Source organism: Bos indicus x Bos taurus, chromosome X (assembly GCF_003369695.1).
Source record: "Bos indicus x Bos taurus breed Angus x Brahman F1 hybrid chromosome X, Bos_hybrid_MaternalHap_v2.0, whole genome shotgun sequence".
Taxonomy (NCBI): Eukaryota; Metazoa; Chordata; class Mammalia; order Artiodactyla; family Bovidae; genus Bos; species Bos indicus x Bos taurus.
The window spans coordinates 4,052,398-4,340,755 of record NC_040105.1 but is presented as its reverse complement, the minus strand read 5'-3'; the positions used below and the strand labels follow the sequence as shown (position 1 = coordinate 4,340,755).

At 45.6% G+C, this 288,358-nt stretch overlaps 1 long non-coding RNA gene and 1 other non-coding gene across 2 annotated transcripts; both read left to right on the top strand.

Annotated features, from left to right (window-relative positions):
- Positions 1–86,653: 86,653 nt before the first annotated feature.
- On the top strand, positions 86,654–232,869 carry LOC113887783. Its single transcript, XR_003509827.1, has 4 exons — positions 86,654–86,816; positions 133,246–133,450; positions 139,436–139,580; positions 232,779–232,869. It is a non-coding gene; the product is annotated as an uncharacterized LOC113887783 (long non-coding RNA).
- TRNAG-CCC lies at positions 225,436–225,508 on the top strand. The gene has a single exon. It is a non-coding gene; the product is annotated as a tRNA-Gly (tRNA).
- Positions 232,870–288,358: the final 55,489 nt, after the last annotated feature.

Here is a 288,358-nt window from a genome sequence, read left to right as displayed (position 1 = left end):
TTGACTTCCCTGGAGGAGGGCATGGCAACCCGCTCCAGTATTCTTGCCTGGGGAGTCCCGTGGACAGAGGAGCCTGGTGGGCTACAGTCCATGGGGTCACAGAGAGTCAGACACGACTGAGCGACTTAGTATGTTCGCCTGGTTGCCTTAACAGTGTTGCGTGAGTTTCAGGTTTTCAGCAAAGTAATTCAGTTACACGTACACACGCGTGGACTCTCTTTTAGATTCCTTTCCCTACAGGGCATGATAAGAGTGTTGAGTAGAGCTCCCTGTGCTATAGAGTACGTCCTTATTAGTTACTTATTTTGTATATAGCAGTGTGCGTATGTCAATCTCAAGCTCCTAATTTATCCCTCCCATCCTATGCCCCTAATATTCATGCTTGTTTTCTATATCTCTGACTCAATTTCTGTTTTGTAGAGAAGTTCCTTTATTCCCCCCTTTTTTTTTTAGATTTCACATGTAAGTTCTATCATATGATACCTGTCTCTCTCTCTCTGACTTCACTTAATGTGATAATCTCTAGGTCCATCCAAGTTGCTGCAAAATGGCATTACTTTAATCTTCTTTTATGGCCCGGTAATATTCCATTGTATGTATGTACCACATCTTCTGTATCCATTCCTCTGTTAATGGACATTTAGGTTGCTTCCCTGTCTTGGCTATTGTCAACAGGGCTGCAGTGAACGCTGGGGTGTATGCATCCTTTCAAACAGTTGTATGGTCATGGGGAAAGTGAAAGTCGCTCAGTCATGTTCAAGTCTTTGCAACCCCATGGACTATACAGTCCATGGAATTCTCCAGGCCAGAATACTGGCGTGGGTAACCTTTCCTTTCTCCAAGGGATCTTCCCAACTCAAGGATAGAACCTAGGTCTCCCATGCTGCAGGCAGATTCTTTACCAGTGGACCCAGAGTCATGGTTCAGTTCAGTTCAGTTCAGTCGCTCAGTCCTGTCTGACTCTTTGTGACCCATGAATCGCAGCATGTCAGGCCTCCCTGTCCATCACCAACTCCCGGAGTTCACTCAGACTCACATCCATCGAGTCAGTGATGCCATCCAGCCATCTCATCCTCTGTCGTCCCCTTCTCCTCCTGCCCCCAATCCATCCCAGCATCAGAGTCTTTTCCAATGAGTCAACTCTTCGCATGAGGTGGCCAAAGTACTGGAGTTTCAGCTTCAGCATCAGTCCTTCCAAAGAACACCCAGGACTGATCTCCTTTAGAATGGACTGGTTGGATCTCCTTGCAGTCCAAAGGACTCTCAAGAGTCTTCTCCAACACCACAGTTCAAAAGCATCAAGTCTTCGGTGCTCAGCCTTCTTCACAGTCCAACTGTCACATCCATACGTGACTACTGGAAAAACCATAGCCTTGACTAGATGGACCTTTATTGGCAAAGTAATGTCTCTGCTTTTGAACATGCTATCTAGGTTGGTCATAACTTTCCTTCCAAGGAGTAAGCGTCTTTAATTGCATGGCTGCAGTCACCATCTGCAGTGATTTTGGAGCCCCAAAAAATAAAGTCTAACACTGTTTCCACTGTTTCCCCATCTATTTGCCATGAAATGATGGGACCAGATGCCATGATCTTCGTTTTCCGAATGTTGAGCTTTAAGCCACCTTTTTCACTCTCCACTTTCACTTTCATCAAGAGTCATGGTAATACCCTCCTTATCAAGACGGTGGTCTGCCTCCCGTCCCGTTGAATATCGGCAGAACGCTGGTTGTTCCAGCAAATAGACTGTGCTGAAAAGGACAGTATAGGACTTTAAAACATTTTTGTTTGTGGTCATGTACACAGAACAGAACATTTACCATCTTAACAGATTTTAAGTATGCAGTTCAGTGACTTCAAGTACATTCTTATTGGATCACCATCTTTCTACAGACCTATCTCCATCTCACAAAACTGAAACTCTCTGTCCATTCAGCATTAACTCAGCAGCCCCCTCCCCAAGTCCCTGGCATCCACCATTCTGCTTTCTGACTTTACAAACGAGACTGCTCCGAGTGTCTCATATAAGTGGAAACGTACAGTATGTTTTTGCCCTGTATGCCTGGCTCATTTCACTGAGCACAGTGTCTTGAGGGCTCGGCACATTCAAGCCTGTGTCAGAATTTCTTTCTGTGCCTGCATAATACTCTGATGTATGTACAGACCACACTTTTGCTTGTGTGAGTCGGCTCTCTGCATCAGGGGGCCAGACTATTGGAACTTCAACATCGGTCCTTCCAGTGAATAGTCACTGTGCCAATATTCCAATGGATGCTCGCTATGCCAAGTCCAAACTCCCACCCGCACAGGTCATGAGCTTTGCATGATGGTTTTTGTTTTAGGTTTGTGACCCTGGGGTGGTTTGCTATGTGATAACACATAACTGGAGAAGGCGATGGCACCCCACTCCAGTACCCTTGCCTGGAAAATCCCATGGATGGAGGAGGCTGGTGGGCTGCAGTCCATGGGGTCGCTAAGAGTCGGACACGACTGAGCGAGTTCACTTTCACTTTTCACTTTCACGCATTGGAGAAGGAAATGGCAATGCACTCTAGTGTTCTTGCCTGGAGAATCCCAGGCATGGGGGAGCCTGGTGAGCTGCCGTCTATGGGGTTGCACAGAGTCAGACACGCCTGAAGTGACTTAGCAGCAGCAGCAGCAGCAGCACATAGCTGGAACTCACATCAGTTGTTGGTTTGAGCTATCCCTGGAGAGGAGTGTAAACTCCCGTGTAAGTCCCACTTGGCAGAGAGCGGTTGGTGTAGCTGATAGCTGCTAGTATCCAGTGTTCTCAACTGGGGAGTGCAGACCCCAAAGTGGCAGAGAGGGTATGTGGGTGTCACCAACAGTATCTACTGTGGAACACATTAGTGACTCCTCTTCCCTGGGTTAGGGAATAGTATTTGGCCAGAAAATTAGTGTCGACTTGAAAAAACATGGGAAAAGTGACCGAGGACTAAGACAGAAAAAATAAGAGTGTTTGCGATGCTGTGCCAAGATGCTTCAGTCACGTCCGACTCTGTGTGACCCCATGGACAATAACCCGCCAGGCTCTTCTGTCCATGAGATTCTCCAGGCGAGAATACTGGAGCGGGTTGCCATGCCCTTCTCCGAGTGAGATGCTAAGACTGTATTTTTTTTTTTCCCCCGTTTGTCAGTTTTCTCCAGGACGAAGTTTTAGTTCCTCATTTAAACATGAGGACAGCCAAATCAGTAGTTCAAAAATTGCTAGAAAAACACTTATTTTTGCAGACGCCATAGATCTTTACAGAGATATTCTTAAGACTACAAACACACCAGAAGACATGAAGTAGGCTTCCTATTGAAAGCAAGCTGATAGGAACAAAAACGCTTTCTAGAGGCCTGAGAAAAGACTTCGGAGTACAGAGACATAGAGCGAGCCCTAACAGAAGTCTAAACGCTGGTCTGAGTTTCTTCCCTTCCTTAGAGTTTCAGTGATATGTATAATGGGACAAAAACTGTCATGAGAAATCCTCTAATGTATGCATTTGTGTTAGTCTCTCAGTCGTGTCTGACTCTTTGCGACCCCATGGACTGTTAGCCCACCAGGCCCCAGGCTCCTCTGTCCATGGGATGCTCCAGGCAAGAATACTGGAGTAGGCTGCCATTCCCTTCTACAGGGGATCTTCCCAACCGGGGATCAAACCTGGCTCTCTCATATTGCCAGCAGATTCTTTACCGTCTGAGCCACCGGGGAAGCCTAATGTTGGTAGAATATCAGAATAAGAGGATAGAATAGACAGCCCATTCATTTAAAATCATATATATATATTTATATATTTATCTATTTATTTGTGTGCCATGAGTCTTAGTTGAATCCCCAGAATCCTTGTTGTGGCATACAGGCTTGGTAGTTGTAGCTCTCAGGCTTAACTGCTTCACAGCGTGCGAGATCTTACTTCACTGACCAGGGATTGAACCCTTCTGCCTTGCATTGCAAGGTGGATTCTTAACCACTGGACCACCAGGCAAGTCCTCGAAAGCCCATTCCTATTCTGATGATAAATGTTGTTTCTGAATGTCTCTGCTCTGCTGCTGATATGCCTGGGCCTCTGCACATGTCCAGTGAAACCTCACTCATGAATATGCAGCATGGGGTGCCCTTTGCCAGGCCCCTTGGCTTTGAGATCCGGGTACACGTCACTGCTTCTAAGAGGTCTCTCCTGAGTGTCTGTCCAGAGTAGGTACCAGGGTCCGGGGCATCAGAGCGTAAGTGTGGCAACTTGCTGTGCAGCGACCCTCAGCACCTCCTCCATCTCCACTGACTTCACCTTCACCAATCCTTACCTCCCGCTTCATCTCCATCACCTCTGACACCGCCTCTAACCCCACCTCCACCACCACCGCCATGCTCTCGTCTGCCACCTCCAGCGGAAATCCAAAGCACGGCGGCCCTTCCTTGCGCCCTGCAGGCCAACGTGGGCTCCCTTTCATCCTGCCCTCCACACCTTGTCAGTCAGCAATTTTTTTTTGAGCTTTTTTTTTTTTGGTAAGTAATAGCTTCCCCGGCTCTCTGAACCTCAGTGGAACTAACTATCTACAGGGAATGAATTTTCCTTCTTCAATGTTTAAAACACACTTTTGTGAGACTTCCCTGGCAGTCCAGTGGTTAACACTGTGTACTTTGGCTGTAGGGGATTCCAGTTCGATGCCTGGTCCAGGAACTAAGATGCCACATTCCTGCAAGGCGTGGCCAAAAGATTTTTAAAAAATACACTTTTGCAAGGGTACTGTCCTTATGGCACATTGACTTTTATTTTTTAATGCAACACTTAGGAATGTTTGAATTTAGTTTTCTGAATTTTTTTTAAGTTTATTAATTATGTACTACTTCATATTCTGTGGTATAGCGTGACTAGGATGAAAAAGCAAATGTGTAAATGTTCCTTTGAAAAAATGGACTTTTCTTCCCATCACCGTGGATATTTGTTTTGAAAGGGGGTCTTCCTTGTAGCTCAGCTGGTAAAGAATCCACCTGCAATACAGAAGACCTGGGTTCAATCCCTGGGTCAGTAAGATTCCCTGGAAAAGGGAATGGCAACCCACTCCAGTATTCTGGCCTGGAGAATCCCATGGACAGAGGAGCCGGGTGGGCTACTGTCTAGGGGGTCACGAGGAGTCAGACACGACTAAGCGACTGAACCACCACCACCACCGAATTTGATTTCTAGTTACTAGTTTACCTCTAAGCCCTCATGGGAGAAAATTGTGGAATTCTTTTTGAGCTAAATCAACTTCATTGCATATATATATATATATATCTGTTTTTACTTCTGAGATATGTGTAAATTTGTTCCATTCTTTGCATTTCTGGCATGATTGAAGTAGCTAACGGAATTCCCAATCGAATGGCAATTAATTCTTTTCCCTATAAGACATGTTACACTCTTAGTTAAAATTCAGTGACCCATTCACATAATCTTAAAAAAAAAAAATTATGTGCCTTTCTGATAGCGGAAGCTTCAGAGAATGTGTCTCTACTGGTAAGAACATTAAGTGTTGAGTGTACTGTTCTGTTCCCCAAATTGACACATTTACCAAGTGAACAAAATTGTGACAATCTTTCTTGGCATCTCTTCTCCCATATGTCTGTGGGAAGAATCATCAGATGCAACATTTGCCTGCCTGTGAATGAGAGAGAATGTATAAAAACACGCTGAAAAGGATGTTCATGGGAAGGTTGACGATGGTAGTATATAGATGGTTGCTATCAGCAGAAAGCTAGCTGTTTTACTTTAGAAATATTTTAGACTTGTAAAAAATCATACTAGTTCATGACAAGAGCTATAAAACTGTGATGAGAATGAAAAAAGAAATAATAAGTATTAGTTCCCAGTCTATTGCAAGTATCCCTGTGGTCTAGAAGGGGCTTCCCAGGTGGCGCTAGAACCCGGCTGCCAATGCAGGAGACATGAGACTCGGGTTCGATCCCTGGGTCGGGAAGATGCTGTGGAGGAGGAGGGCATGGCAACCCACTCCAGCATTCATGTCTGGAGAATCCCATGGACAGAGGGACTTGGAGGGCTACAGTCCATAGGGGCCGCCAAGAGTCAGACGTGACAGCGACTAACACTTTGAACTTTTCAAATGTCACAGTCACTAGGGAAGGGACAGCCTGGGGAATTTGGACTCCCCCCACAACTCTAGGGTGAAGGTCACAGACTTGGCTCCTCCGTGTGTGTGTCTGTGTGTGTGTGTGTGTGTGGGCACGCGTCTTCAGATGTGTCCGACACTTTGCAAGTCTTTACCACTCTTGGCTGCGGCACAGAGGTGATCAGTTATGCACCAGCTGCGGGAGAAGTGGAGGCCGTACCCTGACGAATCTCTCTCATCATCTCGATACTAAAACCAACACAGATGGGGTCCTCAAGGCTCCGGCCCTGTTGCAAAGTGTATGATGCGCGGACAGGACTGCAGGGTTCAGGTCAGCTGTGATTCTCTCTGTATAAGATCCCGGGAGAAGCACTTCGGTTGTGTCAGCGAGAAAGATGGCCACGTGCATTCCTTGTAATTGAGCGTCACCGTATTTTTATCTGCTTGCTTTTCTCTCCTGAGGGTTGAACGCTTTGTCACAATAGACGTCATGCTGTTGAAGTAACAACATTATTCCCTCTATGCGAAGGTGTGGGGATAGCCGGGATAAATATATGCCCCTATATCGGCTGAAGCAGAAGCATGTGGTTAGAAGGCATGTTGGGGAACAGTGAGACCTGCCTGGGATTGCCCCGATGGTCCAGCGGTTTAGACTCTATGCTACCAATTCAGAGGGTCGTGGGTTTGAGCCCTGTTCAGGGAACTAAGATCCCACATGCTGTGTGACACGGCCTAAAGATTAAAAACAAGAAGAAGAAAAGGCACTGCCTGGGATCGAACTCCAGGGTCGACCTTGAGCTGATGGCGTGACCTTGTGCCTCGGCTTCTTGACTGTGCAAATGGCATTCACAGCCGCTGCTGATTTGGTGAAGAGAGAGCTGTGTTAATGTGTGTTCTTGTGTTCAACCCCGGCCGTGTGTACAGCTGTCCACCACTGGCTCTAACCACAGGAATTAGGGCAGACCCCTGCAGGACCCCAAGGAGACTGTCCTTACTGTGGGGCCCCGAAGCGCGGTCATAGGTGTGGAGCCCTGTAAACAAGGTCACAGGATAAAAATCCCTGGAATGGACCGAGCCCCACAGCACGTGCTGGCATGAGCTTCTGGATCTAAACCGGCCCGTGCCTTGACCCCATATTAGGTAAAATACCGAGTGTACCTTCTGCTGTATAGCATCCTAACCGGTCACCTAACGCTGCCATTGCAGCAGGAATTTTCTCCGTGTTGAGGCTATAAAAATCGGCTGCTGGCCTGTGAAGGGGGTCGGCTCTGCTTTGAGCAGGCCCGCGTTCTAACGGCATCTCCTACTCTAATAACCTTTATTCTCCTCTCATTCTGCCTCATGTCTGGAAATTCTGTTCCAGCCTGTACCCGGACACGACACTTATTTCAGACGCTAGCCACACCATCTGAGTCCACAGACCACCTGTACTTTGGACCAATCTGCTGTAAATTCAGAGCTTCTCCCGAACCCCTGGTTCTGAAAAGACTGGTAGCACTCAGGAAAGAACCATACGTAGAGTTTTCTTACAAAAGATGCATGCAGGCTGAGGTTGGGCGTGAACCCAGAGCTTCTGAGCCTCTCCCCGTGGAATCAGAGCCCCCATCCTGCAAAGTGACCACAAGGCAGGGGGCTCCCCCGAGGCCCTGTGTCCAGAACCCTCCCTGAGGTATGTGTGTGTGTTATTTATTTCTAATTGAAGTGCAGTTGCTTTGCAATATTGGCTTCATTTCTGCCATCCGTCAACATGAATCAGCCATACATACATATATCCCCTCCCTCTTGGGCCTGCCTCCCACCCCATCCCACCCCTCTAGGTTGTCACCGAGCCCCGGTTTGAGTTCCCCCAACCCAGAGTCACTACTCACTGAGGTTTTTTATGTGGTGGGCAGTGGTCCGTGACTGGATACTGGATTGAATTCAGCCTCCACCCCCTTCTCAGTGCCTGGTGGTGGAGCGGCTGGAAGTCTCAGCCTCTTTATCATGTCAATAGTTGAACTTTCTGGTGAGCTGCCTCCTTTTGGAATCCACATTGGAGGCTCTGCAGAGTCACCTCATCAGCATAACAAAGACGTCCGTATCACTCAGGAAGTTCCGGGGGCGGTTTTCTGGCTCAGGAACCTGGGACTAAGGCCAGGCCAGATGATTTATAGCCGGTGTGTGTGTCAAGAATAAAGGCCAGCACAGGCCACGTGAGGAATATATGGCCGCCAGGGTTAGAGGCGATGAGGGGGACAGGTGTCAAGTGACACCTTGCCTCTCATTCCTAAGCCTCCTGAATTTGAAGCGTGCCCTTAAGCTTTTTCATTCCCGCTGTTCTCTTCCCTCAGAAGAAATTCCAGGAGAGTGACTTCAGCCCTTCCTGTGCTCCTGCACACACTTGCCTCTGAAACAAAGTGGAAGTGTCCGTCGCTCAGTCGTGTCCCAGTCTTGGCGACCCCGTGGACTGCAGCCCGCCAGGCTCCTCTGTCCATGGGATTCTCCAGGCAGGGATACTGGAGTGGGTTGCCATGCCCTCCTCCAGGGGATCTCCCCCACCCAGGGATCGAACCCAGGTCTTCTGCACTGTAGGCAGATTCTTCACCGTGCCTCTCTTGAGTTTTCTCCAATTCAACATGTCATTTATGTTCACTCTGTCCCCCCGCCCGCACACACACCCATTCTTTGGGGGACATTTTTATTCATCACTCTCCCCGCTCAAGAAGACTTTCTGTGCACGACAGTGAATGACTGGTGGTTTGTTTGTTTGTTTGTTTGAACAAGCGAATCAACGGTTGTTGCATTTCTCTAGGTTTTAACCTTTTCCTTTCACCCTGAGCAGACCTGTACAGAATAGACGTGCACGTGTGATCATTTCAAATGTCTTTATCTGTAAAGCAGGCAGCGGAACATCATCTCACTTTCCTGGTGACTAGGCAAGGCTTCCTTCCTCCCATTGTTTACTACGAAATGCAAACAGATTTCCATTTAATTTGAATATGTGTCTGTGTCGGAACGTCTGACTTCTTAATTGGCGTCTTTAAATCACAACGTCAGGAAGCGGGTAGAAAATCAAAGCTGAAACGGAAACCTGGGGCCCACAGTGGGGATGTGTGTGTGCCAGTTGCTCAGTCATGTCAGACTCCTTGCGACCACCTGGGCTGTCATCTGCCAGGCTCCTCTGTCCATGGGATTCTCCAGGCAAGGATACTGGAGTGGGTAGCCTTTCCCTTCTCCAGGGGATCTTCCCAACCCAGGGACTGAACCCAGGTCTCTCCCATCGCAGGCATGTTCTTTACCAGCTGAGCCACAAGGAAGCCCAAGAATACTGGAGTGGGTATCCATTCCCTTCTCCAGGGGATCTTCCTGACCCAGCAATCAAACCCTGATCTCTCACATTGCGGGCAGATTCCTTACTGTCTGAGCCACCAGGGAAGCCCCTTACTGGGTATAAATAACATCTATTGTGTTTCATGAGACCCCTGACTCATCTTTTTGAAATTACTCCATTTTGCAGACAGGTCTTACATCTACAAATTGCTGAGAGATGCCACGTTCCATATCTACACCCAGTAGTATGGTTATTTTAGAGAGAGGGCCCTTCCCGTGATCAGACTTAAGGTATGAAATTTCAGATATCATTGGTTGGCATTGCCAGCGTCTGACACTCATTCATTTATGAAGGCAGTTGAGGAGGGACTCGCTCGCGGCTCGGCCAAGGTGTTTTGCGGTTTAGGAAAAAGCAGAACTGCCGCCCGCGGGCCCAGCTTTGGGCTTGGTGATGCCGTGGGTGACACACGCCCGTGACGTTTCTTGTTTCCCAGTGTCGACAGGTCAGCTCCCATCTGACGTCCTCACTGTCCGGACCTGTAACCACACCATGAGAGGTTGGTACAGCAGAGCTTTTCATTTTACCTGGAACAGGCTTTCAAGCGCTCCACGGTTGTAGCGGCTATGAAATAACATTTCCAGATAATGTAATCAAGCAGGTTTATTTTATATGCTCTCTCTCCCCTCCTCCCCTCCCTCCCTCAAGAAAACTTATAGTAAAATTCTGCCCACACCTTATTTTCGCATCGACAAGATGCCCCCTGCTCCGCGAGCACCCTCACCAACACATCTGCCATCTTTGGGAATGAGATTCTGAAACCGAGAGAGAAGCAAGGATAACGCCTAATTGCTTTTGCTTCTCTGGAGATGCTCAAAGCAGTGTTAACATCTGGCATTGTATCCTTGCTCGAAAGGCACTTGGGTTTTCTGAGAGCAGCTCCTCTTTCCTGATATTGCAATCCCTCCACCCTCTTCAGAGACGCTTTGGAATTCAAGACAAGAAGTGATCATCTTTTCACATGAACGTGATTTTTTTTTTTTTTTTTAATGGATAGGGGTGTGTGAGGGTGTAGGTCCTAGGAAGTATGTTTCCTTAAAGAATGCTCATTTTCTAGGGGAAAGGGTTTCAGATATGTACCTATCTGTATGATTACAGAAACTGAACGTTAAAGTCGCTTAGTCGTCTCCGACTCTTTGTGACCCTAGGGACTATCCAGCCCATGGGATTCTCCAGGCCAGAATACTGGAGTGGGTAGCCTTTCCCTTCTCCAGGGGATCTTCCCAACCTAGGGATGGAACCCAGGTCTCCTGCATTGCAGATGGATTCTTTACCAGCTGAGCCACCAGGGAAGCCCAAGAACACTGGAGTGGGTAGCCTTTCCCTTCTCCAGGGGATCTTCCCAACCTAGGGATGGAACCCAGGTCTCCTGCATTGCAGGCGGATTCTTTACCAGCTGAGCCACACACAGAAGTTAGATGCCTAACAAGATTTTATTAAAAATGAGTGAGAACAGTCGATTGCATTTTTCCCCCCCTTTTATCTTTTTCCCTAAAGAGGCTTCCGCGTTTTTGTCAGATGCATATTCACAGGCTTGTTCATTTTATTTTTTCTATATATACATCTTGTGTGCAGGCACTGGGTTGCTGGGTTAACCTGATTTTAGTGTTTTTATCTACACCTGCAGAGGGTGATGGTGGTGTCAGCTACTTCATTTTAATGGGGTTGTTTGGTCAGAGCTAACATACAGGACAAGGCATCTTTGGAGAGGCCCCGAAGGACACTCCTCTAATTTTTAATCTCTCCTTCAGGGACGGTGAAGCAAATACATTCTGAGACTCCAAAGGGTTAGGCTGTAAATTTAGAATAATGTTGTTTATAAGGTAAATTCCTGAAACCAGCGTTCTCATTTATTTCTCTCGCTCACGTGGGCCTCCTGCTGCGAGGTGCTGAGATCGGTCTGAGATCACAGGTAATTTATCATTTAGATTAATTAAATAGTTTGATTCCATGGTTTCCTTTAGGATTGGTGACAAATTGGTGTTGGCCTGAATTTCAATTTTCAGTCTAAAGACAGTAATCCTTTACCCTGGGACGTTGTCTGTAAAATAGCCGAAACCACAGGCTTCAACCTTGTATGCTATCCATTTTTTTTCTTTTTAATTTTTTTGAACTAATAGTTGATTTTAATGTGTTTAATTTCTGCTGTACAGCAAAGTGATTCTATACACATACACATATATATATGTACATCTGTGTTCAGTTACATTCAGTCGCTCAGTCGAGTCCGACTCTTCGCAAACCTATGGACTTCAGCACGCCAGGCCTCCCTGTCCATCACCAGCTCCCGGAGCTTGCTCAAACTCATGTCCATTGAGTCAGTGATGCCATCCAGCCATCTTATCCTCTGTCATCCGCTTCTCCTCCCGCCTTCAATATTTCACAGCATCCGGGTCTTTTCCAATGAGACAGCTCTTCGCATCAGGTGGCCAAAGGACTGGAGCTTCAGCTTCAACATCAGTCCTTCCAATGAATATTCAGGACTGATTTCCTTTAGGATGGACTGGTTGGATCTCCTTGCAGCCCAAGGGACTCTCAGGAGTCTTCTCTAACACCACGGTTCAAAAGCATCCATTCTTTAGTGCTCAGCTTTCTTTATGGTCCAACTCTCACATCCGTACATGACTACTGGGTAAACCACAGCTTTGACGAGATGAACCTTTGTTGGCAAAGTAACGTCTTTGCTTTTTAATATGCTGTCTAGGTTGGTGATTGCTTTTCTTCCAAGGAGCGAGCGTCTTTTAATCTCATGGCTGCAGTCATCATCTGTAGTGATTCTGTCGCCCCACCCCCGCCAAAATAAAGTCTGTATTTACATATGTGTGTAATATGCTTTTATACTCTTGTCCATTACACTTCATCACACGATAGTGAATAGAGTTCTCCGTGCTCTGGAGTAGGACGTTGCCATATATACTGTTGTTCATCTCCTAACCGGAAAATTCTCAGTCCTTCCCCGCCCCCCTACTCCAACTCCCTCCTCCTTGGCAACCACAAATCCAAAAACAGAGCAGGTATTTTTTAACATGCGACAAGAATTCTTATCTTCTCCTCAGCCACAGTGTACTTGAATTTTAGATATTGTGGTAATTCTTTGAAAACACTTTGGATTTAAGCAAAACACTGTTGTTGTTTTATTCTTTTTTTGGGGGGGGTGTGTGGCCAGGCACAGCTTGAAAAGGATTTCTGTTTCAGACCTTTCTAGTACTGTTCCTTGGTCTTGAAAAAGAGACTTGCATCATCAAATGTCAGCTCCCGACAACCTGCCTTTGAGAACGTTGAGGGTATTTCGGGGACATTTTCATGATTTCTGCTGAATACATTGAGCTCTTATCAGAATTTATATGCTATTCAATGATGCCTCTGAAATCATTCATTTTCCTATTTAGCAAAGAGCCTCTGCAGCTAGGTACTTAGAATTCGTATCTCCAAAGGGCTTCAGGAAAAGTGGCCACCGAGCTTCCTATAAAGTGTCTTTATAGTTTCAGGTTCGCACAAGGGACCTCATGATGGACGATGACCTTCAACTAGGTACAGATTCAATTGTCATTATTGGGTGAAACCAGACATGGTCTTTGGGTGTAAGTTACGAGTGGCAGAGTGGAAAGAATGGGAGCTGGTCCCCAAGCCAGCTGGGGACAGTTATAATGTCTTTGGATTCCATTTCCTCATCCGTAAGATGACTCACTTCCCTGGTGGTTGCTGCTGCTGCTGCCGCCAAGTCACTTCAGTCGTGTCCGACTCTGTGCGACCCCATAGACGGCAGCCCATCAGGCTCCCCCATCCCTGGGATTCTCCAAGCAAGAACACTGGAGTGGGTTGCCATTTCCTTCTCCAATGCATGAAAGTGAAAAGTGGAAGTGAAGTCACTCAGTTGTATCCAACTCCTATCGACCCCATGGACTGCAGCACACCAGGCTCCTCTGTCCATTAAAGGGTAAAAAAAAATAATGTATATAGAGTACTCTGTAGTGTTGGGAACCTCTTAGACAGGCAGGAGGTAGGAGCCTTCACCACGCGCTTTTATTGTCTGGAATTTTGTAGCGTAATACAGAATTTCAAGGCAAAGGTCAGCGAGTGAAGACGGCAGCAATGGAAGGTGGGATGGTCTTGGGGGAGAATTCCCTAAAAAAAGGGGGCGTCAGAGGGAGCAGGTGTTTGAGAGGTCTCAGAACGGTGTACCTGAGTCTTCCTCACCCACAGCTTTGGGGAGATAGAAACAGCACTGGAGCTGTTAAAAAAACTTAAGTGTTTTGTTAAAAAAAACACTTGAAAAAAATAAGAAGTTCCAGTGTTTCATGGACCAGCACTTGTGAACCAAGTGTATTATGAGAAAGATGAAACTACAGAACATCAGCTTGCATTTTCACCACGAGAATCCCCAGACCATTGCTGGATGCATGGATTCAGTGACTGACGGGAAGTCCTCTGGTGGGAGAGAGCTTGGGAAACGAAACAGGCTACTTTGTATTTTTTAAAATTTTATTTATTAATTGCTTTACAATGCTGTGTTGGTTTCTGCCATACACAAACATGAATCAGCTGTAGGGATACATACATCCCCTCCCTCCTGAACCCCCTTCCCACCTCCCACCCCATCCCACCCGTCTAGGTTGTCACAGAGCTTCAGACTGAGGTCCCTGCGTCATACGGCAAATTCCCACTGGCTGGCTGTTTTTCAAACAGTAATATATATGTTCCCATGTGCCTTAGTATTCAAAAGCTAGAATGTGCACCACTGAGAAAGAGGCAGTGAAGAAAGCCTTCCATAAACCGAAGGGCTGAAGGATGCAGTAGCTTAGTTGCATCATGATGAGAAGGACAGTTGCACGTGTGCGGGGGACATCCCCGGGGAATCACGCAGTAATCCTCCGCCCTCATCTGCCAGGAAGGCTTGATGCACAGGATGCAGCATGGATGTGACTGATAGAAAGGGAACTAGACACTTAGGGGAGAAACTCTCCTAATGGGAGCCCCTCGTTGCCCACCTCCAAGGGGCACACCGTGATGAACCATGCACAGCTTGGACTTCAACTTCTTCACTCTCCCGACCAAGAAATACTCAGGCCCAGACAAGGTAGAAGGTTTGACAAGCACATTTTGCTGGCGAAATAACAACCAGCTCACAAACAATCCCCAAACAGCGAGATCCCCATTCTCATGCTTCACCTACTAGAAGATTTCACCCTTCCCCAACAGACTCATTATTATTTATCTCGGATGTTGCTGTTCAGTTGTCAAGTTTGTGTCCAACTCTTTGTGACCCCGTGGACTGCAGCACACCAGGCTTCCCTGTCCCTCACCGTCTTCTGGAGTTTGCCCAAGGTCATATCCGTTGAGTTGGTGATGCCATCCAACCATCTCATCCTCTGTCACCCCCTTCTCCTCCCACCTTCAATCTTTCCCAGCATCAGGGTCTTTTCTAATGAGTTGGCTCTTCACATCAGGTGGCCAAAGGATTGGAGCTTCGGCATCAGTCCTTCCAAAGAGTTATTCAATCTCGAATGTGCTGTACTGATTTAGTGGTGGTCAGTCACCAAATAGACTATCACGAGGGTTGAGTGAAACCAGAAAGTCTGGATGAAGAAGCTGAACATGTCAGAAGCATTTGGAAACTCTTGAAATATACTTATCTTAACCTACACCCATCCAGCCCGGCAGCTAGAGATGTCATCAACGCAGACTCCTTCTACCTCATTCTCCCCTAAGCTTCTCAGAGGTTGTTGGTGTGAGTTGTCCATGCGACTGTTTTAATTCTGGGAAACAGATGGCAGTGGCTGGAAGCTTTCATCTGCTTGCCTTATTTTGAGCACTTGTCCACGCTTGAAACTGCGGCGTTAAATGGGTTAAGCTGCCTGGATCTTGAACGGTTACTCTAAAGAAGGATGGTAAACATTCTTGGAGGATTTTCTCCTTCCCTACAATTCCATTTTATTTTCTTTCCAAATAATTGAAGAGCCTCTGCAGATACCATTTTGGTGAACAATTCCTCCCGGACAAAGGGTAAAGAACTAACCTCACAGCTCATTTTCATCCTTGGGATCATGGCTTCACATGTAACTCTGGCAGGAAAACGGTGGACGAAACGCTCCTGTCTTTATTTTTATACAAAAGCATGGTTTAATAAGAACCCGAGCATGTATGCATGTATCTAAATTTTGATTATGCATTTACATTTCTATTGTGTTGGGATAATTATAGAGCACATATAGATGTATGAGGTATCAGTTTAGTTCAGTTCAGTCTCTCAGTCGTGTCCGACTCTTCGTGACCCAATGAATCGCAGCACGCCAGGCCTCCCTGTCCATCAGTAGCTCCTGGAGTTCATTCATACTCACGTCCATCGAGTCAGTGATGCCATCCAGCCATCTCATCCTCTGTCGTCCCCTTCTCCTCTTGCCCCCAATCCCTCCCAGCATCAGAGTCTTCTCCAATGAGTCAACTCTTCGCATGAGGTGGCCAAAGTACTGGAGTTTCAACTTCAGCATCATTCCCTGCAAAGAAAATCCAGGGCTGATCTCCTTCAGAATGGACTGGTTGGATCTCCTTGTAGTCCAAGGGACTCTCAAGAGTCTTCTCCAACATCGAGTCTTAATAAAGAAATATCCAGAAGGTCTTTAGCCATCCCTATTTACCTCTCAGGTTGTTCTGCCTGCCTGGGTGAGAAGTTGATATATATACAAACAGTCTTTTTGTGCTTGAACTTGAAAGAAAAATCTAATAGGAGTCAAAGGTCACTTTTGTAGTGTATGTCTATATACAGACACGACTGAGCGACTTCACTTTCACTTTTCACTTTCATGCATTGGAGGAGGAAATGGCAACCCACTCCAGTGTTCTTGCCTGGAGAATCCCAGGGATGGGGGAGCCTGGTGGGCTGCCATCTATGGGGTCGTACAGAGTCGGACACGACTGAAGCGACTTAGCAGCAGCAGCAAGTAGGTAGTTGAGATGGAAAGATACATAGACTGCTGTTGTTGTTGAGTCAGCAAGTTGGATCTGACTCTTTGCGACCCCATGGACTGCAGCACGCCAGGCTTCCCTGTCCTTCACTGTCTCCCACAGTTTGCTCAGACTCACATCCATGGAGTTGGTGATGCCAACCAACCATCTCATCCTCTGTCACCCCCTTCTCGTCCTGCCTTCAATCTCTCCCAGCATCAGGGTCTTTTCCAATGAGCTGAATAAGAGACATAGGTACATAGGTGAGATGGGTACATAGATGGATAGATAGATGGCATTTGCTGTCCAGATGGATGCATAGATGTTATTCCGTACCTGCTGTCTTATGAAGCAGGGTGAGTTTTGTGGGTTGGGCGGTCCCCTCCCGGGGAGAGATTAGCCCACATAACCTCCCTTGGGAGAGTCGGCTGAGAGTGGTAGACGCCAGGGTTGATTTCCATCTAGAGCCTCAGATGGGTTTAACGGTACTGTCAATACACAGTCCATATACCGCATGTTTACAGAACTGCAGATTCTAGAGCTGCACGCGTCAAGGGTCTGAGCCACCGTGAGTTCCACTCTGAAAGTGCGGGATTTGAAGGCAGAGGAGAAGATAAATTGTGAGGCGTCCAGAAGGTGAATGGTGCAGCCGGGATTAGGAAACTGCCTTCCGTGTGTGTGTGTGTGTGTATGTGTGTGTGCTCAGGAACCCGATCTGCTGAAAGGAGACGACTGAGTTTTTTCCAGTGTGATAAAACTAGCCTCTCGCAAGGAGGAGGAGCCCCACGGTGGAGCTGTGACTCTTCTCCCGTAAAACATAGATTCATATTCATGTGTCTCCACCGCGGTGGCTGCCGTGTTCCTTCCATCAGAGCGTCCCTGTCACAACTTAGACAGCTGTGTTGGCAACCCTGTTGGGGTGGAGAGATTTCTTTTGCCCCTTCAGTCTGCAGAGTGTGTTATTTGCCCTTGACTAGAGGTGAGAGATGTACCCAAAGGTTGGGAGGATCTCCAGGCTGATAATCTATCCCCTTGGCAACATTTCTAAGCTCACTGTTTGAGTGTCACAGAGTACTTGCTTAACTCAGTTCACCTCCCACCATCCACAGTCATGTTGAGACAAGGACATGGAAGCTACAGTTATAACATCGTATGAGCTTAGTGGCGCCAGGATATATATATGGACCAGCTGGGTTTGGATATTGAGATGGCTGGTGCAAAGGGTTTCTGCACCATGCATTTCTTTTCTTTCTTTACCTTGGTCTGGTCACAGGTGGTGAGGATGGAAAATAGGAATTGGGGGATACGCTGCCTGGTACAAGTTTTTATTTGTTTATTTTACAGTAGATCCCTTTTCTGTTTTAAATGCAGCAGTGTGTCCATGTCCATCCCAAACTCCCTAACTATCCCTTCCCCCATCCTTCCCCCTGGTGACCATAGGGTTATTACAGAATATTGAGCAGAGTTCACAATGCTGTCCAGCAGGTCCTTATTGGTTATCTAGTTTAAATACAGCAGTGTGGAGATGTCCATCCCAAAGTCCCAATCTCTCTCCCCTACCCTTGTGAAAATGTTCTCTAAGTTTGTTTTGTTTTGAAATAATTTCATTTGTATCATTTTTTAAAGATTCTGCATATAAGTGGTATCATCCATACTTGTCTTTCTCTGACTGACTCTCTTCCCCTAAGTGTGTGATGAGTGAAAGTTTTTGATCAGGACCAATCATGGATAAATCTATGAGCAGGTCACCGTTCCATCCTGGCTTTCTGCCCGGGGTAGACAACAGGGCACATGTCCATGACTTCATGCCCAGGACTTGTGTGTGTGCTCCCCTGTCTAGAAAGCGGTGCTTTCTTGATGGGAGGGAATCACGAATTTTTAAGTCGGGGATATTATACTGGGTTATCTAGGCAAGTCCAAACCAATCACATGAGTCCTCAGACTGGAGAAGCCTTCTCGCCCATGGGCAGAAGGAGAGGAGATTATCGAAAATGATCTGAAAGAAGTGGTGTTCGTGGCTCTGGCGATGGCGAAAGTGAGGAGGGGGCTGCAAGCCAGGGAAGGCGGATGTCCTCTCAAAGCTGGGAAAGGCAGGAAACAAACCCTTTCCGAGGCATCAGCAAGAACCAAAGCCCTGCCAACATCTTACTTTTAGTGCCCCCGAGACCCACGTCAGCGTTCTGACCTACAGAGCAGTAAAGTAGCAAGTCTGCATTTTTCAGCCCCCAGGTTTGTGGTCATTTGTTACAGCAGCAACAGAAAATTGATACAGGCAGCAGAATGATAGAGGTGCGTTGAGGAAGAAGTTAAAAAGCATATTATAAATCTGTAACGTATTTAGAGGTTATTATTGGATATTCAAAGTATATGTGCGTGTGAGGTATAAATACAAACAGATGCAAAACGATACCTACATAAAATGCAACATTTAAACTTGTATTCCTAGAATGTGCAAGTTATTTTGTTATATACTGTTATAGATATTATGCAGTTACATTGGTGTTAGTTACCGTCTTAGTCACTCACTGTATCTGACTCTTTGTGACTCCGTGGACTGTAGCCTGCCAGGCTCCTCTGTTCATGGGATTTTCCAGGCAAGAACACTGCACTGGGTTGCCATTCCCTTCTCCAGGGGATCTTCCCACCCCAGGGATCGGACCAGGGCGTCCTGTGTTACAGGAACGTTCTTTACCATCCGAGTGACCAGGGAATCCCTAGTATGATTGTTAACTAGTTATTGTTACAATTTATGACTGGTGGAATTAGTCAGTATCATGGGGAAAGAGACAGAGAATTTTTCTTTCTACCTTAGAAGAGTCAACATCTTTGTTTCTCGTGGACAAGAGTCATATTTCTCAGGAAATAGCTGCTTCATTGTTGTTGATTACATTTTAACGAGATTTATCATACATCTCTGCTTAGAAATATCCCCTGCTACAATGTGTAATATTACCCTATTCATTTTCCTTTGCTGCCTTAACAAGGAGCCACAAACTTTGGAACTTGAACCAACGTGAGTTTACTATTTAGAGTTCTCCAGGTTAGCAGTGACACAGGTGGGTTCTCTGCTCATGGTGTCACGAGCCTAAATCAAGGTCTTTGCCAGCCAGCTGGCCTCTCATACAAAGATTCTGCTGGAGAATCAGCTTCTTAACTCCTTCAGCTTAAGTCTGGATTCAGTTCCACGTACCAGGGGAGAGCCAGCTCTCTCGGTGCATGCTGACTGTCAGCTGAGGTTGTTCCCCGTTTCTGGAGAGCCCAGAATTCCTGGCCTGGGGGTTTTCTTTCTGGCCTTCCAAGTCGGCCACCACAGGCAGACTGCCTTTCACACTTCCAGTTTCTCAGACTGCCAGTTGTCTCATGCCTTTCTTTAGCTTCATCCTCTGCGTGTAACCTTTTCCCAGTAGTCATGTATGGATGTGAGAGATGGACTGTAAAGAAGGCTGAGTGCAGAAGAAGGGATGCTTTTGAACTGTGGTGTTGGAGAAGACTCTTGAGAGTCCCTTGGACTGCGAGGAGATCCAGCCAGTCCATTCTAAAGGAAATCAGTCCTGCATCGGAAGGACTGATGCTGAAGCTAAAAGTCCAATCCTTTGGCCACCTGATGCGAAGAGCCGACTCATTGGAAAAGACCCTGATGCTGGGAAAGAGAAGGGGATGACAGAGGATGAGATGGTTGGATGGCATCACCGACTGGATGGACATGAGTTTGGGTAGATTCCGGGAGTTGGTGATGGACAGGGAGGCCTGACGTGCTGCCGTCCATGGGGTCGCAAAGAGTCAGACACGACTGAGCGACTGAATGGAAATGAATTGCTTGTAACCGCATGAAGACACACAGCAAATCCACCATGCAATTCCCGCCTTCGGGTTAATGCCATCTTAAGGTTGAAGCTGTCTGCAGGTCCGTCTTGCCACGTGAGGTCCCATGGTCTCACTCTGGGGGATCGAGGCATGGACTCTCCTTGGGGACTGCGGTTTTATCAATATCATGCACGAAACACAGTCTGGAGACCCCGACGAGCCAAGCCATAGGTCGCAAAGGCAGCTTCATCTTCAACCTTTCCCTGCCGGGTTATTTTAGAAAGCAGGTCCTCAGGGCTGTTAGTAAAAGGGTCTGGTTGGCTGCAGAACAAGAAGGAAGCTCTAAATTCAGCTCTAAATAAGAGGATGCTTGCAGCATTTCATGCAGCAGATGGTGGGACCCTGCTCCCCCTCAGAGGGAACACCTGTTACTGACTGCATTGGGTCATGGCGGCAAATGAAGGGTGAGCCCTCCATTTTTCTCTTCTTTTGCTTCCTGTGCAGCCTTAGAAAGGTCATCTTGATCTTTTTATGGTCTAATTTTCTGCGTATTCCAGTTTTTTCTTTTCTGTGAATATATACCCTTATGTAAGACTTCTGGCTATCTCAGACAACGTTCTTAAAATATAATGCATAATTATAGGATGGGTATATTTACAATTTGGGATTAGATTTTCCTGGGCTCCAAAATGGTCCATGATTCAATGCTACTTTTTTTTCCCCCCAACGTCTTTCTGGGTACATGTAACTCTATATTGGATGAGGCAGAAACTATTATTTATTGAAAATCTTTGATGGCTCAGGTTTGTGACAGGTGATAGCATCTGATCTTTATAAGAACTTTGCTGAGTATACAATTAATATTTCTACCTTACAGGTGAAGAGACTTGAGAGATTCAGTTAGGTCCTTTTCTCTAGGTCACTGAGCTGTATGTTAGAACTATATTCATAAGTGACTCCAAAGAGACATAGGTACCTGAACGTCTGTCCGTCAGTCTGTATCCATAGATCCCCTCTCTCTCCCGCCCTCTCTGTCTGTCCATCTCTCTCTCTGGGTTTATCTGTCCATCTCTGTGTATCACCCATACAGCTATCCATCAACACTGTAATTATATCTGTCCACTAGAGATGTGCTTCTTACAGAACTGGTCTTGTGAAAATGTGGTTCTGCACTGCCCTCCCATCTTTATGTGGTTGTAAAGGCCCCCTTAGCAGTTTGTGATCTAAATACACCTGTGTGTCTGTGTGTCTGTGTGTCTGTGTGTCTGTGTATGTGTGTGTCCGTGTGCGTGTCTCTCTGTGTGTCTGTGTGTTTGTGTCTGTGTGTGTGTGTGTGTTAGAGATTGGAGAAGGAGCTCCCAGCTGAGCCCGTCCACATCTGTTGTCAGTGGGACCCCGGTTCCGCTCGGGTTTGTGCTGGTCCAGTGACCCAGGAACAGCGGGCCGTGGGCACCCGGAAAGCTGCCCCCAGGGTAGCCTGGGGCGGTCAGCCCCTGAGTGCTCCAGGCTGGTCCAGCCCCGCCCCAGCACTCACCGCTGTGGGCCCCGCCTGGAGACGCCGGGGCGGCTGCTGCTCCGGGACAGACCCGCATTTATGGGCGCACCTCCCGCTGCACTCTCCCTGCGGCTAGCCCAACGATCGGGGCTTTATTCAACTCTTGAGAGCTGCCCTCTGTAGGTCCAGCAGAGAGGAGGCTGTGGGGGCTTCCCAGACCGTCTTCCGTGTGTTTCTCAGGGAATTACACATGCTTCTCGGGAGGGAGAGTGTTGAACCACTCCTGGTGGCCTCGTGCATTGGGGCCCCATTGCTCTCAACAGGGCATACTTTCTTTGAACTAGCTGGCATTTTCTTTTGCTACCCTTTGCTGGTCTGAACATCACCACTGTTTCTCTTCTCTCTGTGGCCTGTTCCCTTTGGTAATTTTCATCATGTTCTAGAGGTTTTGTTAAATATGACTAGAGGGCTGAGTTCTCCTCTGAAGCTTTTCTATTCCTCCAAATGTTTGGACTTGTTTTTTTTAGCCCAATTGGAGAGAGGTGGGAGGGGAACCTTGTCTCCCTTCCGACACGATAACCTGTGTGATTGGCTCTGCTTCTGTCTCCTTGCTAACGAGGCGTTGCGAGCATCTCTCGCTGTTTCCTTTGCTTTCTGTCTTTTGTCATATAATGATGTCTTATATGCGTGTATCTTACAGATTGGAAAGCAGATCCTCCTTTAAAATATATGATTGTGGTTCTGTTTTCATTTTTTTAATATATATTTTTATTTTATATTGGAGAATACTTGATTAACAATGTGGTGATACTTTCAGGCGTTCAGCAAACTGTTTCAGTTTATACATATACATGTATCTATTCAGATTATTTTCCCATTTAGGTTATTACATAATATCCAGCAGAGTTCCCTGTGCTGTCCAGCAGGTCCTTGCTGGTTCTCCATGTTAAATACAGCAGAGTGTCCATGTCCATCCCAAATTCCCTAACTATCCCTTCCCCCATCCTTACCCCTGGTAACCATGAGGTTATTACAGAGTATTGAGCAGAGTTTCCTGTGCTGTCCAGCGGGTCCTTGTGGGTTCTCCATGTTAAACACAGCAGTGTGTCCATGTCCATCCCAAACTCCCTAACTATCCCTTCCCCCACCCTTCCCGTCTGGTAAGTTCATTCTGTAAGTCTGTGAGTATGTTTCTGTTTTGTAAACAAGTCATTCTAGTTTTTCAAGAATATAACTGCTGTAGATGGCTCTCCCCCCACCTCCCAAATTCACATGTTGAAATTCTCACCGCCCCCGCCACCCCGTAGGATATTAGGAAGTAGGGCCTTTGGGAGGTGATGAAGTCACAGGGTGGAGCTCACGTGAATGGATTTCCTGCCTTTATAAATGACACCCAGAGAGTCCCCCGACCCCTTCCAACACAGCAAGGAGGCGTCCGTCTATGAACCAGGAAGCTGGTCCTCACGGAACCTGCCAGGATCTTCATCTTGGACTTCCCAGCTCTCTTACCTGTGAGGAGATGTCTGTTGTTTATAATCCACCTGCTCTGTGGCCTTTTATTATAGCCGCCCAGACCGACTGAGACAGTCATCAACCCCCTATTACAAACCTACATGAGCCGTGCTGGGAAGAATGCCTGGCTCCTAACAGGTGTCTCAGACATATTAGCTGTTTTCATTATGGTCGATACTGACATTATTCAAGATCTCGAATGCCGTGGTTGTCTTTTTACCTCAAACTATATCCAGTGAGGGAAATTTATATTTTATAGACTCATACTTTCATATTCTTTTCTATGAGAAGATGGGATTTTAAAAGATTCTAGAAGATGGGATTTTAAGCCCAAATTATTATTATTATTGGTACTAATTATGTTAAAACAAATATACCCATTTGCAGAAACTTAATCATAGCATTTAATTCCTTTGGGTAACCATTTTGACACTTTTTTTTTGGTATAAAACACGACGCTTCTCTGGCATTAATAGTTTGGGACCTTGTATCCCATAATTTGGGCTCCCCTGATGACTTAGCGTGTAAAGATTCTGCCTGCCAGTGATGGAGACTCGGGATTGATCCTTGGGTCAGGAAGATCCCCTGGAGGAGGAAATGGCAACCCACTCCGGTATTCTTGTCTGGAGAATCCCATGGACAGGGAGCCTGGTGGGTTACGGCCCATGGGATCCCAGTCAGACACGACTGAGCCACTGAGCTCAGCAGCACATGTCATAATTTATACATTCCTGAGTTGTTATTTGGGTTTCATCTCTGGTGAACTAGAGTGGATTTTATTTTTGGGAAACATATTTGGGCTATTAGAAAGCTTCTTGAATTTGTAGAAGTCTTTTCTTCTTTGCCTTTCTTTAGGACAAGACTTCTTGGTTGGACAGAAACGTCTTTGGATATCCATTTTTCTACTCTAAGAGAAAAAAGATATTTTGAATCCAGGCTTCTGCATGAAATACCAGAGCACCCCATGATATTGGCCTCTTTGAGATAGCCTCTTATTTTATTTTTTTCTGCCTGAATTCTTGACGAATGTTTTCCCTTTATCCCCATGCCAGATTACATCTTGGTCCCCGTGAACCTTCTTAATCTTCACGTTGACACTGTGGTTCCTCGTGACTCTTTTTTTCCTTCCATACATCCGCAGATTTTGACTTCTTTTCTTAAGTCTTTGAATGAAGAGAGATTTATCTAGACCTGATTTGTGCCCACACACCGGATCCATGGCTTTTTCTTGGCCCTGCTGTCTGCCCTCTTCTTCTGGGGGAAGAAGTTTAACACTATTTTGGGTTGACACAACAGAGGTGTGTTTCCTGGCACCAAGAGGCGTTATCTCACAAAGTTGATAATCCTGTGATCATTGTCTTTACCCCATGACTCGATTTCTTTTTTATTCTCTGAATTAATTTTTTTTCTGCTCCCTAAGGGTACTGGTGTCAGAGCTCTCCCTAGCCCCACCCATGCAGCATCCTGTATCCCAGACTTACCCTTCCTGGGACCCTCTGAGCTGCTACTGTGCATAACTGTGTAAGATTAGCTGCCCTGTATGTGCACTTGAGTTTTTGCTACTCTGTGTATCCACAAAGTTTATCAGTATACTTACATATATGCACATGGTACCCCTGTAAGTCTTCACTGGCTATTCACTTAGAGTCTCCTTTATACCTCCTTGCTTTCCAGTTGGCCCTCCCTGGTGGTCTGGTTGCAGAGAAGGGAGTCTGGAGAGTGAGCGGGTTGAGAACCATCTTCTTGAATACGACGTTAAATCCCTCTGCAGGGATTCCCGTAGCTCTCCAGTAAAGACAGGAATGAAGTGAGCGTCCTTCCTGTCTGATATAGCTTGCATATTTGTAACAGTCCTGCATCAGGTTCTTATAGGTATTATTATTTTCGTTTCAACTTTGCAATAAAGATCATCTTTTAAGGTATGTTATAAAGTCAAGTTTAGACTGTCCATTTAAAAGTTTACAGGAAATTTCTTAAGGGTCCAACTATGATCATCTTCCCTTTGAAATTTAGTGGAGGTGAAACTAAAAGTCGCTCAGTTGTGTCCAACTCTTTGCGGCCCCATGGACTATACAGTCCATGGAATTCTCCAGGCCAGAATACTGGAGTGGGTAGCCTTTCCCTTCTCCAGGGGATCTTCCCAACCCAGGGGTTGAACCCAGGTCTCCCACATCGCAGGCGGATTCTTTACCATCTGAGCCACCAGCGAAGCCCAAGATACTCTCCAGGCCAGAATACTGGAGTGGGTAGCCTGTCCCTTCTCCAGCGGATCTTTCCAACCCAGGGATTGAATCCAGGGCTCCCATATAGCAGGCTGATTCTTTACCAGCTGAGCCACCAGGGAAGCCCAAGAATACTTGGGTGGGTAGCCTATCCCTTCTCCAGCTGATCTTCCCGACCCAGGGATTGAACCCAGGTCTTGAACACAAGAGAAGGTGCTAGTCTATATATGGGAGGGTTTTCAAAGTATTGAATACTGTTTCTCATGAGCTCAAGAGAATTTATATGAAAGCCCTAGCAGATGTTTTGAATGAGAATATATGTTACATCAGGAACATTTTTGTAATGACAGTGAGAATTGACTCTATGAGGTTTTTGCTTTTCTTTTTAATTGTTAGTGTCAATTGCACCTGGTTTTCGTTAAGTCAAATCAAGTCAGAATGCTTATTTTGATCACGTGCCCATAGTTCCAGCCACTACTGTCTCCTTTGAGTCTTAGAGAAAGAGATGGCAACCCACTCCAGTATTCTTGCCTGGGGGAATCCCACGGACGGAGGAGCCTGCTGGGCTACCGTCCACGGGGTCGCAAAGAGTCGGAGGAAACTGAGCAGACATACACACTGCAAACAGACATCTCAGAAATCCATCCTGTGTGAAGGGGTGGGAGGAGAGGGGATCCTGTCAGAAATTCCAGAACATCTGCAGTCTCAGCCCGGGTGTTCCTCCCCTAGATGCCCCCCACGTGGGTGATGCTGAGAACTCACCACTCTGCCCCCCATCAACTCCTCTCCCCTCTACAAGAGTCTCGGTCCAGGAGGAGCCAGAAATGCATCCATCCCCCACCCGCAGAGTCCCCCAGGAGAAGAAGCAGTGGCCTCTGGTATGTTACTCCTTCGGCACTGCCTTCCTGCTCAGCACCTAACCCACCACCCTCCCATGAGAGCCACTGCATGGTCAATACGACGGGACCACGGAGCTGTCTCTTTCTGCCCTGATTCTGCCCAGCCACCAGAAAGCTTCTGTCCCCCAGAGGTGACGTGTGGTTTTTATACATCTGGGGTCAGCGAAGCCTGATGGGAGTTTCCCAGGGTGCTCTGCAGCAGCTCCGAAGCATCTCGTGAGGTCAACTGCCCAGGTTTTCCACTCTCGCCTTCTGGGGTCCATAGACGTTCTGTGTACTAGGGATTGTGAGTTCTGCCTGCATCCCCTTACCAGGGCCTGCTTGAACCCCCTGAAGCCCCCGCTCCAGGGTCCCCTTTGCAGTAACCATCTCCCACCCTCAGAATATCCAGAGTCCCCTTTCCAGTAACCATCTCCACCCTCAGAGTATCCAGGGTCCCCTTTGCAGTAACCATCTCCCACCCTCAGAGTATCCAGGGTCCCCTTTCGAGTAACCAGCTCCCCACCCACGGAATATCTCTTGAACCTACAGAACTGTGGGTTTTTCAAACGTGTTTAGAATTCATGTTAACGTTTACCATTTCACATTAAGATTTAGTCTCGTAACGTGTATGCCCACAGCACACACTGCTTTATTGAAAAGAGTATGAAAGTGACTGCAGACACGCTTTCCATAGCATCCTTTTATTCTTCATTTTTACATGACGCTGACACCCCCCTGGCCTCCCGCCAGCCTCGGCCACCTTGGGGAGGTCGTCTGCCTGTGACTGAAGCCCACCTGCAACCCCGTGGGTGTGTCCCCAACTCCCTCTCTGCTCAGACCACCGGTGATGCTGACCCAGACTTCCTCATGATGCAGACCTGTCAGACTGACCTCAAGCTGTCCTACTGGTTTAGGCAAGGCTCTTTCACCCACGACAGCCCACTCTTGTTCTTTAACATATCATTTCCTGTGTGTTCTGTGTTCCCCCTCTCCAAGTATGATGTGGATCGCAGAGGCATCAAACGTGGTGACAAGTGCGCCTTGTCTGGGACTAAACATGGAAACCGGCGGAAAGAAGAAAACTCTCTTCTAAAAGCGAGGAGACCACACAGTCCCCTACCTGGCCCCAGACACAGATGATTATCCCCGAGGGCTTGGTTTTAGAAAACAAGTCAATCTAGGGAAATCAGTGAATGCAAGAAGGCTTTTTTTTTTTTTCCCCAGCCATGGTTTTGAGCAAATCCACTGTTCCTTTGCTTCACTCATTCTATGGAGATAGAAAGAGAGAAAAGACAGATGTCAGTCAGCAGCACAAATCTTTGCACTTAAGGATGCTGTAAATGGTTCCAGGCTGCCTCTCCCTGGACCGGCGTTCGGGGCAGAGTGAGACAAGGAGGGGCAGTGTGGGAGAGAGAAAGACAGAGAGAGGTGATGGTACAATTCAGGTTGAGGAAACACACAGCCGTGGGAATTGAGCTTTTGTGGCAAGAGGTGAGAGCTTTTCAGAATCCCATTTCCCTCTTGCATAGGAGACCCATCTTCATGGTCTTAACCGACCTTAGAACGGCATAGGAATCCTTCCTTTTTCTCCAAAGTGTGCTGAGATTTTCATTCTCTGTTCATACTGAGGTGATGCCCTTTAAGTGTTGAACTCTTGGGGATCTGAGCACATTGGATCAATTATTTACAGTAATAGGAATGTCTTTCGGGAGAAATTTCTTTTTTTTTTCTTTTAATTTGTACTATAGTTAATTTACAGTGTTGCGTTGGTTTCCGCCGTACACCAGTGTGAATCCCCTCCGTCTTGAGGCTCCCTGCCCCGCCCACCCCTCTAGGTCATCACAGAGCACCGAGCTGACCGCCCTGTGCTATGCATAAGCTTCCCACTAGCCGTGTATTTTACACATGGTATCATCTATATTAGGGCCTCCTTGGTGGCTCAGCTGGTAAAGAATCCGCCCGCAGTGCAGGAGACCCGGGTTCGATCCCTGGGTTGGAAAGACTCCCCTGGAGAAGGGAAAGGCTACCCACTCCAGTATTCTGGCCTGGAGAATTCCATGGACTGTATAGTCCATGGGGTTGCAAAGACTCGAACACGACTGAGCGACTTTCACTCTCACTATATGTGTATTTCAGTGCTACTCTGTCGGTGTGTTTTGTGTTAGTTTAAAGTGTACATAAAAGTGATTCAGTTATACTCACACACAGACGCACACACATATATGCAGACACACACGTACACACTGTTAATTCTTTTCCATTATATGTTATTATCGGAGAAGGCAATGGCACCCCACTCCAGTGCTCTTGCCTGGAAAATCCCATGGACGGAGGGGCCTGGTGGGCTGCGGTCCATGGGATCTCGAAGAGTCGGACACAACTCAGCGACTTCACTTTCAGTTTTCACTTTCATGCAGTGGAGAAGGAAATGGCAACCCACTGCAGTGTTCTTGCCTGGAGACTGAAAAAAAAAAAAAGAAAGAAAAAAAAAAAAAGAAATTTCTCCCAGAAAGACATTCCTATTACTGTCAGTAATTAATCCCAGGGACGGGGGAGCCTGGTGGGCTGCCGTCTATGGGGTCGCACAGAGTCGGACACGGCTGAAGCAACTTAGCAGCAGCAGCATAGGTTATTATAAAACATTGAGTAGAATTTCCTGGGGCTGTACAGTCATTCCTTGTTACTTGGCAGGAATTCCTTAGCAAACTCTAGAAACAGCAGAGAGAAAGACAAGAGACGATGCTTGGATACATTCTGTTCTTGGTTTAATTGAACTTTTGAACTGTCACCACCACCATCAGAAAAAGTATTACTCACATTTCTTAACTGATAACAAGACAGAGTTAGAAAGAATGAACTATTTGCACATACTTCACAAGTGCTTTATTTAAGCTCACCTACACACCCAAAACTGTGTAACTCTAAAGCTGCTGCTGCTGCTCCTAAGTCACTTCAGTCGTGTCCGACTCTGTGTGACCCCATAGACGGCAGCCCACCAGGCTCCCCCGTCCCTGGGATTCTCCAGGCAAGAACACTGGAGTGGGTTGCCATTTCCTCCTCCAATGCAGGAAAGTGAAAAGTGAAAGTGAAGTCGCTCAGTCGTGTCCGACTCTTAGCGACGCCATGGACTGCAGCCTACCAGGCTCCTCCATCCATGGGATTTTCCAGGCAAAAGTACTGGAGTGGGGTGCCATTGCCTTATTTAAAAAAAAATTTTTTTAACCATACTATCTGGATTCTATGTTTTACCTGTGTCAGGGGAAACAAGGAAAGAAAGAAAGCAAGCGGGCATCTTCAAGTCTCACACATGCCAGCTGCATTCCAGTTTATTCCCAAGGCACATTCGTTGTCTAAACACCCAAAGTTAAGTCTTGTGTGGATTTACCAATAAAAATGCTAATAACAGTGCTTTGTATTCCTGTTTTGTCGGGGAAGGCAGTCGTGGACATTGACAAATTTGGTGTCGTTGGTTTTTAATACACGAACTCCCGTGTGGTGTGGAGGAAATTGGAAAAGTGGAGATTTCGTTCCGTGTCCCAGGAGCCCAGCATGGTTATAAATCCATTCTCTTCCAGGAGTCAGGAACCTACGTCTGGCAGATAAACACATCTATCGAATCTTAAATGTTTTGGCTGTATCCGTACAGCAGGAGTCTGTCTGCGACTCGAAACAGAGCAAAGGAAACTAAAAATAAAATCCTCTAGCCCAGGGTCCCCGTTAAGATAATCTCCATCGGTTCTTTGGAGAATTACTCAGCGGGTGCCTTCCGAAGAGCTGGGATTTCGAAGCGTTCCAAACAGTCTGAAGGATGCTCCGGAGGGTGGCTGTGGGGTACCACGGGGCTTCTGTCTGCCTCTGAAACTTCAAGGCTACTGGAGAACAAAGCCTTCTCGGCCTGAGCGGAGACAGTCCATATATAACACAGGTTTCGAGACATCAAGCGGGACCCAGCAGACCAAGAAGCACCCTAGCACAGTGGGTGTCAGAACACACGCGTTCACACACCTATTCGTCTCTTCTGGGTAGCTGCTCACTGGCTTATGCAGAAAAGATCTTGATGGTTGTGGGCAGATTGAAATACACGTTCCTAAAATAAAACAACTGGGACTTGAGGGGAAAGAAGAGACAGAGAGAGATTGTTCTTGTTTTTGTTTTGTAAGAGATTGATTTGTGCATTTCATTATTATTTTTTGTCTGTGCTGGGTCTTTGTTGCTGAGTGGGCTTCTTCATTGCGGTGGCTTCTCTTGCTTTGAGCCACGGTCTCTAGCCACAAGGGCTTCAGTGGTTGGGGGTCGTGAGCTCTAGGGTGCTTGGGCTTAGTTGCTCCATGGCATGTGAGGTCTTCCCAGACCAGGAATAGAACCCACGTCTCCTGCACTGTAATGGGCCAAGGTGCTTCAGTCGTGTCTGACTCTTTGCAGTGCTGCAGACTATAGCCCACCAGGCTCCTCTGTCCATGGGGATTCTCCAGGCAAGAAGACTGGAGTGGGTCGCCAAGCCGTCCTCCAGGGGATCTTCCTGACACAGGGGTCAAACCCACGTCTGCTGCATTGCAGGCAGATTCTTGACCACTAGCACCACCTTGGAAGCCCTCCTTCATTGTAAGGCAGATGCTTAACCACTGGACCATCACGGAAGCCTTTGTTTTCATTTTGAAATGATGACTAGCCATGACCAAAGATTCGAGTGCAAGCAAAGACCAGTCCATGGGATGAAGACATGCGAACGTGGCTTTTATGAGAGATTAAGTGAAACGGGGACCTGCAGAAGCGAAAACCCAGAACTGTGTGTGTGGAAGCAGCCCGACCAAAGTGACCCCAATGAGTCTTGCTTCCTGATAATCACAGCCTTGTTTAAATCCCTCTGTCTCTGTGTGCAAAGGCCTCCTAGGGACTGCTTCTCAATGGACAGAGTGCAGAGAAAAAGTACAGAGATGAGGTTTTTTTTTGGTCTTACCTGCTTGGGCTGCTGTAACTGAATGCCATGGACTAGATGACGTAGTGGACAGAAATATATTTGTCAAGGTGGTGGAGGCTGGGAAGTCCTCCACCAAGGTCCTGGACACACCTTCTTGCTGTGTCCTCAGATGAGGGAGGGAAAGCAGACCATGCCGTCTCCTCTTCTTCATGTAAGGGCACTAATCCCATTATGGAGGGCCCCACCCTCATTACATCATCTACCCCATCATGTGCCCCCCGACCCTTATGACTTCATCTGAACGTAATGACCTCACAAAGCCTCCACCTCTGAATACGATCCCATGAGGACTTGGGACTTCAGTGTGTGAACTTGTGGGTTGGGGGGATGCAAACATTCAGGTCCTAACAGGTATCAAAGACTGGGACTCTCTGCTGTTAAGAGACTCTGGATTCTCTCTGTTGCCACCCTGGCTTGATGAGTCAGACTGCCATATTGGAGGAGCCCACGGGTCAGGGAACCAAGCAAAGCCTTCGGCCAACAGGGCGTGGAAGCCACAAGGGTCTCTGTCCATCAATTCAGGAGGAGTTGGATCCTTCCAACAGCATCAGGGAGCTTGGGGATGAGTCCTTCCCACATGGTTTCTGGGAGAGGACCACAGCCCTGACTCAAAGTTTCCATTTTATCTTGTGAGAGAGCCATCCCTGCATCCAAAGTAGAGGACCCAGCAGAGCCTCGATCTGGAGGCGGGGATGGCAAGAATACTGGAGTGGGTTGTCATTCCCTCCTCCAGGGGATCTTCCCGACCCAGGGGTCGAACCCAGGTCTCCTGGGTCTCCTGCATTGGCAAGCAGGTTCTTTACCGGCTGAGCCAACTCCTTGTGTAGTTCCCACATACATGGAGAGGCATAAAATGTTCCGTTCAAGTCATCCCTTGAAGGAATATCATTCTAAGTACTCCCAGTGAAGGGGTCATCCATAAGCTGTGAATTCACCCCCACCCCACCACCCTAGAATTATCAGACACTTTGGGGATGGTAACTTGATGGAAAAACACGGCTCCCCTTGTTTTAAAGAGGGGCTTCCAGGCACCTGCGCTTAAGCCTCGAAGGGTTTGACAGAGTTGTCAGAACTCCCCAGCCTCAGCTCTGGAAGCAGAGCCCTTCAAAGCGACACGTGCAACGTCTGAGTCTCTGAGTCTCAGGGCGGGAGATTAAAGTGTCTGTGAACACCTCTCTCACCATCGTTTACAGCCGTGATCCTCACCCAGGGATGCAAATCCGTCTCCTTGGAGGAGCCCTGGGAGGTCACAGATGCTGTCTCCCGGCAGGGCGGCCAAGCCCTGGAACCTCTCAGGGTTACGCTTCACACCTTTAGTCTCCTTCTCTCCCCACTCCCATGTTCTGTTCTCTGCTCTGTCTCTCCCCATGACCTCTTTTCCTGGAATCCCCGTCTCCTCTGTTTTAATTCTGACTGCTCCTCAGTCACTGCAGCTGAGGGGCTCCAGCCCACTCCCCCTGCACATTCCCATGGAGGGCGTCCATGGACCCTCAGTTTTAGATACGCCTTCTCCTCCTTTTTGCCTTTTCATGCTGTTCATGGGGTTTTCACAGCAAGAATACTGGAGTGGTTTGCCATTCACTCGTCCAGTGGATCATGTTCTGTCAGAAGTCTCTGTTGTGACCCGTCGGGTCATAGCGTCATTGAGTTATGCAAACCCGTTTGCCACGATAAGGCTGTGATCCATGAAGGGGAAAAGGACACCACTGATAAAAATGTGTATCCGCCCCACACTCCAAATTTAATTTGCATTGTTCTCATATGAAACTGTCCTGAAGGAAATCGGTCCTGAATATTCATTGGAAGTACTGATGCTAAAACTGAAGCTCCAATACTTGGACCACCTGATGCAAAGAGCTGATTCGTTGGAAAAGATCGTAATGCTGGGAAAGATGGAAGGCAAGAAGAGAAGGGGATGACAGAGGATGAGATGGTCGGATGGCATAACCGACTCGATGGAGATGAGTTTGAGCAAACTCCGGGAGATGGTGATGGACAGGGAAGCCTGGTGCGCTGCAGTCCCTGGGGTCACAAAGAGTCAGACATGACTGAGCATCACCAGCCTCCTCCTTTGTCTGAGCTGGAAGTGGTAAAAGATAAAAATGACAGGCAGAGAGAATGGTTCTCGTGGGAGAAATTCCCTGTTTTCAGATCTACGTGTATCTACTCACAATGGTCAGTCCATCCTCCCCAGACGCTGAAGACACAGAAGTAACTTCATCCATGCAACTGTTATGTCATCCATACACAGGGAGAGACTTGTTTTTCTGAAGGTAAAGGTGACTGATTATTTGACCTGGGAGTAAGACAAGGAGGCTCATAGTTTTGCTGGAAGAGCATCAGGGAGACTGACCAGCACCCTGGCTGAGAGGGGAGTCTAGCCTGGGACTGGGGGAGGCACGGTAGTCCCCGTAGGGTCTAGCGTGGCCCCAAGTTATGGGGTCATCACATGTCTTGTAGACTCAATGTCTCTTCATGTCCCTAGTTCCAAACACCCGTGTCCAGCAAGTGTCCATCCACTCAGCCACCGACGACTTGTTCTTAGGGGGCTGCCTCTGGGCAGGTTGGTTCTTTCCCTGCTGCTTGGCAGTGATTTCTTTGCAGGGGTAGCTCTGCAGCCATATTCTCCTTGTAGGTGGGGAACTGCTCTCATTCACCTTCTTGACCTTGGACTTGAGCTCTGAAAGCTCCAAGGTGCTTCAGACAGGCTTGCAGACTCAACGCACTATTCAAATCGTACGTGTATCCTAAGGGGTAGGTAAGTTGGCATCCCTATTTTCCTTGCCTTCAACTGGACTAATTCTTAGGAGCCATGTCGTGCTTAACTTAAAAAAATGAACACAAACCCGCTTTGGTACCACGGCAGTTATTACAATGCTCCTTTCTTTTGGTGATTTTTATGTGAAAGAGAAGGAAAACGGGGAGGGACTTAGGCCAAGGCAAGCTCTGTTTCTGATCTCTGGGTGACAGCATCAGAGTGTAAGCATGATGCAGCTCTCTGCATATAAAGGGTCATTTCCTGCAGGCACACATCATAAGCACGGAATAGAATTTACATCCCTGCAGGCTTTAATTTCGTATTTATGAAATTTTTATAGGCTCTCTAATAGAGACGATGCCTCGAGTTTTTTGCCAAGGTGTGAAAAATAGTTGGTAGCAGGTGGATGTACCCACCAGTGTCCTTCAGACATGAGAGGACAAATATAAATATTGGAGACATTTTCTGATGAAAGCCTGAACTCTCATGGAGGGGTGAACCCCATGCCGTGCTGTGCTATTAGGCACTTTGATATATATTATCCTATTTAATGCTTATAAAACCCACTAAGGTAGGACGCGGGCTACCCTGGTGGCTCAGATAGTAACAAATCTGCCTACAATGCTGGAGACCCAGGTTTGATCCCTGGGTGGGGAAGTTCCTCTGCAGAAGGGAGTGGCTACCCACTTCAGTATGCTTGCCTGGGGAACCCCCGTGGACACAGGAGCCTGAAGGGCTACAGTCCATGGGGTTGCAAAGTGTTGGATGAGACTGAGTGACTAAGGCTTTCACAAGGTAGAACTCAACGACTTTTTCATACACAAGGGGACCGAACAGGGCCCAGAACTGTGGTTGCAGTGCTTGTAAGTAATGAGTGTGTTGGAGCCTGGTTTCCCTGACACTGAGAATGTGTCTCTGCCAGGCTCATCCCCTCACTTGCGGAGTATCCTTCTTTTGTCTATATATGTATATATAGACATTTCCTTCATAAATATATATATATGAAGGAAATGGCAACCCACTCCAGTATTCTTGCCTGGAAAATTCCATAGACAGAGGAACCTGGCAGGCTACAGTCCATGGGATCGCAAAGAGTCAGACACGACTGAGCACATCAGCACACACACACACACACACACATTTTAACCTGACTTCCTTTTCCTAAACGCACCTGATACCATCTTTTTGGCTTATTCTCGTCATGAACCTGTTTTTCCACGGTCCAGTTCAGCCACTTGTACTTGTCTGCTGTGGGTAACAAATGCTTCCCGGTACCTATTATAGAGACGCATATATTTCCATCTATCTGCATACGGAGAAGGGAGACTCCAGCCAGGCAGAGGGTCGCTTCGAATAATCTGCCCTCACGCATTGAGATGAGGACAGACGCTGAGTGCCGGCCAGTGACGGCCAGCCTCGGAAGTCCCCACTCTGACCTTCGAGCTGGCTGCTGCCCTCCCTCTCAGACGTGACTCCCCTGTTCTTGTCGTCCTGAAGGGAAAACACACGTGTCTGCCCCAAGAAGCCCTTACACACCACGCTTCCCTTCCAGTGTTGTACGCATTAAACATCTGCTGAGTAGAAATGCCAGGAGCCAGGACACCCAAGTTCTCAGCTTTGCCCTTTGCCTTTGTGTGAGCATATACCTGGTTTTTCCTTCTGTCTGGCCTTTTTATCTCCACCACACCTAAAAAGGCCTTCCCTGGTGGCTCAGACGGTAAAGAATCTACCCGTGAAGGAGGAGACCTGGGTTCCATCCCTGGGTCAGAAAGATCCCCTGGGGAAGGGAACGGCAACCCACTCCAGTATTCTTGCCTTGAGAATCTCATGGACAGAGGAGCCTGGTGGGCTACAATCCATGGAGTCACAAAGAGTTGGACATGCCTGAGTGACTAACACACAACAACTCCTAAGAAAGCAAGCACAGAGCCCCAAAGAAGGGGTCACACAGCTCTTCCTATGGGTTACTGTGCCTGGCCACCTTGACCCATTGGTGGGATGACACCGGTGAGGAATTAGAAGGACCACAAAACACTTGAAGGCACACCAGAAACACACACACACAAAGGCAACGGCCTTTCCAGATTCCTGAGTCAAAGTGGGACTAGAGCATAGCTACAAAGATGACCTAGTTCAGTTCAGTTGCTCAGTCGTGTCCGACTCTTTGCGACCCCATGGACTGCAGCACACCAGGCCTCCTTGTCCATCACCAACTCCTGGAGTCTACTCAAATTCATGTCCCCTGAGTTGGTGATGCCATTCAACCATCTCATCCTCTGTCATCCCCTTCTCCTCCTACCCACAATCTTTCCTAGCATCAGGGTCATTTCCAATGAGTCAGTTCTTCACAAGCAGGTGACCAAAGTATTGGAGTTTCAGCCTCAGAATCAGTCCTTCCAATGAATATTCAGGACTGATGTCCTTTAGGATGGACTGGTTGGATCTCCCTGCAGTCCAAGGGACTCTCAAGAGTCTTCTCCAACACCACAGTTCAAAAGCATCCATTTTTTTTGTCCCTCAGCTTTCTTTATAGTCCAACTGTCACATTCATACATGACTGCTGGAAAAACCATAGCCTTGACTAGACGGACCTTTGTCGGCAAAGTCATGTCTCTGCTTTAAGATGACCTAAGTTGACTCACTGGAAAAGACTCTGATGCTGGGAGGGATTGGGGGCAGGAGGAGAAGGGGACGACAGAGGATGAGATGGCTGGATGGCGTCACTGACTCGATGGATGTGAGTCTGGGTGAACTCCGGGAGTTGGTGATGGACAGGGAGGCCTGGCGTGCTTCGATTCATGGGGTCGCAAAGAGTCAGACACGACTGAGCGACTGAACTGAACTGAACTGAAGCTGTTCAAAATAAAACAGATGCAGAAACTTGCCTGTGGTCCGCTTTCCGACAGCTCCTTCTCAGCCTCAGTTGCCTGTCCTGCCTCGTCTGCATGCCCAGTAACCCCAGTCATTGTCAGAGCCTGGCTCTGTGTCTGCTGGTTGAGGGTGCATGTCCGCCTACCCTCTGCCTGTCAACAGAACTCTCCCTGCACATGTCCCACGCAGTCTCTGTGGACTACTCCCACACTGCACATGGTCCTGCCTGACTAGCATCACCCACTTGCATGCCTTGGATGAACTTCAGCTTCAAGGAGGTCGCCAGTAGGGTTCATGGACCTCTCCTTTCTACCCATCCATTGCTCCAGGCCCACCCTCCTTCCTTTTGGTCTCCCTGAAGAAAGATGCACTCATAGAACTAGCTCTCATGTTACCTGGGGTTCAACTTACACATGCTTCCCTCTCTCTCATCGCTCCCCTCCCAGCCTGAAGTCTCCAGTAAAATCCTGCCTGGCTGACTCTCTAGATGCCCCTATTTGGGGGCGAAGGCGTGGGTGCAAGAAGCTTGGAGAGGGAGATGCACCTTCAACAGAAGCAGCACAGAGACTTGGGTGATGATTAATCAGGGTCACAGGTTTCTCTTCCCACTCCTTTCCCTTGGGCAGTGAGGCAGGCAGGAAGAAGAATCAGTCTGTTTCTCCTCTGTCTGTGCAATGTGTGTGTGAGTTGCTCAGTCTTGTCTGACTCTTTGCAATCCCACAGACTGTGTGTATGTATATATATATGTGTGTGGGTGTGTATATGTATATATTTATATATATGTGTATTTGTGTGTATGTATATATTTTTGTTGCTGTTTTAATCGCTCAGTCATGTCTGACTCTTTGTGACCCCATGGGCTGCAGCCCTTCAGGCTCGTCTCTGTCCATGGGATTCTCCAGGCAAGAATACTGGAGTAGCCCGCTTGCCATGCCCTTCATACCGGGTGGTAAGCGCTCAGGGAGTGTTCACGAAGGGTGACGATGATGCCTGACTGTTGCAGTAGCTGCAGAGTCGTGGCAGCTTGAGGACTCTGGAGCACAGGGTTGGGAGCTGTGGCAGAACACAGGCTTAGCTGCCCTGCAAGACATGGGGGGATCTTCGTGGACGGGGATTCAAACCCGTGTCCCCTACACTGGCAGGTGGATTCTTAACTACTAAAACCAGCAGGAAGCCCTGATTCCAGCTTTGCACTCTCTTCCCTGGGAACCTCCCAGCATAGAGAGAACCAGTCCGATGGATAAATTAAGATGGAGAAGGCTCTTCCCTGGGAACCTTCCAGCAGAGAGAGAACTTCCGTCCTACGGATAAATTAAGAGCGAGAAGGCTCTTGTATTGTGAGCACACATCAGGTTGTCTGAATGCCCACTCTCCTCAGCCCCCCGATTACCAGCCATGGTCTGTAGACACACGTGTATACATCCTCGCTGGTGGGCGTGCTCGAACGCTTCCTGCAGCTCACTGCATCCCTTGACCCTCCTTTACGCGTTGTTAGTTCTGGAGCCTCTGGAATCACATCATCTCTAAAGCCAAAATCATCATCGAAGAAATATGGCATCCCGTGCCGAACTCACAAAGGCAGTCCCCCTGAATGAGTCCTCGCAAGTATCGTTAAGGCATCACATGGGGAAGAATATGAGCCTACTCACTTCAGAGCCACGGCTCTGTGAGACGGTGTGTAGGTCTGTGCAGTAATCTCCTCCATTGATCGCTGCAGACGTTCATCTGAAGATCTCAGACCACGCCCACCACCAGCTGATTTTGACTGACGTCCTCTTACGTAAATCCCTCAGCCATGTAAAACAGGATTGTGCCCTTTTCTTGCCCAAGGAAGAGATGCATCAGACTCGGAGACACGTACATCTCTGATTAAAATTTTAGCAGTCATCCCGTTCCTAAGAGAGGAGGTCAAGATAAGGGTGGCTTCCCATGACGCAGTCTTCAGGACAGGACCATGCTTGCCCTTGTGTGGGCCTTCACCTGCCTGCCTTCTCCCACTTAAACCTGGCTGATGGGCAGAGCAGCTGCTCTGGAGTGGTGAGGAGGACTTCCCTGCTGGTGCAGTTACGTAAAGAGCCAATGCAGGGAGCACGGGTTTCAGTGCCTGGTCCAGGAAGACCCCACGTGCCTCGGGGCAACTAAGCCCTCTCGCCACAAGTACTGAGCTTGTGCTCTGGAGCCCAGGAGCCTCACCCACTGAGCCCGAGGGCCACAGATACTGAAGCCAGCGCACCCTTGAGCCCTGGCTTCGCAACAAGACACCACCGCAGTGAGAAGCCTTCACAGCACAACGAAAGAGTAGCCCCCGTCTCAGCCCAACTAGAGAAAAGCCTGCAGGCAGCAATGAATACCCAGCACAGCTACAAATTCTTTAATTAAAAAAAAAAGAAGTGGTGATGAGTTTGGGACCGTGAGGTCCTCTTTTCCTCTCCCCACAAATGCCACCCTTCCTGAGATTCCTGCCAGCAGTGATTACTTGTGAATGTATGGGGGAGCTCCGTGTTTCTTTTTCCAGTGGTCATGTATGGATGTGAGAGCTGGACCATAAAGGAAGCTGAGCACCGAAGAATGGATGCTTTTGAACTGTGGTGTTGGGGAAGACTCTTCAGAGTCCCTTGGACTGCAAGGAGATCCAACCAGTCCATCCTAGAGATCAGTCCTGAATATTCCTTGGAAGGACTGATTCTGAGGCTGAAACTCTAACACTTTGGCCCCCTGATGCAAAGAGCTGACTCATGTGAAAAGACCCCGATGCTTGGAAAGATTGAAGGCAGGAGGAGAAGGGGATGACAGAGGACGAGATGGTTGGATGGCATCACCGACTCAATGGACATGAGTTTCAATAAACTCTGGGAGTTGGTGATGGACAGGGAGGCCTGGTGTGCTGCAGTCCATGGGGTCGCAAAGAGTTGGATACGACTGAGTGACTGAACTGAACTCATGACGATGTTTCTTTGCATGGGCTCCCATAGAGAAATGGGTCCTGGTGGGCTGGGCCATCGTGACTTCTGGGAGATGCCAGTGTCAGCCTTGTAACAGAGGGCTGACTTTTTAACTCCCTTGGCTTACGTGGTATCCAGCCATAAAGGCAGTGTGTGTGTGTGTGTGTGTGTGTGTGTGTGTGTGGCGGTAGGGGGCGGGGTTCTTTGTGAGAATGGCGACCAGGAAAAGAAAGGACATAAGAACATTGTGTATCCTTTTCTTTCTCAATAAGTGTGGAGTGGGGTTACATTAAATTAGGCTCTGTGTCTTCATTCTCCTATGTTGTGGTTAGTCCCTCAGTCATGTCCAACTCTTTGCAACCCCATGGGCAGAATACTGGAGTGGGTAGCCTTTCCCTCCTCCAGGGAATCTTCCTGACCCAGGGATCAAACCCAGGTCTCCTGCATTGCAGGTGGCTTCTTTACCGTCTGAGCCACCAGGGAAGACCTCCTTCTCCTGGGGCCTCATCCAACAAGGCTTGCGTCCTGGGATCCGATAGCAGGTCTGTGCTGGTACTGTCTGCCACGTGACCTCCCATCCATCAATTCCCAGCTTGAAAGGCAGGGGTGGTGTGGAGGTGACGGCATGGAGCCCACTCCCCCACCTCCACTTCCCCTAAAATCCCCCGACACCCTCTGCCCATCCCAGCCATGGGTGGGCAACCAGTGGACTCATTGGGCAAGGCAAGCACACACTGTGAGTTTGGGCAAGTCTGGGCTGTTAAGGAGAAGGGCACCCTGGTCCTGATCAGAAGCCCGCCTGATTGCCAGGCAGAGCTGCCTGAGGCGTGAGCATCGATCAGATGCACTTACAGGAGGGTTTGCGGTTGCTGTCCTGGGAGGCTTTGTTAATAGAGGCTGGCTTGCTGAATGAGATAAAATTTAGTGCTGCCACAATTAATGCGCTGCTGTCTGAGCATCCTTCACCTGATAACACAAAATCAAGTTTACGTGGTAGGAAATAGGACTCCTGTTGAGAGCTGAAACATTTCAGAGGAGAAAAGAAGAGGATGGTTTAAAAGAGTCTGTGGCGATGAGTCAGATGAACAAACGTTATGTGTCTCTCCTGATGGCTCAGAGCCAATTTTTAAATGTAACTACTGAATGTGACCCTGATGCCGGGGAAGATTTGAGGCGGGAGGAGAAGGGGACGACAGAGGATGAGACGGTTGGATGGCATCACCCACTCGATGGACAGGAGTTTGAGCAAGCTCTGGGTGATGGTGAAGGACAAGGAAGCCTGGCGTGCTGCAGTCCGTGGGAGTCTCAAAGAGTTAGACACAACTGAGCGACTGAACAACAAAATGTGATCTGACAGCTAAATAGTTATGGTGGCTATTTTATTTTCCTCCATTGAGGTTTAGGATTTTTTTCCCATTGGATAAAAAGTGAAAGTGTTAGTTGCTTAGTTGTGTCCAACTCTTTGAGACCCCAAGGACTGTAGCCCGCCAGGCTCCTCTGTCCAGGGATTCTCCAGGCAAGCATACTGGATTGGGCTGCCTTTCCCTTCTCCAGGGGATCTTTCCCAACCAGGGATCAAACCCAGGTCTCCCTCATTGAGAATACTGATGGACCACAGCTTGGTAGCCCTGGGAAAGAAGACTCTAAGACATGGAAGTTCAGCATTTAAACCTTAGAGAGGCTGGATGGGGAGGGTTGTTTCTAAGTGTTGGCTTCGATTAGAATCTGAAAGAAGAAAGTTTAATAAACTATCTCACTGTTTCAGATGCCAGTCTTGCTTCAGCATCTGCAATGTGTATAGAATACACTCTCTCCCACTAAATTCCAGTTTTTCAATGATGTGAAAGTCAGTCAGTCGTGTCCAACTCTTTACGACCCCGTGGACTATAGAGTCCATGGAATTCTCCAGGCCAGAATACTGGAGTGGGTAGCCTTTCCCTTCTCCAGCGGATCTTCCTGACTCAGGAATCGAACCAGGGTCTTCTGTATTGCAGGCAGATTCTTTACCAGATGAGCCACAAGGCAAGGCCAAGAATACTGGAGTAGGTAGCCTATCCCTTCTCCAGTGGATCTTCCCAACCCAGGAATGGAACCAGGGTCTCCTGAACTGCAGGCATGTTCTTTAAAACTGAGTTATGAAGGAAGCCCCTTTTCAATGATAAAAGGTTTTAATTAACTCCCCTCTGTTAAGATTTCAGAGACTTTACCAAAAAGAAAAAAAGAATCCTTGATCTTCTGTATAGCACAGTTCAAATAGGTTTCTGTTTCATTTTTCTTGAGCAACTAATTAAGAAATAACAATTTCTTAAATGATCATTCCTTAATCATTCCTTAAATATCATTCCTAAAATGATATTAATGGATGTACTATAATTTGTGAATCTTAGTTTTAAAGCCCATTTCTTAAAAATCTTTCATGGAACAAGGATACCATTTTTTTAAAAAAAATCAGTGTATGTATAATTTGTCTTTCTTCTCAAGACATTTTTAGAAATGAACCACACAGAGTATTACCATGTTTATTCCAAGGCTTGTTTGATGCCCAAATATGGTATTCATCTTGTGATTTAGTAATGTGTTTGAACATCTAGAAATAAAGACCTTAAAAAAACTTCAGATGATGTCTTAAATATCTAGAGGTCATTAAATCTTAAAATTTGTATGTATTTATTTTGCAAGTTTATCCAGGTGTGTTTTGAACTTTTAAAGACTGAGGTCTATTTGAACCACTAAAACTTGTCACCTCAGGAATCTGTACTTCCTCTAAGTTGTTTAGGTAAATAAAATTAAAATGTAGTAAAGAATCTTCAATGTCAACTAAAAATGTGTTCTTATAGAAGTAAGAGTAAAGTTTAGCAGTTAACCAGATAGTATGTCTGTGGGTCATCTATTTTACATCTGATTGTAGCCACAAAAAGTGACCACTTGGAGATTACACTGTAGTTATACCGAGAAGCTTTATTTTTTAAATGTTTCAATGGCATTTTATCAAATGCTGTTGTTTAGTCACTAAGTCGAGTCTGACTCTTTGTGACCCCATGGACTGCAGCACACCAGGCCTCCCTGTCCATCACCAACTCCCAGAGTTTGCTCAAACTCATGTCCATTGAGTCGGTGATGCCATCCAACCATCTCATCCTCTGTCGTCCCCTTCTCCTCCCGCCTTCAATCTTTCCCAGCATCAGGGTCTTTTCTAATGAGCCAGCTCTTCGCATCAGGTAGCCATAGTATTGGAGCTTCAGCAGCAGTCCTTCCAGTGAATATTCAGGGTTGATTTCCTTTAGGATGGGCTGGTTGGATCTGAGTGTACTGCCGTTTCCTCACCATTATTCTATTGGTGGACACTTAAATTATTTCCAAGCTTTTTGTTGTTTTACTTGCCAAGTCATGTCCAACTCTGCCACCCCATGGACTGTAGCCCATCAGGCTCCTCTCCATGGGGTTCTCCAGGCAAGAATACTGTGAAAGGAAAGTGAAAGTGAAGTCGCTCAGCCGTGTCCGACTCTTTTCGACCCTGTGGACTGTAGCCTACCAGGCTTCTCCGTCCATGGGATTCTCACTGTAGTGGGTTGCAATTTCCTTCTCCAGAGGATCTTCCAGACCCAAGGATTGAACCTGTGTCTCCTGCATTGGCAGGTGGATTCTTTACCAGCTGAGCCACTACGGACTCCCCTCCAAACTTTTAACTGCTATCAATACTCACACAGTAAGTGTTCTTGTCATATTTTATGAACCAGAAACACACTGTTATGAAATCATGTTTTAAAGCAATGCTTATCCGTGAGCCATCATTTTCACCCTTAGTTAACTTTCTTTTCCTGAATTTTACTGGCTCTTCTGGGCATGTTTTTCTCCCTCTCTTGGAATCAGCTTGTGTCATTCAAACACAATCTGATTATCCTTTTCTCAAGCGCAAACGTGGACCTGCGAGAATGATGAAAAGATAAAATCTTTTATCCTCTGATACCCCCAGTTTGAGAGATTCTGCACTGTAGTCCACTGGCTATAATATCTGTGAGAGTGTGTTCACGCCAACTGATGACTTAGGCATGTGAGATTATCACAGTAATCTCACCATCAATGTCATTGACACCAATTTCATTGAACACCAGTATCAGGCAACGTGTGGGGTAATGAAAATCCTTCTCATCTCAGCCACAGTCTTGTTGCTGAATCAAAGTCAGGTCCTCTTACCCCACACAGCACAGCCACTCTACTCACACCAGACTGCGGTGAAGGAAAGTCCAATGTTTCCTTCAGGTGCCAAGCAAGAAGTCCAGAAAGCTGGTGCTTCAAAGACCTAAATGCCCCAAAGATTTGAAGGGAAAGGAGTTGTGGAATGTGTGGTCAGCTTGTGGACACCCTTCTGACTGGCTGGTGGTGAGGGAATCGGGGGGTCAGCATCAGTAACCTTCTGATTCCAAGGTCTGGGGGCTGTGTGCCGATAGTCAGCATTATAGTTGGCTCCTTCTGTGTGGTGGGGGCTTTAGATCCTGCAAAATAGCTCAAAGGGACATTGCTCAGAATATTATCTACAGCCCTTGAGGAGGAAGTAAAGGTCCTTGACTTTGTTCAATGGATAAACTATTAAGTGTTTCATCTTGCTTCACTGTTCTCCTTTGCTTTTTCCTTCTCTCACTTCTCTGACTTTATTTCCTCTTTAGAACTTGGAGAAGGTCTAGGAGGCTCCAGGTTTCCTACAAACCAGAGGTGGCGGACACAGCGGGGGCCGTCTGTCCACAAGACCTCCCTGAAAGGTCCTCCTTGGTTTCAATCTCAGCATTTTTGTCTTGTTTCAAGTGTAGAAGATGGTGTCGGTGCTTATATCCCTCGGTTTTCTGCTGAGGTGTAACACAGCAATGCAAAGCGCAGTGGCTTACGTGGCTCGGTCTCGGTGGCGTGGTGAACTTCAGGGGGCTGGGCTGGGGGTTTCCAGGTCAGGGTATCTCGTGCCATCAGCTAGGACTGCACTCATATCAAGGCTTGACTGGGACTGGATGGTCAGCTTGCAAGACGCCTCACCTGTGTGGCTGTTGGGCTGGGGGTGACGGTTTCGAACTGTCTGCTAGAGGGAGGTCTCAGAACCTCGCCATTCAGTCATCTCCACGGGGCTGCTTGTGTGTCCTTCCGTGATGGCCCCTGGGTATCTTCAGCGTGGGAGAACCAAGACAGAAGCCATAATGCACTGTACGACCTGACCTGGGGAGTCCTGCTCCATCGTCATATAAAGAGCAGTTCTCTACTGGTTACGCAAGCGTCCTCTGATACAGGGTAGGGAAGGTCTATATAAGGGTGTGAATAGCAGCCCGCAGGGATGGTTGCAGGCCACTTAGAGCTATTTGAATAGCTGATACTTTGAGTTCTCACTCTGCAGCCAAAGATGCTGTTGTTCAGTCGCTGTGTTGTATCCGACTCTTTGCAACCCTATGCAGTGCAACACTCCAGGCTCCTCTGTCCTCTACTTTCTCCCGGAGCTTGCTCAAACTCATGTCCATTGAGTCGATGATGCCATCCAACCATCTCCTCCTCTGTGGTCCCCTTCTCCTCCTGCCCTCAATCTTTCCCAGCATCAGGGTCTTTTCCAGTGAGACTCGTTGGAAAAGACTCATTGGAGAAAAGATGATTTTTCATTTAAATTTCCACTGCATATAGTCCAGTAAATTCATTTTCTAGTTTGGTCCCATCACCAATATGTGCGATTTAGTATGTTCGATGACCACAACTACGAAGGTGGGCACTCCAGTACCGTTTACGGTGACTCTAACAGCGGTCTCTTCATTTATCTCCTTCCTTTTATTTTGGCATAACCCTTTAAAGAATTTATCAGCTTACTGTTTTCCTCCTCCGTAGTGAATTCCTCATTTGGGTTGAAAATTATTTCCCGAAACCAGCAGCGTTCCAATTGTTTGCATGCAGGGTACCAGAGCGTGTACCATCTGTTGTACACCCAACAGGGCTGCACAGTGAATATTCGCATCAATCTGGAGGAAATGTCCTTTTTACTGGGCACATCTCACCCATTTACCAGATCTCTGCTTGGTTCCAGAAAACTCGGACGAGGGAAATCACTTTGGAACGACTGAGGGATATGACTTCTTGTGCTTTTTCATCTCTCTGCGTGTGTGTTATTTGGTCTTAGATTACAAATATACACACATCCGTATATAATCTAGAAAGACTCGAATGTTCTACTGATTCCGTCAGAGATAAACTACAAAACACGGGTTTTAAAGCAAATTCTTTACTCTATTCTGCGTGCCCTAGGTAGGATCCTTGAGATAATGAATTGGTGGAAGAAGTAACTGAGGAGAAAAATTAAAAACAGTGAGACAGAGGAAGCACTTTGGGGTGATTTACTGTATTGCCCAGGAAACTTTGGGTCTTTCTTTTTATTCATTCTTCTCCAGTCACGCTTTGATTGCTTTTAAGCAGTACTTTTGGGGCTTCCCTGGTGGCTCGGTGGTACAGAACCTGTCTGCCAATGCAGGAGATGTGAGTTGGATCCCTGGGTCGGGAAGATCCCCTGGAGTAGGAAATGGCAACCCACTCCAGTATTCTTACCTGGGAAATCCCATGGACAGAGGAGCCTGGTGGGCTGCAGTCCATGGGGTCACAAAGAGTCAGACACATCTTGACGCTTACAAGAAGTAACTGTAGTCCAAAGTATCAGTCGTAATAAAGGGACCTGCTGTTAAAGACTGCTCATCAATACACATGCAAAGCGCATGCTCTTTGAACCTAAACTGCCATCAGTTTCCATCCCTCGGGCCTGTCTAGTGAGATAAAAATCGTCACGTTTGATAACGGCCTTCCCTTCAGGGCTCCTTATGGCCCACAAGGCTGGCACCCACCCAACAGGAAGACATTGACTTGGGTTTGCTGTGGTACCTCCCCAGCACTTAGAATACGTATTTGCTGCTCATTCAATATTTATTATTTGATTTTCCAAAAGATTTTTTAAATGAATGAATGAATTAAAAGATTGGGATGGTGATTGCTTTACCGTGTTCTGTTAGTATCTGCTGTCCAACAGCGTGAATCAGCCACACGTATGCATATATATATCCCCTCCCTTTTGAGCCCCCCTGCCAACCCCATGCCACCCCTCTGGGTCATCACAGAGCCTTGCGCTGAGCTCCCTGTGCTGTAGAGCAGCTTCCCACTAGCCGTCTGTTTTACACACGGGCGTGTATATATGTCAGTCCCGCTCTTTTAATTCATCCCACCCTCTCCTTCCCCTGCTGTGTCCACAAGTCTGTTCTCTGTGTCTGCATCTCTATCCCTGCCCTGCAAATAGGTTCAGCAGAAATTGAGTATTTATTGAATGAAGGTTTGATTATTTTCCTATGAAGTAAGATAGAGTAAAAAGATGTAAAACAAACAAACAAACCACAAACTATGTGTAAACTACTATTAATTTTTTTTCCTTAGCACAAGTTTCAGGAACAAAACCCTAGTGGTCAAAGTATAACAGGCATTAGTCTCCTTCAAGATTTACAAAAGCAACTTTCCCCAAGCTTTTGATAAAAACTACAAAGATAATCTGCTTGAGTCCAGTGATTAAAATAACAACAATTTACCCATACGTATATAACAAGCTCAAGTGTCAAACACAATTCGTCTTGAGAAGAAAGTCATTAATGACTGCACTGTTCCATTCTCAGCAAATAAATGATGTTCCAAATCTTGGTCTCCGGTAATTATGCTATAAACACTAGAAAAATTGTGTAAAGGGGTTTCAGGGGAAAATATTCACCTGCAGTTGCATGAAGGATTGTGTAGCAGAGGAAAAATGACTTTTACCCTGCACCTTCTGATACGCTTGTGATAATAGAGAGATGCACAGAAGTTCATTGCCTGCCTGCCTCGTGTCTACATAGGGGGGTCACCCAGGGGCGACTGAACAGCTCCCCAAGGCAGCTCTGGGGGGAGGCATGGGGGGACGTGGCCCTCTCTGGGGAGATGAAATGGTTTTCAGCAGAGATGACCAGGCCTTAAGGGATGATGAAGCGTGTCTGGGTGTGATGAGGACCACATCTCAGTCTTCATGTCTCTCCTCTGCGCTGCAGATGTAGGGGATCCCATCGCTAGGCGCCTCTCCTGTGATGGGCGTCAAGCCTGCCTGGCTGACGACACCCCCAGTGCGGGGATGGGTGACCCCTGGGCTCCTCTGAGAGGCCGTGTCTTTAGGAGATGAAAGGAGATTACAGGGAGCCTCACCCTGTATTTGCTGATTTCCACATGCCTACAGCTCAAAATCATCACTACACCAAAGTGTGTATTTTGGGGCGACATATTTTGAACCCCTACGGTCACATCTTTGGGGCTGTGAATACCTGAGTCACATTTGGGGTGACATGTTCTGGACCCTTGAGTCACATCTCTGGGGTAATATTTCCTGAAGCTGTACAGTCATATATTTGGGGTGACACGTCCTGAGGCCCCTAAGTCACATTGGGGTGACATGCCCTGAGCCCCCTACAGTCACGTTTGGGGTGACATATCCTGAACCCCTCCAGTCACATCTTGGGGTGACTCATCCTGAGCCCACTAAGACACATCTTGGGGTGACTCATCCTGTGACTTAGGAGTCACATTTGAGGTGACATGTCCTGAACCCCCTAACTCACACTTGAGGTGACATGTCCTGAGACCCCTAAGTCACATTTGGGGTGACATGTCCTGAGCCCCCTAAGTCAAATCTTGGAGTGACTCATTCCAAGCTCCCTAAGTCACATCTTTAGGGTGGCATGTCCTGAGCTCACTGTCTCATCTTTGGGCTCACACGTCCTGAGACCCCTAAGTCACATCTTTGGGGTGACACGTCCTGAATCCCTACAGTCACATCCTGGGATTACACGTCCTGAGCCCCCTAAGTCATGTTTGGGGTGACACCTTCTGCTCCACTTCTTGGGTCGCAAAAAGGGTCAGACATGACTGAGCAGCTTTCACTTTTCAATATCAAATCCTCAAAAATTAATAGAATGCATATATAGAAAAGTAGAAGGATATAATAGACCTGGGAAGCACCATGAACCAATTCAACATAATGAAGATTTATATAATTTTCACACAACAGCAGGATACAAATTCCATTCAAGTTTCCATAGACTGTAAACTAGGAGACATTGGAGCATATCCGTGGATATAAAACAATGCACAAAAATTTCACGGTCTAACTGTATTGAAATCTTAAGAGTATCTGTTCTCGTATCACTGTGGAATTATGTTAGAAATCAGTATCACAAGAAATTTCAAAAAAATAACCCACGTATTTTCAAGGGCAATGTGACTTTTACCAAGAGAGCTCTTTGACCTTGTCATTGAAAGCCTCAGTAAAGTTAGAGGACTTAAAAAGTACAGAGCGCGATGGCAGAGAAGAGAGCATGTAAATGAGAAATTAATATCAAAATGAGAAGTTAATACCAAAATGAGAAGTTAATATCAAAATGAGAGATTCATATCAAAGATACTTTATATTTAAAAAACCCCATGCATTTGGAAATTACACATCCACCTTTAAATCATGGGTGTCAGATTCTTGACATGGGACTCAGGCTGTTAATAAATTAATGCCTCCTGCGTTTCTCTGCTGAGTGTCTGTTTCGCATCCAGAGTTTTAAACTCTACGACCCAGGCACTGAGCAATTCTCCTGCACTCCTCTGCCCCTTGGGCCACGCATTTGTTGGGCTCATCAGATCAGATCAGATCAGATCAGTCGCTCAGTTGTGTCTGACTCTTTGCGACCCCATGAATCCCAGCATGCCAGGCCTCCCTGTCTATCACCAACTCCCGGAATTTACTCAGACTCACGTCCATCGAGTCAGTGATGCCATCCAGCCATCTCATCCTATGTCGTCCCTTTCTCCTCTTGCCCCCAGTCCCTCCCAGCATCAGAGTCTTTTCCAATGAGTCAACTCTTCGCATGAGGTGGCCAAAGTACTGGAGTTTCAGCTTTACCATCATTCCTTCCAAAGAAATCCCAGGGCTGATCTCCTTCAGAATGGACTGGTTGGATCTCCTTGCAGTCCAAGGGACTCTCAAGAGTCTTCTCCAACACCACAGTTCAAGAGCATCAATTCTTAGGCACTCAGCCTTCTTCACAGTCCAACTCTCACATCCATACATGACCACAGGAAAAACCATAGCCTTGACTAGACGGACCTGTGTTGGCAAAGTAATGTCTCTGCTTATAGTAGATGATTAATAAACAGTTAATGTGGAAGGCAGTGAAAGGTGAAACGGCCTTGATTTGACTCACCACGGAGCCTGTGTTACAAGCGTCAGGGGGCTTTGCAACAGCAGGGGGCAGGCGGCTGTGTATTCGTGGAGTTGGTTGGATCTGGTGCAGGCCTGGAAGGAGGGGTGAGATTTCTAGAGAAAGAACCTGGACAGGGCCAGAGGAAAGCTCCCCCATCACACAGAACCAGAACATACTGCTCTTTCACTTGAAAGAGAGGATCAGAGATCAAAGGGCCTGTGAGGTGTACGAGAGCAGAACCATACAAAAACGCCTGCGATAAACCCACGTCTGTTCACTGTAGACAGCACTGTCATTGTGTTGCTATATGTTCACCTTCTTGACATGGGACTCAGGCTCTCAATAAATCAATGCCTATATGTCATTGCTCTATGTTACTGTGTTGCCCTGCTAACAAAGTCACTGTGGCGTTTCACTTGTTGGGAGGGGTGCGCAGTCGATCGAGTGATGGAAGCAGAGAAAGACACGAACATTTGACACATCGATCATTTCTTTTCCCAACAAACTGCTGCTGCTAAGTCACTTCAGTCGTGTCCGACTCTGCCCGACCCCATAGATGGCAGCCCACCAGGCTCCCCCGCCCCTGGGATTCTCCAGGCAGGAACACTGGAGTGGGTTGCCATTTCCTTCTCCAATGCATGAAAGTGAAAAGTGAAAGTGAAGTCGCTCATTCGTGTCCGACTCTTAGCGAACCCGTGGACTGCAGCCCACCAGGCTCCTCCATCCATGGGATTTTCCAGGCAAGAGGACTGGAGTGGGGTGCCATTGCCTTCTCTGTCAACAAACTGAGGGCAAGCTAACTTAACACACAGCTTCCCTGGTGGCTCAGCTGGTTAAAGAATCCGCCTGCAATGCAGGAGACCCAGGTTTGATCCCTGGGTCGGGAAGATCCCCTGGAGATCTTCCACATATGTGTGAGATCTTCCAGGGATATGTGTGGAAGATGGGAGCTCCATCCTGGGAGATAACGCATGAGTATGTGTTAGCTGCTCAGTGGTGCCTGACTCTTTGCGACCCCATGGACTGTAGCTCACCAGGCTCCTCCATCCATGGGATTCTCCAGGCAAGAGTACTGGAGGGGGCTGACATTTCCTTCTCCAGTGGATCTTCCCAACCCAGGGATCGAACCCAGGTCTCCTGCACTGCAGGCAGAGTCTTTACTGTCTGGGCCACCAGGGAAGCCCAAAATTTTCTATGAAAATGAAAACCATTAAGAAAGGAAATATAATTTGAAGAGGCAGGTTCAAATACCAAAATGGAAAATCGCTTGGAAACACGTCCCTGGGTAGTAAGGAAATTAGCTAATGAATTTTCTTACCCATTTGCCGAGTGAAGGAATGTTAAAGGCAAAATAAAACCATGGGTAATGCAACATCCTTTGAGTTACTAATTTAAGCACGTGACTATAGAGAGAAGCCTGCCTCTAAAATTGGCTAATAGTGGCTGTAAAGAGGAAAAACCCTCTTGAGTTATCACTGGTTGAATCAGCTCACAACAGAAAGAATGAATTGCTCTCTGATAAAATGTTCAAATTGGTGGAATGAGGAATGGCTGTAGCTTTGTATCCACGAGAGGGGGATTAAATGTTCTTGTGTGTGTGTGTGTGTGTGTGTGTCTGTGTTCATTCGTGTCTGACTCTTGCGACCCCATGGACTTTAGCCCGCCAGGCTCCTCCGTCCATGGGATTCTCAAGAATACTGGAGAGGGTTGCCATTTCCTCCTCCAGGGGATCTTCCCCACCCAGGGATTGAACCCAGGTCTGCATTGGCAGGTAGATTCTTGACCACTGAGCCCTCTATAGCACTTGAGGAGGAAATTCAGGTCCTTGACTTTGCTTAACAAATACAGTATTATTGTCATTTTTGACTGTTTTCCTTTGCTTCTGCGTCTTCCCACTTTTCTGATTAAATTTATTCTTCGACTGATGTTTTTCTGCAGATGAGAGACAGGAGGAGGATGTGGTGGGGGTCGGCGGGGGACATCTGTCCTGGGAAGGTCCCATTGGGTCCTGGTCAGTCACAGTTACACCAAGAGCTTTTATTAATTAAGGTTCTCTCATATGATGCTTTCAGAGATGACCAGGCTGCTATTTGCGGTCTCCTAGGCTGGCTAACACTGAGAGATTTATTAATTATGGTTCTCTCATACGATGCTTTCAAAGATGACCAGGCTGCTGTTTGCTGTCTTTTAGTCTGGTTCTCATGTTTTGCAAGATGGGGCACCAGGAAGAGGCCAGTCCTGGGACAGAGGCCAGCATGTGTGCTCAGAAATCTTCGTGTGTTTCCAGATGTGCGTGGTGCTCAGGGATGGGCTTGTAGTGTTCCAGGCAGGACGTGTTTCCTGCAGAGGAAAAGGGGAAAGGAATCAGGCATCTGAACTTCCCTGCCAGGCACAGACCAGGAACTCCCAGTAAAGCTGCATCCCCAGGAATCACGCGTCCGTCTCTAACACTCTGGAGAACCTCAGTTTTGTCCTAGGTGAGGCAGACCTGATTCCATTTTGGGGGTTTGGACAGTGCATTCAATCCTGGTTGGGGAAGGTCCCCTAGAGGAGGGCATGGCAACCCACTCCAGTGTTCTTGCCTGGAGAATCCCACGGACAGAGGAGCCTGGCGGGCTACAGTTTGGTGGGGTTGCAAAGAGTAGGATGGGACTGAGCGCCTGAACAACAACCACCATTGCCTCTAAGATGAGACAGTTGCTGGGATTCATGTGTCATCCTTAATGAACTGAACCCCACAAACACATGAATGAGCCGTCCTTCCCTGAGTGCCAGGGCAACGTTGCAGTGAAGAAGATGCCTCGGTTCTGCTGGGTGGGGAGAGAGGGTCACCCAGACTGGTCCAGGGGCCACTGAAATGCTCGAGACCTGAGCTTGAGTTCTGGTGGGAAGCGTGAAGATGGGAGCTGAGTGATCCCAGGGAGGGTGCTGGAATCCACCTGCCCAACAGACCCCGGGTCGCTGGAGTGGGAGGCAGACCTGTACCTGCCCTCAGTCTCCATCATGCTCGTGTTTAGGACACCAGTAGCCCTTCCGAGCTCCTGGCTCCTCCTCCTCCTCCACCTGCAGCAGGGATTCCAGGTTGGCATGCTGAGAGCTAATTCGTCTCCCCTTCCCCACGCCCCAACATCCTGCGTCCCGACTGACAACTTGGTACCCAGGCTCCAGGGAGAACCGAGGAACGTGACCTCAGCCTTCGTGCTCCCCCTGCTTGTAACTGACACCACTCTCTCCACGTGACCCTGCCTTTGTCAGCTCCTTGACAAAGCTTTGCAACTGTGTTGCAAATTGGCTTTATTATTATTATTAGTGCTCTTTCTCTCCCTCTGCCCCTCCAAGTGTGAAACCAGAGGAAGGGTTCCCCAGTCACTTCAAAAGCATCCTGAGGGTCTATGCCTAGGGGTGGGATGGCTGGGTCATATGGTGGTTTTATTCCTATTTTTTTAAGGAATCACCATACCGTCTTCCATAGTGGCTGTATGGATTTACATTCCCACCAACAGTGTAAGAACGTTGCCTTTCTTCCACCCCAGCTGATGTGAATTTGCTCTTTGGCTCAGGAAACTCAAACAGGGGCTCTGTATCAACCGAGAGGAGTGGGATGGGGCGGGAGATGGGAGGGAGGTTCAAGAGGGAGGGGACATGTGTATACCTACGGCTGATTCGAAGAGCTGACTCATTGGAAAAGACCCTGATGCTGGGAAAGATTGAAGGCAGGGGGAGAAAGGGATGACAGAGGATGAGATGGTTGGATGGCATCACCCACTCGATGGACATGAGTTTGGGTAAACTCCGGGAGTTGGTGAAGGACAGGGAGGCCTGGCGTGCTGCAGTTCATGGGGTTGCAAAGAGTAGGACACGACTGAATGACTGAACTGAAGTGATGGCCGATTCATGGTGAGGTCTGACAGATAACAACAAAACTCTGTCAAGCAATTATCCTTCAATAAAAAAATTATTTATTTAAAAAATAATGAGTGTCCTGAGCTGAGGGAGGTAAGATGCCAAGGATTGATTCTCTTCCTCTGAGTCGTTCATCACAGCTCCTCATGGCCAACGCCACCCCCCCACCCCCAGGAGTCCCCCTGGTTCTTCCAGGCTGGAGGAGATGCACAGGGTAACAGGGGCTAGGCGTCGCGTCCTCATATCCGTGCAGCAGGCTGGGCCGTGAGCGCTGCACAAGGTCGCAGGTGGCCCTGCATCCATCTTCCTCCCGGTGACTCATTTCCATTCTCCTCGAGAGGCACGTGTCTGTCCTCCTACTGCAGGTAAAGGGCATCTGCAGCCTTACCCAGGCTTCCCCAGTGGCTCAGACAGGAAAGAATCTCCCTGCGATGCAGGAGACTCGGGTTCGATCCTTGGGTCGGGAAGATCCCCTGGGAGGAAATGGCTACCCACTCCAGTGTTCTTGCCTGGAGAATCCCACAGACAGAGGAGCCTGGTGGGCTGCAGCCTGTGAGGTCACAGAACCAGACACGCCTGAGGAAGGAGCATGCTCAGGACTGCCCTCACCCCTAGCAAATCCCAGCTTGGATGCTTGGGAGAGAGCTAGTATTTCAGGGAGAAAGAGGGGCAAACAGACAGACAGATGCTTGCTGTGCTCCAGCAAACAGCTCTGTCTGTTCCTCACGGCCTCCTGCCATCTCATCAGGGCTCATTACAACACGCAGAAACCTTCTTTTCTCTCTCTGCTTCAGGACAGACTCTTCAGAATGCATCTTTATTGGGAGAAGTGTTATTTGTGGTTGGAGGGAGACGGGTATCTCTCAAAGCTAAAGCCAGGTATTACTCACTGTACCCCTCAAGTTCTAGAAATATTCCTATTGAGAAAGAAGACCAAGGCTTTTTACAGCCACTGCTGACAACAGACACTGTTAACTCTTTCTAGTTTGATGTGAGAGCTTCCACTACGTAGCCAACCTGTTAGCACTGAAGGTTTAGAAAGGAAACGTCAGTATCAAGTTTATTACCTAGCACGTTACTGTATCTTTTGATGTTTCTTTATTGCCTTTTCCCCCAAATGATTTGAGGGCTAACCCACCTGCCAAAGCAGTAGATGTAAGAAACATGGGTTGGACCCCCGGGTCAGGAAGATTCCCCTGGAGAAGGAAATGGCAAACCCCCTCCAGTATTTCTTGCCTGGAGAATCCCATGGACAGAGGAGCCTGGCCGACTCTGGTCCATATGGTCAAAAAGAGCCAGATGCAACTGAAGTGACTTTGCACGCACACACCCTCAAGACGAATATGGTGAAACAGTGTGTCAGGACAGAAAACCAGTGAGTGTGAACAATGTGAGGTCTTATCCCATCAATACCAGCGCTTCCTCTTAACTGTGAGTCAGGCGATAAAAAGAGAGGGCAGAGTTACTCCTATCCTTGATATCAGAGAAATTTGCAACAGAACTGGGAGTTCCTTTTCATACCTGGGATATCTTTTAATGCTCATTGTGCCTGGAACTTGATCAGGGTTTTTGATTTTGCAAACTGGGAAGGATGTTTACTTTTAGGGTATTCCTACATTTTAAAAAATTGCATTTATTCACTTGTTTTTGTGTTTATCTGGCTGAGCTGTGTCTTAGGTGCGGCATGCAAACTCTTAAGTGTGGCCTGTGGGCTCTTGTGGCCTGTGAAAGCTAGTTCCCTGACCCGGGAGGGAAGCCGGCCCCCTGCTTTGGGAGCACGTAGTCTGAGCCCCCAGGCCACCGGGGAAGTTCCTAGCATGTTTCTCCGTTTTGTGTCAGACCCAACACCATCCATATTTCTCCATTTTGTGAGACACCATCAAAAGATCCCCTGGAGAAGGAAATGGCAACCCACTCCAGTATTCTTGCCTGGAGAATCCCATGGCAGAGGAGCCTGGTGGGCTACGGTCCATGGGGTCGCTAAGAGTCGGATATGACTGAGTGACTTCACTTTCACTTTTCATCAAAAGAGACGGGCTTGACTCACCTCCCTAGAGTTCACACAACCCATGTTAGGCTCCCGAGGTTGTCCAGCTTAGCACTCAACTGCTTTTTTCCCTACATTTTCTTATTTGTGCTTGTCCATCGTACAAACCAATGAGACAGTAAAATTGTATTCGAATGGGAATATGCAACAATAATACTCAAGTTGCACACTTCTGCAGTCACTCCAGGTCCCTTCACAGAAGGATAATTCATGTCCTTATCTATGGCTCTTTTTTTTTTTTTTTTTTTTTGAGAAATGGAAATAAAAGCCAGAAATCCACTATTTACAAAATCTAACCGAGGTGCACCGATGCCCAGCTCTTTCAGGAGAGTGTTCAAACAGTCCCCACAACGTGCACACGGCAAGAGCTGGCCTCTTAAGAATTCAGAGCAAATGAGACAACACGGGTCAGGCTCATGGCAGTGTCAGCTCGAAACGAATGAGGACATTTCCACTGGGGCACCTCCAGGAGGGAGACTTTGGAAGCAGTGAGTGTAGTTACAAACCCACCTCACATGTGAGCCCTGCTCTGGGATTGCAACGTGCTTTCCCCACATGTAGCTTCCCTCCTCCGTGGGTTCTGAGTAGAGCCTGTGAAGCAGGCAGGTGCATTCGTGCCCCCCCTCCCCCCACTGTGGATAGAGAGACAGGATGGAGAATTTTAACGACTACCTCAACCATCTTAGATACTCAAGAAACAGAGGGATGCTGGGAGAATCCTGGAGAATAAATCTGACTCTGCACTGATACTCAGGTAACAGAGGGAGGCTGGAAAAATCCTGCAGAGTAAGTATGACTCTGTATTGGTACTCAAGAAAAAGAGAGATGCAAAAATTCCTGTGGAATAAATCTGACTCTGCATTGATGCTCAAATAGCAGAGGGAGGCTGGAAAAATCCTGCAGAATAAATCTGACTCTGTATTCATACTCAGGAAACAGAGGAAGACTGGGAAAATCCTGGAGAATAAATCTGACTCTGAATTGATACACAGGAAACAGAGGGACACTGGGAAAGTCCTGGAGAGTAAATCTGACTCTGTATTGGTATTCAAGAAACAGAGTGATGCAAAAATTCCTGTAGAATAAATCTGACTGCACTGATACTCAAATAGCAGAGGGAGGCTGGAAGAATCCTGGAGATAAATATGGCTCTGTGTTGATATTCAAGTAACAGAGCAATCGTGGAAAAATCCTGGAGAATGAATATGACTCTGCATTGATACTCAGGAAACAGAGGAAGACTGAAAAAAATCCTGGAGAGTAAATCTGACTCTGTATTGGTACTCAGGAAGCAGAGTGATGCTGGAAAAATCCTGGAGAGTAAATCTGACTCTGTACTGATACTCAAGTAGTAGAGGAAGATGGGGGAAACCCTGGCGAATAAAGATGACTGTATTGATACTCAAGAAGTGGAGGCATGCTGGAAAAACCCTGGAGAATAAACCTGACTCTGCATTGATACTCAGCAAACAGAGGGAGACTGGAAAAGTCCTGCACAGCAAATATGACTCTGTATTTAACCCCCTCCACCCCCCTAGTTTGGGAGGAGAATCAACTCATCATTCGTGACACCACAGTATTTGCAACATACACAGTGTAACCAGTAATTCATCTCTTCCTCCTCGTGGGTGATGTGTGGATTTCCATATTTGCAACACACGCAACGTAACCAGTAATTCATTTCTTCCTAGCTCGTGATGTGTGTGATTTCCATCCGCAGGAAGAGCTCGTACCCATCCCACCTCAGGATCAAGAGGACAATGTGAAAACTCTACCATCTGCCTGGTAGAATTCTAAAGGGAACCAAAGGCACAATTGGGAGAGGTCGGCAAAGAGTTATTGTCTGGAGCATGCGTTGAGCGCTTGTTTGTATTTGGGAAAAACCAGAAAAGGCCAACACCCTCCCCCTACATGGTTAAGGGAGTCACGGTCTTGTTTTGTGTTACAATATCGTGAATAATGACGTTGCATTTTCTTTTTTTGTTTTCTTTTTAATCGGACGATAATTGCCTTACAACATTGTGTTGGTCTCTGCCATACATCAAGATGAGTCAGCCGTGGGTGTGCATAGGAGTCAGCCGAGGGAGGTCCCCTCCCTCGTGAGCCTCCCCTCCCCCCTCCCCCCACCCTCTAGGTACTCACAGAGCACTAGCTGAGCCTCCTCAGTCACACAGCAAATTCTCTCTGGCTGTCTGTTCTGCATTTGGTAATGGGTATGTGTCAGGGCTACTCTCTCAATTCGTCCCACTCTCTTCTTCCCTGAAGTTATATTTTCAAATCAACATACACGGTGCAGGGAAAGGCCCAAGATATAGAGCTGGGTGAAAATAGGGCATTGGTGCTGAAACTGTAGAGAGGCCCTCAGTTCAGTTCAGTTCCATTCAGTGGCTCAGTCATGTCCGACTCTTTGCGACCCCATGGACTGCAGCACGCCAGGCCTCCCTGTCCATCACCAACTCCTGGAGGTTACTCAAACTCATGCCCATTGAGTCGGTGATGCCATCCAATCATCTCATCCTCTGTCATCCCCTTCTCCTCCTGCCCTCAATCTTTCCCAGCATCATGGTCTTTTCCAATGAGTCGGCTCTTTGCATGAGGTGGCCAAAGTATTGGAGTTTAAGCTTCAGCATCAGTCCTTCCAATGAATATTCGGGGCTGATCTCCTTTATGCTTTGCTAATCGTATCTCACTTTTCAAAGCATGTCCAGGCAGCATCCGGGAGCTTCTGATTGACAGTTCTGGGATGAGGCTTCTTGCAAAGCTTCCCAGGTGATTCCAATGTGCATCTGGGACTGACTGAAGACCACTGACCGGTTGGGGATTACAACAGCAGTGACTGAGGGTTGGCAGCCCTGAGTGAGGGGAATGGAGCTTGGGAAGAGGAAGGGGCAGCTGTAGTGGGTGGACACTGTGTCTTTGCTATTCAGCCTCCAGGTTCCAGCAGCATCCGTCCACCTGGGAGCTTGTCAGAAATGTTGTCCCCGTTGAAGCCCCACCCCAGACCTTCCGATCTGTTACCTGACTTTCAACAAGAGCCCCGTGGTTTGCTACTCACTGAATCCCAGAATCGTGGGAGCAACCGCATGGCCTCTCCAACATCAGCTGTCATCCAGTGAGTTACTGTTCCTTCCACGGAGATGAAGGGTTTCTACCATCCATCTGGTTTCAGAATTGCTGGTGGGAAGAAAGTTGATCACTTGCCTATCCTTCTCTCTGAGAACCTCCTGCATCTCACAGCTCTCCGTGATTCTCAAAGGGTTTCATACACATTCCTGTCTCAAATTCTTTGAAAAATTAAAGTGGAAGTGAAGCTGCTCAGTCGTGTCCGACTGTTGGCGACCCTACGAACTGTAGCTCACCAGGCTCCTCCATCCATGGGATTCTCTAGGCAAGAACACTGGAGTGGGTTGCCATTTCCTTTTCCAGGGTATCTTCCTGACGCAGGGATCTAACTCAGGTCTCCCACATTGCAGGCAGAACTCTTTACCCTCTGAGCCACCCCCAAATCCCAAAGTGAAAGGGAAGTTGCTCAGTTGTATCTGACTCTTTGCAACGCCATGGACTGCTGCCTACCAGCCTCCTCCATCCATGGGATTGTCCAGGCAAGAGCACTGGATGGGGTACCATTGCCTTCTTCTTGGTCCACATCAAAAAAATTTAAAACAAAAATAGAAGAAGAGATGTTGGAGGCGGACAGGGTTCCTCACCAAAGATGACCCTTTGTCATCCCAAGTCAGGAAAACTCAAATGTCAGCCCTCAGTGAGGCTAAACCAGAAAGGTCAGGTTTTCTATCCTTACTGGGCACGTTCCTGACAAAAGTCTCAACTCCTCACTCATCTCCCAGCACCCTGACTTGTTTCTATCAAACTCCTCCAGCTGACATTTGTCCCAACGAATAATGTCTAAGAAAAAATTTAATATGTGGTTTTGAAATCCATCCTGAGATGAACTCAATTTCTATAAAGAATAAAACTCCCCAGACAAGAAAGAAAACTCATAAACTTGTGTGTGTGGGGGGGGGGCGGTGCGGTGGGGAATGTCAACTGCCCTGTTTGCCCTAGTGATAGACTTTCCCCTCCCCTCTGTATTTCTCTGAATATCTGATAAATCATACTCAAATTTGCTTTTCTGGAAATGGCTTGAAATAGCGATGTATGTTTTAACCCAATGCGATTTCATTCAAGCAATTGTGTGGACGGGGAACTCAGAGGCCAGAGATGAGCCTGGTTCCAGTAAGGAGCTGATGAAAAATGATTTTCCTGTTCTTTGCATCAATCTTTTAATATTAGCTTATGGATGGGATGAGGACTAGATTCGTAGACCCTTCTTAAACCAAAGCTTTCACTTCTGCTCAACATTTCATGAGTCGATGACAATAACCACAGTAAAAAAAAGGGGGGGGTGGTTTTTTTTCTATTTTAATACACTGAAAAGAAGAATTTCCAACCCGAGCCCTCATTTTTGAACTCAGTTAATTGCCACAGGTTCAACGGTTCTGTGAAACAAGTTATTTGCAAACGAGCAGTACTAACAAACTGAGCAGAAGCAAATAAAATGAGAAGAAATGATGTTCATAGCCATGAGCCTCCAAGGCATCGAGGGAAAAAAATTTCTTTAAGCCTTTATTGTGAGAAAATTAACATCTGCTTATTTATTTATTTCCTGGATAGAGAACATATGTTAGGGTGTCTTTCTGTTCAATGTGTGTTTGGTGCCGCGTTCCTGGAAACACGCACCGTTCCCCAGTTGACTTTTTGGAAGGACCTGAGAGCTCTAGCCTGTGGCCCCGATGCAGCCATCACCTGGTTTTGTTGGGTTCTATCGGGTCAGTATTGCCAGATTTCCTCTTCCTGGGGTCTAAAATCTCTGCGGATGGTGACTGCAGCCATGGAAGCAGAAGATGATGGCTTCTTGGCAGGATAGCTATGATAAATCTCGATAGTGTGTTGAAAAGCCAGAGATGTTACTCCGTCAACAAGGGTCCATATAGTCAAGGCTATGGTCTTCCCAGTGGTCACATACGGTTGTGAGAGCTGGATGGTCAAGAAGGCAGAACACCCCAAAATTGATGCCTGCGGTGCTGGAGAAGACTCCTGAGAGTCCCTTGGACAGCAAGGAGACAAAACCAGTCAATCTTAAGGGAAATCGACCCTGAATGCTCATTGGAAAGACTGATGCTGAAGATGAAGCTCCAGTACTTTGGCCACTTAATGCAAAGAACAGAATCATTGGAAAAGACCCTGATGCTGGGAAAGATTGAAGGCAGGAGGATAAGAGGGCATCAGAAGATGAGATGGCTGGATGGCATCGTTGCTGCAATGGACATGAACTTGGGCAAGCTTCGGGAGATAGTGAAGGACAAGGAAGCCTGGCATGCTGCAGCCCATGGGGTCGCAATGAGTCGGACACGACTGGGTGGGTTTACAGCCCCACTTGCTCATTTGCTGACTGTCTGTGGCTCCTTCCACGGCACACAGCAGTTGTATAGCTGTGACAGAGACCAGCAAATCCTGAAGCAGCCAGCGTCTGGCCCTTTACAGAATACTTGTGCACGTGAGGTGGTTTCTGCCTGCACTCCATGCAGGAGGACGCATCCACTGGGATGGAATCAGATGGAACCACCCCCATCCACCTGCGCGTCAAGCTGGCCGTGCCCCACGCCGACTTTGGAAGGGCTTCAGGCACCATCTCAGAGCAGACCGTGCTTCCAGCATCCCTGCCTTTTGTATCACCGCCTGGGCTCCACGGGTGCGCACGGACCCCAGAAAGCGACTGAAAACTGCCGCTCCCCGGCAGAGTTTCCTTGCCATCACTCTCGCCGTTTAGCTGAGAGTGTCTGAGAATGCGGCTGCCAGGCTTCCTGTCCAACAGTCTCAATGAGCCCCTGATTGTTGGACAAAGCAGCTCTCCAAGCGCCAGGAAGGTGTGACAGTGGTTACCCACGTCTGTCATTCCCTCCCAAGCAGCCGGAAAGACATACTCCCCGTGTGAGCCATCAGACCAAAGCCTTCCTGACAACATCAACGAGCGAGGAAGCCAGCAAGAAGGGGGAAACCTCTTCCTGATGTTTCTTTTCTTTCTCATCACGGGGTTGAAATTGAGGCCCCTGACAATCCCGCCTCATTGCCGGGGGTGTCTTGGTGAAGAATTACCTGCCTGCCGCCTGCCCCCAGGGACTGATGAAGGACCAGACAGGAGATGCAGAACCATCAGGCAGAGGGAGCTTGCCTAATAAGCTCGTCCTGCCTTCCCTGATGAGGGTGAGGAAGGGCGTGCAGCGGGCAGCCCATTGTTTTCCCTGCACCTTATTGAGAAAAATTGACCCACTCGGGTCTCCAGCTGTCTCTGCTGTGTCTGATCCAGGCCGTTTCTGCAAAGCTTGTCCTCTGCTCACACGTTGAAATCAGGCCGAAGGCCCGAGGACGGCAGGTCTCAGGCAGATGGCGTGGAATCAGGCTGGAGGAGTAATAGATCGACTGGGACACCAGCAGGCTTTTACACCCCAGGTTCAAGACCCACTCTGAGGACTGTGAGCGTGATTTATCCCACACCCGAAGCCCTGTGCACGTTTCACCACCCCCCTGCACACTCACTTGTGGTACTTCAGCCTTCTGTGTTTTGCTCATCCTCAACTACATGTGTGCTAAGTCGCTTCAGTTGTCTCTGACTCTTGGCAACATAGGGACGGTAGCCCACCAGGCTCCTCTGGGCTTCCCTGGTGGCTCAGCAGTAAAGAAGCAGCTGCAACACAGGAGCTACAGGAGACGCAGCTTCGATCCCTGAGTAGGGAAGATCCCCTGGAGGACGGCATGGCAATCCACTCTAGTATTCGTGCCTGGAGAATCCCACGGATAGAGGAGCCTGGGGGACTATAGTCAATGGGGTCACAGAGAGTCGGATAACGACTGAGCAACTCAGCATGCATGGACTGTAGCCTGCCAGGCTCCTCTGTCCATGGGATTCCCCCAGGCAAGAATACTGGAGTGGGCTGTCACTTCCTCCTCCAGGGGATCTTCCAGACCCAGGGATCGAACCCATGTCTCTTATGTCTCCTGCATGGGCAGAAGGGTTCTTTACCACTAGCCCCACCTGGGAAGCTGGACTACTCAACTACAGCCTGTAGCACTTCCCACAGGGTGGCCATCAATCTGGAGCAATAGTAAAGAAGGAAAATAAAACTCACAGCTTTCCTGTGACCAGCTAGCTTTCCATGTGTAAAACGTGTACACTGATGTTCTGCCCTTGAGAACTTCCTGTTGAAAAATTATTTACCTTTTGAATATGCAGGTATGCTGGTTAAAGGGAATGACATCTATTGGGGGCATCACAAACAAACACAAACGGGAACCTGAGGTCAGTGTCCACAATCTGGGTATGTTTGATGAATTTTCTGTGAATTCTGGTTCTTGCTGTTTTTATTTCAAAAATAATCCTATAGGTAATAATAGACACTAGCTCCCCAGGTGTCTTAGCGGTAAAGAATCTGCCTGCCAATGGAGGAGACCTGGGTTCAATCCCTGAGTCGGGAAGATTCCTTGGAGAAGGGCACGGCAACCCACTCCAGTCTTCTTGCCTGGAGAATCCCACGGACAGAGGAGCCTGGGGGGCTACAGTCCACGGGATTGCCAAGAGTGGGACACGACTGAGTGACCAGTGTTCTCAATGTCAGTAAGTTACCTGTATTTACTTACTCAGTCTTCCCTGCAACCCTGAGGCAGGAATCATCACCATTAGCATTTTAGGGAAGGCACTCAAGCAGACACAAGCTGTAAGTGGAGAGGAGGCTGCAAGCAGGCAGAGTGGCTTCGAGGCCCTGTTCTTAAACCCTCTTTGTATTCAGGATGACCCAGCTGTCTTCAGCTCAGCCCCGACGACTTCTGGGGCTGGTGACTCTCTGCTGCGGGGTGTCCTCTGCCAGCGGGCATCCTGTGCCCTGTTGGGTGTAAAGCAGTGCCCCCTCCTTGATAACAGCTCCTTCCTCCCCACTTGTGACACCAGAGAATAACTCTGGACCAGCCAGTTGTCTACTGAAGGGGGAAGGGGAAACAGGAATGCAGAATGGCCCATGTTTTCAAAACACTGAAGTTAAGACGCATATGTATGTGTGTGCACGCGTGCACACGCGCTAAGTCACTTCAGTCGTGTCGGACTCTTTGCAATCCCATGGACTGTAGCCCGCCAGGCTCCTCTGTCCTTGGGATTCTCCAGGCAAGAATACTGGAGTAGACTGTCATGCCCTCCTCCAAGGGATCTTCTTGACCCAGGAAGGCTCAAACCCACATCTCTTATGTCTCCTGCATTGACAGGCAGTTTCTTTGCCACCAGCACTACCCAGGAAGCCCCAAATCAGGGTATTCTTCAGAATCAGAATTGTCAACTGAGCTGTGTGCAGGGACCAAGCAGATCGCATGAACAAGGGAAGAGGTTCCTAGTAACCAGAGTTTTGGTTGGCTGTACGATGATCTGTCTAGTTAGTGTACAGTTGAGAGCAATTATTGCATGCATGCTCAGTCTCGCCTGACTCTTTCTGACCTCAGGGACTGTAGCCCTCCAGGCTCCTGTGTCCCTGGGATTCTCCAGGCAAGAATACTGGAGTGGAGAATTTCCTTCCGCTTCTCCTTAGAGCAATAGAGAGGGCGAACAAAACAACTTGTAGGAATTGCCTTTGGCCCGCGGGTTGCCTTTTTGTGATTCCATGAACTAAAGCAGGGTTTCTTCAGCTTGGCGTACTGAACTGTGAGTCTGGGTGAATCTTTGCATCATTGGAGGAGGGATGCCGTTCTGCGCATTGTAAACTCTTGAGCAGCAGAGATGGTCTCTATCCACCAAATTTCAGTCTTACTCCCCAAACCCGTCCCAGTTCTGAGAACACAAAATGGGTCCAAATGTTGCCTAGTGTCCCCAGAGAGGACAGAGAAAGCCCTGAGATGAACCACACGAAACTACCAACCCTTGGTTATTTCTGAACTGCTGACAGGGTGATTGCATATGGTCCAACCTGTGTTTGCAGGGAGCCCCCAGCTTGCCTGACAGGTCAGCTTTTCAGGTGGGACAGAATAGAGGTAGGTCACATATAAGGAAAAGTGGAGACACAGAAGCCTGTTGAGACCCGGGAATCCTGTCTGCGAAATAGTTTCGAAGACACCCCCATTCTGGACAGACAAAAAGAACCGCGTGGTTTACGGACTTTGAGATCACAGTGTTTCGAAGCACACATAGAGATGAAGTGTCCACCAGGAAGGCTGAAGCTGGACCTTGACGCAGCCCGCAAGCAGTTTCTTAAAGGCTAAAACCAACAATAGACTTGAACCAGCTTGTTCCTTGCCCACCATGGCATCCAAGTTCAGCACGAAAGAGACCTTCGATCGCAATAGACTCTTTTGCATCCCTGACGAACCTCCAGGTCGGGCCGTGGACGCTGGCTTTGAGTCCCACCTGTGCCACGTGGCTGGCTGTGAAGTGACCCACGTGGTCAAAGGACGCCTGTGACTCAGGGTGAAGAGGCGCCGTCCCGAGTCCTCGTTAGGACAAGGCGAGCCCATTAAAAGGCACCGCTGTTCCCGTCCGGCCGCCGGCAACTAATGAGGGAAGCAGAAGAGAAAGCGGCTCCCCTCCTGGGAGGTCTTCCGTGGGGGCAATGCAGGGCCTCATTAGTGAGCTCGCTCTGTCATAGAGCGAGAGCTTGGATGGATGGCAGGGCTCAGCACCTGCCCACTCGTCCCACGGCGACGGCCCCCGGGTCGAGTATGTTAACTGCAGACCCCACGTGTGTTGCTGTTGACCCCATTCTTCATGTCACGGTAGCCTGCCTGTTCTAAATAACAGTTCCCCAGAGTTCCAGAGGAAGTACTATCTTCTAATTTTATTTTTCCGTTGATGAAACTGAAGCCTATTCCACAGAGTGAAGTAAGTCAGAAAGAAAAATACCAATACAGTATATTACGTATATATGGAATTTAGAAAGATGCTAGTGACGACCCTATATGCAAGGTAGCAAAAGAGACACAGATAAAAAGAACAGAGTTTTGGACTCTGTGGGAGAAGGCGAGGGTAGGATGATGTAGGAGAATAGCATTGAAACATGTATATTACCGTATGTGAAATAGATCACCAAGGCAAGTTCGATGCATGAAGCAGGGTGCTCAAAGCCGGTGCTCTGGGACAACCCAGAGGGATGAGGTGGGGAGGGAGGTGGGAGGGGGTTTGGGATTGGGGGACACATGTACACCCATGGCTGATTCTTGTCAATGTATTGCAAAAACCACTACAATATTGTTAAGTAATTAGCCTCCAATGACAGTTGGACTATAAAGAAAGCTGAGTGCCGAAGAACGGATGCTTTTGAACTGTGGTGTTGGAGAAGATTCTTGAGAGTCCCTGGGACTGCAAGGAGATCCAACCAGTCCATCCTAGAGGAGATTCCTGAATATTCATTGGAAGGACTGTTGCTGACGCTGAAGCTCCAATCCTTTGGCCACCTGATGTGAAGAACTGACTCACTGGAAAAGACCCTGATGCTGGGAAAGATTGAAGGTGGGAGGAGAAGGGGAAGACAGGGGATGAGATGGTTGGATGGCATCACCAACTCGATGGATGTGAGTTTGAGCAAACTCCAGGAGTTGGTGATGGACAGGGAAGCCCGGCGTGCTGCAGTCCATGGCATCACAGAGTCGGACACGACTGAGAGACTGAACTGAATTGAACTAAAACAAATAAATTAATTAAAATAATTTTTATTGGAGTATAGTTGCTTTGCAGTGTTTTATTACTTTCTGCTGTACAGCAGAGTGAGTCATCTTGCACATACACATATATTCCCCCTTTTTGGATTTCCTTCCTGTTTCGGTCACCACGGAGCATTGAGTAGAGTTCTGTGAGCTATATAGTAGGTTCTCATTAGTTATTTATTTTATGGGTAGTATCAACACTTTGTATATGTCAGTCTCAATCTCCCAATCCATCCCACCCCTTCCCTGCTTGCTATCCATACGTTTGTTCTCCACGTCTGCATCACTATTTCTGCTTTGCACATATGTTCATCTGTACCGTGTTTCTAGATTCCACATATATGCATTTGTAGACTATATTTATTTTTCTCTTGCTGACTTACTTCACTCTGTGTATCAGTGTCTAGGTCCAACCACATCTCTGCAAATGACCCAGTGTTGTGAGTTTCTATGGCTGAATATTATTCCATTGTATGTATGTACCTCATCTTCTTTATCCACTCTTCTGTTGATGGACATTTAAGTAGCTTCAGTTCAGTTAAGTTCAGTTCAATCACTCACTCGTGTCCTATTCTTTGTGACCCCATGGACTGCAGTATGCCAGGCCTCCCTGTCTATCACCAACTCCCGGAGTTTACCCAAACTCATGTCCATCTAGTTGGTGGTGCCATCCAGCCATCTCATCCTCTCTCATCCCCTTCTCCTCCTGCCCTCAATCTTTCCCAGCATCAGGGTCTCTTCTAATGAGTCAGCTCTTCGCATCAGGTGGCCAAAGTAGTGGAGTTGCAGCTTCAACATCAGTCCTTCCCCTGAACACTCAGGACTAATTTCCTTTAAGTAGCTTAGCTATTGTGACTAGTGTGGCTGTGAACATTTGGGGGTGCATGTGTTTCCTTGAATTATCATTTTCTGGGGGTATGTGTCCAATAGTGGGATTGTTGGGTCATATGGTTTTTAGTTCTGCTTGTAGTTTTTAAAGGGCCCACATCACGGCTGCCTGATGGGCTGCCGTCTATGGGGTTGCACAGAGTCGGACACGACTGAAGCGACTTAGCAGCAGATGTATTCTTACAGTTTTTAAAGTCTTATATACCATTTAAATCAACATGATATGCATGTTCCTCCATCTTATTAAAAGCTCTTTTGTTGCTACTATAATGTGGACAGTAACTTTATCCTATTTATTGAATTAAATATTTTATGTCGACACCATGATAGAACTAGTGTTATAAGAAATGAAAGAGACATGACATGTGCTATGTATCCAGTTTCCCGCAATAGCATTATTTTGCAAAGCTGTAGTATACCAGGCTATCCATAGAATCAACATGTTGAGTATTTCCACCACTAAAGGAGTCCCTCATGTTATCCTCTGATATCAGTACCAACACCTGCTTCCTTCCTGCTCCCACCCTCTCCTTAACCCCTGCTGCTGCTGCTGCTAAGTCACTTCAGTCGTGTCCGACTCTGTGCGACCCCATAGACGGCAGCCCACCGGGCTCCCCCATCCCTGGGATTCTCCAGGCAAGAACACTGGAGTGGGTTGCCATTTCCTCCTCCAATGCATGAAAGTGAAAAAATAAAGTGAAGTCGCTCAGTCGTGTCCGACTCCTAGCGACCCCATGGACTGCAGCCCACCAGGCCCCTCCGTCCATGGGATTTTCCAGCCAAGAGTACTGGAGTGGGGTGCCATTGTCCTTAAACCCTGGAAACCACCAGTTTATCCTCCATTTCCATAGCACTGTTATTTCAGGAACATTAAGCACGTGGAATCGTGACCTTCGGGACTGGTTTTTTTTGCATTCAGCATACTTCTCTGGCGGTTCATGAGATTGTCCTGTGTATCAATAATTTGCTCCTTCTTATTTCTGGATACTATTCCACATTTTTAAAAGCCATTAACCCACTGAACCCTGGTGGCTCAGAGGTTAAAGCGTCTGCCTGGAATGTGGGAGACCCTGGTTCGATCTCTGACCTGGGTTCGATCCCTGGGTCTGGAAGATCCCCTGGAGAAGGAAATGGCAACCCACTCCAGTACTCTTGCCTGGAGAATCCCATGGAGGGAGGATTCTGGTAGGCTACAGTCCACGGAGTCGCAAAGAGTCGGAGACGACTGAGTGACTTCACTTTCACTTTCAACCCACTGAAGGAAAACTGACTTGTTTCACATTTTGACTATTACAAATAAAGCTGCTTTAAACATTTGTACATATGTTTTTATATGACCATAAGTCTTCATTTCTCTGGGATGAATGCCCAGGAGTGAAATTGCTGGTTTCTAGGTTAGTTGCATCGTCAGTTATTTAAAAAAACTATTGATTCGTTTTTCAGAATTTCAATGCTTTATATTTTTTTACATTTTTCAGAGTTTTGAGGCTTTATATTTTTATATTGCCAATGATAATGTATGCAGGATTCTTATTCACTGCATCCTTGCCAGCATTTACTATGGTCAGTATTTTATTTCAGCCATTTTAATGGGTATATAGTGATAGCTTATTGTAGTTTTAATTTGCATTTCTCTAATGGAGAAGGCAATGGCACCCCACTCCAGTACTCTTGCCTGGAAAATCCCATGGACGGAGGAGCCTGGTAGGCTGCAGTCCATGGGGTCGCTAAGAGTCGGAGACGACTGAGCGACTTCACTTTGACTTTTCACTTTCATGCATCGGAGGAGGAAATGGCAACCCACTCCAGTGTTCTGGCCTGGAGAATCCCATGGACAGAGGAGCCTGGTGGGCTGCCGTCTATGGGGTTGCACAGAGTCAGACATTGGAAGGGCTGATGGTAAAGCTGAAACTCCAATACTTTGGCCACCTCATGAAAAGAATTGACTCATTGGAAAAGACTCTGATGCTGGCAGGGACTGGGGGCAGGAGGAGAAGGGGACGACAGAGTATAAGATGGCTGGATGGCATCACTGACTCGATGGACGTGAGTCTGAGTGAACTCCAGGAGTCAGTGATGGACAGGGAGGCCTGGCGTGCTGCGATTCATGGGGTCGCAAAGAGTCAGACACAACTGAGCAACTGAACTGAACTGAATGGCTAAGAAAGCTGAGCGCCACAGAACTGATGCTTTTGAACTGTGGTGTTGGAGAACACTCTTGAGAGTCCCTTGGACTGCAAGGAGATCCAACCAGTCCATTCTGAAGGAGATCAGCCCTGGGATTTCTTTGGAAGGAATGATGCTAAAGCTGAAACTCCAGTAGTTTGGCCACCTGATGTGAAGAGTTGACTCATTGGAAAAGACTCTGATGCTGGGAGGGATTGAGGGCAGGAGGAGAAGGGGACGACAGAGGATGAGATGGCTGGATGGCATCACCGACTCAATGGACATGAGTTTGAGTGAACTCCGGGGGATGGTGATGGACAGGGAGGCCTGGTGTGCTGCGATTCATGTGGTCGCAAAGAGTCAGACACGACTGAACGACTGAACTGAACTGAACTAAACTGAACTGAATGGCTAACAGTGTTGAACATCTTTCCGTGTTCTTATTTGCCATATGCACGTCTTCTTCAGTGCAATGTCTGCTTATGACTTTTCTCCATATTCTACTTGGACTGTTTGCATTTTCACTGCTGTGTCTTGAAGGTTCTTTGTATATTCTAGACACAAGATTTTTTTTTTGTCAGCTATATAGTTTGCAAATATTTTCTACCCCTGTATAGTTTGGTTTTTAATTCTCTTTAACAGAGCCAAAGTTTTCAATTTTGATGAGAAACAAATTATTTGTTATATAAATCCTGCTTCTGGTGTTAGGTCTAAGAATAGTGTTTATTTCTTCCTTTCCGACCTATATGCCTTTTACTTTCTTCTTTGACTAGAACTTCGAGTTCCATGTTGGATAAGGGTTGTGAAAGTGGGCATCTTTGCCTTGTTCCCTGTTTTAGGTGAAAGCATTCAGCTTTCCACCTATAACACCGGCTACAAGTAGTTTATATCTGCTCTTTATACACGTGAGGATATTTCCTTCTGTTTCTACATTTCTGCGAGTATTTAACATGAATGGATATCAGTGGGTCTTTTAATTGGAATATTTAGACCATTTACATTTAATATGATTTTTATAAGTTAGGGCTCAATTATGTGCTTTTTATTACCTCCGTTTTTCACTTCTCTATTTTCTTTTTCTGGCTTCCTGTGGGTTACTTAAACATTATTCAGAATCCCCTTTTTAGTTTATTTATACTGTTTTTAGAGGATCTCTCTATATGAATTTACCGTGGTTTCTCCAGATGATATATTATAAGTTTGTAACTATCTGTCTACTGACGACACCTTTACCTATATTAGTGCACTGTAGAAGTCTTACCTCTTTTCCTTCACCCACTTGTATTACAATTATCTTAAGTGTTTTTTCATCGGACACTTAGAACCACATGAGACAATGGTCTAGGTTTTGCTTCAACCCTCAAATGTGATTTTTAGAAAACTCAAAAGGAGAAGAAATTTTAGTTTACTGCTGCTATCACTTCTCCGAGATATTTTAGGTCCCACCCAATCTTGAATCACACCTGAGCAAATATCCGAATCACCTTCATGCTGCTGTTTTAGTAGCTAAGTCATGTCTGACTCTTTGCAAGCCCCTGGACTATAGCCCACCAGACTCCTCTGTCTGTGGAATTTTCCAGGCAAGAATTCTGGAGTGGGTTGCCATTTCTTTCTCCAGGGGATCTTCCTGGCCCAGGGATCAAACCTGCGCGTTTTGTGTTGGCAGGCAAATTCTTTACTGCTGAGGCACTAAGGAGTTAAGAAAAGCATAATCATCCATATTTTTGCATATCATGTTTCTTTTTCCCTCTGTGATGTTCCAGTATTTCTTCTTTTATCACTTCCCTTCTAGGTAGAGAATTTCTTGTAGCCTTTTTGTGCAAATTTGCCATTGAAATGCTCTCTTAGATATTCTTCATCTGAGAATGTCTTCATTTCCCTTTCATTTAGAAATGGTTTTCCAGCATGCAAAAAAATATTGTGCCATTTCCAGGTAATACCCTTGGTTTCTGCTGAGAAATCTGCTCTTTTCTTTTTTTTTCCCCCTTAGAGGTAAGATGTTTTTCTCCTGTGGCTTCTTTCAAGACTTTTCTTTGGTTTGGCTTTCAGGGGTTATGAAGATGTATCTTGGCATAGATTGCTTGGGGTTTATCCTCTTTGGTATTCATACAGCTTCTTGAACTGTAGGATTATATCTCTCGTCAAACTTCAGCAGCTTTCAACCACTGTTTCTTCAAGGACTCTTTCAGCCTCCCCCATCTGGGACTTTGTCCATCGTGTGGTCTCTAATTGGAAGATACAGCTCACTGAGTCTGCACAAAGAGGGATTCTGAAATCTCTTCCTGGCTTCATCGGGGTGAATTTTCTATGGTCCTTATAGATAAAATAGTTTCCTATCTCACCTTAGTCTTCTCTTAATAATTTTAAAGCTTTCATAGATAGGATCACTTACTAATTATTTCAGATTACTTTTGGGGAACAAAAAACTTACAAGATTCTAAAAATATCCATTAAGAATTTATATTGTCATACAAACCTTCAGTTTGCTTGGGAAAACGGGAATAGTTAAAATATTAATATTTTACATCCTGGAACATGCTTTTTTGTTCATTGCTGGTGCTGCTGCTATGTCACTTCAGTCGTGTCCAACTCTGTGCGACCCCATGGACTACAGCCTATCAGGCTCCTCCGTCCATGGGATTTTCCAGGCAAGAGGACTGGAGTGCGGTGCCAGTGCCTTCTCCGCTGTTCACTGCTACAAGTGTAATTTTAGAGTATATTGCTTGGTAAAGTTTTATGATCTTATTTCTAGCTTTTACATATTTCTCTTTAAAGTTATTTCTTGATTTTTTTTTTGTTTTGCTATTGGGATTTGACCTTATCAGGTGATACCATGAAATTAATTGTTTTTTATACATATTTATATTGTATTTACCATTTTATGAAACTTCTAATTTATGCTAGCTTTTTCAGTAGGATTTTGTCTCTTTTAGAATGTTTCTCATATATTTTATGCTTCCTACCACAGGTTCCCATATTTTGCTATGAAAAAGTTAAAGCATATTCTGAAAGATGGCTAATAAATACAGTTTCCCATCCTCAATAATTTTGGGAAATGTCACATCTTAATTCCCCACTTGCTGATTCACAATTCACCACATCAAATTGGCCTTGAGATGTCTGGCTTTAAACAGTCTTGTTTAACCTTGCCTAATCCGATATTCTCCATTTGCAAGTCATACACATCAAAAACCGATGGAAATCCCGCATAAATTGGATTTAAGAGGAAAAAGGCAGTTATTAATCTTAAAATATACAGAGGTCTTTCAAAGTCATTCAAAAAACTATGAACTCCCTGCTAGAGAAAAATGGGCAGCTAACAGGAGTAGCACCAATGACCGATATACCATTTTCCTCAGTCAGATTAACAAAGCAGACCGTGATGGTATCCAGCGTTGCCTCTCTTTCACATGCTCTGTGGATATAGTGGAGAGACTCGCCTTGCACTGAAATTTAAAGTGAAAGTGAAAGTGAAGTTGCTCAGCCATGTCCAGTTCTTTGCGACACCATGGAATGTAGCCTACGAGGCTCCTCTGTCCATGGGATTTTCCATGCAAGAGTCCTGGAGTGGGTTTCCATTCCCTTCTCCAGGGGATCTTCCCAACCCAGGGTTGGAACCCGGGTCTCCTGCATTGCAGACAAACGCTTTACCGTCTGAGCCACCAGGAAGTTCTATATAATTGCTTGTCGTCCTGGCCGCCCGTCCCAGGACAGGGAGCCATCTGCCTTGCATTCTGCTCTGTGAGCATCAGTCCGTCTGCTCTGCTGCCTTCTCAGCGATCTCTCCGGTGTTCTTATTCTAACTCCTGATGCCTGTCTGGATTGACCACTGATCTCACCAGCCAGAGTGTCTGCTGGGTGTAAAGTGAAGGTTCAGCCGCAGTCCCTGTGCATGGGACAGGTGGATGTAGGCCATTTCCTAGCTACCAACACTCTGAGAAAGAGTGGGAAGGATGCAAGACAGAGAAAGAGACCAACTAATCATTTCTTAGTTCCGTGGTGTCTGGGGATGATAAACCCGTGGGGCTTCCCTAGTGACTCGGTCCTTTAAAAGCCCTCCTGCCAATGCAAGAGACATGAATTTGATCCCCGAGTCAGGAAGATTCACTGGAGGAGGGAATGGCAACCCACTCCAGGACTCTTGCCTGGGAAATGCCATGGGCAGAGAAGCCTGGTGGAATGTAGTCCATGGGATCACAAGAGTTAGACACGACTGAAGGACTAAACCACCCCCATGGAGTCACAAGTTTTGGATACAACCGAGGGACTAAATCACCACCACCACGAGGAAACTCAACGACACTGATGCACAACTCCCATTTCTTGTAAGCTTCCTTGGTGTAAAGCAGGAGGTACTCTCTGCCTTTCTGGAGAACAGGAGATGAGGCGGTTTAAAAATACCCGTGACCTTTGATCCATGATGAATTACCCAGAACGAGATTCAGAGACGTCACCCACAGTTCAGGTCAAGATAAGTCACAACACTGTTATCTAGAATAGCAAGGGAAAACTCCGCAGTGCTCAATAATAAGGAAACATTAATTATAAAAGATGAAAATCTGATAAAATGTATGAATTATGATATTTGCAGAGGTTACACAATTATGTAGCTCAGCGGTCAGCAAACTTTTTCTGTAAGAAGCCAGATAGTATGAATAAATACTTCAGGCTTTGAGGATCATAGAGTCTCCATCACAATTTTCCAACTGCCCTTATGGGGTCAAAAGCAATCACAGTCAGTGTGAAAGGAATATGAGTGACTGTGTTCCAATAAAATTCATGTAGAGACACTGAAATCTGAATTTCATATTTTTTTGATGCGTCCTAAAATACCTTTTTTTTTTTCAAGCATTCACTCTTAGCTTGAAAACTGCACCCAAAAAAGGTTCTGGTCAGTATTCCCATGGGTTTCTGTTTGTTCTTTCCTGTTACAGCTAATAAAAGTCATGCTTTTGAATGTTACTTTACATGAGAAAACACTCACAACAAAATATGGATTTGAAAAAAAATACAGCGTAAAATCGCTTTTAGAATATGCCCCCCATTTTGTAAAATTAAAGGCATACAAAAAGGACTGGAAAGAAATACCCACAAAACATTAAAATGCTTTTCTTGTTAGGGTGGACTTTGCGTGATTTTTATTCCCTTTGTATGCTTTTCCGTATTTGCTAAGTGCTTCACAGTGAGTGCGTGTTATCCTTATAAAAAGTAACATTACTTTGAGAAATGCTCTTCTAAACAATTGTTCTCAAGCTGGTTCTTTCTCCTGGCATTTTAAGGATTCATTTTCCATACTCTGTATTTATTCCCACCCTGTCACTTGTTCTCTTCTTTCGGGGATGTTTGTCTTCTGTTTTGAGAACTTCCTTCAAATGTTTCCTTACTCACTCTTTTCCTGTTTTCCCCCTCTCTCTCTTCTCAATGATCTTTCTCATGTGTGACATTTTTCAAAGTCATTCTGAGCCCAGAGGGGGAAAATATTAAGCATATTCATGATATTGGAACTACGCTTTCAAACACCACTGATTTAATTTTAACATTTAGGGGATCAAGAGATTGCTCAATGTTGTGACCGTGATGTTTTCAACAGAAAATTAAATATGAATTTAGAGATTTAATTAAATGATTAAAAATGGATTTCTCCTGAATGTGCACTGACCCCCACAAAGTCCATCGGGCCATGGTTCCCTTATTCAAGGTGGAAGATGACTGGCTTTAAGTGGGTCCCCCTTCTCTTGCTGTGTGGTCTTCCTCTACTGCAAACCCATGTGCCCCTCAATCTTGCTCCCCAGGGAAAGTCTTCTTAGAATATGCTTCATAGCCAATTAGAATATAGACTCACAGTCCAGGCAGGTGTACCCGGGACATTCAGAAGTTTCCTAGTCAAGACGCAGAGCTGGTGGTTTCCATGGCCAGTGGTTTCTGAGGACCTGCTTGGGAACAGACACTGTCCCAAGGACGAGAAATTCATGGCTGCACTCCTGGGCACATATCGGGACAAGGCACTAACTCGAAAAGACGCGTGCACCTCTGTGTTCTTAGCAGCACTATTTACAGTAGCCAGGACATGGGAGTCACCTAGATATTCATCAGCAGAGAAATGGATACAGAAGAATTGGTGCATAGGTACCGCCGAATATGACTCAGTCATACAAAGGAACAGAATTGTGCCATTGGCAACAACATGGACCTAGAGATCATCACAGTAAGTGAAGTAAGTCAGAAAGAGATAAATACCATATGATATCACTTCAATGTGCAGTAATGGCAAACAAAAACTCCTATGGTCCGCTCTCTGCCAGCTCTCTGCTCTCTGTCATGGCTTGAGACTGTCAGTTCAGTTCAGTCGCTCAGTCGTGTCCGGCTCTTTGTGACCCCATGAATCGCAGCACACCAGGCCTCCCTGTCCATCAGCAACTCCCAGAGTTCACTCAGACTCACGTCCATTGAGCCAGTGATGCCATCCAGCCATCTCATCCTCTGTCGTCCCCTTCTCCTCTTGCCCCCAATCCCTCCCAGCATCAGAGTCTTTTCCAGTGAGTCAACTCTTCACATGAGGTGGCCAAACTACTGGAGTTTCAGCTTCAGCATCATTCCTTCCAAAGAAATCCCAGGGCCGATCTCCTTCAGAATGGACTGGTTGAATCTCCTTGCAGTCCAAGGGACTCTCAAGAGTCTTCTCCAACACCACAGTTCAAAAGCATCAATTCTTTGGCTCTCAGCTTTCTTCACAGTCCAACTCTCACATCCATACATGACCACAGGAAAAACCATAGCCTTGACTAGACGGACCTTTGTTGGCAAAGTAATGTCTCTGCTTTCAATATGCTATCTAGGTTGGTCATAACTTTCCTTCCAAGGAGCAAGCGTCTTTTAATTTCATGGCTGCAGTCACCATCTGTAGTGATTTTGGAGCCCCAAAAAACAAAGTCTAACACTGTTTCCACTGTTTCCCCATCTATTTCCCATGAAGTGGTGGGACCGGATGCCATGATCTTCGTTTTCTGAATGTTGAGCTTTAGTCAAGTTTTTCACTCTCCACTTTCACTTTCATCAAGAGGCTTTTGAGTTCCTCTTCACTTTTTGCCATAAGGGTGGTGTCATCTGCATATCTGAGGTTATTGATATTTCTCCTGGCAATCTTGATTCCAGCTTGTTTCTTCCAGTCCAGCGTTTCTCATGATGTACTCTGCATACAAGTTAAATAAGCAGGATGACAATATACAGCCTTGACGTACTCCTTTTCCTATTTGGAACCAGTCTGTTGTTCCATGTACAGTTCTAACTATTGCTTCCTGTCCTGCATACAGATTTCTCAAGAGGCAGGTCATGTGGTCTGGTATTCCCATGTCTTTCAGAATTTTCCACAGTTTATTGTGATCCACACAGTCAAAGGCTTTGGCATAGTCAATAAAGCAGAAAGGTGTTTTTCTGGAACTCTCTTGCTTTTTCCATGATCCAGTGGATGTTGGCAATTTGATCTCTGGTTCCTCTGCCTTTTCTAAAACCAGCTTGAACATCAGGAAGTTCACGGTTCACATATTGCTGAAGTCTGGCTTGGAGAATTTTGAGCATTACTTTACTAGCGTGTGAGATGAGAGCACTTGTGTGGTAGTTTGAGCATTCTTTGGCATTGCCTTTCTTTGGGATTGGAATGAAAACTGACCTTTTCCAGTCCTGTGGCCCCTGCTGAGTTTTCCAAATTTGCTGGCATATTGAGTGCAGGACTTTCACAGCATCATCTTTTGGGATTTGAACAAAATCCATACATTGACATCCTAAGCCCAGTGTGATGGTATCAAGAGGTGAGGCCCTTGGCAGGTGCTTTGGTCATGAGGGTGGAGCCCCATGAATGCGTTTAGCATCTTTATAAAGGGACCCCAGAGAGCTCCCCCCACCTTGGGATGACACAGCCAGAAGATACAGGTTCTAAACTAGGAAGAGAGCCCTCATCGGCTCTCACCCATGTGCCATCATCTTGAACTTCCCAGAACTAAGAGAGAGCAATTTCTATCGTTCTAACCTCCCCAGTTTGCAGCAATTCGCTTCCACTGCTGGAACAAGCTGAGATTCCCAGGAAAACCAGTGTTTCCCTTGTTCCAGTCCAGAGGCCTAGGAAACAGATTGGACAGTTGCTAAGGGCAGGAGTAGGGGGTGGCCAGGCTAAAGCAGAGAGAGGGAAGTTCCCCTCCCGTAGCCTCCTCTTCTGTCCTTGTCATCAGGGGACTGGATGAAGCTCACTCACATTGGAGGAGGCATCTGCTTCCAGAAACCCTTACAGAAACAGCTCTTACACTCAAGAATTAGTCCATCTAGTCAAAGCTAGGGTTTTTCCAGTTGTCATGTATGGATGTGAGAGTTGGACTATAAAGAAAGCTGACCACTGAATAATTGATGCTTTTGCACTGTGGTGTTGGAGAAGACTCTTGAGAGTCCCTTGGACTGCAAGGAGATCTAACCAGTCAATCCTAAAGGAGATCAGTCCTGAATAGTCATTGGAAGGACTAATGCTGAAGCTGAAATTCCAATCCTTTGGCCACCTGATGCGAAGAACTGACTCATTGGAAAAGACCATGATGCTGGGAAAGATTGAAGGCAGGAGGAGAAGGGGACGACAGAGGATGAGATGGTTGGGTGGCATCACCGACTCGATGGATATGAGTTTGAGCAAACTCTGGGAGTTGATGATGGACAGGGAATCATGGCATGCTGCGGGCCATGGGGTTGTGAAGAGTCGGACACAACTGAGCAACTGAGCTCAACTGATACCCCATGCTGGTGGGTCGCAGCAAGGAGCAATTGTTTCCTCAGTGGCCATCTGGAAATGTCTGGATTCATTTTGATCGTCACAGCTGGGGAGAGGGCAGTGGAGTTGCTGGTCTCTGTTTCCCATGGGTCAGTGTTGCTAAACCTCTTAAGACAGCTGTCTACAAAAAAGGGATTGTGCGTGCATCTGTGCATGCTCAGTCGCTTCAGTCGTGCCCGACTGTGACCCCATGGACTGTAGCCCACCAAGCTCCTCTGTCCATGGGATTCTCTAGGCAAGACGACTGGAACAGGTTGCCACACCCTCCTCCAGGGGATCTTCCCCATCCAGGGATCAAACTTGCCTCTCCTGATGAAAAAGGAATGATCTGGTCCCAAATGTCAATAGTTCTGAAATTGATTAACCATGTTCTGAACAGAGAAGAGCTCTTTGTGAAAACCAATTATAAATCCCCTGGAGGAGGAAATGGCAGCCCACTCCAGTATTCTTGCCTGGGAAAATCCTGTGGACACAGGAGCCTGCTGGGCTATGGTCCACAGGGCCGCAAAGAGTCAGGCACTACTGAACGACTGACACATCGGTGATATGGGAAACCCCAAAAGAAGGGATCAGTGCACTGACCCAGCTCATGAGAGGACAAGCAAGTCTTAGGCTCTGATCAACTGAAAACATACGAGCATCTCTAAAGTCATGGACTTCCCTCGTAGCTCAGTTGGTAAAGGATCTGCTTGCAGTGCAGGAGACCCCTATTTGATTCCTGAGTTGGGAAGATCCCCTGGAGAAGGGATAGGCTATCCCACTCCAGGATTCTTGGGCTTCCCTTATGGCTCAGCTGGTAAAGAATCCACCCACAACGACAGAGACCTGGGTTCGAGCCCTGGGTTGGGAAGATGCCCCCTGGAGAAGGGAAAGGCTACCCACTTCAGTATTCTGGCCTGAAGAATTCCAAGCACTGTATACTCCATGGGGAAGCAAAGATTCAGACACGACTGAGCGACTTTTCACTTTCACAGTTACCCTCCAGAGTCAGAGCTGCTGTCTGGGCAGGATGCTTGCAGAGGAGAGCACTTTTCACATCCACGTCATCTGTCCTGCGTGGCAGCTGTGAACACCTTTCTCTGGACAGAACTCTCTCCTTGCAAGTGCTGTGGGGTGCTTGTCTTTGGGACCAGCCACTTAAGCTAGGATGGCAGCTGCACAGCTTGACTCCGCCGCAGCTGTGTCCTCAGGGGGACATGTCCATGTCACGCAGCACATGCAATTTCATCCTGCTCACTGCCACGTCTCCCAGTCACCCTGATGGTGCGGCTTCCCAGTGCCCTTGCCCAGAGCCCCCGTAATCACCTGACTGCTGTCTCATCCATCCTTTGTCTGACTTGGAGCTGGTAGGCCCCCGGGGGCTCACCTTTCACCCAGGTAGATGGACGCTCCTCTCCATTTTGTTTGTGAGTCTCCCCTTGGTCTACGAGGATCGATTCGAAGCATGGTAGAAAACCCACGGCACGTCTGTGTCATGCTCACATGGCCCCTCATTTCATTTCACCTTGATCCTATAAAGGACACTTAGCTTTGGATGCCGGCCAAGCAGACGATGAGCTTGTGTGCGGCGTCTGCTCTCGTCCGGTGACTGCTTAACCGAGATGGCTTGACGCTGTGATTTTTTTGTTTTTAAGGATAGATATTTATCTGAGAGCTTAGTGTGTGGTCTTGGCCATCTTTAAATCGACACAATTATTTGCCCAAAGCCGTTCATGTGAGAACGTGCCTCTCAGAAAATCCCTCTCAGCGGTAGAGAAAAATAGCTCTTGATTATCCACAAAGAGTTTCTCCCAGAACGTAAAAAAGGTATCCATCTTGAGAACTGACAGCATCTCGTTTAACTGAGACAACTCAGTGGCAGAAGTGTCGGATGTCCTCAGAGACCGAGTAAATTGAGTTGAGGGCTGGTGGAGCTCAGAAAAGACAGTCCTACGGGCTCACTTGTTCAGAACAGGTCCTGCCTGTCATCAGCTGAGAACTAACCACTTTTTGAAACTTAAAATTTATACTTTGGGGATTCATACACATGTGCCCATCAGCTGTCAAGCACCGTCAGTCCCTGTTATTTATCGAAAAGTCCATGTCTCATTTTGAGGATCTGCAATTTCCTGTATCAGCTTGTTCAGATTTTATAATTCATACATCCAAATAAAATAGCCTGGGACTTCCCTGGCAGTCCAGTGGTTAAGACTTTACCTTTCAACGCAGGAGGCATGAGTTGGATTCCTGATCAGGGAACTAAGATCCCCCATGTGCTAAGTTGCTGCAGTCGTGTCTGACTCTGTGACTCTATGGACGGGGGCCCACCAGGCTCCTCTGTCCATAGGATTCTGTGGGCAAGAAGACTGGAGTGGGTTACCATGCCCTCCTCCGGGGGATCTTCCCAACCCAGGGATTGAACTTGGGTCTCCTGTGACTCCTGCTTTGCAGACAGATTCTTTACCACTGAGCCATCAGGAAAGCCCAACATGAAAGTGAAAGTGAAGTCCCTCAGTCGTGTCCAACTCTTTGCGACCCCATGGACTGTAGCCCACCAGTCTCCTCTGTCCAAGGGATTCTCCAGGCAAGAAGACTGGAGTGGGTTGGCATTTCCTTCTCCAGAGGATCTTCCCGACCCAGGGATTGAACCTGGGTCTCCCGCATTGTAGGCAGACACTTTACGGTCTGAGGGAAGTCCTTTACCACTAGGGAAGTGCAACATGACTTGTCCACCCCCTCCCCCCAAAAAAAGAAAGAAATGAGACACACACACACAAAGACAGAATAAATATTTTAACAAATCATTAAAGAGTTTTAAAAAATGGTCCACATTGAAAAAAAGTTTAAAATTACATAAAATAGCTATAATCCATTGCATCTCTTGGGATTCCCTGGTGGCTCAGACAGTAAAGAGTCTGACCCTGCAATGCAGGAGATCCGGGTTCAATCCCTGGGTTGGGAATATCCCCTGGAGGAGAGCATGGCAGCCCACTGAGTATTCTTGCCTGGAAGATTCCAGGAACACAAGAGCCTGGTGTGCTACAGTCCATGGGGTCACAAAGAGTCAGACACGACTGAGTGACTTCACTTTATTGTATCTCTTGTGAAGGCATTTATCACATTTGTCATTTCTCCTTGAGTTTTCTTCCCGGAAAAACAGTTTATCTCTGTTGCTGATGAGTTTGGGCCTCATCTGTGTTTTCTACTCTCTGACTGGTTCATGTTAGCCTTGCTGCCCTTCCCAACCTCCTATTTCCAATGAAAAGGTTCTTTCCTTCAGTTCTGAGCCCAGGTTTACCAATTGCTGTAATCCATTCTTATCTCATTCCTCTGCCCTGTAATTTCTTGAGCCATGGCAGAAACCACCATCCTGCTTCTCCACCTCTAACCACCCAAGGTCAGGGGGGAATTTGTATCCTGCCACTTCCTTTGGGTTTCCCTCATAGCTCAGTTGGTAAAGAATCTGCCTGCAATGCAGGAGACCCTGATTCGATTCCCTGGTTGGGAAGATCCGATGAAGAAGGGATAAGCTACCCACTCCAGCATTCTTGGGCTTCCCTGGTGGCTCAGCTGCTAAAGAATCCACCTACAATGCGGGAGACCTGGGTTTGATCCCTGGGCTGGGAAGGTCCTCTGGAGAAGGGAAAGGCTACCCACTCCAGGATTCTGGCCTAGAGAATCCCATGGACTGTATAGTCCATGGGGTCGAAAAGAGTGGGACATGACTGAGCGACCTTCACTCATTTCTTTTACTTCTGACTCAGAAGGACCCCCAGGCCATCAGCAATCCTCACACACCCATGGCCTTTCAGGTATCCCAGATCTTCATCACCTTGCTTCCTTTGCAGTTCCTTTGCCTTCCTCTAAGTTGAGTGCACTCCTTGCCTCTGAAAAGAACGTGGGATGCCTCAGGATGAGCTTGCTCCACACTTTGCTGCTATGTCTGACCCTTGTCCAGTAACCTGCAACTGTTTCCATGTGAACTTATCCCCTCTGATCTCATGGATGAATTCCCTCCAGTGAAATAGTTTGAGTAGAGGGATAAAGACAAACCTGCATGCCTGCTGGTGAAGCAGGGAAGGTCAGGAAATGAGCAAAAGAATCGCAGATTACCCTGTTGGAACTATGGATGAGAGAGAAAAAATGTACCATCTGGAGAGGGAAGAAGATATGAGAAGAGGGAAGGAGTTTGCTGAAGTTCATGTCCATTGAGTTGGTGATGCCATCCAACCAAATCCTCCTCTATCACCCTCTTCTCCACCTGCCCTCAACCTTCCCCAGCATCAGGGTCTTTTCCAATGAGTCAGCTCTTCACATCAGGTGGCCAAAGTATTGGAGCTTCAACTTCAGCATCCATCTTTCCAATGAATATTCAGGGTTGATTTCCTTTAGGATTGACTGACTTGGTCTCCTTGCAGTCCAAGGGACTCTCAAGAGTCTTCTCCAGCACCTCAGTTCAAAAGCATCAACACTTTCAAAGTGAAGTCACTTCATTCATGTCGGACTCTTTGTGACCTCATGGACTGTAGCCCACGAGGCTCCTCTGTCCATGGGATTCTCCAGGCAAGAATAGTGGAGTGGCTTGCCATTTCCTCCTCCAGGAGATCTTCCCAACTGAAGAATCCATCCCAAGTCTTCTGCATTGGCAGATGGATTCTTTATCGTCTGAGCCACCGGAGTTGATGCTTGGCCATAATTCTTCTTCTCTAAACCTCTCTCGAGGCTTCAGAAACACCAACTCTGTTTCTGCTTAAGTGCTTACTAAATTCCTCCTCCTGTAAAAATATCTTGCATAATTTATAAGTTTTCACCGGTAAAATATGACTCACACAAACATGGGGATTTCTGGGGTAAGAAGCAACAAGAAGTACCCATCTAAGCATCTCTGATAATGAGCTTTCTGTGTCTGATGCCTCTTAAAGTGAGATGAAAGGTCGCCCTTCTATCTTGAAAAATGATGGACCCTCAAAAAGCTTCTCCTTACCTAGTAAGAATTTTGGCTTCATGCTGCGTTACTTCTTTTTTCTCTTTAAAGGAAGCATTCTGTGTTTTCATTGCTAAAGTATTGATGAGCAAGCTGTTTACTAAATAAACTCGTAGAATGGAGAGCTGGAGGAGGTAATTAGGAAAACATGACGAGGGACCAAAATATTCCTCCATCACCAGCTTCTGTGACTTCTTTATGGGAATCCAGAGAGCTTGTAAAGGGGTTTGCAAAGTGAGTCAGGAAGAGAAATCATGAAGAACAGCAGGTATGGATTCCATTTTCCTCCTCTTCTTCCCATGTGTGAAGGACACAGCACGCTTTCTTGAGGTTTTTGCGCTCCAGTGGTAGCCTTGCTGTTGTGTCACTAACCTGGAAACTCCCCAGGATGTCGCGGAGACAGGATCTCCATGTCCCCTGCGGGCCTCTCGGTTGAAGTAGCTACTGGGTTAATTACAAAACCTCAACCGATGTGAGTGAGTGTGCCTGGAAGGTCCGTGGCTCATCTCACAGTTGGCATGGAGACCTCCCCGTGACGTCCTTGACAGTTTAAATTTAATTGTCGCTTTGAAGGAAACGCAAAAGCCCACCCCTTCCCAGCAGGGCAAGCAGCAGTCACGGATTCCAACAGAGAAATCCAGCTGCCTGCAGTCAGCCAAGTCAGCAACCCTCACCTGGTACCCCATGTGTGGAAAATACCACATCCGTACCATATGTGGGAGCCAATCAGGGAAGAGACAATGTGTGTCGTCTTTGATTGTAAATAGCACACCTGCTTGTATGCACACCCACCCACACACACGCGCACACCCACAGACACACGCACAGTGCCTTTGGTGACCAAGGCTCCCCAGGAGATGCAATCACTCAGAACACCTCCAACGTGATGATCACTTTCTTTCCAGGTTCCCTCCCTTTTACACGTGTTATGTTTGGGAAACTGGGACCAAGCCCTGTGCTCACGGAGGGTTCTGGGCTCCAACAGTACACGCACTCATTCCCTGCATGTCGCCTTGACCTTGTTAAGCACCCTGATGAAAGGAGCCACAAACATCAAGAGGCATGCCTCCCAATCGCTTCACCCAATCTCACTGGTTCGAGCTGTGCCCTTGTAATGTCGTGCATATGTTAAATCACTTCAGTCGTGTCCGACTGAAGCCCACCAGGCTCCTCTGTCCATGGGGATTCTCCAGGCAGGAATGCTGGAGTGGGATGCCATGCCCTCCTCCGGGGCTGTTTAATGTCAGGACTTATTGGTCATGACTTATACCGGACTCAGGCTTCTGCCATCTGCCTGTGCTTTAGTCTGTAGCTCGTTTCATGATCAAATCTCATGCCTCGAGGCCAAAATTATTGCTGCAAGAAAAGGAGAAGAAAAAAATTATGCGTGTCATCTCTGTGGTCCCCAGCCAGACTGACAGGGCAATTTTCACAGTGTGGTGAGAGGTTCCAGTGTAAGGGATGATGCTAGTAACTCCTCTTGTTCATTTCCTTCCAAGATGTAGGAAGGTGATTCTTTTTTTTTTTGTTTTTTTAATATTTCTTTCTTTCTTTGGTTGCTCTGGGTCTTCATGAAAACTCTTAGCTGTGGCATGTGGGATCCAGTTCCCTGACCAGGCATCAAACCCTGGGCTCCCTGCCTTGGGGGCATAGAGGCTTAGCCGCTGGGCCAGCAGGGAGGTCTCATGCAAGCTGATTCTTACGTGGCTCGTTGGAGGAGATGTGTACTTGCAGAAATAGTCCGTGAAAAGGATCACTTCCCTCGTCATAAGCAAAGCCATCGTGCAAACAAAATATGGAACATGGATGGACCTAACACTCAACCCTCAAAGGAAACTCATCATGGTTTGTCTGCTGTTTCAGGGACCTCAACGCTCACCCCTTTATTAATCGTCCACCATGAATGAGACACTAAAGTTCTTCCTCTCTGCAGATTTCCCTAGCAGTCCCCTTTCCATCTGACTTCAATTGCTACCATCACCTCTCTAGACTGTCGAGGTCTAACCCCCACACCCTTCCCCCTTGCCCCTTGTTCTTTCATCAAATCAGCTCCATCTCACCAATGCCCAGTCCCAGCTCAATCTTCTGATGAAAGGGGAAAAGCATTATTAGCAAGCAGTAACCTTCCTTGGCTTTTCGTATCCCCTGCAGAATGATAGATACCTGCCTCCGTTCTTCTCTCAAGTCTCCAGGGAACCAGGATGGACCAAATCCATCCTTTCCCCCCTCTCTCTCACCACCAACCTTTTAAAGAAGAACAAGAGTGTGTATAAATGAACGAGTTCCCCATGTGTCCCAATGTGGTTGACAAACACCATCTGTCAGTGTTATCCAGTTTTAGCATCTTCTGCACTCATGTTCACAACTCTCACCTCCTGCTTATTTCTGAACTTACCCTACGTCTGTTGTTACCGTTCAGTCTCAGATATTGGAAAGGTCAGTCATCAGTGACCTTCTACACACAAGCATAATGACCTCTCTTAGGGCATATTTCTGGGCTTCCCTGGTGGCTCCCTGGTAAAGAATTCGCCTGCCAATGGAGGAGACATGGGTTCAATCCCTGGTTCGGGAAGAGCCCCTGGAGAAGAAAACAGCAACCCACCGCAGTATTCTTGCCTGGAGAATCCCACGGACAGAGAAGCCTGGTGGGCTACGGTCCGTGGGGTTGCAAAGAGTCGGACACAACTGAGTGATTAAAACAACTACAAGGGCATATTGCTACCTGGTCTCAGTGCACAGGTTATGTGATTATACCTGATCACAGAGTGGACACTTGTTTTTCTTTTTTTTTTAAAGTGTCTTTCTCTTTAGGACAGGAGTTAGCACTCTTTCTGGTTCAAGCAACAAGCTCTTCTAGAATTTCTTGTGTGTGTGTGTGTGTATTTTTGTCCAAGCACTGCCTGGAGAGGCAGTGTGGAGCCCTGAGGGACACAGAACAATGAGTCCATTCAGGGGTGTTTACCAGAGTCCCGTCTGCACTGTTACATGAGCAGTGGGTACCCAGGATGTGAATATTCAAGACTGAAGAATCATTCTGGCGACAGTAACAGAGCCACGGTTGTGCAGTAAGGCTCTGCATGAACGCGTGAGGGTTCAACATAAAAAGAAGCTTGCAGGAAACCCAAGCAAGCTTCTGATCTCACGCTGAAGATGACGGAAGCATGTCTCTGGTAAGGAGATGCTTCTCGTGTAACTGGAAGTGGGGTCCCTCTGCTCTTGTCTCAGAAGCCATTAGAGAGGACAGGTTGGTAGAAAGGAAAGTGTATTTTGGATGCTGGCAACCACAGGGGAAAGGGATAAGGGGATACTGCTGTTGAGAGACCAAGTTCCCCGTCACCGCTAGTCATGGGGCAAGAGATTTTATAGGCAGAAGAGAGAGGGGTACATGCAGAAATACTGCAGTCAGCTCTGGCGGTCATGTTGAAGGAGGCCACCCGTGGTCTGATCAGTGTCATCTTGATTCTTTCTTTTTTTTTTTTTTTTTAAGAGAAGTCATTAGCTAAATTATAACCCATTCCTATGATAGTATAATTTTCAGTCTTTACCACTAGAGAGTATGGGCAATGGATGTTGGCATGACACTAGATTGGACCAGAGTGACAGTCACAAATTGGTAACTTCCATCCCATCGGTCAATAATAATAAATTATTAGGGGCTACTTGGAATGTGTGTGGAGAATGATTATGAAATACATTATGCTTAGAGTCTATTATGGCTCTGGGAGTAAAGGATTTCATTATACCTGGGCTTGAAGGAAGTGTCTGCTACAATTGCTTAGGGTTTGGATACCTAAGAGGGCTTGAAGGAAGTGTCTGCTACAATTGCTTAGGGTTTGGATACCTAAGAGGAGATGAGGAGACTGGATGGGGAAAAAAGATGGGGCTAGGGAAGGGCTGGCAGAGAGAACCTCAGGGCCTTGAGCAGTGTGCTTAGCAGGCTGAATTCTCCCATGTTAGGGAAGACAATGGCAATATCCTCTTCTCTCTTCTTTGTGGGCGGTAGTTTCTAAGCATCTTCATCAACACCGTCTATTAGACTTAGGAGCGACCCCATGGACTGTAGCCCACCAGGCTCCTCTGTCCCTGGGACCCTCCCAGCAAGAATGCTGGAGTGGGTTGCCATTTCCTTCTCCAGGGCATCTTCCCGACCCAGGGATCAAACCCACATATCTTGTGTCTCCTGCATTGGTAGCCTGATTCTTTTTTTTTTTTTTTCGGGGGACTGCTCCAAGACAATTTATTTATGTATTTATTTTATTTTTTTATGTTAATAAACTTCTGTTTGATTTTGTCCTGCTATTCTGTCATTTCTTACAGAGATCCTCAGCTAAGAACTCAGAAGGGTAAAGGGAAATAAGCCTCTATGTCACCCTAAGTCAGCTTCAATAATTGCCATAGTGAGCAGTCTTTTTTTTGGGGGGGGGGATGAAATGTCCTATAGCTATCAATTAGGTCTAACTGGTCTATTGTATCGTTTAAAGTTTGTGTTTCCTTGTTAATTTTCTGTTTAGTTGATCTATCCATAGGTGTGAGTGGGGTATTAAAGTCTCCCACTATTATTGTGTTATTGTTAATTTCTCCTTTCATACTTGTTAGCATTTGTCTTACATACTGCGGTGCTCGCATGTTGGGTGCATATATATTTATAATTGTTATATCTTCTTCTTGGATTGATCCTTTGATCATTATGTAGTGACCTTCTTTGTCTCTTTTCACAGCCTTTGTTTTAAAGTCTAATTTATCTGATACGAGTATTGTGACTCCTGCTTTCTTTTGGTCCCTATTTGCATGGAAAATCTTTTTCCAGCCCTTCACTTTCAGTCTGTATGTGTCCCCTGTTTTGAGGTGGGTCTCTTGTAGACAACATATGTAGGGGTCTTGTTTTTGTATCCATTCAGCCAGTCTTTGTCTTTTGGTTGGGGCATTCAACCCATTTACGTTTAAGGTAATTACTAATAAGTATGATCCCGTTGCCATTTACTTTATTGTTTTGGGTTCGAGTTTATACACCATTTTTGTGTTTCCTGTCTAGAGAATATCCTTCAGTATCTACGAGACAGCTTGCAGGACATGGCTCAGAATATCGTCCGTAGCCCTGGAGGAAGAGCTAGACGTGCTCGTCTGTGCTTCATGCCTAAATGCTTTAGTCTTGCTGAAATGTTTTCCTGTTTCTGCCTTTTTTTTTTTTTTTTTTTCACTTCTCTCAAGTTGAAACTTACTCTTTGGCTGAAGTTTTTCCAGAGACAAGAGACAGGTGGAGGATATGGGGGACAAACTCCACTTCAGTTTGGGTCCCCAAATCCAACTTACACTCCACAGAGTGTCTGCTTGGTCCTGACCTTTGACCTGGGTGTCCAGTTGACAAGACCGGGGTTCTTGTTTGTGCACAGCTTTTTTCCAGAGGAGTTCCCCAGAGCCATCCTCCCAGGCACATATCCTGATATCTACAGGCAGCCTCTTCCAAAACAGACGGCAGAGCTGAGCTTCCCTCCACGGTTTTCCCCTTCCTTGTCAGTCTGCTGGGCTGAAGGACACGGGACAACCTACCATGATTTTCATGCACCGTCTCCACACACATTTTTCTCTTACACTCTCTGCCACTCGTTCTGCAGATTTTAAGATGTGAGTCTAAAAATAAAGACGTGTGAAGATTCAATCACCACTGTTCTTTTATTTAAAGCTCTGGACAATTACTGAGGAAAAAAAAAAAAAAACCCGAGGGATGAAAAATAGAGATTAGAAAAATTGAATAAGAAAGTCATTATGTACAATACATCATTTGGTATATGGTGCACTGCGATCTTGAATTTTAATAATGAGTCAGAGAATTGTTAGGATTTTTACCGAGTATTATGACCCTGTAAAATTATTCCCATAAGGGCAGTTTCCTAAGTACCTCAGAGATTAAACTTACACTTAAACATACCTTTCTAAAGCGGATATTGTTTCCTATGTATTTTAAAACGATTATGGCTGTCTAATTAACATGAGCCAATGATCAGTATGCTCGTCACTAATTGGATAATCCTCCAAAATGATTCATGCAGTTAATTGGACAGCAACTCCGTAATGTCTGTTTGTATCATCTAAAGAGTATTTAAATATTGACAAATGTCTCATGCATATGTATGTACCTGAAAAGGTCAAGATGACTCAGAAGATGGCAGCTTACTACTTGAGAATGAAGTTGAAAAAAATACATGCAATGCACTTCTCCAGTCCACAGGTCAGACACACCAGTGAAACCACATGCAGTGACTCCGTACCGGATCCAGTAGGAAACCTAACATCCAACCTGGTGAACGGTGAAGTCGCTCAGTTGTGTCTGACTCTTTGCGACCCCATGGACTGTAGCCTACCAGGCTCCTCCGTCCATGGGATTTTCCAGGCAATAGTACTGGAGTGGATTGCCATTTCCTTCTCCAGGGACCTTCCCAAACCAGGGATCAAACCCGGGTCTCCCACATTGTAGACAGACGCTTAACCGTCTGAGCCACCAGGGGAGTCACCCAGCTTGGGGCACCCTTAAATCATTTATTCATTCATGCATTACAAAAAAGCCTGCAATACAGGAGACCCAGGTTTGATCCCTGGGTCAGGAAGATTCCTTGGAGAAGGGAATGGCAACCCACTCCAGTATTTGCCAGGAGAATTTCATGGACAGAGGAGCCTAATGGGCTACAGTCCATGGGGTCGCAAAGACTCGGACATGACTCAGCAACTAACACTTTCACTTTTTATGTGTCAATGAAGGTGAGGTACTGAGGAGTGAGAAAGGAGACAATCCCAGTCTCAAGCCACTTACCATCCTCAGGAAAGCAATGGAGAACTTAAATGCAGGCACGGGGATTGAATTTGTTGTCTGAGGTCAATACTTTCCATTTATAATAGAGTTTAAAGGAGTGGAGTGCAACCCTGTTCTTTCAAGATCTGTATGGGTGCCCGCTCAGTCATGTCCAGCTCTTTGTGACCCCATGGACTGTAATGGCCCACCAGGCTCCTCTGTCCATGGGATTTCCCAGGCAAGAACACCGGAGTGGGTTTCCATTTCGTTCTCCGGGGGATCTTCCAGACACAGGGACAGAACCTCCATCTTCCGTGTCTCCTGCATGGGCAGGTGGATTCTTTACCAACTGTGCCAACTGGGGTACCTCAGGGCCATTAAGCTCCTATGTCCTGAGTATCTCTGCTGATTCCTGAAGGATAAGTGAGAGTCCTTCCCGATGTATGAGGTTGGCAATGTCGTCCCTGGCACAGGGACCAGCAGTGTCCAGCATAGGGTCTAGAGGGAGCCACTTACTGGTGTGTGGCCACGTAGGAGTCACCAAGCTACAGACCAGAGAGCTAAGAATGGTGCTCACGTTTATAAGTGGTTGAAAAAGTCAGAAGAAGACGAGCGTTTTTGTGACACATGAAGATTATACAAAACTCAAATTTCAGTGTCCGTCAGTGACACTTTATTGGGAGGCAGCCATCTGCATGGTCTTATCTCATTTGTGATGTCAAGGACTATGTTCACGCTACAGCAACAGAGTTGATTGGTAGTAATAGTGACCATGTGGTCCTGTCTGTCCCCGGACAGAAAAAAAATTTGCTGATCCCTGGACTTGCAGGGATCACATCCATGCGAGTGGGCAGAGGTGAGCCATAAAGGTGAGCCCCAGATGGTGCAGAGTCTTGCAGGGAGACCAGGAAATTGGATTTTATTATCTGCCGATTGAAAGACATGGAAAGCAGGGAAGTAAGTCTATTATCGAGAATGAACATTTTAGGAAGCTCGCTTGGGTGGACACATGAGTGAAGATCTGAGTAGGAAAGCCAGGATGGAGTTAGGGAGGTGTGGCAGTAACCTTGCCAGGAGCAAAAGAAGAATCGGTGTGTAGGCAGTGACCACCTCCAACCGTGGAGGGAGGGATAAACAAGACAGAGTAGAATATTCCCAGAACAGTTTTGTGTGTTGGCCAGTGATACCATTGTCTTCTGGTTACCTGGACCCTCTTGAATACCGTCTGTTACACCTGGAGGGGCAGACTCAACCTGCGTATGAACAGATTTGATGATTGGAGTGGAGACAGCCCGTGGGCCATTCCCATCGTCTCTGCACCCGCTTCTACATGCCACAAGCTGTTCAGTGCTCGCTCAGATGGTAAAGAATCTGCTTGCAATGCAGGAGGTCCAGGTTCAATCCCTGGGTCGGGGAGATCCCCTGGAGAAGGGAACGGTAACCGACTCCAGGATTCTTGCCTGGAGAATGCAGAGGAGAGGACAGAGGAGCCTGTGGGGCTACAGTCCATGGGGTCGCAAAGGGTCAGACACGCCTGAATGCGTTTCACTCAGTCATTCATTTCATGCCACACGTTGCTCGCTGTCAATACCCCTGCTTGTCTTCTTGGAGTGTCTTTCTCGCCATGGGAGGCATGCCGGGACCAAGTACAGGATAGCATGATGTTCTAGAGAGATGCTGGCCTTGTCGGCATCCCTCAGACCATGACATATGAGGTGAATACATACCCTGCCTCCTTCTCCATCCATCAGGTGGGATGAGGCTGGAGTGTGTCTTTCAGATAGTTTACTGGGCTTCTGTTATCCGCAGGGTTGGCTGCCCTGAGAAGCCATCCCTGTTTTTGTTTTCTTTTTGCAACAAGTGATACATCCAAGTGCTCAGTTCATAGTGGTCTTTGGCCAGAGGGCATGGAACAGCAAAAGGAAGTCCAGGTTTGGTGTAAGGAGATGACTTGCGGGGGGCTCAGACAGTAAAGAATCCACCTGCAATGCAAGAGACCCGGATTCCATCCCTGGGTCGGGAAGATTCCCCTGGAGGAGGAAATGGCCACCCACTCCAGTATTCTTGCCTGGAGAATCCCGTGTTCAGAGGAGCCTGGCGGGCTACAGTCCCTGGGGTCACAGAGTCGGAGACGACTGAGCGACTAACACTTTCCCTTTGCGCTGCACCCACAACATAGTCCATTTAGACCAAGAGGACATCGCTCACACATGTAGGATGTTTGCAGGAATGCATGCTTACGTGGCTAGCAAAAGCATCACCAAGGCTAAATGCCTCAGAGGTCCCCATCCCCAAATCCCTCAGCCCTTCACATCCTCTTCTGGGTAAACTGAAAGGCTTGGCCTCCTTAACACTGAATGACATTTTATCATCAAAAATCAGTGCATCCCTCAGGAGCACAAAGTCAAAGCAGTAAGATTCGTATTCTAAGTTATGCATAGTGTGGACATGTACACACATGTGCTGAAAGAGTGAAACACCCACCCCAAGACACACACACACACACACACACACACACAGAGCTTGGAAAATGGTCCCATGAAAACGCAACCATCACAGTAACCATCTGTAGATCTGTTTCTCCTTAATCCTGAAGGCTAAGCTGTCGGGATTCAACTCAGCTCTTAGGGACCCACGAAAGCAGCAGCCCATGACATCCGGGAGACAGTTGTCACCAATGTGTCTAAAAAATAAATCCCCTGGTCGTTTTCAGGAAGAGAGCCCTCTGCGTCATCTCCACGGAGGTGCAGGACTCGACTCGTCTTTTCCCGATTTTTGAAAGCAGCCAATTTAAGGATATCTGACTTTGCTCCTGAGTGAAAGCTCTTGTGTTTCAGCTTCCTTATTTCTTTAAACGTTTCCTTATTAGCCCTTATTTCTTAGGAACTTGGTTCCTAAGAAACTTAGAGTTAGGGTTAGCAGAACTTGGTTCTCTTGAGTCTGTGTTAGAGGTAGGAAAAACTTTCCTGTACAGGGGCAAATAATAAATATTTTGCCTTTCTGACCCACACAGTCCATGTCACATATACTTCTGTTCCAGACAGTATCTATGTGAACAGGTATGATCAAATGCTAATAAAACTTTATTTATTAAAAAAAAAAACAGAGAGTGCAGCCTGGGACTGCAGTTTGCTGAGCCTGCTTTAAATTAACTTACCTAATATCCGAATCAGAAGAGAGATTTGCTAGTTAATTCAATAAATCCACTTATATCATCTCCCTGATACTTATCTAGAGTCTACCATACATCAACCTGAAAAATACAAGACAGAAATATGTCTATTAGCATGCAGAATTCCATTTTGAAGAGGGGGAAAAACAGGCATGAAAGCAAGTTGATGTCAGGGGTCTACTGGTTTTTAAAAACTTCAAGATGTATCATGGAATGTATGTATATATGCATGTGTGTATGTATATATGTGGGGCTTCCCTGGTGGCTTAGCAGTAAAAAATCCCGTCTGTCAATACACAGGAGACACAAATTCCATCCCTGGGTTGGGAAGATCCCCTGGAGGAGGAAATGGCAGCCCACTCCAGTATTCTTGCCTGGAAAATCCCTTGGGCAGTGGAGCCTGGGGGGCTACAGTCCCTGGGGTTGCAGGAGTCGGACGCGACTGAGTGGCTAAACAGGAATAAAAAATGCATGTATGTATAATATCTACCTAGACTGTGCTGTGCTGTGCTTAGTCGCTCAGTCGTGCCCGGCTCTTTGCAAACCCTTGGACTGTAGCCCACCAGGCTCCTCTGTTCATGGAATTCTCCAGGCAAGAAGACTGGACTGGGTTGCCATGCCCTCCTCCAGGGGATCTTCCCCACCCAGGGAATGAACCTGTGTCTCCTGCACTGCAGGTGGATTCTTTCCTGCCCAAGCCACCTAGCGGACGCCCCACTAGTGAGTACCGGACACTGAAACACTCCCCAGAGGGTGGCTGAGTATTCCATTGCAGCCCGCCTTCACATGTTGCGAAACCCACTGGTAGAGCATGACTGTAAGCACAGCAGATAACTAAGCCACAAGTATTTGGAGGAGAGAGGATGTCAGTATGTACATAAATCACATTAAATATTATTTTTAAAATTTATTATATTTTTATTGAATGATAAGGATGAGATGGTTGGATGGCATCACTGACTCGATGGACATGAGTGTGAGTAAACTCCGGGAGTTGGTGATGGACAGGGAGGCCTGGCGTGCTGCAGTCCATGGGGTCACAAAGAGTCAGACACGACCGAGTGACTGAATTGAACCGAATTGCTTTACTGAACTTTGTTGTTTTCTGCCAAACCTCAACATGAATCAGCCATAGGTATACATAAAGATTATTAATAGGGCTGCTCTATTTTTTCTTTATCCTACCTGCTTTTTCTGGGGTTTCTCAGCATCACTGACATTTAGGCTGGATTCTTTATTTATTTTTTTATGTTTTACAGCTCTTTACTATGGGAAAAGAAGCCAAATACAAAACAATGTGAAAGAATTCCGAAATGAACACCATATGCACACAACTTAAATTCAAAATTGTTAATGTTTGCGTTCCTTTGGTGTAGGTATCCCATGTGCTCTTGGTTTTAGCTCTGCTATTTGCAATCAAGTTATAGACACCCAGTACTTTAATAGGTTTCTCCTACAGACAACGACATGCACGTGTGCGTGCGTATGTGCTCAGTCACTTCAGTCATGTCCAACTTTTTGTGACCCTGTGGACTGCCCTCTGTCCATGGGATTCTCCAGGCAAGAATACTGGAGTGGGTTGCCATGCCGTCCTCCAGGGGATCTTCCACATCCAGGGATGGAACTAGCATCTCTTAAGCCTCCTGAATTGGCAGGCAGGTTCTTTACCACTGGCGCCGTCTGGGAAGCCCAGTTCAGTTGCTCAGTCGTGTCCGACTCTTTGCCACCCCATGGACTCCAGCGTGCCAGGCTTCCCCGTCCATCACCATCTCCCGGAGCTTGCTCAAACTCACGTCCATCAGGTCCATGATGCCATCCAATCATTCCCTCATTTGGGAAGCCCAGATAAGGACATATTCCTACATAATCAGACTTTAATATGTATCTTTGACACGCCTACATAATGACAATAGCCTTGTTATAGCTAAGATAATCATGTAATAATTCATAATGTGATCTAGTATCCATACTTCCGTAATACGATCTAATACCCAGTTTCGTGTGCAGCGTCTTCATCTTGAGGGGCTGTCCTGTGCGCGGTGGGACATTGGGCAGGGTCCCTGCTGTCCCCCCACCGCAGAACACTAGTACTCCCACCCCTCAGTTTGTAAGGATCAGAAAGGTACCCAGAGGGGCTCTGTCGCCTCCCGCTGACAACCCCTTGGGACCTCTACAGACAGTGGACTGTCCACAAACACAAAAGCAGAGTCGGGAGGTCCCTGGTCAGACAGGCACAGCCACGTGAGGACCTCCTCTTGGGCCCCCAGCCAGTCGTCTGCTGTTTCCAGAAGATGACGTGGCATCTTGGCACGTGGAGATGCCCTGTCGACCCACACGCGTGATTTCACTGACGAACCCACCCTTCGGTACTGATGAAGTTTAGTTCCAAACCCTTAAGGAGCAAAGACTTTGGACCCGACCTCAACACCGAGCATGTCCTTAAAACTTATCAGATCACTAACTCAGCTCTCACAGACACAATTCAGGAAGGAAAGGAATATGCAAATAGGTGCTTCCCCTTGTTCTCAAAAACTGCTAATTGCTCCCCCCACGAACCTCCTAAAGGCACTTGTGTGTGTGCGAGAGGTGGTGATTCAGCCCAGGTGTTTCCACTACTCAGCACTCTCTTCCTTCCTTCCACACACCACCTTCAGACTGTCAGTTACAGTCCAAAGTGGCAAAAAAAAAAAAAAAAAAAAAGAATGTGCGAGAGTCTGGCAGTTACTCAGGGACTCATGAAGGCAGTAACCAAATTCCCAGAGTTTGGGACAAAGTACGTCAGCTTCTGCATTGTTGATGCTTGGGGTTGGGTAGTTCTCTGTGCCGGGGACCGCCCTGTGGTCTGTAGGGCATCAAACGTCGTCCCTGGACTCTAGGGTATGTGTGTGCTCAGTTGCCTCTGACTCTTTGCGACTCCACGAACTGTAGCCCTCCAGGCTCCTCTGTCCATGGGGTTCTCCAGGCAAGAATACTGGAGTGGGTTGCTGTCTGCTTCTCCAGGGGATCTTCCCAACCCAGGAGCCACCCAGGAAGCTCAGACTCTAGGATATAGTAGGATGCTAATTAGGTTATGGCAACCATGAATTGCCATCTCGGCAAGGAGATCCAACAAGTCCATCCTAAAGGAAATCAGTCCTGCATATTCACTGGAAGGACTGATGCTGAAGCTCCAATACTTTAGCCACCTGATGTGAAGTATTGACTCATTTGAAAAGACCCTGATGTTGGGAAAGATTGAAGGCGGGAGGTGAAGGGGACGACAGAGGATGAGATGGTTGGAAGGCATCATTGACTCCATCGAAATGAGTTTGACGAAGCTCCAGGAGTTGGTGATGGACAGGGAAGCCTGGCGTGCTGCAGTCCATGGGGTTGGAAACAGTCGCATGTGACTGAACTGAACCATGAATATCTCCTGACATTGCATAGTATCCCTGGAAAGGGGAATCCCCCCAGCTGAGTATAATGGCTTGTGGCAGGGGTCCCCAGCCTCCCAGATCTCATGCCTGATGACGTGAGGTGGAGCTGATGTCATAATAATAGAAATAAGTAGTAGTTAGTAGTAGTTAAGTCACTAAGTCGTGTCTGACTCTTGTGACCCCATGGACTGCCAGGCTCTTCTGTTCATGGGATTCTCCAGGCAAGAATACTGGAGTGGGTTGCCATTTCCTTCTCCAGAGGATCTTCCTGACCCAGCAGTCGAACCCAGGTCTCCTGCATTGCAGGCAGATTCTTTACTGACTGAACTATGAGGGAATGGGATGCACCTGAATATTCAGAAACCATCCCCTCCCCACCCTGCCCCAGTCCGTGGAAAAATTGTCTTCCACAAAACTTGTCCCTGGTGCAAAAAACGTTGGGGATCACTGGTTTACGAGATAAATTCTTACTGAAAAGGAAGGACACTGACATGAAACATTTGGGGAAGGGCCTGATTGGAACTTTCAAAAAGACTTCCGCCTGGGTCTCACCCTTGGGACTTTGGAAATAATTGTCTGGGGTTAAGCTTGAGTACAGGGTTTTTCAAAACTTCTGGTTTGATTGTAATACACAGACAGGCCTGAGAGCCTCCAGATCTGGGAAAAGATAATCATGACCTGATTTCAAAGGAAGCTTCACCAACGCTCTCATAAGTCAGTACACCACCTGATCCCACTGGATGGTTGACCACGTTGCATCATGGTTTGATAACCTGTAGAACTCTTGTGGTACAGTTGGTAAAGAACCCACCTTCCAGTTCAGGAGACATAAGAGAGGTGGGTTCCATCCTTGGGTGGGGAAGAGCCCCTGGAGGAGGGCATGGCAACCCACTCTAGTATTCTTGCCTGGAGAATCCCATGGACAGAGGAGCCTAGTGGGCCCCACTCCATGGGGTTGCAAAGAGTCGGACACCACTGAGCACACACACAGAACCCGTGTTAGTCTGGGGACAGACGCCAGTCCTTAGTACTGTTTTGTCCACAGGTTGAAGAAGACATGGTGGGCTGGCAGATGAAAATGCATCAGCCACCCTTTGAGAGTCCACTTTCTAGAACTTGCCCTGGTTTCCCAGGCTGTCATGATGGAATGTTCATCCACTCTCCATCGAATGTCCCATCTATTGAACTTTCACAATCTACCCAGAAGATGACCTCTTCTCATGATGACCTCCACTGTTCTTCTAGAAACTTCCACCATTATCTCCCTCAGGATAATAAAAATCATTGCTACTAATTGTTATATGTTCAGTTCAGCTCAGTTGCTCAGTCATGTCCGACTCTTTGTGACTCCATGGACTACAGCACACCAGGCCTCTCTGTCCATCACCAACTCCTGGAGCTTGCTCAAACTCATGTCCATCGAGTCGGTGATGCCATCCAACCATCTCATCCTCTGTCGTCCCCTTCTCCTCCTGCCTTCAATCTTTCCCAGCATCAGGGTCTTTTCAAACGAGTCAGCTCTTCTCATCAGGTGGCCAAAGGATTGGAGTTTCAGCTTCTGCATCAGTCCTTCCAGTGAATAATCAGGACTGATTTCCTTTAGGATGGACTGGTTGGATCTCCTTGCAGTCCAAGGGACTCTCAAGAGCCTTCTCCAACACCACATTTCAAAAGCATCAATTCTTTGGCGCTCAGCTTTCTTTATGGTCCAACTCTCGCATCCATACATGACTACTGGAAAAACCATAGCCTTGACTAGACAGACCTTTGTTGGCAAAGTAATGTCTCTGCTTTTTAATACGGTATCTAGGTTGGTCATAGCTTTTCTTCATATAATACATTGTTGTATGTATTATTATATTAATACGTTATTTGTACACAATTAAAGTATATTTACACAGTTACTTCTCCTCTGTCTCCTCTTTCTTTTTTTCTTATTTGATTACCACTAGCATCACTACAGGGGCTTCCCAGGTGGCTTAATGGTAAAGCATCTGCCTGCAAATATAGGAGACGCGGGTTTGATCCCTGAGTTGGCAAGATCCCCTGGAGGAGGGCATGGCAACCCACTCCAGTCTTCTTGCCTGGAGAGTCCCATGGACAGAGGAGCCTGGTGGGGTAGTCCATGTGGTCTCAAAGAGTCGGGCATGACTTAGTAACTAAATGGCGATGCAGTCAAATTACCACAAGCTTGGGGTGGGTGCCTTAAAACCAACAGAAATTTATTCTCTGACATTTCAGAAGGCTAAAAGTCAGAAATCAAGGTGTCCCAGGGCTGAGCTCTCACTGGAGACCCCAAAGGAGGTTCCTTTCCTCCCTCTTCTAGCTTCTGGGAGGCTCCAGGTGCCCTTGTTCTTGTGGTCATATCTGTCGAGTCTTCGAGATCAGCTGCTTCAAACCCCTGGCCCCTCTGCCTTCACCGTGTCTTGGCCTGTGTGTGTAAATCGGTCTCCGCCTTCTTGACACACGTGACATGTTCAGAGCCCACCGGCTTAGTCCACAATAATCTCTCCATCTCAAGACCCCAGATCACATTTTCAAAGACCCTGTTTCCATATAGAATTTGTAGGTTCCAGGGCTTAAGAATATTTTTCTTTCTTTTTTTAAATAAATTTTATCGGGGTAGACTTGATTTACAGTGTCACGATAGTTTCAGGCATACAGCAAACTGAATCCCTTATACACATACATACATCCGCTCTTTTTAGTTTCTTTTGCTGTATGAGTCATTACAGAGTGCTGACTAGAGTTCCCTCTGGTATCCAGTAGGTTTTCATCAGCTGGAGCTGATTTCTTGAAGGGTTCCGGTTACTCTACCTACTGCTCCACTGCTTCATTTTTCATGTTTATTTGTATATTAGATTTCCTCTGCTACGATTTAAAATTCATTAGGGACAAAGTCTTTTCAAAATTTCTTATTCCACTGTGTTTCCCTACCGTATTGCATCACACAGTATTGTAATAACCCCATTGTACACCCCATCTAAAATACAGAAATTCAATACATTTTTAAATCTTTTTTTTTTTTAGACGAAGGGATAAACAGATTTGTGTGTGTGTGAAAAATAGTATTACTGACTTAAAAGTACCTTCATGGAGTAGATATTAATCAAAGGGAAACCTCCAAAGGGATTATATATCACTGAGCATTGAATGATACTTCTGACAAGATGACCCAGAGTGTAACACCAGCAGGAAAAAAAAAGAGTTGTCAAATAGGAGACAGGAAGGAAGAGCCCTTAGAAGATAAAAGCAGGACTTTGTATAGGATTCACTGGAGATGCGGAAGAAGAAATCAAAATAAGAGACTGGGAGAACAGTCCAGCACTCAACAGGCAGTTGAGTCCCTAGCCCTCCTCTCTGCCCAGGCCGTCTCTCCCCTCTCGTGCTCGGCATGCCTTCTGAAATAGAGTCGGAAAGTCGGAGGCCATCACCCTCCCTGAGATGGGCATTTATGGTCATGCCCGCCACTGCTATCTGCCTCCTTCCCTGGAGCTGGACCACTCATGCATCTTTGCAGGCAGGGTGCAGTGCATGAAAGAAAAATGGTGCTCCACCAGACTCCTTTTATAAATTAGACGTGTTTTATAAATATATGTATATATATGTATATGATTAATGCAAACAATATGGAACAGATTGATCAGAGTGCTCAAATTGCAGCTTTATTCATTCACGACTTCAGTTGTATTCCCAGCCATCGTATCTAGAAAGTTCTCCATCCTCCCGTCTCCATCCTCCCCAGTTCCTGTAGAGTAACTCACCCACGCCCTCCTACTTTGCAGAAGGAACAACTTCCAACAATTAGCAGTGTGTCTTCCCTTATGTATTGTGTGTTTTTGTGCCTTTTCAAAAATACACAAAATGTGATGTGACGCACACGGGAATCTCTCAGTGTTACTTTGCGATGTCTCTTTCATCTAGCAATCTATCTTGGGCATTTTTCACTGTCATTCCACTGAGACACTCAGAAACCCAGAGAGTGTCAGGCACGCTAGGCTTTGCCTGGATAATGGTACTGATGGGCATGACATCGTTTCTGTTTTTTTGCTACTGTCAGCAAGGACCCCCATAAAAAAACCATGGTATAAATCTTTTTGAATACTTGGGTGAGTATGGATGTGGCTTTTTCAATAGGCTATGCTACGATAATGACATTATTATTTCAAACTACAGAACCTCTTGATGAAAGTGAAAGAGGAGAGTGAAAAACTTGGCTTAAAGCTCAACATTCAGAAAACTAAGATCATGGCATCTGGTCCCATCACTTCATGGCAAATAGATGGGGAAACACTGGAAACAGTGTCAGACTTTATTTTTCTGGGCTCCAAAATCACTGCAGATGGTGATGGCAGCCATGAAATTAAAAGATGCTTGCTCCTTGGAAGAAAAGTTATGACCAACCTAGAGAGCATATTGAAAAGCAGAGACATTACTTTTCCAACAAAGGTCTGTCTAGTCAAGGCTATAGTTTTTCCAGTGGTCATGTATGGATGTGAGAGTTGGACTGTGAAGAAGGCTGAGCACTGAAGAATTGATGCTTTTGAACTGTGGTGTTGGAGAAGACTCTTGAGAGTCCCTTTGATTGCAAGGAGATCCAACCAGTCCATCCTAAAGGAGATCAGTCCTGGGTGTTCTTTGGAAGGAATAATGCTAAAGCTGAAATTTCCAGTACTTTGGCCACCTCATGTGAAGAGTTGACTCATTGGAAAAGACTCTGATGCTAGGAGGGATTGGGGGCAGGAGGAGAAGGGGACAACAGAGGAGGAGAAGGGGACGACAGAGGATGAGATGGCTGGATGGCATCACCGACTCAATGGACGTGAGTCTCAGTGAACTCCGGGAGTTGGTGATGGACAGGGAGACCTGGCGTGCTGCGATTCATGGGGTCACAAAGAGTTGGACACGACTGAGCGACTGAACTGAACTGATGCATTTTGAATGTCAATCAGGAACAACCAAGCGTGATATTTTAACAGTATTTTTTATGTTTTAATCTTTGCCACTTTGGCAAGTGACTGTTGCTATCACATTTGGAAGTGTACGATGTAAACATTAGGGGAAAGTGGAGTGAGATAGGTGGCGATGCTTTGTGGTAGCTTGTCCAATTTTCTGTAATGGCGAAAACGCGTGTTGGAATTAAAGACTCAAGCTGCTCATTTTACCAGCTGTGTGACCTTCCACAAGACACCTAACCTCTCTCTGGCTCAGGTTTCTCATCTGTAAAATAGAGCCAGCATTGGTGTCTGGGATTAAAGACCTTAGAACTGTTTCTGGGACTTCATAAGATAAAAAACCCAACATGTTTTGGAATGATGTCATTACTTTATATATTAGGATTGTGTGATTCTAATGTATCTGTGATTTTAATGGCATGTTTATTAGATCCTAACACTCAGATTCATTTATAGTAAAGATCTGTTCTTGTTCAATCACTAAGTCATGTCTTATTCTTTGTGACCCCATGGCCTGCAAGATGCCAGGCTCCCCTGTCCTTCACCGTCTCCCGGAATTTGCTCTAATTCATGTCTATTGAGTCCGTGATGCCATCCAACCATCTCATCCTCTGTTGTCCCCTTCTCCTCCTGCCTTCAATCTTTCCCAGCATCAGGGTCTTTTCAAATGAGTCTGCTCTTCGAAAAATATGGCCAAATTATTGCACTTTCAGTCTCAGTATCAGTCCTTCCAATGAATCATCAGGACTGATCTCCTTTAGGACGGACTGGTTGGATCTCCTTGCAGTCTAAGGGATTTCAAGAGTCTTCTCCAACACCACAGTTTAAAAGCATCAATTCTTCAAAGCTCAGCTTTCTTTATAGTCCAACTCTCACATCCATACACGAGTACTGGGAAAACCACAGCCTTGACTAGATGGACCTTTGTCGGCAGAGTAATGTCTCTGCTTTTGAATATGCTGTCTAAGTTGGTCATAGCTTTCCTTCCAAGGAGCAAGCGTCTCTTAATTTCATGGCTGCAGTCACCGTCTGCAGTGATTTTAGAGCCCAAGAAAATAAAATCTGCCACTGTTCCCACTTTTTCCCCATCTGTTTGCCATAAAATGATAGGACTGGAGCAAGGTTTAGTAACATCCTTTAATGGATAAATGGGTGGATTAAATGCAAGAACAGACCAGGATCTTCAGGGATGGAGATCACAAGAATGCTAGATGATTTACCATCAAAAAACAACAACAACAACAAAAAAAACCTAGGAAAACAAAACACCCCCTCGAAGATGCTTTACAGGAGAGAGAAGCAATTTTGCAACACAATTTCCTCATTGCAGAAGCCCGATCAAGATAATTTGGAACATCCTTAAGGCAGGCTTTGTCAGTGACAATCCTGGCTCTAGCAAAACTCTCCAGATAATGGGATGACAGTAATATGATTTCCAAGCAATAAATCGTGTCTCTAAACTTCCCAGAATAAATTATCAGCTAAATGGCAAGCAAATGAATTAGCTCGTGGCCACGGGTTATCAAAAATGAGTCAATTAAAATTTTCATGGCATCTGGCAAAAAATGATGATGTTTATTCATAAATACTGAGTAATAAATCTTTTTTTTTTTTTTCTGACAACTTTGAGACTGCAGGAGCAATTATCTGTGGAGGCAACTCCTTATTTTGAATAAATAGCATGCTGTGCATGTAGGAAACCTTTCTAGAAGATTCCCAAAATGCTTTCCCACCACTAAAATAGGAAGCCAGACAGAGGGGCTTGGAGAACATTCCCTGCTTATTTTTACAACCTTACTATCACTACCTCATCCGTTGAGAAACCATATGTGCTTGCTCCGACTTAGCCGTGTGTATGCGTGCTCAATCAGTCATGTCCAACTCTCTGCAAAGCCCATGGACTGTAGCCCACCAGGCTCCTCTGTCCATGGGATTCTCCCGGGAGGGATACTGGAGTCGGATGTCATTTCCTCCTCCAGGGGATCTTCCCAACCCAGGGATCGAACCCAGGTCTCCTGCATTGGGAGGCAAACTCTTTACCATCTGAACCACCAGGGAAGTCCTATTTGTCACCATTACTTATACTTAATTCTATAGTTAGCTTCCTGTTTGCTGCCTCTCTTACCACGCCTATAATGGTCAGTTGTAAATTTCAGTTTTGATTGATCTCGCCTTTCACTGGAGTTCGTCTGCAAATGTTTATTTATTTCCAGGAAGACTTATGGGTGATATATTTTCCGAGTCTTTGCACACTAAAAAAAAAAAAAAAAAAACACCTTTTCAGCTAGTTTTTACATGGGTGACATTTCCTGGAGTGTGTGTTTTATGACCATCTCCACTCAAGAAGAAAGGGACGTGTAAATCACATTAGGATTTGGTTTAGAATCTATTTTTTAACATGTGTACCAGAGATGACGTTGTGACACGGGGCCATAGATATCTTGATTCCTAAGAGCTGTTAAGATTTGTCATCTGAAACATGATCAGGAACAAACACTGATGATGCCCATGTCTCCTACCTCTCTGAAGTTGGATGCAGGGATAAGCCAGAGGGGCAGAAGGACTCAGCTGCAGTATTGAGAAAATGGGCAAAAGATGGCATGCTTGCTTGCTGGGTTCAGACGCTCGTGCTCAGTGACTCAGTCATGCCTGATACTTGGTGACCACATAGACTGTAGCCCACCAGGCTCTTCTGTCCATGCGATTCTCCAGGCCAGAACCACTGGAGTGGATTGCCATGCCCTTCTCCAGGGGAACTCCCCAGTCCAGGGATCGAACCTGCATCTCTCGCTTCTCCTGCATTGACAGGTGGGTTCTTTCCCACAAGTGCGACTTGGGAAGCCCTTACCTCCCAGTGAAAGTCACTCAGTCGTGTCTCACTCTTTGCAACCCCATGGACTGTAGTCCATGGAATTCTCCAGGCCAGAATGCTGGAGTGGGTACCCTTTCCCTTCTCCAGGGCATCTTCCCAACCCAGGGATCGAACCCAGGTCTCCTGCATCTCAGGTGGATTCTTTACCAGCTGAGCCACCAGGGAAGCCCAAGAATGCTGGAGTGGGTAGCCTCTCCTTCTCCAGGGGATCTTCCCGACCCAGGAATCGAACCGGGGTCTCCAGCATTGCAGGTGGATTCTTTACCAGCTGAGCCACCATGGAAGCCTCAGAAGCTAGAGGAAGATGGAAACTACCTGAGCACCATCAGAACTTGGGGCACATCACATACACCCGGAGAAAGCTCCCTATTCTCTCAGCTGAGCCTCGATGGCATTATTCTTGAGACAACACACCTGTGCTGTGTGGTTTCCCTAACAGCCCATGGCCAGGTCTCTGGGGACCAGCCACTCTGAACCCAGGAAGAAATACCTGCAGACCATGATGAGCAGTGACGATCAGGGGCCAGGACAAGCTCTGCCATCCCTTCCCTCGTCCATTCATTTAAAAAGAAATATTTTCCCTTCTCGAGTGCCTGATGCATGTTCAGAATGCTCCGCTTTTGTTAGATCGCAGAGTCGGGTGTTTAAAACAGACTTCTTGAAGTTCCTTGGAGCTCTGTTTGCCCTGGTGGGTGAGGCTGGAATCGTTACTGTTACAAATATTTCCCCAGGCTCTAATTGACTGGGGGATCCGGTTAACCACTTCTGCATAATGGACGGATTCTTTGTTGCATTTTGAACCCTGTTTAATTAATGACTTATTTCAGTGTAACAACTGGAAGATCAAACTGAATTCCTTTAAGTCCTGAAATCACAGCTTTGCTTCCTCTTGCAATGAGCGCCTTTCTGGCAGGATATTTCTTGTCTAACAGGTGGGCTTATGCCAATATCTGGGCTTCCCAGGTAAGGAATCTTCCCAGCGGTAAAGAATCTGCCTGCCAGTGCAGGAGATGCAAGAGACGTGGGTTCAAGCCTTGGGTCGGGAAGATCCCCTGGAGCAGAAAAGGACAACCCACTCCAGTATTCTTGCCTGGAGAATCCCATGGACAGAGGAGCCTGACGGGGCTACAGTCCAGGGAGCTGCAAACAGTGGGACACGACTGAGCACGCATGCATTCGTTCATTCAAGCCTTTAGTTATTGTTTTATTTTTTTCTGCAGATGGATCGTTTCTTATTCATGACTTTGTGTTTGTCTTTTCAAATATCGTGAAAATGTCATGAAAAATAGAAAAGGGAAACAAAATTGTGGAGCATACGTTTGCAAACAGCTGATACTCTTCAGTTTTCTGGAACACACATTCATTTCTTTGTAGTAAGTGCATAATGAGATGGTTTGATTATTCCTTGACCTTTCAAAGTTTGAATATATCCACTTTCTTCTATAGGATATTGTAACTCAGGAAATGCCTTTTTGGCGAGAAGGCCAAAATGGTCCTTTTTAAAAAGTCTTTGCCATGGGCTGTGACTTTTGATGTTATTACAGATTAAATTACATGTGAAGGTACTTTTATTTGAGGCTGTTATGTTTTAGGTCATTTGGCATAATGCAAGTAAAGATATAAGGGAAAAGGATGAAAATGAAAGAAAAAAATAATGCTACTATGAGGCGGGGGGAGCAACAGATTTCTTTCTCATTTGGAGTTAAATCTGCCATCAGTGTGTTTTCTTAAATCCAATCAGCATGGCTTCTTACATTAAAAAAAAAAAAAAAGGATAGTGGAAAGTTGCTGTATATAATACAGGGAGCTGGTGCTCTGTGATAACCCAGAGGGGTGAGATACGGGGAGAGGAGGGGGCTTAAGAGGGAGGGGATATATATATATATATATATAATATAATTATGACTGATTTGCATTGCATTGCAAAAACCAACACAACATTGTAAACCATTTTTTCACCAATTAAAAAATAAATTTAAAAAAGTGAAATATTTCCGAATTCAGCTCAGTTCAGTTCAGCTGCTCAGTCATGTCCAACTCTTTGTGACCCCTTGGACCAAAGCACACCAGGCCTCCCTGTCCATCACCAACTCCTGGAGTTTACCCAAACTCATGTTCATTGAGTCGGTGATGCCATCCAACCGTCTCATTCTCTGTCGTCCCCTTCTCCTTCTGCCCTCAATCTTTCCCAGCATCAGGGTCTTTTCAAATGAGTCAGCTCTTCACTTCAGGTGGCCAAAGTATTGGAGTTTCCGCTTCAGCATCAGTCCTTCCAATGAATATTCAGGACTGATCTCCTTTAGGATGGAATGGTTTTTTCAGAGTTTGAACACATTTTTATAATGCTTTTTGTTATTCAGCCCCTTGGACTATAAATCACCTAATTGATAGCTTTCTCCTTGAGTGTTCTCTTTCTGAGGTGTAGGACCTCTTTGCTGAGGCAGGAAGTAATCCACTTTGAGTTTGGATGTGAGAGTTGGACCGTAAAGAAAGCTGAACACTGCAGAATTGATGCTTTTGAACTGTGCTGTTGGAGAAGACTCTTGAGAGTCCCTTGGACTGCAAGGAGATCCAACCAGTCCATCCCTTGAAAGTCTGTCCCTCAGTCCATGGCTTGTCTCTTAAACTGGTTTACAATGTCTTCTACAGAGCACAGATTCTGGATTGAATGTGACTTGACATGCCAATATCTGAGCTTACCAGGTGGTTCAGTGATGAAGAATCTGCCTGCCAATGCAGGACAGATAGGAGACTAGGGTTCCATCCCTGGGCTGGGAAGATCCCCTGGAGAAGGCAATGGCAACCCACTCCAGTACTCTTGCTTGGAGAATCCCATGGACAGAGGAGCCTGGTGGGCCCCAGTCTACTGGCTCACAGAAGAGTTGGACTCAACTTAGCAACTAAACAGCAGGAAAATGATAATATTTCCTTTACATAGGGTTTGTATGTCGAGTGCCTTTGGGAGATTTTCTTAGTTCAAGGTCTTACACGTATTTTCATTACTTTCTTCTAATTGTTGGGACACTTCTATTTTCAAGTTAGATATACTTTATTTATTTATTTATTTTAGTTATTCAGCGTATTTGTTTTTAGTACTGCAGTGCAGGAAGCTCTCCTCTCTTCCTGTCCCATCTACCTGACGGAAGTTTTCCAACACCATTTATTGAGCGGCCTGTCTATACCCCACCCCATTAGTTGGCCCTGAATTTTTTTTTTTTTTTTTTTTTTTTGTTTTTTCAGTATTAGAGATTCTCTCTCTTGTTGTTGGCCCTGAATTTTTTTCATATTATGTTTCTTTTTTTTTTTCTTAATATTTGTTTATTTGGGGCTGCTCTGGGTATTCATTGTTTCAGTTCAGTAGCTCAGTCATGTCTGACTCTTTGCCACCCCATGAACTACAGCACGCCAGGCCTCCCTGTCCATCACCAACTCCCAGGGTTTACCCAAAGTCACGTCCATTGACGTGCGTGGGCTTTTTCTGATCGCAGAGAGTGGGGACTGCTCCCTGCCTGTGGGTGTGTGGTCTGCTGGCTTCCCTTGTCGCAGAGCACGGGGCCCTAGACCCGTGGGCTTCAATCATAGCTGACTGTGGGTTCTGTAGTTTCGGCTCCTGGTTCTAGAGCACAGGCTCAGTATTTGTGGGACATGGGTTTAGTTGCTCTGTGGCATGCGGGATCTTCATGGAGCAGGGATCAGACTCAGATATCCTGCATTGGCATGTGGATTCCTAACCACTGGACCACCAACCAGGAAACCCTCACGTTATGTTCCTATTAACACCTCCATCGACTTCTCATCCCTCTTGTCTGTTCCTTTAGTCAAGCTGGCTGCCCACATCGCATTGTTTTAATTACTATAAACCTTCTAATGTGATGTATCCTGTTGTAATGCTGTTTAGTAGGAGAATTGCCCCCAACTTTTATTATCCTTCCAAATAGTGTTGGCAGTTCTTATACACTCACTGTCCATGTGAAAAAAATCACCATCGTTTGCAGTGTAAAGAAATACGCTATCGTGGTTATGCTAGCTGATTTGCATTGAACTGATGGCTTACTCCAAGGATAATAAACATCTTTAAAGATCATTGCGTCTTCCCTTTAGTGGGAAGTGAAAGTTGTCCAACTCTTTGCGACACCATGGACTGTCCATGGAATTCTTCAGGCCAGAATACTGGAGTGGGTATCCTTGCCCTTCCCCAGGGGATCTTCCCAACAACCCAGGAATCAAACCCAGGTCTCCGGCATTGCAGGCAGATTCTTTACCAACTGAGCTCAAAGTCTATCTAGTCATCTGTGACATCTTTTATGGTCTTCATAAACATGGTCTTGTTCGTCTCTCTTTCTAATGGGCTCTCATGTCTTATGATAGGTGTACTTTAGGAATTGATAGCTTCATTATAAATTGTTTGTATTTGTAATATAATGCTTGCTAAGGGGTGTTTTCTAATGCTGTGTTGCTGGTGTAATGGAGTGCATATTGTTTTGTGTATTATTCTTGTCTTCTGCAGCTTTGCGGAACACTCTTCTTCGTAGATTCCCCAAATATTCTCTTGAATTTCCGTGGAGATGATCACGTTCTCTGTACATCGTGCTATTTCTTTCCTCTTCTACGTTCTTACTGCTTTGAACATTTTTGCCTAATTGCCCAGCTCTCCCTTCCCATGAAATTCTGAGTGGATGGTGTGTCTTCAATTGTATGAGATGATATTTTGTGTGCAATGTGACTTTGGAATTGGTTCACTCACGCACTGGGGGCTTCCCAGGTGTCTCAGTGGTGAAGAACCCACCTGCCACTGCAGGAGATGCAAGAGACTCCGGTTTGATCCCTGGGTCGGGAAGATGCCCTGGAGTAGGAAATGGCAACCCCATCCCAGTATTCTTGCCCGGCATGAAAAATTGTACTTTATACTCTTCTGTGGTTAATCACATCAAGGAGGAAAAAGCTTTTCCTCCACCCTGTGTGTTCCATCACTAAGACGGTGCAGAGTTCATTAACAAGAGACAGAGAAACGAGAGGAAAAACAGTGTTTATTCACACACATACACTCCTGGGAACTCACACAGCCAGGCGGCTCGAGATGCTAGCATTTAGAGCTGATAGATCATCTTTGCAGGGGAAGGGGAAGCAGGGAGAAAGGTATTTATGGAGGTATAAATAACATTTAGGAGGAATTAATGGCTCTTCAAGAGCATTCATCGCAGGTTGGATAGATTTGTGACCATGTCTGCTCAGGCGGTTTCCCTTCTTGCTGCCTTGCTGATGGGAGTTCATTTTCCAGGGTGCAGGAAGCCTTCCTTGAAGGGGAATTTACCAAAGTTGACATCTTTTAGGAGACTCTTTTCGGTGCAGCAAAGGAGGGTTCCAACAGGACCTCTTTCCTGCATCTGTTCATTGTGGAATGTCTTCAGCTCAAAATAACTTTATTGCACTGGAGGTGCATTCTGGATTTCTTTGTCCACATTAGTAAATTTAATGAGCTTCCATCTGGCCATCAAAACCCTTCCCTCTGGTCTAAAGATCCTACTTCCCCGGGGTGGGTCTTCCTCTCTGGTTCTGCATCATCGAGGCCAAGTTCAAGGGCCCTCAGCCCAAACCAGCCCGGACTACGTCACTGTTTGAATTTCCACGTCTCACAAGTCATCTCCTGGTAGCACTTCACTTATCTGTGTTTCGGCATGTCTGTTTGTGGTCCGTTCTGTCCTCCAGAATTCAAGCCGGGAGGCAGTGCCAACGCCCTGAAACAACCGTGACCTTGTGTTAGTTCTCCTGTGTATGTGGTAGCCACCTTCCCACAGCTCACTGCCCCTGGTCATTTACACCACCTTCCTTTAGTCATTTCTCCACAAATTCATCCTTCTTTTAAGAAAAATGCGTGTAAGTCCTAAGCACTTCTTTACGTCTTGATTTTTCCTATGAAAGCTCCTCTGTGCATGCAAAATATTAATTAACATGCACGTGCTGTTGCCCTGTTAATCTGCCTCATGTCAGTTTAATTCACAGGCTCCCATTTCAGAACCAAAAAGGACAGACGCTTTCTTCTCTTACAATAGCCATCCAGTGGATTGCTATGAGGTTAATCAAAATGATGCAAAATTATTTTTTGAGATGGGAAAATGATTACGATCCACTGTTAAATTAGAAGAAAATGATCAGTATCAATTCCTTTTTGGAAAGCAAATTGTGTATGCATATATATTAAATGCATATTATATGCATATTTGGGCTTCCCTGGGCTGATAAAGAATCCACCGGCAATGCAGGAGACCGGGGTTCAATCCCTGGGTTGGAAAGATGCCCTGGAGAAGGGAAAGGCAACTCACCTCAGTATTCTGGCCTGGAGAATTCACTTTCACTTTCATGCGTATTATAATGTACATGTGAATATAGTACATATAAATTTATATTTGTATGCACACGCACACATACACACATATACACACATATTGGTTTTTGAATATAGTATATATGTAACTGGAACAGGTAGCCTATTTAGGACATTGGCGATGTGACAATCATATGTTAAAAGAAGAATGGATGAAGTTTGTTTTGAAGACTCAGTTATATTTTCTTTTTGGAGATTTTTAGCTTTACTTTTATATGGTTTTCCATGCAAGGTTGAGCAACATATATCCCAAATTTGGCTTATATTTCTACATCATATGAAGTCATATTTATATATTTAGATAGGATATATCTATATACACCTATATCTATTATCCATCTATCTATACCTATCTTTCTATCTCTAGCATCTGTGTATCAGTTCAGTTCAGTCGCTCAGTCGTGTCTGACTCTTTGCGACCCCATGGACTGCAGCACACCAGGCCTCCCTGTCCATCACCAACTCCTGGAGCTTGCTCAAACTCATGTCCACCGAGTCAGTGATGTCATCCAACCATCTCATCCTCTGTCATCCCCTTCTCCTCCTGCCTTCACTCTTTCCCAGCATCTGTCTATATTAGCATCTCTAGCTAGCAAGCTCATCTGTCTGTGTTTCTATCTCTGTATCGGTCTGCCTAAACATCTGTGTCTGTCTCTTTGTCACTGCCTCTGGGTATCTGCCCGTTTACTATATGCCTGTCGCTTGTCTGTCTATAAATTTGTCCATGGTTATCACTACACGGTTGAATTATTGACTATCTAGACTTTCGCATTTCTCTGTAATCAAGATATAGTAAGGTTTCCATAAAACGATAAGCTGTTGCAGGCTCTGGTCACCTGCCTTATGGGTTTGAAGTAAGAGTTGATCCCTGTGGGACCTTGTTCTTCTCTTTCCCCTCTGGGGGGCTCCTTTATGCCCATCTCTTTGGTCCCAGCCTCCCTGACACATAGCCCTTCCTGCACCTGGCTGCCTCCCACGGCTGGCTTCCTCCTGCACCACAAAGGCTATCATCCCGCTAGAGTCTGCCTCATACTGTGTCTCTGACAAGCTATTTGAAATGCTGCCCTGTTCTGGGATGCTGTGCTTGAGTGGAAAAGACAAAGCTAAACAAGTAACTTCAGCTTATCGGTGACTACCATTGTGCTCGTTGCCTGTAACACATAGCTGAAAAAGCATGATTTCTGGTGAACAACAGCTTGCATTCTTGGAAAACCCAACCACCCTTTGGTGTTTCTTGCAAAGATCCGATAAAGACTTTCCAATGTGGGGCATCGTACTCTTCTGAAGCTTGGGGGTCCCAACCCTCTGAGACTCCTCCTGAAAGCATCCCTAATGCCCTGTATGGTACAGTGGAATTGCGGGTCATCATGCCCTGTTCCTCTGGTGAAAACCACGCTCCTTGTCCAGCCTACTGCCTGTGGCAGAGAGAGTTGACCTCCTCATCATAGTTGAATGCAAACTCAGACAATCTCAAAGAAATATGTCTAATATCATCACCAAGAACTCTTGGCTCACTAGCTTGATAGCATCCTGAGTTGGGCTGCCCACCCTGCATTTATAGACAGGGCACAATTATTTTTATGAGCCTGGGAGCAGCTTAGAGATGAGCCAGAGGGCCAGAGTGCTGAATCAGGGCTGCACACATTGTGGGTTAATCACTGGGGGCTCTGACAACCGGTGGTCAGATGGGTGGGCAGAACATGTGCTGGGTCAGTCTGAGTCAGCCAGACCCCACAAGCAGGGCTTGAACTGGAAGGGTATTTCCTGGCCTTGGTAGAACATCGAGGGGTTGGACAAATAGTTGTGTGCAGTCTGCAAAACGACCCAGCCTTTAATACACAGAGAAGCCTTAACTCTTTTCCTCCAGCCTACAAGTGATGTTTCTAGGCAGCAGAGGCATAAAAAAAGCAAAGTAATCCGTTCCTTTCAACCAGGCAGCCCCACGCATAGCAAACTTTTTCTCTCTGTCATTTATAGTGAGCTGGCATATAAATGACAAGATCTGTGCTGGTCTTAAGATCTTTTGAGCAAGGTGGCTTCCAGTGTTTGAGCAACACACAGCAATGACCACAAGGATGGGGGAAAGGCTGCAAACATGCCTTGACACTTATGTGCTTGAGATGAAATCAGATCGCTAAAGGAATTGTAAGAAAAACAGGGAAACAGGAACTTTGTGCAGTTATAAACTCCTGATCGTTGATGGTGCCACGGGTGTATGGGGGTGATGGAGAAATGGATGATGGGTGGGGAAATGGGTGGGCCACGGAGACATGGGGCTGTGGATAGATGGGGTGATGGGGGAGTAAATACTTGGGGTGATGGATAGATGGGGAGATAGATACAGGGGGGATGGGAAGATGGATAGATGGGGGGATGGGAAGATGGAGAGATGGGGGAAGGGGAGATGGATAGATGAGGGATGCATAGGTGGGGAAATGGATAGATGAATAGATGGTGAGATGGATAGGTGGGGAGGTGGATAAATGAATAGATGGATAGATGGGGAGATGAGTAGATGGGGAGATCTGAGATGGGTAGATGGGGAGATGAATGACTGGATAATTGGGAGATGGATAGATGGGCAGATGGATAGATAGATAGATGGGGAGATGGATAGATGGGGAGATAAACAGATGGACAATGGGGAGATGGATACATGAATAGATGTACTGATGGGGAGATATAGACAGATAATATGGAGATGTGTATATGGGTAGATAGACAGATGGGTAGATGGGATAGAACCTGTGCCCCCCGCATAAGAAGCATAGAGTCTTAATCACTGGATTGCCAGGAAAGTCCTGCCCTGTGATTTGAGCCCTGGAATCCATCATGTTTAGGACTCTATTCATACATAACCCACTCCACCCAAGCAGCCTTTGTTGAGGGCCACTCATAAGCCAGGCTCTGTGCTGAGCCCAGGGAGTGGAAGCTGATACCTCTGCTGGATGGAACTAATATTTGAGAGGGTGTCAGTGGGTGGCCTACTGGACCAGTGAGGGAAACACCATACCTCACCTTGAGTGAAGCAAACACGGTGGAGTAAAGGGTTCCTTTTGTCTCGGGCATCGAGAACCTTTCCAAAGAAGATTGTAGTGGTCCGTGAGCAAGGTGGAACAGGAGTTCTAGACATGAGACGAAATGAGTGGAGAATAGAGTTTATTAGAGTGGGAGGTGCTGGGGGGCAGCAAGTGGGCTCAGGGGAGAGACGACACCTTTTGCAAGCTCATAGCCAGTTCTTATAGCCTCGAGTGTCCCCCGGTGAGTCAGTCATAAAGAATCTGCCTGCAGTGGAGGAGAGCCAGGTTCAATCCCTGGGTTGGGAAGATCCCCTGGAGGAGGAAATGGCAACCCACTCCAGTCTTCTTGCTGAGAAATCCCATGGACAGAGGAGCTTCCCAGGCTACAGTCCATGGGGTCGCACAGAGCTGGACACGACTGAGCACACAGCATGCTCAATAGCCTCAAGACAGAGAAGGGCTCCCCAGTTGGCGCTAGTGGTAAAAGGATCTACCTGCCAGTGTAAGGAGACACAGGGACACAGGTTCGATCCCTGGGTCAGGAAGATCCCCAGGAGTAGGAAATGGCGTGGGTCACCACCGAGTTGCAAAGCCTCGGATAAGACTGAGCACAAGATAAAAAATTTCCTACTGGAAGGGTGGCATTAGGTGTTTGGTTAGGATGCTGTAGGGTGGGTCACAGGGTGGATATTTGACCTAATATGGGGTTTGGGAACTGGCCGGTTTCTATCCAGAGGCTCAATGCAACAGTTGCCATGGGACTTGGTCAGTTCCAGTGAGGAGGGACAGCTCTGAGAGGCAGAGGCTGGGAGAGGCTGAGTGCTGAGCACTTGGGTTTCATTTCCTTGGCTCTGTAGGGCCCCTCGGGCATGTGAGGAGGGAAGTGGCATTCCCTAATCCTAATCTCTTAAGAGGATGATCCTGGGGAAACACTTTGGGGGATGAGCTTCTATTCCAAGCTCCAGGTCCCTTGAGCCCTTCTCCTGTTTCAGTGTCTGGGGAGAATGGACTCTACTGTCCAGGGCCGTGTCTGCCAGGGTTTTCCTGTGCCTGGCAGGGAGGAGGAAGACGGGCCGCATTTGAACCACCCTGTGTCTCCGGGTCTGTGTTGTCTCCTTTGGAAGTGCAGTCGCTGACCCTGATCCCTCTTTCCCGAGTAGTTTACATGATGGAACAGGAAGCCAACATCGTCAGGGGGCACCTTGACTCAGGTTAAGAACCCCCTGGGTGCCTGACCCCAGCTGACTCCTGGCGCGGCTGTTTATCCTCATGTGGCTCTCATACAGGAACCTGGGTCGTAGAGGCGATGGCTACGAACTGAGAGTAACCAGAACAAAGGCAGCTGAAGGACTGATGATGTGTTCATCTGCAAAGATCATTTCCTGGAAGGAGAAAGCATCCCAGAAGGACTTAACGGTTTCCTGCCCCGGGTTAAGTCATCCATTTAGCCCGAACCCTGGTACCATGGAGGCTGCTATCCGCACGCCTCTCGTTTCCACACGTGCAAGACTTTTTCTCAAAACCCCGAGGACCGCCCGGAGGTCATCCTACTCGTTTCCTCAGCACTTTCAGGAGCTGTCTGACAGCTTTGGAGCTGCGGTTTACAGATTAAGGAAACGGGTGGGAGACAGAGAGGGTCTTCCCTCGGGCTGCGGAGTCTATTTGTGTCCTGGCAGAGAGACAAGTCTTATTTTGGAAAACGCTCTCCACACAGTCATTCTCACACTGCTTGGGGGGAGAGGGGGACAACGGCTCCCGGAAGGCTACCATAGACAGTTGGCATTTCAGAAGAATTCTTTCTATGAGGCTGACAAAAAAGAAAAAAGAAAAAAAGATGACTCAATTCAGGAATGTGGAAACAGATAGCTCTTTGTTTCCTCAAGGCATCTCTGCATGCTTGGTAGCTGTTTGAGCTGCTAAAGTATTTGAGGAATTCAACTTGTTTTGGTGGGAGGAATGCATTTTCTGGGTCTTTCAGCCACGACTGCTGTAAATCCCACGGGAGTCTCTTGCCTTAGGGTTTCCTCTTGTTGTTCAGTCACTAAGTTGTATCTGACTCATTGAGATCCCATGGACCAAAGCAAGCCAGGCTTCCTTCCCTGTCCTTCACCATCTCCTCGAGTTTGCTCAAACTCATGTCCATTGAGTTGGTGATACCATCCAACCATCTCATCCTCTGCCACCCTCTTCTCCTTTTGCCTTCAGTCTTTCCCAGTATCAGGGTCTTTTCCATTGAGTCGACTCTTCTCATGAGGTGGTCCAAGTATTGGAGCTTCAGCTTCAGCATCAGGCCTAATGAATCGTCAGGACTGATTTCCTTAAGGATGGACTAGTTGGATCTCCTTGCAGTCCAAGGGACTCTCAAGAGTCTTCTCCAACACCACAATTCAAAAGCATCAGTTCTTTGGCACTCAGCCTTCTTTATCGTTCAACTCTCACATCTGTATGTGACTTCTGGGAAAACCATACTTTGCTTGTATAGACCTTTGTCGGCAAAGAATAGACACGGCCAAAAATGAATAGTGAACTGGTGAAGTTGGAGTCAAATGTAGAAGATGATATAGATTAGGAAAATGGTGATAAATGTTTCTCCAGTTATACAGCAAAGTGCCAAGTTCACAGGCTTGCATCAGCCATGTGTCTAACCATGGTTCTCGCTGCTCTGCTACAGTCCATCCTGTGGGTGACAGAGACTCAGCCCATCATGGTTCCAGAGTGTGCATGGAGTTGAAAGATATGCACAAAGAGTTGTGAATTATGTTTCATTTGAGGTAAAGTGAGGACTGCAGTCTGGGAGACAGCACCTCAGATAGCTCTGAGAAACTGCTTTGAGGAGGTGGGGGAGGAGACGGGTTATATAGTTTAGCAACAAAGAGCACGTAGTCTGAACGTCGAAAAATTGTTAATTGAAAGTGGAAGTGAAAGTCGCTCAGTCGTGTCCGACTCTTTGCGACCCCATGGACTGAATTCTCCAGGCCAGAATCCTGGAGTGGGTAGCCTTTCCCTTCTCCAAGGGATCTTCCCAATCCAGGTATCTAACCCAGGTCTCCTGCATTGCAGGTGGATTCTTTGCTGTCTGAGCCACATGGGAAGCCCAAGAGTCCTGGAGTGGGTAGCCCATCCCTTCTCCAGCGGATCTTCCCAACCCAGGAATCGAACCAGGGTCTCCTGCATTGCAGGCTCATTCTTTACCAACTGAGCTATCAGGGAAGCTCATTGTTAATTAAATAAGATCAGATATCCCAAGTTAAGGAATTTAGCACTTCTCTGTGTATGGGGAAATGCAAGAGTCTGGGTGCAATGAAGTCATTCCTTTAATCTGCACCTTAGCGATTGGGTACCAGGATGTGAACACACCCTGAGTTTCCTCAGGGTTTACCATGGGAAGTGGCCGCAGTCTGACGGCTGCTAGAAAGCAGGTGTCCCTTCCTCCTTGAGTTCCCTCGGGGCTCACCATCCATGGTGGCTTCAGGAGCTGGTGACTGTGACGTCCTTTGTTTACTGAGATGGCAGGAAAGTTTCCATTTCTCAACGGCACAGAACCCTCCAGAATCGATTCTACCACCTCACTTTCCCTTTCTTACTGTATTCCACCCCCCTCTCCCCGAAAAGATCATTATACACTATTCCTGACGTTTATTTAGGCCATCCTTTAAAAATTATGGTAAAATACATGTAACATGGGCTTCCCAGGTGACTCAGTGGCAGAGAACTCACCGGCCAATGCAGGAGGTCCTGGTTTGATTGCTGGGTTGAGAAGATCCCCTGGAGGAGGAAATGGCAACCCACTCTAGTATTCTTGCCTGGGAAATCCCATAGACAGAGGAGCCTAGTGGGCTATAGTCCATGGGGTTGCAGACTTGGACACAATTTATATATATATAATTGGACACACACACACACACACATATATATATGTGTGTGTATATGTGTGTGTGTGTGTGTGTGTGTGTGTGTGTGAAATGGGCTGTTTGCTGTCATTCTGTTTGTGTAGCATTTGGCTGAGAATCTATGTCTCTAAGGAAGCAGAGTGCTGGGTTGGGAAGATCTCCTGGAGAAGGAAATAGCAGCCCACTCCAGTATTCTTGCCAGGGAAATCCCACGGTGGGGTCGCAAAAGAATAGGACACAAATTAGTGAGAAAACAGCAGCAACATATGTGACAGAATGTTACCAATTTAATCTTTTTTTAAGTGTATAGATCAGTGGCATTTTTCTGACTACTGCTGCTGCTGCTAAGTCGCTTCAGTCGTGTCCGACTCTGTGCGACCCCATAGACGGCAGCCCACCAGGCTCCCCCGTCCCTGGGATTCTCCAGGCAAGAACACTGGAGTGGGTTGCCATTTCCTTCTCCAATGCATGAAAGTGAAAAGGGAAAGTGAAATCGCTCAGTCATATCCGACCCTCAGCGACTCCATGGACTGCAGCCCACCAGGCTCCTCCATCCATGGGATTTTCCAGGCAAGAGTACTGGAGTGGGGTGCCATTGCCTTCTCCGTTTCTGACTACAGTCTTTATCTTATGTTGGGGTATAGGAGATTTCCAGTACTGTGTTAGTTTCTGGTATCCAGCACAGTGGTTCAGTTATTCATATATATATATATGAATATATACATATACTAGCATGTGTGTTATGTATATGTCGCCAGGCCAGTGCTATCAAATACATTCACATTGTTTTGCAAGCATCACCATTGCTCATGTCTAGAACTATTTTCATCTTCCCAATCTGAAACCCCATAGTGATTTTTAAAATTAATTTTATTGAAGTACAGTTAACGTATCGTGTGTTCATTTCTGCTGTACAGCAGAGTGACTCTGTTATACATACATGTAGCTTCTTTTTTAAGTCTTTTCCCCTATGCTGTATCCCAGGGTATTGAATGTAATTCCCCGTGCTATACAGTAAGGACTTTGTTCATCCATCCTATATATAATAGCTTACAATCTGCTAATTCCAGGCTCGCAATGCATCCGCCTCGCTTCCTTTTGGCGACTACAAGTCTGTTTTCTACTAAGCTGTGGAAACTCTCTCCTCATTAAACAGTCACTCTTCACGCTCCCTTCCTCCCAGCCCCTCCCCTCCCCCAGCCCCTGGAAGCCACACTTTCTGTAGCTATGGATTCAGACTGTTCCAGGAACCACATATACATCGACTCACGCCATGTGGATCCTTTGGCGTCTGTTTTATTTCACTGAGCACAGTGTTGAAGAGTAGCCAGAATATGCCAACTCCCAAATATTCTAGTTCCGTTGCGTTGATCTGAAGGCCATTGAGAACAAATGGACAGGAGAAAAGCAAAGCTCCCTATATGCCTTGATTTGCCTAAAAGCAGGACATAGCCTTGGAGGAATAGCGATATTCCTCCTCCCTTCTCTAGCAGGAAAGACAAAAGTTATTCATCAGAGACAACTTTGGACCCCATGAGCCAGGAATCTACCTAACACTTTCCCAACTGGACTTTATCTGCCATGAGTCAAACTTCCCACAGTTTGACCTTGGATGCCTGAAACCAGTCTCCTTTGTCCCGCTATTTCTTCTGAAGCTTTTCTTCTTTGCTGAAGACCTTTGGGAGCCACAGTTCTAAGTCATCTCTAGGAGGTACTCATTTTTCCTTGGTCTCTCCCAGGTATATACAGGAGGCACCCATATTAATAAACTTGCTTGTTTTTCTCTTGTTCATCTGTCTTTTATTACAGGGATCTCAGCCAAGAATTCAGAGGTATAGAGGCAAAATTCATTTTCCTTCCCTACAGTGTCCTCAAGATTCAGCCCAGGTGTGGAATGAGTTACAGTTTCATTCCTTTTTAAGGCTGAGTAAGATCCCATGATATTGATAAACCACATATTAGTGAGTCCTTAACTCATCTGGAACCATTTTATGAGTTTATTCTAAATGGCAATATTTTATGCCTCCAACATTTAATGTCATGGGATGAGAAAAACACACATCCTATCTAACCAGTGTGTTTGGAGATAGAGGACTTCCCAGGTGGTACTAGTGGTAAAGATTCCACCTGCCAACGCAAGAGATGCAAGAGATGTGGGTTCAATCCCTGGGTTGGGGAGATCCCCTGGATCAGGACATAGCCACCCACTCCCCTTCCCTGGAGAATCCCAAGGACATAGGAGACTGGTGGTCTACAGTCCATATGGTTGCAAAGAGTCAGACACACACACAAAATTTGGCATGCACAAACACACAGAGTTACAATTATCTGACAAATGGTATGTGTTGAGCTGGCCAAAAAGGTTTGTTTGGGTTTTTCTGTAACATCTTTTGGAAAAACTCAAACAAATTTTTTTGCCAACCTCGTAAGTGGTGATATCTACAGGAATATGTTTCCTTTGCAGGGGCAAAAGTTTATTTAATGGGATTTAAGGACAGCACAGAAAAAACCAAAAGCCTTCCATTTTTACCTCCAGAATATTATAACTCAGCTGTTGTATTTGCTTGTGGTTTGAAAGATCATCACATGTACATGTGTGGACATAATGTAGGTTAGAGTATACCTCTCTGTACAAGGTCAAGTCATTTCCCCTTTGAAAAGGTCCAGCGGGAATATCTGCAGGTCCCCATGTGGTGATTATCAATAATTTTGCAGTGGTTCAGTACGCATTGCTCAATGAAGGACCCTGGGGGAAATTGAAGCAGAAAACAGAATTATTGGAGGGCTGGTTAAACAAGACAGCTGCCTCTATACGCTTAGAAATGAGAGCGCTGTAGTTAATCCTTGCTGTGTGAACAAGTGGACACAGCCCACGCAGCGAATTTCCCGGCAGAATGTCTACAGTATCGAAAGTGGAAAAGTAAACTCAAAAACGACCCCAACATGCATAGCATCACTGGTAGCTTTTCAGAGATGGTGTGAGTGATCCAGGTCATCGTTTTAAAAACTCCCTTGTGACTCTGGTGTCTTCTAGGTCGAGAATCTCTGGCTAAACAAAGACTATAAACACAGGTCTTTTGAATTCTGATTGTAGAAAAGGTAAAGAAAAAAAAAAAAAAAACACATTGAATTTCTCAGCATCCGCCAAGAGAAAGATGAATGCTGTTCCTGCTGCTAAGTCACTCCAGTCGTGTCCAACTCTGTGCGACCCCATAGATGGCAGCCCACCAGGCTCCCCTGTCCCTGGGATTCTCCAGGCAAGAACACTGGAGTGGGTTGCCATTTCCTTCTCCAGTGCATGAAAGTGAAAAGTGAAACTGAAGTCGCTCAGTCGTGTCCGACTCTTAGCGACCCCATGGACTGCATCCCACCAGGCTCCTCTGTCCATGGGATTTTCCAGGCAAGAGTACTGGAGTGGGGTGCCATTGCCTTCTCCAGATGAATGCTAGGGGAAACTAAAGGAAATCTGTGAACCCAAACAGAACAAAGAATGTGTTTATAAATGTGACTGCTTGTTAAGTATTCATAGAAACTTCCTGTGTGATATATAAAGGATCAGTTTTACAAAATAGTTTTTAATGGGGAGGGGGGTGGAACCAGTGAGAAAAACAGTTTCCACTTCTTGACCTAAAGTCAATTGACTATGGAATTTGCTTCATTCTGGTATGGTTGCTCCAGAAATGTTCTCAGCATAAATCAGTGATAAAAGTTGTCTTTATCTATAAAATGGCATACCTCTTTCCACTCAACTGTAATAACTATATGGAACTTGGAAAGTCTGTAGATTTAAAGGCATCACGATCAGAGCTAGCAAACCAATGTGTTTTTAATGAGTCTTTGCTTCTTTACCAAAGGTTTTTGATATGTGGTTGGCTTTAAAGGATACCTCAGAAATTGGCAAGGTAAAAAAAAAAAAAATACACAGTATGATAGAGAATTATGTTACCATAGCTTATTTTCAGTATGATGGAGTGCTTCTCTTAAGAAGCAGGCAAAATGCAATCTCTGTGGGTTCCATTAATTTGGCATGATATTTATCTGGCTAATTGTGTTTTGTATCTGGTTAACTGTGTCCAATAAAAACTAATTGTGTGCTTTGAATACACTTTAAGTATTTTTAGGATACCACCTAAGAATTTGGGGCCACCATTTCACATGCTAAATATGCTTCTGTGGGAAAAAAAATAATAAAGTTCAAGTAATATAGCTTTGTTTAAAGCCCCCAGATTTAATTAACAGATTATTCTGCAAACTGTTACTGTGAAGATAAGAGCTAATGGAAAAAGGCACAGCTGTATATGTATGCACACACACACACAACCCTTTGGAGAAGGGATAGGCTACCCACTCTAGTATTCACGGGATTCCCTGGAGGTTCAGATGGTAAAGAATCCGCCTGCAAAGCGGGAGACCTGGGTTCGATCCCTCGGTTGGGAAGATCCCATGGAAGAGGACATGGCAACCCACTCCAGTATTCTTGCCTAGAGAATCCCGTGGACAGAGGAGCCTGGCGGGTTACAGTCCACGGGGTTGCAAAGAGTCAGACATGGCTGAGTAACTTAGCACACAGGTAGCATACACATAACAGATTCATCTTTGTATATGTGATACATGTGTCAAAAAAGATGGGATCATCCCAAGATTATTATAACATCTCACTGAGAATTCAGCACAGATATCTATACATACTGATACATTAGCCCTTATTCTTTCTGAGTCCATCCTGAAATGGAAGAAAGAATGTAGCAGTGAAAAATCTTTGAAAAAAAAAAAGATACATAGAAGACCACCTTGGATAGCTGAAGAGTAACTCTTTGGGGCATAATATAACATGTACATCTTCAGCTAAATTAAGGAGGAAAATACTTTGCGTCTTTGGGAAGATGCTTGAATTGCAAAACAGCATGTTTTTTTTAAGTTAAATATATATATATATATATACATTTAGTTATTTATTTTATTTTGATGGTGCTGGGCCTTCCTGGCTGCACATGGCCTTTGTCCAGTTCTGGCAAGCAGGAGGACTTCCCCCTAAATTGGGGTGTGCAGGTTTGCCACTGTTGCGGCTTCTCTCGTTGCAGAGCGTGGTCTCTGGAGCCTGCGGGCTCAGGAGCTGTGGCTCCCAGGCTTAGCTGCTCTCTGGCCTCTGGGATCTTCCTGGACCAGGGATGGAACCCATGTCCGTTGCTTTGGGAGGTGGATCCTTAACCACTGGACCACCAGGAAAGCCCCAAGGAGCAGCTCTGATAAAGAACCGTTTTCCTCCCCGCAAGCCAGCTTGGGATGAGTAACACAGTAAGCGTGTAGGAGTGACTTGGCCTTGGGCATCTTACCAGCCTTGAGGTCCAGTCGTGTAGTAGGCACTCGGGAAGCGTCAGCTCAGGAAGTGAAGGTACTTTAATAGTAAACGTCCATGCGGAAGCTGCAAGCTACCAAGGGCAAGCATACCGAGGCAACCTTGTGTAAAGAAGCAGGATCGCTGTCTCCTCTGAGTCCACGGAGCAGCAGGCTATCGGCTTCTTTTGCAGCGTCTCCTTCATCACAGCCTTAGGCAGTTGCCAATGGCAACCAGAGCTTCCCAATCCACATGCCGATGGCATTCCATCCTGAAAATCTCTTTCTGTGACTCACTGGCCCCACCTGCATCTATCATCCTTGGAGCAAGGGTTGTGAGATGATCAGACATGGTGCTCTAGGATGGAATAGAGGTCGCGCCGCTTGCCCCCAGGCTGACTCTGCTGGGCTCTTTCTTATAGGAGAAAAAAAAAAACCAAAAACATAACTCGTTAGATTCACAATGTCTCATTTGGGGGTTGGAGAAGGCAATGGCACCCCACTCCAGTACTTTTGCCTAGAAAATCCCATGGATGGAGGAGCCTGGTAGGCTGCAGTCCATGGGGTCACAAAGAGTCGGACATGACTGAGCGACTTCACTTTCCCTTTTCGCTTTCATGCATTGGAGAAGGAAATGGCAACCGACTCCAGTGTTCTTGCCTGGAGAATCCCAGGGACCGGGGAGCCTGGTGGGCTGCCGTCTATGGGGTCGCACAGAGTTGCACACAATTGAAGCAAGTTAGCAGCAGCAGCAGCATTTGGGGTTAGTGGTCGTGTAACAGACGGGGGTGTAAGGAAGTTTGCAGATACAAGAATGTAGAGAGGTTTTCTGAAAGTGACTGTTCGTTCATGGTGGTCCCAAAAGAGAACTAGGGCCAGTTTTTTTTTTTTTAATTAATTGTAATTTTTTATTTAAGGATCGTTGCTTTGCAATGTTGTGTTGGTCTCTGCTGTCCAATGAAGTAGATTGGCTGAACATATACATATATCCCCTTCCTCTTGAGTCTCCCTCCCACCCCCGATCCACCCCTCTGGGTCATCACAGAGCCCTGCACTGAGTCCTGTGCTATAGAGCAGCTTCCTACTCGCCGTCTATTTTACACACGGTCCTGTATATATGTCAGGGCTGCTTTCTCAGTTCATCCCACCCTGCCCTTCTCCCACCGCATCCACGTGTTCATTGCAGTGCTATCTCTAATAGCCAGGACCTGGAACCAACCTCAGTGTCCATCAACAGATGAGAGCACAAAGCAGATGTCCAGTTCAGTTCCGTCGCTCAGTCGTGTCCGACTCTTTGCGACCCCATGGACTGCAGCATGCCAGGCCTCCCTGTCCGTCACCAACTTCCGGAGCTTGCTCAAACTCATGTCCATCAAGTCGGTGATGCCATCCAACCATCTCATCCTCTGTCGTCTCCTTCTCCTCCCACCTTCAATCTTTCCCAGCATCAGGGTCTTTTCCAATGAGTCAGCTGTTTGTATCAGGTGGCCAAAGGATTAGAGCTCCAGTTTCAGCATCAGTGCTTCCAATGACTAGTCAGGACTGATCTCCTTTAGGATGTACATACATATGATGGAATATTTCTGAGCCACAAAAAAAAGAGTTAAATTGGGTCACTCACAGAGATGTGGGTGTCAAAGAGGGTGAATTAAGTCCAAAAGAGAAAAACAAAGGATGTGTATTAACACACCTACATGGAATCTGAATTCATGGTACATACCGAGAGGGCCAGATAGTTTTCATGGCTGGTCCAGAGATGTGTCCTTGTTGAGTTTCTTTCAGATGTCAATCATTTCAGATAAACTTAGTTCCTGGTCTTGTGCTTGAAATGCAGATTCTTGGAGATGCTCAGTCGACTGAACAGAGACTATTCTTAAAGATGAGAGGCCCTGGAATCCAAAATATGTAGGAAGCAGACTTTGGGGTTAAAAGCCCCAAAGACAGCCTTCATTTATAACAGTTAACAGGAATTCAGAGTTTCTCCTCCATTACCCTTTCTAGCTGAAGATTAAAAACACTAGAAAAACGCCTTTACTTCCCAGTGGTTTAATCATTACTTACTCAAAACATTTTTGCCTAAAAATAAAAAATTTTCGTAAGTGGAGATCTTTATTCAGAATTGAAAATACATATAATATGAAAAATCATAGTAAATTGTATGCAGTAGATCATAACGGATGTTGAGATACATCCCCTTATTTAGTCCTTAACGTAACCCTTTGTAGAAAACAGAACTTGGCGTGTTTCTGTTTATCATTCATCTGTCCGTATGCATCTGCTCCTCTCTGTCATCCATCCACCTAAATGTGTTTCTCTTTTTCTGTGCCCCCTCCCCCCGCCCCCTTCCCAATCATGTGAGAGGGAAAACGCGTTTCCCCTCCACTGTCTTACAATCTGTTTATAGAGGCTTGTGAATTAAACTGACAGAAGATGGATTAACAGGAGATAGGCAGGTTTCTTTACTGATGCTAATGTTTTTATGTGCATGAGGGTGTCACAGAAAGAAGGGAAAACCCAAAGACGTGATTATACGGGGGTCTGGGGTATGATTTATATACGACCTTAATGGAAGATGATGAATTAGTGGCTCAGCTGGTAAAAAACAAACAAACAAACAAACAAACAAACCCGAGACACAAGAGACGTGGATTCAATCAGTGGGTCAGGAAGATTCCTCTGGAGAAGGATATAGCAAGCCACTCCAGTATTCTTGCCTGGAGAATCCCACGGACAGAGGAGCCTGGCGGGCTACAGTGTACAAGGTCGCAAAGAGTCGGATATGACTGAGTGCCCAGGCAGGCATGCAGGACTGGACAAAGAAAGAGATACTTGGGCTCCCTCCCAGGGCTGGTGAACTGTAGGCTCCCTCCCAGGGCTGGAGAACTGTGGGCTCCCTCCCAGGGCTGGTGAACTGTGGGCTCCCTCACAGGGCTGGAGAACTGTGGGCTCCCTCCCAGGGCTGGTGAACTGTGGGCTCCCTCCCAGGGCTGGTGAACTGTGGGCTCCCTCCCAGGGCTGGAGAACTCTGGGCTCCCTCACAGGGCTGGTGAACTGTAGGCTCCCTCCCAGGGCTGGTAAACTGTAGGCAGAGACCTTGCAGTGGTGGTTCTTAGTAGCCAGTGCTAGTGAGTGCTAGTGAAGGGCTCTTTAGGAAGCTTGTTATGCAAGCTAAGAGTTGTTGGCCTCTTCTGGTATGGGAGAGGAGAATGCCTTTACAGATGGGAATTTATGTCACCTTCCCAAAGGGAAATTTATGCCCTGCTCTCTTGGTGGCTCAGATGGTAAAGCATCTGTCCACAATGCGGGAGACCCGGGTTCAATCCCCGGGTTGGGAAGACCCCCTGGAGAAGGAAATGGCAATCCACTCCAGTACTATTGCCTGGAAAATCCCATGGACAGAGGAGGCTGGTAAGCTACAGTCCATGGGGTCGCAAAGAGTCGGACATGACTGAGCGACTTCACTTTCACGTTCATGCCCTGCTCTCAGGCAGAAAGGGGTCAGGCAGAGACTTCTTCCAGCTTCTGATGCTTGATGCTCTGTTTCTTTCATCTCAAATTTATCCTTATGCCAAAGCAGCATGTTTGGGGGTGCATATAGTCTGATCTGTCTGCCCATTCATCCATCCATCCGTTCATCCATCTACCCATGCATCCATATATCTCTCTATCCATCCATCCATCCATCCATCCATCCATCTATCCACTCATCCATCTGTCTGTCCGTCCATCATATCTATATATCTATCCGTCCATTCACCTACTTTACTCTATCGTCTGTCTGTGCATTTACGTATCCATCTATCAGTGAATTCAAAAGCTTTGGCTCCTACAAAATAGGTATATGCTTACAGATGCAAAATTACTATGGGGATGCTTGGATCCTGACTCTCACCGGATATAGCGAGACTTATTTCTATCACAAGTGTCTGCAGAACTGAGAACTTAACCCAATAGCGATTAGGTAAAAGAACTTGAAAAGTAAATCTTGTTTCCTGTCTCCTGTGCAGTGCGTCTTTGGTACATCACTTTTCCCTGTTATTTTGAATTTTTAGAATTAAGAAAGGTTTGCTTCCTCGGGCTTTAGGGATATGGTGACAAGAACCGCTCAGTCGTGACTCTTTGCAACCCCATGGACTGCACAGTCCATGGAATTCTCCCCGCCAGAATCCTGGAGTGGGTAGCCTTTCCCTTCTCCAGGGCATCTTCCCAACCCAAGGATTGAACCCAGGTCTCCCAAATTGCAGGCAGACTCTTTACCAGCTGAGCCACACGGAGAGCCCAAGAATACTGGAGTGGGTATCCATTCCCTTCTTCAGTGGATCTCCCTGACCCAGGAATCAGACTGGGGTCTCCTGCACTGCAGGTGGATTCTTTACCAGCTGAGCTATCTGGGAAGCCCACAGTGACATGAACGCATCAAGATCAACTTCTCATCTTTCACTTGTTCCTGGGCCACAGTTTCCCCTTCTCCCAAAGAGAGAGGAACACAGAGATACTCAGAAGGAGAAGGAGTGCATGACGCATGATATATATTGTACCAAAGTGTGGACCAATGGAACCACAGAGTCGCTCAGCCATGCCCTTGACAAATAGCGTGTAGCTCTAAGAAGAAGCTGTGAGTGCCCGTTGTGTTTTAAACCCCCCATTCCTGGAAACCTACTTTCTCAGCTCAGCTTTTACTCTGTGGCTCCTGCTCGGCTCCCTGTGAGCAGATCATGCAAGTCACCAGGGCACAGCGGCTCGTCCAACCTTTTCTGCCTTGCCAACTCCGCTGTCTTGACCCACTTCTCGGCCCTGAGGTTGAAAATAGCTCTGCCCCATTTGATGCAGAAGAAAGGCGTGCTAGGCGCTCTGGAGAAGAGGACAACGCTTATGCAATAAGATGTATGTTCCACTTCTTTCTCCATCCACCTAGCAGTGGTGTCCTGGGTCACGTGAGTGGAACATCAACTTTGTACTCAACATACGTAGCACATTATTGCTGTCTCTGTGAGACACAGTGCTGATGCTCCTTTATGGTGAGCATGACTTGCTCATGTCCTGAGACAAATGTCATCATCCCTCTTTGTGGTAAGAACTATTTTTCCCCGCTAAGGGAAATTTCTGGCTAAAACCCTCTTGTTGGTTTTGAGTGAATTATTTTTTTTTTTACTAAGTAGGGACTTCCCTGGTGGGCCACTGCCTTATAATCTCCTGTTCCTTGAATGCTGCCAGCGCAGAGGGCCTGCATTGCATCCTTGGTCAGGAAACTGGATCCCACATGCCACAGCTAAGAGTTTCCATGCTGTAACTAAAGACCTCACCACAGAGATCAAAGATTCTGCAGGCCACAAGTAAGATCTGGCACAAGCCACATAAATAAATGTTTTAAAAAAAAAAAGAAAAGAAGAGGTGGAAATAATGTTCGTCTTTACTGATTTCACAAAGACAGTTTGAGCTTGAAAAGAGCATTGGGTGTGAAACCGTTTTCCCATGGTTCAAAACCACATTGACTCATATTATTGACACTTGATGCGCGGGGTTAAGTGGAAAGCCCTCAGGCATCTTAGCGTTTGAACGTCAGTCTGTTCAGACATCCCGCCACACTCCACAGGGGTTTCCCTGGTGGCTCAGTTGGTAAAGAATCCGACTGCAATGTGAGAGGCTCGGCTTCGATCCCAGAGTCAGAAAGATCTCCTGGAGAAGGGCATGGCAACCCACTCCAGTGAAGAATCCCATGGACAGAGGAGCCTGGTGGGCTACTGTCCAGGTGGAAAAGTGTCAGACAAGACTCAGCAGCTCAGCAGGAGCATGAATGAATACCACACTCCACGGTTGAAGTCTATTCAGGAGAGTCTTGCCACAGAAAGTATGGTCCAAACATGGACAAGCTTCTAGCATCCCTGGAGAGAGAGCACTGGAGATGCTCTCAGGTTCTGCCCGAAAGCTGCTGAATCCAAATGCTCCTTGCAGTGACATCTCCAGGGACTCAAGGCACAGGAGAGTTTGAGAAGCCCAGAACACACTGTCTCCACGGAATGAATTCCTCCCTTGCCTGCACGTGGTGCTGACCGTGAGGATATTTCCTGGGTGTTGAGAGGACACAGAAAGTGTTTAAAAGCGTTATCACTTCCCCAGGCACTCAGCCTTTTTCGGGGTGTGCGTATGTGTATTAGTCACTCAGTCGTGTCCAACTCTTTGCAACCCCATGGACTGTAGCTCACCAGGCTCCTCTGTCCATGGGCTTCTCCAGACAAGAATACTAGAGTGGGTTGGCATTCCCTTCCCCAGGGGATCTTCCCAACCCAGTGATCAAACCCAGGTCTCCCGCATTGCAGGCAGATTCTTTACCAGCTGAGCCACCAGGGAAGCCCAGATGGGAGCCCTTGGGAATCTTATGAAGCCTATGAACTTGCTTGCCATCATTCTCCATGCAAGATTACTGGAGTGGGTTGCCAGTCCCTTCTCCAGGGGACCTTCCCTACCCAGCAATTGAACCAGGGTTTCCCACATTGCAGGAAGATTCTTTACTATCTGAGCCATTTAAATGTGATCAATTCAGGACTCTTGAGAGTTCCTTGAACAACAAGGATATCAAACCAGTCAGTCTTGCAGGAAATCAATCCTGAATATTCATTGGAAGGACTGATGCTGAAGCTGAAACTCCAATCCTTTGGCCACCTGATGCAAAGAACTGACTCATTGGAAAAGACTCTGATGCTGGGAAAGATTGAGGGCAGGAGGAGAAGGCAGCAACAGAGGATGAGATGGTTGGATGGCATCACCGACTTAATGGACATGAGTTTGAGCAAACTCCGGAAGATGGTGAAGGACAGGGAAACCTTGAAGTCCATGGGGTCACAAAGAGTCAGACACAACTGAGCGACTGAACAGCAGCAACAAATTCAGTTGAACCATGGGCTTTGTTCTTTGCATCTCAGGGTCAAGTAAGCAAGGTGATGATTTGTATGCTGAATTGAGACTTTTGCTCACTTTCTCATAAGACTTATCCAAACTGTCAACACTTAGATGGAGTGAGCTGGTGGAATTCTTGAGGGTAGATTTGCAAGCAAAGTGAAAATTGTCAAGAATGGTTAAAAGCATGCAGAGAAAAAAAAAAATAGCATTTTCCCTGAAGGTCTTTGGGCTTATAGGGCACAAAAATGTCTGTCAGTAAAACCTCACCAAGGTTTAAATGAAAACATAGTCATTTTCAGTGTTTATGTGTTTAAAGCAAAAGTTTAAAATTTCCTTTTCAGAACCCATTGCTTTTGTCCTGGGAAAATATAGCCTAATTATACATCACTTAGACATGGTGAATTTGATGACGGCCTATTTGAGCGTTCAGAATCTTTGTTCAGAATTCTGGGCCATCACTTTGACAATTTTCTCCCGATGAAGAATCCATTTACAGTTATTTATCTGGGCACCGTAAGCACATCTACTGCCTTGAAAGCGAAAGAGAGAATTTATACTTTCCACACATACACGCGCCAGAAATGCCTTCAAGATTAGATAAAAGAGAAATTGCATTAAACCACAGAAGCTCTTTGCAGGGTGTTCTTAACTGAAGCAGGCTAGAGAAAGGAAATGTGTGACGTCTCCACTGTCTTCCCGTCATTCCTTTCTTAAAATTTTTGTTTTGGGTGGGAGTGCAGTTGATTTATAGTGCTGTGTTGGTTTCAGGGGTGTGGCCAAGTGAATCAGTTTATACACATACATACATTCACTCTTTTTTAAGATTGCTTTCCCATATAGGTCATGACAAAGTGTTGAGTGCCCTGTGCTATACAGTAGATCCTGTTTCTTTTTTTTTTTTAATATTGAATCAAATCATCAGCCTAAGTCAAGGACCTCAGATATGCAGATGACACCACCCTTATGGCAGAAAGGGAAGAAGAACTAAAGAGCCTCTTGATGGAAGTGAAAGAGGAGAGTGAAAAAGTTGGCTTAAAGCTCAACATTCAGAAAACTAAGATCATGGCATCCAGTCCCATCACTTCATGGGAAATAGATGGGGAAACAGTGTCAGACTTTATTTTTTTTTTGGCTCCAAAATCACTGCAGATGGTGATTGCAGCTATGAAATTAAAAGACGCTTACTCCTTAGAAGGAAAGTTATGACCAACTTAGACAGCATATTAAAAAACAGAGACATTACTTTGCCAACAAAGGTCCATCTAGTCAAGGCTATGGTTTTTCCAGTGGTCATGTATGGATGTCAGTGTTGGACTGTGAAGAAAGCTGAGTGCAGAAGAACTCATGATTTTGAACTGTGATGTTGGAGAAGACTCTTGAGAGTCCCTTGGACTGGAAGGACATTCAACCAGTCCATCCTAAAGGAGGCCAGTCCTGGGTGTTCATTGGAAGGACTGATGCTGAAGCTGAAACTCCAATACTTAGGCCACCTGATGTGAAGAGCTGACTCATTGGAAAAGACCCTGATGCTGGGAAAGATTGAGGGCAGGAGAAGGTGACGACAGAGGAAGAAATGGCTGGATGGCATCATCAACTCAAAGGACATGGGTTTGGGTAGACTCTGGGAGTTGGTGATGGACAGGGAGGCCTGGTGTGCTGTGATTCATGGGGTCGCAAAGAGTCGGACACGACTGAGCGACTGAACTGAAGTCAAGGAAGTCAGAAAGAGACAAAGCTGCCATATGATATTCTTTGCATGTGGACTCTGAAATATGGCTATTCCCTTCATTCCAAGTGTTAGCACTATCAACCACATGCCCCTCCTTCCAAACATCCTCAAGGCATTTGCCTGTCCTTTCACAGACCAACATGACAGTCCGGAGTCTTGTGAACAGTACAAGATGCCAGGATTCCTGGGGGGAAAAAATCCCTGTGCCTTTTGACCTATCAATTCCAGAAAGAAACTGAGCCCCCACTATGGGGTCTAAGTATGCTGTCTCCTTGAAGGCAGCGAAATGGAATGAAACGTGGCATGTTAGTCGCTCAGTCATGTCCGACTCTTTGTGACCCCATGGACTGTTAGTAGAAAAACACAAACCTTTTGGCCAACCGAATACATATGAAAAATATGCAATGCTTATGGCATATATACTCTGTACATATATGCTACATATATACATTACAAAGATAATTTTTTGTTTTTATTAAAGAGAATATTTTTGATGTACTTTTGAAACATTATATGGATTAAAACAATGGTGATATACATTATACCCGTGTATATTACATATACATTATATGTATATAATGCATTACATATGCATTGATATATACATCACCATTGCTTAATTCATATGTTATAAATAAGTACATCTAAAATACGCTCTTCGTTTTACTTATACATATATATGAGAATAGGGCTTCCCAGATGGCTCAGCAGAAAAAGAATCTACCTGCCAATGCAGGGGACGTGGATTTGATCCCTGGGTCAGAAAGATCCCCTGGAGGAGGAAATGGCAACCCACTCCAGTATTCTGGCCTGGAGAATCCCATGGACAGAGGAGCCTGGTGGGCTACAGTCCATAGGGTCACAAAAGAGTAGGGAAAACGTTAGGGACTGAACAACAACAAAATATGTAACTCTTATACATGAATTTATATATATGTATACATACCCTGCCCCACACATAAAGTGTAGCTAACATAAACTGCTTTGTAATTTATATGTGTATTACAGAGCAGCATATATCAGCAGCATATATCATACAGTTTCATAATATCATAGGGATTAAAACCATCACCGATCATGATTTTTCTGTAGGTTTATAGTTCTATTTCGTGAGTTGTTTCTGTAACTTGTTTTTTTTTTTTTGCTAGTTCTGCTGAAACGAATGAATCTCTGAAATGATTCTGACATCTCACCTTTGAACCTGTCTCCCGGAGCAATTCAAAATAGCGTGGCAGAGTCTCCACACAGTCCTGATTCTCCTATTCAACACACAACCTGTTCTCTGCAGCACCAAATCAGAGATGCTTCAAACAAATATTGCCTGTTGAAGAACAGAGAATCAGAAATTGATTGGTATGCAATTACGTGTCAGGGAATAAAATATATTACAGTAGATTTGCAAAGCATGGTGTTTTTCTAGACGCGTGCTCGCTGCATTTTAAAAAACCGTGAGGCTGTCATGATATGGAATTTATAAAATGTGATACTTATTTCTGGTAAATAATCTACTGCTCTGTTTTTCGCGTGAATATGCTTAAGAGGTGAAAGGCCAACCTCATATTTGTATGGAGCAGTTGCTGTTGGAAATTTTTCTTTTTTCCCCCTCTGTGCTTGAAGACAGAGAGGTTTAGTATGTAGAGAAGACGCCATACAACTTAGGGGCAGGCAGATTTGGTATTCAGTTCTCTTTCTTCCTCATTGCCTGGGTGATCTTAGGTGATTTATTTACCTTTGTAATCCCCTTGTGTACCTCAAAAATGGAGACAGGCATATAAACCCTCCTGGTCAAGGTACAAATTCCTGGCACCACCTTCGTATATCTTCATACGTAGCACTGCATATGCATTAGCTATATGTATACATATACGAACTTCCCTGGTGGCTCAGACAGTAAAGCATCTGTCTACAATGCGGGAGACCCGGGTTCGAGCCCTGAGTTGGGAAGATCCCCTGGAGAAGGAAATGGCAATCCACTCCAGTACTATTGCCTGGAAAATCCCATGGACAGAGGAGCCTGGTAGGCTACAGTCTATGGGGTTGCAAAGAGTTGGACACGACTGAAAATATATATATGCACATACATATAAAATACACACATGTTATATATATATGTACATTTTGTGTGTGTGTGTGTGATATACTATACATAGTGGGTGTATGGCTAAGTGGGCAACACAAATTCGGTGTCATTTAAATTTAGTTTCTCTGCTATAAGTTAGAGTCATCCACTCAGCAGGTAAAGCAGTTAGTCAGCCAGTTTAGTTGCTCAATCGCGTCTGACCCTTTGCGACCCCATGGACGGCAGCACGCCAGGCCTCCCTGTCCATCACCAACTCCTGGAGCTTGCTCACTCAGGCCCATGAAGTCGGTGATGCCGTCCACCCATCTCATCCTCTGTCTTCTAGGAACTGGAAGGACAAATGGTCACGGGGCCAGAGGAGTTAAGGATGTGAGTGACAGACGAGGTGAAGACCATGGAGACACTCTAAAGGCCGATTAACGGGGCCATCTTGACTTGACATCAGGGCTCACCACGTGGAAAATGACGGCCCACGTCATCCGTTTTCTGCATTTTTCGGCATAGTCACATTTTTTCCGTAAATGTCCCAATTTGCAAATGTTGGCAACTGACTCGGTTAAAGGAGAGCATTTGTATGTGATACCAGCACACGGGGAATTGCAGCAGAAACACCATTCCTTTGAGCAAGAGATGGCTCACAAGCTACTTGGTTTTGATTGTTAATCTTCCTCCACCATTCGGATGGGGGTGGAACCCACCACGGAGCTTGTTAGAAGGGCACTTCTCAGAACACCCCCTTGTCCCACGGAACGGGGAACCCTGGGGTTGAGGCACAGCATTGGCCTTTTAACAACCCGAAGACCTCACTGCCAATGCAGGGAGTGTGGCTTCAGTATCTGGTCAGGGAGCTAGGATGCCACATGCTGGGCAGTGCGGCCAAAATATTAAAAAAAACATAAATCAAAAAAATAAATTTTTAACAAACCCTGTAGGTCAAAATCTATAACCTAAGCCCAGTGGGCCAGATCTGAACCACCGTCTCCCTCTTCACAGCCATAAACTAAAAATGGATCTTCTGTTTTTAAATGGCAGGGAAAACAGATAAAATCAGAAGAATCATATTTTTTTTTGTAATTGTAACAGAATATTGCATTGAAATATTTGATAAGGCCAGGAAACAACAACAAAACTGGAAGTGGAAAATCTGTCACTTCTACTTGATACTGCTAAAGCTCATATTTATAACACCCAGCTCTCCATTTTTTAAACAATGGCTTTACTTCCTGACTGCTTCCTTCCCGAAACACATATGTTTCTTTCTCTATTTCCAATCCAGTGGGTTATATAAATTCCCAAAGTGAAAAGAACCTGGAAAAGCCAGAATTTCCACAGAGAAAACCTTGTAACTGAGGGATCCATTGAGAACACACTGGAACAGGATATCCCGTATTCCAAGTGTTTTTTATTCTCTCCGTCAGATAAAAGTGGGAAATTCCAGCCAACTGCCTGAAAAATCACCTCTGTCGGCCAGCAGCCTTGAAACAGATTTTAAATTGGGTTGATGCACAAAAAGCCCTTGAGATTTAAATGTGTATGATTCTTTGAAAGCTATACATATACCAGAGGAATTTCTCCAGAGTAGGGTGTGACAGATAAGACACACTCCAGCACTTCTCTGTCAACCTTTTGGTCATATTCTAAAGAGTCTGGCTTGCAGGTGCAAACGCAGCCTTACGTGGGAGGCATGTATCAGTCCTATGTGTTCAGCACATCTATAAACACAATAGGATTCCAGGTGGCTCAGTGGTAAAGAATCCGCCTGCCAATTCAGGAGCCACAGGGGTTGTGGGTTCGATCCCTGAGTCTGGAAGATCCCTCTGAGGAGGAAATGGCAACTCACTCCAGTGTTCTTGCCTGGAGAGCCCCATGGACAGAGGAGCCTGGCGGGCTACAGTCTGTGGGGTTCCAAAGAGTTGGGTACAAGTGAGCGGCTGAGCACAGAGCAGATAAACATAACAGTAACCAACCTTGTTAAACTGTCACTTAGAGGGTAGGTCTGAATATACATAAAGGAAGAAAAATCTCTTATCCCACTTCCTCATTTATCGTTTTCTGAGTCACCACACATCAGTTCTCAAGCCTTAATAGAGACTTTTATTATTAGTCAGAGCAGAAAGTCGGTCAGTTTCTTTCTGATGGGAAAACTATTTTCAAAAACCTAAGATTGTTCATGGGGTCGCAAAGAGTCGGAGACGACTGAACGACTGAACTGAACTGAAGATTGTTTTGCTGCCCAATTTAAAAAAAACACATTTCGCAAGACTTAATGCTTTCGTGGATGGAACCCAGGACTGATGTTGAAAAGCAGTGGTAATCTTGAATTAATAATTAACGTTTTCTTTGCCCTGTTTTATCCCTTTTTATTACATAAAGAATATAATGCTTCTCTTCGTCTTGTCTTCATTAAAAAGCCATATTGCATTGCAACAAAAACCTATGGAAATTATCAGGCTCTGAAAAGAACGTGGTGCAAGAGATGCCCAAATTGAATATGTAGAATGTAGAATCATGATTCGTTTTACATTTGCCGGATATAAACCTATGAAGAAGACATATCTTCAGCTTAAAATAAATTCAACTAATTTAACATTTGTAATGCCGTTCTTTACAAAGTCTTTCTTCATTTGTGTGAACAAAGTGGGCTGCTGTCAAACTCTTTATGGGAGGCTTGTTCACCTTTGGAGGCAGAGTTACTAAGCAGTAATCAAGGAATTGGAAAGCAATTCATGAATTGCCTGCCAGCGATAACAAACTACAGAGTTTATTGGGTTGCAGCTGTGTTCACTACTGTAATAGCTCTTATTCATATTATTCAGGCTCTTATAGGATGAATGATTCCGTCCTTCCCACATAGCACTGTGTTGCAGGATTTCACAATCTGCCCATTTTAGAAGTAACCTAAAATTATCTCTCCTTTTCTCCAACTTCTCTTTTTGATGCCTTCTTTTTTTCCCTACCTTAATAGGTACATAGTAAAATATTTGTTCCTTTGAAGTAGTATTTTATTCCTAATAAAATTTTAAAATGAGGTGAATTTCACAAGTCGATTGTACTAAATTAACAAGGATAGATATTGGTTCCACTTGTAAAGTAGATTTTAATTTTATTATAGGGCAGAGCCTTGAGAAAAAGGAATTAAATTTGTTTAGTTTAAATGCGAAGCAAAAGCAAGACTGATTTAATTTAAAATAAAAGAGTTGAGGGTCATTGTAGTTTAATCAAAATACTATGTGATTGAAGTTATACTTGCAGCAACATCTGCCTAGCTGTCTTCAGACAATCAATCCTGTTGACAACAGAGACAAGCAAAGAGATCAAATACATCAGAAAACCATCAGGAGTGTCAGAATTTTCAAAGCTGTCTTAATGGGATGCAAAACTCTGCTGATAAAGGAAAAGACTGGTAAACCAGTAAGGTGTTCTGATCACAAAAGACACCATCAAGAGAGTAAAAAGGCAAGCCACGGACTAGGAGATGATATTTACAGCATTTTGAAGTCGTAAATGTGTTGTATCCTCAATATAGAAAATATTCCTAAAAAAATCAATAAATAAGGACTAACAAGGCAGTTGAAAAGTGGACAAGAGGTTTGAACTAGCAACTCACACTTTGGACATCCAAATGCCTAATGCAGCCATGAAAATGATACTCAGGCTCAATCAACATCAGGAAAACTTACCTTAAAGCTATAATGAGAGACATCCACCTAGGCACCACAACGGCTAGCATAGACAGGCTGACGTCAGAAAGTGCCGGCGAAAATACAGAGCAAGTAGAACTCACTGGTAACACTTTTAGGAGGAGTTCTGAATCAGTGCAAGCTTTGGGGAAACTGGTCTTATCTGTGAAAACTGACTGTAGGTAGGTATATACGTGACCCCGTTCTTGACATCAATGTGTACTTAATCACTTTAAAAGATTGATTCCAGAATGTTCATAGTATCACTGTTCATTAAAGCCAACACGAGGAAAGAAGCCAAATAGTGTCAACAGTCGAATGAATGAATGTTCTGAACCGTGCTTAGTCGTTCAGTCGTGTCCGACTCTTTGTGATCCCATGGACTGTAGCCCGCCAGGCTCCTCTGTCCATGGGATTCTCCAGGCAAGAATCCTGGAGTGGGTTGCCATGCCTTCCTCCAGGAGAATGAATGAATACATTGACATATATTCATGTAAGAGAATATTGCATGGAACTGCACCATGAATGAGCCACTCCATGCAACAACATTAACAGATCTTATAATATTACATGAAATAAGCTAGATGGGGTAATAAATGGGCTTCCCTGATGGCGTGGCAGGTAAAGCATCAGTCACTTCAGTTGCTCAATCATGTCTGACCCTTTGTGACCCCATGGACTGCGGCAGGCCAGGCCTCCCTGTCCATCACCAATTCCCAGAGTCTACTCAAACTCATGTCCATTGAGTCAGTGATGCCATCCAACCATCTCATCCTCTGTCGGCCTCCTTCTTCCGCCTTCAATCTTCCCCAGCATCAGGGTTTTTTCCAGTGAGTCAGTTCTTCGCATCAGTGGCCAAAGTATTGGAGTTTCAGCTTCAGCATCAGTCCTTCCAGTGAATATTCAGGACTGATTTCCTTTAGGATGGACTGGTTGGATCTCTTTGCAGTTCAAGGGACTCTCAAGAGTCTTCTCCAACACCACAGTTCAAAAGCATCAATTCTTCAGTGCTCAGTTTTCTTTATGGTCTAACTCTCAAATTGATACATGACTACTGAAAAAACCATAGCTTTGACTATATTCACCTTTATTGGCAATGTAATGTCTCTGCTTTTTAATATGCTGTCTAGGTTTATCATAGCTTTTCTTCAAGGAGCAAGTGTGTTTTAATTTCATGGCTGCAGGAGGCATGGATTTGATCCCTGGATGGGGAATATCCTCTGGAGATGGAAATGGAAACCTACTCCAGTATTCTTGCCTGAAAAATTCCATGGGCAGAGGAGCTTTGTGGGCGACAGTTCATGGGGTCACAAAGAGTCGGACACCACTAAGCGACTGAACAGGCAGAGTATCCATGGAAATAAATGTTGTACGATTCCATTTATGCAGAGTTTAGAAACAGGCAAAGGGAATCTATGGTATTCAAATGTAGGGAGCAGTTGTTTTTGGCCTGGGGAGTGGTAATTATCGGGAGGTCTTTGGAAGATGCTCCTCAGATGTAGGTCATGCTTGGTTTTTTAGCATCGATGGTGATGACATGTCTGTGTTCACATTGACATCATTCATTCGCCCACACAGTCATGATCTGTGCAGCTTTCTTCAATACATCATCCGTCAGCCAGAAGTTTATTGACTTCTCAAAACCCCTTGATGAAGACATCTACATCTTCGATCAAAGGACTGGCTTTGAATTAAATCAACTCTAGTCTGTCGTGAAACAAAGGTAAACCGAAATCTCTATGAGATTTATTTTCTCTTCATTTTCCACCCCCACCCCCATCTCTTTCTTTCCTGCCCACTGGGGTTTTCTCTTCCCTTTTAGCAGCAGCCAGCATTACGAGGGTAGAATGTACCATTTTCCAGAGGCTGTTTGCCATGTCACCTGATTTTCAGCTCATTTCTGTCCTCATGAAAATGGGTGACACTTGGTGTGCAGAGAGATTTTCAACTAATGTGCGTAGAAGACTTGAGATGTGTACATACACTCTGTTCTCCCTTGGCTGGCTTCAGTAACGGAGATGTTTTTTCATAATTCGGTACTTTTTAAAAATTTTTACTCTTAATCAAGAAGGGTGTCTGAAACTCACTGACTCTTTCCTTGGTATGAATACTAAAGGGGGGAAAAAAATAGGGCTAGTATTTAAGCTCTTTTCACAGTGTCTGATGCAATCAATTCCCTCTGGGGAGTCCTGATGTTGAAAAGTTGCCACTGAATGGACTCACTCAGGCCTCTCTGAGGCTGCCTTCTGCACGCTTACTCTCCTCACTCATCAGGTTATTTCTGATTGAAATGGTTGTTTGTGAACCACTCCACCACACACCCCATTCTGTTTATTCCTTCCCCAGTGAGTCTTACAATTAACCCCACATTTCGGCATGGATTCGAGACCACGTAGGACAAAACACTTTGAAAAGCTATGTGAATGAATATATTTATTTTTCTTAAATAGACTAAAAATCTAATCAGCCAGCCACCTTTGGTTTTCTGCATCTTAAACTCTGTCTGTGCTTTTCTCTGAGGTAGTCAGGCTTCTGAAGCCACATACGTTATTTTTCAATAAGGAGATCAATAGTAAGTGTTTATAATTTCTCACGGAGAAGGCAATGGCACCCCACTCCAGTACTCTTGCCTGGAAAATCCCATGGATGGAGGAGCCTGGAAGGCTGCAGTCCATGGGGTCGCTGAGGGTCGGACACGACTGAGCGACTTCACTTTCACTTTTCACTTTCATGCATTGGAGAAGGAAATGGAAATCCACTCCAATGTTCTTGCCTGGAGAATCCCAGGGATGGGGGAGCCTGGTGGGCTGCTGTCTATGGGGTTGCACAGAGTCGGACACGACTGAAGTGACTTTGCATACTTTCTAAAATGGTAGCGGAAAGATATTAGAGATAATTTTGTAAAAGATAGAGATTGCCCCAGAAACAGCCATTCCGCTAGAAATAGCCAGCAAAGACTTGAGAAATGGAGGTTTTTCTTATGATACGTTGCCAGGGACGTGAGAGACAATGGCGTTTTCATGGCTACTGAATGGCTGTATTTTCTAAAAGCTCTTGAAACTGGTTTATCAATTATAAGTATTAGTTGCTCATTCATGTCTGACTCTTGGTGGCTCCATGGACTATAGCCTACCAGGCTCCTCTCTCCATGGGATTCTCCAGGCAAGAATACTGGAGTGGGTTGACATTTCCTTCTGCAGGGGATCTTCCCGACCCAGGGATCAAACCTGCATCTCCTGCATTGGCAGGCAGTTTCTTTAACTGTCTAAGCCACAGGTGTTGTTAAATCCAAGTGCTGAGAATCATAAAAAAAAAAAATGGGTCACCATTTTCAACTGGGAAACTCAGCCATCTGTAGGAAATAACACACCTCTTCTGACTTCAGTTACAAATAAAAATGCACACAACTACATATTCTGGAGAAAGCCAAACGTTTTTTTCGGGTTCAATTTCCTTGTCTTTAAAATAGGGGTTGCAGTACTTGTACCTGTAAGACTGTGATCAAAATTAATACAGATAAATGAAAGCATCATCTTTATTGTTCAAGTGGCTTGGCTTTCTCCAGTGGTTACAAGAAGACAGGGCTTTCTCTTAGGCTTGCCACCGTCTCCCCAACTCTGTCCACAGTCACTTGGTCATGCCTGACTCTTTGGGACCCCACGGACTGTAGTCTGTGAGGCTCCTCTGTCCATGTGATTCTCCAGGCAAGAAGACTGCAGTGGGTTACCATGCCCTCCTCCAGGGGATCTTCCCTACCCGGGGATCGAATCCTTGTCTCTTGCATTGGCAGGCTGGTTCTTTACCACTGAGCCACTTGGGAAGTCTGCATAGCTTCTCCTCTTCACCCCAACAGGCAGAGACCCCAAAACGATGATGGTTTGTCATCTCCATCATTTGCCACCTGAAGTCGTTTACCCAGAATGACAAGCAGCATCCTTGTCGCTGGCATCAAACACTTCCCTACACACCAGAGGGCACTTTGGGAAAACAGGAAAGTGAGCCAATGAGAGTGGTTACCAAGAGTGCGGCCAGGCTGAGCATAGTAAATGATTTTTATCCAGGGATTTGCGAGAGCTGTAGGCAGCTGCTGCTGGCAGTGGTGTCACAGGAATAAAGCAAGGAACTTGCCAAAAGAGAGTTTTCCAGCAGGGGGAAAAAAAAAAGGTCTGCACTCAGGGAATTGCAGTAGAGGGGAGGTAACTTGTTCTAGAAAGCAAGGCTTTGTGGCCACGAAAATGACAAGAACAATGTAGAAAATGTGTAGATACCACGGCCTGCGAAGAGACTGCAGGGCTGTCTTTCACACTGACGGCTCCGTTTACTGTCTTTCCATTCCTATCACACTCACATTTCTGTTTACTTCCTTTCTGTCTGGTGGCTCAGAGGTAAAGCGTCTGCCTGCAATGCAGGAGACCAGGGTTCGATCCCTGGGTCGGGAAGATCCCCCTGGAGAAGGAAATGGCAACCCACTCCAGTATTCTTGCCTGCAGAATCCCGTGGACAGAGGAGCCTGGTGGGCTGCTGCTGCTGCTAAGTCACCTCAGTTGTGTCCAACTCTGTGTGACCCCATAGACGGGGCAGCCTGGTGGGAGAATCCCGTCCCTGGGATTCTCCAGGCAAGAACACTGGAGTGGGTTGCCATTTCCTTCTCCAATGCATGAAAGTGAAAAGTGAAAGTAAAGTTGCTCAGTCGTGTCCAACTCTTAGCGGCCCCATGGACTGCAGCCTACCAGGCTCCTCCGTCCATGGGATTTTCCAGGCAAGAGTACTGGAGTGGGATGCCATTGCCTTCTCCGGCCTGGTGGGCTACAGACTCACAAAGAGTCGGACACGACTGAGCGACTGCACTATCCCTTTCCTCACAGACACACAGACAGGTCTCTGATACAACATGATTCTCTTTCCAGGCTCACTTCCTCACGTCAGTATTTCTAACTCTAGCTCGAACATCATTTCCAATGCCTCGCCGTCATGTTCTCGGTGACCTGTTTTGTTCTCTTAATTTCTTTCTCTGTGGCCATCTGCTTGCTCTCTGTGCCCATCCATTCTGTCCGTGGGTGGATTTGCCATGGCGTTCCTGTGAAAGATAACGAATTGAGACATTGACATGAGACAGGCTTTGACGTGAGATAGATGTCTTCATGAGACTCTTGTTTACCGGGTTGAAAAGTAGAAGCTGTCATTCCATGGAAAGAAGGAAGCCAGGAGAACGGCTTGTGCTAGTCTCCAGCTGGGGATTTGTGCAGAAGGCATGGGTTGCACATGTGCACAAGCCAGGACCCTGCTCTGGGAAGGGCAGGAAGGTCTGGTCTGTGGCTCAGTGGTGCTGCTCCCTGTCCTGCCTGGGGTCCCCAGGGCTCTCTGTCAGGGTCTGTGCTCACCTGTCTTACTGCCTTAAACCCAGCCTGTGGCAAAAGCCTGCCTTCTGCTGCTCAGACAATCAGTTCAGTCTCTCAACGTATCTGATTCTTTGTGACCCCATGGACTGTAGCACACCAAGCTCTCCTGTCTGTCACCATCTCCTGGAGTTCACTCAAATTCATGTCCATGGAGTTGGTGATGTCACCAATCATATCCTCTGTCATCCCCTTCTCCTCCTGCCTTCAGTGTTTTCCAGCATCAGGGTCTTTTCTAATGTCGGTTCTTTGCATCAGGTGGCCAAAATATTGGAGCTTCAGCTTCAGCATCAGTCCTCCCAATGAGTATTCAGGACTGACTTCCCTTAACATGGACTGGTTGCATCTCCTTGTAGCCCAAGGGACTCTCCAGAGTCTTCTCCAACACCACAGTTCAAAAGCATCAATTCTTCAGTGCTCAGCTTTCTTTATGGTCCAACTCTCACATCCATATGTGACTACCGGAAAAACCATAGCTTTGACTAGATGGACATTTGTTGACAAAGTAATGTCTCTGCTTTTTAATATGCTGTCTAGGTTGGTCGTAACTTTTCTTTCAAGGAGCAACTGTCTTTTAATTTTATGGCTGCAATCACCATTTGCAGTGATTTTGGAGCCCTCCCTAAAAAAAGTCTGTCACTGTTTCCACTGTTTCCCCATCTATTTGCAGTGAAGTGATGGGACAAGATGCCATGATCTTAGATTTCTGAATGTTGGGCTTTAAGCCAACTTTTTTCCTCTCGTCTTTCACTTTCATCAAGAGGCTCTTTAGTTCTTCTTCCCTTTCTGCCATAAGGGTGGTATCTTCATATCTGAGGTTATTTTGCTGCTCACTCTACCCCAGGAAGCAAGATGGAGATTCAGGGTTGCCTTCAGAAGGTAGCCATGCGTGGGGCACAAATTCACTTTCATCTGTAAGGTTTCATGGAAACACTACTTCAGGACCCCACACAGCATGGAAGTGGGTTAAAAGGTTCACGTGTTTGCAGTGGGCTGCACCCTACAGAAGACCCATTTCTCCTGAAAGCCAAGCCCTTGGTAACATTTCCTTTCTACATGCCCCTGTATCATCCCCTAGTTTTCCTTTGGTGAGGCTGCTAATTCTGTATACAGCCCATCCGCATTTTCTTACCCTGAGCTAGGACCCATGTCTGTGCTGTTGGCTGTCACTTCTCTAGCATCTAACTCTCATGGTGGATGCTATATAGATATTTTCGGTATCAAGCAAGAAATCAAGGCTAGGATAGCTGATATGTGTTTTTGTGTGTGTGTTTGTTTTTATTTGGCTGTCTGTGTCATGTGTCAGTTCTAGGATCTTTAGTTGTGGCATGTGGGATCTAGTTCCCTGACCAGGGGTTGAAGCCGGGCCCCCTGAATTGGGAGCATGGAGTCTTAGCCACTGGACCACCAGGGCTATATGTGTTTCAGATAATGCTGCCGACAAAGGTCTGTCTTGTCAAAGTTATGGTTTTTCCAGTAGTCATGTTTGGATGTGAGAGTTGGACTATAAAGAAAGCTGAGCGCTGAAGAATTGATGCTTTTGAACTGTGGTGTTGGAGAAGACTCTTGAGAGTCCCCTGGACTGCAAGGAGATCCAACCAGTCCATCCTAAAGGAGATCAGTCCTGAATATTCATTGGAAGGAGTGATGCTGAAGCTGATACTCCAATACTTTGGCCACCTGATTTGAAGAAGTGATTCATTTGAAAAGACCCTGATGCTGGGAAAGATTGAAGGTAGGAGGAGAAGGGGACGACAGAGGATGAGATGGTTTGATGGCATCACTGACTTGATGGACGTGAGTGTGAGCAAGCTCTGGGAGTTGGTGATGGACAGGGAGGCCTGGCGTGCTGCAGTCCATGGGGTTGCAAAGAGTCAAATATGACTGAGCTACTGAACTGAACTGATGTTTTAAGTATATCCTTGGCTCCTTTTTGGATGTCCATTGGTGACATCCTCTAATTAGGATGAGGAAGCAGCATGGCAGGCTTCCCAGGTGGCCCTAGTGGTAAAGAATTGCCTGGCAATGCAGGTGACATAAGACATGGGTTTGATCCCTAGGTTGGGAAGATCCCTTGGAGGAGGGCATGGCAACCTACTCCAGTATTCTTGTCCAGAGAATCCCATTAACAGAGGAGCCTGGGGTGCTACAGTCCATGGTGTCTCAAAGAGCTTGACATAACTGAAGTGACTTAGCATGCGTGCACACAGCAGAAAGGCATCCTGCTCTGCAGAAGATGTCATGGAAGGTGGAACATTTTGGGCGGTTCAGGGTGACTGCCTTCTCCTCCGATGGCAGTTGACCAACAGGGCTTCCACACGCACCTTTGCCTCCCTCCCAGTTGACCTGTTGGTTCATAAACTCTGAGGACACCACCCCACCGGCTCAGGAGACCTCTCTTCTCTGAGTTGTCTTCATGACTCCCAGGCAACCTCTGCTCCTGGTGGGTTTGGAGGCTCAAGAGAGATAGCCAAAAATGCCCTGCCCTGGCAGGAGGCCAGGAGACTCATTCCTCTGGTTTGATGGGAGACATGGAGCCAACTGGGGGCTGGATGTTCCAGTTGGCCACGTGGGACCCTGGGTCGCTTTCTCACCAAAGCCCACGTAAGCTCATGATTCTGCCGGAAGCACACTGACTCTGCTCTACGCTTACGACCTTGTACAACAGATGGTTGAGTTTCTAGGGCGCAAGGCGGAAGTTGTTCTTTTACTTTACAGATAAAACAACAACAACAACAACAACAAATGCCCTTGGTCATACGAGTGAAGCCCCTTGACCAAGTCTCTTTCCTTCTGCTCTCGGATGGGAACAGATGATCAGACAGAAAAGTCTGCACAGCAGCGTGTACATCCCACCATGAGAGGCCCAGGACAAAGGGGGACGAGCTTTCCCGTGTACTGCTGTGTGCTGGACGTTGAAAGAGGAGCAACAGAAGAATTTGGGAAAGTTTTGCCAGAGGGCTCAGAACTCAGACATATGTCTGCAAATGGAACATATGTCACAGTCTTTACAGAGGCCAGCATCCCAGGGCGTCCTGGGGTTTCCTTCAGTCAAGATGAAAGCGCAGCAAATGCTGTCAACGCTGCCTCACTGACTTCTGCAGCTGGCCAGCCCTCCAGTAAATCGAGCGTTTAGCCTCCAATAAACGTGCTTGTCTCTCTTCTTCCTCTCTGTTGCCTACTGGGTTTTTCTTGGAGTTCATGTTCCAGGGAGAACTTTGAGTGTGCGAGCATGCGTGCTAAGTTACTTCAATCATGTCTGACTCCATGTGAACTCCATGGACTGTAGCCCGACAGGTTCATCCATCCATGGGACTGTCTAGAGAAGAATACTAGAGTGGGTTACCATTTCCTCCTCCAGGGTATCTTCTTGACCCAGGGATCAAACCCACATCTCCAACATTGCAGGTGGGTTCTTTACCACCGAGCCACCAGGCAAGCCCAACTTTGAGTATGCTTGGGTCAAATATTTATTTATACCCACCCAAGGTCAGAAGAGGTCAGAGAAAAAGAAGTAGTGAGGGTTTTTCCAGCAGCTCAGTGGTAAAGAACCCACCTGCCAATGCAGGAGACACAGGTTTGATCCCTGATCCAGGATGATCCCACATGCCTCGGCCAACTAAGCCCGTGTGCCATAACTACGAAGCCCAGGAACTGCAATTACCGAGCCCTCCTGGGTAGAGCTTGAGTTCTGCGACAAGAGAAGCCACTTCAATGAGAAGCCCACACACCTCACGCAAGAGCAGCCCCCGCTGTCCACAACTAGAGAAAAGCATGCAAACAGCACCAAAGACCCAGCACGGCCCAGAAACAAGCAAATGAAGCAAAAGAGGCTGTGATCATTCGATTCAACGACGTAGCATCTCCAAGTCGCTCGTGGCTTGCAAAGATCTGTGCCTCTCTCCCCCTTTCGGTGGTCGTGGACCTCTCCAGGATCTGGGTGTCACAGTCAAGACGGGGAAATAAAGTGGAAAGAAAGACCATTTGTCTGACGGAATCTTAGAGGGCTCTGTTGGACCCAAAGGCCACGGAAACACAAGCCATGTCCTTTCTGAGGTGCACGCAGGAGAGAGGGCTTTTCGGAAATCTCCTGTCCCCCACATAAGTCCACGAATTATGAGGAACCCCTGGAGGGTCTACCCGTTTCACCTCCCTGCACCCTGCCCTTTCTATGCAAAGCCACACAAGTGGGGTGGGAGAAACGTCTGAGCTCCTCCTGGATGGGGCTGTCTTCTTCTTGGACGGTGCAGCGGTGGCTGCTGCTCTCATGGACAAGCCTTGAGATTGGAGAAGCAAGTTCAAATCACTGTGCGAAAACCACCAGAACTTGCTGTGCTTCGAGAAAGTCATAGGGACACTGCAGAGCAACGATTTAGGGCAATGGAGAATGAGGACCGTCAAACAGAGACTAACGCATCTCTTCTTCTTCCTGGAGTGTCTTTTCTGGGTAACGGAAGCAAGAGATCACAGCTGTGGAGTTTCTGTTATTAGAAGCTGTAATGAATCCTCATGTGCGTTGTCTAAATCGGGGGGTTCCCCAGACCCCCAGGCCGTGGGCCGGTACCACTCCATGGCCTGTTAGGAACTGGGTCACACAGCAGGATGTGAGTGGTGGGCAAGCTGGAGAAGAAGAAACTTCATGTGTATTTACAGCTGCTCCCCAGTGTTCGAATTCACACCTCAACTCCGCCTCCATCAGATCAGTGACGGCATTTGATTCTCATGGGGACTCGAACTCTACTGTGAACGTTGCACTCGAGGGAGCTAAGGTGCACCCCTGCCCCCATTTTAAGAATCATCTCAAAACCTTCCCTCCACCACACCATCTATGGAAGAATCTTCTTCTGTGTCACAGGTCCCTGGTGCCCAAAAGCTTGGAGACTGCTGGAGGTCTCCAAAAGTTTGGAGGTCTAAACGATGCAGGCTATTTCTCAACCCGAGCACGGCACGCGTGTCCTGAATCCCGTGTGTACTGTGAATCCTTCTGCTCTCAAGACAGAGAAGACACTCTAGCAACAAGGGCAGGTGGATCTGAGATGGGTGAGCCCGGAAACGTCCATCTGGTAGGAACTCCGACCCTCCAGAATCAAGTCTCCATCATTCACATTTGGCGAACAACCCTTCTGCCTGCCCCTCTGAGCCTCCACTGTCTTACCTCTAAATTAAGTATGATAATAGCCATTCTGCCTCACAGGCAGTCTTTTCTGGATTAACGGAGACAAAGAGACCAAAGTGCATACGTACTCAGAGTAACGGAGAAAAGTAGATGAAAGTGCTTTATGAACCGCAGAGCTCTGACACCAGTGAGCCGATATTGTTTTTGAGGACCCCTGGGACTTTGTGCCCAGGTGGTCTCACAAGTAAAACAGCTCTTCCTGCTCGTGGCATCTACAGTATCCTTTGATATTAGTCACGATGAACGTTGAACTGCTTTGCCTTAGCTGGGGAGCTCAGTCATGGCAGAGAGAGACCCACTGCTTCCAAACCCCTTACACTTCTGGGGTTGACTAGGGTGCTTTCAAAGAAAGTGATCGTATGAGTCTTTGCATGTGGGTGACGCCTGGCTTCCTCTGCCGAGTCTGGATTAGCACTTGATAACCTCACCCTCTCCTGATCAGTCAGATCATGTGTAATGTTTCACATTTAACTGTTTTTATAGATGTTGTCACTAGGTGGTCACTGTAATCAAAGTTTGACTCTATATTAAAAAAATATAGAACAACATGAAAATATTTTTGTTAAGATTTCAGGGGTGGGAGAGAGAATGACTCCACCTTGGTTCATCATAGAAGGGAATATTTGAATTGGGTTTTGAAGGGTGAGTAGGAGTTTTCCAGGAAAAGATCAGCAGTGGGGCTCCTCGACCTGTCCAGTGATTCAGACTCAGTGCTTCCAATGCAGGAGGTACCTATTTGATCCCTGGTCGGGAAACTAAGATCCCACACGCCAGGCAGCATGGCTAAAAATATAAAAAATAAATCAACATATATTATATATATATATAAAAGTCAGGAGCTAGTTGCCTAGAAGGTGGTAGGGAAATTCAAACCAGGAAAATCCCAACTCTTGAGCATGCAGAAACCATCTATATGGTCAAAGCCCCTGATACTGTAAAATCAGACCTTCTCGCCCCCTTCTTCTCATTTCACTCTGAATCAAACCTGAGGTTTTCTACTCAGGAAATGCTCTGTTTTCTATATGCATAACAAACTGTTTCATAGTCACATGTGCCTGCATGTCATTGATCCTTCCATCCATCAATCCCTTGGCAGGTGGCTGAGTGGCGTCTATCAGAGGTTGCTGGTCTCCTGAACCATCCTAGCTAGCCCACTAAATGACCATCATTAAATAAGAAAGTGTGCAGAGTTCCCGAGTGGCGCAGTGGTTAAGAATTCGACTGCCAATGCAGTGGGACACAAGTTCAATCCCTGGTCCGGGAAGATTCCACGTCCCACAGAGCAGCTCAGCCTGTGCATCCCAACTTCTAAACCCCATGCACCCTGGAGCCCATGCTCAACAAGAAGAGAAGCAAGTGCAATGAGATGCCTTTGCACAGTTGAGAGTAGCCCCAACTCACCAGAACTCGAGAAAACCCAAATGCAGCAGTGAAGACCCAACGCAGGCAAAAGTAAATAAACAGACACAATTTTTTAAAAAAAAGAAATTTAAGTGCTGCTGCTGCTACTGCTAAGTCGCTTCAGTTGTGTCTGACTCTGTGCGACCCCATAGACGGCAGCCCACCAGGCTCCGCCATCCCTGGGATTCTCCAGGCAAGAACACTGGAGTGGGTTGCCATTTCCTTCTCCAATGCCTGAAAGTGAAAAGTGAAAGTGAAGTCTCTCAGTCGTGTCCGACTCAGCGACCCCATGGACTGCAGCCTACCAGGCTCCTCCATCCATGGGATTTTCCAGGCAAGAGTGCTGGATCGGGATGCCATTGTCTTCTCTGAAGAAATTTAACATGGAGTCGTAAATAGATCAGCACACAGAATGCCACTCAAGTGCTGTGGAAGATGGTTTTAAAGGACTCAGCTGCAGCTTCCCAACCAATAAACCCTGTGATCTCCCTACACAATTAGTCACACACAACCACTTGCAAATGTAACTTTCAAATCTGCTTCAGATGCATGGAAGTGTTTTCAAGTGATGCGAGAACAAACCCACAGGCTCTGCTCTTCATGTGTGTCGATATCTTGGATCTGTCTCGTGGTTTCAGATCAAGGTGTTTGAACTCCTCATCTCAGTGATCTACCAGACAACTCTCAGCTTTGAAGAACACACTTTCATCATCTCGTGCGTTCCTGTCCATCAGGGTCGGGGCTCCAGGTGAGGCCAAGCTGAGACTCTCAAGGTTGCACTGAATGTGTCAGCCAGGACCGGAGTCTCCCGTGAAAGCTTGGATGGAGAAGGATTTGCTTCTGAACTCCTGTGACTGTTGGCAGGATTCAGCTCCTTGCACGTGACTAGACAGGGAAGGAGAGAGACAGAGACAGGGAAAAACAGAGAGAGAGACCTTGCTGGCTGCTACCTGGAGCTGTCCCTGCATGTCTTGCCTTGACATCTCCCTGTCCTTGCTTACGTCATCACAAGCCAGCAAGAGAGAAAGGATCTGCTAGAAAGACCCAAGTTATGTAACCTGATCATGAAAGCTCATCCCATCGTTTTTTGCTGGACTCTGTTGGTTAGAAGCAAGTCATCAGGGACCCTACCTTCAAAAGAACAGATTAAAGATGGGAGATAAGTCAGGAAAGTGAATGTCACTCAGTCCTGTCCGACTCTTTGGGACCCCAAGGACTATACAGTCCATGGAATTCTGCAGGCCAGAATACTGCAGTGGGTAGCCTTTCCTTTCTCCAGGGGATCTTTCCAATCCAGGGATCGAACCCAGGTCTCCAGAATTGCAGGCAGATTCTTTACTGTCTGACTCACAGTTCAGCTCACTCAGTTGTGTCCGACTCTTTGTGACCCCATGGACTGCAGCATGCCAGGCCTCCCTGTCCATCATCACCTCCCAGAACTTAATCAAACTCATGTGCATCAAGTGGGTGATCCATCTCATCCATCCAACCATCTCATCCTTTGTCATCCCCTTCTCCTCTTGCCTTCAATCTTTCCCAGCATCAGGGTTTTTTCCAATGAGTCAGTTCTTCGAATCCGGTATCCAAAGTATCGGAGTTTCAGTCTCAGCATCAGTCCTTCCGATGAATATTCAGGACTGATTTCGTTTAGGATGGACTGGTTGGATCACCTTGCCATCCAAGAAACTTTTATGAGTTTTCCCCAACACCATAGCCCAAAAGCATCAATTCTTTGGTACTCAGCTTTCTTTATAATCCAACTCTCACATCCATACATGATTACTGGAAAAACCATAGCTTTGACTAGATGGACCTTCCACAAGAATCTCCAAGAATCCTGGAGTGGTAGCCTATCCCTTCTCTAGGGGATCTTCCCGACCCAGGAATTGAACTGGGGTCTCCTGCATTGCAGGCAGATTCTTTACCAACTGAGCTATCAGGTAAGCCCTTCTAATTTGTTGAAGTACAGTTGATTTAAAATGCTGTTAATTTCTGCTGTGACATAAAAGTGATTCCGTTATACACCTATGTGCATTCTTCTTAATATATTATTTTTTATTGTGGTTTATCTCAAGATGTTGAATAGAGTTCCCTGTGCTCTGCAGTACAGCCTTGTTCTTCATCCATCCTGTATACACTAGCTTGCATCTGGTAATCCCAGAGTCCCATTCCATCCCTTCCCCACCCTCTTCCCCTTTGTCAAGTCTGTTCTCCATGTCTGCTAGTCTGTTTCCGCTTTGTAAAAGTTCACTTGTGTTGTATTTTAGATTCCACGTGTACATGATACCATGTGACATTTGCCTTTCTGTCTGACCTCACTTACTACGATAATCTCTAGTTCCATCCATGTCATTCCAAATGGTGTCATTTCATTCTCTTTTATGGCTGAGTAGTATTCCACTTATATATATGTACCACATCTCCTTTATCCATTCTTCTCAGTTGAGTTCAGTTCAGTCACTCAGTCGTGTCTGACTCTTTGAGACCCCATTGAATCACAGCATGCCAGTCTTCCCTGTCCATCACCAACTCCCAGAGTTCACCCAAACTCATGTCCATTGAGTCGGTGATGCCATCCAGCCATCTCACCCTCTGTCGTCCCCTTCTCCTCCTGCCCTCAATCCCTCCCAGCATCAGGGTCTTTTCCAATGAGTCATCTCTTCGCATCAGGTGGCCAAAGTATTGGAGTTTCAGCCTCAGCATCAGTCCTTCCAATGAACACCCAGGACTGGCCTCCTTTAGGATGGACTGGTTGGATCTCCCTGCAGTCCAAGGGACTCCTCTCAAGAGTCTTCTCCAACACCACAGTTCAAAAGCATCAATTCTTCAGTGCTCAGCTTTCTTCACAGTCCAACTCTCACATCCATACATGACCACTGGGAAAACCATAGCCTTGACTAGATGGACCTTTGTTGGCAAAGTAATGTCTCTGCTTTTCAATATGCTGTCTAGGTTGGTCATAAGTTTCCTTCCAAGGAGTGAGCATCTTTTAATTTCATGGCTGCAGTCACCATCTGTAGTGATTTGGGAGCCCGCAAAATAAAGTCTGACACTGTTTCCACTGTTTCCCCATCTATTTCCCATGAAGTCATGGGACAAGATGCCATGATCTTCATTTTCTAAATGTTGAGCTTTAAGCCAACTTTTTCACTCTCCTGTTTCACTTTCATCAGGAGGCTTTTTAGTTCCTCTTCACTTTCTGCCATAAGCGTTGTGTCATCTGCATATCTGAGGTTATTGATATTTCTCCCAGCAATCTTGATTCCAGCTTGTGCTTCTTCCAGCCCAGCGTTTCTCATGATGTACTCTGCATACAAGTTAAATAAGCAGGGTGACAATATACAGCCTTGACACACTCCTTTTCCTATTTGGAACCAGTCTGTTGTTCCATGTCCAGTTCTAACTGTTGCTTCCTGACCTGCATATAGGTCTCTCAAGAGGCAGGTCAGGTGGTTTGGTATTCCCATCTCTTTCAGAATTTTCCACAGTTTATTGTGATCCACACAGTCAAAGGCTTTGGCATAGTCAATAAAGCAGAAATAGATGTTTTTCTGGAACTCTCTTGCTTTTCTGTTGATCCATCGGATGTTGGCAATTTGATCTCTGGTTCCTCTGCCTTTTCTAAAACCAGTTTGAACATCTGGAAGTTCATGGTTCACGTAGTGCTGAAGCCTGGCTTGGAGAATTTTGAGCATTCCTTTACTAGCGTGTGAGATGAGTGCAACTGGGTGGTAGTTAAAGCATTCTCTGGCTTTGCCTTTCTTTGGGACATTGGTGTATGTCTTTGCGTATGTCTGTCTTAGCTGCTGTGAATAGCTCCCAGTCTTTTTTCATGATTGGACACTAAGGTACTTTTTCACACACGTGTTCCTAATTCACCCCTCCATGAAGTTTTCACGGATGCACTGCTTCTCCGTTCTGTATTTGTGAACTCTGCATAAAATGAGCGTGATTATTTTCACGTCCCAAGAAAGAATTTTCACCCACTTGGGACGATACTGACCATGAAAGAATGCATGCTCTAGAGTCAGAGGGCCTAAGTTTGTGATAATTCTTCAACTCTCTCTTTGAACTTTGTTGATTGTGAATGAGAATCACAGCAATACCGACCCCTCGCGATTGTTGTTTGGGTGAAATGTACATAGGAAATACCCGTGACAGAGTGGCCGGGGGGACATAGTAAATGCTAGCGTCTGTTATCGCCACACTCAGAACACCACGTGCAGCACTTGTGGATACCAAGACGAGATGGAAACAAGAGTCTCGAGGAGGTCTCACTGTCACAGGAGACAGAAAGACGGGAAAGGGTATGCTGTGTGCTGTGAGGAAGCTACATTCAGGGGGATTTGGGCATAGAAAGGGCTGCCTCGTTTCTTGAAAGAGTGAGGGGAACAAAGGAGGACTCTCTCAGAGGAAAGAGAGTTGAAGAAGGAGAATTGATTTGAGAGGTGATGAAGAGCTAAACTAAAGCCATGGCACTGTTAATGATGGAGAGGAAGAAAAGAATGGGACAGACCACCGTGTGGTAGAGAGGGATGTTTACCCAGGAGGGTCGCTGACATAAGTGTGTTCCTTCAGCTTTCTTTTTGTTCATTCATGCATTCTTTCATCTACCCATTTATCCACACACTGTGAATCCATCTACCCACGTATTGTTCGATATATGCATCTGAGTTTTTTCCATCCATCTATCCATTCATCTGTCTACTCCCCTGTTTATCTGTGCATTCCTCCACCTCATCTTTACATCCATCCCAAAATCCATCTTTCCTTTTTGTTCATCCATCCATCACACCCTCCTTTTCATCCACCCACAAGTCTACCCATTCACACATTTATGTACTCACCATGCATCCACCTACTTTATTGACCCGTCCATCTCTACATCTATATATCCATCCACGAATCCACATTTCTATTCATTAATTCATCCACCCATCCATCCATCTCAACCTCTGTTCATACATCCATCCACTTATCTATTGACCCATCCATCTCTACATCAATCCATCCATCCATCCATCCATCCATCTATCCATCTGTCCATCCCTTCACCCGTCCAGAAGTCCATCTTTCCATTTATTCATCCATCCACTCATCCCATCCTTCTGTTCATACATCCATCCATACACCCATTCACCTACTCACCCATTCATCCACTTACCTATGGACCCATCTGTCTCCCCATCCATCCATCCATCCATGCATTCAAAAATCTTCCATCCATTCATCCACTCCATCTGTTTATCCTTCCACCCACCTGTTTATCCATTCACAAATCCACCCACAAATCCATGCATCCATTTATTTACCCATCCTCCCCTCCTCTCCATCTAACCATCCACCCATGCATACATCCATTCATTATCTCTCATTTTACAGAAATGTTTTCCACACTTGTTTCCACATTATCTCTCATTTTCCACATATGTTTTCAGGTGGCTTAGAAAGACACGTAAAGTATATAAGCAAAACAAACAAAGCAAGAGAATGATGAACAAACCAGATGGAAGTCAGCTGAGAATGAAAAGGACAGGACTCAGACAGGGACATAAAGTAGAACCGGGGATTCCATTTATCCAAGCGTGCCTTCCTGTGACCATACCTGCCACGTGAGGGTCTCACAGGGCACATCTTAACATGTTGGGTTACTCGTGCTCCCAAGTTGGCCCCTGTCTGTACAGGAACTTCTGTTTCCCTGCAGTCTAAATGGGGATCTCTCCTAAAGTGTTTACTGAGGTCTCCATCAAGTATTGATGGCATTTGAATAGACGTTGACAAATACAGTCCGTCTCTCCATTTATCCTTCATCAGCATCTAAAGTGAGTTGGGGATCGGAGATGAGATGAAACTGATTAAAATCCAGTCAGGTTTCAGATACTTTCTCCTGAAAATTCATTTCACTCCTTTGCTGTTAGCAGCATTTTCTACAGGGGAAAAAAAAAATACACTTAACATTTAGCCAAAAAAAAAAAAAAAAAACACCTCTGCAAAATACCTAAATATAGATTGCTTCATTACCTTCAAATCAGCCTGAAAAGAATGCAGAGGCTGGTGCTCAGAGTGCACGGAGTGGCAGGGGAACTGCAGTGCAGTGTGCAATCAGGAGGAATTAACAATTACAGCGCCCAGCACAAACCCTGGAAAATCAAAACACAGTTAGGCAGACGCTAAAATCCCATTATAAACTATCATAATCATTATTAAGCCTTTTTTTCCCCTAGAAAATGAAGAATTGGAGACATTATGTCGTCCCTTTACCATTTTCCGTGGAGGGGTCATTATTCTTTATGACGCTCCTAAATACACTCATCACTTTACAAATCCCAAGTTCACCTTCCAGATACACGATCTCGTCCTTCTGTGTAAAGTTAATCAAAGTTGTAAAAGTGCTTTATTCCATATCTTTATTTTTCCCCGCGGGCATGGGGAGGTAAAACCGTGATGCGTCGGAGAATCACACAAGTCGGCCAAGAAACCTTGAGATGTTATTGTCTCCTGTCTCTGCTCACAAACGACCCACTCTGAAATTAACCCTGTCCTGGAAAAATGCACATCTTAAGTGTTCTTGGAGAAGAGCTGCTTTTGTTGTTAGAAAGTTCTTTTTTTTTTTTTTTTTTTTCTGTTCAGCCCAACTTCTTCATGCTGTACTAATTTTTGTATCCTCAACTGAAACTTAGAAACTGGGTAATATCTTCTAGGACTTCCCTGGTGGCTCAGTGGTAAAGAATCTGCCTGCCATCGCAGGAGGCATGGGTTTGATCCCTGAGTCAGGGAGACCCCCTGGAGAAGGAAATGGCAACCCACTCCAGAATTCTTGCCTGGAGAATCCCATGGACAGAGGAGCCTGGCGGGCTACAGTCCATGGGGTCATGAAGAGTCGGACATGACTTTAAAACTAAACAGCAGCAACCGTGTCTTCTAGGGTTCTTAAAATCCTCTGAGACCACGGCACTGGTATCTAGAAAGGTGCTCATTTTCTCAAGACTATCACCTCTTCTAGAACATGCCAGAATCAGACCACACTGAAAATTTTCTTTAGGGCAGAGACTGTGTTGTATCCAGTTTTGAACCGACACAGTATAGCCCATTCGTGGACACACAATGAATATTCATAGATCTCTTTAGAAAGAATGAGTAAATCAATGAATCAATACTACCTAAATTCAGTACAAACCACTTCATACAATGAGACCAAAATATCCATTATTCATCTCTTACAATGTCCATTCTTAAAAAGGAAGGACAGTGTAAAAAGCGAGTTCTCAGTAAGTAAATTATTTCTAGGTTGGACCACATGAAATTGATTTTTTTTTTTTGTAAGTAAGAAACAGCTGAGTATCTGCAGCATGCTATATTTTCATTCTTCTGCTGATATTTGGGACTTTTTTCTTTAATGACAGCAGAGTAAGTAGTTTCAGATGAATCTGGGATATATAAATACCATCTCACCTTGGGAAAACAGCCAAGTAAAGATCCACTAAAAAGCTAAAATGTTCAGTTTGGGAATGCACTCTTCTGATTAAGGGATAAAACTTTGGTCACTGGTAGATGCTTCTTTTAGGAGAAGACAATGGCACCCCACTCCAGTACTGTTGCCTGGAAAATCCCATGGATGGAGGAGCCTGGTGGGCTGAAGTCCATGGGGTCGCTAAGAGTTGGACACGACTGAGCGACTTCACTTTCACTTTCCACTTTCATGCATTGGACGAGGAAATGGCAACCCACTCCAGTGTTCTTGCCTGGAGAATCCCATGGACAGAGAAGCCTGGTAGGCTGCAGTCCATGGGGTCGCACAGAGTCGGACACGACTGAAGTGACTTAGCAGCAGCAGCAGATGCTTCTTTTAGCATTTGTTCGGCAAGATGAGACATTTAGACCAATAACAAAATGACTTCCATCTTCCCGTGCCATAGTTTGAAGAACTAAGGAATCAGTTAAAAATGAGCATCATAGCACAATCTGAAAAGACACTTTTCCAAAGAAGACATACAGATGCCCAAGAGATACATTGAAAAGGTGTTCAGCATCACCAATCACCGGGAGAATGCAAGTCAAAACCATGGTAACATCTCTCATCACAGGCTTAGAGAGATCAGAGAGCCTTTTATCAAAAAGATAAGAGATAACAAGCGCTGGCAAGGATGTGAAGAAAAGCAAACCCTCGTGCACTCTTGGTGAGGAAAGTAAACTGGTACAGCCAGCACAGAAAACAGTCTGGAGGTTCCTTAAGAAATTAAAAAAACAGAGTTACCATATGATCTAGCCATCCAACTCCTGGTCACATATCCAGATAAAAGTCTCATTCAGAAAGAGAGGAACACCCCAGTGTTCACTGCAGCACTATTTACGATGGCCAAAACAAGGAAGTACCCTAAATGTCCATCTACAGAAGAATGGATGAAGAAGATGTGATACCTATATTCAATGGAATATTATGCAGCCACGAAAAAGAAGTAAACCACGACATTTGCAGCAACATGGATGCAACTGGAGATTACTAAGTTAGTATTCAATAGTAATTGAATACTTGAATACTTAGCAATTACTAATATTCATACTAAGTGAATAAGTCAGGAAGAGAAAGACAAATACTGGAGTGGGTTGCCATAGCCTTCTCTAGGGGATCTTCCTGATCCAGGGAACATATATCATATAATCATCATACATATATATGTAATGTATATATATATTCTTTCTATAAAGAAAGCTGAGTGCTGAAGAGTTGATGCTTTTGAACTGTGGTGTTGGAGAAGACTCCTGAGAGTCCCTTGGACTGCAAGGAGATCCAGCTAGTCCATCCTAAAGGAAATCAGTCTAGAATATTCATTGGAAGGACTGATGTTGAAGCTGAAACTCCAATCCTTTGGCCACCTGATGCAAAGAGCTGACTCATTAGAAAAGACCCTGATGCTGGGAAAGATTGAAGGCGGGAGGAGAAGAGGACGATAGAGGATGAGATGGCTGGATGGAATCACTGACTCAATGGACATGAGTTTGAGTAAACTCCAGGAGTTGGTGATGGACAGAGAGGCCTGGTGTGCTGCAGTCCACAGGGTTGCAAAGTGTTGTACACGATTGAGTGATTGAAGTGAACTGAACTGACAACTATATATATATATATATCATAATATTCATACACAGAGAGAACTTATGATAAACTTTAAAAAAATAGCTTCAAGTCTGTCTGTTTGTTTTTCATGCAAGATGGTTGGGTGATATCCTTATTTGTCTTGGATCACTCCGTGGGCTCTTATGACACAATGAGGGTACTATGAAAAGAGATCAAAAGTAGGAAGTTGAAACAGTTGTGCTCGCATCCTTAAACAGGACATTTTGCACTGATGACTTATTGGGTTCATTCGGGGTGGCAGAAGGGAAAGAAAACCCCACAGCACGGCATTGGGAAGGTGAAGTTTTGCTGAGTAAGAGATGCAGTTTGTGAGACTTTTAATGGCTTCATCCAGTTTCTAGAGGGACAAAATTAGGTTAAGAAGTAGCGTTTTCCGGTTCTGTTTCGTCACTTCTTCCTGTATCATTTGAGAGGAGAGTCAGCCAGTCCGAATGTCTCTGCTCTTTGGGTGGAGGGCCGATTGCATAGGTGTTGACACACCAGCCCGCACGTTCCCTCATTCAGTCACTGAATGCCTTTCTCGTGACGGGAGCATCCTTTCTCCCTGCTGTATCCTTCTTTGCTGACAAAGGCCCGTACACTCAAAGCTATGGTTTTTCCAGTAGTCATGTACGGATGTGAGGGTTGGGCCATAAAAAGGGCTGAGCACTGAAGAATTGATGCTTTGAACTGTGGTGTTGGAGAAGACTGTTGAGAGTCCCTTGGACTGCAAGGAGATCCAACCAGTCCATCCTAAAGGAAATCAGTCCTGAATATTCATTGGAAGGACTGATGCTGAAGCTGAAACTCCAATCCTTTGGCCAACTGATGCAAAGAGCCAACTCATTGGAGAAGACCCTGATGCTGGGAAAGACTGAAGGGAAGAAGAGAAGGAGAGACAGAGGATGAGACAGCTGGATGGCATCACGACTCAATGGGCATGAGTTTGAGCAACTCCGGGAGATGGTGAGGGGCAGGGAAGCCTGGCGTGCTGCAGTCCATGGGGTCACAAAGAGTCAAACACAACTGAGCAACTGAACTGAAACAATGCTGCTTTCAGCACAAAGTTCTAAAGTGCCATTGACGTAATTAACTCGAGGTGTTTCACCTGTTGTATTTACCTGTGTAAATACTTTTAGCAACGCCGATGATGAGTGCGTAGGGTCCGTTTTAACATACAATGGCCACGAGTTGAAGGGTGGCCCAGAAAATCCCAGTTATGACAGCTTCCATAAAGGACAGTTTGGCAGCCAGCACAGTCGGAAACCACACGTGACTCACCCTGCCCCGCAGCTTTCAGGCCCACGGCCACGTGGGGAGATGAGGTAGGTGATTAAGCTCTACATAGCTCCACCTGCCAATCAGTGAAAGCTGCTAAAGAAACTGGGTCCCGCTCCAGCCCATCAGTGAAAGCTGCTAAAGAGACTGGGTCCCACTCCAGCCAATCAGTGAAAGCTGCTAAAGAAACTGGGTCCCGCTCCAGCCAATCAGTGAAAGCTGCTAAAGAGACTGGGTCCCACTCCAGCCAATCAGTGAAAGCTGCTAAAGAAACTGGGTCCTGCTCCAAATGGCGGCTCTGCACCTCGCCAGGGCAGACAGACGCTGGCTGATGGATGGAAGGTGGTCTCATGAGGATGTGCTGAAGTCCGTGCTTTCAAAACTGCTGATCCCTCGGTCCTGATCTCGATTCTGGTGCACCGCCCCCAGAGCCACTGCTGTTAGGAGTGTCGGGAACAGATGGGAAGAAGAAACGGAACGGACAGTTGTCAGAAGCCGGATTCTGAGAGAGTTGACCTCTGTTTGGCATGAGAATACCAAAGTGTTAGTCACTCTGTCGTGTCCGACTCTCTGAGACCCCCATGGACTGCAGCCCGCCAGCCTCCTCTCTCCATGGAATTCTGCAGGCAAGAATACTAGAGTGGGTTGCCACCTCCTCCTCCAGGGGAATCTTCCCGACCCAGGTGTGGAACCCGCGTCTCCTGCTTTGTAGGCAGATTCATTTACCTTGTAGGACGCTTCCCTGGTGGCTCAGATGGGAAAGCGTCTTCCTGCAGTGCGGGAGACCTGGGTTTGATCCCTGGGTTGGGAAGATGCCCTGGAGAAGGAAATGGCAACCCACTCCAGTATTCTTGATTGGAAATCCCATGAACAGAGGAGGCTGGTGGGCTCCCAAAGAGGTCACAAAGAGTCCATGGGGTCACAAAGCGTCGGACACGACTGAGCGATTTCACTTTCACTTTACTGAGCCACCAGAGGAAGAAGGTAGAAGAGGAAGGTAGAAGAGACTCGGCTGGCTTCCTCTTTGCTGACAGAACTAATTCTGGCATTAACAGCACCAGAGGCAGGGGTCTGGGGGCGGGGGAAAGGCATGTGCTTACCTACTGGGACCACTTGGAGGTTAGCTCTTTCAGTTGATGCTGGCAAAGGGGATGCTGGCAAAAAAAAAAAAAAAAAAAAACCAGGAGATTGAAACCACAGAGATCAGACAGCAGAAATTATAACCTGTGACGTCACGTTGCCTGGTCACCTCCTGTCCACCCCCCACCTCGAAGTTCCTGAGCATCTGCCCCACCAACCTCCTGGGACCCCCTTAGACCTTCAGACCCTCAGGACCAAGCTGAACGTCCTCAGACAGGTACTCGGGGTGGGGTAGGTCGGGCGGAGGAAACGGATTCATCGAGGAGCATTTTAATTATTATTTTTTTAATTAAAAAAAAAAGTCTTTGTGTTGAGGTGCAGTTGCTCTACTGATATCGTGTAGTGAAGTGAAGTCGCTCAGTCATGTCCTACTCTTTGTGACACCATGGGACTGTAGCCCACCAGGCTCCATGGGATTTTCCAGGCAAGAGTACTGGAGTGGGGTTGCCATTTCCTTCTCCAGGGGGTCTTCCCGACCTTGGGATGGAACCTGGGTCTCCTGCGTTGCAGACAGACGCTTTACCGTCTGAGCCACCAGCGAAGCCTAGATATGGGATTTTCCAGGCAAGGATACTGGAGTGCGGTCGCCATTTCCTCCTCCAGGGGATCTTCCTGACCCAGGGATCAAACCAGTGTCTCCTGCATTGCAGGCAGATTCTTTACCACTGCACCATCTGGATGCCCTCATGTAAGTTACAGGTATTCCACAGAGCGACTTGGTGTTTCAAGGTTATATTGCATTTGTAGTTATTGTAAAATAGCGGCCATCTCCTCTTGAGCTGTGCAATGCTTCCTTGCAGCTTAGTTTATACCCGAGAGCTTCTCACTCTTACTCCCTCCGCCATATTGACCCTCTCTCCACTGGTGACCACCGTTTTGCTCTCCGTATCTGTGAGCCTGCTTCTTGTAACTCACATTCACACGTTTGTGACTTTTTTTAGATGCCACGTAGAAGTGATATCACAGTGTCACTGTCTTTCTCTGTCTAATTTCACTCAGCGTAATACCTTCCAAGTCCATCCACCACTGCAAAGCAGTTTGGTTGGTTTCTTAACAAGTGCTCCGAGGGGATAAATACATGGTCAAGTCTAATTACCATGGCTTAGAAGGAGCATTTTTCTTTTTTTTAATTAGCAAGACAAGCACAGGCCAAGTTTTGGAGGAATTTGGGGAGTAAGGGGATCTACAAGACAGTGTTTGAGGCATGAGGAAGGAGACAGAGCTACCATTGATAACACAAGTGTGTGAGATGGTGTAGAACAGGGAACTGGGTTCACAAACAAGGCAGGGTCCCCATGACGGCTCTGAAACACGCTTCCAGTAGAGCTGGGTGGAAGGCTGCCCCGGTCCAGGGAAAGGACTTGATGTTCCTCCTCGAACCCTTGCTAGGGCTGGACTGAATGGACAGGAGGGAACCTTGTGTGGTTCCAGCTGCTGGGATGGCCACGGCAACCCTGTCTGCATTCTCCATCCATCTAGACCAGAGGAACCCAACCTTATCAGTATGTCCCTATGTGAGACCCAGGCTTCCAGGGGAGCTCGGTTGGTAAAGAATCCACCTGCAATGCATGACACCCAGGTTCGATTCCTGGGTCAGGAAGATCCGCTGGAGAAGGGATAGGCTACCCACTCCAGTATTCTTGGGCTTCCCTTGTGGCTCAGTTGGTAAAGAATCCACCTGCAATGTGGGAGACTTGGGTTCGATCCCTGGGTTGGGAAGATCCCCCAGAGAAGGGAAAGGCTACCCACTGCAGTATTCTGGCCTGGAGAATTCCAGGGACTGTATAGTCCATGGGGTCGCAAAGAGTCGGACGTGACTTTCACTTTCATTTTATGTGATACCCTCAGGCACCTTCGTTTTATGTATTATTGTATTGGATGATAGTTGCTTTGCTGCGTTAGTTTCTGCTGTACGGCAAGGTGAATAAGCCATGCATATACATGTATCCCCTCTTTTTTTGGATTTGCTTTCCAATTAGGTCATCACAGAGTATCGAGCAGAGTTCCCTGTGCTTTACAGTAGGTTCAGCTTGGTTATCTATTTTATGCATAGTATCTGTACTGTAAATATGTCAGCCCGAGTCTCCCGGTTCCTCCCACACCCCCTTCAATCCTTGGTGTCCATATGTGTGTCCTGTATGTCTGTGTCTGGATTTCTGCTTGGCACATGGGTTCGTCTGTACCGTTTTCAAGATTCTCTATCTATGTGTTAATGTATGTTTGTCTCTTTCTGACCTACCTCAGTCTGTTTTGACAGTTTCAGGGTCCATCCACATCCTCTGAAAATGGCACAATTCTGTTCCTTTTTAATGACTGAGTAATACTCCATCGCCTCTTTGTACCACATTTTCGTTATCCATTGCTCTCTTGGAGGACACTTAGGATGTTTCTGTGTCTCAGCTATTTCAGAGAGTGCTGCTGTGAATGGAGGGGTGCGTGTATGTTTTTAAATGACAGTTTTCTTCCGGTTTATACCCTGGACTGGGATGGTAGCATCATTCGGTGGCTCTGTCTGCCCGCCTTCCTTCTGGGATGGTAGCATCATTCGGTGGCTCTGTCTGCCCGCCTTCCTTCTGGGATGGTAGCATCATTCGGTGGCTCTGTCTGCCCGCCTTCCTTCTGGGATGGTAGCATCATTCGGTGGCTCTGTCTGCCCACCTTCCTTCTGCTTTAGCTGCACTGGTATAGTTCGACTTGGATCTCCTTATAAAGTTGTTACGGTCATCAGCGTTGTTTGTCATGACCTGGGGTTGATGTTCAGGTGTTGACAGCCTGTCTCTCTTGAGGTCCAAGGGCTAGAACTGCACTCAGAGAACTCCAAGGACAGCAGTGCTGTATTTTCATGGGAAGATTGGATTCTGTTAGTTTCCAGCACTGACACCCAGCGCTTCCTGTCTGTGCAGACCTTCTGCTGTATGGGGTCATCTTCCGTAAGTGACAGAGGACAGATGCAGATGGGGCTAGGATTCTGAGACCCAGGGTCTTGACCTGTTGCAAACCCACTCCTTCTGTGATCACTGGGAAAATCCCCACCCTGTCCATCCTAAAGGAAATCAACCCTGAACATCCATTGGAAGGACTGATGCTGAAGCTCTAATCCTTTGGCCACCTGATGCTAAGAAAGGACTCATTGGAAAAGACCCCAATGCTGGGAAAGATTGAAGGCGGGAGGAGAAGGGGATGACAGAGGATGAGATGGTTCGATGGCACCACCCACTTCATGGACGTGAGTTTGAGTAAGCTCCGCATAGTTGGTGACGGACAGGGAAGACTGGCGTGCTGCAGTCCATGGGGCTGCCAAGAGTCAGACATGACTGAGCAGCTAAACAGCAACAAAAAGAGCTTCAAGTCCTTCATCACTGAATGCAGGCCCTGGAGTTGAAATGTACACATTCCTCTTCAGATCTCCAATCCCACCATCTATTCTGTCAGTTCCCCTTCCTGAGTCATCCCTAGTACCAAAGCTTCACTCTGAATCTCAGATGAGAGAGTTCTTTGGCAGTCCAGTGGTTAGGACTACCCACTGTCCCTGCTGAGGGGCTGGGGTTCAACTCCCTGGTGGTGGTGGGGGGAACAAATCCCACAAGCCACATGTCACAGCCAAAAAAATTTAAAAAGTTCTCAAAGGAAGGCTAAACATCTCAGCTATAAATCCAAACAGTGCATGATGCTCTTTTATTTAGCTATTTTGGACAAGTGCTGTGTCCCACCCTCCAAGAGTCCCCTCCTGAGATTCGACGTCTCAGTTCAGACTACTATAACAAAATTTCGACAGATGGGCCGGCTTGCACATCAGATGTTTTTTTCCCTCATATTTCTGGAGTCTGGGAAGTCCAAGATCATGGAGCCAGCAGACTCACTGTGTCGTGAGGTCAGGCTTGCTGGTTCATAGATGGCCATCTTCTCCCGGGAATGGTGGGGGGTCCTGGGGTTACGGAGATATCTGTGCTGTGCTCAGTCGCTCAGTCATGTCCGATTCTCTGTGACCCTGTGGGCTGTAGCTCTCCAGGCTCTTCTGTCCATGGGGATTCTCCAGGCAAGGATACTGGAGTGGGTTGCTATACCCTCCTCCAAGGGATCTTCCTGCCCCAGGGATCGAACCCACATCTTTTGCATCTCCTACATTAGCAGGCGTATTCTTTACCACTGGCATCATCTGGGAAACCCACAGAGCTCTCTGGAGTATCCTTTATAAAGTCCAATCCCATTCAAGGGGCTCACGACCTGATCACCTCCTAGAGACCCCACCCCTTCATTCTATTTCATGTGAGTCAGGACCCCACATATGAATTTGAGGGGTGGGCACAGGCATTCTCTCTGTTGCCCTGAATGCCTGACTTAACTATACAGGGAATCAAGCAAAGGGGGCCCTTGGCATAATTAAAAAAAAATGAACCGAGGAACACGGTTATTCCATGCTCCTCATTTCTCAGTAGCCAGCAAAATCTCTCATTAGAGGTATCCACAGCTTAATTAAGTCTTTGGGGTGAAGGGAAAAAGAAAGATGACCTTTAAAACTGAATTGGTATTGCCTAAGTCGTAGACAAATGAGTTTTCTCAGCCTTGTTACAGTTATATCTGTGGGAGAAGATCTGATTTTATTTTATAACTGCAGGGAGTGGAATTATACAGATGCCCCCAAGATCCCCACCACCCCTGGTCTGTGCATCCCATAAAATTACTGCCTTTCAAGGTCCACCTGGTCCTTGCATTGCATGGATGTCAGTCCAGTGATGAGGTTGCAGAGATGAGCTTCCCTGGTGGCTCAGTGGTAAAGAATCCAGCTGCCAATGCAGGAGACCTGGGTTCCATTCCTGGTCCAGGAAGATCCCCTGAAATGGCAACCCACTCTAGTATTCTAGCCTGGAGAATCCCACGGACAGAGGAGCCTGGTGGGCTACAGTCCATGGGGCCACAAAGAGTCAGACACGACTGAGTGACTGAGCATGCACCCAGGCCTAGCAGAAGTTTTGAAGGGTTTTTAGGAAAGATGACACTTTTTAATGCAGGATTAGGGTTCCCTAACCTAAGCGCAGACTTTAAGCTGTCACTCAGGAAGAAATTGTTGTTGACGGATCTGACCACCTCCATGAGCCTTTCCAAACAAGGTTCACAGACAAGACTCTCAACACAGCAGCATCTCTCTGAAGCCACCCATTCTGAGTTTGACAGCCCCGAAGAAATGAATGCTTCCAACAGCCAGAGAGCTCGGAGGACAATTCACTTCTGTAGATGAGGACTCAGCCTCTGGCTCTTCGTCTGGTAAATTTTAGAGCAAGAAAAGGGCTCCCAAGAGCTAGGACCCACGGGTGTTAATATCTGACAGTCCTCTCCAGAGCTTGTGTTAATCGTTCAGCTGTGCCCGGCTCTTTGTGACCCCATGGACTGCAGCCCGCCAGTCTCCTCTGTCTATGGGATTTTCCAGGCAAGGATACAGGAGTGGGATGCCTTTTCTTTCTCCAGGGGATCTTCCAGACTGGAGACACCTTCCCAACTCCAGGGCTTGGCACCTCCTTAAATCAATTCCAAGCTGGTCCCCTATAAACAGTCTGGGTGTGCATTCAGCCACCTCCCTGGCCCGTTGTCCGTGGCCATTCATGGCCAGATTTTTTACCGATCCTTTCGAGGGCAAGACAGGAGAATGACCTCATGATGGCCAGAGTTCTGACTTCTCAGAATGTTTCTATTATGACGCCAGGGGGGCAAAAATTCTCCTCCACCTTTTTTTTTGAATCTGGAACTGAGTCTAACAAGGAAGGAGATGCAAGAGATCAACAGGAAAAGAAGCATACACATTTTATTGAAAGTTCACCTGGGATCCTTAACAAGGGGATGGAAATCGAAGAAAGGGACCCCAGCAGGGAACTTTAGTACTTTTCAGACAGACAGTGAATCTGTACAGAAATGACAAGACTGTAAGGGTTTGGGGCTTCAGGCAGTGAATGGGTGAGGGCAAGTTTCACTTCAGTTCAGTTGCTCAGTCCTGTCTGACTCTGCAACCCCATGGACCGCAGCACACCAGGCCTTATCCATCACCAACTCCCGGAGTCCACCCAAACTCATGTCCATGGAGTCAGTGATGCCAAGTTTAACAAGGTATATCGTCTAGAGATTTCTCAGCACCCCCCCAAACCCCCACCTCTGGTGATAAGAAGAGATGCTATCTCCTCCTGATGCTGGGGGGGTGTGCCCCACATGGCAGTTTCATGACTGATTGTAAGGACCAAGGGTAAGCTCGTGGGGTGGGCTAGGACGAGGCATCCGTGTGTCCTTCCTGTTTGTGTCTGTCCTTCCTTCTGACTCATTCATCTCCAAATTCTCAGGACACCAAGCTATCCTGGTGCAGAGTAGCACGCCCTGAACCCCATCAACAGAGAGACAGGGCTCACAGCCCCACACAGAATGAAAACCGTCTGGCTTGACAAGCATTATCCGTTTTTTTAAAGAAGGATATACCACAAGCTTGACAATATTGAAGCTCCATCTGGAGCTGGCATCGTAAGGAGACAGAAAAGGTCAGGAAGCCGGCTAACTTCTTCCAAGATGGAGAGGGACGCATCATAAGACGGAGTTTTATCTCATAATTGTTTTCTCAGTGGAAATTTGAAATACGTCTCTAGGCGGAACTAGGTAGGTGGAACTTTGTCAATAAATCTTCCTTGGGAAGGTTTTGCTCTGCTTTTTTTTTTTTTTCTTCGCCCCCCCACTCCAAAATAAGTCTGTTCTATGAAGGGGAATGAAAAAGCTCTTTTAAAGGACAGTTTGCAAAGAGAGGTAAAACCATGACTCTCAGGCAGATATTAAGTGAACAAATGTTCCAGATGGTATTTAACACATCATTGCTGAATGAAACAATGGTGGGCTGTGAAAGCTCCATCCTAGAACAAAACAGACTTCTATGTGTAGATTAATAACAATACGGATATTGGGATTTCCCTCGTGGTCCCGTGGCTAAGACTGACTTCCTTTTCTGGCGGACAGAGAAGTCAATCGACTTTCCGGATGAAGAATATTCATCTCTGTTGCTGACAACTGTTTTGCATTCCTCTCGGGCATCAAGCACCTCCTGAGTTGTAAAATCACTCAAAGGCAAGGCAAGCAACGAAGCGAACCAGGATGGTTTGGCAGCAACAGCGTGGTCAGAACACGGCATCGTTTACTGTGGAAACACACGTCGACCCATGCATGCTAAGTCACTTCAGTCCTGTTCATCTCTTTGTGACCCCCTGTGACCTGCCAGGCTCCTCTGTCCATGGGGTTCTCTAGGCAAGAATACTGGAGTGGGTTGCTGCTTCCTCCTCCAGGGGATCTTCCCAACCCAGGGATGCAACCCACATCTCTTACATCTCTGCATTGGTAGGTGGGTTCTTTTCCACCAGCCCCACCTGGGAAGCCCTGTCTTGCCCCATGCATACTTTAATTTACAGACTGTGGTGCTCAGACTTCAGCGAGTGTAATTTTTTTAGTTTACTGGCAGTCCTGTGTAAGCCTTCAGTTTGAGGGGAAATATTACTGGTGGGCGTGGTTCAGAAGGCATCAGCCCAGTGTAAGGTACACAGCCAGTTTTCCTTGCTTTTAAATTCAGTGTGTTACTCTTCACCTGGGAGTCCTCCTTTTTTTTGTTGTTGTCGTTGCTGTTTTTTAATGAAGTATAGTTGATAAAGTTTAATTAGTTGGTTTACAATCTTTCAGGTATATAGCAAAGTGCTTCAGTTATGCAAACACACACACACACATATATATATTTGATGTAATATAGACAAGTTATTGAGTAGACTTCCCTGTGCTAGACAGTAGGTCTTTGCTCTTTATTTTATATCTAGCAGTGTGTATCTGATGGGCTTCCCTAGTCACTCAGTGGTAAACAATCCGTCTGCAATGCAGAGACCTGGGTTCGATCTCTGGGTCCGGAAGATGCCCTGGAGGAGGGCATGGCAACCCACGCCACTATTCTTGCCTGGAGAATCCCACGGACAGAGGAGCCTGGCGGGCTACAGTCCATAGAGTCGCAAAGAGTCGGACACGACTGAGCGACTTTGAGAGAGAGAGAGTGTGTGTATCTGTTTTATCCCAAAGTCCTAATTTATCCCTTGCCTGGTTTTCCCCTTTGATAACCATTAGTTTGTATTCTGTGTCTGCAAGCCTATTTCTATTTTGTAAATAGGTTCATTTTTATCTTTTTTTTTTTTTTTTAGATTTCGCATATAAGCGATATCATCTGATACATATTTCTTTCCGTGTCTCACTTCCTTAACTCACTATGATCGTCTCAAGTTCCATCCATGCCACCTGTTTTTTTTAAACTTACCCTTCAATGGCTTCTGATTGTTCCCGAAAATAAAACAGAACACGAGGGAAGTGAATTTGCCGTCGATGAGGTTATTTCAAAGTACTTTGTGGGGTGAGTTCTAAGGAGATTCCTGAACAAAGACTTTAAAACCTATCTTGAGCGTTCACAATGCTCTTAAGAGCTGCAAAGGCCGATTGCCTTTTTTTTTTTTTTGAGGTGATAATGTACATTTGTGTATTTATGGTCTGTGTCATTTACTAAAAATATGGGAGTTTAACTTGAGAGTCACACGGCGTTCAGATGGAAAATAGCTTGAGACTTAACACAAATCAAATCTGAAGCAATGAGGTTCCCAGGGAAGTCTGTTTAAGGATATAGAATCAGTTCAGTTCAGTTCAGTTGCTCAGTTGTGTCTGACTCTATGTGACCCCATGGACTGCAACACACCAGGCCTCCCTGTCCATCACCAACTCCTGGAGTTTTCAAACTCATGTCCATGGAGTCTGTGATTTCATCCAACCATCTCCCCCTCTGTCATCCCCTTCTCCTCCGGCCTTCAATCTTTTCCAGCATCAGGGTCTTTTCAAATGAGTCAGTTTCCTGAGTTCCCTGAACTATTTTACAAACTCGTGAAATTGTAGATGACAGATAGCAACTGAAAGTAAATCTTAGAGATCGGAAAATTCTCTCTTTTGCCCTTTGGGCTTAATCAGGTTGGTTAGCTGTGCCCTATGCCCTGAGGACAAACCAGGTGACTTTCCATCTGCAATCTATATAATATATACCTTACTCAGTGGCTCAGTCACATCTGACTCTTTGCGACCCCAAGAACTGTAGCCCGCCAGGCTCCTCGTCCATGGGATTTCCCGGACAAGAATACTGGAGTGGGTTGCCATTCTCTCCTGCAGGTGATCTTCCAGACCCAGGGATTGAAAATCTGCATCTTCTGCATTGCCGGTGGATTCTTTAATGCAATCCCACTAGATATACACATATGATGCATACTATGTAAACATGTTTGTGTGTATATGCATGTATCGACATATACACACACGTATATATGTTATTGTGTTAGTCACTCAGTGATGCCTGATTCTGTGACCCCCATGGACTACAGCCCCGCCAGGCTCCTCTGTCCGTGGGATTCTCCAGGCAAGAATCCTGGAGTGGGTTGCCATGCCCTCCTCCAGGGGATCTTCCTGACGCAGGGATGAAACCTGAATCCCCTGCATTGGCAGGTGGATTCTTTACCCCTGAGCCACCTGGGAAGCCATATCTGTACATTCTTTTCTGTATTCTTTTCCATTCTGGTTTTATCACAGGATACTGGATACAAGTTCCCTGTGCTCTACAGTAGGACCTTGTAGTTGATCCATTCTCTGAACAAGAGTTTGCATCTGCCAGTCCCAGATTCCCACTCTGTATCTCCCACGCTCCCACCCCCTTGACAACCACAAATCTTTTCTCTAGGTCTGTGAGTCTGTTTCCTAGGAATTTGGTGGGGTTTTTTTTAACATCCTTCCTCAGGACCAGTGATAACATCAGCTTTTGTTTCCCTCAGTCACTGAGTTAAACAAAATTGTTCAAATGTTGATGGAATGGTTAGATAGCATCACCGCCTCTGTGGTCATGAATTTGAGCAAACTCTGGGAGATGGTGAGGGACAGGGAAGCCTGGTGTGCCGCAGTCCACGTGGTCGCAAAGAGTTGGGCACGACACAGCGACTGAACAGCAACAGCAACCAAAATGTGTTAATTTGTACAAATTTGCACGTGAGCCTGATGATTTCACCTTCTGTGAGCTTAACTACTTCAAGTGCAGTCATTTCCTTGGACAAGGACTCCACATTGGTGATTGTTAATAAGATCATAGTTGATAGTGGCCATCAATATGGCCAATATTGGAGTTTGGAGCTCCAGATGGGTTTGGAGCCGATGGCTGCCCATTAACCTCCAGCGGGAAATATTTTTCTAGGCGTCATCCCTCCAGCAAGCAGTACCCACACCCTGACCTAAACACACACACACACACACACACACACACACACACACACACACACACACAATTGCCCAGCGTCCAGGAGTTCTGAAACGTGCTGAGGATGTAACCCAGAGGTCCCCTTCTTGGGCTGAAAAGGAATCTTCCACAGGGTGGTGTGGGGAGTTGATATTTTCTCCTCTCCTTTCCGTTTCTTCTTCTTTTAAATATATATATTTTTAATTTGGCTGCATCTGGTCTTAGTTGAATCATACACCATGAACTCTAGTTGTGGCTTGAGGGCACGGTTGCTGTGAAGTATGTGGAATCTTAGCTCGCCAGCCAGGGATGCAAACCAGGTCCCCTGCATTACAAGGTCTGCAGACTCTAACCTGCTGAACTCCCAGCAAAGTCCTTCCACTTCCTATTCCTTATGAACTTTCTTTCCCCATTTCAACTGCTTGGCTCCTAAACCACACTTCCCTCTGATTTTGGTTCCCCCCTTATACCTTATATCCTTCCTAGCTGAGGTTTTGAGATTAGTGTAGTGTCTCCTGTTGGGAAGAATGACACATTCCCCTTTAAGCTTATCGGCTGGGGGCGGAGGCTAGTGACTGGCCCGAAATGTCGCCCTAGCGGGATAGTTTATCCACTGTGGTCAGGACACTTTCTCTTTGCACTTGACTGTCTGTATTGCCTTAATACTAGACCTGGGTCCAGGAGATATCACAGAGGGCACATCATTTAGGGGACCCAGAAAATGGAGAAGGGAGTTAGGAACACACGTCACGTGGATGTCTGTGTCCACGGTCACACGTTCTGTTCAGCTTGCTCTCCTGCTGTGTGGTGGTCTGGCTTCCAGAAAAGCCCCTCCCACCTTGGGTCCTGCCTCACCTGACCTTGTGACTCTAAGGGATGAGACCGTAGATCCCGTGGGGATGTGGAAACATCCCCAGAGACCAGCATTACCAGGGGAGGGATACAGGGAGAAGAAGAAGCCTTCACAGAGACACAGACAGAAGTCATTTGAGGGGGAGCTTTTACCCCAAATTGTTGTTGTTTAGTTGCTAAGTTGTCTCCGAGTCTTTGCAACCTCGTGGACTGCAGCACGCCAGGCTTCCCTGTCCTTCACCGTCTCCCCAAGTTTGCTCAAACTCATGTCCATCGAGTCGGTAATGCCATCCCACCATCTCATCCTCTGTGGCCCGCTTCTCCTCCTGCCCTCAATCCCTCAGAGCATCATGGTCTCAAATATCAGATATGTGATGTTATTTTTTTAATTTCTTAAATTTTGTTTAATGTTTTGGTCCCATGGGACTAGGGATCTTCGTTCCCTGACCAGGGATCCTGCAGTGGCATAATGGAGTCCCAGCCACTAGAAGGGAAGTCCCAGGTGTATAATCTTACAAGAAGACATTTCAGCTCCTATCAGTGCCTGGGGAAATGGGAAGTTCTATGCAGTTAGGTACATACTGCATCAGACCACACACTGCCATGTAAGCACACAGCAGTTGTTTTTGGTTTTGAGGCAATGCAGGGAGATCAGTCGCTGTATCTGTAGAGCAACCGTCCACTGCAGTTGCATGAAAAGACGGCACGGACATCTCGAACAGCTCACGTTCAGGAAAATCTTGAGAGCTGTAAACAGTATATGGAGTCTCATCGTATTTGTGCTTCAGTGAGTGGCCTGTTTCGCTGGCCGTGCCAGCCTCAGAGTTCATCTGTCTTGCCCACCTGTATGGTCTCCTTCCTTTTTAAGGATGAACACTCTTCTACTTTTTGCCTTTTCATACTGTTCATGAGGCTCATGGGATTTGAACTGTGGCTTTGGAGAAGACTCTTCAGAGTGGCTTGGACTGCAAGGAGATCCAACCAGTCCATCCTAAAGGAAATCAGTCCTGAGTATTCATTGCAAGCACTGATGGTGAAGCTGAAACTCCAAAACTTTGGCCACCTGATGCGAAGAGCTGACTCATTGGAAAAGACCCTGACGCTGAGAAAGATTGAAGGCAGGAGGAGAAGGGGACGACAGAGGATGAGATGGTTGGATGGCATCACTGACTTGATGGACATGAGTTTGAGGAAACTCCGGGAGTTGGTGATGGACAGGGAAGCCTGGCGTGCTGCAGTTCATGGGGTCGCAAAGAGTCAGACATGACTGAGCCACTGAACTGACTATTCTACTTTGTATATATATGGTATTTTGATTATCCATTGATTCATTTACAGAAATTTCCGTGGCTTATACCTCCTGGCTAGGATTTCCAGGTGGCACTGGGGGTAGAGAACCCTCCTGCCAACGCAGGAGACATAAGAGATCTGGGATTTGATCCCTGGGTCTGGAATATCCCCTGGAGAAGGGAACAGCAACCCACTCTAGTATTCTTGCCTGGAGAATCCCTCGGACAGAGGAGCCTGGCGGGCTATGGTTCATAGGATCGCAAAGAGTCGGACACGACCGAAGCGTCTTAGCAGGTACCTACACCTCTCAGCTACGTTGAATAATTCTTCAGGGGAACACAGGAGTGCAGGCATACCTCTTTGAGATCCTGCTTCCAAGCTGGGTGGATATATGATCAGAAGTGAAGGTGGATATTGTCTTTTTTTTAAAAGGAAAACGGGCAACAGAGAGTTAAAATGCCCTGCAGCAAATGAAATTGCTGACACTCAGACAGATTTGGGTAAAGATAAGATCAGGATCCCTGGATAAGAGGCTTCCGTGCATTGATTTCCCCAGAGCTTTGTAAACACAAAGAGCTCTGAGCGTTGATTACAGACAGCTATTTGAGTACATGAAGCCCCTGGAAGCCACACAAACTCTGTATTTATCGCACCTCCTGTGACTTCACCTCCATACTTTTTTTTTTTTTTTATGTGAATGGTGTTTCCACTGAATGGGCTTTTATTTATTTGGTTTGTTTGTTTGTACTTCTATTATTGTACATGAGAAATGGTATGCCAGATTGTATCTTATGTGGCTTCTAATACTGTACTGAGGAGGAGACAGTGGTCTGTAATGCTCATTTGAAACCAGTCATTATGATAAGGAAGGAAAGTTTGGATAAAGCACAACCAACCATAAACCTCAGTGTGTTACTTCATTAAGGGCTTCAACTCTGAAAATGATTGTCCAAAGAACGGCAGTTTTTTTTTTTTCCCCCCAAAGGCCAAGATTCATCCTGCCTCGAAAAGAGCAGAATGATGCATTTATTTTACTTATTAATTTTATTCAAATATATTTGGTTTACAGTTTTGTATAATTTCTGCTGTATAGTAAAGTTATACGTATATGTACTTTTAAAAATTATTCTTTTCTATAATGGTTCTATAATTGACCCTTTTGAACTGTGGTGTTGGAGAAGACTTGAGAGTGTCTTGAGAGTCCTTGGATTGCAAGGAGATCCAACCAGTCCACCCTAAAGGAGATCAGTCTTGGGTGTTCATTGGAAGGACTGATGTTGAAGCTGAAACTCCAATACTTTGGCCACCTAATGCGAAGAGCTGACTCACTGGAAAAGACCCTGATGCTGGGAAAGATTGAAGGTGGGAGAAGAAGGGGATGACAGAGGATGAGATGGTTGGATGGCATCACTGACTTGATGGACATGAGTTTGAGTAAACTCCAGGAGTTGGTGATGAACAGGGAGGCCTGGTGTGCTGTGGTCCATGGAGTCGCAGAGTCAGACACGACTGAATGACTGAACTGAACTGAACTGATAATGGTTTATCGTAGAATATTTTTTTAATCTATTTTTACTTGCATCAGAGAATATATCTCATTTGAGTCTATCCTTTTATGGTTCCTGGTTCATCACAGATGTTATATTTAAGTAATTTTATGGACAAAACTCTTTAAAGTTTTTATGTTGTATTGGGGTATAGCCAGTTAACAAGGTCATGATAAGTTTCAGGTTGATAGCAAAGGGACTCAGTTATGCATATACATGTATCCACTAAACTCCCCTCCCATCCAGGCTGCCACATGACGTTGAGCAGAGTCCCCTGTGCTGTCCAGCAGGTCCTTGCTGGTTCTCCATGTTAAATACAGCAGTGTGTCCATGTCCATCCCAAACTCCCTAACTATCCCTTTCCCCATCCTTTCCCCCTGGGAACCATAAGGTTATTACAGAGTATTGAGCTGAAACTCCAGTGCTGTGCTGGACAGCAGGTCCTTGTTGGTTCTCCCACGTTAAATACAGCAGTGTGTCCATGTCCGTCCCAAACTTCCTTCCTCTCTCTTTCCCCATGCTTCCTCCCAGCAGCAATAAGTTCATTCTCTAAGTCTATTGCTGTTCAGTAAGTAAATTCACTTGCCTCGTGTCTTTTGCTTTGTAGATTCCACATATGAGGAATGTCATACAGTGCTTCTTCTCTATCTAACTTCCTTTACTCAGTAGGACAATCTCTAGGCCCATCCAAATGGCATTATCGCATTCTTTTTAGGGACCCAGTAATATCCCATTGTGTATACGTACCACATCTTCTTTATCAGTTCATCTATCGATGGACATCTAGGTTGCTTCCATGTCTTGACTATGGTAAACAGTGCTGCAATGAACATTGGGGTGCACGAATCCTTTTGAAGTTTGGTTTTCTCTGGATATCTGCCCAGGAGTGGGATTGCTGGACATGTGGTAGCTGTATTTTCAGCTTTCATAGGACACTGAATATAGTTCGCTGCGCCATACGGGAGGACCCTGTTGTTTCTCTCTCCTACAGATCAGAGCTCACAGCCACGAACCCCGAGTTCCCCCTCCTTGCCTCCGTCTCAGTCCCTTCCCCCTTGGCAATCACCAGTCTGTTTTCTAAAGGACCCTAAACTGAGATGATGACACCCAAGGCAAGGGGACACAAATGTCAGCTTAAAAAATGCGCAACGTGAGCATTGCCAGTTACACTTTGCTGCTAAGTCGCTTCAGTCGTGTCCGACTCTGTGCGACCCCATCGATGGCAGCCCACCAGGCTCCCCCGTCCCTGGGATTCTCCAGGCAAGAGCACTGGAGTGGGTTTCCATTTCCTTCTCCCATGCATGAAAGTGAAAAGGGAAAGTGAAGTCACTCAGTCGTGTCTGACTCTTACCGACCCCATGGACTGCAGCCTTCCAGGCTCCTCTGTCCACGGGATTTTCCAGGCAAGAGTACAGGAGTGGGGTGCCATTGCCTTCTCCAGTTACACTTTATTTGGGGGCAAAAAGAGGACTGCAGCTCAGGACTAGTGGTTTAGTCGCTCAGTCCTGTCCGACTGTCTGCGATCCCACGCGCTGTAGCCCACCAGGCTCCTCTGTCCATGGGATGCTCCAGGTAACAACACTGGAGTGGGATCTTCCCGATGCAGGGATAGAACTCCTGCATTGCAGAAGTAGCTCATTCCCTACTGAGCTACCAGGGAAGCCAAGCCACACTCCAGATAGCTTCAAGAAAGTGCTCCAAAAAGACAGGGTTAAGGTCAATATAAGTGATTTTGGTGAACGGAGAGTTCGTGCAATCAAGCACATATTTTTTGCAGAAGGTTTCACTGATCACGAGGAGCAGACATCACCATGAAGGATGTTTGTGCTTTTCTAGGCATGAAGAGATACAGGGATCAGCTTCATAAAATCAGCTCCTGAAAATATCTATCTGAAGCCCTCTCCTGTCAGTTTTTCTCAGCACACAGAGGCCTCATTTCTGCTCTTCACCCTGAAGTCCTTTCAGGGGGCGTTGAAGGTCAGCCGCTTCAGCAGCTCAGGATTAAATCCTTGTCGAGCTGGATGGCAGGGGCCCATGGCAAGAGCCAATGTGTAGTTGACACAGGACAGGCACCACATCTGGCTGCTTCCAGCTGGGTAGGAGGAGCAGGAATTAGCCGACGGGGAAACTTCTCTCGTTTGTGTCCAAAGGGGGCTCGGTTCACATCCCATGACTGTTTGTATCCCTGCGGTATAATAATAATAATGATCATAAAGCTTGATCCTTTCCTGCTGGCGTAGAGCTCCCAAAACCCTTGGAATTTCCAAGTGATCAGACTGTCTTTTCTTATTTATAACAAAGGCTTTGGACCACACCTGAGCTTATGCTAATGCATCACTATCGATTTATCAGCCAGGCTTGACTTTTTCTCCTCTCCAAGGCAGTGTCTGAAGACATATTTAATTTTCAGAAGTGGGAAAGGTGCCCTACTGATATCCACAGGGTGGAGGTGAGGGAGGCTGCTCAAGACCCTACAACTCAGAGGCCGGCCCCACAGCAGAGTGTTGTCTGGCCCCAAACGTCCATAGCTCTGAGCTGGACAGTGGTAAAGAACTTGCCTGCCAATGCAGGAGACTTCAGAGATGTGGGTTTCCATCCCTGGGTTGGGAAGATCCCCTGGAGGAGGGCAGGGCAGCCCACTCCAGGATTCTTGCCTGGAGAATCCGATGCACAGAGGAGCCTGGAGGGCTGCGGTCCACGGGGTTACAAAGAGACGGACACGACTGAAGTGAATTAGCATGCACGCGTGCACTGAGCTGGAGAATCCCAGCCTCTGAGACACTTGAGAAGCAGCAGATTCTAGGATCCTGGTTTCTCCCTTGCCTTGTTTTTCTCAACATTTCACTACGTTGTTTATTTTTTTCTAAAACATAAATTATTGGAATAGAGTTGACTTACACCGTTGTGTTGCTTTCAATGATAGAGCAAAGTGACTCAGAGTTATACATATGCAGAGAGCTAAGTGGTTCAGTTTTACATATGCATAGTATTCTGTTTCAGATTCTTTTCCCACGTGAGTCATGACACAATACTGACCACAGTCTCCTGTGTTATGCAGTAGGTCCTGGTTGGTCATCTGGGTTGCACACAGTAGTGTGTGCGTGTGTTAGTCCCAAGCGGGGCTCCCCCTTAGAAGAATTATGTCAGTACTTCCAGTCGGCAGGTCAGCCTGCAAGGTTGGCATTTGGAGGCACTGGGCGCGCTTCCCTGGGTGGATTCCGATTCAGCAGAACTGCGATCAGACAAGTCTGGTGGGAGGGGGCACCTCCCCTTACATGATTATGCATTCGAGGGTATACAGTGGAGACTTTGCCCAGAGCTGTGCAATCTGGTATACAAAAGGAGTTCTGATCCGTCGCAAAGGGTTGGACACGACTGAGAGACTGAACTGAACTGATCAGGTAGGAAGGCTGGAATAAAGCCAGCGCTCAGATTTAGAAAGCAGAATAGTCACGCTCTTCGTGACAGGTTTCCTAGGAAGGTCATTCCCGTTCTATTTATATTTTTCAGATCGAGATCATAATGATTAATCTCTGCGTAGGCTGTTTGAAGTAATGTAACTGTAGGAGAATTCCACTTGGATATTTAAGGTCAGATAATGCGTTATCGATTTACCCTAGAAGTTGTGTGCTTTAGATGATCAGTAGCATGAAGAAGTGGTCTGATGGTGTGTGATCCACATGCCTGCCTTTCATGTCTGCTCAATATATTCATCATATCCTGATTCCTGGACTAGACATCACTTTAGCATCATTTGTGTGTGTGTGTGTGTGTGTGTGTGTGTGTGTGTGTACTCAGATGCTCAGTCATGTCCGACTCTTTGTGAGCCCATGGACTGTAGCCCACCAGGCTCCTCTGTCCATGGGATTCTCCAGGCACGAATGCTGGAGTGGGTTGCCATTTCTTCTCCAGGGGATCTTCCCGACCCAGGGATCTCCTGTATCTCCTGCATTGGCAGGCAGGTTCTTTACCCACTGAGCCTTCTGTGCAGATTCCCTAACTGGCTCGCGCACCTTCACCAAGGCTCCTTCTCGACGCCATCCAAGCAGTGTTGTGTTTCCACACTTGGCTGGGGTAGAATCAGCTGGAGGACTCGTGTCACAAGGCATTTAGTGATTTAATTCCACACGTGTTCACTGTTGTTTGAAGAGGCAAGCTCTTGTTTTGATTCCGTTCAAGCCAAGTGTTTGAGTAGGTATATTTGCATCCTTGAGAGTCTGTTATTTGAATATGTGCCTTGTTACTTGATGGAAAAGGTTTAATAAAGAAAAATGAAATGCAGTTCATATAGGATGCTAAAAATAAAGAGATACGCAGGTACATTTTTAGTTCTTTTTTTTAAAATGGTCTAGGCTTCACTCACCCTTAGAGGTTATATACATTTTTCTAATTTTATTGGAGTAGAGTTGCTTTACAATGTTGTGTTAGTTTCTTCATCAGAGCTATGGAATCCACAAATATAAAACATCTGTTTATCCCAAAATTATGTAGTTTGTGTCTAGTATTTAGTTATGGTAGCAATGAGTTAGGTGCTGCAGATAAATTCCCCCATATAAGATAAATGTATGTCCTATCTTGCGTGTTCCAGACACAAACTTAACTCAAAATGGGTCATAAACCTAAATGTGAGAGCTAAATTATAAAACTCTCAGAAGGCAGCATGAATATTTCTTCATGACCTTGGGTTAGGCGATGATGTCTTAGATATGACATTAAAAGCAGCAGTCACAAAAAAATAAAGAGAAGAATTGGAATTCATCAAAATTTAAAATGTTTGCTCTTCAAGAGACACCATCGAGAAAGTGAAAAGAATTTAAAAATGGAGAGACAATATTGCCAAGTCATGTATCTGGTAAGGGACTTTATTCAGAATATATAAATAACTTTGTAACAAAACAGCAAATAAGCGAGTTAAAAACACAAAGGAACTTAACAAGCATTTCTTTAAAAAAAAGATACACAGAAGGCTGATACTCATATTTTAAAATGTTCAACTTGATTAGCCTTCAAATGAAGCTGTAATGAGAGCACAGATCACACCCACTGGGATGGCTACAGTGGAAAAGCCACAGTCAATAACAAATGTAGATGAACTGAAACTCTCATGTATCTTTGGGAATGTAAAATGGTATAGTTATTTTGATAGAACAGGCTGGCAGTTTTTCCCCATGTTAAACACAGAGTTGATTATATGACCCAACAGTTCCCCTCGGAGGTAACTAGCTCAGTTCAGTTCAGTCACTCAGTCCTGTCTGACTCTGTGACCCCATGGACTGCAGCACGCCAGGCCTCCCTGTGCATCACCAACTCCCGGAGCTTGCTCAAACTCCTGTCCATCGAGTGGGTGATGCCATCCAACCATCTCATCCTCTGTCATCCCCTTCTCCTCCCGCCTTCAATCTTTCCCAGCGTCAGGGTCGTTTCCAATGAGTCAGTTCTTCGCATCAGGTGGCCAAAGGATTGGAGTTTCAGTTTTAGCATCAGTCCTTCCAATGAATATTCAGGACTGATTTCCTTCAGGATGGACTGTTTGGATCTCCTTGCAGTCCAAGGGACTCTCAAGAGTCTTCAAGACCATAGTTCAAAAGCATCAATTCTTCGGTGCTCAGCTTTCTTTATACTCCAAGTCTTAAATCCATCACCATGCATCACCATGGGTGAATTTTGACAAAAAAATCCCAGTCACTGAAAAAGCATACGTGACAAGGGGAAAAGATAAAGTTTTTATTTAGTAGGTTCAGAGTTTCAGCTTTGCAGGATGAAATAAGTTATGGAGATGGTTGGTGGGGATGGTTGCAGAACATTGTGAATGTCCCTAATGCCACTTAGCTGTTGACTTTATTTTTGTTTTTAAATCCATTTTTTAAATTAATTAGTTTATTTTAATTGGAGACTAATTACTTTACAATATTGTGGTGTTTTTTGCCATACATCTTCATGAATCAGCCATGGGTGTACATGTGTCCCCCTGAATCCCCTTCCTGAACCCCCATCCCACCTCCCATCCCACCCCATCCCTCTGGGTTGTCCCAGAACAACCAACCTTGAGTGCCCTGCTTCTTGCATCAAACTTGCCCTGTTCATCTATTTTACATAAGGAAATTTTTTTTTTTTTTGATGCGGACCATTTTGAAAGTCTTAATTGAATGTGTTGCCTCTGTTTTATGTTTTCTGAGTGTGAGGCATATGGGATCTGAGTTCCCTGAAAAGGGTTGAACTCTCACCCCCTGAACTAGAAGGTGAACTCTTAACCCCTGGACAACCAGGGAAGTCCTGTTAGCTGTTAAACCCAACAGTGTTTAACATGGTAAATTTTTACAATAAATGGACTTTGATGGCAGAGGAGTTATTCTTGCTGCAAAAATCTCCTCCTTCCCGCTGAGTCAGTCTGCAAGATTCAGAGAGCCATGAAAAGACTACTTGTGACTCCCTGAAATAATTAGTTCTGGGACTTTACATCAGGACACTTGGAGCAGGGTGGCCAAAAGCTACCGACCCTGCAGTCATCTCGTCTACCAGCCACATAACTCCATTTGGCTTCTCTCCCTGGTCCAGCCCAGCGTTCAGTAGTCCCTGCTTCTCTCCTGTTGAGGAGCTTGAGGCTCTCCTCAGCAAAGACCAAGCAAACAGTCATAACTATGTGGACCGGGGCTGATAATGACCGATGACTGTGGCTTTACGCAAAGATGTGGGTCCTTGGGCTGTAGCTTGAGTCAGGCAACGGAGTTGTTAAGTGTGGATTTAAATACCGGCTCCAACACTTGTTAACCACAGACACAATATGATGCTTAATCTCTTTAAACCTTAAAATCACAGAAAAATGAAGATAATGGGTTGCTGTGTGTGTGTGTGTGTGTGTGTAAGAGGATTGTGAGAACTCAATGAACTTACGTATGATAAGTGCCACCATACCTGCTGGTCGACGTTCAGTGAATGTTACTTCCGCTCTCCTTCCGTTTATCGTAAATGTCGACTCATCCTGCAGATTTAGATGCTGTTCCAGATTGTTTTGAATGACGTTTCTCATCAGAGCAGGGCTTTCATGGTACCCTAGAAGCCGTCCTGTCTATATCCATCTTTGTCTGAGGTCATGTTAACAATCAGCCACTGTTAACATCCCAGAAGTCACATGGGGTGTAGCGATAGGTACTGAAACTTCTTTACCTTGAAAACTATAATTTGACAGTTACTCCCTGTGATTGCAATTACTCTTCTGATTCTGAAACGCCTCTCTGGCTTAATTTGAACCATCATTATCTTTCCTTAAGCATTCTTAACAACATATTGACGATGGGTTCTGTTGTTGTTGTTACTTGGCAGGGTCTTCCACTCTCAAAGACCTTTTCGAAGCCCTAAGAGATTTTCATTCTAGAATTAGATTCACAATTTGATGATGTCTTTTTCCATGCCAAAGGGGGAAAACGATCCCGCCAAAGAAAATTATGCATTTGGGGTTGCACTTGATTACTTGGAGGTTATTTGCATAATAACAGGATTTTGTTTGTCAAGAGTCGAGGGTGCCGGCTGTTTATTCCCCACTTGAAGTCATAATCTTGTGTGTGACCTTGCCATCATCTCCACGGCAACCAACTGTGCTTCAACAAATTGAGGATTACGGCGGGGATCAAGTGGGAACAAACAGGTGGTACAGGTGGAGCAGATAAATTTCCCCAAAATAAAGATTTTTTTGTCGTGGTTAAGTGCAGTACTTGCTTTAAAATATAAAGACATCCTGCTGAAAGTATCCGTTCTATCATGGTTCTCATCAGCCATCAGCTGAGTCCTCCCGGGGCTCGCAGAGAGAGACTAACTTGAATCGCAGTAACTAACCTGCTGAGACAGGTAACAAGTGTCATTTTGACTTGTCGAGATCTTGCTCATAAAAATTCATAAGTGGTGGTGGAGAGGCTTTACGATTCCCCAAACTGGCATTTCTCTGTCAGGCTTTTCTAAACTGACAAAGGCCACGGTCTCTAGACTTCTCTGAGGGGTAGAGATTATTTAAATCTATATTTAGCTCCTTTTCTAATCACACTGAACAGGTAGATGCCCTCCCCAAAGTCATCTGCTTGGGAATAATAACACGGCCCTGATTTTCATTTTGATCTTGTGACTCCACGCTAATCGTCTCTCTGGTCCCCCGTGGTTGGCTATTAGATGGGCAAGAGAAAGTCCAGGCATCTAAAGGAAATATATTTTTTCTGATCCTCACGTAAAACCTTTCCTTTGAAACGTGGTTAGATTTTTTTTTTCTTGGTTTTGTTTAATATGTTGACCAGAGACTTGGGTTTGGGGAAACTAGTTTTCACATATGTAATGCGTTCTCATTCAACGTTCTGCAACCCAGGAGATAGGACTGTCAACCCAGTCTACCCAGCAGTCATTGAGATTCTATTCAACACCCTGAAAACACACGCATCCAGCCCGGCTTGTTACTCTCAGAACGCTCAGAAGCCAGGATTACTCATCCCCACGCACTCATAGGAATTCGGGTCACTCACTTTCGTCCTCCAAGCTTGCCATATGAATCAAAAGATCAATACATGGGCACCGTCATTTATCAGACGCTCTCATGCTAAGTGGCAGGGTGTAGGGGAAAGCGTGAGGGAATGCTGCCTACATTTAAAGTGGCTCTTCAGGGCTGAACTGTCCCCTGTGGTGCTAAAGAACCTGCCTGCCGGTGCAGGAGACATAAGAGATGCAGACTCCATCGCTGGGTCGGGAGGATCCCCTGGAGGAGGGCATGGCAATCTGCTCCAGTATTCTTGCCTGGAGAATCCCCATGGACAGAGGAGCCTGAAGGGCTAGAGTCCACAGGGTCCCAAACAGTCAGGCATGACTGAAGCGACTTAGCATGCATGCAGCACCCAGGTTTATGTGTTGAAGCTTTAGCCCCCCAGAACATTAGAATATGCCTGTATTTGGAGATGGGGCCTTTAAAGGCATAAGTATACACATACACACACACACACACACACACACACACACACACCCCTATGCATACACTCACAGGTGAATGTGGATATTACACTCAATGGAACTTGCTGACTGTGGCTCAGAGGTGATGAAAAGAGAGCGGAATGCTGGGCAGATGAGCAAACACTTTCATCCTGAACATGACAGAGTCTCCAGCCATCTCCAGTGCCTACGAGACACAGGTCACGTGCTCAGTTGTCAGGGCTGGTTCTCTGAAGTCTTGAGTGGAGACTCATCCTCCCAGTCTGGAGGTGAGAATCATGGATCTGGGTTGAGGAGAGAGTTGAAGGCTGAGGACAGGATGTGACTGAGAGGAAGGGAGGAGTCAGGAGTTGGGTGGTTAAGTACTGGAAGGAATTACATGGACATCACACGTCTTGGGAAAGGATGTACAACCTGGGGACCTGGGTATCCTCCAGGGTGGCGCATGACCCAGATCAGCTGGTAGCCTTTTAAAGGCTGTTTATACTTCTTTATAAATTATGCTTGCTCCTTGGAAGAAAAGTGATGACCAACCTAGACAGCATATTAAAAAGACATTACTTTGCCAACAAAGGTCTGTCTAGTCACGGCTATGGTTTTTCCAGTGGTCATGTATGGATGTGAGAGTTGGACTGTGAAGAAACCTGAGCACCGAAGAATTGATGCTTTTGAACTGTGGTGTTGGAGAAGACTCTTGAGAAATCCCTTGGACTGCTAGGAGATCCAACCAGTCCATCCTAAAGGAAATCAATCCTGAAGATTCATTGGAAGGACTGATGTTGAAGCTGAAGCTGCAATATTTTGGCCACCTGATGTGAAGGACTGACTCATTGGAAAAGACCCTGATGCTGGGAAAGATTGAAGGTGGGAGGAGAAGGGGACGACAGAGGATGAGATGGCTGGAAGGGATCACCGACTTGAGGGACATGAGTTTGAGTAGACTCAGGGAGTTGGTGATGGACAGGCAGCCCTGGCGTGCTGCAGTCCACAGGGTCGCAAAGAGTCTGGAGCGACTGAGTGACTGAACTGAACTGATACTTCTTTATAGCATTCGAGGTGACAATGATGCTTAGCAGTGGGTACCATGACACACCCCCAGAGTTGGAGTGTGTGACAGATACAATTCCAATTCCAAGCTGCCTGTGCTTTATCCTTCTTTGCCTCTATAATTCCATAACCGAATTGCATTATGAGATAAAATCATCATGCTCCTTTCTATGACACTGTTCCTATGCTATAAATCTTTCTATGACTCTTCCTATGCTATCAAACATAAGAAGCCACACACCTTCCTCAAACCCAAAAGAGAAGCCCAGGTTACCGGTGGACAATCCTCACGGATGTTAACAGTCAGCATAGAACTGATGAATCCAGCACAGCGGAGGTGTCCTTCTTCTGCCTGAGGTTACGAGGATGGAGAGGAAAACCCTCCCCTGTTCCTTGCAAGCCTAGGGCTTGAGGAATTTAGGTCGTTAGAGCTTCGCCAGAAAAGTGGGTCACGTAAGAGCAACCGTGGTACTTGATCAGCTTCCTGTGAAGTGAAGGTAGGGGGGACTGAGAGCTTCCTTTCTGTGAGAGTTCTCATTCTGGGTAGCTTAGCGTATAATAGATTTTCTAGTGTGTCGCTGGGAGGTGGAAGTCTTTGACAAAATAGCAGGAAAATCTGTTCTTATCAATGTGCTCTGCAGAGGTGCAAAAATCAAGAAGGATTGGGTGAATCTTCCAGTAGTTCTTAATACAGTATATATATTATATGTATACATTGGGGATACAGTACATATGTTGTATATATATTAGAAATACAGCATACTGTATTGACAATACAGCATATGTATTATATGTATACATTGGGGATATAATGAGCTTCCCTGGTGGCTCAGCTGGTAAAGAATCTGCCTGCAATGCTGGAGACCTGGGTTCGATCCTTGGATTGGGAAGATCCCTGGATAAGGGAAAGGCTACCCACTCCAGGATTCTGGACTGGAGAATCCCATGGACTGTATATAGAGTTCATGGGGTTACAAAGAGTCGGACGTAACTAAGAGGCTTTCAGTTTCACTTTTTCACTTTCATACGTTGTGGATGTGGTGTATATATATTGCATACGTATTAGGAATCCATATATATATAGTGTATCTGTGTATTATAAAATAGTTCCCCCTTATCCACAGGACATATTGTCGAAGCCCTGCAGTGGATGCCTGAAATCACGTATAATACCAAACCCTCTGTGCGTTATGTTTTTTTCCAGTATGTGCACACCTATGATAAAGTTTCAGTTGTAAGTTAGGCACAGTAAAAATATTCGAACTGGCAGCGTTGCTGTCTTCTGCTTTGGGGCCATTATTATGTGAAGTGAGGGCTTGTTGAACATAAGTACTAGAGTACATTACAGGCTGAAATGAGTCAGCTGCTAAGCGAGTAACAGGCAGGAGACGGGGGTGATTCGTGTGAACCAGGGGGACCACAGTAGTAAGGAAAAAACATTGATGTGTGAATACTTTTCACACATCGATTTGTTCCAGCACATGCCCAGTTAGAACCGTCTTATGAAAATCGAATATAGTACTTTTATTCTGAACTGCTTTCAATGCCAGTTTCAGGATAATGATTTCAAAGAGCACATTTTATCTGAAATGTGTCATATTTTATATACAAGCTGGTCCCTCTCAGGCATACGTGCTCAGTCACGTCCAAATCTTTGCAACCCTATGGACGGTAACCTGCCAGGCTTCTCTGTCCTTCAGATGCTCCAGGCAAGAATACTGGAGTGAGCTGCCATTTCCTTCTCCAGGAATCTTCCCGACCCACACGTTTCCTGTGTATCCGGCATTAGCAGGTAGGTTCTTTACTGCTAGTGCCACATGGGACCCTATGCAAGCTGGTGAAGGATTTCAATTCTGGGGGAAAAAAAAATCAGGTCCAAAAAGCCCTTCAGGAAGACAATCAACCTACTGAAAATATTTTACCTAAGTATTGTGTGCATTTGCACTTCTTTTCCATGTCTCTTGCATAAGTATCTTGGAGAGGAATTCCTGGCACGTAGCAGCATCGTACGTTTGACCTTGCGAAGAATACTCCAGAGTTTCCCCAGGAAGGCTTCCAGTCATTGTCCTTCAAGGGATGTATTAGTGAGTTCCACTTAGGGAGAATTCTACCAGAGTTGTCTCCCTCTGTCCCTGCAGTTTTGGGTTGCTGTGTCCTCTTTTTGAACCTTCTTTTGGATTAATTGCATCCTTTTGGTGTTGTGTTTTACATAGATGATCTTTTCGGTATTCTGTCTTATCTCCTGTCTTGATAACATAGATGATAAATAGATAGATAGATAGGGGTTCCTTGGTAGCTCAAATGGTAAAGAGTCTGCTTGCAATGTGAGAGACCTGGGTTCGATCCCTGGGTCGGGAAGATTCCCTGGGGGAGGGCGTGGCAACCCACTCTGGTATTCTTGCCTGGAGAATCCCATGCTCAGAAGAGCCTGGTAGGCTACAGTCTATACACAGACTTTACCAACCTCCCTGATAGCTCAGATGGTAAAGCATCTGCCGACAATGTGGGAGACCCAGGTTCGATCCCTGGGTCGGGAATATCCTCTGGAAAAGGAAATGGCAACCCTCTCCGGTACTCTTGCCTGGAAAATCCCGTGGACGGAGGAGCCTGGCAGGCTACAGTCCATGGGGCCGCAAAGAGTTGGACACGACTGAGCGACTTCACTTTCACTTTATATATGTAATCCATGGGGTCACAAAGAGTCGGATGTGACTGAGTGACTTTCACTTCACCTTACAGATGGTAGCTAGGTAGGTAGGTAGATAAATAGGTACATACGGATGATAGATGGTAGGCAGGAAGAAAGAAAGATAAATGGGAAGATGATAGATAGATATGGATAGATGATAAAGGGGGAGATACATAGACAGATGGCTCTGTTTTAATTGGAGGATAATTGCTTTACAATGTTGTATTAGTTTTTGCAGTGCAGCAAAGTGAATTAGATATATATATATATATATATATATATCCCCTCCCTCTTGAGCCTCCCTCTCCTCCCCACATCCCACCCCTCTGGGTCATCACAGAGCCCAGCGCTGAGCTCCCTGTGCTGTAGAGTAGCTTCCCACTCGCTGTCTATTTTACACACAGTCGTGTGTGTAAAATTGCTCTCTCAGTTTCATCCCACCCTCTCCTTCCCTCCCTAAATCCACAGGTCTGGTCTCTACATCTCTGTCTCTATTCCTGCCCTGCAAATAGCAGGATAGGTTTTTTTTTTTCTTTCATTGCTTTATGGTAGAGATCAAATTCTGAAAGAGAATGGGAATACCAGACCACCTGACCTGCCTCTTGAGAAATCTGTATGCAGGTCAGGAAGCAACAGTTAGAACTGGACATGGAACAACAGACTGGTTCCAAAGAGGAAATGGAGCACGTCAAGGCTGTATATTGTCACCCTGTTTATTCAACTTATATGCAGAGTACATCATGAGAAACGCTGGGCTGGAAGATGCACAAGCTGGAATCAAGATTGCCGGGAGAAATATCAATAACCTCAGATATGCAGATGACACCACCCTTATGGCAGAAAGTGAAGAGGAACTAAAGAGCCTCTTGATGAAAGTGAAAGAGGAGAGTGAAAAAGTTGGCTTAAAGCTCAACATTCAGAAAACGAAGATCATGGCATCTGGTCCCATGACTTCATGGGAAATAGATGGGGAAACAGTGGAAACAGTGTCAGACTTTATTTTGTTGGGCTCCAAAATCACTGCAGATGGTGACTGCAGCCATGAAATTAAAAGACGCTTACTCCTTGGAAGGAAAGTTATGACCAACCTAGATAGTATATTCAAAAGCAGAGACATTACTTTGCCAACAAAGGTCCGTCTAGTCAAGGCTATGGTTTTTCCTGTGGTCATGTATGGATGTGAGAGTTGGACTGTGAAGAAGGCTAAGAATTGATGCTCTTGAACTGTGGTGTTGGAGAAGACTCTTGAGAGCCCCTTGGACTGCAAGGAGATCCAACCAGTCCATCCTAAAGGAAATCAATCCTGAATATTCATTGGAAGGACTGATGTTGAAGCTGAAACTCTAATACTTTGGCCACCTGATGTGAAGAGCTGACTCATTTGAAAAGACCCTGATGCTGGGAAAGATTGAAGGTGGGAGAAGAAGGGAGTGACAGAGGATGGGATGGTTGGATGGCATCACCAACTCAATGGACATGAGTTTGGGTGAACTTTGGGAGTTAGTGATGGACAGGGAGGCCTGGCGTGCTGCAGTCCATGGGGTTGCAAAGAGTCAGGCACGACTGAGCAACTGAAATGAACTGATGGTAGAGATCTAGCCCATCACTTGTTTTTGTAGGATCTACTCGTTAAGAATGGTTATTTCATTTTTAAATGGTCACATGTTAAATACTAGTTATAAATGCACCTGTATAACCTCCTCCCTCTTGCCTCTTGGTCTACAAAAGCCAGATTGCATCCTATCTGATCATTGACAGAAATGGTCACCATGTCTTCCCTAGATACCCTATTAATAGAACTATACTGTCTTGTATAGTAATCATTTGTTACCTCTAGCTACAGAAATAAATTTAAATTCAATAAAGGTAAAAATTCACTTCCTCCCTCACACTTGTCTCATTTCAAACACCCAATATGTGTATGTGGCTACCATCTTAGATAATACAGAAAGCACGCCCATCATCTCAGAAAGTTCTACTGAAAAGCTGTTCTCTAGGCAGCTCGAGACTTATCCTTAACATAGCAGAGTCTACCTTACAAAATTATACTGCCTTCAGAAATCTGCACAAACATCATAAGAACCTTACACTAGAATAATTGCAGTGAACACCTCTCTTTCCTTTTCCTTCTCATCATCTTGCGGTCCACTTTCACAGGCTTACATCTCACAGCACATTCTTGTCATTTTTGTTTTACAGTGAATACCTGTTAAAAGACACTCAGACAATGTAGATACTTTTTTTTTTTGAAAAAGGTGTTTTATATGTATTTATCCAGATAGTTACAGCTTTGCTTGCAATTCTTTTTGCGTAACTGGGCTCTTATGTGCTATTTTTTTTCCCCCTTCTTCCTGAAGACCTTTTATTTTTGTATTTTTTAGCCGTGTCTTGTGGAGTGGGTCTCCTGACAAGGAAGGCCTCGGCTTTCATCATACCTGAAAATGTCTCTCTGTTCTACTTTTAGTTGAAGGGTATTTTCTGTAGACCTCTAATTCCAAGCTGACGCTGTTCTTTCATCACCTTAGAGATATCTTTCCATTTTTCCTGACCCCTTCTCTGTTTCTTGTGGTGAACCGCGAGCCGTAGCTCTGAATGTCATCTGCTCATGTGTAATGTCTCTCTGCTCCCCAGCTGCTGTCAAGGGTCACTCTCTTGTCTTTCGTGTCCAGGGTCATCTGTGAAATTGTCAGCTGTCCTTTCCTTCCATGTTTCTCCTGTTTGCGGTCTGCTGAACACCATCGGTCTGTGTATCAGTATGGTTCATTGGTTCTGGAAAGTTCCTGGAAAGTTCCTTTGAATCTTCCTCTTAGGGACTTCGCTGGAAGTCCAGCGGTGAAGACTGCTTGCTCCCAATGCACAAGGCCCAGGTTCCATGCCTGGTCAGGGAACCAAGGTCCTGCATACTGCGTGCGGTACAGACAGAAAAGAAAAAAAAAATTAGAGAGGAAATAAAAATGGAGAACCTCTGTACTCAGTCTATGACTCCCTTGCTCCCCTGAATCCTCCCTCCACCCCTACTTTTTTGTTCTTTCTCTTCTGACTCCAATAAAAGGCCTGCAAACTGAAGTAGGGCGAGCAGAGAGCTTGGGAAAGCAGGGAAGAGACTGTCCAAGGTCTTTGAGAGACCACGCCGGCTTCCTTGTGACTCACATCACTGTGGACTTCAGAATGTTTTCTAATTGATTTATTTTTAGGTGGAAGATAATTTCTTTTACAATATTGTGCTGGTTTCTGCATACATCCACATGAATCAGCCATAGGCATATATATGTCCCCTCCCTCTTGAACCAACACCCCCACCAACCGGCCACCTTTTCTTCCATCCCACCCCTCTAGGTTGTCACAGAAAACCAGTTTGAGTTCCCTGCCTCACACAGCAAATCCCCACTGGCTGTCTATTTACATGGTGGTTTAGTTGCTGTAAGTTTGACTCTTATAAGCCCACGGACTGTAGCCTGGCTTGGAACCTGGCAGTGGGAAGTTGCCCCTCGTCTCTCTCTCTCTTCCTTTTCTGTGAAGCCCCTGGTTCTCTCAAGCATGAGAACTTTCCCCTCACACCTGGATACCCCGTGTCTGTCTGCTATGGTCTGTCACATCAGAGCAGTCACCTCACCCCAGGACACCACCTTTGTTTCTGGAGGACTGTTGTCTCCGTGAAACTCAAGGACATCTGTGTACAGTTGCCATCAGATCCACCACTCTGATCCCTACCTTCTGGAAGAGGCTGCCTCCAACGTGGGCAGGAGCTCCTGGTGTTTATCTCTTCTTCCTTTGCTGACATGGGCCAGGCCATCTCTTTCCTTGGTGAAGATTCTTTCTTTTTTCTAACTTTTATTGGAGGAGAGTTGCTTTAGCGTACTGAGTTCATTTCTGCTGTACAGCAAAGTAAATCAGCTATGTGTTGTTCAGTTGCTCAGTCGGGTCCGACTCTCTGCGACCCCATGGACTGCAGCACGCCAGGCCTCCCTGCCCATCACCAACTCCCGGAGTTCACTCAAACTCACGTCCATCGAGTCAGTGATGCCATCCAGCCATCTCATCCTCTGTCGTCCCCTTCTCCTCTTGCCCCCAATCCCTCCCAGCATCAGACTCTTTTCCAATGAGTCAACTCTTTGCATGAGGTGGCCAAAGTACTGCAGTTTCAGCTTCAGCATCATTCCTTCCAAAGAAATCCCAGGGCTGATTTCCTTCAGAATGAACTGGTTGGATCTCCTTGCAGTCCAAGGGACTCTCAAGAGTCTTCTCCAACACCACAGTTCAAAAGCATCAATTCTTCAGTGCTCAGCCTTCTTCACAGTCCAACTCTCACATCCATACATGACCACAGGAAAAACCATAGCCCTGAACCTTTGTTGGCAAAGTAATGTCTCTGCTTTTGAATATGCTATCTAGGTTGGTCATAACTTTCCTTCCAAGGAGTAAGCGTCTTTTAATTTCATGGCTTCAGTCACCATCTGTAGTGATTTTGGAGCCCAGAAAAATAAAGTCTGACACTGTTTCCACTGTTTCCCCATCTATTTCCCATGAAGTGATGGGACCAGAGACTAGGTAGGACTGCCTCATATTTCTAACAAAACCGGCCCACCCGGGTTTTAAAAGTTCACTCCGTCCTCCTCCTGATCCTTAAACCTACAACAGGGTCCTCCCACCCAGACCACTTCCACAGAGACCAAAGTTGACACCAGTCTTTTCCTTCCTGAAAGGAGCTTGCTACTCTTTTTTTTGTTTGTTTGTTTTCCCGTAGAAATAACACTGCTGCTCCTTTCTGTCCATATTACAGTGTTGCTGTCTTCCTTCAGGTTCTATCTTCCTTTGCCTAAAGAATCAGGTAACTGCCTCCTGGTCTCCACTTTTTTTTTTTACTGTAGCACTACGTAGGGGAGGAAAAATAATTTTTCCTCTACTCTTCTACCTTCTTGGTTGAGACCCACTGTAATAAAAGATGGGCTGTCATTGTTGATGTTGGTTAGTTATTTGGTCATGTCCCACTCTTTGTGACCCCACGGAGTATAGCCCACCAGTCTCCTCTGTGCATGGGATTCTCCAGGCAAGAATACTGGAGTGGGTTGCCATTCCCTTCTCCGGGGGGTCTTCCTGACCCAGGGATGGAACCTGCATCTCCTGCATTTGGTAGGTGGATTCTTTACCGTGAGCCACGAGTAAAGTCCAAAAGACAGATTAGTGGGAGAAGAAAAACAGGCAGAAGTTGAGTAACACGTGTACTTTCTGTATATGTGGGAAATAGCCAAGTAAACAGAAATTCCCTGAAAGGGCCCAAGCCATCAGCTCAAAGACCACCTAATTATCACCTGAAATACCATCTCCAACTAAAGACAAAAGAAAGTGTTCAAGCCAGGGGGAGGGGAGCCACGTATGGGGGAGGTTATAGAAGGAGCTTGCCCCTCTTTTACATTTAGTTGATTCTGTTTCTCTGTGTCCTGCGGTTTTCAGGAATCTTTTTTTTTTTCCTTAATTATGATTTAAAAAATAAATATGCTTCCAACATAGGTTTTGAGGCTTCCCTGGTGGCTCAGATGGTAAAGCATCTGCCTGGAATGCAGGAGACCTGGGTCTGATCCCTGGGTCAGGGAGATCCCCTGGAGAAGGAAATGGCAACCCACTCCAGTACTGATGCCTGGAAAAATTCCCTGGATGGAGGTGCCTGGTAGGCTACAGGCAATGGGACCACAAAGAGTCGTACACAACTGAGCAACTTCACTTCTTCTATAGATTTTGATCAGGAGGATGAGAGTGATGATGTGTCCTGCAGTAAAAGTGGGTATCTTCACTGCTGCTGCTACTGCTGCTAAGACGCTTCAGTCGTGTCCGACTCTGTGACCCCATAGACGGCAGCCCACCAGGCCCCACCGTCCGGGAAAGATTCTCCGGGAAAGAACACTGGAGTGGGTTGCCATTTCCTCCTCCAATGCATGAAAGTGAAAAGTGAAAGTGAAGTCGCTCAGTCATGTCCGACTCTTCTCGACCCCATGGACTGCAGCCCACCAGGCTCCTCCGTCCATGGGATTTTCCAGGCAAGAGTACTGGAGTGGGGTGACATTGCCTTCTCCCGGGCATCTTCACAACGATATTTAATTCTGGTGCTTAATTGTGGAGGAAATGAAATTTTTAGTTCCCTAAGTAGCCAACCCAAACACTCATTACTCTGCGCCAGGTCGTCTAAAACACTCGGGCCTCTGTGTGCCTGAGTTGCTGTGCCTCTCTCGTTCTGCTAATCAGTCTCTGCGAGGCTATTCTGACATCACGCTGGGTTAATAATTGCAGGCTTAAACTCGGAATCCTTCCTTCTCCCACTCCCTTTGTCCGCCATTCCTCTTCCTCAAACCGCTGAGACTGTTTTTATTCTTCCAGACGGCTAGAAGAATGATCTTGTGACCCCAAAAAACCACAAAAATTCCTTAGTGATGTTCATTCGCTTTGTAGCTAACATACGTTCACTTTGGGGGGGAGGAAAAGAAACATGAATACTGAAGCATCATCTCGTCCAGAAACATGCTGCATTTGTTCATTTATTTTAGTTTCTTTCCTACACCCTTCATTGCATCTTGTATTTTTCATCATAAAGAGTTTGTTTTTTGAGAGAAAGAACAAGGGAGAGCAGAGAACTGTATTAGGTGAGGAAGCGGTTGGACACGTCTATACGCTTAAGGCTGTGCTGTGCGTTAGTCGCTGAGTCTTGTCTGAGTCTTTGTGAGCCCGTGCACTGCAGCCCGCCAGGCTCCTCTGTCCATGGGGATCCCCCAGGCAAGAATACTGGGGTGGGTTGGCATGCCCTCCTCCAGGGGATCTTCCCCACCCAGGTCTCCCGCATTGCAGGCGGATTCTTTACCATCTGAGCCACCAGGAGAAACCCAAGAATACTGGAGTGGGTTAGCCTTTCCCTTCTCCAGGGGATCTTCCCCATGCAGGAGTCGAACCCAGGTCTCCCGCATTGCAGGCGGATTCTTAACCCTCTGAGCCACCAGGGGAAGCCCAGGCATACTGGAGTGGGTTGCCATATCCTTCTACAAGGGATCTTCTTGACCCAGGAATCGAACCGGGGTCTCCTGCATTTCAGGCAGGTTCCTTACCAGCTGAGCTATCAGGGAGGGTTAAAAAAGACTCATCTCTGGTCTGTGTTAACTATTTCCTGCAACCTGTTTAGCTTGATGGCACCTTGAGCATATCTTTTTTAAAAAAAAATATCTGTTAATTTATGTGATTGTGCGGAGTCTTGGTTGTGGCATGTGGAGTTTTAGTTGTGGCACGTGAACTCTTAGTTCCAACATGGGGAGCTACTTTCCTGACCAGAGCTGGAGCCCAAGCCCCTTGCGTTGGGAGCTCAGAGTCTTATCCTCTGGGAGACCACTGGGAAGTCTCCCGTGGACACTTCCAGTTCCTTTTCCCCCTCTTAACCCCAATCCCAGAGCCCTCAGGCAAGTTTGTCAATGACCGCTTTCTTCTCTTCATTGACTAAATGGGATTTTTTTTTTTCTTTTCTCACATTAGCATTGAATAACGAATCCCAATGGTCCATTTTCCAGAAATAGGAGAAAGAAAAAATTTACCCCATTATGCTTTGAATATTAAATATTCTAATATGCATTTTAATAGGAAAATGTGGATGGCCCGATAATATACAACAGTTAGAACGTTCAAGACAAATGAAGAAAAATGGACGTGACGATTAAACTCTGTGACCTTGTAATATGTTGAAAGTGTAATTCTGGCTGAATTCGGAGCTAAAGATTACAGTTGTTAAAGTCTGGCGCTGAAGAAGAGCTACTGTACCGTTTCACATTATTGAAGGGTATTATCATGCAGAAAGCAGGAGCTGAAAGAATGCAAAAAAAAAAAAAGACATCACCCAAGTTCTGTGAGCTGACATTCACCTCTCAGGACTGACAGAACATATACTTCTCATGGGTATCAATTAGAAAGCGCTGCAGAAATGTATTCAGTGGATATTCACGAATTAGCAGCCTGTTAATTCACCCAATTTTGTAGGTATGACCCACCATCAATATGGAAATCTTTTTCACGCTGCACATGCCCCAGAATGCTACATGTGCCTCGTAGCAGACCATTTTCACCGCAAGGCTGGACTGGGCCAGGTTAAAACACAGAATCACATTTTAGAGGAATCACATTTAAAAATCACATCTTTAAATTGCTGCTGTACAATCAGACAATTAACGCCACACTGTAGGAGAATATATTATCAATGTTTTCAGATGAGAATTCATATATATATATATATATATTTTTTCCCCCGGCCCGAAAGGCCCGTGAGCTGTTGTTAGATATGCTTAAAACAATATTCTTTTCCAACAACTGCAAAGGCATTAAGCTTAATTAGCTTCATATCACTGAGAAAAATACTGGGGAGAGAAATTGGAGTCCGGATGGTGACATAAATCCTGAGCACACCGGTCATATCTGAACTTAAGGAGAAGTCTCTTTGTAGCTGTCCAGGCAGACACGTTGTAGGGAGGAAGGAGATTTGCCCTACGGAAGTGAATATTTGTTTCTCAGCATTCTGTCCTTCTTTTCGGTAGAACTCGGGCTTCCCTGGTGGCTCAGCTGGTAAAGAAAACACCTGCGATGCAGGAGACCCTGGTTCGATTCCTGGGTCGGGAAGATCCCCTGGAGGAGGGATAGGCCACCCACTGCAGTATTCTTGGGCTTTCCTGCTGGTTCAGTCGATAAAGAATCCGCCTGCAACGCGGGAGACTTGGGTTCGAGCCCTGGGTCGGGAAGATCCCCGTGGAGAAGGAAATGGCAACCCGCTCCAGCATTCTTGCCTGGAGAATCCCATGGACAGAGGAGCCTGGTGGGCTATAGTCCATGGGGTCACAAAGAGTCGGTCACGACTGAGCCACTAACGCTTTCCACTTCTAGGCTATGACGTCACTCGGGAAGGTAGTCATATGATTTGACCGTTTTTGTTCCGCATCTTTTAGTATTTCCTTACTTATTTATTTTTGGTTGCTGTCATTTTATCAGCCCTCTGACCACGTGATAACTTGTTATTTATTTGTCCCTTTCCACTCCTAGACTACAGAGTCATTCCGAGGAAAGGCTGCCCTATGATTTGACTGGTTTTTTTGTTTGTTTTTTGTGTTGCTGATTATTTGTTTATTTTTGGTTGCTATCCAGTCTTAGTTCCGTATGTTGGATCTTTCATTGCGATGCACAGGCTTTTCATGGAAGTGCCTAGGTTTTTCTCTAATTGATGGTGCACAGGCTCTGTAGTTACGGCATGAGGCTTAGCTGCCCCCTGCATGTGGGATCGTAGCTCCCCAACCAAGGAGACCCCCATGTCTGCTGCATTGGAAGCATGGAGTCTGAACCACTGGACCGCCAAGAAAGTCCACTGACTTTTTATTTTTAACTTTTTTTTGAAAGTTCTGGAGCCTCACACAGTGCCTGGGTGCCATGTAATAGGTTACTCAGGTATCGTGCAGAGACAAATTCTGCGACACAGCGGCACGAAACCAGAAATTAACAGCAGAGAAAGAAATGAGACAGAATCACGAGCTCCTGAATACCAAGTCCATGCATTCACTTAATTTATGAGTGCACTTTCCTCCTTGCTTCTCAGCCTCACCAGGAATGCAACCCACAGTGGAGAAACGTGCTTGGTCAAACTCCACGATCGCTTTCGTCCCTTCTTTCAGCAATCAGTATGGACACGGTGAGGATGGCGGATACGCCAATGGTCTGGGTGTTGGGTTTTTCTCACTAGCATCCTGCCTTCCCTGGGCTGGTGTCTGAGAGCCGAGCTGTCCCACACCCACGTTCCCTGCATTGGTAGAAAAGCACAGCCATGATTGCTCCAGCTAGAAAGGTCAGGGTGTTTCCCTAACTCTCGTGTCTTCACCGGAGAAGGATTCAACGCCAGGATTCAACGCCAGGGTAGAATCAATGTCTTGGGACCGTTTCTCCATCTCCTGAAAGTTCTTCAGTCCAGCCACCTTCCTCTGTTACCATGGTCACTAGTCCCAACCTGTTCATTCTCATGAAGACAGTGTCTTCAGCTGATGCAACATATTCTGAGATGTGAAGTCATACATCTCTTCTCTGATCTTCTTATTCTTTTTTTTTTTTTTTAATAATTTTAATTGGAGGCTGATTACAACATTGTGGTGGGTTTTGCCACACATTGACATGAATCACCCATGGGTGTATGGGTGTCCTCCCGCCCCTGTCCCGAACACCCCCTCCCTGTTCCTCTTATTCTTAAAACACTCTTCACATAGCCTTTGCTTGCTTGCTTACTCACTCAGTCGTGTCCAACTCTGTGAAACCCCATGGACTGCAGCACGCCAGGCTTCCCTGTCCTTCACTATTGCTCAGACTTTGCTCAAACTCATGTCCATCAAGTCGGTGAAGCCATCCACCCATCTCATCCTCTGTTATCCCCTGTCCTTACTAAGAGTTTGCTCAAACTCATATCCATCAAGTCAGTGATGCCATCCGCCCATCTCATCCTCTGTTATCCCGTGTCCTTCACTATTACTAACAGTTTGCTCAAACTCATGTCCATCAAGTCGGTGATGCCATCCACCCATCTCATCCTCTGTTGTCCCCTTCTCCTCCTGCCCTCAATCTTTCCCAGCATCAGGGTCTTTTCCAGTGAGCCTGCTCTTCACATCAGGTGGCTAAAGTTATGGAGCTTCAGCTTCAGCATCAGTCCTTCCAATGAATATTTAGTGTTAGTGTTAAGTTTGAATTGTGTCTCACCCAATAAGAGATGTTAAAATCCCAAGCCCTGGTACTCATGGAAGTGATGTGATTTTGAAACAGGTGGTAAAATTAGCCTTTGTAAATGTTCAGTTTCTCAGAGGCATGTATACAGAAGATACTGGTTGTACGGATACAGGAATGAGTGAGGATTAAAACACGGTGACTCTGTGATCAGAAAGATCCCCTGGAGAACAAAATGTCAACCCACTCCAATACTCTTGCCTGGAAAATCCCGTGGATGGGGGTGCTGGAACACTAAATATTCATTGGAAGGACTTCTATTGAAGCTGAAGCTCCAAAACTTCAGCCACCTGATGCAAAGAGTTGACTCACTGGAAAAGACCCTGATGTTGGGAAAAATTGAAGACAGACGGAGAAGGGGACGACAGAGGATGAGATGGTTGGATGGCATCAGTGACTTGATGGACATGAGTTTAAGCAAGCACCAGCAGATGGTGATGGACAGGAAAGCCTGGCGTGCTGCAGTCCATGGGGTCGCAAAGAGCTGGACATGACTGAGTGATTAAGCAAGCAATAAGGGGCCTCATGAAGAGTGCTTTAAGCACAAGAGGAACAGAGAAGAGGCTGGTAGTCTACAGTCAACGGGATACGACTGAGCAACTTCACTTCTCTCCATGATCTATGCACATGTCAGCTCACATCCAAGCGTGGAGATTAGAGACTGCACCATCCAGTCAGCACCTCCCAGGTCACATCAGCTGTCCATCCTGATCACAGGAGGACCTCTGCAGGTATGGAATTCTGAAGGAGGAGGCCCCAGCGAGGAGAAATCAAAGGTTGCCTTCCCAGAAGGCAGGGGCATGGAACTTCTGTTAGTTCTCTTGGTGTGTAGCTGTTAAGTTGTGTCTGACTCTGCGACCCCATGGACTGTGGCCCGCCAGGCTCCTCTGTCCATGGGATTCTCCAGGCAAGAATACTGGAGTGGGCTGCCATTGCCTTCTCCAGGGGATCTTTCTGATTCTGGGATGGAACCATCATCTCTGCCTTGGCAGGCAGATTCTTTACCCTCTGAACCACCAGGGAAGCCTGATCCAATAAAGAAAATCCCCTTCGTAAGCACCGTGTTACCACAGCCACTGTGATTATCACCTTTTCTTCACTGAAAGTTGTTCAGCCGTATCCAACTCTTCGGGACCCCATGGACTATACTGTTTGTGGAATTCTCCAGGCCAGAATACTGGAGTGGGTAGCATTTCCCTTTCTCCAGGGGATTTTCCCAACCCAGGGATCAAACCAGGGTCTCCCGTATTGCAGGCAGATTCTTTACCAGCTGAGCCACCAGGGAAGCCCAAGAATACTGGAGTGGGTAGCCTAACCCTTCACCAGCAGATCTTCCCATACAAGGAATCCAACCGGGGTCTCCTGCATTGAAGGCGGATTCTTTACCAGCTGAGCTATCAGGGAAGCCCTGTCCATTTCCAAAAAGGCAGGTGGGTGCCACGTGTTTTTCCTCCTTCCCTCCATCACCGCAATGGCTGCCTGCATGCCTGAGTGTGGTCTCGCTTGGCTGGAATCCGTACCCCGTGAGGAGATGAAATAGGCAGTGATGTTCCCCCAGCTCTACACAAATCAGTCTGGATCAGTCCTCCCCAGCCAACGCTGGGTCCCTCTCTGCCTTTTGCTACAACCAGCATGTCACCTCCTTCCCCACCGGCCGTGAGATCTCATGACATCCTTGACACGTTTCTTTGGGGGCATAGCAGTATCCCCCAAAGTGCAGATAATCCAGCCTGAATGTGAGCCCAGCACCAGAACGGCACCCGCTTTTGGCTTGGCCGGCAGCCACGCCCTCCCGCATCCCTGTGATGGACAAGCTCTGCATTCCCAAAAAGGAACTCGGCGGGGGAGGCGGGAGGGGGGCTGCTGAAGATCCTTCCAAACCTGGAGGGTGAAAAACACAAATGAGAAGGGAAGGAACTGGGTCAGAGCTCCCGGCAGAGCTGCTGAAGTGTGCAAGGGCAGAGCCATGCCCAGTGATGGGGACTAAAGACCTGCTATCTTGCAGTCGCCTAATTAATCAGAGGAGGACCAGTCCCTACCGTGGTGGTGGCTCCACCCCCCCACCCCGGTCCCCTTTGCCGAGGGGTTTCCATTTCTGTCCTCTCTTCTGCAGCACCCCGGCCAGCTCTGATTGTGGATCCTGGAGCTGGCCAGCTCTGATTGTGGATCCTGGAGCTCGGCTGGGCGGGCCTGCGATCCCCCCCAGGGCAGCATCACTCTATAAATAACAGGCTGAGCCCAGAATAGCAGAGTCCCCTCATTACCCAGCCCCTGCCGGAGGAGATGGCTTCCCGGAGCTCCTTGCAGGTCAGGACAAGAAGGTGAGTGGCATGGCAGAGGTGACAGATGGAAGGAAGCCTCGTGTCCTGGATGGAAGACAAATCTCTCCATCTCCAAATGGATCACTCCCAGAAATCTCAGAACGGGACCTGAGTCGCCAAGAGGGTGTCTGCAGATGTTTAGGTATGGATCTCCGTTGGAAATCATCCTTGGTTTAGGGTGCGCTCCGCCTCCAGCGAGGCCATGGCAACCCACTCCAGCTGCCTCGCCTGGAAAAGTACCATGGACAGAGGAGCCTGGTGAGCTAGCGTCCTTGGGGTTGCAAAGAGTCGGACACGACTCAGCAAGTAAGCACATCACACTCACAAACACACACACACTCTCCATCGATGACGAGGAAGGAGAGGGAGATTCGGCCAGAGAGACATGCAGAGAAGAAGGCCAAGAAAAGATGGAAGTGGAGGTTAGAGGGACTTGCCCACCAGCCCGCCAGCCCTGGGAACTGCAGCCTCCACCAGAAATAAGAAAGGGACCCTCCCCTAGAGACTTCACAGGGAGAGCAACCCCCCTGACAGCTTGGTTTTGGAACTTCTGGCCTCCAGAACTGGGAGAAGATACAGTCGTCTTGTGTCCAGACCCCCAGGTGGTGGTAATCAGATACGGGCAGCCACAGTAAACGCACCCAAAACCTCCATGCTGCCTTCTCAGGTGACGCCAACACGTCTTTGCCAGGTCCTGGCCACAGGCTGGCTTCCAAACTCAAGGTTCGCCAAGAGCCCCAGAGGCAGTTTCCTGCCTTGCCGAACTCGCTTTTCCTACAAAATCACATATATAACCAGGACCCCACAGACGGGGCCCTTGAAACCTTCAACCATCGGCACAAGGACGGGGAAACAGAATTAGGGGGCGGCAAACCCGGGGAGGCTGAACTGCTCCTTGTCTTTTTTCTCTGTACCCGGGAAAGAAATCAAGTGATCCCAGGCGGGACCCCGGGGGTGCGAGCAGGTGATTCACAGCACAGAGTCGAAAATAAGCCCGTGTCTCACACCGCCCTCCCAAATTTATTCTTTTGGCATATAACCACATTCTGACAAAAACAAGCTTAATGACTTCACACCCTGCACCTCAAGGTACGTGATGGCTTTAGGGGGTAAAAATATATATATATCGAAAATCAGCCATGCCCCACACCCTGGATTTGCTGCTTGCTTTTTTACAAAGTGGCATTGATGTTCTTGGAGAAGGAAGTGGCAACCCACTCCAGAATTGTTGCCTGGAGAAATCCCATGGACAGAGGAGCCTGACCCGATACAGTCCATGGGGGTTGCAAAGAGTCGGACACAACTGAAGCTCTCTAGTGTTCCTGCTACTGATATCGATGCTCTTAGGAGGTGAGGTTATCAAGGTTCTTGTTATTAAGGTGGTCCAGGCACACGGGGCGTGGGCCAGGACACAGGGCACGCTGTGGAGGAAACAGGTGCAGCTCTGTGTTGCTCTTTCCTTTCACCTTCCCAGGGTCCACACTTGTCCACGCCAGGGGGCTCGCCTGACGCTTAGTGTGGGGTGTGGTGACTGGGGAGACCCTGGTTCTAAGTAGGAGCCTTCTGCACCACCAGCCTCCCTGGGGATGAGTTGGTAATTGCAGCAGTCAGTGGGGAGGGCGATTATGACCTCTAGTATCTGACAGTCCCAGTCACACCATCCATAGCAATGTAGACAACAATCGTACATGTAGAGATGTCTGAGAAGCTCCCTATCATTCAGGGCAACCGTTTTCTGCAAAGCATGAACATTCTCTTCTCCGGGGGATCTCCCCGACCCAGGGCATCCAACCTAGGTCTCCCGCACTGCAGGCAGATTATTTACCGTCTGAGCCGCCAGGGAAGCCCTGTAAATTGCGCAACCAAGGTTAAAACCAGGCACTTCCCTGGTGGCTCAGACGGTCAAGATTAGGTTCCATCCCTGAGTCAGCAAGATCCCCTGGAGAAGGGAATGGCAACCAACTCAACTATTCTTGCCTGGAGGAATCCCCATGAACTGAAGAGCCTGTCGGGCTACAGTCCAGGGAGTCGCAAAGAGTTGGACACGACTGAATAGACTGACACATCAGAAGGTTAAAAAACCAGAAACAATTTGCCCAGGGAGCACTCTTAGCTCCCAGAGGCTGCTGCAGTCCTTGCCCTATGACCCCAGACATTTCTTTTTCTTTTGTTGCTGTTTTTTAAATTTTTTTTTCTTTTGGCTGTGCTGGGTCTTTATTGTTCGTCACAGGCTTTCTCTGGTTTCGTTAAACGGGCGACTCTTTAGTTGTGCTGCGTGGGTTTCTCGTGGCTGTTTGGTCTCTTCCAGGCCTGTCTTTCTGACCCCACCTTCTTCTGATTAGGTCAGGCCCACCCAGGTTTGTTGACCGACTCAAACGTCAAGCGGTGAAGAGCCCAGTCAAGACGGTGGCGTTGACCATGTTCACAGGTCCCTCCCGTTCTCCAGAGGCCAGGACTCTGAACCCAGAGACAGCGATCTCAGGGGGTACACCTTAGACCTCAGCCCTCCCACACCAGTGTGTGTGTTCACGAGGGGCTACCCCTGGGGGTCCACAGGATCTCAGCGGGACTGCAGAGTCCCCAGGAGACTCTGTGGTAGCCACGTGGGGGCCCCCTCCCATCCTTTTCAGGGGAGAGGAAGCTGACTGAATCTCCTCAGCCAGTGAGGATGGGGTCTAGGGTATCTGCTTTCCGGGTTTGCAGAGCAAGCATTCCCCCAGCCTAGCTCCAACCCTCTGCCCTTCATGCAGAGTTGTTCAGCCACTCGGTTGCATCCGACTCTGCGACCCCAAGGTCTGCAGCATGCCAGGCTTCCCTGTCCTTCCCCATCTCCCAGATTTTGCTCAAACTCATGTCCATCGAGTCAGTGATACCATCCAGCCATCTCATCCTCTGTCGCCCCCTTCTCCTCCTACCCTCAGTCTTTCCCAGCATCATGGTCCCCTGTATTGAGGCTGGCGGCCTGTCTCTTGGAGTGGATTTACCGCTGGGATGCAAACACTCCGTCTCGATCGCTGGGGGCAACTGGCAGTGTGGTTCCAAATCCTTGGTCAAGGTGAGGGCTGTGGGGTTTAGGACACCCTCCTGCAGTCCAGAAGTCCTCTGGAGACCCCCATAGCTGGTGTTTTCACCCATGGTTTGCAGTCAACCTAAGCTGTTAAGACAGGTTGCCTGGTGACTCGGCTGGAGGGCCATAAACACTTGCTGTAAACTTCTTCCTTGAGCTCTCACAGAGAAGAAAGTGTTTGGCATGGACCTTGATGGTTTAATCTTGGGACAGAACCCAGAACCTATAGGTTGGGGAACCCCTGATCTAGTGGCATGAGGTGCAGAGAAATCTTTTCTTTCTCGGGAAAGCAAAAAATCCCTGTACCCTCTCCCATACTACTTGTTTGCAAAAAAAAAAAAAAAAGTACCTCTTGTCTGAGAAAAATCACAGGGAGAAATCCAAAGAAACCTTCAGAGCTTGAAATTTCACAGGAAGGAGCGAAACTGAGAAGCACTAAAACTCATTTTTTTTAAATTGCTTAAGTACAATGTGGGAAAAAGCATGAGCGTATTTAAACTTGTGTGCTACATGTGTAAAAATCTTTACAAGCGAGAACGACCTAATGGTGTTTTTTTTTTATATATAATTTGACGTATACTTTATTGGGAGAGAATCACGCTATTTGGCAATTACCAAAATTACCACTTGTCAGATTCTCCTAATTATTTCATGTAAAACATGTCAGTCTGGTCCCATTTTTCTTTTCTTTTTTTTTTGAGCAGAGATTTTTAAATGTTTCCGTAGCACAACTGTGCAGAGAGGATCGTGGTTCCCAGCGTGCAATTATGGGAAGGTTCGAGGTAACAGCATCGCTATAGAACATGGATCCGTCTCCCAGGGACTGAGAGGGCTTGTCATCTCTGTCTCCCGCCTCGGTACCTCTCTCCATGTTACAGCTGCTTGTGTTTACGTTCTCAGCATCCTCTGCTAGGCTGACTCACAGGCAGCGAGCGTTTCTCATTTTCACACTTCTGTGGAAGGATTTGTGCAAGGTGGGGAGGTGGGGAGTACCCAACCCAACACCACTGTAATGCCGGGTGAGGATAGTGTTTCTGTGGTGACGACTGACAGCCCGTCTGGCCTGAGGAACTACCCTCCAGAGTCTGGTAAACAGTGGTCATCTTCTTGGAAGTTGGATGGGATGGAGGATTCGGGGGTGGAAGAGAGCGGTTGGTCCTCTGCCTGGCAGCTGGTCACTACATCAGCCTTTGGTGTCCCATCAACAAGATGCTGAAAACAAACACGTGTCTTCTTTTTTAAAGTTTTTAATTGGAGCAGCGCTGATTTACAATGGGGGTGTTAGTTTCAGGCGTACGGCAAAGTGATTCAATTATACATATACATATATCTATCCCCTTTCTGATTCTTTTCATTACAGAGTGCTGAGCAGAGTTCCCCGTGCTTACAGTAGGTCCTTGTTAGCTTCTATTTTATATATGAAAGTAAGATGAAAGTGTTAGTCGTTCAGTCGTGTCCAACTCTCTGCAACCCCGTGGACTGTAGCCCGCCAGACTCCTCTGCCCATGGGATTCTCCAGGCAAGACTACTGGAGTGGGTTGCCATGCCCTCCTCCAGGGGATCGTGCAAACCCCAGAATCGAACCCAGATCTCCTGCATTGCAGGCAGATTCTTTATTATCTGAGCCACCACATACTGGTGTATATATGTCAATCACAATCTTCCAGTTTATCCCTCCTTCTCGCTTACTCCTTGGTAACCATAAGTTTATTTTCTACACCTGTGGCTCTATTTCTGCTTTGTAGATAAGTTCATTTGCACCTTTTTTTTTTTTTTTTTCAGATTTCCCATAGAAGTGACATCATATGGTATTTGTCTTTGTCAGACCTAACTTCACACAGTGTGACAGTCTCTAGATCCATCTATGTTACTGCATCATTTCATGTTTTATGGCTGAGTAATAGTCTGATTGCATGCTGTTCACGGGGTTCTCAACGCAGGAATAGTGAAGTGGGTTGCCATTGCCTTCTCCAATGGACCACATTTTGTTAGAACTCTGCACCATGACCCGTCTATCTTGGGAGGCTCTGCATGGCATCGATTATAGTTTAATTGAGTTAGACGATGCTGTGATCCCTGTGATCATTTTGGTTAGCTTTACTGTAACTGTGATGTTCGTTCTGGAGGCCGTGGGATTGTAGCTCTTGCTTCTTCCATCTGCCCTCTGATGGATGAGAGTAAGAGGCTTGTGCAAGCTTCCTGATGGGAAGGACTGGCTATGGAGACAGCTAGGTCTTGCTCTGGTGGGCAGGCCAATGCTCAGCAAATCTTTTAATCCAATTTTCTGCTGAAGGGTGGGGCACTGACACATCTCTCGACTCCTGCTAGAAACTGGACGCGACTCCAGGTCCTAGGAATATCGTGGTCAGTGAGAGAGCCCTGGTATTTCCCACTGCGGGACGCAGCGGAGTGGACTCAATGGTCTGGAAGAGAACTGAGAAAGTGAAACAGTTGGGTGTTCGGTGATGGGGCTGGACCCAGAAGGAAAATGGAAGAAGAAAAGGATATGCTGATGGCAGGAAGAATGAGCAGAAATTTTGCAAAACGTGGGCGTTGGAGGTGTGTGTGAGACTGGGATGACGCTGAGTGTATTCCAGGCTACATGAGCCTCCAGGCAGGAGCCCAGTAATCTCAGAGGCCACGGGACATTCAGGACCCAGAAATAAATTCTGTGTGGCTGGACAGGCCCTGGGAGGGAGGCTGGGCAGTCGCAGGGACCAGATTCTTCAAGTCATGGTATGAGCTTCAGAGATCATGTGAAACGATTCGGGACGCTGTTGAAGTCACGATCAGCGTCCAAGAGTGTCGTGATCAGATTCTCTTTGTCAGGATTTCTCTGACTGCGTTTTTGGAGGACAGAAGGGAAAAGCTTAAGATTGAGGATACATGAAACTCCGTAGGAACGGGAGGCTCAAGTGAAGAATCATTGGAGAAGCCTGCTGTTATCTGACACATAGTATTCTTACTTGGCAAAGAGAACAGGCGTCTGATTCTATTCCTCAAGTACCATCTCCTGTCATGGTTTTAATCCTTGGTTAGATTCTCTGTTTCAGAGAAGGCAATGGCAATCCACTCTAGTACTGTTGCCTGGAAAATCCCATGGACAGAGGAGCCTCGTAGGCTGCAGTACATGGGGTTGCTAGGAGTCGGACACGACTGAATTGACTTAGCAGCAGCAGCAGCAGATCCTCTGTTTAATCCCTTGTTTTTCAGGACTGAAACACGATATCCATTTGATGGCCAAAACCAGCACTCACATTGACTCGCCACCTCGATTCTGAATTTTAATCCAAATCGTCCAACAGCTGTCTTCACACTGAAACTTACTTGGGGTCAACTTCAAAGTTGCCCTTTTAAAAAGTTTTAGCATTTCATCCAGTCTGGTATTGAACGTGCCCAATTTTAAAAATGACACGGAGACACTTAATTCCTTGCCAACCCTGCCTTTACACTCAGGCTTTACGAATGAGACTTATATCCACCAGGTGAATTGTATGCAAGAGTTTCTGGGGTTTGACCTTTTCCAGCTGGCTGAGTCTGTATCCGTTTGGGTTTTGACTAAAAGCAAATGAAGCTCATTGTGGAACTCGGTAGAAAGATAAATCTACCAAGGAGGATGAGATGGCTGGATGGCATTACCAAGGTGATGGCCATCAAGTTGGGCAAACTCCTGGAGATGGTGGGGGCACAGGGAGGCCTGGCGTGCTGCAGTCCGTGGGGTCGTGAAGGATCGGACACGACTAGGGGACTGAACAACAGCAGTAAGATTATCAAGGGAAGGTTCATGAAATCCGTGTGAGGTTGGAGGTCAACACTTGGATAGGGGGGACTGATAGATCTCTGGAGGCCCCTAGAAGCCTCTGGTCGGCAGACTGCTCTGCGGTTCTCATTCTGTGCATCACTGTGCTTCCATCCATCATCTCACCTCTGTTATGTGCTCCAAAGCTCATGACCTGAAACCGTACCAGGGAGCAAGTACTTCTGCCCCATGTGGTTTCCTAAAAGGGACATGATCTACCACTTAATACACCTTCACAGCCAGCTCACACACAGTGGGAGCAAGGAAGCTCCCCCAAAAGGGTATTCAGATGCTGCTGTGGACTGAAGGTCTGTCTCCCCACCTCAGAGTCATCTGTTGAGACCCTGGTCCCCAGTGTGGTGGGTTTGGACGGCACGCCTTTAGGAGGTAATTAGGTCACAGGGCGGCAAGAGCTTGCATGATGGAATTAGCACCCATCTCAGAGGGGTGGCTTAGATGGTAAAGTGTCTGCCTACAGTGCAGGAGATTCAAGTTCAATCCCTGGGTCGGGAAGATCCCCTGGAGAACGAAATGGCAACCCACGCCAGTATTCTTGCCTGGAAAATCCCACGGATGGAAGAGCCTGGTGGGCTACAGTCCATGGGGTCGCAAAGAGTCGGACATGACAAGCGACTTCACTTTCACTTTCAGAGGAGAAGTCAATGAGAGAACTTGGTCTCTCTCTCTCTGTGTCTGCTGTGTGAGGATTATCAGACCCTGGAACTGAACCGTGCTGACCCGCTGACCTCGGGGTCTCCAGCCTCCAGGATCAGTCGATCCCAGGAAATAGAACACGGCAGCCGTCCCCTGCATGGTGTGGTACCCATGTGGGAGCATCAAGAGAGACCCTGGCCGTCCACTGGTTGAGACTCCACCTTCCATCTAGAAAGAGGGTACCAATCTACAGGGCAGCAAGGGAGATGCAGACATAGAGAACAGACTTTTGGACACAGTGGAGAAGAAGAGGGTGGGAGGAATAGAGAGAAGAGCACCGAAATACACACACGACCCCATGGACAGCAGCATGCCAGGCCTCCCTGTCCATCACCAATGCCTGGAGTTTGCTCAAACTCATGTCCATCAAGTCAGTGATGCCATCCAACCATCTCATACTCTGTCGTCCCCTTCTCTTCCTGCCTTCAATCTTTCCCACCATCAGGGTCTTTTCAAAATAACAACAATAATAAAAAAGACTTTGCCTCTTCCAGTGGCTTTGATCCCCGGTTGGGAAGCTGGGACCCAAGTTTCATGGCTCAAAAAAAACCCAAGACATAAAGCAGAAATAATATTGTAACTAATTCCATAAAGACTTAAAGAAAAATGATCCTTATTAAAAAAAAAAAAAAAAACTAAGCTTTAAAAGAAAGAAGCATTAATACATGTTGGGTAAGCACTTAGACCAACCTGTGTAGATATATTTTTTTTCCTACTTAAAATCTCTGTCTCAAGTAAGGAAGCTTTGCTTTGACACAAGACCACAAGTATACATGTAGATAATTGTACCGTGAATGTGGTCGTACAAGCCTCCTCCTGTCAAGCAAACAGCCTCGATGGAGCTGGCTTGACGAAGATTTGTGAGAGGTAATCAGACATTGTCCCCTCCTGATGCCAGCTGAAATACAGCTACCTGTTCTCTGTCGGCCGAGGGAGCCCTAATAAGATTTAAGAGATAAAATACAGTCTGCCCGTGGGTGAAGGTAGTTATTTCACGCGCCTTGCTGAGAATCCAAGTAAATTTCACCCAATCCATTACCCGCAATGCATCAGATTACACGTGACACGTCTTCTGTGTGACAAATGGGTTTATAAAGTGTTACTCAGGCAGCATAAGGCTAATCCGTCTGCTCCGTGGCTGGAACCCAGGCACTCCGTTTTTCTGCAACAGTCCTAATTAATCATGTCAAAGCATTACAATGCATGTAAATATTTCTTTCTCAATGTGAGAAAAGTAAGGTATCAAATTTAAAGTAACAGTATTTCCCCCCCTCTCCAAAGTTGTGATGGGGTGGAAAAATTAACCAACCCTTTCAAAGCGCAATAGATCTCAGTTCAGTTCAGTCGCTCAGTCGTGTCAGACTCTTTGCAAGCCCATGGACTGTGTCACACCAGGCGTCCCTTTCCATCATCAACTCCCAGACCTTACTGGAACTCGTGTCCATCGAGTTGGTGATGCCATCCAATCATCTCATCTTCTGTTGTCCCCTTCTCCTCCTGCCTTCAATCTTTCCCAGCATCAGGGTCTTTTCCAGTGAGTCAGTTCTTCGCATCAGGTGGCCAAAGTACTGGAGTTTCAGCTTCAGCATCAGTCGTTCCAATGAACATTCAGGACTGATTTCCTTTAGGATGGACTGGTTGGATCTCTTTGCAGTCCAAGGGGCTCTCAAGAGTCTTCTCTATCACCACAGTTCAAAAGCATCAATTCTTTGGCGCTCAGCTTTCTTTATAGTCCAGCTCTCACACCTGTATGTGACTAGTGGATCTCAGTAGTGATGAGGTGAATGAGTAGTCTTATCCATGACTAATAGGTCTCAGGGATACGAAAATATTCACACGAGATTCTAAAACTGTCTTTTCACCTTGCTAATAGTTTCCTTTGATGTGCAGAAGCTTTTAAGGTTAATTAGGTCCCATTTGTTTATTTTTGCTTTTATTTCCAATATTCTGGGAGGTGGGTCATAGAGGATCCTGCTGTGATGTATGTCGGAGAGTGTTTTGCCTATGTTCTCCTCTAGGAGTTTTATAGTTTCTGGTCTTACGTTTAGATCTTTAATCCATTTTGAGTTTATTTTTGTGTATGGTGTTAGAAAGTGGTCTAGTTTCATTCTTTTACAAGTGGTTGACCAGATTTCCCAGCACCACTTGTTAAAGAGATTGTCTTTAATCCATTGTATATTCTTGCCTCCTTTGTCAAAGATAAGGTGTCCATATGTGCGTGGATTTATCTCTGGGCTTTCTATTTTGTTCCATTGATCTATATTTCTGTCTTTGTGCCAGTACCATACTGTCTTGATAACTGTGGCTTTGTAGTAGAGCCTGAAGTCAGGTAGGTTGATTCCTCCAGTTCCATTCTTCTTTCTCAAGATCGCTTTGGCTATTTGAGGTTTTTTGTATTTCCATACAAATTGTGAAATTATTTGTTCTAGCTCTGTGAAGAATACTGTTGGTAGGCGGATTCATTTTGATATTTGGCAAAACTAATACAATTATGTAAAGTTTAAAAATAAAATAAAATTAGAAAAAATTAAAAAAAATAAAACTGGACAAGTTCTCATTTATACACGCAAGTGTCTCATTTTGAAAGATCTGCTCAATTGAGAAGCTACTCCATGGCGGTTCCTCACAAGTATATCCTTCAGCAAGCTAGGGATGTTTGATTCCCTTATTTGTCAACTATCTTCTTCCTAAATTGCATTAATTGTTTGCTTTTATTTAAAAAAAATTTTTTTTTAATGTGGACCATTTTTTTTAAGTTTTTTTTTTGCATTTGTTACAGTATCGCTTCTGTTTTAAATTTTGGTTTTTTGGCCACAAGGCACATGGGATCTTAGTTCCCCAGCCAGGGATTGAACCCACATCACACGCATCGTAAGGTGAATTCTAAACCACTGGACCCCTCAGGGAAGTCCCACAATATGCTTTTCTAATGGATCTCTTTCTGTTACTAAAGAACCAGCGATATTTCAGTGCTTACAGTAGACGTGGCAACACTATTTTTCACCTCAATATCTGTATATTTCCATTATCCTACACCCCAAAGCTGTGTGCTCTGTAATTGCATTTCTAGACCAGTATTTTCAATCGTATTTCTGCCAATGATGAACAGCTTCATAGGCAAAGAGTTTTCGGCTTCATACAGACACTTGGAAGATTATAATATTCTCCCAAAGGTTTTATTTCCCTTTAAATGGATGAGGTATTGGTATTTCAGGTGTGAATGTTTTAATATTCTGGGCTAAGAGATATATGGAAAAAAAATTAGCATTGGGCAACTAACTATTATTAATCATTCAAACATAAGGGTTTTCCTTAAAAGTGAAGTCTTTCAGTCGTGTCTGACTCTTTGTGACCCCATGAACTTTAGCCTACCAGTCTCCTCCGTCCATGGGATTTTCCAGGCAAGAGGACTGGAGAGTGGGTTGCCGTTTCCTTCTCCAGGGGACCTTCCCAACCCAGGGATTGAACCTGGGTCTCCCACATTGCAGGCAGACGCTTTACTCTCTGAGCCACCAGGGAAGCCTAAGGATTTTCCTCACGATATAAACAATTTCTTTTCCAAGTAGGGGGAGAAGATGAAAGATTTTATTTTATATGGTGAGATTTCTCTTTCCATTAAAAAAAGATTTTTTTTTTAAATGACTTTTGCGTGTTATTTATTTGACCGCTTTGCATGAGGGATCCTAGTTCCGCAACCAGGAATTGTACTCACGGCCCTTACAGTGGAAGTGTGGTCTTAACCACATGACCACCAATGGAGTGCTAAAATTTGTCTTCCCTCTGTGTGTGTGTGTGTGTGTGTGTGTGTGTGTGTGTGTTAGTAGCTCACTTGTGTCTTACCCTTTGCGACCCGTAGACTGTAGCCCATGGGCTCCTCTATCCATGGATTTTTTCAGACAAGGATACTGGAGTGGGTTTCCATTTCCTCCTCTGGATTTCTTTTCCTTGTTGGGCACATAATCTCAGCTGTGTACAGGGAAGGGGAGGGAAGCAATTGCCCCTCTGCCTCATACATTCTTTATGATTCAAGTAGAAACACTTGAAGCTGTAGAAAGTTCAAGTGGACGGTGAGCTCTTCATATTATATATTTTTATGAACACACAGTGAGTGTGTTCTACCTTATTTGAGCCCTGTGTGCCATAAAAATACACACTTACACAAGACTTTTTAAGGAACAATTTCTTCTGTCTTTGGTGAGGCTGAGCATGTTGTGTTGGGCTGCAAGAATCGTGGAGCATCCTTGACTATGGGGGCAGAGCACAAAGGTAGAATACCAGGGTGTCAGAAAGGTGCATCAGAGCAACATCTCAGCCTTGTGGACCATTTGGTCATGTATTCTCTTGGCAGACTTCATCCAGACCAGCCATAGCCACGTTAGTATTCATCTTTCAGTTGTTATGGATGGGGCGCCCAGTGTATGCACATGAAGACCATGGGAGATTCTCAAACCTGGCTCAACTTCCTGCTTGCACTTACTTTACTAGGAATCTGCCCAAGAGTGGATTGTAACCAGGACAAGGTAACACGTGGACCTTCTGAGAAAATACCTTCATCTCGTGGATCTCTAAGCTTTCCTGAAATGGGTTGAATAATTTATACCAAAGGCTCAAAGGATAAATTGGACAAGGAAATGGCAACCGAGTCCGGTAGTGTTGCTGGGAAAATTCCATGGACAGAAGAGCCTGACATGCTGCAATCCATGGGGTCACAGAGAGTTGGACATGACTTAGCAACTGAATACTCAGGATAAAGGATTTATCCAACACAAAGGATAAATTAGAAAAATTAGAAAAATGAGTCTTTAACTGATAATCCTTCAGAGAAGGTACTATTCAAGACACCCTTATCTAACAATAGGTGGTACTAGAATTTGCTACTGAAAAGTATGCAGCAGAAAAAAAAAAAAAAAACCCTGCCTGCAAATATCTTATTCAGAAAAGAACTGGTCATGAGTAAGTATGTCAAGAATAGAGGCAGCAGTTAGACGGTGTAGTAATTGGGCATGGACCACAGTCTATTAGGATTTAATTTAATGTGGCCTTAGAATGTGTAGATGTGGTACACCTCATCTAATGAAATAAGAGGGAATGATCTCATTATTTTTAACAAAACATAGTCCTCTCCTTCGAAATAAATTGGATTTATGAGAAAAATACAGAAGGTATGAAGAATATCCATAGAAGAACTGGAAATGCAGTTCCATGATAAAGTAGCATTGATAATGAGTATGACACTGCAGACCTTAGAGACTGCAGTAAGCTTACAATCTATGGAAGAAAGATAGTCGTGGAGGAAGAGATGGAAACATGGAATCCACAGGCAAGAACTGGCTGAGTGGAAGCAGTTGGAGAGCCAGGGTCTGGGAGGGCAGCCCTGCAGGGCTCTGTGAAGCCGCAGAGTTTAGGGGATACCTGACATAGTAAGAAGCAGAGGGGAGCCATATCATGACCGGTCCCGTCAGGCCAATGTGATGACACGCGGAAACACTGAGATGCTAAGTGGATCATGCTCAGATGGACAAAATGCTCTTGAAAACTTTGTACCACAGCTTGACAGAGGAAGATGCCGAGAGGGGCCATACCTCACATGGTCTTGTCATGCCCGCGTGATGACGTGCGGAGATGCTGAGACGGCAAGGTGGACCACAGCTGCTTGTGACGCAACTCAGTGTTTGACACGGGAAGAGGCAGAGAGGGGCCGTATCACCAATGATGTTGTCATGCCAACGTGATGAGATGCTGAGATGCTGAAGTGGACTGGAGTCACTCGTGAGAAACTTATTCCACAACTGGACATCTGGCAGAGGAAGAAGAGAGATGTCCGATCATGAATGGCCTTCCCATGCCAGTGCGATGAGATGCTAGATGCTGAGATGCTAAGGTGGACCATCCCTGCTCTGAAAACTGCGGTGCCACGGCTCAACTGTTGACCTGAGATGGAGCAGACAGAGGTCCTGTCACAAATGGTCCCACGCCATCATGATGAGATGCTGAGATGCTAAGGTGGACCGTGACTCCTCTTGAGAACTTTTTACCACCGCTCAACACTTGACATGGGAAGGAGAGGAGAGGGGTTCTATCGTGAATGGTCTCTGTCACGGCCACTTGATGACATGCCGAGATGCTGAGATGGGCCATGACTGCTCGGAGAAGCTTGTCCCACAGCTCAACACTTGACATGGGAAGGAGCAGAGAGGGGTCATCCCATGAGCGGTCTTGTTATGCCAACATAATGATGCAACAATGAGATGCTGAGATGTACCAGAACTGTCCTTGAGAAGCCGCAATGGGTCATAACTACGCTTGAAAACCCTGTACCACAGTCCTCTGCTAGACCGATGCCATCTGTCAGACCTTTATTTTCCCCACTCTGCCTGTCGGCCTTCACCGACCTTCTCAACCCTTCCACTGTGTTGTGGAGACCACTTTCCTTTCTGCAGCTCCACCTGGTACCACATCAAGTATTTTTCCCCCATGTTTGTGGGTCTCATTTTTTTTTTTTTTTTTGCTATTTCTTTGGACCTGTTTCCTAGCCAACCATTTCTCAGATGCATCCCTGGGTATTAACACACTTGATGTCTTCTTTGGCGATCTTTACAGCTTATAAACACACCCCCACAGGCAGCATACAAAATCAGTCATATACAGAGAAAAAATGAAGAGCTGTCAAAGGTTGCAGTGGAGAACTAAATATAGTAATGTGGAATCCTGGTCCATAAATGAACACCAGCAGGAAAACTGGAGAACTCGTAGTAAGATCTCTGATGTAGTTAATAGCATCCCATCAATAATTTCCTGGCTTCACCGCTGTCCTTTAGGATGACATAACGTTCACATTAGTAAAGGTAGTGTTGAGGGTGTATGTGACTTCCATGACTACTCTGGCAATTTCTAAGAAGCCTATAATTATCTCAAAATAAAAAGTTACAATGTACATAAAGCTGAAATTAAAAGGAAAAAAAAAATCCCGGAACTCATTCTCTAGCATTTTAAAAGTAGGATCTGTATTATTTTTCCTTTGTCTTAAAGTCTTTTTTTTTTTTTTTTAAAGACTGTATAAGCTTTTTGTCTCTATTCCTTAGATGCTACTCACATTATTAGGTTTTGGTTCATGTTATTTCTATCACGCGCAGAAGAGCTTCTTTTTAAGGAGATGAAGATAAAATTCACATAAATGAAAAGAACCTTTTTACGGTGTGGGACTTCTCTGGTGGTCCAGTGGCTAAGACTCTGAGCTCTCTCTGCAGAAGTCCCGGGTTTTATCTCTGCTCAGGGAACTGGATCCCACATGCTGCAACTTAGACCCCATGCAGCCAAATAAATTAAATTTTTTTTGTAGATGAACCACGTTAAAATGTGAAATTTGGTGACATTTAGTATGTCCATAGTCATGTGCAACTATCCCCAGGATCTGGTTACAAAGAATATTAATCACGCGCCGAAAGACACCTGTTTACCAGTCATGTCTCATTTCTGTGCTCTTCCCTCCAGCCCTTGGTAACCTCTAATCAGCTTTCCATTCTGTGGATTTCACAGGCAGACGTGCACATTCCACAGGTAAATGGGGTCAGACATGTGTCCTTCCGTCACTGACCATCATGTCTTCAAGAATCGCGGACACTGTAGCAAGCGTCACCGTCGAGTTCCTTTTGAAGACTGAGTGCTATTTCATTGTGTGGATATACCGTCGTCTATTTATCCATGCATCTGTTAATGGAGATTTGGGATGTTTTCACCTTCTGGGGATGGTGTATAAAAATGCTGCTGTGAACGTGCACAGACGCATTTATGCATGGAAGTGTGTCTTTATTTTACTGGAGTATCTTCCAGGAAGTGGAACTGCTGGGTCCTAGGGTAATTCTGTAGCTTCCCAGGGGACTCAGGGGTAAAGAATCTGTCTGCAATGCAGGAGACCTGGGTTTGATCCCTGAGTTGGGTAGATCGTTTGAGAAGGACATAGCAACCCACTCCAGTATTCGTGCCTGCAAAATCCCATGGACAGAGGAGCCTGGAGGGCTACAGTCCACGGGGTCACAGAGAGTCGGACACACCGGAGTGACTAATACCTGCACACACAAAGATTGAAGCTGGGCACGCGCTCTTTTTTTTCTTCTGAATAATTCCATTTCTAAAAGCTTTCAATTATAAGATGTAACACAAACATGAAAGATGATATTAAAAAGAGAAAGACATAAAAAATGAGTCTAGCAAACAAAATCCCCAAAAACCAGCATGGAGGTCAAGAAATGAAGTACTGTAAATGGAATCCTTTAGCATGTATTCCTTTGAGTCTGATTTCTTTTTCTTAATTTTTATTGGAGGATGGTTGCTTCAGTCTTCAGTTCAGTTCAGTCGCTCAGTCGTGTCCAACTCTTTTCCACCCATGAATCGCAGCACGCCAGGCCTCCCTGTCCATCACCAGCTCCCGGAGTTCACTGAGACTCACGTCCATCGAGTCAGTGATGCCATCCAGCCATTTCATCCTCTGTCGTCCCCTTCTCCTCCTGCCCCCAATCCCTCCCAGCATCAGAGTCTTTTCCAATGAGTCAACTCTTCACATGAGGTGGCCAAAGTACTGGAGTTTCAGCTTTAGCATCATTCCTTCCAAAGAAATCCCAGGGCTGATCTCCTTCAGAATGGACTGGTTGGATCTCCTTGCAGTCCAAGGGACTCTCAAGAGTCTTCTCCAACACCACAGTTCAAAAGCATCAATTCTTCGGCGCTCAGCCTTCTTCACAGTCCAACTCTCACATCCATACATGACCACTGGAAAAACCATAGCCTTGACTAGACGGACTTTTGTTGGCAAAGTAATGTCTCTGCTTTTCAATATGCTATCTAGGTTGGTCATAACTTTCCTTCCAAGGAGTAAAGCGTCTTTTAATTTCATGGCTGCAGTCACCATCTGCATTGATTTTGGAGCCCCCCAAAATAAAGTCTGACACTGTTTCCACTGTTTCCCCATCTATTTCCCATGAAGTGATGGGACCGGATGCCATGATCTTCATTTTCTGAATGTTGAGCTTTAAGCCAACTTTTTCACTCTCCTCTTTCACTTTCATCAAGAGGCTCTTTAGTTCCTCTTCACTTTCTGCCATAAGGGTGGTGTCATCTGCATATCTGAGGTTATTGATATTTCTCCCGGCAGTCTTGATTCCAGCTTCTGTTTCTTCCAGTCCAGCGTTTCTCATGATGTCCTCTGCATATAAGTTAAATAAGCAGGGTGACAATATACAGCCTTGATGGACTCCTTTTCCTATTTGGAACCAGTCTGTTGTTCCATGTCCAGTTCTAACTGTTGCTTCCTGACCTGCATACTTATACATAAAACCCCTCCCTTGTGGACGTGCCTTTCAGGTCAGCACAGTGCACAAAGTAGAGTTTCCTTTGCTATGCAGTATCTTCTCACTAGTTAGCTATTCTACTCCTGGGTATATGCCCAGAGAAAACCACGATGAAAAAAGACACATCCACCCCAATGCTCACAGCAGTACTGTTCGCAATAGCAAGGACATGGACACAGCCTAGATGTCCATCAAAAGAGGAATTTCTTTTCTTTTCAATTCACCATTATGGTCAGTAAATTCTTCTTTTTTAGAAAAACTTCCATGTACATTGTATTTTTTTTAACTGGAGTATAATGGATTTACAATGTTGTGTTAGTAAATTTATTCAGGTTGAGGTCTGCCAATTCTCAAGTTGGTGCATGTAGGAATAGATATATCATTTATCACTACTTCACTGTATAGATCCCGTCTCTCTGTAGACCAGTAAGTGAAAACTGGTCTGATTTTCTGCTGTGAACACAAGTGAGCCATTATGAACTGATTCTGAAATTCCTGCCGTATTAGAAACAGTTTTACCTGGTTAAACAGCCCCTTAGTTCAATTCCACAGATTATTCCAATTCCTGGGTTCCAGTGCAAACTGCACTTTCTCTAAACCTAATACTTGCTGGCCTGAACTATGAGTAAATTGAAACCTGTCTATATGTCGGTAATGGCGTGTCTATTACAGTTTTTGAAATTGCATCCTACACTCAGATTTCCAAAATGTACCCATTTGTGCTTCCATGGGCAATTTTCATTTAAGGGTATATTCATAATATTAATGCAATGCCAGCAGCCATATTTGGCTCCTTTTATTATGCCACAGAATTTACTTGAAAAGCATGAGCTATTTGAGTGGTTTTTTTTGCATTAGAGTAAAAATTATTCCCAATAGGATCCGTCGTACACTGCTCATATGCATCAACTGACAATTACGTTTTTATTCCCAGCGTTCTGAAGTTAATCATGACTCACTCCACTCTCTGGTTGAAATAATAATAATAATCAACAGTGCACATGAGCTGACAAAACAAATCTTAATATAGAGACTGAATGTACAGAGCGACCAAGAAAAAAGCAATACAGTACGTATTTGTAACCTGACCACAGTTCGTATAATCGTGGCTTTGAAGCACAGAGTACGGTATAATTAACGATTCAGCTTAAATGCAACTCTCAGAGGACTTCCTTGGTGGCTCACTCAGTAAAGAATCTGTCTGCAATGCAGGAGACTAGGGTTCAATCCCTGGATGGGGAAGATCCCCTGGAGAAGAAAATAGCAACCCACTCCAGTATTCTTTCCTGAGAAATCCCGTGGACAGAGGAGCCTCGTGGGCTACAGTCCGTGGGGTCACAAGCCTTGGGCATGACTGAGTGACTAAACCTCCACCACCAAGAGGGTGATTTGCATTAGAGTCTTTTCTTTTTCAATTTTTTTACAGATTTTTGTGTGTGTGTCTGTGTGTGAATCATTTGAAAAGTCCTTACTGAATTTCTTACAATATTGCTCCTATTGTTTATGTTCTGGGCTTTTGACCACGAGGCGGGTAAGATCTCAGCTCCCCTGAAAATGAAAGAGTTAGTCGCTCAGTCATGTCCAGCTCTTGGTGACCCCATGGACTGCAGCCCACCAGGCTCCTCTGTCCATGGGACTCTCCAGGCAAGAACACTGGAGTGGGTTGCCATGTCCTCCTCCAGGGCATCTTCCCGACCCAGGGATCAAACCCAGGTCTCTCGCATTGCAGGCGGATTCTTTACTGTCTGAGCCACCAGGGAAGCCCCCATACATTCTGGTTTTCTTCACAATAGACTTACTGCATTCTGTGTTGACTTTGCATATGCAGAACTACTCAAATCATTTCTAATGACTCATTATGAGAGAGGACCGTAAGGCAACACCATATTTTATCAAGGCCTGTTGGGGGTGGGAGGGGGGCCTTAATGAGCCAGTGAAGAGGAATGAGGTGTTTGACTTTGAGAATTCAAGACTGCGAAATTGCTCTATCATGGGAGGAAAATGTAAGATTTTTCACACAAAAATTCTTAATAGAACCAAGCAGGTGAATATGTTCATACATCATGTAAGCAGCGTAGATAGATTTCAGGGCTTTCATTTTTTTTTTTTTTTTCCCTTCTAAATCTCTAATTAATCACCGAGCTGCAGAATAATTGAGTCTGCACACCTGAGTGCTTCAGACACTCTCTATCACTTGTAAGCGCACATGGATTTTTGCCTTCCTTCATCTCTGGCTACTACAAGGTTGGCAGCGACTCATCCCTGGAGTTTTCTGTGCTCCTAACCGTCCCCATTCCATCACTTGTTCTGCCCATCCTGTGTCTCCAAGTCGGCCTTAGCGTCGACTTAAAAAGATAGTCCCAACGCTGAAGGTGATGAGAGTTATATTTTATTCGGCGGGAGTGTTTGGGGTGTCAAGCCCAGGAGATAGCATCTCAAGTGACCTTGAGAAAAGTTGTCGGAGGAGGTATGTGTGTAAGGGAGCGGGGGAGGAGTCAGGTTATGTAGAAGTTTGCAACAAGAGGCAGGTAGCCTGAACTTCAGAAAATTATTAATTATAGGAAACCAGGTATGTCAAATGAAGAAATTTTGTGCTTTGCTATGTAGAGGAAGATGCAAGAGTCTAGGCTCACTGAAACCCGTCCTTTTGCATGAATCTCAGCTCTCTGGGGCCGGTATCCTGTTTTGTTTTTTGTTTTTTTTCACATCTCCCTCTGTCCCTTCAACCCCAACCCCAACCCCCCCACCCCACCCCAGTTCTTCAATGCTTGCTGTGAGCAGTGGCTGCAGCTCAATGGGTGGCCTGATAGCACGCATTGTTCTTGCTAGGCTCCTCTGGGGTTAGAAATTCACAATTGAAGGGCCAGCTTGGCTGTGATGGCTGTGTCTGCCTTATCATTGATATGGCAGGAAATACTCCATTTGTCATTAGAAAAAACAAGGAGGGTGTTTTGGGATTGTACTGAAATGTTTAATGGGCTTTCCCCAAACAGTTATTTGGGGACGTAAGGATAACCGTGAACATCCCTAAGCCCGTAAATAAACGAGTCCATTTGGATATCTACACGAATGCTTGTTTGTCCCAACACTTGGAGTTCATCATGTAGTACAAAAGAAGGCAGTTTTTAAAATGTTGTTTATTTTGTGTGTGTGGACGCATATGGAAAAAGCAGAAACATTTCCTAATACCAACAGAGACTGAAATGAAAATCACACGCATCAGAGAGATTCATGAGTGGGTCTCCTCACTGCTGTATTCTTCTTCCGACCTGACTAGAAGCAGGGCGTTAGCTGTGATAGATAAGAACATGCCTCAGGCAAACTGCACAACCCAGCTTGTGATAATATGACATTTTAGTGTCTACTGAATTCTTGCAGAGCTATGGTCTTATTTCTTCCTTACAGAGGGGGAAAAAAAATCATTAGGCAGACCAAGAAAATAGTCTTCCTGTCGCTATTTGATAGCAGAAGAAACTGGATGTGAAGCTCGTTGGCCTTTTGCCCGCAAGTTTCTATGGCCAGCCAACATCAAGGCCATGATCAGAATCAAGTGTCATGGTCCGCGGGTGGGTTGGGAAACATTTTCCAAATACAGAGCTTTTTCAGAAGGGAGTGACTTTATTAAGAGCAAAGAGCAGAGATAATGTGGGCACTGTGAGCGCAGAAGGTCAAACTCCTCACAGACCAGGGAGAGCCATTATCCCCTTGCGTGGGTTAATAACCGATTTTTTGACCCTCAAGACAAAAACAAAATTTGTGCTGGAAGGGTGGTACTGGATGATTGGTTAGGCTGCTGTGTGTATGTGGATCAGTCGTGTCTGACTCTTTGCGACCTCGTGGACTGTAGCCCACCAGGCTCCTCCGTCCATGGGGTTCTCCAGGCCAGAACGCTGGAGTGGGTTGCCATGTCCTTCTCCAGGGGACCTTCTTGACCCAGGGATCAGGCCCTTGACTCTTATGTCTCCTGCATTGGCAGGCGGATTCTTAATCCACTAGTGCTGCCTGGGAAACCCTTAGTGTGCTATAGGGTGGGTATCCTACCCAATATGGAGTTGAAGAAAGGCTGGTTTAGGTCAAGAGGGCTCATAGCAACAGTTGCTACGGGGCTTGGTTAACTCTGGAGGTTTTTGTCCCGTGACCTTGGTATAGGGCTTCCCATCTGGGAACTTATGGTATACAGTCTTCTATAATCTCATTTCCTCTCCACTTTGCAGAGCAGGAGAGTTCACTAAATATCATTCTCAGTTCAGATCAGTTCAGTCGCTCAGTCGTGTCCGACTCTTTGCGACCCCATGAATCGCAGCAGGCCAGGCCTCCCTGTCCATCACCAACTCCCGGAGTTCACTCAGACTCACGTCCATCGAGTCAGTGATGCCATCCGGCCATCTCATCCTCTGTCATTGTAATTAAGTCCTCAGTCATGTCCGACTCTTTGTGATCCCATGGACCGCAGCACGCCAGGCTTCCCTGTCCTCTACTATCTCCTGGAGTTTGCTCAAACTCATGTCCATTGAGTTGATGATGGCATCCAACCATCTCATCCTCTGTCATCCCTTTCTCCTCTTGTCCTCAAACTTTCTCAGCATCAGGGTCTTTTCTAATGAGTCAGCTCTTCACATCAGGTGGCCAAAGTATCGGAGCTTCCGCTTCAGCATTAGACCTTCTGGTGAATATTCAAGACTGATTTCCTTTAGGATGGACTGGTTGGATCTCCTTACAGTCCAAGGGACTCTCAAGAGTCTTCTCCAGCACCACAGTTCAGAAGCGTCAATTCTTCAGTGCTCAGCCTTTTTTATGGTCCAACTCTCACATCCATATATGACTACTAGAAAAACCATATGTTTGTGTTAGTTGCTCAGTCGTGTCTGGCTCTGTCTGACCCCATGGACTGTAGCCTGCCAGGCTCCTCTGTCCATGAAATTCTCCAGACAAGAGCACTGGAGTGGGTTGCCATTTCCTTGTCCAGAAGCTCTTCCCCACCCAGGGATTGAACCCAGGTCTCCTGCAATCCAGGCGAATGCTTTACCATCTGAGCTACTAGAAAAACCTTAGCTTTGATTATACGGACCTTTGTTGGCAAAGTGATGTCTCTGCTTTTTAATACACTGTCTAGGTTGGTCATAGCTTCAGTTCAGTTCAGTCACTCAGGTGTCTGACTCTTTGTGACCCCATGGACTGCAGCACACCAGGCTTCCCTGTCCATCACCAACTCCTGGAGCTTACTCAAACTCATGTCCATCGAGTCAGGGATGCCATCCAACCATCTCACGCTCTATAAGCCCTTTCTCTTTTATCCTAGGTTATTAAACCTTAAATGAATGGACTTGATCTCCAATAGGCAGGGCTTTCTGGTGTACAGCAGAGAATGGCTTCATGGAATATGAAATATGAAGGAAAACCAGGCCAAACTGAGAGTGCTAAAAAACAAAACAATTAGGATATCAACTAAAAGAACCAACAGTTCCCAGGAAATTTAATGAAATTATGTTGTTCGTGGCGTTTCTCATGAAAACGTCCAAAGAGATCTCTTTATGAAGACTTCTACTTGAATAGTCATTATGTTTGACTCAAAATCATTTAACCTAAACCCACTTGGAAAAACAAAGCCCTTCATAAAAGCACTGAATTACATGAAAATGATGGTGTTTAATCAGCTTCGTATTTAAAAGAAAGGTCAATTACGAATCGACTCTAGATTTCCTGACATTGTTCTAAGAGAAGAATACTGAATAACACTTCACAACTATTAACTTCCGCATTAATGGAAGGATTTATACTATATTATTAATGTTTGTAGAGGCTTATCAAAAGGAAGCTTGTGTTTTGATGCCTCTTGGAAGGGGAATCGAAGAGCTCTTATGTGGGTTCTGAACTGCCTCAGATTCAATGCTGTTCATGAGCTTTTCTTGCTTGGAAAGTGAAGGTACACTGAAGTAAAGTGAGTCATTCAGTTGTGTCTGACTCTTTGTGACCCCAAGGACTATACAGTCCATGGAATTCTCCAGGCCAGAATACTGGAGTGGGTAGCCTTTGCCTTCTCCGGGGGATCTTCCCAAACCAGGGGTTGAACCCACATCTGTTGCACTGCAGACAGATACTTTACCAGCTGAGACACAAGGGAAAACCAGGAATACTGGAGTGGGTAGCCAATCCCTTCTCCAGCAGATCTTCCCAACCCAGGAATCGAACCGGGCTCTCCTGCCTTGCAGGAGGATCCTTTACCAACTGAGCTATCAGGGAAGCCCCAAAGGTACATTGAGTTGACTTCAGTTGCTCAGTTGTGTCTGACTCTTTGCAACCTCATGGACTGCAGCACACGGGCTTCCCTGTCCATCACCAACTCCCAGAGCTTACTCAAACTCATGTCCATTGAGTTGGTGATGCCATCCAACCATCTTATCTTCTGTTGTCCCCTTCTCCTCCTGCCTTTAATCTTTCCCAGCATCAGGGTCTTTTCAAATTACTCATTTCTTAGCACCAGGTGGCCAAAGGATTGGAGTTTCAGCTTCAGCATCAGTCCTTCCAATGAATACTCAGGACTGATTTTCTTTAGGATGGACTGGTTGGATCTCCTTGCAGTCCAAGGGGCTCTCAGGAGTCTTCTCCAACACCACAGTTCAAAAGCATCAATTCTTTGGCACTCAGCTTTCTTTATAGTCCAACTCTCAAATCCACACAAGACTACTGGAAAAACCATTGCCTTGACTAGATGACCTTTGTTGGCAAAGTAATGTCTCTGCTTTTTAATATGCTGTCTAGGTTGGTCATAACTTTTCTTCAAGGAGCAAGCATCTTTCAATTTCATGGCTGCAGTCACCATCTGCAGTGGTTTTTGAGCCCAGAAAAATAAAGTCAGCCACTGTTTCCACTGTTTCCCCATCTACTTGCCATGAAGTGATGCCATGATCTTAGTTTCCTGAATGTTGAGTATTAAACCAGGTTTTCACTTTCACTTTCATCAAGAGGCTCTTTAGTTCCTCTTCACTTTCTGCCATAAGGGTGGTATCATCTGCATATCTGAGGTTATTGATATTTCTCCTGCCAATCTTGATTCCAGCTTGTGCTTCATCCAGCCCAGTGTTTCTGATGATGTACTCTGCATATAAGTTAAATAATCGTGACAATATACAGCCTTGATGTACTCCTTTTCCTGATTTGGAACCAGTCTGTTGTTCCATGTCCAGTTCTAACTGTTGCTTCTTGACCTGCATACAGATTTCTCAGGAGGCAGGTCAGGTGGCCTGATATTCCCATCTCTTTAAGGTACATTAAAGAGAAGAAATAAAAGCAAAGACCCGAAATGTAAACCATGCATAAGAATCTCTACAAGGGGATCTTCAAATGCAATTGCTCAAAGAGACAGGTTCAGAGACTTCCCTGGTGGCCCAGTGGCTAAGACTCTGCACCCCCAATGCAGAGGGCCCAGGTTCAATCCCTGGTCAGGGAGCTAGATCCCACAGGCTGCAAGTAAAACCTGGCACAGCTGAAAAACTAAAGAAACAAATAAAATATTCAAAGAGACAGGTTCATATGAAGGGAGGCCAGCCCAGAATCAGCAAACTGGTAAAGACAAAAATGATTCAGCAATCAGGACATTAAACAGAATGGAGACAGCCTGACATTTGGTTACAAGCATACAGAAAGCCCTGGAAAGGGAGAGAGTTGCAGGGAAGAGGGTTCTTCACCATCCTTGTGAGGATTTTGTATATTTCAACAGCAGAGGTGACCTGTCAAGCCTAATGACAGACAGTTATCAGAACACAGATTACCTAAAAGCAGAATACAGTGTTCCTTCTGCAAGATAGAAATATCAGCATCTAAAGAGCAGTGACTCAGCCTGCTGGGTTATTCCAAGAGGTAGTGACCGAGAATTCATGAGCCAGCAGCACTGTTTACAACAGCTAGGATATGGAAGCAACCTAGCTGTCCATCTGCAGATGAATGGATAAAGAAGTGGTACGTAATGATGTGTCCCATGGAATATCACTCAGCCATTAAAAGGAATGCATCTGAGTCCATTCTAGTGCGGTAGATGAACCTAGAGCATGTTATATAGAGTGAAGTAAGTCAGACAGAGGAAAACAAATTTCACATATTAACTCGTGAAATATATACGGAATCTATGAAATATATACGGAATCTAGAAAAATGGTTCTGAGGAACCTATTTGCAGGGAAGAAATAGAGATGTAGACATATAGGACAGACTTGTGGACAGAGTGGGGAAGGGAGAGGGTGGGGAGAGTCGAGGGGGTAGCACTGACGTGTGTACACTGCCATGTGTGGGGTGGTGGGTCGGTGGGAGGCTGCTCTGTGGGCCCAGGGAGCTCAGCCTGGTGCTCTGTGACAACCTAGAGGGGTGGGATGGGGTGGGGGGAAGGTTCAGGAGGGAGGGGACGTGTGTGTACTTGTAGCTGATTCACGTGGTTGTATGGCGGAAGCCAACCCCATATTGTAGAGGGATTGTTGGTTTGTTCAGATGCCGAGTCGTGTTCGACTCTTTGCAACCCCATGGACCGCAGCACGCCAGGCCTCCCTGTCCTTCAACATCTCCCAGAGTTTGCTCGGACTCATGTTCATCCAACCATCTCATCCTCTGTCATCCCCTTCTCCTCCTGACTTCAGTCTTTCCCAGCATCAGGGTTCTTTTCCAGTGAGTTGGCTCTTTGCATCAGGTGGCCAAAGCACTGGAGCTTCAGCTTCAGCATCAGTCCTTCCAAACCCACACGTGACCCAAATCTGTATATAACTACCGGAAAAGCCACATCTCCTGCACTGGCAGGCAGATTCTTTACCACTGAGCCACCTGGGAGCCCGATTCAGTTACAGATAAACGTATATGAAATATCTTCCTTGATGTACCTATGCAGAGTCAGACTCTGAGTGTTAGGATGGAATGAGTCTGTTGTTAACCCTTGGGTCTTCCTGTAAGTTTTTGTTTACCAGTTTGGGGTCATCTATGCCCCTGCCGGGCACACCAGCTGACACTTATCTGTCACTAGAAGTAAAGGCACAGTGGAACGGAGCTATGATAAGATCATTTCCCTAATGAGGCCCTGGAAACAAAATTGCTAAGAAAATTGCCTTGAGGTTACCAAAAAAAAAAAAAAAAAAAAGCATGAGTAACAACTGCATGAGTTAAAAGCCTTCCATCTAATTTTTCCTATTAAATTTATATTCAAAAACTAGAAATATTAAAGACAACCATGGTAGTGTTCCATTATTAGTCAATTTTCAGGTGCAAAGAGATGGCATCCTGATAGAAGGGAGAAAATCTGCTCCTCACAGAAGCCTTTCTCTTCTGTCAAGAACTGGAGGATATTCATTTTTAATTTTTGGCTGTACCAGGTCTGTGTTGTGGCATGTGAGTTATAGTTTCCTGACCTGAAATAGAACCCAGACCTCCTACACTGGGTGTGCAGAGTCTTAGCCACTGGATCACCAGGGAAGTCCCAGAAACCACAGGATTTTTGATGAAATCATTCCTTGTTAAGATACAGAAAAATAACAACAGATACTAAATGACAAAAGGAAATACTGATCAGCTTTATTACCACAAATTGTTTATCTAGACTAAGTACTTATTTCCTAGAAAATATGTTACTAATATTAGCTCAATAAAAAAGAGGAAAACTCATCAATTTCACAGTGCAAATTACAAGGGAGTGAAGAAATACATACCCCAAATTTCATGATGTGTGATTCATTCAAAAGACACATTCTATGAAAATTTCAAGTTACATATTACTCCCATGTTATGAATTCTCTGTGAGTGTAAAGAATGCTTTCTCAATACCAGACTTCTATAACACAGATATTTTTAAATGCAAAGAAAAATGAAATACAGAATAATTAAATTGAAACTTCCATCAAGCATACATAGGTAACAAGAAAAATAAAACATTAGCAACTTTGATGCACTGGTCAGGAAATACACACCATTTCCAAATGGAGTTTATTCCAACAAAGGGATGATATTTAATATTAGGTCACAGGCTTTCCAGGTGGCGCTAACAGTAAAGAACCTGACTGCCATTGCAGGAAATATAAGAGACAACGGATTCAAGTCCCTGGGCCAGGAAGATCACCTGGAGGATGAAGCCGCATCTCATTCCAGTCTTCTGGCCTGGAGAATCCCACGAATAGAGGAGCCTGGTGGGCTACAGTCCACAGGGTCACAAAGAGTTGGTCATGACTGAAGTGACTTAGCATGTACATGCAAACACACACATATATAAATACCATATGACCGGTGGAAGATAAAATAATGCAATCACAGCAAAGCATACAGGTGGAAAATTAATCAACACAAACCATGTCAAATAGGGAAAATTGCTTTTTGTTCCAGAAACTCCCAACAAACATCATATAATGATATAGTACTTGGCTACAGGCAGGTTTGGACATGAATGAAGTTTCTACAAGAACAATGCCAGTGTCTCTTTCTCTGAATTCAGGTAAATCTCCAGAAATGCCCCAAATTCCCATGGACTTGAGCCGAATATGAGCTGAAATGATCCACCCCTAAAAAGCCCATAGAAAGCTTAGCCTGATCTCCTCAGACTGCTAGTGCCTGTTAAGATGACCCATGGAGAAGGCAATGGCACCCCACTCCAGTACTCTTGCCTGGAAAATCCCATGGGTGGAGGAGCCTTAAGGTAGGCTGCAGTCCATGGGGTCGCCAAGAGTCGGACACGACTGAGCGACTTCACTTTCACTTTTCACTTTCATGCATGAGAGAAGGAAATGGCAACCCACTCCAGTGTTCTTGCCTGGAGAATCCCAGGGATGGGGGAGCCTGGTGGGCTGCCGTTTCTGGGGTCGCACAGAGTTGGACATGACTGAAGCAACTTAGCAGCAGCAAGATGACCCAACCATTCCTCGGAAAAAAAATCACCTTCTTTGCTGGTCTTTTACAAGTTGGGAACAATCTCTAATTCAGGCCATGTTAGGGAAGCAATATGTGTCTAAAAAAAAAAAACCACCCAAGCAGTACATGTGAACTGAGTGTGATGTGCTTTTGACACTGCAGCAAAAATATATTGCAACATCTATATTTTCCATATCTTGTTTTCAGGAGGGTGGGGGATATATATCATTAAAGTAGAGGGGAATTTTGATGGTGTTGGTTGGCTACAATGTACAGAATTATTCCCCAACCGTTGCATGGGTGCTGATAACCCTTCATGATATCAGTTAGTGTTTTGCACGCATACACTCACATACCCCAGCTTCCCTGGTGGCTCAGTAAGAATCCTCTGAGCCAATGTGAGAGAGACAGTTTCGATCCTTGGGTCAGGAAGATCCCCTGGAAGAGGAAATGGCAACCCACTCCAGTAGTCCTGCTTGGGAAATCCCACTGACAGAGCAGTCTGGTGGGTTACAGTCCACGGGGTCACCGGGAGTCAGACACGACTGAGCGACTGAGCACGCATGCAGCTCATGATAGTTCAAGCATAACTGATTTGAGTATCCCCAGATGACAAACATTTTTTTCAACCCAGTTTATCAGGAAAAACATTTCACACAATGAACATCAATTGCAATGGATATAAAAATAGATACTGTAGTTTCTTATCTTACAGGAGCACTTAAAAGTAGGAATTATCTAATGCCAGAATAAAACAATGCATGAGTGACACAGATTGTAAATGAAAAGGGAAGGGGAAAAAAAGCAGATGGCTGTTGGTTGTTAGCGTGAAAAACAACTTTCTGCGCTATAGCAAGAAAAAAAACATGAAAAGCATTTTACCTAACAAGCTGACTTCTCATCACCTCGTAGTAGAACTGGGAACATTTTAGAATATTCCTGAAAAGCCACTTAGGCACCTGCATTGTTTACAGTGTCCATAACGTTTGACCAACTAGTTTCAGTTTTAGGAGTATTTCCTAAAGAAACCGTCAGAAACGCAGTTAAGAGATTTGTGTGCACCCGGAGGCTCAGCGGTAAAAAATAAATAAATAAAAACCAACAACCCACTTGCCCATGCAGGAGATGGTGGTTGGATCCCTGGGTCGGGAAGATCCCCTGGAGCAGGAAATGACATCCCACTCTAGTATTCTTGCCTGGAGAATCCAACGGACAGAGGATATACGAGGGCTGCACTCTGTGGGATTGCACAGAGTCACACATGACTGACCGAGCAACTCAACAATGACATAGTCCTCATCATATTGTCTATTATACCAAAGAAATACAAGAAAGTGGACGTCTCTCAGTTGTGTCCGACTCTTTGTGACCCCATGGACAATACAGTCCATGGAATTCTCCAGGCCAGAAGACTGGAGTGGGTAGCCTTTCCCTTCTCCAGGGGAAATGTAAATTGTCTAAAAAATATGATCATGCTCTGATATACGTAGTATAGCCACAAAAGGAAGCAACGCTTGTGATTTAACATGATGTAAAAATGCAGGATAAAGACTGTCCATACGTTGGTCCACAGTACATTAAATACGTATTTGGAGATTTCAGGTTAGAGTATCAATATGAGTTTGAACATCTCACCTTATGAGCCCACTCAGATTTGTCCTATATAATCAGCTGAAGATTGAAATGGAACAACTTGCCTCACTCAAAGGGTGATCTCTAGGCCAGAAAGGATTGAACGATTCAAGGGCAATTTTTTGAAAAGTTCACATTCATTAACCCATACACACACACACACCAATGTACACACGCACTATTCAAGAGGACATGTATCTATAGAGTAGAAATGAAAGTCATGGAGAAACAAATTGAAATTAGAGATTAAAGAATGAAGACCAAAAAAAAAAAAAACCCATAAAAAAGAACAGTGGAGACAACCACAGGTGATTTTTAAAGAAAACCAAATTGTTGAAATAAAAAGCAATTACGAGGAGGTAACACCAAGCCCAGAAAGTGGGGAAATTGAGCAGAGCAAGAAACAGAAAGATGAGTGAAAAATAGAGATGGGAAACAGAGCATTCCTATGTAAGGAGACCCTGTAAACCGGAAGCCAAAGAAGGATAAGGAGAAGAAAACTTTTGATCAAAGAAGGAACCTTAGGGTCCCCATCAAAGAGATCCACCCCGGGCCAAATAACATCCTGCAAACCTGTCCCACGGCAGGAAGAGTGTTAACTGTGCTGGGCACCCCAGAACTCTAACCAAAGGGGAGACAGCCTCCTAGAATCTGAGGGGAAGCAGCCAGCTCAGGACCTCAGGGTTCCCCGAGGACAGGTGGTCTCACAAGAGAGGCACCAAACACAAGCTTCTCGAGGGAAAAGCCACGCTCTCCAACTGATAATGTACTTAGAGATGTAATGCCAACAGCCAAGATCGTAACTTAGACAGGGAACTGGGAAAGGAAATTGGGGTGGAAAAGGGCTGAAGGCAAGTGTGTGAATCAGAATTGCTGTAAATATGCTTATATGTAGTGAGTGGCTCAGTCGTGTCTGACTCTTTGCGACCCCTTGGATTGTAGCCCGCCACGCTCCTCTGTCCATGGGGATTCTCCAGGCAGGAATACTGGAGTGGGCTGCCATTGCCTTCTCAGAGCCACCGGGTGTGTGTAGGTGTGTGCCTGTGTTTGTGGAGGTTTGAAATATAAAGGCAACATCTCGAGTCGCTGAGGGAAGGAAGAGAGGAAAAACATGGATCATCACTTTACAGCAAATGATCCAGGCAGGGCACAAGCCTTATGTAAGAAGTTTATCATACAACTGATGGTGAAGCTGAAGCTCCAATACTTTGGCCACCGGATGCAAAGAGCTGACTTGCTGGAAAAGACCCCGATGCTGGGAAACATGGAGGGCAGGAGGAGAAGGGGACAACAGAGGATGAGATGGTTGGATGGCATCACTAACTCGATGGACAGGAGTTTGAGGAAGCTCCGGGAGTTGGTGATGGACAGGGAGGCCTGGTGTGCTGCAGTCCGTGGGGTCACAAAGAGTCGGACACGACTGAGCGACTGAACAACAACAAGAAAAGAATTATAAGAGAATGTAAATCAAGGCTTAGTTTGACCTCTGTTAGAGAATGCTTTTACACTTATGATAAAGTTAGTATGTGCTTGAGAGAATTTTGAGTATAAAACTGTTCAGAGAAAGCAAAGAAACGAGATTATCACAACATTTATGGGAGAGGAAAGGTTAAAATTCTTAATGTATCAATTGCTCCAGTAAGTTGATAAATAGCAGCAACAAAAATGCTCAAATACAAAGAAGATTAAATATGTGAAGTTTGTTTAGTAAGGAAACTAAGTTTAAGAATGTACAAAATATTTAACCTCATTATGGCTTCCCTGGTGGCTCAGCTGGTTAAAAAATCCACCTGCAGTGCAGGAGACCTGGGTTCGATCCCTGGGTGGGAAGATCCCCTGGAGAAAGTAAAGGCTACCCACTCCAATTTTCTGGCCTGGGGAATCCCGTGGGCCATATAGTCCATGGGGTTGCAAAGAGTCGGACACAACTGAGCAACTTTCACTTTCAGAAGTCAAAGGTAGATAAAGTAGAGCTATAATTCTACATAATATTTGCCTAGAAAACTGGTAAAAATGTAAAGTATACAACGGCCAGTGTTGGTGAATGGGACTCTCTCACATGGCTGTTTTTTTTTTTAATATAATATCCAACACTTCTATTTCATGACCTATGTGATAATTCATGGTAACATAGTTATGTATCAGACTCAATGGGTTTTCTTGTCTCTTTGGTTTTTCTTTTTAATGATTTTTTAGTTTTTATATAATTTTTGTAGGTTGCACTGGATTTATGGTGATTACAAAAGGCTGGCTCAGGACATGGAAGCAACCTAGATGTCCATCGGCAGATGAATGGATGAGAAAGCTGTGGTGCGTATACACAATGGAATATTACTCAGCCATTAAAAAGAATGCATTTGAATCAGTTCTAATGAGGTGGATTAAACTGGAGCCAATTATACAGAGTGAAGCAAGTCAGAAAGAAAAACACCAATACAGTATACTAACGCATATATATGGAATTCAGAAAGATGGTAACGATGACCCTATATGCGAGACAGCAAAAGAGACACAGATGTATAGAACAGACTTTTGGACTCTGTGGGAGAAGGGGAGGGTGGGATGATTTGGGAGAATAGCATTAAAAGATGTGTATTACCATATGTGAAACAGATCGCCAGTCCAGGTTCCATGCATGAGACAGGGTGCTTGGGGCTGGTGCACTGGGATGACCCAGAGGGATGGGATGGGGAGGGAGGTGGGAGGGGGATCCAGGATGGGGAACACATGTACACCCGTGGCGGATTCATGTCAGTGGATGCCAAAAACCACTACAATACTGTAATTAGCCTCCAATTAAAATAAAATAAAAAAAGGGCTGACTCATTCCCTGTGTTGTACAAGATATCCTGGTAGCCTGTCTTACACACAGAAGTTTATACCTCCCTGCTGCTGCTAAGTCACTTCAGCCGTGTCCGACTCTGTGCGACCCCATAGACGGCAGCCCACTAGGCTCCTCCGTCCCTGGGATTCTCCAGGCAAGAACACTGGAGTGGGTTGCCATTTCCTTCTCCAATGCATCAAAGTGAAAAGTGAAAGTAAAGTCGCTCAATCGTGTCCGACCGTCAGCGACCCCATGGACTGCAGCCCACCAGGCTTCTCCGTCCATGGGATTTTCCAAGGCAAGAGTACTGAAGTGGGTTGCCATTGCCTTCTCCCAGTCCCCTCTATTTTTCCCCAACCTCAGTGTCTCCACTGGTAACCACTCTTTTCTTGTCTGCATGTGTGAGTCTGGATGACCGGGGCTGGTGGAGGGTCATTTCCAACATGGCCTGAGGCCTTCTTTCCTCCTCAGCTACCAGATATAATTAAATAGAACCCGCGTGATAGAGCCTGCCCAGTATGGACGGTGTCCGCCTTTTATCCCCAGGCTTAGCTTACTATCTCTTGACACAGGTAATCAGGAGGGAATTTCTCTTCCCCGTGAAGCTTTAATGCTGAGCAAATTGGTTTAAATTGCAGCCCGTGATTGGGTTTAGATAGGGGTGATTAAATCCAAACGCAGTTCGGGGTCTGAGCTCTGCCGTTACTTTCGTGAAGCAGGAAATGTCATATTTGCTCAGACGCTTCTCCTAGCCGGTTCCGTAAAGAGGTGGGGAGCTGCATTCTTTCACGGCCCTGATGGTGGGCCCTGCTCCGTTTTGAGAAATTCTCTTTAGGGTCAGCAGACATTGGGGGGCGTCTACCTACTCGACATTTTCTCCACATTTGATATGGCCAGTCTTCCCAAATTTCAGTAACTTAGTCATTCTTATATGAAGTTGTTTTGCTTTTCATTTCCCTGAGACTGAGTACCTTTAAATATATATATATATAATATATGTGATATATTGTATGTGTTTGAGACATACAACGTGAAAGTCACAGTGAGCAACATAGATATATATATATATATATGAACAATTGTATCTTAACAGACGTTTATATAATATGTAAAAATATAAATCAACGTATGACATTTAGTGGTATCTTAACAGACATCTATATAATATATATAAATATAAGCCAATATATGACATTTAGTGGGTAGCCTTTCCCCTCTCCTGGGGATCTTCCCAACCCAGGGATTAAACCCAGGTCTCCTGCACTGCAGGCAGATTCTTTACCAGCTGAGCCACCTGGGAAGCCCCATAACATTTACATAATATATATGTAAATATAAATCAATATATTTATAATATATAAGCATTTATATATAAAATTTTACATATGTGTGGATGTCTGTCTATGTGTGTGGTTGATCATTTAAGTATTCTTTCCTTTCGTAGTATATATAGTATGTATTCAAGACATAAAACATGAAAAGTCACAGTGAGCAGCATACATATATAGCATACGAACATTTGTATTTTAACAGGCATTTATATAATATATAAATATAAATAAACATTTGTCATATATAAACATTTATGTTTAAAATTTTGTATATCTGTATATGTGTGTATATGTGTATTTGGCCATTTGGATATGATTTTTTTCTTTCTGCAGTATGCTAGGCTGCTGCTAAGTCACTTCAGTCGTGTCAGACTCTGTGCGACCCCATAGACGGCAGCCCACCAGGCTCCCCCGTCCCTGGGATTCTCCAGGCAAGAACACTGGAGTGGGTTGCCATTTCCTTCTCCAATGCATGAAAGTGAAAAGTCAAAGTGAAGTCGCTCAGTCGTATCCGACTCTTAGTGACCCCATGGACTGCAGCCCACCAGGCTCCTCGGTCCATGGGATTTTCCAGGCAAGAGTACTGGAGTGGGTTGCCATTGCCTTCTCCGATATCATTGTGACTTTCAGGTTGTACGTCTTCAATACATATAATACATACTACAGAATGGAGAAGGCAATGGCAACCCACTCCAGTGTTCTTGCCTGGAGAATCCCAGGGACGGGGGAGCCTGGTGGGCTGCCGTCTATGGGGTTGCACAGAGTCGGACACGACTGAAGTGACTTAGCAAGATATATATATAATAGAAACATTTGTATCTTAACAGATACTTACATAGTATATATAAAAATATAAATCAACATATTTTTAATATAGAAATATTTATATTTAAAATTTTATATCTGTGTCTGTGTGTGTTTGGCCATTTAGATATCCTTTTTTTTTGTAGTATGTATTATATGTATTCGAGACATACAACGTGAGTCACAGTGATAAACATATATATATATATATAAAAAATAGGAACATTTGTATCTTAACGGATACTTACATAATATATATAAAAATAAAAATCAACATATTTTAATATAGAAATATATATATTTAAAATTTTAATATCTGTGTCTGTGTGTATGTGTATTTGGCCATTCAGATATTCTTTATTATTTTTTTTTGTAGTACAAACTATATGCTCGAGACATACAATATGAAAGTCACAGTGAGCAACATAGATATATATATAATAGGAATATTTGTATTTTGACAGACACTTATATAATATATATAAAAATATAAATCAACATATTTGTAATATAGAAATATATTTTAAAGTTTATATCTGTGTGTGTGTATTTTGCCATTTATATATTCTTCTTTTTTTGCATTTTGGTAGTAGCTGTTTTAGGTTTTTAAGCTAGGAAAATGCTGGGAGTTCCCTGACGATGCAGTGGTTCGAGCTCTCTTGGAATTTTCTCGCTGCTAACACGCCGAGCAGACCTGTGTGAACCTGAGACTGAGCGGGAAGAGGATCGTACACGACCAGGGTGGCTGTGCTTCAGCCCAGTTTTGGAAATGAAGGTCCTGTCTTGGCCTGACTTATTATACCCTGCTCCTCTGGGGGTGTTACCGAGACTCTTCACTCCTTGCTTTCCTTACTTATAAAGTGAACCAAACAGTCATTAGAGGATTGAAGGAAGCAGAGTCTGTGTTTCTTGTAACTTGTATAATTATTTACCTAATACAATCTCAAAAAAGTCGAGGTTCTACTACATCCTGTCTATAGCTATCTGGACGTGTACATGAGTTTCTTTAAGCTGGACATATAGATATAGACATAGATGGCCTTCCCTGGTGGCTCAGAGGGTAAAGCGTCTGCCTGCAACGCAGGAGACCTGAGATTTCTCTAAAGTCTCATCAACAGGTGGCAACCCACTCCAGGATTCTTGCCTGGGAAATCCCATGGACAGAGGAGCCTGGCGGGCTACAGTCCATGGGGTCACAGAGTCTGACATGATTTAGCAAGTAAAACAATAGAGTAAAATAAGAAATCAAAAACTTCCATCAATGCATTCTTTTTCAGTAGTTACTTGAATTTTATAGATTTCTCCAATCTTGAAGTTAGACATTCCCTGTTTGCTGCTGCTGCTGCTGCTAAGTCACTTCAGTCGTGTCTGACTGTGTGCGACCCCAGAGACGGCAGCCCACCAGGCTCCGCCTTCCCTGGGATTCTCCAGGCAAGAACTTTGGAGTGGGTTGCCATTTCCTTTTCCAGTGCATGAAAGTGAAAAGTGAAAGTGAAGCCACTCAGTCGTGTCCGAGTCCCAGCAACCCCATGGACTGCAACCTACCAGGCTCCTCCGTCCATGGGATCTTCCAGGCAAGAGTACTGGAGTGGGGTGCCATTGCCCTAACCCTAACCCTAACCCTAACCCTAACCCTAACCCTATTCCCTGTTTAGGTAAATAATACTAGCCAATTAGTCATGATGCCTTGATCGCTGTGTTAGTACTTCCTCCACGGGACCTGAAACTGGGGAAAGAAGCGATAAATGACCCCAGGCAAGCTGGCAATGTGCTTTGAGTCACTGAAAACAGAGAATTCTTCAGAATATAGACAGAGATATTTCTGTGTAAGTTGAAAGTGATCATTAGAATCATCTGTTTGGTCTGATCCCCCAGAGTGTTAGAATGAAAACTGGTAATAATATTGCTCATTAGCAGAACATTATATCTCTTTCTTTCATCAATCTGTTACTTAGTCCAGTTGAAATGTGGTTGGGTACATTACAAGAAGAAAGATTTGAATAAGTACCACCTAGCTTTGAAAGCGGAGAAGGCGATGGCACCCCACTCCAGTACTCTTGCCTGGAAAATCCCATGGATGCAGGAGCCTGATAGGCTGCAGTCCATGGGGTCGAAGAGTCGGACACGACTGAGCGACTTCACTTTCACTTTCCACTTTCATGCATTGGAGAAGGAAATGGCAACCCACTCCAGTGTTCTTGCCTGGAGAATCCCAGGGACAAGGGAGCCTGGTGGGCTGCCATCTATGGGGTCGCACAGAGTCAGACACGACTGAAGCAACTTAGCAGCAGCAGCAGCATACCGTCTTCCACAGTGGCTGCGTCAGTTCACACCCTGGTCAGCAGAGGGTTCCCTTTTCTCCACACCCTCTCTGGCGTTTATTGTTTGTAGATATGTTAATGATGGCCCTTCTGTTGGGTTTACGGTGGCACCTTCTGATCGTCTTGATGTGAATTTTGAGAAGATGCTCTTGGTTTCTCGACTGGCTGTTTTCTTGTAGGTGCACGGGAGGAGCCAGTACGTGGAACTGTCCAAGGTTAGAAACCCAAGGATCAGAAACACTTCGGGGACTCAGTGGAAGGAATCTTTCCAAAGACCCATCCATCTCACTCTCAAGCCTTGAAGGTCATCACTCAATTTGGTGGTAAGTAACAGCCATAGCAATAGAGAGATCCTTGGAAGAGCTGATCCCCAAAGATATAGATCAATCTCAAAAATGTTTTCCAAAGAATAGAGTAAGAAACAGCACAGGCGTTGGTACACAGCATAGCTGCATTGGTTTTCTTTTCCCCCCTTGATCTTCTTTCAGCTATTTTCAAACAAAATTTTTACACCAGAAACCTGTTTGCTCTCATGAAAGTAAACTCTTTTGTAGGTACAAATATACCACAATCTCTCTTCCAAAATTACCTTTAAAAGCTAAAGCCGGAGTTATGTAAAGCAGACAATTGCCTGATTAAACTTGAATAATGCATAATAGTACCCTTTTGGGATGTAGCCCAGCGTTTATTTCTGTTTTCGCAGGAATGTGAAGAGCATTTTAATTTTTAACTGAAGACATTCTCGGGTGTGTTAAGGGCTAAACTAGATCACAACCCCAGACCTATACGGTGTCGGACACAGTATCCACATCATTGATCCAAGGTTTCCATGTCCTCGGAGCTTGTCTGTGGCTCAGATGGTAAAGAATCCGCCTGCAATGCAGGAGACATGGGTTCCATCCCTGGGTGGGGAAGATCCCCTGGAGAAGGGAATGGCAACCCACTCCAGTATTCTTGCCTAGACAATCCCCACGGACAGAGGAGCCTGGTGGGCTACAGTCCATGGGGTCGCAAAGAGTCGGACACGCCTGAGCCACTAACACTTTCACTTTTTCACTCTCCGTGTCCTTTACCTGTTGTTGCTGTGTGATTCTCCTATCAAAATTGGTTATTGCCATTTATTATGAGGAATCAGTGACTGTCAGCAAACTTGGAGTCTAGAGAAAACACGTAACTGCCAGTTCAGAACCATCATCCATTGGCTTTGTCTGGTTTTGTTTTCAGAAAGAAGCCAAGACTACAGTTAACCCGATGATGATAGAAGCAGTCTTCAGACTTTTCTTTCATAAAGTGACACCATATGCAAACGTGCGTTTGTGGGCTGACTCCACAAAATTGTGAGACATTATCAGATCTTTAATAACCTCATCCATTCCATACTGGAGCAAAGATGGTCCCCTAATGTAATAGATAAAGGAGAAAATGCATTTAGAGGACACGTTATGGACTTCTCAGTACTGGCTTGCCAGAGTCATGTTTATTAGATTTGCATAATCAGTTAGAACTGGACATGGAACAACAGACTGGTTCCAAAAAGGAAAAGGAGTACATCAAGGCTGTATATTGTCACCCTGCTTATTCAACTTATATGCAGAGTACGTCATGAGGAACTCTGGGCTAGAAGAAGCACAAGCTGAAATCAAGATTGCTGGGAGAAATATCAATAACCTCAGATATGCAGATGACACAACCCTTATGGCAGAAAGTGAAGAACTAAAGACCCTCTTGATGAAAGTGAAAGAGAAGAGTGAAAAAGTTGGCTTAAAGCTCAACATTCATAAAACTAAGATCATGGCATCTGGTCCCATCACTTCATGGCAAATAGACGGGGAAACAGTGGCTGACTTTACTTTTTTGAACTCCAAAATCACTGCAGATGGTGATTGCAGCCACAAAATTAAAAGACACTTACTACTTGGAAGGAAAGTTATGACCAACCTAGGCAGCATATTAAAAAGCAGAGACATTACTTTGCCAACAAAGGTCCGTCTATTCAAGGCTATGGTTTTTCCTGTGGTCATGTATGGATGTGAGAGTTGGACTGTGAGGAAAGCTGAGCACCGAAGAATTGATGCTTTTGAACTGTGGTGTTGGTGAAGACTCTTGAGAGTCCCTTGGACTGCAAGGAGATCCAACCAGTCCATCCTAAAGGAGATCAGTTCTGGGTGTTCATTGGAAGGACTGATGCTGAAGCTGAAAGTCCAATACTTTGGCCACCGGATGCGAAGAGCTGACTCATTTGAAAAGACCCTGATGCTGGGAAAGATTGAGGGCAGGAGGAGGAGACAACAGAGGATGAGATGGTTGGATGGCATCACCAACTCAGTGGACAAGACTTTGGGTAAACTCTGGGAGTTGGTGATGGACAGGGAGGCCTGGCATGCTGCTGTTCATGGGCTTGCAAGGAGTCGGACACGACTGAATGACTGAATCAATGTGAGGTCATATAACCACAAGCAGATGGCTCTGATAGGGGAGGATGGGCCTATCAGGATGTGTGGAGTCCAGTCCTTGACCTTCTCCACACACCGATTCTGTGGCTTCAAAAGACTGCCAAGTCCTTGGGGAGCTGTTGAAACGAAATAAAACAGCAGTGAGTGAGCGTGGAGGGTGCACTGTGATGCATTCGCCAAGCCTCAGTGGCCCCACACTTGATTGGACCCTCTTTCTCTCGTAGTGTTTTCTACACATGCCCATTCTGTTCTTCTGTTCCATGGAATAACAGTAGATTAATCTATCACTCCAGTTCTCAGACTAGGCGCTCAGAGAAAATGCTGATGTGGTTCCTTGTATTCCTGGCAGTAGACAGTGTTCCTCATTCTCCCTGCACCTGTGAGCAGATGAAAGTTTCATGAGAAAATGGTGCATGATCAAATGCAAAGAAAGGATGAAAAAAACTCTGTACATTTCATAAGAATACAGCACCAAAACTGTAGAGTTTGGGGGAGAACACACATTTCTGCTTTGTGTGCTCCGGCATGTCTGACTCTTAGTGACCCCGTGGACTGTAGCCCGCCAGGCTCCTCTGTCCATGGGATTCTCCAGGCAAGAATACTGGGGTGGGTTGCCATTTCCTTCTCCAGGGGATCTTCCCGACCCATGGATGGAACATGCATCTCCTGCATTGGCAGGTGGATTCTTTTGCCAATGAGCTGTTTGGAAACAACCGTACTTCTGCTTTATTGCAGTTACTTGTAGTTGCTCGTTTTCCAGACCACTGTTCTAAGACTATCACAGAAATTTTGCCATTCAAACAACTGCCCAGGAAGAACGGTCTCTGGGTCTTAGTTGCAGTGATCCCTTGAAATATTCTGCTGAACCATATTTGCCTGCATTATTATGTTTTATTTGATTTGTGTGGCTGTGTCTTTAAAGACTGCTGGCTCCCAACTGGGTTAGAAGTTCAGTGACTGTTTCAGGCGTGTTCCTTATCTAAGATGGTGCAGAAAAACCAGAACGAACTTCCTGGCCAACCCAGGAAGACATATGTGGAATGCGGAAGCACTATGATTGGTTTGTATTTCATATCAGAGACTTCCATAAAGGTTTTTTTCTTTTTTTTAAATTTCTCAATGTTAAAAATAATATTAACAACAAAAATTCTGAATTTAATATGTTGTTAAAAAGTGATAACGTGGCACTATGGTAGTGCTGTTTATGATTGCTTAAACATATTTGTCGATACTATGTGTTCCCAATTATTTATATTTGATTCATTCTTTATGTTTCTTCACTATTTTTCTTACAGTGTGTTAAAGCGAGCTGACTGTTGGGATTAATCACTATTCTTTGTCATTTCCTGAAGGATGAGCTCAGTTTAACATTTCAGAGTCTGCCTAATCAAAAAATATTTAAAGGGAAATGCGATTAAACATTTCTGGGGTTGGAGAGGGAGCATGGCAGGAATGTGCAGATGGAATTCCTACTCTCATCACTGCAGTGATTCGATTTGGTTGACTTCTGATTGATTACAAGTTAGGCTTTTGTCTCCAAACATGCATATGGGAAATTTTCAAAGTGCTCACATAAATTTGGTGAACGCATGTTTGGGGGTTCCCCACCCTTTTCGTTCAGATGAGGTATAATTAATTCCAGGTGTTTGAAAGCCCTCAATAAAAAAGTTTTCGAGGACGAGGAACAAGAACCATTGTCTTTATTAAGGAACAAGGCGAGATTAAAGGTAAGCTCTGGACTCTGAGAAGAGTGAGGAACAGGCTTCATCCCATTCATCTTCTCCCCACTACTTGCCATTCAGGCGAAGAGATGGTTGGATTATAAATGTCACTGTTGTTTTGTTTAGTCACTAGGTCATCATCTAACTCTTTGTGATCTCATGGGCTATAGCCTTCCAAGGCTCTTTTGTCCGTGGGGACTGTGCAGGCAAGAATCCTGAAGTGGGTGCCCATTCCCTTCTCCAGGGAATCTTCCCCACCCAGGAATTGAACCCATGTCTCCTACATGGCCCAGCAGGTTCTTTACCACTGAGTCACCAGGGAGGCCCTGGATAATAAATAAACTTAGCAGATACGATGGGGATTCCATTCATTCTAAACCTCTGGATCCTCTCATCTGGGTGTCTACCCAACACTGACAGGGATATTCTTTACACCAAAGAATAAATGCCTTGTAATACTGTTCAGATTAGTTTGCCAACAAAGGTCCGTCTAGTCAAGGCTAGGGTTTTTCCAGTGGTCATGTATGGGTGTGAGAGTTGGACTATAAAGAAAGCTGAGTGCTGGAGAATTGATGCTTTTGAACTGTGGTGCTGGAGAAGACTCTTGAGAATCCCTTGGACTGCAAGGAGATCCAACCAGTCCATCCTAAAGGAGGTCAGTCCTGAGTATTCATTGGAAGGATGGATGCTAAAGCTAAAACTCCAATACTTTGGCCATCCAATGCAAAGAGCTGACTGATTTGAAAAGACCCTGATGCTGGGAAAGATTAAAGGTGGCAGGAGAAGGGGACAACAGAGGATGAGATGGTTGGATGGCATCACAGACTTGATGGACATGAGTTTGAGCAAGCTCCGGGAGTTGGTGATGGACAAGGAGGCCTGGTGTGCTGCGGTCCATGGGGTCACAAAGAGTGAGACACGACTGAGAGACTGAACTGAATACTGTTGAATTTCAAAAGTTTCATGAGTCTCAAAACTAGTTCTTTTCATAAAATGCAGAAGTGGCTCCATGTCTATGAATGTCTGCATCATGATAATACAGCACAAAACTCATAAGTCATGGGATAGGCACGTGCCAGAAGGAATGGGCTAAAACTCAGTACGGTTTCCAGCTAAAAGAGGTAATGAGAAGAGACTGATGATTTTATTACGACAAAATAGTATTTTCAGCTGTGAACCAGCACTTGAATTCATACGGAGACAGCAAAGAAATTCCTGTTACGGTGGATGCAAGGTAAAGATGTCCAATTTGTTATGAAATGACTGCACAATTCTGTCAGCCAAAATCTTCCTGCTTTTAAAGCAGCTTTTACAGTTCAATGAGAGATCAAGATCCCAGCAGAAAGAGCAGACCAAGTATGTGAACAGATACTTCATGGAAGGACAAATACTCCTTGCTTATCAACATGGGAAAAAATTGCCCAACTGTATTCATAATATTGACAGGAAAATGAAAACAATTAGATTTAGGTATACGGATAGATTTTGTAGTTTTGAGAAAGCTCAAAATATTTGAAAATATACAGATACCTATATATAGTATTGGCAGAGGTTGGGGGAAACAGAAGCTATTGGTAGGAACAGAAAACTGTGTGATATCTTTGGAAAGAAATGTGATCTAGCAATTCCAACTGTAGATGTTTACATAACCCATATATTCAAATATGAGCAGCGCTCAACAGGCAAAAAGACTCATGTTGGCAGAATGTATCAATCACAGGACTTGAAACCACCTAGGTGGATATAATTGAGATTTAGTGAATTCAGTCTTCCCTGATGGTTTGTTGGAAAAGAATCCATCTGCAATGCAGGAGACATGGTCAATCCCCGGGTCAGGAAGATCCCCTGGAGAAGGAAACGGCAACCCACTCCAGTATTTTTGCCTAGGAAATCACACGGACAGAAGAGCCTGGAAGGCCACAGTCTATGGGGTTGCAAAGAGTTGGACACAACTCAGGGATTAAATCACCAACACCAACACAAACTAAAGTATGCTATCGTCACAAAAAGAGATGATTTTGATCCAGTGTACATGTATATACGATGAGTGGAGAGTTTCCCCAGATGCAGTCTTAAAAGAGAAAATGAAGTACAGAGGCCTGTGTATCATATCCTTCACTAATGGAGAATTGCGAGCAGATTCTTTACCAGCTGAGCCACCAGGGAAGCTCAAGAATACTGGAGTGGGTAGCCTATCCCTTCTCCAGGGGATCTTCCTGAGCCAGGAACTGAACGGGAGTCTTCTGCATTGCAGGCAGATTCTTTGCCAGCTGAGGTACCAGGTAAGCCCATATATGCATACATAAGCATACAAACACACACACTTTTACACAGATTGTTGGTCCGAGTGATGACCATGTTTTATTCATTGCCTACTGCTTTTTTCCTCTGAGGCATTTTCTGCCAGGGATGTGCATAACTTTTAAATTAAAAATCAAGTTAAAATTAAAAATCCAGTTACAATTAAAAACAAGCGAAAGCAGAAAGATGAAATAAGAGTCAGCCAAATCACCTTCCCTCGTTTATTGTTCTTTTTCTCACCGCGTTACCCGATACCTCTCTCTCTTTTTCCAAGCCAAACGAAAGCTGACAGCCCCCGGGATCTTTTCCCAAATAAATACTGATGAGGCGCTGGGCTATAAGCGACAATTCCTCTCCCTTTCATCGAGAGTGCATCCATAATTTATTATGTCTTTGACGTCGCAGGAGATATGTCAGGAGTGTGCAGGGCCTCAAACTTGCTGTCACGCCTGTCAGGTATCGTGGTGCCTGAGACGCGCTTAAATCGGGATTAAAAATGTAAAAGGAGTGTCTTCTGAAAGAATGCTAATGCCAGCATCGCTTCCTAATGTTATCCTATAGCTCATCTTTATGTTTCCTTTGATGGTACGTTTTTGCTCTAGGGTCACTGAACCATCACATCACCGTTCCACTGAGAATAAGGCTCTATCTGTCATCTGTCTGTTTTATCTTCTGTCTATCCGGCCAGGCTATCTGTCCATCCATTCTATCTGTCTGCCTATCCATCTGGCCTATCCATCCGTTCTATATCCAGTCTGTCTGTCTATCCACCCATTCAGTCTATCCACCCATTCAGTCTATCCACCCAGTCCATTCTATCTATCCGTCCATTCTATCTATCCGTCCATTCTATCTTTGTATCCTGTCTATCTATCCGTCTATTCTATCTCCAGTCCGTCTATCATCCAGCCTATGTATCTACTCATCCATCCATTCATCCAGTCTGCCTGGCTATCCATCCAGTCTGTGTATCCATCCATCTATCCATCCAATCTGTTTCTCTCTCCATCTTTCATGTCTATAATCTATCATCTATCTGTATTTATGTGTGTGCTCAGTCATGTCTGACTCATTTCAACCATGTGAACTATAGCCCGCCAGGCTCCTCTGTCCATGGGATTTCCCAGGCAAGAATACTAGAGTGGATTGCCATGCCCTCTTCCAGGGGATCTTCCCGATGCAAGGATCAAGCCTGTGTCTCCTGTGTCTACTGCATTAAAAGCGAATTCCTTCCCCACTGAGCTATCCAGGCCATCTATCTACCTTTCCTCTCTTCTATGTGTCTATGATCTTTCATCTGTCCATCATGCAGTCCATCTTCTATCTACATCTCTAAGTCTATCGTCTATCATTTGTCATCTGTTCCATCACCTATCTATCCATGATCTGTTTATCTATTATCTACCTATCATTTATTTACCTATTTTCTGTGTATCATCTGTGTCTGTCTATCTATCCACCTTTCAATGTGTCTATCTCTCAACTGTATCTATCTATTATCTAAGATTGATTTCTTTATTATCTATCATCTATTTCTATCTATGTATCTCTTATGTATCTGTCTCTCTATGAAACTGAAATTTGAAGCTGTTAGTCGCTCAGTGGTGTCTTACTCTTTGTGACCCCATGGAATGTAGCCACCAGACTCCTCTGTCCATGGGATTCTCCAGGCAAAAATAATGGAGTGGGTTGCCATTCCCTTCTCCAGGGGATCTTCCCGACCCAGGGAGGGAACTCAGGTCTCCTGCCTTGCAGGTAGATTCTTTACTGTCTTAGCCACCAGGGAAGTCTATCATCCATTATCGGAATTTATCTCAAGTATGTTGCATTTGGTATGGATTTATCATTCCTGTGAACTAAACAGGCAGAAAAAAATTTTTTCTGTTTGTTTGTTCTTGTTGTCTGTTCAGTGCCAACAGCTTATAAATATGTGGAAGAAAATCTGATTGCTGTAGTGAGTATTATTTCATTTGAGGGGATAAAGTAATTATTGGGAATGATTTCCCAATATATTTCCTTACACAGTAAGTCCCCTATATGGACTACACAGTCCATTGGATTCTCCAGGCCAGAATACTGGAGTGGGTAGCCTTTCCCTTCTCCAGGGGGATCTTCCCAACCCAGGGATGGAACCCAGGTCTCCAGCATTGCAGGCAGATTCTTTACCAGCTGAGCCCCCTATATGCAAACCTTCAGAGGAGGTGAATGTGCGTTTGCTCACATGTCCAGTTGCGGAAGTTAGTTCCCGTGTCTGCTATGCACTGTCCTGCGTGTGCCTCCTCGTACAGGTAATAGCGCTCTTGTGTGCTTTACTGCACAGTAACGTGTAGAGTTGAAGTAGGACATGGCACCCCATTCCAGTATCCTTGCCTGGAAAATACCACGGACAGAGGAGCCTGATGGGCTGCAGTCCATGGGGTCGCAAAGAGTCGGGCACGACACACACAGGATGTGTAGAGTATCTTTATTTCAAGCCACATCTCCCTTGGACTCCAAGGAGATCAAACCAGTCCATCCTAAAGGAAATCAACCCTGAGTCTTCACTGGAAGGACTGATGCTGAAGCTGAAACTCCAATACTTTGGCCACCTCATGCAAAGACCTGACTCATTGGAAAAGACCCAGCCTCCCTGTCCCTAACCATCTCCCCGAGTTTGCCCAAGTTCATGTCCATTGATTCGATGATGCCATCCAACCATCTCACCCTCTGTCTGTGTGTCACATCTGTCCATCTATCTCTCTACCTTGTTATTGTTCAGTTTGTAAGTCGTGTCCAGTTCTTTGTGACTCCATGGACTGCAGCATGCCAGGCTTCCTTGTCCTTCACCATCACCCACAGCTTGCTCAAACTCATGTCCATTGAGTCGGTGATGCCATCCAACCATCTCATCCTCTGTCGTCCCCTTCTCCTCCAGCCTTCAATCGTTTCCAGCATCAGACTCTTTTCCAGGCCTTCTGTATCACGTGGGCAAAGTATTGGAGCTTCAGCATCCGTCCTTCCATTGAATAGTCAGCGTTGATTTCCTTTAGAATTGACTATTTTGATCTGCTACCCACCTACCTAGTTTTCTGATCTATGTATTTATGTATCCATGTACCTTATCTATTATTTATCTGCCTATCTATCCATCTATCCAGTTGGTAAGTAAACAACGGTATATACATCTATCATGTATCTTGTCTATTCATGCATCCATCTATCCATTATGTCTATCATCTACAAATATAATTATCTATCATCCCTAATAAATACAGATCCATTTGTCTTATCTACCATCTATCTTTTCTATATCTGTCATCTATTTTTCTCTCTATGTATATATTTGTTTGCTAAGTCACTTCAGTTGTGTCAGACTCTGCGTGACCCCATAGACGGCAGCCCACCAGGCTCCCCCGTCCCTGGGATTCTCCAGGCAAGAACACTGGAGTGGGTTGCCATTGCCTTCTCCAATGCATGAAAGTGAAAAGTGAAAGGGAAGTCGCTCAGTCGTGTCCAACTCTTAGCGACCCTGTGGACTGCAGCCTACCAGGCTCCTCCGTCCATGGGATTTTCCAGGCAAGAGTACTGGAGTGGGGTGCCATTGCCTTCTCCACTATGTATGTATAGAGAATATATAAAGAAGTATATAGATACATAGATATGACATCATACATGTATCATATGTATAGAAGTGTATGATGTCATATATGTACATAATATGTAACTATTTATGGATATACAGTATGGAGATGAATGAGGTATATGATTTTTCTGTGGCAATAGTCATAAAATTTTTGCACCACTATATTCTTTGATTATCTTTCTAGTTAATGATACCTTTGCAAGCACTCAAAAATAATAGTAAAATCCCCTTTTCTCTGACTCCCTTTGTAAATCTGTGTAAAGTGAAATCGTTGACATTGAAAAGGTTTTATACAAGTTCCTTGGCAATAAATCCAATGTGCTAATTCCACACATATTTTTAAACTAAAAAGTGGGACTAATGTAAATCTGCCTAACAAAATTCCAAAATCCTCATTATTACCCATTTGTGGGATGAGAAAAAATTATCACAAAATGTTATTCTCTCTCCACTTGTACTCAGCAAGTCTATTTTGAACTAATGGGCGTTTATGTGCCAACATCATTAAATATTACAAGTGAATCTGAAGAAATAATAGGCATGATGATATCTTGTAGAAATTTTATGAAATATTCAGAACTATTTATTTGAAAATGTCAGGCAAAAACAAAAAAACTAAGCATCTGAAATACTTCCATCTGCAAGCCGTCAGTATACTTGGAAGCCAAAATTTATTATAATTCAGTATTCCTACCAGTAATCCCCTTTATTGCAGGATGAGAACAAATTCTATTTTCAAAGAAGGCTTGAATTTCTTTATTTTCTTCTTTAAGGAAATTATTTCTATTGTCCATGAGTATTTTTTGCTAGATTTTTCCTAGAGTGAGGCTTCCCAAGTGGCTCAGTGGGCAAGAATCCACCTGCCAATGCAGGAGATACAGGGGACGTGAGTTCAAAACGTGAGTTTGGGAAGATCCTCTGGAGGAGGAAATGGCAACCCACTCTAGTATTCTTGCCAGGAGGATCCCATGGACAGAGGAGCCCGGCGGGCTACAATCTGTGGGATCGCAGAGAGTTGGACACAAACAATCAGCTGAGCACACAGGCATGCACGCACGTTACCTAAAATGATATAGCTACTTAAAATTTGAAATCCTGGCTTTTAAAGGATAACTCCACACTATCAGAAAACAGAACATATTGCATGAACGGGCTTTTTGGGAGGATTTAAGTTGTACCAGTTTTCAGAGTGTATCTAGAAAGATGAGGGGGCTTCATAATTTGCATGTATCCTCCCTTCTCACTTTCCTGAGAGAAGGATTGCTCTGGTCCCATAGGGTCTTTGTGGTTTCATACGAATTTCAGGATTTTTTTTTTTTTTTGTATGAAGAATGGCATTGGAATTTTGATGGAGATTGCATTGAATCGATAGGTCACTGAGGGTAGTATGGGCGTTTTAGCAATGTTACGTCTTCCTATTTATGCACATAAATATCTTTCCATTTACCTGTGTCTTCTTACATTCTCTTCGTCAGTTCAGTTCAGTTCAGTCGCTCAGTCGTGTCCGACTCTTTGAGACCCCATGAATTGCAGCACACCAGGCCTCCCTGTCCACCACCAACTGCCGGAGTTAACCCAGACCCACGTCCATCAAGTCAGTGATGCCATCCAGCCATCTCATCCTCTGGCGTCCCCTTCTCCTCCTGCCCCCAATCCCTCCCAGCATCAGAGTCTTTTCCAATGAGTCAACTCTTCGCATGAGGTGGCCAAAGTACTGGAGTTTCAGCTTCAGCATCATTCCTTCCAAAGAAATCCCAAGGCTGATCTCCTTCAGAATGGACTGGTTGGATCTCCTTGCAGTCCAAGGGACTCTTAAGAGTCTTCTCCAACATCACAGTTCAAAAGCATCAGTTCTTCGGCACTCAGCCTTCTTCAAAGTCCAACTCTCACATCCATACATGATCACTGGAAAAACCATAGCCTTGACTAGACGAACCTTTGCTGGCAAAGTAATGTCTCTACTTTTGAATATGCTATCTAGGGTGGTCATAACTTTCAGTGGTGTATAATTTCCGGTGTACAGACCTTTCATCTCTTTGGTTCATCTCTTCCCGAGTATTTTGTTGTTTTTGTTGCTATTTATTTTTTTATTTAGCTGAATTGAGTCTTAGTTGCAGCATGCAGGATCTTCACTGCGTTATGCGTCATCTTTCTTTGGGGAGCACAGACTCTACCAGTGGTGCATGAGCTCAGTAGTTGAGGTGCTCATGCTCAGTTGCCCCAAGGCACCTGGGATCTTAATTCCCCAGGAAGGGATCAAACCCTGGTTCCCTGCATTGCAAGGTAGATTCCTGACCATTGGAACACCACAGAAGTGGCCTGTTGTTAAATGAAACTGTTTTCCTAAATCTCTTTTCCTTTTGGATAGTGTATTCAGTTCAGTTCAGTTCAGTTCAGTCACTCAGTCGTGTCCGACTCTTTGCGACCCCATGAATCACAGCACACCAGGCCTCCCTGTCCATCATCAACTTCCGGAGTTCACCCAGACCCACATCCATCGAGTCAGTGATGCTATCCAGCCATCTCATCCTCTGGCGTCCCCTTCTCCTCCTGCCCCCAATCCCTCCCAGCATCAGAGTCTTTTCCAATGAGTCAACGCTTCGCATGAGGTGGCCAAAGTACTGCAGTTTCAGCTTTAGCATCATTGCTTCCAAAGAAATCCCAGGGCTGATCTCCTTCAGAATGGACTGGTTGGATCTCCTTGCAGTCCAAGGGACTCTCAAGAGTCTTCTCCAACACCACAGTTCAAAAGCATTTGCTTATATAAATTCCACCAATTTTTGTGCATTGTTTTTTGAGTCCTGTGATTTTACTGAATTTATCAGTTTTGAGAGTTTTTCAGTTGACTCTTCAGGGTTTTCTACTTATGTGATCATGTCACCTGCAATAGGTGATAATTTTGCTTCTTCCTTTCCAATGTGAATGCGGTTTATTTCTTTTTCTTGCGTAATTGCTCTGGCTCAGATTTCCAGTGCTGTGTTGAGCAGAAGTGGTGAGAGTTGGTCTCCTTACCTTGCGCTTCATCTTAGAGGAAATGGTTTCCCTTCTTTGTTGAGTATGATGGTAGCTGTGGGCTTTTGATACATGTTTTTTTTTTTTTTTCCCCCCCTGTGGCCACTGAATTTTAAGAGTAGATAAAACTCTCCTTTTGCTTAATAAATGCATACAGAATTCAAAAGCTAGGAAGGGCCATAAACTGTAAGAAATCACACCTAATGTCTGGAAAAGATCCAGGATCGCCCTGTACACACCTTTCTTTTCCTCCATCAATTGATATATGTCTCAGACAGATATATGTCTCACTTCCCTGATGGCTCAGTTGGTAAAGAATCCTCCTGCAATGCAGGAGACCCTGGTTCAATTCCTGGGCTGGGAAGATCCCCTGGAGAAGGGATAGGCTACCCACTCTAGTATTCTTGGGCTTCCCTGGTGGCTCAGACAGTAAAGAATCTGCCTGCAATGTGGGAGCCCTGGGTTCGATCCCTGGGTTGGGAAGATCCCCTGGAGAAAGGAATAGCTGCCCACTCCACTCTTCTGGCCTGGAGAATTTCATGGACTGTATAGTCCATGGGGTCACAAAGAGTCAGACATGACTTAGCGACTTGCAGTTTCAGACAGATTCTTATGACTTCCTTCTAACTAGGGGGTGAGTGTGGCAGGTGGGGAGGACACAGGTCTAGTTCATCCCAGGGATACCCCAGAGACCAACAGGACATTGAAACTTAGCTTCAGGTACAGTTAGAGCTCCAGCCCCTGAAAGGCTCATCCTGGGAATTGCTTTCGCTTCTAAGATCATTACCTCTCTCTCTGGGAGGCATCTTAGCGCATCTTTCCTTAAAATCGCGTTCTAGGGGAAGAATGCAGGCATTCCAGGATAGACTTTCTCTCTATTTTTATTATGCTTTAATATTCATTTTAAGATTCTCCCCCACCTCTCAGACTACATGGGGTTTTACGACTTTTTTAGTCTCACTGGAAATATTCTCATTTTGATTGCATATTTGAAGACTGTATGTAGATGGATAAATCTGATGTATTTCCAGTTTATGTCCTTTCTCTGAAAACAAATGTCAAGAATGGTCGAAATCACATGTATTACATTATATACACTGTACTCAGAGCCATGGTATTTGTTAGCTGTCTGTATACAAATTAAAGAGGTAGAGTGTATGTGTGAGTGTACTGTATAGGCTCAGACAGTAAAGAATCCACCTGCAATGCCGAAGACCTCAATTTGATTCCTGGGTCAGGAAGATCCCCTGAAGAAGGGATAGCCTACCCACTCCCGTATTCTTGGGCTTCCCTGGTGGCTCAGCTGGTAAAGAATCTGCCTGCTATGTGGGAGACCTAGGTTCAATCCCTGGGTTGGGAAGATCCCCTGGAGAAGGGACCAGCTACCCACTCCAGTATTCTGGCCTGGAGAATTCCATGGGCTCTATAGTCCATGGGGTTGCAAAGAGTCAGACACAACTGAGTGACTTTCACATGTATATAAATTAAAGAGATGGAATGTGTATGTGTGTATGTGTGAGAGAGGGAGAGAAGCTATGTCTGTGTTGGTTATAGATTTCTGAAACACCTAATTCCATTACTTTCTAAACTGTATGTCAATATTCAAGAATTGCAAGCTTCCCCTCACTTTGTCTCATATCATAATTAAGTCAAAGTAAAGAATTCTCTTTTGAATATCAGTGACCTGGAACGGACCTAAGAGCTTCTTGCCTTTCACACTCAGAGGATTCAATCTGACTTTCGTTTGCCTGCTGTTGAATGACTGTCCTATTTCAGGGCACCTAGGCTAATGGTCAGAGAAGGCAATGGCACCCCACTCCAGTACTCTTGCCTGGAAAATCCCACGGACAGAGGAGCCTGGTGGGCTGCAGTCTATGAGGTCGCTGAGGGTCGGACACGACGGAGCTACTTCACTTTCACTTTTCACTTTCTTGCATTGGAGAAGGAAATGGCAACCCACTCCAGTGTTCTTACCTGGAGAATCCCAGGGACGGGGGAGCCTGGTGGGCTGCCGTCCATGGGGTTGCACAGAGTTGGACACGACTGAAGTGACTTAGCATAGCATAGGCTAATGGTAGCTGGCTTTCACTGGTATCTCAGTGGCAAAGAATTCGCCTGCCAGTACAGGAGACATGGGTTCGACCCCCAGGTTGGGGAGATGAAATGGCAAACCACTCTAGTATCCTTGCCTGGAGAATCCCATGCACAGAGGAGCCTGGCAGCTACAGTCCATGGGGTCACAAAGAGTCGGTCATGACTGAGCAATTGAGCACATGCACACATACACCCCTATGCAAACATCACATATGATTTCCACAGGAGGAAGGGTGAGAGGCAGCTCAGCGGAATGGAACCTTTTTGGAGTCACCAGATAAGAAAGCAAGTTTCGTTCTCTGATTGCCATCCTGTCATTATCAAGGAGATAATCTAATTCCGCGTGCATGCTTTCTGACGAGCGCCCTGCCTGTCATCAGTAATAAGCCCGACAGGTTTTTATGTAACCCACACAGCTGGGTCTGCAAAGCATTTCTGCAGCCTAAATAAGACTGTGAAACTGGGACATGGAACCCACTGATACCACCCCTTCCTGCGGAGAGAACGGAGGACAAGCTTCTCAGCGTCTCTCTGGGGTTTTCTATGCCCGCTTTAGTCACCCAGACATTCCCTGGGGAGACACAGCTCTGTGACTCCTAGGCTGGGGTTCTGAAAACAGTAATGATCCTCTTGGAAGGAGTAATGGCTTTTCCTGTAGGTCAGGGGGCTATACCTAATTAGAGACAACTCTGGGCTTCCCTGGTGGCTCAGCTGGTAAAGAATCTGCCTGCAATGTGGGAGACCTGGGTTCGATCCCTGGGTTGGGAAGATCCCCTGGAGAAGGGAAAGGCTACCCACTCCAGTGTTCTGGCTTGGAGAATTCCATGGGCTGTATAGTCCATGGGGTCTCAAGGAGTCGGACACCTCTGTTCCCATTTCCTTCTGACTGGGAGACCACCATCGTTGATTCCAGGTCCCTCTCTGACTCCCCCCGCCCCCCGACCCCCTGGGCATCGGTCACCCTGGGGACCCTCAGGAAACTTGCTGCTTCCTGCCGGGTACCTGCCACATTGAATTTATCAGCTGCCAAACTGCGGTGCCAGCCTCACATGTTTTCAAATACAGGCTTCATCTGTATGACTCAGGGTTCAGAATAAAAGGTGAATTTCCACACTGCCAACGTGTTTAAGGAGCCACTTGAGGCTTAGATGTTTGATTTCCGTAAGAAGCAGCCTCATACAATTTTCTTCCAGCGGTGGTGTTCTCTGTGACATTGCTTGCAGAGATGGAAGGGTAGACGACTTTCTTCTGCCTTCAAAATGTGTTTTGGCAGAGATTGACACCCTCCAGGCGGGGGTAAGGGCTTGAAGGAAAAGAGTATGTAGCCTTCCCATTCCATTGTCTGAGTCAGCAAGTCTGGGGAGACACTCAAGAATTTGCATTTCTGCCAAATTCCCAGGTGTGGCTGATAGACTTCTGGTTGGGGCACCCCACCCCCTAGAACCGCTTTCTAGAACATCTTTCTCCCACTTTAGCTAAATCATTACACTCAGCAATTCAAATAATTCTATACTTCAGTCTGCTGATTCACAAAGCTTTGTTCCATTAAGGCGTTCTCCTTCTCAAAATCTTTATTGTTTAATTATCCACGTCTCGGCAATTTTACAGTGTTCTCGCTTGGGGTTTGATAACCGTGAATTTGAGAAAAAGAACAGAATCGATGTAGGCACCGCTCCTGGTGCTCGCATCACACTGATTATGTCTTTTTAGAATTTAATAGTAGAGCTTCTTTCTCCCTTTATTAAAGTTAATGTGAAAAAATCCCTCTTACCTTGTTGGAAAATGAACTAGGAGACATGCGAGGGCCATGTGTTAAAGGACTAACTCCAGGGATGTTGAGACATACCTGGTGACTTTAGTCACACACAGCTGACCCTGGAAGCGGACACCGGCCTGCGACTCACCTGTAACCTGTGCTTGCGGACCAAGGAGTCAGGCAGTGCTGCCAGAAGGACCTCCCGTCTCTCTTGCAGCTGCTGCTGCTAAGTCGCTTCAGTCATGTCCGACTCCGTGCAACCCCATAGACGGCAGCCCAGCAGGCTCCCCCGTCCCTGGGATTGTCCCGGCAAGAACACTGGAGTGGGTTGCCATTTCCTTCTCCAATGCATGAAAGTGAAAAGTGAAAGTGAAGTCACTCAGTTGTGTCCGACTCTCAGCGACCCCATGGACTGCAGCTCATCAGGCTTCCCCGTCCCTGGGATTCTCCAGGCAAGAACACTGGAATGGAGTGCCATTTCTTTCTCCTCCCGTCTCTCCTAGGTAGTGGCATTTCAGCCACTCAGACAGAGACTCCCCCTAATTCTAAACAAAATCTCCCCCTACCTGCGTGGTGCTATCTGAATTTCCAGTCTTCATTTGATTACCAAGTCTTTTATAAAATCACTGGAAATAAAACTTAAGATGTACCTACCTCTAAAAGAGGTCATCCGTAATACAGGTCAAGAAGCAACCATTAGAACAGGGCGTGGAACAACACTGGTTTCAAATCGGGAAAGGGGTACATCAAGGCTGTATATTGTCACCCTGCTTTTTTAACTTAAATGCAAAGTACATTAAGCAAAATGCCGGGCTGGTAGAATCAAGATTGCCAAGAGAAATATCAATAATCTCAGATACTCAGATGACACCACCTTTACAGCAGAAAGCAAAGAGGAAATAAAGAGCCTGTTGATGAAAGTGAAAGAGGAGAGTGAAAAAGCTGGCTTAAAAATCAACATTCAAAGAATGAAGATCATGGCTTCCGGTCCCATCACTTCATGGCAAATAGATGGGGAAACAATGGAAACAGTAATAGACTTTATTTTCTTGGGCTGCAAAATCACTGCAGATAGTGACTGCAGCCATGAAATTAAAAGACGCTTGCTCCTTGGAAGGAAAGCTATGACCAACTTAGCGTATTAAAAATCAGAGACATTACTTTGCCGACAAAGGTCCATCTAATCAAAGTTAAGGTTTTTCCCGTAGTCATGTGTGGACTAATTAATGTGCCCAGCCGTCAAAGAGTAGACCCATTTGCTTTGGCAAGGGAGACCATCATCTCATCTATAAAGAAACACGATTTTGCCCTGTCATTTGCAATGTACATGGCTCATACTTCCACTCTGGGTTGGATTTATTGTGCAGAATTTCCAGTAATCACATCTAGTGTGAGAATCCTTGTTTTGTTCCTGGTTTAATAAGACCATCTCAATTTTGTTCCCTATTATTTGCTTTGGGTGTGAAATCCGTAATCTTCCTCACATCACAGATCTATGCACGATCAAAGCAGGGCTCAAATGCAACAGAAGACATGCTCACCATCGAATTGGAAGCAAACTGGGCGTCAAGTACTATTGGCAGAGAAATTTGTGGAGTGTGTGCTGTGGTTTTTCCCGGTTAGGCTCCAAGCCAGCTCCAGAAGCTGCTGCTAATGCTTGTCTTGATCTTTTCAGTGGTGCTGGACAAATGGTAAGAAGTAAATATTATGCATTTTTAAGTGGGTCACACAGGCACTATCATGAGACCAGCCACCTCTAAATGAAACAGAAAGTATGTTAATTTGGTCTTAACTACATTTCTGCTTCGGTCAGTTTCATACTTGTGCAAAGTCTGTCGAACCGTCTGCATTGTTATCTAGTGAGTTACAATGAGAAAACGAGCAGCGGACTGTCTGAGGACTGGTTTTTGTTGTTGTTTTATCTTTTTTTTTCCCCACCCAATGTTGACTTATTCACCTGCCACCTTATCTCTTCACTGTGCGTGTGTGCTAACTTGCTTCAGTCATGTCCAACTCTTTGCAACCCCTTGGACTGTAGTCCACCAGGCTCCTCTGTCCATGGGATTCTCCAAGTAAGAATACTGGAGTGGGTTACCATTTCCTTCTCCAGGGGATCTTCCTGACCCAGGGATCGAACCCAGGTCTCTTATGTTTCCTGTACTGCAGGCAGATTCTTTACCAGTTGAGCTGTCATGGAAGAGATTTCTTGATTCTAGGTCCTCACAGTTTCAGCTCTCCCATGTTGTCACATTCCTGCCCACCGTCATTGCAAGATCATCCCCGAAACTCTTTCTCATGACTTGTCATGCTTTTGGGAAATTCTAGGTCACTGTCTGCAGGACTTCTCAGAACCTTGAATGAACTGTCTTGTTTGATGATTCAAAATTGAAGACATTGCATCACGCTCTGTGCAATACTGTTTGAACATGGAGGGATCCTAAGGTCTGAATTAAGTGGGACACACTTTTGGAAGGTCCCACCCAATGGACAAAGGTCCGTCTAGTAAAAGCTATGGTTTTTCCAGTAGTCATGTATGGATATGAGAGTTGGACTATAAAGAAAGCTGAGCGCTGAAGAACTGATGCTTTTGAACTGTGGTGTTGGAATGCTGGACTGGAAGAAACACAAGCTGGAATCAAGATTGCTGGGAGAAATATCAATAACCTCAGATATGCAGATGACACCACCCTTATGGCAGAAAGTGAAGAGGAACTCAAAAGCCTCTTGATGAAAGTGAAAGTGGAGAGTGAAAAAGTTGGCTTAAAGCTCAACATTCAGAAAACTAAGATCATGGCATCCAGTCCCACCACTTCATGGGAAATAGATGGGGAAACAGTGGAAACAGTGTCAGACTTTATTTTTCTGGGCTCCAAAATCACTGCAGATGGTGACTGCAGCCATGAAATTAAAGGACGCTTACTCCTTGGAAGGAAAGTTATAACCAACCTAGACAGCATATTCAAAAGCAGAGACATTACTTTGCCAACAAAGGTTCGTCTAGTCAAGGCTATGGTTTTTCCATTGGTCATGTATGGATGTGAGAGTTGGACTGTGAAGAAGGCTGAGCGCTGAAGAATTGATGCTTTTGAACTGTGGTGTTGGAGAAGACTCTTGAGAGTCCCTTGGACTGCAAGGAGATCCAACCAGTCCATTCTGAAGGAGATCAGCCCTGGGATTTCTTTGGAAGGAATGATGATAAAGCTGAAACTCCAGTACTTTGGCCACCTCATGCGAAGAGTTGACTCATTGGAAAAGACTCTGATGCTGGGAGGGATTGGGGGCAGGAGGAGAAGGGGACGACAGAGGATGAGATGGCTGGATGGCATCACTGACTTGATGGACGTGAGTCTCAGTGAACTCCAGGAGTTGGTGATGGACAGGGAGGCCTGGCGTGCTGCGATTCATGGGGTCACAAAGAGTCAGACACGACTGAGCGACTGAACTGAAGAGAACTGAACCCAATGGAAGAGGTCCAACATCTGTAATGCTGTTTGCTTTACATGTTCTCTGTGATGGGAAGAAAGCCAGCCCACCCCCGTCTCTCATGAACCCACACCGATCACCCCAGCTAGAAATCATCTCTCCCATCTTCTCTGAGCCTTGAACAGTGTATTTGCCTCTCTGGTCGTTTGGAGATTGTCCTCTATTGTAACCGTCTTCACACTGGGGACTCTGAACTATATGGGGGCTCAGACACTGAATCCAGAGGAGACAGAGAGGGTGTGAATGAGCTGATTGCCTGAGGAAGTCAAACAGGCTAGCTCCGCACTTGTCACACTCTCTCGACCTGACTCATCTGCTTCTGGCGATGAAGACCACCTCGCTGGCCCCACGGAATCAAACTCCATGGTGCTCACGTGAGCACCAGCTCTCTTTCCTCTCCACGGGAGCTCCCACTGTCTCCACAGATGACAGAATCTGGGGTTTCCTGGGCCCTCCCATGGCACCCTGGAAACGATCGTCACCCCAGAATTTATGTGAAATGAATGGACTCTCCTTTAAAAACGATCTTAGCTACTCACCTTATTCATCTTTAGGGGCACACTCTTCATGTAGGGGAAGAATAAGTTCTTAAGTGGTCAGAGTACTTTGTTTTAGAGGGTTGTACTAAGATCGAAGACTACACAAGTTTTGTTTCTTAGATATTCTGTCGAATACACCCTAGTATATTGCAGAGACCTGGAGGAGGAAATGGCAACCTACTCCAGGATCCTCTCCTGGAGAATCCCATGGATAGAGGAGCCTGGTGGGCTGCAGTTCAGAGAGCTGCAAAGGGTCAGACACTTCAGAAGCAACTGAGCACATGTTGTAGAGAATCACTTACTTTTGAAAAAATGGGTTCTGGACTGCCCTGGGGGTCCAGCGGTTAAGAATCTGCCTGCCAGTGCCGGGGACACGGTTCGATCCTTGATCCAGAAAATACCACATGCCACGTGGCAGCTAAGCCGGTGCTTTGGTGCTTTGCCACAACTACTGAGCCTGTGTTCCACAACAGGAGAAATCACTGCAGTGGGAAGCCCATGGCCCCAACTAGAGAAAGCCTGCTCACGGCAAGGATGATCCAGCTCAGCCAAAAATAAATTTTAAAAAAAGTTCTGAATGCCTTGTCAACTTGTCAGATCTTCTTTTGTGTTAGCAGCCTGGTGAAAGTGAAAGTCGCTCAGTCATGTCTGACCCCATGGACTACACAGTCCGTGCAATTCTCCAGGCCAGAATACTGGAGTGGGTAGCCTTTCCCTTCTCCAGGGGGTCTTCCCAACCCAGGGATTGAACCCAGGTCTTCCACACTGCAAGCGGATTCTTTACTGACTGAGCCACCAGGGAGACCCAAGAATACTGGAGTGGGTAGCCTATCTGTTCTCCAAGGGATCTTCCCAACCCAGGAATCGAACTCAAGTCTCCTGCATTGCAGGCGGATTCTTTACCAGCTGAGCCACCAGGGAAGCCCCTTTTCATGGAAAGTGAAGGTGAAATTCGCTTAGTTGACTTCTTACCACGGTGCAAAAAATCTCATCCTTGAAAGCCATAGATCTAATCCGATGGGCTTAGGTGGGCTTTGAGGCTGTCCATGGACTTGGCATTCAGTATTCTTTTACTTGCTTGAATTTCCTTCCCATTATTTAAAAATATTTTAAGAGATAAATAGGTCAAACTTATTACAAAAGAAATGTTTCATTTCAGACAGTCTCAGCATGGTTAGGGACAGGTACTATATTTGGTTGGCTACGATAAAAAATGCTCTAATTTTATTCTTACACACCTGCCAAGACCCTTGGTCTGATATGCTTGTAAGCTAGGTCCAGATTTTACTTCACAGGAAGTTGGGGGAGTCAGGTGGACTTCAGGAAGAAAAGGTCTTCCTGCACTGCAGTCTTGGGACTTGGCTGTTATCAGCTTGGTCGTTCAGATCAGTTCAGACACTCAGTCATGTCTGACTCTTTGTGACCCCATGGACTGCAGCACGCCAGGCCTCCCTGTCCATCACCAACTCCTGGAGTTTACCTAAACTTATGTCCGTTGAGTCGGTGATGCCATCCAACCATCTCATCCTCTGTGGTCCCCCTCTCCTCCCGCTCTCAGTCTTTCCCAGCATCAGGGTCTTTTCCAATGAGTCAGTTCTTTGCATCCGGTGGCCAAAGTATTGGAGCTTCATCATCAGTCCTTCCAGTGAATATTCGGGACTGATTTCCTTTAGGAAAGAGCAGCATTACGGGGAATGCCTCTAGTTCAGCCAGACACCCCGAGGACTTGAGGAGGCCATCAGCTTTTCCGTGGACATTAGACCACATGAGGGTGGGGTTGGGAATAAAGACATGAAGAAAATCACACCTCTAATTGGAAATGTACATGGGGAAACGCATCCTGGGAGGTCTCTGTCGGTATTCCAGGGCAGATGTCTAGAAGGCTGTGTTTGCTTCTGTTGTTCACAGAATAAAATTTCTGCTGGTATCTGATCAAGAAAGCCTGTCCCCCCCCCCCTTTTTTTTTTTGACATCAAATTGAGCAGGAGTTGAGAAAGGTCAGGCGCGGGGGAAAAACATGGTAAAGTTTACACATTTTCTGGATTTTATTTTCATTGCTGACCATGATGGGATTCAAAAACAACAGCGCTTTTCGTACAGCACAGTCCTTGTCAGAAGAATGGAAATAATGAAGCTCAAATAACACCAGACGCCTTCCAGTTCTGAAAACTCCTCAGACATTGTAATTATCATAAAACACACCAACTCTGTATTTGAAAAGTCTTTACACAAAATCTTCTTTAATGCCGAGCTTGTCAAAGACAGCTCGTTCAATCTGATTTGCAGATAAATAAAGCATTATGAATTCAAGGGGAAAAGTCTCCAGGCAATCCCAGGCTGTCCCGTCCAAACCTCCCAATGCCTAAGAGGTAAGCTTGGAGTTCTCATTCCATTCTTGTTGGTCTGGGAAGATTCAGCGAGTATTCTCACACTCCTGCCAAACCGATTTCCTCAGGTCATGACACAGGACTGGTTGTTTTCAATACTTCTTAGTAATATTCACAGGTATGTGACAACTTAAAAGCACTGTTCTGAATGAATTACCGTGAATACCAAGTCACTTCAGTCGTGTCCGACTCTTTGCAACCCCATGGACTATGGCCCACCAGGCTCCTCTATCTATGGGAGTCTCCAGGCAAGAATATTGGAGTGGGTTGCCATGCCCTCCTCCAGGGGACCTTCCCGTCCCAGGGATCGAACCCGCATCTCTTGCATCTCCTGCACTAGCCGGTGGGCTCCTTACCACCACTGCCATCTGGGATTCCCTAATGCTATGTTTGGTGATGGTTAGTTCATTTTTAATGATATTGGATGTTCCGTGATATAAAAGGTGTTATCGTTGATGGTTTGAAGCTACTATTGACAAATATTTGGTGCATTTCCCACTTGGGCCTATGATCAATAATGCTGGCGAGCACAATTTTGCATACTCTCCTAAAAGTGAAATTTATGAGTCTCAAGGGATACGTATCTCCAACTGTATATACATGTTTCAAAGAGCTGGTGTTAGTTGACATGCACCCCCCAACCCCGCCCCATGATTCCATAATGTTCTGTATCTGTGCTGTCCAATATGGTAATCATGAGGCACACGTGGTTATTTACATTTAGAGACTATGAAATAAAATTTAAAATTTAGTTCCTAGTCCCCGTTGCCAAATTTCAAGTACTCAGTAGCTGCCTGTGGCCCCCATACTGAATAGCACAGAACAGAACATTTTATCACCACCAGAATTTCTACTGGGTATCACCATTTCACATCATTGCAACACTAACTATTGTGAGTCTCTGTCAATTTAGAAATTCAAGTGAGTGTGTGATGGTATCACTTTGTGTTTTTTAAAAAATTTCTTTTATTGAAGCAGACTGGATTTTACAATGTTGTGTTAATTTCTAGTATAGAACAGAGTGACTCAGTCATATACATCAGTTCAGTTCAGTTGCTCAGTTGTGTCTGACTCTTGTGACCCCATGGACTGCAGCACGCCAGGCTTCCCTGTCCATCACCACCTCCCAGAGTTTACTCAAACTCATGTCCATAGAGTCGGTGATGCCATCCAACCACTTCATCCTCTGTCGCCCCCTTCTCCTCCCGCCCTCTATCTTTTCCAGCATCAGGGTCTTTTCCAATGAATCAGCTCTTCGCATCAGGTGGCCAAAGGATTTGAGTTTCAGCTTCAGCATCAGTCTTTCCAATGAATATTCAGGACTGATTTCCTTGAGGATGGACTGGTTGGTTCTCCTTGGAGTCCAAGGGACTCTCAAGAGTCTTCTCCAACACCACAGCTCAAAAGCATCCATTCTTCACTCTCTCTTATCCAGTAACCCTGGGCAACCAGAAGTCTGTTCTTTATGTCTGGGACTCGGTTTCAGTTTGTAGATAAGTTCCTCTGTGTCAGAGTCTAGGTTCCACATATAAGTCATTTCAGTCGTGTCCGACTCTTTTTCAACCCCATGGACTGTAGCATGCCAGGCTCCTCTGTCCATGGGGATTCTCCAGGCAAGAATACTGCAGTGGGTTGCCATGCCCTCCTCCAGGGGATCTTCCCAACCTAGGGATCGATCTGGAGTCTCCTGCATTGCAGGCAGTTTCTTTACCACCAAGCCATGGGAAGCCCCATGTAAGTGTTATCACATGATATTTATCTTTGTCTGTCATACTTCAGTTGTCATGATAATCTCTATGTGCCTCCATGTTGCTGCAGATGGCATTATTTCGTTCTTTTTTAGAGCTAACTAATACTCCATTTTATGTGTGTGTGTGTGTTTATATACACACATGCATACATACATTCACACATATACGGGCTTCCCTGGTGGCTCAGTGATAAAAGAACCCTCCTACCAATGCAGGAGAGATGGGTTTGATCCCTGGATAGGGAAGGTCCCCTGGAGGAGGGAAGGGCAACCCACTTCAGGATTCTTGCCTGGAGAATCCCATGGACAGAGGAGCCTGGTGAGTTACAGTCCATGGAGTCGCAAAGAGTCTGACATGATTTCGTGACTAAAACAGCAACAAAAATACACACATACACACACACAACATTGTTATCCATTCATCTGTCAATGGCCTTTGACGTTGCTTCCATGTCCTAGCTCTTGTAAATACTGCTGCTGTGTAGACATTGGGGTGCGTGTATCTTTTCAAATCAGTTTTCTGCAGGAGTGGGATTGCCGTATCATTTGAGGGGATGTGTTTTAGTTTTTTAAAGAACTTCCATACTCTTCTTCATAGTGGCTGCAACCAATTTACACCCCCAACTACGGTGTAGGAAAGTTCCGTGTTCTGCACACTCTCTCCAGAATTTGTTATTTGTAAACATTGTGATGATGGCCATTCTGACCAGCGTGAGATGATACCTTGTGCTCATTTTCATTTGTATTTCTCTAATAGTTATCAGAGAAACTGATGGAGAAGGAAATGGCAACCCACTCCAGTGTTCTTGCCTGGACAATCCCAGGGACGGGGGAGCCTGGTGGGCTGCTGTCTATGGGGTCGCACAGAGTCGGACACGACTGAAGCGGCTTAGCAGCAGCAGCAATAGTTATCAGTGCTGAGCATATTTTCATTCGCCTGATGACCACCTGTGTGTCCTCTTTGTAGAAATGTCTGCGTTGGTCTTCTGTGCATTGTTTGATTGGGTTTTTGTTGTTGTTGAGTTGTATGAGTTGTTTAATCTTCCCTGGTGGCTCAGTCAGTAAAGAATCTGCCTGCAATGGTGGAGACCCGGGTTTGATTCCTGGGTCGGGAAGATGCCCTGGCAAAGGAAATGGCACCCTACTCCAGTATTCTTGCCTGGAGAATCTCCATGGACAGAGGAGCCCAGCAGGTTACAGCCCGTGGGGTTGCAAAGAGGCGGAAACGACTTAGCGACTAAAACACCACCACATGAGCTGTTTATGTGTTTTGGAGATCAAGCCCTTGTCGGCCTGATCGTTTGCAGACATTTTTCTCACGGTCGTTAGGTTTTCTTTTCATTTTGTGGATAGTTCCCTTTGCTGTGCAAAAGCTTGTCGGTTTTATTAGGTCCCATTTGTTTATTTTTGCTTTTATTGTCTATTTTTAGGTGACACTGACCTAAAGAAACATTGATACGATTTATGTCAGAGAATGTTTCACTTATGCTTTCTTCTTCTAGTTTGTGGGGTTTCATGTCTTGTATTTACCTTCAGTAATTACAAAATGCTTGTATTTGAACACTTCATACATTTTCCAGGGTGAGATGAACATATACTGAACAATAGAAATGTGGGTGTGGTTATGTGGCAATCTGTACTAGCCTTGGACTTTTGACTAATTTTGGATAACCTTTGTGGTAGGCCATTTGCAACTATATAATAAAAAGCCTTTAAAAGGTCTTAAATTCATCTCTGTACACATAATTTCAGAAACTTAACCCAAAGGAAAATCGCCCACCAGTGGGGAAGTGCATAATCCCAAGGAAGAGTACCATAAACAATTGCATCATGAACTGCTTCCCCAAGGTAGATATTGGTTAGTTAAGACCCAGCCATATGAAAGAATACTGTATCTGATTATGAACACAGACATAATCACACATATTGTTTAGTGACGGGGAAACTAAACCCTTAGTTAAGATTTCTAGTTCCTATCGCTGGTGTGGAATGATGGCTGACTGTTTTTGAAAGTTGTTTAATCAGGATTTTTCCAAGTTTTCTCCAATTAAAACATTACATATACATGTATATATGTATATGTCCAGGCAAAGTCCATCCTTTCATTGTTACATGTATATATGTATATTTCCAGGCACAAGTCTATCCTTTGATTCTTCTTCAGATTTGCTTCAAGTATTTTTCTCATTATTTTAAAAATTAAATTAGGGACTTCCCTGGTGAAACTCCAGTACTTGGGCCACCTCATGTGCAGAGTTGACTCTTTGGAAAAGACTCTGATGCTGGGAGGGGATTGGGGGCAGGAGGAGAAGGGGATGACAGAGGATGAGATGGCTGGGCGGCATCACTGACTCGATGGACGTGAGTCTGAGTGAACTCCGGGAGTTGGTGATGGACAGGGAGGCCTGGGATGCTGGGATTCATGGGATCACAGAGTCGGACACGACTGAGCAACTGAAGTGAACTGAACTGGTGATCCAGTGGTTAAGACTTTGCCTTCCAGCGCAGGGGGTACAGATTGAATCCCTTGTTGGGGAGTTAACATTCCACATGCCTCGTGGCCAAAAATCCAAAATATACAATAGAAGCAATATTGTTATAAATTCAATAAAGACTTTTCCAAAAATTATAAAAATGGAATTAGACTGTATTTATATGTATAATTCATATGTATACCTATTTATATAATCTCTCTAGACAAAAATATAGAGACAAGCCCATGCATCTTGAAAGTCAAAAATAATAACATGAAAGTTCTACTTAGTAATATGGAGAATCAAAGTGTCTTTTCTTTGTTTTGGTAAACCGTTTACTTATATTTCTATCCTGTGTGTTGCCCAGTACCGGGGAAACGCACAAAAATAGCAGTGTTGCTCAAATCACAGAAATAACTGTATTTCCAGTTAATTTTCTCCTTGGATTGAGTCTCATCATGAGATAATGTATGTGAAATGGTTTTGAGAGGTGTAGAACAAGAGGAAAATGTGAGTGTTTATAGAGAGTGATCTTGCCCTGGAAAAAACACTCATGGTATTTTCCATTCATCCACAGAATCCACTTCACTGCAAATCACCCCAGATAACTTTTAGAAATGGAAACGTTTCCTCTTTGGCTTCTGTAGGAGAAAATAGAAGCAAGGAAATTATTTCCCTAAGCACACATACTGAGTACCAGACCTGATTAAAAGTGGAGCCTGGAACCAGCAAAATGAACACGTCTTCCGGGATGACGGATGAGGGTAGATTACCAGTGTTCAACATTTGATTAAATGAAATACTTGGAGACCACTGAGCAAAGCATAATTTTCCTTTATTTTCAATACCCACTTCTTTTTTTGTAATATGGTCTGCAATACTTTTATTTTTCATGAAAGCCACAAGACTCTTGTGTATACCATAGAATATGAACTTACTGAGTGAATTTATCTAAATCCCAAATCGCTTAAAAAGAAACCTGAACCTACTTGTCAGTGAAATGAAACCTCTGAGAGAAGTGTGAATTACATCAAGGGCGTTTTTAGGTAAAAATTTATCAGCAGAACTACCTAGAATAAATCACTGCATTTTTTTCCCACCTCCAAGCATCTCAAAACTCCTGAGCATCTATTGATTCTGCAGCAGACTTAATTTAAGAGAGTATACAGGTCTCTGAACAAATATAACTTCACTCCCCAATCTGAAAAAAAAATAGAATAGGTATCCATAATGAACATCTCGCACAGAGTTTTCTTTCTTAATTTGTTTAGTTTTAATTGAAGAATAATTGCAGCATTGTGTTGGTCTCTCCCATACATCAACATGGATCAGCCGTAGGTATACACACTTCCCTTCCTTCTTGAACCCCGCTCCCACCTCCCAGCCCATCCCACCCCTCTAGGTTGTCTCAAAATCAAACCTGGTTTGAGTTCCCTGAGTCATACAGCACATTCCCACTGGCCACCTTTGTAACATGTTAATGTGTATGTTTCCATGCTGCTTTCTTTCCTTCCCCCTCCCCGCCCGCACCTGGCTGTGTCCAGAAGTCCATCATCTATATCTGCATCTCCACTGTTGCCCTGCAGGTAGGGTCAACAGTACCGTCTTTTGAGAGTCTATGCATTTATATACAATGTGTGTGGTTCTCCTTCTGACTTACTTCACTCTGTGTAATAGGCTCTAGGTTCATCCACTTCATTGGAATGGACTCAAATGTGTTCCATTTTAAGGCTGAGTAATATTCCGCGGTATATATGTACCTCAGCTTCTTTATCCACTCATTTGTTGTGGACATCTAAGTTGCTTCCATGTCCTAGCTATCATAGTGTTGCGGTGAACATTGGGGTCCATGTGTCTTTCCATTTTGGTTTTTCAGTCTGTATGCTCAGTATTGGGACTGTTGGGTCATATGGTAGTTGTATTCCTGTTTTTTTTTTTAAGGAATCACCATCCTGTCTTCCCTAGTGGCTGTATCAATTTCCATTCCCACCAGCAGTGCATGAGGGTTCCCTTTCCTCCACACCCTCTCCAGCATTTATTGTTTGTAGATTTTTTTGATGATGGCCATTCTGACCAGTGTGAGTTGATATCTCATTGTAGTTTTCGTTTGCGTCTAATAATGAGCGATGTTGAGCACGTTTTCATGTGTTTGTCTTCTTTGGAGAAATGTGTATTTAGGTCATTTGCCCAATAGAGTAAAAATCAGTGTGCATGCTGAGACTCTTCTGGAATTCTCCATCATCTTGTTGGGCCATCTCTTGATTTAGAGGTCAGCTGCTCCCCCGGCCCCCACCATAATCCTTAAATGGAAGCCTCTGTTGACGAATCGCATGTCAAACACGCCTGATGTTACTTTATGTTCTGTGACGCTTCAACATTCTGAAGTCTGTGCCGTGGCACAGTAAGCATGGCAAACCATAAGTGAGCCCCAGCCCAGAGCATGGGCCTCCTTTCTGCCCGGTTCCCTCAGAGCCGCCACGTGTGCGGAACTGAACTCAAAGATCCAGAAGACAGTTTCCTCTTTAGGACTGGAGACTTGAGCAAGGAAACTGGACTCACTCTCCTGAGTCACACCCTCAGGTCTTGTGTGCTAATGAGATAAGACTCTTTTCCACGGAGGAGGCAATAAGAGCTCCAAGCAGTAAGAAGTAGGGTCTACATTTCTGTTGACAAGCTCATATATTCACAAACCGAAAGTTCCCAAAGCTGTATCCAGCAAAACATCTCCGAGAAACCCAGTTATCCTAACTTTCTTACACAATCCTGTTTCCTATCAAATTTCCCATCCTTAAGACTCCCAGTATGTGCAATTCAGGGCAGTTATATGGAGAATAATAGAAGATGGAACAATATAGTGACTGTGAAATGCCTGTTCCACTTGCAAATTAAGGGGATTCACTTTATCAGTTACTCTTCTGGGGTGTGTTTTTCCCGTGATTTATTCTTTTTCTCACTCATTGGGCACTCTCATTTATTGTTTTTCTCATTGAGCAAATTTTGGGGGAGGATTTCTGCTGTCTTCTCCAAATCTTCTCCCCTTTAATCCATTGATAACCTTGAGTTCTTCTTTTTCTAAATAAGATGTTTAAACATTTAGTTTTTATTGGCGTATAGTTGCTTTACAATGCTGTGTTAGTTTTGGCTGTTCATTAAAGTGAATCAGCCATATGAAGCCACACGTAGACACTTAAGTGTGTGTGTGTAGTTGCTCAGTCATGTCCAACTCTTTGTGACTCCATGAACTGCAACCAAATGTCCATGGGATTTCCCAGGCAAGAATACTGGAGTGTGTTGCTGTTTCCTTCTCCAGGGAATCTTCCTGACCCAGGGATCAAGCTCAAGTCTCTTGCATCTCCTGCATTGGTGGGTGGATCCTTTACCACTGAGTCACGTGAGAAGCCCATGTGTACATGTATCCGCTCCTTTTTGGATTTCCTTCCCATCTGAGCCACTGAGGACTGAGTAGAGTTCCCTGTGCTGCACAGGAGGTTCTCATTAGTTATCTACTTTAAACATAGTACCAGTAGTAGATATCTGTACATCATCCATGAGTTCTCCTGAGAAGAGTTCTTGTCCTCAGAATGTTCACCGCCTGGGGTGAGAGGCAGAGAAACGAAAAGATGCTAAAACGAAAACCAGTTTGTGTCACGACAAAGAATACAACTCTCGTTGGTGGCTTCAACACTCAAGTCAGAAGTGGGCTCACCACAGAGCAGAAAACAGAACTTTTGAACCAAGGTAACGAGGATGTGCAGAAATTCTGTGTAGTCCACATCAAGGTGGATCTGGGGAAAGAGACTAACCTGGAAAAGGCTGGGGCATTTCCAGAGTATTGGGCAACTGTGAAAGACCAGTGGGGCCATTTCCTGCATTCATTGTGAACGCTGCGTTGAGGGCACCAGACAGTCAGTGATTGCAGGGAGATGTGTATCAGGTCATTTTACTCGTCTGCCCAAAAGAGCAAAGCCACCCTTCTCCTCAGCCACCACGCTGTTCTTGGACACTAGGTTTCCTTCCCGGTCCCAGTTTCTCTATTCTGCTGCTGTTTTTGCTTTCTCTGTCTTCCACAGTCTGCCTCTGGATCTTAATTCAGAAGCCTGCCTCAGGGAACCTTCCAAGGTTTTTCCTTCCACCATCCAACGCATCCTGCCCACTTCCCATGCCTTACTTTTTTTTTTTTTGGAGGATAATTTCTTTATGGTGTTGTGTTGGTTTCTGCTGTACAATGAAGTGAATCAGGCATATGGACACATATACCCCCCTGCCTCTTGATTCACACCTCATCCCAGCCCTCTGGGTCATCACAGAGCCCTGAGGCGAGCTCTCTGTGCTGTACGGCAGCTGCCCACTAGCGGTCTATTTTACACATCTTCATGTATAGATGTCAGTGCTACTCTCTCAGCCCATCCCACCTTCCCATCACCCCACTGCACGCACAAGTCAGTTCTCTACGTCTGCATCTCTATTCCTGCCCTACAAATAGGTTCATCAGTATTATTTTTCCAGATTCCATATATATATATGTATATATACACACATTAATATACAAAGTTTGTTTTTCCCTTTCTGACTTCCTTCACTCTGTATGGCAGACTCTGGGTCCAGCCACAACTCTACAAATGACCCAGTTTCACTCCTTTTGATGGCTGAGTGGTATTCCCTTGTATCTATGTACCACATCTTTTTTATCCGTTCCTCTGCTGAGGGACACATGGATTGTTTCCATGTGGTGGATACTGCAGAGTGGTGCAATGAACACTGGGATGCATGTGGTTTTTTTGAATTATGGTTTTCTCACAGTGTATGTTCCGTGGTCGGACGCTGGGTCGTACGGTAGTTCCCATGCCTTTCTCGTGTTGATCCTTAGGACTTGTTTCTTCCCGACATACTCTAGGATAGTCTCTATCGTGTGTATTTTCCTTTTTAGTCTCTCTCTGTCAAGTACAAGTAGGTTTGCCAGCTTAAATTTAGAGCAGAGACCTGCCCAATAATGCATATAGAGTCAGTTCTGTTAGACTCAAGGAAATAGTACTGCCTGAATTTTACAATATGGATTTTTTTTTCCATTTTTAAAAAGTAATACAATTTTACTGCAAAAAGTTTTCGATAATGTAGAAAAGTAAAAAAAAGAATAATTTAGAATCTTTGTTATGTTTCCTTCCCAAGGATGAACATGGTACATGTTTATTTAAATTATTTATATAATGCATATTTAAATATGATGTGTGATATATGCATATCTTACGAAATGTTTGCAAATTTAGGATCATAGTGTATATATAATTTTGCAGCCTGTTTTAAAAATATAATGCTGTGCTTTAAAAAACTTCCAGTCTAATACATATTTTAATCTGAATTTTAATGGCTGATTAGTACCATGGAATTTATTAAACTAATTTCATTTTGTTGAGCATTTGCACTTGTTTCCAATTTTCACTACTATCAGTAAAATTATAGTAAACATCTTCATACACAAATCTTTCTCTAAATCTGATTATTTCTTGAGGATAAATTCCAAATAATGGAGTTGTGATGATTTTTAAATTGTCCTCTTTTCTTTTCCTGAGTCTATGCCAGACTTTACTGAGCCCTAATAACAACATGCTCTTTCATTTTCTTGGTATTTTTAGACATGCCTGAGGAATTTAGAGAGTAACTAGTTATTTTCTTCAGCTAGAGTACTTTCTCTTCATTTAAAAACTCAAATTCAACATAGATCCAGTTTTCCAAACAATGCAGTGTGTTTATATATCTGCATTATTTAAGCATCATTTATCTGTAGGCAAGATTCCAGTTTAAATGATTAGACACATTGATGAAATGTTTAGAACTCTTTCCCCCTTGGAAATATGCATTTATATTGCCATCTGTAATGATCAATAGTCATCTTAATTGCTTAATTTTCCAACAGAAACATTGATGCTTGCATGACTATTAAGTAACTCAAACAAATCTTAATTACTCTAGTCTAGACTAATCACGTCGGTTGTTAAGACTTACACGGGGGGAGGAAAAAAATCACGTGTTTGGAAGGTGACACTCTCCTCCCAAACTCGACCTCAGAACTTCCCCCAAACCACGGAATGCCCATCAACATTTATTGAATCTCTGGTTCACTTTAAACCCAGTGCTAAATGCCAGGCATGCTTCATGCTAACACACATTCTAAATATTCATGAAAAATATAAATGAAGAACTCCATTCAATAGAATCAAGTATGTAAGGAAATGATTCAAAATTATGTATACATATCAGATGTAAAATGAGAGAGGACAGTAACTTGAAAATGAGTCTAGATTGGATTGAAGGAGAGAGAGAGAGAGGTATTGAACATAGCTGGTACTCCTCAAATACAGATTTGCTTATATAACTTCAAGGAGGAATCAATTCTGTTTCAAATGAAGAAGGATATTTTGTGTGCAGAATGGCAAATTGGCTTCCAAAGCTAATTCTGCTGGAAATAAGGGGTCTTGGGATTCGCGCACAAGAAGAATTCAAATTAAGCTTGTAAACTCTTAAGAAGGTAGTAGCCATGCTGTTTTATTCACCGACATATATTCAGGACAATTACAGAGCTGTAGTGGGCACTTGTGAATCTTGCTCATAGAAACATTTGAACCACTTTAAGATGACCATAAAAAGGAACACAATTGTGCCATTTGCAGAGACGTGGTTGAAGCTAGAGACTGTGCTACAGAGTGAAGTCAGTTGGAAAGAGAAAGTCAAATAGCGTTTATTAATGCTTATATGTGGAATCTAGAAAAACGGTACAGATGAACCTATTTACAGAGCGGAAATAGACATAGAGGGAAAAAATATATAGACATAAAGCAGAGGAAGGGGTGGTGGGATGAACTGGGAGACTAGAATTGACATATATACCCTATTGATCCTGTGCATAAACCAGATAGCTAATAAAAATCCTACTGTATAGCCCAGATAACTCTACTCCATGCTCTATGATGACCTAAATGGAAAGACAGTCCAAAAAAGAGGAGATATATGTATACCTATAGCTGATTGACTCTGCTGTACAGCAGAAACCAACATAGTATTATAAAGCAACTGTATTCCAATAAAAAGTAATTTTAAAAATGACCATTAGGTGTGAAAAGTCAAGCTTTTACAGACTTTCTTTAAGATAAACCATTTAAATGAAAAAAACTCCAGCACAATATGATAAAGTGAAAGTCACTCAGTCGTGTCCGACTCTTTGCGACCCCGTGGACTATACAGGCCATGGAATTCTCCAGGCCAGGACACTGAAGTGGGTGGCCATTCTCTTCTCCAGGGGGTCTTCCCAACCCAGGGATTGAACCCAAGACTCCTGCACTGCAGATGGATTCTTTACCAGCTGAGCCATCAGGGAAGCCCTACAATATGATAAGGGCATTTTTCAAATTTCCTTCACTTGTCTCAAAAAGTGAACAGAAGAAACCTTTTTCTTTAGGGAAACCAAGAAATGATGACAAGTGCAAACCAGTAAACAAACTGCTTCCTGGCTGAGTGGGCAGTCTGGCCAAGGAGAGGAAGCCAGCGACATGCTGTCGTCCATCAGAATACATAGCTCCTAGGTGAAGAGTGTCAGAGACCTGAAAGGCATCTCCAGTAATTAGAGAGGAATGCAAACGAGCTCGTGTGAATCCTTCCTCTCGACAGAGCCTGTCAGCCTGTCTGTACCGCTCGCTCCAGAATCACATTTGCAACCTTGAAATCTGACTGTAAACTTCCCTTCATTTCATCTAGCGGAGATACACTCAGGACGGGTTCAGGATCCAATTAGGCTGATGGGGAAAAAAAATGAGAAAAACATTTCAGGTTTTAAAAAGCCTTCACCCCCGTCGCTTCCATAGATCTTAGATTCCTAACTCTCTGATTGCCACTGGAAGTGAAGCAAGTTGAGATTTCATCCTTAGTTTGAAGTTTACAACCATATCTACAGGCTACGGGATGAGATCTTCCTGTATTCCATACCAGGCTTCCCAGGGGGCCCAGTGGCTCAGAATCCACAGAATCTGCCTGCCAACGCAGGAGACGCAAGAGACGTAGGTTCGATCCCTGGGTCTGGAAGATCCCCTGGAGGAGAGCATGGCAATCCCCTCTGGTGTTCTTGCCTGGAGAATCCCACAGACAGAGGAGCCTGGCATGCTACAGTCCATGGGGTTGCAGAGAATTGGACACGACTGAGCGACTAGACAACAACAACACATTGCTCCTAGTTCCTAAACTCCAAGTACAATATGTTCATCCAAGAAAGAAACTTTAGTTAAAAAAAAAAAAACAAACAAGCACATGCACTTCTGTGAATACTCACCTTCTGCTTCGTTACCCTGAGTTCTCTCTCCTCAGGTGTCTCTCTCTGTGTCATCAGAGCCATCACTCTGACAATGCCCAGCTTTACTACATAAAAACCAAAGCAGACCGTCTTAGCTCTCTTTGCTTCATAGGGAGCATGATGGTCTGACTCCCAGAAATCAACAAACAGCTTTGAGACCATCTGGTTCATGGGAGCTGGAGTTTAACACCTGAGATCTTTGTGACCAAAGACCTGTGTATACAAGGGCCAAACTGTGGGTCTTCAAAATCTGGATTCTTACCCAGAACCATGGACTGGGTTGCCCAGAACTTGGACTGCAAGGAGATCAAACCAGTCAAAGCTAAAGGAAATCAATCCTGAATATTCTTAGGAAGGACTGATGCTGAAGCTGAAGCTTCAATACTTTGGCCACTTGAGAAGAGCCAACTCATTGGAAAAGACCCTGATGCTGGGAAAGATTGAAGGCAAGAGGAGAGGGAATGACAGAAGCTGAGATGGTTGGATGGCATCACTGATTCAATGGACATGAGTTTGAACAAGCCTCTGGGAGATGGTGAGGGACAGGGAAGCCTAGTGTGCTGCAGTCTTTGGGGTTGCAAAGAGTCAGACACGAGTGAGCAACTGAACACCAGCACCATAGGTTTTCCAATTTGCCAACCCTGTGAGAATTCAGTTGTTTTCTATGCTCATTGAAATCGACCATCTACAGAAAGTGGGACTGTGCCATAATGCCGGGGGCGCGGGTTGGAGGGGGAAGGAATTCATTCAAAAACAAGCAAATCTCTACAGAAATCATCTTACCTTTACAAGCACCAATGTAGGTTCTTAGGAATATTAATTATCTTTTCTCCTATTTTTCATTCTTCTCCCTTGTCCCATCATAGGAAGAGAATATCGTATATCTCACTGAGTTGATACCTCTTTAATTTACTCGGTTTCCTTTTTCATGGCTAGAGAAAAGCAGACATGAAATGTTTGTATATTCATACGTATTCAGCCCACCTCTAAAGCAATTCATTAAGGTAAGATGAAGGCTGCATACATGCATTAAATCCCAGCCCAAGCTGTGTGTTTTCATCTGACACGGGCATTTTAAGGGGCTGTGATGGATACGTCACTAAAAGAATTAGATTTGAGCCTAAATTAGTTATTGAACCACCTCCAGGCTGAGGTTTTCTATCATGTGTGAGACGGGACAGGAGGACATGCCATTCTACATAAATCAGATTATCTATGCCAGGGCTGTTCAGCTTCCAACACCGGGAGAACGGTTGTCCTGGAAAGAGATTGGAGAGCATTTCACAAAAGGGCCTTTTCATTTTTATAAAATTGCAAGGAAGTTCATTTCCACCTCGAAGTAACTGCTCTAGCAGCTTGAGTGAATGTTAAGAGCCCAGTAACTGTAGACCCAGGAAGGGCAATCATCATGAGTTTTGTTCCTTGGCACCTCTGTGCGATGAAGCTGTCTTGGACCACCTTCAATGATACAGGTTCAGATAACACTCTGTGGGGTGAAACACACACACACACACACAAAACTCTATTAATGGACCACCATGCACCATTTTTAGGAAGCTGTTTCTGAAATGCAGTTTAACCTGGGAAGACTATTACCACTCAGATTAAATGACTTATTAATAAAGGTAGCTTGGTGGTGGAAAAAAAAACTACCTGCAATGCTGAAGACGTGGGTTCAATCCCTGGGTCGAGAAGATTCCCTGGAGAAAGAAATGGCAACCCATTCCAGTATTCTTGCCTGGGAAATCCCATAGACAGAGGAGCCTGGTGGACTACAGTCTGTGGGGTCACAAAACAGTCAGACATGACTTAGTGACTGAACAATGACAGCAAATAAAGATAGCATCACTAGGATTTAGGCTCCACTCTGAGGATGGGTCAGACAAGAGACAATTAACATGAGAAGACCCAAGAATCCAACACCGCTTCTCTGCACCCCAATCGTATCAGTGGTGACTCTAGCCCCGTTCCATTGATGGGTCAGTCCCAGCATCCACTGTGTACTTTTATTTAGATAAATGCGTCACGCATATGCATGGATGCCCAGACTCTTAAAGACGGTTTATGGCAAAGCAAATACTTAATTCATCAAATATGCGTCTCTTGCCTTCTAAGTGCAGTCATCCTCTAGGTAATGGGATATAGCGATGAGCAAACAGATTAGGGAGGTCTGCTTCCATGAATCTTACCTTCTAGTATGGGACGGGGGAGGCATGGGGAGGGGAGGTTTAGCAGTAGAGGAACAGACAGATCAACCCACAGACTGTTTTGGATATGCTGAGTGTGGTTACAGAAAATGAAACTGGGCGAAGAAAGACGTGATGTCAGTTTCTAGTCTCCTCCTTGTGATAAGTCAGGCTTCCTGGTGGAAGGAACTCCAGGGGGGTTGATGGCAGGTGAGTTCCTTGTAGAGGGTGCTTATTACGCAGTCCCAGGGATTCCGAGAGAGCCTCACTTCCTGTTTGCTGTTTTTCGGATGCCTCGGGCTCAAGGTGAGCAGTGTCCCAAAGGTGGCACGTTTTAGGGGTGGAGTGGGGGCATGTCCTGAGCTCCCCAAGTGTCTCTCCATCCATCTGGTCCCCATCCTGTGGTAATCTGTCCCCATTCTGCATGCCCCCTCCTCCTGCACTGAACACCAGGGTTTCAGGCAGGCGAAACTGTCCTTACGGAAGCTGAGTCTAGCCTATGAACCTCGATACCAAAGTAAATCTCAGAGACAGAGTTTTGGGTGAAGTAGAAGGGATTGGTTTTACTGCTTTGGCATGCAAAGGGAGCCAGAAAAACATGTCTGCCCACTCTGGAGGGGGTCATGAGAACTTTTACAGCAGTGGTTCAAAGAGGGCGTGATCAGCTTGTGGACATTCTTCTGCTTGGCTGATGGTAGGAAATCCTGAGTTAGCATCACCACCCTCTGGTCCCAACTGGTCTGGGGTCTACCTGCTCGTGGGCAGCACACTGTTAATTTCTCTCACCTGCTGAGGGTTGCAAAAAAAGCTCAGAGATACTGTTTAGCCATGACCAACCTCGACAGCATACTAAAAAGCAGAGACATCACTTTACCAACAAAGGTCCATGTAGTCAAAGCTGTTGTTTTTCCCAGTAGTAATGTATGGACGTGAGAGTTGGACCATAAAGAAAGCTGAGCACTGAAGAATTGATGCTTTTGAACTGGGGTATTGGATAAGACTCTTGAAAGTCCCTTGGACTGCAAGGAGGTCCAACCAGTCCATCCTAAAGGAAATCAGTCCTGAATATTCATTGGAAGGACTGATGTTGAAGCTGAAGGTCCAATCCTTTGGCTACCTGATGCGAAGAGCTGACCCATTGGAAAAGACCCTGATGCTGGGAAAGACTGAAGGCGGGAGGAGAAGGGGATGACAGGGGATGAGACGGTTGGATGGCATCACTGACTCAATGGACATGAGTTTGAGCAAGCTCCAGGAGTTGGTGATGGACAGGGAAGCCTGGTGTGCTACACTCCATGGAGTCACAAAGAGTCAGACACGACTGAATGAAGGAACAGCAGTAGCAACAGCAATAATTCTTTAGGGGCCAACCAGACAACAACAGTGATCTTTCAGGGGCACCAGGACCCTTCCCCACGGCTGCACTGTCGCTCCCTGGCCTCCTCCCTCGTCTCTGCCCCCTTCTCTTGCCTTCTCTTCTCCCGTCTCTGCCTTCCTTCTCTTGCCTGATGAGCAGCTCTTTGAACCTGCCCAGTTGGGACTCAGGGAAGGTCTTGGGGACAAATGAAAGCTATTTACTGTCATCAAGAAATGAGGGACCCAGAAATGCCTCCGTGCCCAGGAGCCCTACGGAGTCCTGCTCAGTATCATTATTAGCAATTATGAGTGTGCTGTTTTGTCCTGCTTCTGCGGGTTCACACAGGCTGTTCCTTTCAGGAGGCAACATCAATACACCTCCCATCAGCTGCTCTCCTGCCCCTGATTCCTTCCTATGGTCATGTCTTACGTGCCCTTCTCTTGCCCGTGGTTTTTGCTCACTTGTTTTATTTGTCGGTTAACTACTGAGTTATATTTATTGGCTGCCCTGTGTAGCAAGGGGGGATCTTAGTTCCCTGACCAGGGATGGAACCTGTGTCCACCCCTGAACCCCCAGTGGAAGCACAGAGTCTTAATGGCTGGACCACCAGAGAAGTCACTCTTGTCCACCTTTAGTGAGGGAGATACTCATGTGCATTCGCAGAAAGCTTCCAGCCTGTACCCCCATGCCATCTCATCAGAGTTACCACATCACTTCTCTGTGCATCCTCGTGGCCTGGAGATCCCTTAGGTCCCCTTCAAGGGGCAGACCATCATCATCACCTTTGCACTTACTTTTCCTTAACCATGTGATGTAAAGATGAACACATGTTGTTGTTCAGTCACTAAGTCGTGTCCGACTCTTTGTGATCCTTTGGACTGTAGCCTCTCCGGGCACCTCTGTCCATGGGATTCTCCAGGCAAGGATAGTGAAGTGGGTTGCCATGCCCTCCTCCAGGGGAATCTTCCCAACCCGGGAATGGAACCCAGCTCTCTGCATTGGCAGGAGGATTCTTCAACTCCTGAGCCACCAGGGAAGCCCCATAAATGAACACGTACCATGAGTCAATTTGAAAAGTAGAGATACCTTTTGTTTCATTGAACAAAATCGTGTCCTGCCTCTTTTTCGTAGGCTCTGTTGAGTTGTAGAAAAACAGAACAAAACAGAGGAAAGCAAAAGAAATGGTGGAACTTGGCTGTGCTTTGCTACCCCTTAATTACAATGTCTTTAATAACTAAAGACCACATAAAGGTCCAAAGAGTGGGAAAACAATTAGCAAATGCATTAAATGTTTGGTTATCCTTCAGTCTTAAGGATAATTAGATGCCTCACACGAAGACTTTTGCCAGGATTGATGCCTTCTGCGTGGAAGCAGCCTACATTTCTTGAGTAATTTTGCAAAAGATGCCAGACTGATTAGCCTTGTAAATGGATTAATACGAGAACATCTTGCATCCAGCAGAACGCCTCTTGATGGGTGTCATTGGAAACGGAAACATAGGACTTTGCTAGTGTTTGACTTAAAGAGATGGAAGAGGTGTTTTGTTTTTTTTTTTTTTTTCCCCTGAAGTATCTATTTTCATCACTGGAGGGAGAGATTTTGGATGATGAGAGCAGAAACTCTTTGTGGTGTGGACATTTTCAATTATTTATATAGGCTGATAATATTTGAGAAACTTGGCGATAATTACCGCTTGATCCAAATTTGTATTTGAGGATCTGTTGAAGCAAATGATTAATTCATCAAAGTTATTTGTCTTCCCGTGTACTGCTTGGAAAGCTAAAGTGTTAGTTGCTCAGGCATGTTTGACTCTTTGTGACCCCACGGACTGTAGTCCACCAGGCTCCTCTGTCCTTGGGATTCTCCAGGCAAGAATACCCAAGGGGGTAGGCATTTTCTTCTCCAGGGCATCTTCCCGACCCAGGATGGAACCCAGGTCTCCTGCATTGTAGACAGATTCTTTACCATCTGAGCCACCAGGAAAGCCCCATGTGTTGCCTACAGGTCTCTATCCTAAGGGCTCTAGAAAAAACATGGAACAGGATGGTGGCAAAGTTAATGTTAAAAAGTGAATCCACAAGTAAATATAATTCAAAGTAGAGTATAAACCATGTGATTTAGGGGAAATAGCAGACTATTGGGTTTTGGACAAAAAAGTTTACTTCCAAATAGGAAAATCTGAGCCATAAAGGAAGTGATGTTGGACTCGATCCCTGGAAAACAGACCGTCATTTGAGTATGGGAGCATTTGACTTTTTTTGTTTCTCTTTTATTTTTATTTTAACTGAAGTATTGTTGCTGTACAGTATCACATAAGTTACAGGTGTACAAGACAGTGATTCACAGTTTCTAAAGATCTTTCCTCCAGAGAAGGGATAAGCTACCCACTCCAGTATTCTTGCCTGGAGAATCCCATGGACAGAGGAGCCTACAGTCCACGGGGTCTCAAAGAGTCAGGCACGACTGAGCAACTGAGCAGGCACACATGGTTATTATAGAACACTGGCTATATCCCTTGTCTTACATGACATATTCTTGTAGCTTAGTTTATACATAGCAGCTTGGACTTCTTACTCCTATATTCCACCCTTGTCCCTCTGGTAACCACTAGTCTATTTTTTTTTTTTTAATCTATGAGCCTGCTTCTTTTTTCCTTATGTTCAGTAGTTTGGTGTGTTTTTAGATTCCACGTAAAATTGATATCATATGGCATTTATCTTACTCTTTCTGACTTATTTCACTTAGCATAATGTTCTCAAAATCCATCTATATTGCTAGAAATGGCATTATTTCATTCTTTTTATGGCTGAGTAATATTCCATATTCTAAGAGGATGAGGTGGCTGGAAGGCATCAGTGATGCATGGACATGAACTTGGGCAAACTTCAGGAGGTAGTGAGGGATAGAGAGGCCTGGAGTACCGCAGTCCATGGGTTTGCAAAGAGTTGGACAAGACTGGGCTACTGAACAACAACAACAAATATTCTATTGTGAGATACAGAGACACACACATATACACAACACACACAGACTCACACCCTGCATCTTCTTCATCATTTCATCCATTGATGGACACTTAGGTTGCGTCCATATCCTGGTTTTATAAATACTGCTGCAGTAAACCTGAACACTCTTTCCAAATAGGCATTTTCATCTGTTCTGGATATATGCCCAAGACTGGGATTCCTGGATCGTATGGCAATTCTATTGTTAGTGTTTTAAAGACCCTCCATGCTGTTCTCCACAGAGACTGCAGCAATTTCCAGTCTCACCAACAGTGTAGGAGGGTTTCCTTTTCTTCATACCCGCCCAGTGTTTGTTATTTACAGACTTTTCGATGATGGCCATTCTTACAAGGGGCTTCCCTGATAGCTCAGTTGGTAAAGAATCCATCGGCAATGCAGGAGACCCTGATTCCTGGGGCAGGAAGAGCCGCTGGAGAAGGGCTAGGCTACCCACTCCAGGATTCTTGGGCTTCCCGTGTGGCTCAGCTGGTAGAGAATCTGCCTGCAATGCGGGAGACCTAGGTTCAATCCCTGGGTTGGGAAGGTCCCCTGGAGAAGGGAAAGGCCACCCACTCCAGTATTCTGGCCTGGAAAATTCCCTGGACTGTATAGTCCATGGGGTAGCTTAGAGTCAGACAGGACTGAGCAACTTTCACTTCAATTCACTCATTCTTATAAGAAACAGTTGAGTTTTGAGGGAAATAGAAATCCCTCTAGTTGATTCCTAAACTGAAGCTATTTCTAAAGAGGCAATTAATGCCCCTTGTTCACAAACTGCTTTAAAATCCACACCCTCTCTTTGCCCAGATGACATCAGTTTTAACACCCTGGGCTGGATCCTTGGGACAGAGCCGTTCTTTACTACATCTCCCCTCTGAGTCTGAATTTATACTTTGTCTCAGTCATTCTTGTTCAGTGGCTGACTCCAGTCCGGCTCTGTGACCCCATGGACTGCAGCACGCCAGGCCTCCCTGTCCTTCACCATCTCCTGGAGCTTGCTCAAACTCACGTCCATCAAGTGAGTGATGCCATCCAACCATCTCATCCTCTGTCATCCCCTTGTCCTGCCCTCAATCTTTCCCAGCATCAGGGTCTTTTCCAATGAGTCAGCTCTTTGCATCAGGTGGCCAAAGGATTGGAGCTTCAGCTTCAGCGTCAGTCCTTCCAATGAGCCTTAAGGCTTTCCTTCAAATGAAATCCTTTATTCATTGCAGGTGACTGTGATCTGACTGATCCTTGATAAGGTTCCCAGAACCTACATCTTAGCAGCAAAGTAGAACTCTGATACTTTGAGGGATTTAAGAACTAAGTCTTTGGGACCAAATGAGGCTAAAGAGCGCCATTTCAGGAAGAATCTGGGGCTGGTGACATTGCCATTTACTCCTGTAACATCTAGGGTGAACGTGCAATTTTTCAAATGTAAACAGATCATTTGGTTCGAAGGCAGACTTAAAAACACTGTGGGGATTGAGGACAGCCCTGCATAACTGTGGGGCCATCTGCCTGTGACCACAGAGGGGGTGACTAGATATGAATTGCCGCCTGGTTTGTAAATGCTGGCAACAAACTGGGAGTTTCCTGGTGGTCCAGTCATTAAGACTCCACGCTTCCAATGCAGGGAGCCTGGCTTCCATCCGTGGTCAGGGAACTGAGGTCTGGCATGCCAGGTGGCAAGGCCAAAATAAAACAATAAAGAAACAAAACAAAAACCACAGGCAGTGCTTTTTGGGAAGCGGTGATGTTTACTTTTGAACATAAGGGGCGTGTTTTTGAAACAGGAGACTTGAGCCCATGTGAACGGTATGTCAGAATACAGTGAATTAGTGACCTCATTTAAAGAGACCAAGTTACAGACACCGATGATAATGGAATGAGATGCTGTTGTTTTAACCATCCAGAAGAGAACAGAGTGGGCCTTCCCTGGTAACTCAGTGCTAAATAGAGTCCGCCTGCCAATGCAGGAGACGTGAGTTTGATCCCTGGGTCAGGAAAATCCCCTGGAGAAGGACATGGCAATCCACTCCAGTATTCTTGCCTGGAGAATCCCATGGACAGAGGAGCCTGGTGGGCTACAGTCTACGGGGTCACAGACAGTTGGACATGACTTAGCAAGTAAACAACAGGAATACAGAATAAAGCAGAGCTATCCTCGTTCTGTATCACATCAAATGTGGCTTATTGATATACCCAGTATCCCATGTAGTCCTGTGCAGTGCATCTCATACGTGGGAGCTATGTGATTTCTGATGGATAACCTTTGAGGCAAAATACAATCCATAAAATTATAGGTTTTCTTTACAGCAATGTGTAGCGTCTGGAGTAGAGCTTGACCAAGCATCCAATTCTACAATGAGCTTTCACTACCTACCCACCCCCACCCCCAGCCCTTATCTCTTGTATGGCCTGAGTCTTCCTCCATGGAATGGAGGATCAGACCTTGGGCTTTTAACAGAAGTGAATACTTCCTCTTGGGTGACCGCCCACAAGATATATTATTACAACGATGACAGCTATTACTGAACGATAGATCGTGCTGAATTTCAAATGCAGGCAAATCTTTTGTTTCCTTGTAACTCATCCCTTCCTGACTGCCGGATGACAACACTGAAGTTCAAGAATAATGGTTGCATATGTTTGAGTTCCATTGTGGAAGGCCAGTGAGTCAAAGGATATGAAGGGACAAGAGACAGTTGAGGAAGAAAAACCGCCTTTAGCTGCGTGATTATTTTTCTCGAAGTTAGTGAGAACAGGAGACATTCTTTTGGTATGTTTCAAAAAGATATTCCAAAGTGATCATTTTTTTTTTGTACCATGTCAGTCTTTTTTCAGGGAATTCAACATGGTTTTCCAAAGGAAGTCATTTGGGTCCTGGTCTCTTTGGTTTTGGAAGCAACGTCGTGTTTTTAGAATTAAGAATGGATAAAACTCCTGTCGTGGTATGCCAGACATTCTATTTTAATGTTTTTACCTTTCATCTTCTATCCAATGATGTGCAATATGCCATTTACTTACATATTTGTACAAAGCTATAATTATAAATTATGCAATTAGAAAATCACTTCGAAACCTAATTAATACAGAAATGTTACACACGAAATTTCAGTCGCTTTCTAATCCACTCCTGAAGCTCCCTGAATAGAAACTGATGGTGTTTGCTAATCATTAATGATTTATACAATGTGAGATTTCTCACTGCAAACATGAAGTCTGTTGGAAGGAATACGAAAGATACTTCCCCATATTTGCATATGAAAAGAACTTTAGAAGTCATCCCATTCTGAAATTATCTGTATACTATATAGCTGATCAAACAAAGAAGGATCCTTTTCAAAGTAAAATGGATGCTATTTAAAACTATGTTAGGATAACAGCCATAAATTGGGAAGTGGGATTTTGTCCAAATACCCATTTTTTAACCCCCAAGAAAACTCTGGCCAAATGACTGACTTCCTTAGGAGAAACAGGGGCTGTTCAAAACAGTTATGGCTAACTTTGACCCTCCAGTCTACCCGTCTCCTGGTTAACTCAGTACATCACACACTGTTGAGCTGCATATGTGATATTGCTCAGCGAGCTGTATATCATGAATTCTTCCAGCTCTAACACAACTCTTTGCCTCTTTACTTCCCATGATGTTCTAGACAAATCCTGTTACCTTGGTGACAGTGACCAGCAACTGATTCTCCCCCTTTTAAAAAGTGTCATGCCTAAACAGGGTAAATTTTGGCAGAAGGTCAGTAAATAGAAGAGCCTTAGTTTTAATCAACTTTTAACAAGGGCAAAAATCTTCCCAAACTTCTTTACCATGTTAGTGAACCATTGATACAAAACATGCTGATGTATATTTTGTATGTCTGAAATATTTCCTCATATTTCAAACCAACATTTTACACGCCACTATAGCAATGGCACCCCACTCCACTACTCTTGCCTGGAGATGGAGGAGCCCGGTAGGCTGCAGTCCATGAGGTCGCTAAGAGTCGGACACGACTGAGCGATTTCACTTTCACTTTTCACTTTCATGCATGGGAGAAGGAAATGGCAACCCACTCCAGTGTTCTTGCCTGGTGAATCCCAGGGATAGGGGAGCCTGGTGAGCTGCCCTCTATGGGGTCGCACAGAGTCGGGCATGACTGAAGCGACTTAGCAGCAGCAGCAGCAATATGTAAAATAGATAACCAACAGACACCTACTGTATAGCACAGGGAGCTATACTCAGTATTTTATAATCATCTATAAGGGATAAAATTCTGAAAGTCACTCAGTCATGTCCAACTCTTTGTGACCCCGTGGACTATACAGTCCTTGGAATTCTTCAGGCCAGAATACTGGAGTGGGTAGCTGTTCCCTTCTCCAGGGGATCTTCCCAACCCAGGGATCGAACCCAGATCTCCCACATGGCAGGCGGATCCTTTACCAGCTGAACCACAAGCAAAGCCCAAGAATACTGGAGTGGGTAGCCTATCCCTTCTCCAGCGGATCTTCCTGACCCAGGAATCGAACTGGGGTCCCCTGCATTGCAGGTGGATTCCTTACCAACTGAGCTCTCATGAAAACACATAGATAGATAGATAGATAGATGAACCCAAACTCCCTAACTATCCCTTTCCCCCATTCTTCTCCCCAGTAACCGTAAGTTTATCCTCCAAGTCTGTGAGTCTGTTTCTATTTTGTAAATGAGCTCATGTGTGCCATTTCTTTTTAGATTCCACATACACGGGATGTCACACTATATCCCTCTTCTCTGACTGATTTCACTTAGTATGACAATCTCTAGTCCACTCATGGCGCTACCAATGGGATTATCTCATCCTTTTTAATGTCCAAGTAGTATTTCATTGAAATGGCAACCCACTCCAGTATTCTTGCCTGGAGAATCCCATGGACAGAGGAGCCTGGCGGGCTACGGTCCACAGGGTCGCAAAGAATCAGACACGACTGAAGCGACTTAGTACAAAGCACAGCACATTATTTCACTGTGTATATGGAATTTTGACTTTGATTGAAGAATGTGCAAGAAAGAAAGGAGATAAAGGCGATTCCATGAATTTGTGATCTCATCCTGTTGAGAATGGAGTTACCCTTTTCTGACGTGAAGGAGATGGGGGAAGACTAAGGGAGTGGTTGAGTTGGGGATCTCTTACACAAACGGGAACTCAGGGCTCAAAGGGATTTTGGCTTTTTCAAGATACATTGAATTCTGTTTTGCAAGCTTCAATATCTCTCTTACAATAGCTGTATTTCCCCCAGTCTGATTTCACAAGGCCCTATTTCAGTATAACCTTATCTCTTGCTTCCTGCCTGAGACATTACTGAGACCTTGAGGAAGTAGCTAATTCACTCCAGAACCCCTAAACACTTCCTCCCAGCTCCCCTAAGCCTTGATGGGCACTGAATCTGAGTCCCAAGAAATCACTGGTGGCTATTTAACCAGTGTTTTGAAGCTACATATTCAGTTCAGTCGCTCAGTCGTGTCCGACTCTTTGCGACCCCTGGACTGCAGCATGCCAGGCTTCCCTATCCATCACTCCAGAGCTTGCTCAAACCCATGTCCACTGAGTCAGTGATGCCATCCAACCATCTCATCCTGTCGTCCCCTTCTCCTCCTGCCTTCAATCTTTCCCAGCTATATATTAGTCTGTAGTATCCTGCCCTCATATTAGTTAATTAATATTTACTTTTATTAATTAATAAATATTAATATTCATCAACATTTCCAAGCTACATATTAGCGCCAGTCAATTTCCCAGCCTACTATAGGAGAGTTCTCTCTCTCTATCTTTTTCAATGCCTGAGCTCACCCAGCATTTTAGACATGTGGCACACAGCTCCTTCAAACTTAATTCTTCAGTGTAGATTACTTTGGATGGCATAATATATTGAAAACATACTCAAACTGACTCTGAAAAGAATGGTGTATATTGGTTCACAGAGCTTGAATTCAGATATGTGTGCCATTTTCAAGGCTGCCTTAACCAGAAACTCCCATCCCATGTTTGTTGAGATCCGTGTGGCTTGGTCTGATTCTGAGGGTTAGCTTCATTCTCAGGCAGCTGTGCTTCACAGTGTCAGAATGGCTGCCACATTCCAGCCATCAGCCAAACACTACTGTTCCCATAGGAGAGAGGCAGTGCTCCTACATGAGAAGGTGGAGTTACAAGATTAGCTGTGATTGGACCATTTGGATCATGTGACCACCACATGCTGATTGGTTCAAGCTGAGATAACCCACAGCCATGGTGTGAGTAGGTTCATCCTCCGCTGGGGTATATGAACCATGTGGAGAAGACACAGCTGTGGAGGAACTTCCCTGGTGGTCAGGTGCTTAAGACCTGCCTTCCAATGCAGGGTATGTGAGTTTAAACTGTGGTCCAGGAACTAAGATCCCACATGCCCTGTGGGCAAAAAAAAAAAAAAAGAAAAAAAGAAACAGAAAATGGAAGTGATGATGTAGCTTATTCAATAAAGACATCAAAAAAATCTTTAAAAAAAGAGATGCATATGGAAATAAAAATCTTGGTGGCATTTCAAAGGGGGATTAAATGTGCATAAGGTAACCTGTTTGCCTTCTATGGTTATTTTGTCAATACGTATTCATCAGACAGACACACAGACACACAAACCCTAGTTAACTGCGTCTATTTTTAAGTGGTCACATGTGCACATATTTGTTCTTGTTGAATCGCCCAGTCATGTCCAGCTCCTTGTGACCCCATGGATGGCAGCACACCAGGCCTCCCTACTGCTCACCATCTACATTTACAATATGCATGAGGTGTTGATAGCTCAGTCGGTAAAGAATCCATCTGCCATGCAGGAGACCCCGGGTTGATTCCTGGGTCAGGAAGATCCGCTGGAGAAGGGATAGGCTACCCACTCCAGTATTCTTGGGCTTCCCTTGTGGCTCAGCTGGAAAAGAATCTGCCTGCAACGTGGGAGACCTGGGTTTGATCCCTGGGTTGGGAAGATCCCCTGGAGAAGGGAAAGGCTACCCTTATCCAGAATTCTGGCCTGGAGAATTCCATGGACTGTGTAAGTCCATGGGGTTGCAAGGAGTCAGACATGACTGAGCAACTTTCACTTTTCACGAGGTGTTGTGATAGGCAGGATCCAAGTTGTCCGCAATCGATATCCACCTCATGATATTTATACCCTCATCTTATTCCCTCCCTTCATTGTCAGCCACTTTAAGGCACATCTTCTAATAAACATAATACAGCAGAAACTTTCCTGATGGTTCACTGGTTAAGACTCTGGGCTTCCCAATGCAGGGAGCTCAAGTTCAATCCCTGGCTGGGGGACTAAGATCTCACATGTCACATGTCATAGCCTAAAAGAAGAAAAATTCCAGATAAACTTCTCCCAAATTAAAAGCAAAGAAAGACAGAAAAAGAATGAACCCATCTGAAAAAGATGAATCGAGCAAAAGACCAGGATGTCAGCTCTGAGACTAGGATGCCACCTTGGCCATCATCTTTGCTTTGCTTGCAGCAGGGGAAGCCAGCTGCCATGTTTGGAGCCGTCCCATGGAGAAGATCACTTGTAAAAAAATGCCATCTCTCTCCAAAAGTCAGCAGGGACCTAAATCCTGCTAATGTTCTGTCAGCAAGCTTGGAGTGAGCCCTTCCCCAGTTGAGACTTCGGATAAGACCCCAGCCCCAGGGGACATTTGGCTTCCTAGGTGGTGCTCCTGGTAAAGAACCCGCCTGCCAAGGCAGGAGATGTAAGAGATGTGGGTTCTATCCCTGGGTCAGGAAGATCCCCTGGAGGAGGAAATGGTAACCCACTCCAGTATTCTTGCCTAGAGGACCCCATAGACAGAGGAGCCTGGTGGGCTACAGTCCATGGGGTCGCAGAGAGTTGGACAGGACTCAGGCAACTTAGCATGCAAATGCACCCAGGTGACATAATTGCACCCTTGCAGCAATTCATAATTTCTAGAATATCCAATTCAAGGGCTCCTAGATTTTGGACCTGCCAAATCTGTGAGATAAATTATTGCTTCACTTCAATTCAGTTGCTCATTCATGTCCGACTCTT